Here is a 288,358-nt window from a genome sequence, read left to right as displayed (position 1 = left end):
ATGGACTAATCGCGTGGCGCGCTCAATGAGAAGATATGCAAATAGTGCGGCAAATTACTCCACATTTGGAAATATTATAAAGATAAATGCCCACATCAGTAGATAGAGCTATTTTGAAGCGATGAGCACCTCCATAAATTTGTTGCTAGCCCTCCATTCAAGACTGTACAGTGTACAATAACAGTCGGGCACTGGTTCATCAGTTGCATGAAATTTTTGAAAGACACATATGCCGATTTTGCAGTTCTCGGTTTTCAAAATCTCTGCTGTAAAATTTTCAGTACAGCATCATGAAACCCAAATACTGGACATAATTTAACTTGCTTACATGGATACTGCTTCGTTTATTTATCACATTCATACACAATACCTATACAGAAATTCTCAGAATCATCCGAAGATTCTACAGGAATGTGACAAGAGTGGCTATGCCTCTGGCAATGCTAAAGTTATATTGTGTTAGAAATGAATGTGGAGGTAAACCAACGACCGAGTTTTTTTATTTTATGAGTAAAATGTAGGCTTTGAAGAGTAATGTAGTTGTCGGACCTAAAAGCATTTAGAAACCCAATTTTTTTTAAATAAATTTTTAAAATAACATAAGAGCTTTTCACTAGGAGGCGAAACTTTCATACAATTCCCCAACATCCGTTCCCACCAGCATGATGTGTAGGCTACTCTGAATGCACAAATAAACTTAAGCTGATGCATTCATATTATAAAAATGTCATCATGGATTATGGTATTCATATGCTGCCTCGTGGTTAATGGCTTGATTTGTTTGCTTAGTATTTGACTGTTTTTCCCCATGGGCAGTGCAAAATGCTTTTGAAGTCCTTTAAAATAGTGTAAATAAGGCATTATATTTTTCAATACTTTGCAGCAAACTATTTTTGTTCTGTAAATAATGATGGGAAGCATGTTTCAACAAAGGTTATATTTTTCTCACTTACACTAGCGCTAATGTACAACTTTCCCCTTAAAAAATTTTTAGAAAATATTTTTCTTTTTCAGCTTTCGGGTTAACACTGTCTGGATAGGAGTTTGTAGTAATGTACTCCAATGGTTTGCAAATAGCCTACCTTCACAATATTCTACGAATACCTACCTATTTTTTCAGTTCCAATTTCAGGCCAAAGTGAACGAAAAACTACAATGCAGTCGAATATGTAACAGGAATGCAAGAGGATGGTTCAAGGATGTGATGTGCCTGCTACAACTGGTCGATAGAGTGATAAGCGACCTGAAAATGTTGAACCGGGCTGTGTGTAAATAGGAAAGAAAGACTGATAAAGATTATAACGACGGTTTTACAAGGTGTGTATGGATTCAGAAGGTGATAAAAGGACCAATAAAGTGGTGAGCTAGACCTGTTTCAACAGGATTTGTCTGTAATAGAGGTACTATAGTAGGGGAACTAATGTATTTAAAACAAACATTAGTAAACATGTATAATAAATTAAAAACATATATTTAAACTCTATAAAGTATCGTGTTTGTAGTAATATAATAATTCTGTCCATGAAAAATGTTCAAACATACATATTACTGTAGAAAAGGTTAAATAATGTATTTAAATGTTAAAGAATAGCGTATGACTATAAAATAAGCGGAATGATAGGGAATGTTATAGGGTAGGCAATAGGGTCAAAGGGAAAGGTCAAGGTCAAACAAAATGGCCGCTCGCACTTAGCACCCAGCCTGTATAACTCTCTAATTCTATCTACTATACGTAGTCAAGGCTGACATTTGGCTACACCAAAAAAAAAGAGTTTCCCATCTGCAGCCACAGATTGTAATTTTTACTATTTTATTTTATTTTTAAATATCACAGGCTCTCAAAGATTCTAACCAAAGATTAAACTCGATTTCGTTGACTTAAATTAAATATTTCAAACTACATTTTAGAACACCATTTTTTTTAATTGAATACTTAAACACATTACATATTAAAGTTAAATTAGCAGACAAGGTGTAAAATAGTAATTTTAAATTCCTTTTCTGCTTGCGGGTGCTGAAAGAATAAAACTCTAAATTTAACACATATGAAATGGGCTTCGTCTTTCCAAGACATATCAATAGTTGCGCTGTAGGTTCAAATTAATCCATTACCAAATTATTATTTAATTTATTTAGAATTTTTTAAATTCTTTATAAGCCTTGTATACACCAGATTTAATGATAGATTTAGTTGATACTGAAGATATAACAAAAAATGAAAAAAAAAAGTTATTTTCTGTCTACCTATTTAAATGTCAAAGAACATATGACCGTATTGCTTTATTATCTTTGAAAGATTTGTGCAATTGGAGTGCATGACTTGATGTAAGCTTTTGGACATACGCCATTGCTTAGCACATGTATGTCTGTAGAAGAAAACTACAAAAAAACACAAATGACAAAAAACACAAACTAAGCAAAAAATTGCTGTTGTCAGGATTTAACGCCACACAATACTCCACAACAGGAATATGGTCAACAAACAAAGAAAAACAAAGAAAAGTGGACTAACAGAACGAAAAAAAAAACCCACGAATGATGACAGCACAAAAATACCGAACCCAAAAAATTCAGCACAACAGTTGAAATGAGACAAAAACACAGCAAAACGAAAAGATGAAACAAACAAAATAGTTTTCCAAAAACAAAAAACAAAAGAGAAACGAAAAAAAAACGATGACAACACAAAAATATTTAACCCAACAAAATTCAGCGCAACAGTCAAAACGAGACAAAAACACGACCAAACGAAAAGACGAAACAAAAACTGTTGTGTTTGTTTCGTCTTTTGGTTTGTTCGTGTTTTTGTCTCGTTTTGACTGTTGCGCTGAAATTTGTTGAGTTCAATATTTTTGTGCTGTCATCATTTGTGGGGTTTTTTCGTTTTTCTTTTGTTTTTTTGTTTTTGGAAAACTATTGTGTTTGTTTCGTCTTTACATTTTGCTGTGTTTTTGTCTCATTTCAACTGTTGTGCTGAAATTTTTGGGTTCGGTATTTTTGTGCTGTCATCATTTGTGGGGGTTTTTTCGTTCTGTTAATCCATTTTTCTGTGTTTTTTCCTTGTTTGTTGACCATATTCCTGTTGTGGAGTATTGTTTGGCGTTAAATCCTGACAACAGCAATTTTTTGCTTAGTTTGTGTTTTTTGTCATTTGTGTTTTTTTGTAGTTTTCATCTACAGACATGCATGTGCTAAGCAATGGCGTATGTCCAAAAGCTTACATCAAGTCGTATTGCTTTAATATTTTTTTAGAATTTTAATTAAGTAATTTTAATAAAAGGAAAAAATAAATAGCGTCACATATATTTTTAAGTCGTATGATTTTCACTTGTAAAACTTCTACGAATGCTGAAGAATACTACGCCAACTACACGCAACAAGAGACAATCAACCATCAAGGTTGGCGCAAAGGCCGTGCGGCTAAAGGCACTACACCACACTTGGGAGGTGAGAGGACACAAGTTTCGTATCCACATCTTGCCTAGAAACATTTGAATAAACATTTCATAAGGTGCAGCATAAAGCGTATTTCATCTCACACGAACCCAAAACCGAATTAACACAACATATGGCTGGCACCGAAGGGAAGGTCATCCTGGTAGGAAAAATCAGAGCAATCTAGTGCACAATTGGTGAAACACTAAGGCTGTGACTGGAGTAGAAACCGAAGGTAACCGAAGCCAAAGGAAAGCTCCATACCATAGACATCGAGGACAGGCCGAAGTATCCCAAGAGATAAACCACAGCCGATCAAGCCACAAAATCGTAGTCCCATGAGAAATAAATTGTGACAAAAATTATATTATACGCTATTAACATGAACACTTCCCTGCAAACTAAAAATATACTAATATCATTTAAACATTAATAAATGACAAAAATATTAACTATAAAATACCGATAAAGACAGTGGTCGATACTGGCCTACAAGTTTTTAAAAAAATAACGCAGTAGACAATAAACCAACACGGACTTAACTTTAAAAAGAAAAATACTATTCTGTTCTGGGGGCGGAATGCTGTGTTGAAAGAGACACAAATACATACAGGTTACTACTAACATTAGACACCTCAAATATGGCTAAATAAAGTATGTCATAGGATGGTAACCAAAGCATAAAAAAACTGAGGCTCGTCCATAAGACGTTAAAAGAACTAACTCACGGTCATGCTGGTTACAAGAATAATATGATACAAAATTAAAGAATTTGTCGAAGTAGGTAAATTAGTTATTTTTTTTATTGCTACTAAGGCAAAACATTTATTTTTACTAATGAAAAATTTGAATAAAAATATTGCTGATTTGCACAAAACAACTAACCAATTTTGAATAAACTGTATGAAAACAAACTACTGAAAATATTGAAAAAATTAAACATGCTGTTACCAAACTGTCACATTTCCCTTTCCTTAATGTTACTTATGGCTTATAATATATATTTATTTATAATTTATCGTCTTTTCGAGCATGCTGGGGATGAAGTATAAGTTACAAGCACTCGAAAAGATCGGGGCACAATTAGCAGAAATTAGTGCAGTCTCTACATGCAGTCTGATATGCAGATTTAGAAAATCCACGAGTTCATAAAGTTTAGAGAAATGTTAATAAGTAAAAGAAAAGTATCTCTGGTTTTTATGTTACTTTAAATGCTTAAATTATTGTTAAATAATAATACAACGAAAGAGAAAGTAAAAAGTCAGAAATAGAAAATATGTTGACAAAAATGTATAAAAATTAGCTGGTGAACATCATATAATATATTTAACACTTAATTTGAGTTCACATTTTATTTTCTGCACGTCGAAATGAAAGTTTTTGATGTTAATGACTTTTTCCCCACAAATATTGAGATACTCATACTTTGTTTGAGCCTGTGTGCGCAGCTCGGGCCCGCAGCACAGGACTGCGGGTGGAGGAGCTCGTGAAACTCGTGAAGCTCGCACAGCTCCGGGGCTGGAACCATGCGGCGCAGCCTGGCAAGGAGACACAGGGGGAGCGGGAAGTGAGGTGAGATACATGAGAAAAGCGGGTGTATACCATTTGTCCGAGTGTCCACTTCTCCGAATGACCACTTGTCCGAGCTCCTTTTGTCCGAAGGACCACTTGTCCGAGTGACCACTTGTCCGAGCGGCCAACTCTCCGAGCTCTGAGGGGCGGATGGTGTCTCCCACCCGCGCGACCTTGCTCCGCCCTGCCACCTCCTTGACAGCCAATCCCAGCACGGCCGATAGGCCGCCAATCAGCAATAACAGATATCACACTGGGAGGTGGCTACTGAAACTAAAACCTCTCGTACAATTACGTACATAAAGCGGCTAAGTCGAGCGGACATGGCCCTAGTCGCCCCGAGAACGAATCCTCGGGCTGAGCAAATTATCGACACGTTACTGTTTAAGATAAAAATTCACATTTAAATTTCAAAACGTGTCTTAACGCACGCTTTCTTTAAATTATTTTTTTAATGTTGATGTATTTAAAGACATTTGTTTCAATGTTGTAATTAAATTTTTAAATTATAATTTTTTGATTTTACGACAGAGTAGTGACTAATTAAGACAAATGAAAATTTACATTTATGCCTTACCCTAGACGTGAATCCTTTAAGCCCTACCAATCGCAATAAAAGCCGGTTTGCATTCAACTAAGTCACGTAGATCAGCAAGCTTATTTCTCAAGGCAGCGTTTCTTATCTCCGTGGGTCACAAACAGCGATAAAGATGAATTTTATAAACGATATATTTTTCGATCAGTTTTTTTCTAACAAAATACATTCAGCTCCATGGTGTATTAACTAATTCTGTTCAAATATGTCCGAATGTAAACGAATGTTCACAAATACTAACTATCTGCAATCAGAACCTTTCTGACCTTTTAAGAGTTGCATTCTATTTTCACACTGCACATTAAAAGTAAATTCTAAGGTTTTTTTAAAGTTTGTTATATTAATTCCGTAGTGAAAGGATGCATATTTTGTAAAAAAAATTAATTTTCTATATACTTAAAAATATTTGCTAATTTTATGCTAAGTGAACACAAAATAATCGCATTCGGCAAGTCTACAGGCGCAGGTAGATTTCGGACTAACTATTTCTTCTAGAACGTTGCGGAAGATTCTTTAAACTTTCGGAACATTTTGAAAACTTAATGCACATTAAATCCTTCTTTATGTTCTCCAATATTCCAAATTGATATATTATATATTTTTTCATATTCGAAACATCGGAAATGTTATGAATGGTTTTAAGATAAATGCATCTAGCATTGAAATAACTTAAAACGAACTTCATGCTATGCCTACTAGTAGATAGTCATGAATAATTTGTACCTTCAGATACAACATTTTCTCCCTTGGACAAGTATTTTTCATATAAAAATTTGTTTTGGATATAGGTTTTTAGGTAATGTTTAAATGGTTTGTAGTAAGTTTCAATGGATTCGATAGTACAGACAGAAAGAAAATTTCAAAATATATTTTTATTTTAACCTCTGTATTTTTAACCCCATTGAATCATCTGAAATGCCTTATCAAAAATTGTTTCGCCAAATATTTTAAATAATATCTACTATTCAAAAAAATTAAAACAGACTTGATTGTTTACATATTAAGGGAATTTATAAATGTAGGTATTCGTCCTTTAACCCCCAGTTTTACATCCATAACAGCAATAAATGTTTACATTAAAAATTGTTTCATACAAAAGTTTTAGATAATATATATGAGATGAGACAAGTAGAATGATTTTGATAGTGTGCCTACTAAGGATGCTATGAATTTTTTGCCCCTTCAACAATAATTTTTTACACATGCTGTAATTGTGGGTCGTATGTAAAGTATTTAAGTAAAAAGTGATATTAGGTAAGTTTTGAAATAAAAAGTAAAAGAATTGATTGTATACATTGTACAATAATAATTATTTTTTATTTCAACAGCTATTTTAAACCTCCTGCAGCAATGGTTCATATTATTGAACAGTTGTTTAAGAAAAAAAATACGATAGTATTTAACGAGTTCCACTTGCAAATTGAATGGATTTGATGGTGTAGATACCTAGTTAGAGAATGTTGAATTGTTTTGTCCACTAAACCCTGTTATTTCCACCCCTTGGAGTCATAACAAAAATTCGTTTCAACAAACGTATTTGTCATACCTCTTAACGAAATATAATGTCAGTATAGGGATACGATATTTATAATATTAAAGAAGTCATAACAATTTTTCTATTTTTCAAAAACTTTCCCTATCTGTTCCACTTTGGTCGGATTATGCCCAATAACGAACTCGACCTAGATTTTCCATTAATTTGAGAAGCGATTTATGCAAAATTGCGGCAGCTATTGCGTAAATAAAATTGTGATTAAGGTATTTACAAATGTATTTAAATACTTTTGAGCTGAAGATGGTTTTTCGGTGTATGTAACATGAAAAGAAAAACTAAGTTAATATTTTCCGGAAGTCGCACCATGTTTAAGGCTACAATTGGTTGTGTTTCTTCAAAATATACATAATTGTGAAACGAAACATCAATAGTTGCTCATAATTTTATTAATTATAATTTTAAACAGAAAAATCTTTTGCTGGAATCCTCGGAAACAGTTTTAAAGGTGTTTTCGTGTGCTAGAACCCGATCTAGCTAGTTTCTGACTGTAGGAAAAATATTTTAAGAGCTACTTTAGCTACTTTAGATACTTTAGATACTAAAACACATTATAAAAGCGGTTGAATGACATCGAGGTTGTAGCCATATCACAAAAAAAAATTGTTCTAAAAAGTATTTGAATTATGAAAGTGTTGGTATAATGCAAGTGTTTATCTCACCATGCAGTTAAGAAGACTAATATTTTCATGTGTGTCACTTCAAACATAGGCTATATTAACGATGGAAATACAGCAGTATAAAGGACCACGCCTTCATGTGCCGCAGTTGTTTTGATATGCTATGAACATTAATCTTTGTTTAATGTTTCCGAGACGTTTTATAGAATTATTAGGAAGCCAATGATTTTATGATTAAGTCATAAATATATAAATAAATGAATGTTTGTATGCTTGTCCTCTATGCATTCATAAAACATTGATCCGATTCTGATTAAAGTTTATCGATATAATACTGTGTAGGTATTCTTTTGCGGAAACTAGTGCATAATTATATATTTCAATTTATGTTTCATTCAAACATATATTTTTTTAACCAGGGAAAAGATAATGGAATATTTAACAATTACACTTTATTTTGTTTTATCATGTCTATTATGTGCGTTGTTAATACTGAAAAGTTATTCAGGGAACGGTTTGCAAATAACTTCAACTATTGGAGGTACTAGGACAACACAAAGCATAAATGGCCGGTTAAAAAATAAAAGGCTGCACGTATGCAAGTGTGCGAGTATGCGAGTGTGCAAAAACGCAAGTGTGCAAGTTACTACTGGCATATAGCATGCTACGCTACGTACCTAAACCCCCTTCCCCCTTTTACCTTCTTTCTATTCGACCGCTTGTGCATGCGATGGAGTGGCGTCGCCGCTGACGCACTTTCCTCTGCCGGCCCCCCTCCCCCCATGTACATAACTATTCCCCTCGTGCGATTAAAATTTTCGTAAAGTTCGAAAATTTTAGCTCCCTCAGAAAAAAAATTTACTTCAAAATATTACAGTGTGCGACCCTTAAAAAATTTGACTTTGAAAAAGTTTTCTTGAGATTGTAACGTATTTTTAAATCTGTGTTACATAGTTAACAGTCATAAATGTCAAGACTGAGTTGGTTAATAATCCCTTTGTTTCGTTTCGATTTTGCTCCATTGTATAATATTTTCTTATAAATGCTGCCACAATATGTAATGAGAATTATATATATATAATTTTCAAATAAGTAAATAACAACTTAAAGCAAAATTATATGTGTATCATGAAAACATAATATAATTTATATTTTTTCCTGCTTCTGTATGGCTTGTGTAAATAAATACATTCAAACATATTTTACTTCACGTCATTAATACAGCTTCTGGCTCGTCTCTCTTACTGGTCAGTTATGTACGAGTGTAAGAAAGCTGTTGTAAATAGAACATTAATATCTTACTAAAATTTTGAACTAACTTATCTTATTACATCATTTCAAGTTAAAAACGATAGCAATAAAATTGCACAGTAATTTGGTTTTCAATTACTCAGTAAAATATTTGAGAGACATTGACACGTATGCAAGATGTTCGGAAATTTCTGCACATAAATTTGTTGAGTGGCAGGGAGTGAAAATAAAATCAATTATTTTTATTAAATAAACATATTTACGGAAACACAACCCTACAAAGTTCCAGATGCGTATAATAGCTTGCAAATTTGAATTTAGCGCTTATTTGGGTGGCACTACACTGTCTGAAAAGGCACGTGATTGAACGCCATGACGTTCGAATGCTCCGCGGGAAAGAATACGTTAGAGCTATCTATACGCATAAGCTGGTAGCTGAGTTGTATATTTCCAGATAAATTTTACTAGCCCAGAGACGTTTTTGTCATGTATTAGTTAGGTAGACAAAAATTGTACCCAGCCAAATCTAATCTGGTTGCCATGCCGCGCCGTAAACTATGAGACAGTATCGGGTGGCTGTGTCAGCAATGCGCTGGTGAGAACGCGCTTTTCCTAAATTGTTCACCGAAGAGAACGCAGACATGCCATTTTTTTCCGTTCAGAGGGAGCGTTTTAAAAACGCTTGTAGTAATAGGAAAGAAGCCAAGTCGTAAACAAGTGTTGCAAGTTCCTGAAATCCGTGTGTGTGTGTGTGTGTGTGTGTGTGTGTGTGTGTGTGTGTATATATATATATATATATATATATATATATATAAACTTGTACGCTAGTTAGTTTTTTCGTATATTATGAGTGATATTAGTAGTATAGTTTGGGGGCTCCGGGTACACGGGTTCTGGGTGTGGTGCCGAGTGCCGAACCGCCATCACGGATTGTGACGTCACGGCGGCCATATTGGATGAGTTTTGACCTTGACCTTTTACCTTGAACTTGACCTTTGACCATCAAAATTTGTTAAAATTTGCCAAAAATTTTCCAAAATTTACCCAAAATTCCTCAAAATTTGCCAATGTTTCCATTTTTTTTTGGAAAAAAATTCCACCAAAAATGCTCAAAAAATTCCACAATTCAAAAAATAGGATTTCGAAAAACCTCAAAATACTTTTCGCCTTAGAAAGAACTCAAAATACTAAAAACGGCTTAAGCATCCATGTCTAAAGCCTCTGATATGCCATTGGTAGGAATAAGGACACCATGACCGCCATCTTGGATTATGACGTCACCGTTGCAATTTCCGTTATGGTCGCCATCTTGAAAATCCGTAATTTTTATGTTAAAAAATAAGGAAAAATTTAAAAATTAAAAAAAAATTAATAATAAATTATTTCAAAACATAAAAAAATTAAATGTACACTTACGCCATGGAGCTCAGTCTCCTCGGTTCGAACCCGGTGAGGGCAAAAAATAAAATAAAATTGGCGTCTGATCCTACTCTCACAGTGGCTGCTGGCCGACTGACCCCCACCACTTATGTCAAAGTATATATATCGTCACCTAGTATGACGTCATGTCCGCCATCTTGAAAATCCGTAATTAGTATGATATAAAATCGGGAAAAATTTTAAAAATCATAAAAAATTAATCAATCGAATTGAATAATTAAAATTTTATAAAAGATTACTTAAAAACCATCGTTGCACATATCATTATGGTCGACATATTGGATTATATCAATGTTGCATTTTTCGTTACGCCCGCCATTTTGTTTGAGTACATTGTCATCGTTACACTCTACGTTACGACTGCCATATTGGATCGTATTAATGTTGCAATTCGCTTTACAGCCGCCATCTTGAAATCTTTATTTATATCCGATTTTAATGAAAAAAATTTAAAATTTATAAAAAATTCAATTAATAAAAATTTAATAAAAATTATTTAAAAGTAAACATTTACTACACGGAGCTCAGAGTCCTCGGGTCGAACCCGGTGATGGGCAAAAAAAATGGCGACCGAGCCTCCCTTACGGTGGCTGCTGGCATACTGACACCCCCCACTTATATTAAAGTATATACTTATATCCTCACCTAATATGACGTCATGACAGCCATCTTAAAAATTCCTAGTTTTTATGTTATCAAAAGGAGAAAAATTTTAAAAAATCATTAAAAAATTAATCAATCTAATTGTATAATAAAAATTTAATAAAATATTACATAAAATCCATCGTTGCACATATCATTACGGTCGTCATATTGGATTATATAAATGTTTCATGTTTCGTTACGCCCCGCCATCTTGTTTGAGTGCGATGTCATCGTTACACTTTATGTTACGACCGTCATATTGGATCCTATTAATGTTGCATGTTTCGTTACAGCCACCATTTTGAAAATGCACAAATACGAATGCTAGAAATTCGGGAAAAAATTCACAATTCATCAAAAAATTCACTCATTCAAGTAATGATTGACTTGAAACTTGGATCGAACTCTGAAGAAAGCTAAAAATCATTTTAAAAATACCACAAAAGTTACAGGTTCTAGAAAATAAAACAAGCTCAAGTTCTTTTACATATATAATATTTATTACAAAATTTCTATTCTACTACAGGATCACTTGCGAAAGCCAGCAATGTTTTAATCATATAGCCCTGCATAGGCGCGAAATGACTAACTCTAAGCTCCAATCGGTTTATACTAGACAGAGACCAACCAGAACCTTTACTAACATAGTCCTCCTCTTCTCGACAGAGTTTCTGGTTACCGTTTTTTAAAGTTTGCTTCACATCGTCAGAACTGTAAATTGTAACAGCCGATGTCTTGAGAGGACTTCTTCTCTAGGTCCTCGAACGGATACGATTTACCATATAAACAGTCCAACCACAAGTTATAATTTAAAGTTTCGTATGTTGTTACTTCATCAGTAAGCTGATTGATTATGTTCTACCTGATATCCTCAAAAAATATATAAATGTATTTTGCTCCAATTAATAATTAATCAGCTCCAAATGCAGAATCGGCTTCAGCAGCTCCAACAGCTCCAACAGCTCCTAATGTGTCCAAAGCTCCAACAGCTCCAACAGCTCCAAAAGGTTCCAATGCTCCAACAGCTCAAAATGCTCCAAATGCCACAACAGCTCCAAAAGACTCCAAATGCTCCAAATGCACCCAAAGCTCCATCTTCATTTGGCTCCAACTAATTTAAATTACTTTTTGATCATACTTGACATGATTACTTGCATGTCTTTATAAGTAAACATTTTGGCTGTCAGTGATGACGTTTTTTACACCTTTAAGTTATAAGTTTTGTTTAAAAATCATATTTCGATAAATGGTAGATACCATCTGAAAATAAATATTAATTTATCTTCAAGTTTATACACATAAATTTAATTTAAGCCATTATTGTTTGTAGCCAGCTTCCCTCAGATATTTGAGTATGAAGGTTATTTCTTTGATGTTCGAATAGTTTCATGCACAAAGTGAACCATGTAGTAGTATTAGCCTGTCAACCAAAATGTTAGGATCTTCCCATGAGGTATAATCGATCTCTTCTGCTACGTTCATCTTCTTTGCATGTTTAGAATAAATATTATTATCTCTGGTGTCCTTCGTTTTAACGCCAACTACAAGGTCACTTTCGTAATCGAGCCAGTGATTATCACAAGCTTGATCAGGATAATTTATTTTATTACGACGTTTCCATCGTTTTGGTCTCAGACCGCCACCACAGTCTTCGATCTTGCCTGCTTTAGGTGCTTCAGTACAGTACTCAATAGCTTCAGGTGGTTTTCCATCTTTCACATTTTCATGGAGACGACTAGATATTGGTGTAAATATCTTTTCATTTCTAATGTGGTTGCAACTTTCTTCGTTTTTTTTTAAGTTTAAATTATTATCACGATCTATATCAGTATTTTTAGCATTAGTTTTATCGCCTTCGTTCCTCTTCCGCGATGTTGTAGCCCAGTCTTCGTTATCTTTATCATCTTAGTTGTACAGGTTTTGCAATGTATATCCAAGTAATATCTTCTACCAAAGGATTTCGTACACTGACTGCAATGAAATGGTTTTTGGCAAGGACCTAAATTACACTCGCTTCTCTCATGTCATTTAGCATTCTTTCTCAAGGTAAACACCTTGCTACAGTATCTACAGTGATGTCGTTTTGATACAGCTACACACATCGGACCATGGTACAAGTTAGCTTCTACGACTAATGGCAGATGCAAACTAAGAGTTTTAAATTAAAACCATTACTTAAATAGAATTTTTTAAATATTTCGTCGGTGAGAGTTAATTTATCTCATTCAAAGGTACTTGTTGTAAGTAGTTCTGCTTTTCAACAACGGATGATGCCACGTGTCGCTTGCAGGCAAATTAATATTTAGTTTTTATGCAGGATGCGGGATGTTCACTAACGATCACAAAAGAAGAATGGCTTCGCTAGACTCCAAGGAGAAGGAAGATTGTTCTTCTAGTTAGTGTTTCTCAGATTTCTCAGAGCTTATTATTATTATTTGACTGAGTAATGGTTTTTTTTTTTAAATTCCACCTGATAAAAATATTACCAGTGCGGATTTAGTAGCAGAAATTCACTAATTAAATGAAACCTTGAATAAAATGTCATGACTCATTAAGAGTAAAATTCCTTCATGGAGAGATCGGTTCCTCAGAAATAACCAGAAGCACTTGGAGAAACCACAGGAATGATCGAAAGCACACGGTCAAAACCATCATAATATTGTCAAGAATATTTAGGAGCAAACGTATTGTCAAGAATAATCGGGAGCACACGGAGAAAACCACCACATGTTTTCTTTGATATCATAATATTACAAAAAAAAAAATACAAATACATATTTTGCCAGCTTGTGAATTTCTCATTGTTGAGCAAAGATAGAGTTCTAGTCCAAGCCAGATTTTTTTGTACTTTTTGTATTTTTTATTTTAATTTTTTTTTGTAATTTTATTATATCAAAGAAAACGTGTGGTTGTTTTCTCCGTGTGCTCCCGATTGTTCTTGTTAATATTATGATGGTTTTCTCCGTGTTCTCCCGATTATTCTTGACAATATGTTTGCTCCTGAATATTCTTGACAATATTATGATGGTTTTCTCCGTGTGCTTGCAATCATTCCTTTGGTTTCTCCAAGTGCTTCTGGTTGTTTTGAGGAACCGATCTCTCCATGAAGGAATTTTACTCTTAATGAGTCATGACATTTTATTCAAGGTTACATTAATTAGTGAATTTCTGCTACTAAATCAGCACTTGCAATATTTTTATCAGAAGGAATTTAAAAAAAAAAACATTACTCAGTCAAATAATAATAAGCTCTGAAAAATCTGAGAAACACTAACTGGAAGAACATGTACCCTGGTCTGATGTCTGTAGCTGTATCAAAACGACATCACTGTAGATACTGTAGCAAGGTGTTTACCTTCAGAAAGAATGCTAAAAGACATGAGAGAAGCGAGTGTAGTTTGGGTCCTTGTCAAAAACTATTTCATTGCAGTCAGTGTCATAAATCCTTTGGTTGAAGATATTAGTTGGATAGACATTGCAAGACCTGTACAACTAAGATGATAAAGATAACGAAGACTGGGCTACAACATCGCGGAAGAGAAACGAAGGCGAAAAAGCTAATGCTAAAAATACTGATCTAGATCATTATAATAATTTAAAATTTAAAACAAACGAAGAAAGTTGCAATCTCATTATAAATGAAAATATATTTGCTCCAATATCTAGTCGTCTCCATGAAAATGTGAAAGATGGAGAACCACCTTAAGCTGGCAAGGCTGAAGACTTTGATGAATCATCTGAAGCTGAAATGATTGAAGATTGTGGTGACACATCTGAGGCTGGCATGATCGATGACTGTGCTGACACATCTAAGGCTGACAATATTGAGTACTGTACTGAAGCAGGCAAGATCGGAGAATGTGATGGCAGTCTGAGACCAAGACGATGGAAACGTAATATATTAATAATAAATTATCCTGATCAAGTTTGTTATGCTGACATGATTGAAGACTGTGGAGACACATCTGAAACTGACATGATCGATGACTGTGCTGACACATCTAAGGCTGACATGTTTGAGTACTATGCTGAAGCACCTAAAGTATGCAATAGTGAAGACTGTGATGGTGGCTTGAGACCAAAACGATGGAAACGACATAATAAAATAAATTATCCTGATCAAGCTTGTGATAATCAATGGCTCGATTACGAAAGTTACCTTGTGGTTGGCGTTAAAACGAAAGACACCAGAGATAATAATATTTATTCTAAACATGCAAAGAAGATGAACGTAGCAGAAGAGATCGATTATACCTCATAGGTAGATCCTAACATATTGGTTGACAGGTTAAGACTACTACATGGTTCGCTTTGTGCAGGAAACTATTCGAACATCAAATAAATATCCTTCATACTCAAAGAACTGAGGGCAGATGGCTCCATACAATACTGGCTTGAATTAAATTTATGTGTATAAACTTGAGGAAAAATTAATATTTTTTTTTCAAGATGAGTAGTGTAGGAAAGTATTTACGTAAACTGGCGCCGGCGCGTGGAGCCGGAGCCGAGCCACCATCTTGGATTTGTGACGTCACGGCGGCCATCTTGGACTCAAAAATTCCTCAAAATTCCTCAAAAATGACTAAAAATTACTCATAAATTCCCGTTTTGAGGAAAAATTTCCCGTTTTAGTCCTTAAAAATACCAACAGCTAGAAATGTACATATATAGGCTTAAGCATCCATGTCTACAGCCTCCGATAAGCCTCTGACGTCATCATGGATAAAGACGTCACCGTTGCAATTTCCGTTACGCATGCCATCTTTAAATTTATTATCCTATTTTGATGAAAAAAATTTAATTTATAAAAAAATTCAATTAATAAAAGTTTAATAAAAATATTAAAAAATAAAATTTTACGACACGGAGCTCGGAGTCCTCCGTTCGAACCCGGTGAGGGCAAAAAAAATAAATAAAAATGGCGACCGATCCTTCCTCCGCATAAGCCACCTACAGACTGACCTACCACCAATAACAAGGTATATATCGTCAACTAGTATGATGTCATGTCCGCCATCTTGTCTTCATCTGCTGGAAGACACCATCTTGTTTTCGTCTGCTAGTGTGTGCTGGCGACATGTTAGTAAATTTTCTGTTCACCATACATTTAACCTCGTCTGTTGGCATTGAATCTTGACCTTGAACTTTGACCTTAAACTTGAAATTTGACCTTGACCTTGAAATTTGAAATTGACCTTAAAATTTGACCTTGACCTTGATCTTTGACTTTGACCTTGACGTCCATCATGGATCCGACATTTTATGTTCAGTACATGCTATAGTAAGGCCGCGACGTCTTGGCGGGTCGACTCCCTAGAGCTCAGCGACCTTGTAATCGACACGTCCCGCCTTGTCTGCTCCGCTGATAGCAACGGCCTGGAAGTCTCCATGCCGTTCCGAAAACATTGGTCGAGAACAATCTCACGTACGGTGCAACACAGCGCAGATCTTAATGATACAGAGATGCGATAATGCTTTACGGTAATTTATTATTTAAAGGTAGTGCACCATTTGCTCGACTGGGCAGCTTAGTTAAACATAGTTAAACATAGCTATACAATTCTTTAAAGTTAAGAACTAAATTTGTAATTGTGGGTTGCTGTAGGAAACACAATTAATTAAGACTTGCATGTAACTCCCTCGCTGATGCTTACTTTTCCATTTGGTTTGGCTGAAATGTGAAGACGATCGACATGACACTTTCACGCACTTCAAGAACCTTAACACGGGTTGGTATTTTTTCCATAACAGCACTCTGAAAGAACCATTTTAGTAATTTCGAGGGGTCCGAAAACCATATTTATAACAAACCATCCTCGCGTATTTTATAGTCTCCTGTTGTTGTGCTTGCTTTATAAACAAGAGAGGCTCCAGGAAGGAAACCCTGCCTAGAACCAACGCTTAAAACTATCAGCCTGTGCGCTGCATTTCCTGTTGCCATTACCTACACCTTCAACGTCACCTTTCTTTTGCCAACATTTCTGAAAGGTTAAATTAGTGTCAACCCAGGATTCATCCATGTCAAATATATTCTTCCCAGTCTCCCTGCACTGTTTCATCTGAGTCAGCTACCGTTATCGCCAAGCAACAACGTCAGATCTTTCGAGAAGAAGCATTCGCTTATTTTGGCTTCTTCTCCACACAAAACCCATTTCTTTGAGTATTTTACGCAGCGATGTCTTTCCCTAACTCCATCCGAATTTTTTCTTTCAAAACTGGCAGTAGTTTCCTTGTCGTTTTTTTACTGCATAAAATTCGTGGCTAGTGTCTCTGATCACTCTTCTATCAAAGTCATCAACTGACAACAAACGTTTCCCAGTTTTTTTTTTTTTGGCTTGAAATGAATAATTAAACATGAGAGGCTGTTTAACGGTCAAATAAAGGAGTGATATATATATGTAAATATAAACATATAAATTGTAAATAAATAATGTATTAATATAATATACATTAATATATATCATAAAATCATATATATCATAAAATATATAATGCAATATATAAAGAATATAATGTAATATAATATTATGTAATATAATGCAATATAATGTGTAGCAATATCGGCTACACTTGTAGATAAAAAATATTCTAACAAGCGGTGCAGAAAGTTTGGAAAATTGCCAAATGCAAAACAAACAAACCGCGGGTGAAATTACGGGGAATGCGTTGAAAAACTTATAATGTTGTTGTTTGTTTTTTATTTGGCGTCTCTCTGTTGTGTTTTCGGATGCGCGAAACTGATCTTTGGCTTATACCTGTGTATCGCGCAGCTCTTTCGGTTGCATTTGTTAGAGGTACTAGCAGACATATGTTGGCAGCTTCTTCATCACAACACTGGATTACACTACTTCTAATTTCCCTCTCCCCACTATGTATTACTTTATTGTATCTTGAACGTCCTGCGTCGGGCTCCATTGTTCACTTCAGACTGAGAGCGTGGCGCCTGATGTTTTTGCTATGAACCGCATAGCGGCTGATGTGCGCGCGCAGCTGCTTCCCCTCTCATTTACTCTTCCCCGCTTCCCCGCAAAACGACACGCCAAGACGTCGCGGCCCTACAGTACCAGGAAATACCACCTGCTAGTGGTCATTGCCACCATCTTGTTTTCGTCTACTGGAGGACACCATCATGTGTGTACTCGTCTTACCATCATGCTAGTTTTATTATAACCTGCTACAGTGCAGTAATCATTTATTATTACTGAGGTGCCCACCATCTTTAAATTTGGGAGCCATCTTGAAATCATGTCATTATTTAGCTACAAATGTGGGAAAAATTCCAAAAGTCTCCGCAAAAAATCAATTATTAATTTACAAATTGAATCAATGGATTCCTGTCCACGTTTCGATTCTTGACCAGTGACAGTTGTAACTAATTATTAAATACATTTTTGATTCTGTTTTCCATTACCTTTCGCGGAGTTTATTAATCATTCACTCTACGAAAAACAACTCAAGACAATATACCTGACCAACGAATTAACTACAGTGGCGATTAGCCTAACATGAAGTCTAATTTTTCAATAATCTGAATAACCTATAAGCCGTTCATGTACAAAGCCGCACATACAGACCAATTGTCTTCAGACCATGAGACCGAGTCATGTCAATATTAGACGTATAGGCTAATCATTTCAGGACCGCATGACCTTCTTCGTCGTTAGCTAATTATATTCAATTAGTCCATCGTGACATTTTTATACATACTAAAGGACTAAGTGACCTTGAAGAATATTTTGTAACACCAAGAGGTTTTGAACTAGTAAATATTCAGTCACTACATTTTGTACTACGTGCAATCAACAAGAAGGAAGCACCGACAACGAAAAGGCAGCACATTTGGAGGCACCGTCAACAAAAAGGAAGCACATTTTAGAAGCACCGTCAACGAAAAGGCAGCACATTTGGAAGCACCGTCAACAAAAAGGAAACACATTTTGGAAGTACCGTCAACGAAAAGGAAGCACTTTTTGGAAGCACCGTCAACGAAAAGGCAGCACATTTAGAAGTACCGTCAACAAAAAGGAAGCACATTTTGGAAGCACCGTCAACGAAAAGGCAGCACATTTGGAAGCACTGCCAACAAAAAGGCAGCACATTTTGGAAGCACCGTCAACGAAAAGGCAGCACTTTTGGAAGCACCGTCAACGAAAAGGCAGCACTTTTGGAAGCACCGTCAACGAAAACGAAGCACATTTTGGAAGCACCGTCAACGAAAAGGCAGCATATTTGGAAGCACTGCCAACGAAAAGGCAGCACACTTTGGAAGCATCGTCAACGAAAAGGCAGCACATTTGGAAGCAACGCCAACGAAAAGACAGCACATATGGAAGAACTGACAACGAAAAGGCAGCACCATCAACGAAAAGGCAGCACATTTGTCATTGGCTCCAATATTCATTGGCTCCAATTGCTGCAAATGCTTCAACAGAATCCAAAAGGCTCCATCAGTCTTTTGGCTCCAATATTCATTGGCTCCAATATTCATTGGCTCCAATAGTCATTGGCTCCAATAGTCATTGTTTCCATCAGTCATTGGCTCCAACTGTCCTTTGTCTCATCAGCTCCAAATATATTTGCCTAGAATTCTACAAATCTAAGAGACTATAAGGCCACAAGGCTACGAGTCTAAAAGGATCTAGCTGGTTACGAGTTATACATGGCTACGAGACAGCATGGCTAAAAGACCGCGTGGCTACGAAACTACATGTCTTTGAAGCTACAATAATACAAAGCTACTCGGCTCCAATTACTCCAGCATTATGTTATTAGATTACATGACTATCTGTTTACGTAGCTACAAGTCTACGAGGCTACTTGGCTACGTAGCTACAATTCTACGAGGTCCCAAGACATCATGACTACGCGACTACGAGCCATGAGGTTACGAGACTACGTGACTACGAATCTTCAAGTTTACGAGACTGCGAGGCTACAGAGCTACGAAGCTTCTAGAACACGAGTTTACGTGACTACGAGAATAGAGGACTACAAGTCTGCATGAGTACTTGACTACGAAGCTACTCGACTACAAGGCTCCAATTGCCGCATCTGTCTTCGACGGAATTTTCTCTTTTACTCCAACTGCACCATCAGCATTATTTTATAAGATTACAAGGCTACTTGCTTATGTAGCTTCAAATCTACGAGGTTCCAATGCATCATGACTACGAGACTACGAACAAGAGGTTACGAGACTATGCGATTGCAAGTCTGCAAGGTTACGTGATCGCGATGATATAGGACTACGAAGCTTCCAGAACGCATGGTTACGAGACTGCATGACTAATTGGCCGCGTGGCTACGAAACTTCATGTCTCTAACTGACTACAATAGCACTATTCAGTGGTGAGAGTTAATTTATCTCATGCAAAGGTACTTGTTGCAAGTAGTTCCGCTTTTCATCAGATGACGCCACGTGTTGCTTGCAGGTAAATAATATTTATTACTTTTATGCGGGATGCGGGATGCTCACTATCGATCGCATAAGATGGATGGCTTCGATAGTCTCCAAGGAGAAAGAAGGTTGTCCTTCCTGTTAGTGCTTCTCAGATTTCTCACGGTCCGCCATCTTGGATTGTGTCACCACGGCGGCCATCTTGCATGGTTGTGACCTTGACCTTTGACCGAAACCACAGGAATGATTGCATACACACGGGAAAAAACCATCAAAATATTGATAAGAATAATCAGGAGCACACGGAGAAAACCTTCATAATATTGGCAAGAATAATCAGGAGCACACGGAGAAAACCATCATAATATTGAAATGGATAATCGGGAGCACACGGAGAAAACCGCCACACATTTTCTTTATAACATAAAATTTATAAAAAAATTAAATTAAAAACAAATTACAAAAAATACATCAAATTCTGGCTTAAGAAATTCTCATTGATGAGCAAAGATAGAGTTCCAGTTCAAGCCAGAATTTTATGTATGACTGAATATTTACTAGTTCAAAACCTCTTAGTGTTACTAAAATATTTTTCAAGGTCACTTGGTCCTTTAGTTTGTATAAAAAATTAACAATGGTCCTATTATCTGTAATTAGCTAACGACGAAGGTCATGAGGTCCGGAAATGACTAGCCTATATGTACGACATTGTTTATGACCCGGTCTCGTGGTCCAAAAACAATTGGCCTGTATGTATGGCTTTGTACATGAACGGTTTAGAGGTTATTCTAAGTATCGAAAAACTAAACATTCATGTTAGGCTTATCGGCAACGTATTTAATTCGTCGAACATTGTCGTATATTGCCTTGAGTTGTTTTTCGTAGAGTGAATGAATGATAAACTCCATGAAATGTAATGGAAACCAAAAAATAAAATTTATTTAATATTTAGTTACACTTGTCACTGATCAAGAAGCAAACCGACGACAGGAATCCATCGATTCAATATGTAAATTATTGAGTTATTTTTTCGGTGAAGTTTGGAATTTTTCCCAAATTTATAAGTCAATAAATGAAAATATCCAAGATGGCAGTCGTAATTGTTTGTAGAAAGATGGTAGTATTTGATTTTAAGCCTCTTTAAGAATTTTGAACATCATTTATTGAAATTATTATTTTTATATAAAATTAAATCTTTTTCATCGACCAGGGATCGAACAAACGACAGGAATCGATCGAATCAATCAGTATATTGATTACAAATTTATTTAATAAATTCTGGAATTTTCCCCAAATCTCTAGCATTAAAATTACGGAATCTCAAGATGGCGTCCGTAACGATAATTGATACAGTGGTGACATAATTCAAAATGTCGCGTGTGGTGTAAGATGTTTTTATTACTTTTTATTGAGAATTTTTTAAATATATGAATAAATTACTGGTTTTCTCTCGCCGGAAATCGAACCGAGGACCGAAATCGTTTAAATAACTAAACATTTGAGTAGGCAATTTTTAAAATATTTTTTTGGAATTTTTTCGGAATTTATAGCATTAAAATTACGGATTTTCAAGATGGCGACCGTAACGATAATTGCAACAGTTACGTCTTAATACAAGATGTTGGTTCTGTCTCGAACAAGTGATGATATTATTACTTCAAATTTAAAAAAAATACAAGTCCGGATATGCATGCTATCTATATATATAAAAATTTAGCTTCCGTATGTATTTGGCCGCAAAACTCGGAAAGTATACGATGGTTTGGATTGAAATTTTTACAGAACATTGCATCTTAACAGAAGAGTGTTTATATGAAATAAAAGTTTGGGAAAATCCACCGGAAAAGTCGGAAAAAAAAGTTTCTATAACTAAATATCATGGTCACCCAACTTAGTTGTGACCACGCTCGACGATGCTGTACCATATTGTCGAAGTTCAAGCACATCAGGCTACTCGACCATTGTGCCTTGACGACTATAATTTACACAAATATATATATATATATATATATTTCAAGAAAGAATAAAAAACTTTATTTAATTTGAAAGTATATTCTTTCGACTCTATTGATAAAAATACGTTTAAATTAAAAAATACATTTCGTACAATACATTTGAAAATTAAATAATTCTTATCTTATAGCTTATATCTTATATATTGCTATTATAATTTGTTATAATCACGTACGTTGTTATGATAATTGTTGATATATCAAACCGGTTGTCATATCAACCCTGTTGTCATAGCAAAATGTGTTTGTTGATTTTTCCAACAATAATCTTTTAACACTTTTGTTTTGTTTTCTAATAAGCCAAATATTGATTAAGCACAAAATGTGTCACTGTGACCAGTTTATGTGTATGGTATCATTTATAAATGTTTAATTAAAGAATGGAATTGGTTGGATTTCATCTGTAAAGTGAGTAAACTTATGTTTTATAAAAAAAATTGTGATTTAATGAAACACTATTTTCAGAATTTTGTATTGATATAGTTTTTTTATCTTGGAAATAATTTAACTTTATTTTTTCACTGGAAATATGAATTATGTAGGCTACTATCATTAAACCTTATGGTGCCAAAGTATGAAAAATCGTGTTTTCTGTGTTGTGCGAAAATTGTCAAGGCCGAAAAATCCTCTTAAAGTATATATATTAACTAAGACACGTTTTTCGACACTTAACCACATTCTATCGTTGTGAGTTGAGCTACCCTATTATTAGCTGCTTTTTCTCATAAAATATTGCAGAAGTTTTATGTTTTTGGGCATCGCACAGCATGTGACACTGGAAATGTGTTTTTCATATTTATTTGTTTACAATAAAAACTTCACATTTTAATTAATTTAATTACATGTTTTAAAAGTATACATTTGTTTATTTTGAGTTTATTTTGGTTAATTATAACTTTTTATTCGCTTTTAAAACTTATATTTTTTTATATATTTCTTAGTAATTTTATCAATGAAACAGTCAGTATAACTTTCATAGAAGGTTTTATATAAATTGACTTAATTTTTTTTCAATACATTCTGTGTAAACAATTATGAACGGAACAATAATTACAGAACTAATATTTCATTGTATTAAGAAAAAATTTAAGATTTAAAAAATAAAATCCATGAATATTATTTTATAACTACGTCCACTCCTCATTTTGTACATAAAAATATTAATTTTAATTACAATATTAAAAATATTAACGTAAAAATGGGATAAAAATTGTATATTTTTACTTAAGAAATGCCAAAAAATTAGAGTTTATTTATTAGCGTTAAAAATTATGAATATCTAATGAATGAGTTATAAAATAATTGTTATGGTTAATTTATATTGTCATTTTTTACAGTTCATCACCGTTCGTGTGATGCCTCGCCCACGTTCAAACATTGGCCGCCATACTCGACGTGCAAACGCAGAGCGTCAGAGATTATCAAATCGCACTGATCAACAACGTTTAGAATATAATGAACATCTTAGAGAACGAAGTATTCAAAGGCGAGCAGAAGAATTGGCCGATCAAAGGGAAGAGAGACTTCAACTCTTACGAGAAGAAGCGAGAAGAAGAAGAGCAGCATATTCGTCTCAACAACGCCAAGAAGAAATAGATCAACGGCGAAGACGAATGCAGTTACAACATCTAAATAACCAAGCTTCATACCACCGAATGGCTTTTTCATATGAACCGGATATACAATACAATACCTCATGTACATTTGTTCAAATCGGAAAAATGGATAAAGTTTGTCCTCATTGCAGAGCAATTAAATTCAAAGGAGAAACTCCAGGAATGTGTTGTGCAAGCGGTAAAGTGAAGCTACCTGAACTTGAACAGCCAAAAGAACCACTGAAAAATTTGTTAAATGGAATTACTGATGATTCTAAACATTTTCTCCAAAATATTAGAAAATATAATTCATGTTTTCAGATGACTTCATTTGGCGCTAACATTATAACGGAGCATTATATGCCGACATTTAAAGTTCAGGGTCAAATTTACCACAAAGCTGGTTCTTTACTTCCTTTCCACAATAATCACCATAAATTTCTACAAATATATTTCATGGGAGATCAAAGTGCTCAGTTGAATGCACGATGTCAAATCTACGCTGGAGTAAGAAGGGACATTGTTGAGTCGTTGCAACAGTTGTTACATGACGATAATAGTTTGATTCGATTGTTCAAAAATGCGATTGATCTTATGCCATCAGACAGTCATAGAATTGTTATTCATGCTGATTATACACCAGCAAGTGAGCATGTCAGACGATATAATGCGCCAACAATTGATCAGGTAGCAATTGTCATGGTTGGAGAAGAATTTCATCATCGCGATATCGTTTTGCAGTGCAGAAATGAGCAACTACAACGAATTGCTGACACTCATAGGTGCTACGATCCATTGCAATATCCAATTATGTTTCCAAGTGGTCAAGACGGTTATCATTTTAACATTAAAATGATAAACACAGTCACAGGCGAATACACTGACAAAAAAGTTAGTTCTATGAATTATTATTCCTATAGAATTATGTTACGTGAAAATGAAGAAAACCATATTCTGAAATGCCGTCTGCTCTTCCACCAGTACATCGTCGACATGTACGCGAAAATAGAGTCGGAACGACTACTATTCATTAGGCTCAATCAAACAAAGCTGAGATCAGAAGAATATGTACATTTGAGAGATGCTGTTATAAATGATGGTGATATAAGTAACATAGGCAAGATGACAATATTGCGTGCAACATATACTGGTAGTCCACGACATATGCACGAATATGCGCAGGACGCTCTTACATATGTGCGAAAATATGGTCGTCCTGATCTTTTCATTACATTTACATGTAATCCAGCATGGGATGAAATAAAAGAGTTACTTTTCCCTGGACAATCTCCTGCTGATCGCCACGACATAACAGCACGTGTTTTCAAACAAAAGCTAAAGATGTTAATTAATTTCATCACTTCACTGCACGTTTTCGGAGAAACACAATGCTGGATGTACTCTGTGGAGTGGCAAAAAAGAGGATTGCCACATGCACACATTTTAATATGGCTTACTATGAAGATCATGCCTAATGAAATCGATAAAGTCATATCCGCTGAAATACCAGATACTACAACTGACAATGAGTTGTATGATGTTGTGACCAAGAACATGATACATGGACCATGTGGGTCAATCAATACAAATTCACCATGTATGATAGATGGAAAATGCTCTAAACGTTATCCTCGAGAGTTTTTAAAAGATACAATCACTGGCAGTGATGGTTACCCACTATATCGACGAAGAAGTACAGAAGACAATGGGAAAGCAATTGTTATGAAAGTGAGAGGAAATGACATTGAAGTTGATAATCGTTGGGTTGTTCCATATTCGCCACTTTTATCAAAAACGTTTAAAGCACATATCAATGTGGAGTATTGCAATTCTGTGAAATCCATAAAATACATCTGTAAATACGTCAACAAAGGCAGCGACATGGCCGTGTTTGGAGTTTCATCAACAAGTAACTTAGATGAGATCTCACAATACCAAATCGGCAGATATATTAGCAGCAATGAAGCTGTATGGCGCATTTTAGGATTTCAAATCCATGAGAGGGATCCAACTGTCATTCACCTTGCTGTTCATCTCGAAAACGGACAAAGGGTATATTTCACAGAGAAAAACCTACAAGACATTGCAATAAATCCACCGAACACAACATTAACAGCATTTTTTCATTTATGTCAAACAGATGATTTTGCAAAATCTTTGAGGTATGCAGATGTTCCAACTTATTTTACTTGGAATGTGACCAAAAAGAATTTTGAAAGAAGAAAGAGAGGGAAGGCAGTAACTGGACAACCTGGAATATTTTCATCAAATGCTTTAGGAAGGATATACACTGTACATCCGAACAATGCAGAATGCTTTTATTTACGTTTGCTTCTAATTACATGTCGTGGTCCAACATCATTTATGCACTTGCGAACAGTGAATGGAATAGTACATACTACGTATCGGAGTGCGTGCGAGGCACTTAATTTGTTGGAAAACGACGATCATTGGGACAAGTCAATTGAAGATTCATGTGCTACTTCTCATCCATCTCAAATACGTATGCTGTTCGCAACTATTTTGTCCGCATGTTTCCCATCACAACCAGCGCAATTGTGGGAGAAATACAAAGACTACATGGCTGAAGATATTCTGTACAAAATTCGCCAAGAAACAAATAATCATGACTTGGATTTCACAGAAGAAGTATACAATGAAGCGCTGATATTCATTGAGGATCTTTGTCTGACAATATGTGGTAAGTCGTTGACTCAATTGGGAGTGACGGCACCGAACCGGTCCATCAATGCGACATTTGACAGAGAACTACTTAGAGAACAATCATACAACAGAAATGACTTACAGCAGTTCGTCCAGGAAAATACACCGAGACTCCTTCAAGAACAAAATATAGTATATAATACTATCATACAAGCTGTGGCCAACCAATCCGGTGGATTGTACTTTTTGGATGCTCCAGGTGGAACTGGAAAAACATTCTTAATTTCCTTAATCCTTGCTACGATCCGTTCAAATGGCCATATTGCATTAGCTCTTGCTTCCTCGGGTATTGCTGAAACATTAATGGAAGGAGGTAGAACAGCGCATTCAGCTCTTAAACTATCACTAAACATGCAATGCACAGAAAGTCCAACATGTAACATTTCAAAAACATCAGGAATGGGAAAAGTTCTTCAGACGTGCAAAATCATTGTATGGGATGAGTGTACAATGGCTCACAAAAAGTCATTGGAATCATTAGACCATACACTGAAATATTTGCGAAATAATCCAGATCCATTTGGGGGAGTGTTGGTGTTACTATCCGGTGATTTCAGGCAAACGCTCCCAGTGATACCTCGCTCAACACCTGCTGATGAATTGCATGCCTGCTTAAAATATTCAAATTTTTGGAGCACAGTAAAAAAAATGCATTTAACCACGAATATGCGAGTTAAACTTCAGAACGATCCAACAGCAGTCATATTTTCAAGACAATTAATTGAAGTTGGTAACGGCACTGTACCTACAAATCCAGAAACAGGAAAAATCAGCTTATCATCTGATTTATGCAACATCGTAGATTCAAAAGAGGAATTAGTAGACAAGGTATTCCAAAACATCGAAACAAAATTCAAAAATCATGCATGGTTGAGCGAAAGAGCCATTCTAGCGGCTAAAAATGTTGACGTACACGATTTGAACAATAGTATTATAAACAGAATCGAAGGTGAAACAATGACATACAAATCTATTGATTCAGTAGTGCACCAAAATGAAGCAGTGAACTTTCCAACGGAATTTCTCAATTCACTCGATGTTCCAGGATTACCGCCACATATTTTGAATTTGAAAATTGGTGTGCCAATTATATTGCTTCGAAATATCTGTCAGCCTAAATTATGTAATGGTACACGATTAGTAGTTAAAAAATTAATGGATAATCTTATTGAAGCAACAATTTTGATTGGACTTCATAAAGGTGAAGACGTATTACTTCCACGAATGCCACTTATTCCGACAGATATGGCGTTCGAGTTCAAACTACTTCAATTTCCAATACGCCTTGCGTTCGCTATGACCATCAATAAAGCACAAGGACAATCTTTGCAAGTGTGCGGTTTGAATTTAGAAAATGAATGCTTCTCTCATGGACAGTTATATGTCGGGTGCTCCAGAGTCGGTAAACCATCTGATCTATATGTTTATGCAAAAAATGGGAAAACAAGGAATGTAGTCCTTCCATTAGCTTTACAATAAAAATATTTAAGCTAAACACATTTTTATTTCTTCTATTACATTCCACAGCCATGCACAGTAAAATATTAAATTAAACAATGAATTAATATTAAACTGTGCCACAACAAAGCGTGGCCGGGTTTAGCTAGTCTACTATATAAAAATAAGTCGGGTTTTCCTTCCTGACGCTATAACTCCAGAACGCACGGTTTTGCAGTCGTTGGAAAGGTCTCGGGCTCCGTGAGGTTTATAGCAAAGAAAATTCAGGAAAAATTAAGGACAAACCAACATTTTAAGTAGATGGCGCTGGTGCGTGATACATTGTTTGACAGCTACTCATTGTTCTCTGCTCAGTTAATTTCATGTGACAAACCGGTATTGTGTTCACTGTGAAATTGTGAAAAAAAAGAAGAAAAAATAAGTTATTCGTTTCCTAACATTTCAATTGGAAACCATCAAATCAACTACTCATTGTTCTCTGCTCAGTTAATTTCATGTGACAAACCGGTATTGTGTTTACTGTGAAATTGTGAAAAAAAAAAGAAAAAAAATAAGTTATTCGTTTCCTAACATTTCAATTGGAAACCATCAAATCAACTACTCATAGTTAATTTCATGTGACAAACCGGTATTGTGTTTACTGTGAAATTGTGGAAAAAAAGTAAAAAAAACATATAACGTATATTGTGCAAATTTTTATTCAATTTCAACAACAGGCATTTGTCTTTAAGGTCGTAAGTTGAACTGTGTAAATTATGTGGATCGTGCATTTGAGGTTAAATTCACCACTCTGTCCATAGCCCAAAATGCCTAGATGACGACGTGCCAACATCGGCCGCCGCACAAGACATGCAAGCCAGCAACAAGTGTATTCACAGAACTTAAGCGAATAAAGACAAAATATAATAAGAGAAAATGCCCGATTGAGACAACGCGTGAGCACACGAAGATCATTGGCATCATACAATCGCTTGGCATTCCAATATGATCCCACTGCGAACTACAGTGATGATGAAAATTTAGATATTGGACCAATGACGACTATATGCCGATATTGCAATGCGTTAAAGTTCAAAAGAGAAACGGCTGGATTGTGCTGCGCAAGTGGAAAAGTCAAACTGGATCCATTACTTACACCACCACAGCCACTGAAACCATTGTTCGATGGAAGTGATCCCGATTCCAGCCATTTTCTTCAACAAATCCTTGAATACAATAACTGCTTTCGCATGACTTCCTATGGAGCTAATATCATTCGAGAAGGCGGGCGGCTTCATGCCGACTTGCAAGGTAAAGTATCACTCACACCAACACAATAAATTGCAATAGGTACATAACAACTACATATACACCACACACTACACAAGTCGCAAGGCCAATCGCTTAGTGTTTGCGGAATAAATTTAGAAAATCATTGTTTTTAACATGGGCAGTTATACGTTGCGTGTTCACGAGTTGGGAAACCATCCGCTTTGTTTGTGTTAACGTCAGACCAAAAAACAAAAAATGTGGTTTACCAAAGAGCACTTCAATGAAACGGATAATTTGCGGACACGTATAACGCTTCGATTCAGTATTTACTTTGGATTCACTTTCATTTACTTAGAGAAGTTCAACTAAATAACACTTCATTTTTGTAATCGAAATGAAGTCATTACTGTTGTGAAATGAAATAAAATTTTTCCTTTTCAAATATAAAACAAAAAAAATTTTTCTTCATCTTTTAATCAACCAAACGAAATGTTACATAAAACGAAGCCATTTGGTGGCGAAACGGAGTTCGCCGGGTTTGCTAGTTTTTATATATAACTTATTTAAATCTGTCTGGTAAATGTCTCGTTGGACGTGCGGTTAAAGGCGTATGTTTTCCAACCTAGAGATCAGAGCTGCGATGGTTCGAATCACAGCGCTTCCAATGTATTTTACGTAAAAAGTTAAATTTAATATGCCGATAAGGACCATAATAGCTATGGTAAGTAATGGAACATCGACCTTGTGTGATGAGACAGAGCGACGCTAGCGCTCTCTAGGAACAAACAGCAGAAACAAAGTCGGCAGAATCCAAGATGGCGGCCTCCAGCAGAACAGGAAAAAATCAATATGGCGACCGAGACGAAAATTTCATCATGAGTGAGTGGGGCACTCGATTTAAAGATGGCGGATCCAATATGGCCGCCGGGGTCAAGGTCAAGGTCAAGGTCACGGTCATCCAAATGGCCGCCGTGACGTCACAATCCAATGTGGCGGTCGGCACCACAGGCACCACAGCCTGAAGCCTGTCCCCGGACATACATTTCCTATACTACTCATGCGGATTTTTTTTTAATTAACGCCCCCACAACCCCCCCTTGCGGGTGGAATTTCCTAAAATCCGTTCTTAGCTGACCGCTACTCTGCGAAAAAATATTCCTACCAAATTTCAAGTCTCTAGGCCTTACGGTTTCAGAGATATCGTGATGAGTCAGTACATAGGTGGAAATCGTATATATATATATATATAAAGATACATTAATAGTAGTGCATTAGTCTCGCAAAAACTCTAAAATGGCTCGACCGGTTTGAATAATTATTGTTTTTGTTTGCCTCAATACTGAGGTGGTTTAAGAAAAATAAACATTACAATAAAACCAAAGATACAGCCGAAATAATGAGAAAAATATATAAATTGGTATTTTTGTATGGGATTTGCCACTTCCGATTACATACATTTAATATACGGTGGACCTTTCGCTTGACAGCTGTGCCATGCATAACTGTTTTTCCTCCATGTGTTTTTTTTCATTCCGTACGGTTGTGTGAACTCTATTATATTTAAAATCTTTCTTTCGTTAAAGACAGGTAGTGGATTTTGTGAAATGATTTGTTTATAGTGAATTTAATTACATTTTGCGAACATTTATTTTCATCAGCCATTTTTGAAGGTAAAATGACTTTGCAGGCTTAGACATTACCACAAATTAATTTTAAATGTGTTTTAGCGAGACTCGAGGAATTATATATGCGCAATAAATAACTTTTAATCATTCCATGTTGTGTGAAATCTATTACATTTAAAATCTTTTTCGTAAAAGAAAGGTAGTCGATTTTGAGAATAGATTTGGTTAAAGCGAATTTAATTACATTTTGCAAACATTCTTTTTGATCAGCCATTCTATTAAGGAAAATTAACTTTGCAGGCTTAGACAAAACCACAAATTAATTTTAAATGTGTTTCAGAAAAACTCGAGGAATATATTTGAGGTTATAAATAAGTTTAATTTAATAATAAAAAAACAACCCATACACAAAGCGGCTAAAATTCTCGATCTCAATAAATTAGAGTTGGAATGTTGATAAGGATTGATAATTGCTTATGAATAGTTACCATGAAATTAATTTTATGTAGTACGAAGTACACAGGGTCATCTTGTAGTTTATAAATCTCATAAATACTATCTTAAACGTCTGTGTGAAATCATTTTTATACAACTATTGTTGCTTAGTATGTAAAGCCATGGGTTTAAGGACAAATAAATCCATAAATCCCTTAATATGTACACTATCAAATCGGTTTCAATTTATTGTAAATATCCTAAACATTATTTAAAACGTTTAACTGAAAAACTTTTGATAAGGTGTTACAAGTTATTGCAAGGGGTTGAAAATACAGGAGTTTAAATAATATAATTTTAAAAACTTTCGTACTACCAACACTATCGAATTCGTTAGAAACTTTTTGCAAACTATCTACACATTATCTTAAACCTTGATGCAAAACTATTTTTATACAACCACTTATTAGTCAAGGAATAAAATTTTGTGTTTGAAGGTATAAAACTTCATAATTTCCTTGTTAAGTATAGTATGAAATTGGTTTTAAGTTACTTCGATGTTGGAAGCATTGAATTTAAAAAAAAACATTCAAAATATTTTTGCTGCATGGAATATTAAAAAAATATATATATTCGATCACTTTCGAAAATTGAAGGACATTAATTAAGTTATGTAGGCCTACATTATGTTCTCACAATATTCCAGAATTTTAAAGAATTTTGCAGAACATTCCAGAAGAAATATGTATTTCGAAATTTAACTTCGCCGGTAGACTATGCCGATAGGGAATTTTTTTTGGTTATTTTAGAATAAAATTTTTAATTAGTTAATATAAATAGAACATGAATTATTACAAATAATTTGTACTTTACTACGGGACTAATATACAAAACCTTAAAAAAACTCATATTTACTTTTAATGTACAGTGTAACAAATAGTATACAACTTTTCAAAGGTAAGAACGGTGTTGTTCGCCAATCGTTAGTATTTAAATTTAAAATATTAAAACAATCGGACGCATTTCAACAGGTTGAGTATAATGCATCATCAAGCTGGAAGTATGTAGTAAGAAAAGACCTGAACCGAAAGAACACAACGTTTACGAAGATTGTCCTAGTCGCTGTTTGTCAAACATGGAAAGAAGAGATCTTGCCTTGAGAAATAAGCTCGCCGATTTCCGTAACGTAGTTCAATACACGCCGGCTTTTAGTGCGAGGGGTATAGGAGTTCGAGACAAGGGAAAGGGCTGAGCGTAAATTTTAATTGGTCTTAATTAGTCCCAACTCTATCATAAAATCAACAAACTGCCATGTCAAATTAAATTACAAACTTTTCAAGAAATCGTTAAATGTTTAAATATTCAAAATATTTTTAAAAGCTCTTTTTAAGTCATGTCTTGAGACAGGAATCCGAAATCTACCTTGAATGGGACCCTGCTTCAGTCCATAATGTGCTAAGCCCGAGGGTCCGCTCTCCGGGTGACTAGGGCCGTGCCTGTCTGACTTAGTCGCTTTATGTACGTAATTGTACCAGCAGTTTTAGTTTCGGTAACCCCTCCCAGTGTGATAACTGTTATTGCTGATTGGCGGCCTATCTGCCGTCCTGCGATTGGGCGTCAAGGAGGAGGCAGGGCGGAGCAAGGTCGCGCGGGTGGGAGACACCATCCGCCCCTCAGAGCTCGGAGAGTTGGCCGCTCGGACAAGTGGTCACTCGGACAAGTGGTCCTTCGGACAAAAGGAGCTCGGACAAGTGGTCATTCGGAGAAGTGGACACTCGGACAAATGGTAGGCCCCCGAGAAAAGCATGATGAGGGTGGTGGTGGTTCCTACTTACCACTAGAAGGTAGGTCGTTGAGGAGGCCAGTAGATGGTACACGGAGCTGGAATATAAAATAAGTTTGGGCTACAAAGAGGAAGGAGGAAAAGGAAGGAATGAGCAGAGTGCTGTAAATGTGGGCACAGAAGTGTGCTTGGTGTCCGCACGTCAGCGAGCTCGCCACGGGAGACATGTCCGACGAGTGGGGGCAGCTCAGGTGCCTGGACAAGGCAAGGGGCGAGAACCAGACTCCTCGGGAGATAGCTCGATCACGGCTGGAAGCACTAACCTGGCAGACCCGTGGGCATCTTTGTAGCAAGATAGCTCTCCGAAATTAAATGTAATGCATAGGCTTTGAGATCAATTTAAATGAAGAAGACACTACATAAATTTATTGAAAGTCAAAAAAAGAATAGTGTAATTTCACCACCGTTTATGTATTAAGAAATATAACTTGAAAATAACTCATCCCATAAAATAACTAAAAAGTACACACAATACACAAACTTTGGTTTCGTTACACCACGACAAGATATATTTACAAAGCAGGTCTTAATTTCGAAGGTTACTTGTTTGAATGGGTGAAGCACTGCGCATTAACTAAGTAATAGCTATTAGAGCATAAGCACTTATCAGGATACGTTTTATATCAAAATCTGGCAAACCTACTTCCATTAATACAAATGTAATGTTACATAGTGGAACACTGAAATTGTTTAGTCTTACGTATTGGATAAATTATCGCTCGCACGAGAGTAGTATGTAAATAGGCATACTAGATCAGGCTTCAGGCTGTGGTGCCGGTGCCGGTGTCCGCCATCTTGGATTTGTGACGTCACGGCGGCAAAAATTCCTCAAAATTCCTCAAAATTGACTCAAAATGACTCAAAATTTCCCGTTTTAAGAAAAAATTTCCCGTTTTCGAGGGAAAAATTCCCGTTTCGAGGGAAAATTTCCCGTTTTATTCCTTAAAAATCCCAACGGCTAGAAATGTCCTGATAGAGGCTTAAGCATCCTTAACTCAAGCCTCAGTTAAGCCTCTATCAGGATGTGACCTTTACCTTTGACCTTGACCCCGACGGCCATCTTGGATCCGCCATCTTGGATGACATCATTTCGTTTTCTAGAAAATTCCGGCATTGTGTTATCCGACATTTTGAATTATGACGTCACCGTTGCAATTTCCGTTACGGCCGCCATCTTTAAATTTATTATCCGATTGTAATGAAAAAAATTAAAAAATTATAAAAAAATTTAAATAATATAAATTTAATAAAATATTTATAAAAAACAAACATTAACGACACGGAGCTCGGAGTCCTCGGTTCGAACCCGACAGAGGCAAAAAAATTAAAAAATGACGACCGATCCTTCCCCCGCGGTGGACGCAGGCATACTGACTCCCTCCACTTTTTTTTCAAAGCATATATATATCGTCAGGTAGTATGACGTCATGTCCGCCATCTTGTCCTCGTCTGCTGGAAGCCATCATCAGTGTATCGTCGGCGAGAGTGCGCTGACGCCATGTTAGTTTAATTCTTATCCGCTAGAGTGCAGTAATCATTTATTATTGCTGTGACACCCGACATCTTGTCATTTGGCCACCATCTTGAAAATCCATAATTATTTAGCTAGAAATTCGGGAAAAATTCCAAAATTCATTAAATAAATTTGTAATCTATATACTGGTCGATTAGGTCGACTAAGGTCCTTGGTACGATCTAGGACGATGCAAAAAAATTAAATATAACATCAATTTAACATAATAGTAACAGGTTCGAGGAATTAAACACCACAAGTTCTTTTACAAACATAATATTTATTACATAATTTCTATTCTACTACATGATCATTTGCGAAAGCCAGCAATCTTATAATCATTTAGTTCCGCAGCGGTGTGAAATGACTAATTCTTAGCTCCAATCGGTTTATACTAGACAGAGTCCAGCCAGAACCTTTACAGACATAGTCCACCTCTTCTTGACAGAGTTTCTGGATACCGTTTTTAACAGTTTGCTTCACATCGTTAGAACTGTAAATTACTGCAGCCGATGTCTTGAATGCACACTTCTTCACTTTGTCATCGAACGGATATGGCTTTCCATATATACAGTCCAACCACAAGTTATATTTCAAAGGTCCGTTTGTTGCTACATCATCAGTAAGCTGATTGATTATGTCCTCTCTGATATCATCAAGAAAATTACAAATGTCCTTCGACTCACCTAACGTATTTAAATAATAGTAGTCTTTCAATGTTCCACGAAATGCAGACTGCACCAAGTAGAAGCCATTATCGTTCACTTGTAATGCTCCGAACACAGTCTTATGTTTAGTTCCATGTTCAGACGTCATACCAATCGGTTGCTGCACATCGGTTTTTTTGGTTGTACGCTTTCATGTCTCCAATCTAAAGCGAGGAGTCGAAATTTCTGCAGGTAGTTCAGCAGTAGGAGCACAGACTCCACCTTTACATTTTTTCGCATGATGTCACAAACTGTCAATTCGAGTAAACCATTTAAGGCACTCATCACATCGAAACTTCATGCGAGAAGGATTCTTCGTGCATTTGCTCCGCTCATGTCTTCGTGCATCATGGGAAAATGCGAACGACGTATCACAGTAGCTGCAAGGATACCGTGGTGGTGAAGACGATCCTTTCAGACCCGATCCAGATACTGACGTTGCCGCAGTTGCACCATCTCCAGGCATACTCTTATGAACATCAATGCATCGTTGTTGCGCCGAAACCTTTACTTTCTGCCGAACAGCAGGACCTTTGCATGCCTTCATGTGCGTTTTCATATTATCTTTTCTGGCAAACTGCTTATGACATTTCTCACAAACAAACATTTTACGATATAGGTTCTTGGCACATTCGCTCCTCTCGTGTCGCCGAGCATTGCTGTTGTTTGAGAAAATCTTGTCGCAGTAACAGCACCGATGTTCGCTAGTTGTCAAATCAGCATCCATTGAAGTCTCCATTGATGGCGCACCAGCGTTCGCCGAGTTTCCCTGTGCAGACAGCACTAGCAGCATTAAAGTCTCTTCTGCTGGCGGTACCACGTCTGTTGAAGTCTCCTCCAGTGTTGACATCGACGTTGCCAACGGGATCTGCTCCACCATCGTCGACGCTAACGTCATGGTTCCCGCAGTCGATGGTACAACCTCCATCGAGTTCGTCGTTAAAGTCGGTAAAGATGCCATCGAGTTCGCAAGAACAGGTAATTACGTGATTAATGCACCAGAAGAAACAAACTAGGCGATCCTTACACCGATGACGTCAGTAACAAACTAAGCATCCTGTTGTCTAGAGCTCGCTTATATATACATGCACCGTATGGAACAATACGCTAGTCAAATCAAGAACCATTTACAATAATACTAGAGTCAAAACAACATTAAAAATAGAAGGACCATCAACGAAAAGGCAGCACATTTGGAAGCACCGACAACGAAAAGGCAGCACATTTGGAAGCACCGACAACGAAAAGGCAGCACATTTGGAAGCACCGACAACGAAAAGGCAGCACATTTGGAAGCACTGACAACGAAAAGGCAGCACATTTGGAAGCACCGACTACGAAAAGGCTGCACATTTGGAAGCACCGTCATCGAAAAGGCAGCACATTTGGAAGCACCGACAACGTAAAGGCAGCACATTTGGAAGCACCGACAACGTAAAGGCAGCACATTTGGAAGCACCGACTACGAAAAGGCAGCACATTTGGAAGCACCGTCATCGAAAAGGCAGCACATTTGGAAGCATTGTCAACGTAAAGGCAGCACATTTGGAAGCACCCACAACGTAAAGGCAGCACATTTGGAAGCACCGACAACGAAAAGGCAGCACATTTGGAAGCACCGACAACGAAAAGGCAGCACATTTGGAAGCACCGACAACGAAAAGGCAGCACATTTTGAATCACCGACAACGTAAAGGCAGCACATTTGGAAGCACCGACAACGAAAAGGTAGCGCATTTGGAAGCACCGACAACGAAAAGGCAGCACATTTGGAAGCACCGACTACGAAAAGGCAGCACATTTGGAAGCACCGACAACGAAAAGGCAGCACATTTGGAAGCACCGACAACGAAAAGGCAGCACATTTGGAAGCACCGACAGCGAAAAGGCAGCACATTTGGAAGCACCGACAACGAAAAGGCAGCACATTTGGAAGCACCGCCAACGAAAAGGCAGCACATTTTGGATGCATCATCGAATAAGGAAGCACATTTGGAAGCTCCATCAACTAAAAAAGGCAAAAAGGAAGCACAAGTTACGAGATCTAAGTCTTAGTAAGAAATCATAATACAAGAAATAAAAACATTACATTCTTATAATTTAAATTATTTATTTTATTGCTTTACATTATACAAATGCAAGTAAAACAAGTCAATATTGTATGTAGCCAGCATTCCTCAGTTCCTTGAGTATGATGGATATTTCTTTGATGCACGAATAGTTTCCTGCACAAAGCGAACCATGTAGAAGTCTTAGCCGGTCAACCAATATGTTTGGATCTTTCCATGATGTGTAATCATTCTCTTCTACCACCATCTTCCTTGCACCTTTATAATAAATATTATGATCTCTGGCGTCTTCCGTTTTACCACCAACCTCAGGGTTACTTTCATGTTGGAGACGGTGATCATCACAAGCTTGATCAGATTTATTTAATATATCACGTCGTTTCCATCGTTTCGGTCTCAGGACACCGCTACATTCTTCGATCTTGGCAGCTTTAGGTGCTTCATCATAGTCTATGTCTTTGTCAACAGCCTCAGAGTCACTGTAACAATCACCGTAGAAGGAATCGTTTTCACCCAATTTACCGTAATAATTCGATGTTGATGATGTTGAAGTGTCTTCATCGTCTTCATGCTTCCTTTTTAGGAGTCCATCATTTTTCAAAGTAGGAAAGATCTACTTGAATTCGGCTGGAATATATTCTCACTTTTCACGTTAAGGATTCTTCCACTGTCTTCATTCTTCCGTAAATCATCAACCTTCTTCAATTTAAGTTCTTTGTCGAGATCGGAAGAGCCAAGAAAATTATTGTCGTAATGCAGATCACTCTTCCTTAGGCTAGTAGATTCATCGTTGTCCTCTAGCTTGTACGCAGGCTTGGCGCTACAAGTTCTGCCATGTCTTTTTAGGCTCTCTCTCCGCGTAAACGACTTGCTACATCGAACACAACTTATCATATTGCGCAGTGGATTTTTAACACAGTCATTCTTCTCATGTTGTCTTTTATTCTTTCTCAAGATAAACTCTTTACTGCAAAACTTACACCTATGTTCTTTCGATACAGCGTCAGATCCCAAATCGGAATTCATATTAGTTACTGAGACTAATGCCAGATACCAATTGAGTGTTTTAAATTAGATTCAATACTTAAATAGAAATTTTTTCATATTTCATCAGCGAGAATTAATATATCTCATGCAAAAGTACTTTATGCATGTAGTTCTGCTTTTCAACAACAGATGTCGCCACATGTTGCTTGCAGGTAAATAATATTTAGTTATTTTATGCGGGATGCGGGATGCTCACTATCGATCGCAAAAGAAGGATGGCTTCGTTAGACTCCAAGGAAAAGGAAGTTCGTCTTGCATGTTGGTGCTCCACAGATGTCTCATGGCGTAATATTAATTTGACTGAGTAATGATATTTGTTAATTCCACCTGATAAAAATATTGCAAGTTTTGATTTAGTAGCAGAAATTATCGAATTAAATGTAACTCCAAATAAAATGACATGTCTCATTAGAACAAAAAAAATCCATGCAGAGAGCGGTTTCTCAGAATAGTCAGAAACACTTGAAGAAACCACAGGAATGATTGCAAGAACACGGGAATAACCATCAAAATATTGTCAAGAATAATCAGGAGCACACTGAGGAAACCACCATAATATTAACAATAATAATCGGAAGCACACGGAGAAAACCATCATAAATTTGACCAGATTAATCGGAAGCACACAGAGAAAACCACCACATGTTTTCTTTGATATCATAAAATTACAAGAAAAAAATTTTAAAAATAAAAATAAATTAATAAAAAATTTAAAAAAATTAAAAAATGCATAAATTTCTGGCTTGTACAAGAACTCTATCTTTGCTCAACAATGATAAGTTTACAAGCTAGCAGAAACTTATGCATTTTTTAATTTTAAAATAAAAATAAATTAATAAAAAATTAAAAAAAATTAAAAAATGCATAAGTTTCTGCTAGCTTGTAAACTTATCATTGTTGAGCAAAGATAGAGTTCTTGTACAAGCCAGAAATTTATGCATTTTTTAATTTTTTTAAATTTTTTATTAATTTATTTTTATTTTTAAATATTTTTTCTTGTAATTTTATGATATCAAAGAAAACATGTGGTGGTTTTCTCTGTGTGCTTCCGATTAATCTGGTCAAGATTATGATGGTTTTCTCCGTGTGCTTCCGATTATTATTGTTAATATTATGGTGGTTTCCTCAGTGTGCTCCTGATTATTCTTGACAATATTTTGATGGTTTTTCCCGTGTTCTTGCAATCATTCCTGTGGTTTCTTCAAGTGTTTCTGACTATTCTGAGAAACCGCTCTCTGCATGGATTTTTTTTGTTCTAATGAGACATGTCATTTTATTTGGAGTTACATTTAATTCGATAATTTCTGCTACTAAATCAAAACTTGCAATATTTTTATCAGGTGGAATTAACAAATATCATTACTCAGTCAAATTAATATTACGCCATGAGACATCTGTGGAGCACCAACATGCAAGACGAACTTCCTTTTCCTTGGAGTCTGACGAAGCCATCCTTCTTTTGCGATCGATAGTGAGCATCCCGCATCCCGCATAAAATAACTAAATATTATTTACCTGCAAGCAACATGTGGCGACATCTGTTGTTGAAAAGCAGAACTACATGCATAAAGTACTTTTGCATGAGATATATTAATTCTCGCTGATGAAATATGAAAAAATTTCTATTTAAGTATTGAATCTAATTTAAAACATTCAATTGGTATCTGGCATTAGTCTCAGTAACTAATATGAATTCCGATTTGGGATCTGACGCTGTATCGAAAGAACATAGGTGTAAGTTTTGCAGTAAAGAGTTTATCTTGAGAAAGAATAAAAGACAACATGAGAAGAATGACTGTGTTAAAAATCCACTGCGCAATATGATAAGTTGTGTTCGATGTAGCAAGTCGTTTACGCGGAGAGAGAGCCTAAAAAGACATGGCAGAACTTGTAGCGCCAAGCCTGCGTACAAGCTAGAGGACAACGATGAATCTACTAGCCTAAGGAAGAGTGATCTGCATTACGACAATAATTTTCTTGGCTCTTCCGATCTCGACAAAGAACTTAAATTGAAGAAGGTTGATGATTTACGGAAGAATGAAGACAGTGGAAGAATCCTTAACGTGAAAAGTGAGAATATATTCCAGCCGAATTCAAGTAGATCTTTCCTACTTTGAAAAATGATGGACTCCTAAAAAGGAAGCATGAAGACGATGAAGACACTTCAACATCATCAACATCGAATTATTACGGTAAATTGGGTGAAAACGATTCCTTCTACGGTGATTGTTACAGTGACTCTGAGGCTGTTGACAAAGACATAGACTATGATGAAGCACCTAAAGCTGCCAAGATCGAAGAATGTGGCGGTGTCCTGAGACCGAAACGATGGAAACGACGTGATATATTAAATAAATCTGATCAAGCTTGTGATGATCACCGTCTCCAACATGAAAGTAACCCTGAGGTTGGTGGTAAAACGGAAGACACCAGAGATATAATATTTATTATAAAGGTGCAAGGAAGATGGTGGTAGAAGAGAATGATTACACATCATGGAAAGATCCAAACATATTGGTTGACCGGCTAAGACTTCTACATGGTTCGCTTTGTGCAGGAAACTATTCGTGCATCAAAGAAATATCCATCATACTCAAGGAACTGAGGAATGCTGGCTACATACAATATTGACTTGTTTTACTTGCATTTGTATAATGTAAAGCAATAAAATAAATAATTTAAATTATAAGAATGTAATGTTTTTATTTCTTGTATTATGATTTCTTACTAAGACTTAGATCTCGTAACTTGTGCTTCCTTTTTGCCTTTTTTAGTTGATGGAGCTTCCAAATGTGCTTCCTTATTCGATGATGCATCCAAAATGTGCTGCCTTTTCGTTGGCGGTGCTTCCAAATGTGCTGCCTTTTCGTTGTCGGTGCTTCCAAATGTGCTGCCTTTTCGCTGTCGGTGCTTCCAAATGTGCTGCCTTTTCGTTGTCGGTGCTTCCAAATGTGCTGCCTTTTCGTTGTCGGTGCTTCCAAATGTGCTGCCTTTTCGTAGTCGGTGCTTCCAAATGTGCTGCCTTTTCGTTGTCGGTGCTTCCAAATGTGCTGCCTTTTCGTTGTCGGTGCTTCCAAATGTGCTGCCTTTTCGTTGTCGGTGCTTCCAAATGTGCTGCCTTTTCGTTGTCGGTGCTTCCAAATGTGCTGCCTTTTCGTTGTCGGTGCTTCCAAATGTGCTGCCTTGACGTTGTGGGTGCTTCCAAATGTGCTGCCTTTACGTTGTCGGTGCTTCCAAATGTGCTGCCTTTTCGATGACGGTGTTTCCAAATGTGCTGCCTTTTCGTAGTCGGTGCTTCCAAATGTGCTGCCTTTACGTTGTCGGTGCTTCCAAATGTGCTGCCTTTACGTTGTCGGTGCTTCCAAATGTGCTGCCTTTTCGATGACGGTGCTTCCAAATGTGCTGCCTTTTCGTTGTCGGTGCTTCCAAATGTGCTGCCTTTTCTCTGTCGGTGCTTCCAAATGTGCTGCCTTTTCGTTGATGGTCCTTCTATTTTTAATGTTGTTTTGACTCTAGTATTATTGTAAATGGTTCTTGATTTGACTAGCGTATTGTTCCATACGGTGCATGTATATATAAGCGAGCTCTAGACAACAGGATGCTTAGTTTGTTACTGACGTCATCGGTGTAAGGATCACCTAGTTTGTTTCTTCTGGTGCATTAATCACGTAATTACCTGTTCTTGCGAACTCGATGGCATCTTTACCGACTTTAACGACGAACTCGATGGAGGTTGTACCATCGACTGCGGGAACCATGACGTTAGCGTCGACGATGGTGGAGCAGATCCCGTTGGCAACGTCGATGTCAACACTGGAGGAGACTTCAACAGACGTGGTACCGCCAGCAGAAGAGACTTTAATGCTGCTAGTGCTGTCTGCACAGGGAAACTCGGCGAACGCTGGTTCGCCATCAATGGAGACTTCAATGGATGCTGATTTGACAACTAGCGAACATCGGTGCTGTTACTGCGACAAGATTTTCTCAAACAACAGCAATGCTCGGCGACACGAGAGGAGCGAATGTGCCAAGAACCTATATCGTAAAATGTTTGTTTGTGAGAAATGTCATAAGCAGTTTGCCAGAAAAGATAATATGAAAACGCACATGAAGGCATGCAAAGGTCCTGCTGTTCGGCAGAAAGTAAAGGTTTCGGCGCAACAACGATGCATTGATGTTCATAAGAGTATGCCTGGAGATGGTGCAACTGCGGCAACGTCAGTATCTGGATCGGGTCTGAAAGGATCGTCTTCACCACCACGGTATCCTTGCAGCTACTGTGATACGTCGTTCGCATTTTCCCATGATGCAGACATGAGCGGAGCAAATGCACGAAGAATCCTTCTCGCATGAAGTTTCGATGTGATGAGTGACTTAAATGGTTTACTCGAATTGACAGTTTGCGACATCATGCGAAAAAATGTAAAGGTGGAGTCTGTGCTCCTACTGCTGAACTACCTGCAGAAATTTAGACTCCTCGCTTTAGATTGGAGACATGAAAGCGTACAACCAAAAAAACCGATGTGCAGCAACCGATTGGTATGACGTCTGAACATGGAACTAAACCTAAGACTGTGTTCGGAGCATTACAAGTGAACGATAATGGCTTCTACTTGGTGCAGTCTGCATTTCGTGGAACATTGAAAGACTACTATTATTTAAATACGTTAGGTGAGTCGAAGGACATTTGTAATTTTCTTGATGATATCAGAGAGGACATAATCAATCAGCTTACTGATGATGTAGCAACAAACGGACCTTTGAAATATAACTTGTGGTTGGACTGTATATATGGAAAGCCATATCCGTTCGATGACAAAGTGAAGAAGTGTGCATTCAAGACATCGGCTGCAGTAATTTACAGTTCTAACGATGTGAAGCAAACTGTTAAAAACGGTATCCAGAAACTCTGTCAAGAAGAGGTGGACTATGTCTGTAAAGGTTCTGGCTGGACTCTGTCTAGTATAAACCGATTGGAGCTAAGAATTAGTCATTTCACACCGCTGCGGAACTAAATGATTATAAGATTGCTGGCTTTCGCAAATGATCATGTAGTAGAATAGAAATTATGTAATAAATATTATGTTTGTAAAAGAACTTGTGGTGTTTAATTCCTCGAACCTGTTACTATTATGTTAAATTGATGTTATATTTAATTTTTTTGCATCGTCCTAGATCGTACCAAGGACCTTAGTCGACCTAATCGACCAGTATATAGATTACAAATTTATTTAATGAATTTTGGAATTTTTCCCGAATTTCTAGCTAAATAATTATGGATTTTCAAGATGGCGGCCAAATGACAAGATGTCGGGTGTCACAGCAATAATAAATGATTACTGCACTCTAGCGGATAAGAATTAAACTAACATGGCGTCAGCGCACTCTCGCCGACGATACACTGATGATGGCTTCCAGCAGACGAGGACAAGATGGCGGACATGACGTCATACTACCTGACGATATATATATGCTTTGAAAAAAAAGTGGAGGGAGTCAGTATGCCTGCGTCCACCGCGGGGGAAGGATCGGTCGTCATTTTTTAATTTTTTTGCCTCTGTCGGGTTCGAACCGAGGACTCCGAGCTCCGTGTCGTTAATGTTTGTTTTTTTATAAATATTTTATTAAATTCATATTATTTAAATTTTTTTTATAATTTTTTAATTTTTTTCATTACAATCGGATAATAAATTTAAAGATGGCGGCCGTAACGGAAATTGCATCGGTGACGTCATAATTCAAAATGTCGGATAACACAATGCCGGAATTTTCTAGAAAACGAAATGACGTCATCCAAGATGGCGGATCCAAGATGGCCGTCGGGGTCAAGGTCAAAGGTCAAGGTCACATCCTGATAGAGGCTTAACTGAGGCTTGAGTTAAGGATGCTTAAGCCTCTATCAGGACATTTCTAGCCGTTGGGATTTTTAAGGAATAAAACGGGAAATTTTCCCTCGAAACGGGAATTTTTCCCTCGTAAACGGGAAATTTTTTCTTAAAACGGGAAATTTTGAGTCATTTTGAGTCAATTTTGAGGAATTTTGAGGAATTTTTGCCGCCGTGACGTCACAAATCCAAGACGGCGGACACCGGCACCGGCACCACAGCCTGAAGCCTGATCTAGTATGCCCATTTACATACTACTCACGAGTGTGACAATTTTAAAAGTGACTAGGATTTGGTAGTCATGATGAAGTTGGTATTATCGGTGGGGCATCAGGCAACTCCAAGAGGAATGACCAGCCATTGAGGAGAATCGTCCCCCGCGGCTGTTGGCGAAGGACAGTGTGAAGCTGTGTCCTGGAACACGGGAGGGAACGAAAGTCCGCTGGCACGCGGGAACAGAAGCACGCCAGCCGTACGTCGCGGCGTACGAGTGAAGCGACGATGTCTCGCGCGGGAGCGATGAAAGGCAGTGATGGCGTGATGAATGCTCGTGAGGGAGCTGAGCTGCAGTGGCCTGCACGAGAGACCAGGCCCGCGCCACGCCATCTTGCAACACTCGCCCGTGAATGGCACCGGCAAATGGAAGTGCCACGCTTTTCAAGGCGCTCCTTTGTGCGCGCACATCCGCGTCAAGACACGCTGCTCCCTGAACAGCAGCCAAGGCTGGCTCCCCCCGCTATGGCGCCCGGCCACGTGAGTGGTAGCAGCTTATACATTACACTGGAATGAATGTAACCACACGGCGATCATCATTTTTCTTTGCCAAACAATTTAAGGAGCAGATACCAGTTCTCGAAACGTCGCTTGTTTCTGTTTTAGAAAACTGTTGTGTTTGTTTCGTTTTTTTTTTTCGTTTTGTCGTGTCTTTGTCTCGTTTTGACTGTTGTGCTGAATTTTTTTTTTTTTTGGTTCAATATTGTTGTGCTGTCATCATTTGTAGGGGATTTTTTCTTTCTGTTCTGTTTTTGGAAAACTATTTGTTTGTTTCGTCTTTTAGTTTTGCTGTGTTTCTGTCTCGTTTCAACTGTTGTGCTGAATTTTTTGGGTTCTGTATTTTTGTGCTGTCATCATTTGTGGGTTTTTTTTTGTTTTTGTTAGTCCATTTTCTTTGTTTTTCTTTGTTTATTGACCATATTCCTGTTGTGGAATATTGTGTGGTGTTTATATCCTGACAACAGCAATTTTTTGCTTAATTTGTGTTTTTGTCATTTGTGTTTTTTGTAGTTTTCTTCTACAGACATACATGAGCATAGCAATGGCGTATGTCCAAAAGCCTACATCAAGTCATGCACTCCCATTGCACAAATCTTTCAAAGATAAGACCTCTTGAATGCCAAATTATTTGTTAAAAACAAATTTTGCACTAGTACACCCTAAAATAGTGTAAAATTTACAATGAATTTATTTTTAATGTTACCAGCCCTTGTGAAAGTACAATAGAGTGTCTTGTATTATAATTTGATTGTAAAATTACAAGAGAAATTGCTGTAACGCCACAATATAAACTCTTGCATAAATGCGTAGTTACCGGCAGTCGCAACAGGTCGCAGCAGTAGCATCTCGTGCTAAAGCAAAAACCTGACAAACTTAATTTTCTCACGAAACTAGACTATAGTTTCCCAGAGGCTTATAGCACGCTTTGAAAACATATGTATCTTATTCCTATCCTTGTTTTCTAAACTGATCATTTATCCTAGCGACTAAGGTCTCTGCCTCTCAACCATCGCATGAGAAACAGCTTTCCTCGTTTCGAAGCCAACACATTGCAGCGATGATTTTTGTAAAATTTTTAAAGATTTTAGTAGTATATAATAGGGGAAACTGGCGCAGGCGTCAGGGTGAGGATTGAGGATTGTCAGTCCGCCATCTTGGATTGTGACGTCACGGCGGCAAAAATTCCTCAAAATTCCTCAAAAATGACTCAAAATGACTCAAAAATTCCCGTTTTAAGAAAAAATTTCCCGTTTTCGAGGGAAAAATTCACGTTTCGAGGGAAAATTTCCCGTTTTATTCCTCAAAAATCCCAACGGCTAGAAATGTCCTGATAGAGGCTTAAGCATCCTTAACTCAAGCCTCAGTTAAGCCTCTATCAGGATGTGACCTTGACCTTTGACCTTGACCTCGGCGGCCATTTTGGATCCGACATTTTGGATTACGTCATTGTGTTCTAGAAAATTCCGGTGATGTGTTTTCCGCCATATTTGATGATGACGTCATCGTTGCATTTTCCGTTACGGCCGCCATCTTTAACTTTTTTATTTATTATCCGATTTTAAAGAAATTTTTTTTAAAAAATATAAAAAAATTCAAATAATAAAATTTTAATAAAATACTTATAAAAAATATACTTCTACGACACGGAGGTCAGAGTCCTCGGTTCGAACCCGGTGAGGGCAAAAAATTAAAAATGGCGACCGATCCTTCCCCCGCGGTGGCTGCAGGCATACTGACTCCCACCACTTTTTTTCAAAGCATATATATCGTCAGGTAGTATGACGTCATGTCCGCCATCTTGTCCTCGTATGCTGAAAGCCATCATCAGTGCATCGTCGGCGAGAGTGCGCTGACGCCATGTTAGTTTAATTCTTATCCGCTAGAGTGCAGTAATCATTTATTATTGCTGTGACACCCGACATCTTGTCATTTGGCCGCCATCTTGAAAATCCGTAATTATTTAGCTAGAAATTCGGGAAAAATTCCAAAATTCATTAAATCAATCAATCATTAATTTACCTATCGAATAGTTACTTGGTTCGATCTAGGATGATGCAAAAAATTAAATATAACATCAATTTAACATAATAGTAACAGGTTCGAGGAATTAAACACAGCAAGTTCTTTTACAAACATAATATTTATTACATAATTTCTATTCTACTACAGGATCACTTGCGAAAGCCATCAATCTTTTAAATATTTAGCCCTGCAGCGGTGTGAAATGACTAATTCTTAGCTCCAATCGGTTTATACTAGACAGAGTCCAGCCAGAACCTTTACAGACATAGTCCTCCTCTTCTTGACAGAGTTTCTGGATACCGTTTTTAACAGTTTGCTTCACATCGTTAGAACTGTAAATTACTGCAGCCGATGTCTTGAATGCACACTTCTTCACTTTGTCATCGAACGGATATGGCTTTCCATATATACAGTCCAACCACAAGTTATATTTCAAAGGTCCGTTTGTTGCTACATCATCAGTAAGCTGATTGATTATGTCCTGTCTGATATCATGAAGAAAAGTACAAATGTCCTTCGACTCACCGAACGTATTTAGATAATAGTAGTCCTTCAATGTTCCACGAAATGCAGACTGCGCCAAGTAGAAGCCATTATCATTCACTTGTAATGCTCCGAACACAGTCTTAGGTTTATTTTCCTGTTCACACGCCATACCAATCGGTTGCTGGGCATCTGTTTTATTGGTTGTACGCTTTCGTGTCTCCAATCTAAAGCGAGGAGTCGAAATTTCTGCAGGTAGTTCAGCAGTAGGCACACGGACTTCACCTTTACAGTTTTTCACATGTCGTCGCAAATTATCAATTCGAGTAAACCATTCATGACACTCATCACAGCGAAACTTCATGCGAGAAGGATTCTTCGTGCATTTGCTCCGCTCATGTCTTCGTGCATCATGGGAAAATGCGAACGTCGTATCACAGTAGCTGCAAGGATACCGTGGTGATGAAGACGAGCCTGTCAGACCTGATCCAGATACAGGCGTTGCAACAGTAGTACCATTTCCAGGCATACTCTTATGCGCATCGATGCAGCGTTGTTGTGACGAAACCTTTACTTTCTGCCGCACAGCAGGACCTTTGCATGCCTTCATGTGCGTTTTCATATTATCTTTTCTTGTAAACTGCTTATGACATTTCTCACAAACAAACATTTTACGATATAGGTTCTTGGCACATTCGCTCCTCTCGTGTCGTCGAGCATTGCTGACGTTTGAGAAAATCTTGTCACAGTAACGACATCGATGTTCGTTAGTTGTTGACGATTCGCCATCCATTGAAGTCTCCATCGAGGGTGAAACAGCGTTCGTCGAGGTTTCCTGTACAGTCATAACTACCGGCATTAAAGTCTCTTCATTTGGTGGTATCACATCTGTTGAAATCTCCTCCAGTGTTGACGTCGTCGTTGCCAACGGGATCTGCTCCTTCTCCATCGTAGCTGTCGTCAAGGTTCCCGTAGTCGACGGTACAACCTCCATCGAGTTCGGCGTTAAAGACGGTAAAGATGCCATCGAGGTCTCAAGAACAGCTAATTGACACGACTTATGCACCAGAAGAAACAAACTAGGTGATCCTTACACCGCCGTCGTCAGAAACAAACTGAGCGTCCTGCTGTCTAGGACTCGCTTATATACATGCACCGGATGGAATAATACGCTAGTCAAATCAAGAACAATTTATTATAATACTAGAGTCAAAACAACATTAAAAAAATAGAAGCACCATCAAAAAAAAAGGAAGCACACTTGGAAGCACCGACAACGAAAAGGCAGCACATTTGGAAGCACCGACAACGAAAAAGGCAGCACCATCATCGAAAAGGCCGCACATTTGTCATTGGCTCCAATATTCATTGGCTCCAATATTCATTGGTTCCATCAGTCTATTGATTCTATCAGTCTAGTGACTCCAACAGTCATTGACACCAACGGCCTTTTTCTTCATCAGCTCCAATGATATTTGGCTAGAATGCTACGAGTCTAAGAGACCATGAGGCTACAATTCTACGAGTGTACAAGACTCCTCCAACTACCTTCAAGTGTATAAAGCTCCAAATGCTCCAGCAGCTCCAACACGCAATGTACGCGCAATACATGCAATTTACACGCAATAAATGTAATGATTACACAGTACACACACAGGAAACGGAACGTACACACAGTACACACAGGAAACGGAACGTACACACAGTACACACAGGAAACGGAACGTACACACAGTACACACAGGAAACGGAACGTACACACAGTACACACAGGGAACGGAACGTACACACAGTACACACAGGAAACGGAACGTACACACAGTACACACAGGGAACGGAACGTACACACAGTACACACAGGAAACGGAACGTACACACAGTACACACAGGAAACGGAACGTACACACAGTACACACAGGAAACGGAACGAACACGTAATATTCACGCAATTGACACACAGTACACGCAGAGTACACGCAATTTACACAAAGTACACCCAATGTACGCAATGTACGCAATATATATGTAATGTACACACAATGACTACGCCTCGTTCGCGCAGGACAAGCATTTAATGAAAACGAAGCACGTTTGGACGGAAATTCTATAAAACGAAAGCTCATTTAACGAAAAGGAGGCGCATTCTCTCGTTCATTCAACTTGGTAGGATACGATCTTCAATGATAAGTTAGGATATAATCTCTCCAACAGTCTATGAATCCAACAGTTTATATTTCCATTAGCCATCGACTCCAACAGTCATTGACTCCAACAGTCATTGGCTCCAACAGTCATTGCCTCCAACAGTCATCGTCTCCAACGGCCTTTTGGTTCATCAGCTCCAATGATATTTGGTTAGAATGCTACGACTCTAAGAGACTATGAGACTACAATTCTACGAGTGTACAAGACTCCTCCAACTACCTTCAAGCGTACAAAGCTCCAACTACTTCGGCAGCATTATGTTATAATAGTACAAGGCTACTTGACTACGAAGCTACAAGTCTACATGGCTCCAATTGCGGCATCTGTCTTCGTCTGAATTTTCTCTTTGACTCCAACTCCGCCCGTCAGCATCTCTTCGATCTGCACCTCGATTATGTTATAATAGTACAAGGCTACTTGTCTATGAAGCTACAAGTCTACATGGCTCCAATTACGGCATCTGTCTTCGGCTGAATTTTCTCTTTGGCTCCAACTGCTACAGCAGCATTATGTTATAATAGTACAAGGCTACTTGACTACGAAGCTACACATCTACAAGGCTCCAATTATCACATCTGTCTTCGTCAGCATTTTCTCTTTTGCTCCCACTGCTCCAACAGCATTATGTTATATGATTCCATGGATACTTTGTTACGTAGCTACAGGTCTACGAGGTTCCAATGCATCATGTTTACGAAGCTTCCAGAACACAGGGTTACGAGACTGCGAGGCTACAGGACTACGAAGCTTCCAGGACACGAGGCTACATGGCTACGAGACTACATGACTCTAAATGATTACAATAGCACCACTCAGTGGTGAGAGTTAGGTTATTTCATGCAAAGGTACTTGCTGCAAGCAGTTCCGCTTTTCAACATCAGATGGCGTCACGTTTTGCTTGCAGGTAAAATAATATTTATTTATTTTATGCGGGATGCGGGTTGTTCACTATCGATCGCATAAGAAGAATGGCATCGATAGTCTTCAAGGAGAAGGAAGTTCGTCCTTCCTGCTAGTGCTTCTCAGATTTCTCACGGTCCGCCATATTGGATTGCGACGTCACGGCTGCCATCTTAGATGGGTGTGACTTTGACCTTTGACCGAAACCGCAGGAATGATCGCAAGCACTCGGATTAATCATCAAAATATTGATAAGAATAATCAGGAGCACACGGAGAAAACCATCATAATATTGGCAAGAATAATCAGGAGCACACAGAGAAAAACGACACACATTTTCTTTGATATCATAAAATTACAGAAAAAAATATTTAAAAATAAATATAAATTAATAAAATTTTTTAAATAAAAACAAAAAATACATAAACAGATTCTGCTAGCTTGTAAACTTATCATTGTTGAGCAAAGATAGAGTTCTAGTACAAGCCAGAATTTTATGTATTTTTTGTTTTTATTTTAAATTTTTTATTAATTTATTTTTATTTTTAAATATTTTTTTCTGTAATTTTATGATATCAAAGAAAATGTGTGTCGTTTTTCTCTGTGTGCTACTGATTATTCTTGCCAATATTATGATGGTTTTCTCCGTGTGCTCCTGATTATTCTTATCAATATTTTGATGATTAATCCGAGTGCTTGCGATCATTCCTGCGGTTTCGGTCAAAGGTCAAAGTCACACCCATCTAAGATGGCAGCCGTGACGTCGCAATCCAATATGGCGGACCGTGAGAAATCTGAGAAGCACTAGCAGGAAGGACGAACTTCCTTCTCCTTGAAGACTATCGATGCCATTCTTCTTATGCGATCGATAGTGAACAACCCGCATCCCGCATAAAATAAATAAATATTATTTTACCTGCAAGCAAAACGTGACGCCATCTGATGTTGAAAAGCGGAACTGCTTGCAGCAAGTACCTTTGCATGAAATAACCTAACTCTCACCACTGAGTGGTGCTATTGTAATCAGTTAGAGTCATGTAGTCTCGTAGCCATGTAGCCTCGTGTCCTGGAAGCTTCGTAGTCCTGTAGCCTCGCAGTCTCGTAACCCTGTGTTCTGGAAGCTTCGTAAACATGATGCATTGGAACCTCGTAGACCTGTAGCTACGTAACAAAGTATCCATGGAATCATATAACATAATGCTGTTGGAGCAGTGGGAGCAAAAGAGAAAATGCTGACGAAGACAGATGTGATAATTGGAGCCTTGTAGATGTGTAGCTTCGTAGTCAAGTAGCCTTGTACTATTATAACATAATGCTGCTGTAGCAGTTGGAGCCAAAGAGAAAATTCAGCCGAAGACAGATGCCGTAATTGGAGCCATGTAGACTTGTAGCTTCATAGACAAGTAGCCTTGTACTATTATAACATAATCGAGGTGCAGATCGAAGAGATGCTGACGGGCGGAGTTGGAGTCAAAGAGAAAATTCAGACGAAGACAGATGCCGCAATTGGAGCCATGTAGACTTGTAGCTTCGTAGTCAAGTAGCCTTGTACTATTATAACATAATGCTGCCGAAGTAGTTGGAGCTTTGTACGCTTGAAGGTAGTTGGAGGAGTCTTGTACACTCGTAGAATTGTAGTCTCATAGTCTCTTAGAGTCGTAGCATTCTAACCAAATATCATTGGAGCTGATGAACCAAAAGGCCGTTGGAGACGATGACTGTTGGAGGCAATGACTGTTGGAGCCAATGACTGTTGGAGTCAATGACTGTTGGAGTCGATGGCTAATGGAAATATAAACTGTTGGATTCATAGACTGTTGGAGAGATTATATCCTAACTTATCATTGAAGATCGTATCCTACCAAGTTGAATGAACGAGAGAATGCGCCTCCTTTTCGTTAAATGAGCTTTCGTTTTATAGAATTTCCGTCCAAACGTGCTTCGTTTTCATTAAATGCTTGTCCTGCGCGAACGAGGCGTAGTCATTGTGTGTACATTACATATATATTGCGTACATTGCGTACATTGGGTGTACTTTGTGTAAATTGCGTGTACTCTGCGTGTACTGTGTGTCAATTGCGTGAATATTACGTGTTCGTTCCGTTTCCTGTGTGTACTGTGTGTACGTTCCGTTTCCTGTGTGTACTGTGTGTACGTTCCGTTCCCTGTGTGTACTGTGTGTACGTTCCGTTTCCTGTGTGTACTGTGTGTACGTTCCGTTCCCTGTGTGTACTGTGTGTACGTTCCGTTTCCTGTGTGTACTGTGTGTACGTTCCGTTTCCTGTGTGTACTGTGTGTACGTTCCGTTTCCTGTGTGTACTGTGTGTACGTTCCGTTTCCTGTGTGTGTACTGTGTAATCATTACATTTATTGCGTGTAAATTGCATGTATTGCGCGTACATTGCGTGTTGGAGCTGCTGGAGCATTTGGAGCTTTATACACTTGAAGGTAGTTGGAGGAGTCTTGTACACTCGTAGAATTGTAGCCTCATGGTCTCTTAGACTCGTAGCATTCTAGCCAAATATCATTGGAGCTGATGAAGAAAAAGGCCGTTGGTGTCAATGACTGTTGGAGTCACTAGACTGATAGAATCAATAGACTGATGGAACCAATGAATATTGGAGCCAATGAATATTGGAGCCAATGACAAATGTGCGGCCTTTTCGATGATGGTGCTGCCTTTTTCGTTGTCGGTGCTTCCAAATGTGCTGCCTTTTCGTTGTCGGTGCTTCCAAGTGTGCTTCCTTTTTTTTTGATGGTGCTTCTATTTTTTTAATGTTGTTTTGACTCTAGTATTATAATAAATTGTTCTTGATTTGACTAGCGTATTATTCCATCCGGTGCATGTATATAAGCGAGTCCTAGACAGCAGGACGCTCAGTTTGTTTCTGACGACGGCGGTGTAAGGATCACCTAGTTTGTTTCTTCTGGTGCATAAGTCGTGTCAATTAGCTGTTCTTGAGACCTCGATGGCATCTTTACCGTCTTTAATGCCGAACTCGATGGAGGTTGTACCGTCGACTACGGGAACCTTGACGACAGCTACGATGGAGAAGGAGCAGATCCCGTTGGCAACGACGACGTCAACACTGGAGGAGATTTCAACAGATGTGATACCACCAAAAGAAGAGACTTTAATGCCGGTAGTGCTGACTGTACAGGAAACCTCGACGAACGCTGTTTCACCCTCGATGGAGACTTCAATGGATGGCGAATCGTCAACAACTAACGAACATCGATGTCGTTACTGTGACAAGATTTTCTCAAACGTCAGCAATGCTCGACGACACGAGAGGAGCGAATGTGCCAAGAACCTATATCGTAAAATGTTTGTTTGTGAGAAATGTCATAAGCAGTTTACAAGAAAAGATAATATGAAAACGCACATGAAGGCATGCAAAGATCCTGCTGTGCGGCAGAAAGTAAAGGTTTCGTCGCAACAACGCTGCATCGATGCGCATAAGAGTATGCCTGGAAATGGTACTACTGTTGCAACGCCTGTATCTGGATCAGGTCTGACAGGCTCGTCTTCATCACCACGGTATCCTTGCAGCTACTGTGATACGACGTTCGCATTTTCCCATGATGCACGAAGACATGAGCGGAGCAAATGCACGAAGAATCCTTCTCGCATGAAGTTTCGCTGTGATGAGTGTCATGAATGGTTTACTCGAATTGATAATTTGCGACGACATGTGAAAATCTGTAAAGGTGAAGTCCGTGTGCCTACTGCTGAACTACCTGCAGAAATTTCGACTCCTCGCTTTAGATTGGAGACATGAAAGCGTACAACCAAAAAAACAGATGCCCAGCAACCGATTGGTATGGCGTGTGAACAGGAAAATAAACCTAAGACTGTGTTCGGAGCATTACAAGTGAATGATAATGGCTTCTACTTGGCGCAGTCTGCATTTCGTGGAACATTGAAGGACTACTATTATCTAAATACGTTCGGTGAGTCGAAGGACATTTGTACTTTTCTTCATGATATCAGACAGGACATAATCAATCAGCTTACTGATGATGTAGCAACAAACGGACCTTTGAAATATAACTTGTGGTTGGACTGTATATATGGAAAGCCATATCCGTTCGATGACAAAGTGAAGAAGTGTGCATTCAAGACATCGGCTGCAGTAATTTACAGTTCTAACGATGTGAAGCAAACTGTTAAAAACGGTATCCAGAAACTCTGTCAAGAAGAGGAGGACTATGTCTGTAAAGGTTCTGGCTGGACTCTGTCTAGTATAAACCGATTGGAGCTAAGAATTAGTCATTTCACACCGCTGCAGGGCTAAATATTTAAAAGATTGATGGCTTTCGCAAGTGATCCTGTAGTAGAATAGAAATTATGTAATAAATATTATGTTTGTAAAAGAACTTGCTGTGTTTAATTCCTCGAACCTGTTACTATTATGTTAAATTGATGTTATATTTAATTTTTTGCATCATCCTAGATCGAACCAAGTAACTATTCGATAGGTAAATTAATGATTGATTGATTTAATGAATTTTGGAATTTTTCCCGAATTTCTAGCTAAATAATTACGGATTTTCAAGATGGCGGCCAAATGACAAGATGTCGGGTGTCACAGCAATAATAAATGATTACTGCACTCTAGCGGATAAGAATTAAACTAACATGGCGTCAGCGCACTCTCGCCGACGATGCACTGATGATGGCTTTCAGCATACGAGGACAAGATGGCGGACATGACGTCATACTACCTGACGATATATATGCTTTGAAAAAAAGTGGTGGGAGTCAGTATGCCTGCAGCCACCGCGGGGGAAGGATCGGTCGCCATTTTTAATTTTTTGCCCTCACCGGGTTCGAACCGAGGACTCTGACCTCCGTGTCGTAAAAGTATATTTTTTATAAGTATTTTATTAAAATTTTATTATTTGAATTTTTTTATATTTTTTAAAAAAAATTTCTTTAAAATCGGATAATAAATTTAAAGATGGTGGCCGTAACGGAAAATGCAACGATGACGTCATAATTCAAAATGGCCGATAACACAATGCCGGAATTTTCTAGAAAACGAAATGATGTCATCCAAGATGGTGGATCCAAGATGGCCGTCGGGGTCAAGGTCAAAGGTCAAGGTCACATCCTGATAGAGGCTTAACTGAGGCTTGAGTTAAGGATGCTTAAGCCTCTATCAGGACATTTCTAGCCGTTGGGATTTTTGAGGAATAAAACGGGAAATTTTCCCTCGAAACGTGAATTTTTCCCTCGAAAACGGGAAATTTTTTCTTAAAACGGGAATTTTTGAGTCATTTTGAGTCATTTTTGAGGAATTTTGAGGATTTTTTGCCGCCGTGACGTCACAATCCAAGATGGCGGACTGACAATCCTCAATCCTCACCCTGACGCCTGCGCCAGTTTCCCCTATTATATACTACTGATTTTTTATTTAATACATCTATAACAAGATGGCGTCCAACGTATACGACGCAAATCCAAAATGGCCACCGAAAACCACAATAACATAAAAATACAAAAGTAATTTTTTTTAAATTTCGTAATAAGCTCTGCTTTGTAGTTTTACAAGTGATATCGCTGGCAACTGAGTTTTTAAGAATTTTTATGTAAAAGTACAAAAGAAAATTCAGTGTAATAATTATTTTTAACTCTTTATTTCACGTAATTATAAAAATACAAAACAGGAATATGACGTACAGGATGTCTGTTGAACTCGTCGGGTTCTTGCATATCCTACATTTCATGTAATCTTTATTTTCCACAAACTTCAGCCCTCTTCTAAATATTACAGTACATTTAAATTTGTTACTCTATCAGACCACAAAGATTTCAGTATTCTTCTGTAACATAACATTTCTTAATCTTCAATTTTAAATTGTTTTGCATTTCACCATATTTTGTTCCATTAAGAGTAAGACTCCACAAAACGACATTTAGAAACTGATTTATGGTTTCTTAATTGTATCATTGCGATGGGTGACCAGAGATGGATGCGCTTAGGATTTGTAGGGGAAACCCCGCTGTGACCCAGTAAAAACCCGTTCCTCCCCATTCTTCCTCCAGGGGGGCTGCTTTCTGAAAGCCACGCCTCTGTCCCGCATAGTCCGGAGTGGCGCCTTACTGTCTCGTTCTCGACTGTCACGTTCCCAGAGCCCGTCTGCATGAAGTGACGTACTTAGAATGTCATTGTTCTCGGAGCTTCGAGTGTTAAGTCAACCCTGAAGACGCCACACTTCGGACATCGGCCTGTGAAGAGTAGTGAGAGGTGGCGACACCGACGAGAGAGAGGTTCTGGTGAATCCTTGGAGCGATGACAGCGGTGAAGTGAAGGGGGTGAGCGACAGCAGGCGATGGGCTTCGTGTGTGAAGATTGTACCATCGGGGACTGGAGCATATGGCACAGTGTTGTCTGTGCGGCGGAGAATGAGTAGTGCGAAGCTGTGTGTTGGGACCGAGGTTCGCGGAAATAGACGAACAGGAAAGGGAGACATTTTAGAGCCGAGCTCCAGCAGGAAGAGTAAAAAGTGGACTTTCAAATGTGCCATTTATTTGATGAACGGACCTTTAGAATAATGTAAATAAAGAAAGAGTGTAAATATTAGGTAATGAATAAAGCAGTACTTGATTAATTGGCCTATCCTTTTCGAACCTGTTACCCCATTTTTGACATTTGGTGTCAGGAGTTGGATAGCCCAAATGAATAGATCTAGGATTTAGTTTTGCATTAAAATAACTTTGAGTGTAGCAAAGTTGTATTAGTTTTGAGAGCAATATTAGGTTTATGTCATAAATGGTGTTTGAGTACCAGTTTAGGTGTAAGTCATATGTTAAATTGTAGTGTGGGTAAAAGAAAAAAGTGATTATTTAGGTGTATTACATTAGTGAAAATCATCGAGAGAAATGGCTCCTGGAGAGCTTAATATTGGGATCTCAAGAAGGTCAAGGCTATTCTGCGGTAAATATTGAACAACATGAGGGCAATAAAAATCGATATAAGAAATTCGCGAAATAAATGAAGCGTGAAACGAAAATTTAGAGGAAGAACTGTCGTGAAGAAACGAAGAGTGAAATTAATATTTGCCTAGAGAAAATGAAGACAAAAATAAATTAAAACCAGGAGTAAGAATTAGAAGAAAGGTTGAGTTGAAAGTCCACCGCGTCAAAGATTAAATTGTGATCGGTGTGGCAGGTTGTTTACGCAAAGAGAGAGCTTAAAAATACATGGCAGTATTTATGAAGCCATGCTCACTTACAAGATAGAGAACAACAATGGAGATCCTATACTAAAAAAAAGTATACTGTATGATGATAATTATTTTCCTCGTCTTGAATGTGATTATATCCACAGCTCTCCTTATCTCGACAGGGAATGTGAATTAAAGGATTTTGAAGATAGAAGACAATGGAAGTAGCGTCACCAAAAGAGTGAAAATATAATGAAACCGATTCCTAGTAGACTCCCCGAGCTTTGGAAAAATTATGAACACTTATAAAAGATGCTCGAAGACTATGGAGATGTTTCAGTGACGATGTTGAAATAATAAAGTAATCTAGTTTAATATGAGAGTGATTATGTTGGTGATGATAATGCTGATAGCTGCAATGATGATGATATTGACTATGAGACCTGTGATAAAACAGCAGATATAGCAATTTTTACGAAATTGACAGAAAGGGTGTCAAGTAAATTGTAGCATCAAAATAGATTACACATCGTGGGATAGTCATAATTAATTGGTAGACAAGCTGAGACATTTGATCACTTCTATGTGCAGTAAACTATGCACATATGGACAAGATATAATCCATACTTGAAATTCTGAGACAATCAGTAATTATAGAATAAATTATTAAAATGTTTGTCCAAGAATTTAAAAAATGTTTTGAATGTTAGTGATGTATATGCAAAATTGAATATCGCCATTTAAATTATTTTCTATACCTGATTAAATATTAATGCCTATACCAGAGATTTCAAAGATTCCATTTCGCCAGGTAAGGATACTTTAACTTCTACCGTGAATTCATCGTCAATTGAAACTGAAGTTTCTCCATCATTTTCCGGGAACTGATGTCACCGCGGAAAGATGTTCTCAAACAACAGTAATTCTCGTTGACATGAGAAGAGAGAATGTGGTAAGCATCTGCTCGGCAATAAGTGTAGCAGCAATAAATGTCCCAAGCAGTTTGCTAGAGATGATAATTGAAGACATTTAAAGTCATGTAAAGGCATGGAAAGGCTGTGTAATGGCGCCTACCGCACAGTTTGTGGATGCTTCTGTTAGCGAAAAGGGAGTCAGTAACTGTTCGGTAACGTGAATTTCAAACACATTTCAACGCGAAACCAGAAAGCCGGTCATTCATTTATGCCTGGTACAAGACGTTTGAAGCGAAAGTGCGCATTTGCAAAGGCAAGACTCGTGGTCGGCCCCTTCCTTGCCCGAGGACGTGTGGACCGCATTCGAGCATAATTTCTGCGTATAGCCCCCGGAAATCAACTAGTCGAGCGAGTCGTGAACTGCAGATGCCACAAAAAACGAATCGAAAACCTTGAGCAAACGCTTGCGCATGAAACCGTACAGACTCCAGTTGGTCCAGGCACTCAAACAAAATGATTACGGTGCACGTTATGCATTCAGCTCCTAGGTGCTAACGAGGAGTGATCACGACGACAACATACCCATTACGTTATTTTCAGTGCTTGCATAATATTTGTTCTGTTTTTTCCTTGTGTTTTTTAAGTAGGATTGAATCCCAGGATTTCTGATTTTTTATCATTATAATTAATTACATAAAGAGAGGTCATAATAAATATAATTTGTTTTTAAAGTATTATTTATAATATTGTATTACCTTTTTGCAACGACCATAGAACCAACCAAAGATCACAAACTATAAAATAAATCAATTTATAAGTAGAGTAAATTTGTATCGTGTTTATAATTTTTTTCCGAATTAATTGGCTGATAACATTGGATTTTCAAGATGGCCGACAAGATGGGGGACGTTATGATCGCTATCGATCTGTTTAATACTAATGCATTCTAGCGGGTAACAAAATAAGCAATATAGCGGTGGCACATTTTGCAATTGACAAGATAATCCAAAATGGCGGCCAATGTTACTACCAATATACACTCGGGGTAGTAGTTGGGGACAGTTTTCTCGTAAACACCATGGAGGAAGGAAGAGGATATTAATTTGTTTTTACAAGTGCATACACCGGGAATTGAACTGAGGACTGTAAAGTCCATGACAATATTTTAAACCGAAATTTTAATTTAATTTATTTAATTTTTTTTAGTTTTTTCATATTTTTTATTAAATTGGCATTTTCGTGTTCGAACTAAGGAATTAGAACATGATTACTTAAGAATTGCACTTTAATCAAATAATTTTACACTACCGCACTTCAGCAGGTAAAAATTAAACCAAGATTGAGGCAACACTTTCTAGCAGACTATGTGTGCTCTACGCGATGCTAACGCTCCTAGGAACAAGTATTGAAAATTAAGATAATGGAATCCAATATAGCTGGCATAACATCTGCCTTGACAAAAGTGGTGGGAGGTCAGTCTGCTGGTAGCCTGCATAAAGAAATTATAATTTTTTTTGCCCTCGTCGCGTTCTAACTGAGGATTCAAGGCTCCATGATGTAAGTGCATTTTTTATTAAAATCTTGATTTTAAAAAATTTCTATCATTTTGGATAATAATTACGGATTTTAAATATGGCGGACATGACATTATAAATCAAAACAGCACAGTCCAAGATGGCGGAAAGTTATAGAAAACAAATGGCAGAATCCAATATGTCAAAAAGTTCTAGAAAACAAAATGGGAACCGTGATGTCATAATTCTAAATGGCGACTATGACATCCTAATAGTCAATATCATGACCTCAGCGGCTTAGGGAGCCTGCCGATGGGTAATTTAAGCTAAATTTATGACATATTAAGCTACCTGCAATTATTGGGAAATAAACCAGGAAAAGGTTTACTCAAAACAGGGAAGGGAATTTTTTAATATTTTTTGGTGGAAATTTTGGTAAATTTTGGCAAATTTCGGAATATTTGAAGGTTAAGATCGAAGGTCACAACTAAGGTCTTTCAAGATGGCCGTTGTGACGTCATAATCTAAAATTATAACATTCAAAATGGCCGAAAGTTGCAGAAGACAAATTGGCGGATTTGATACAATCAAAAATGGCGGAACGTTATAGGACTCAAAATGGCGGATATTTCATAATCCAGCTCCACATTCCACTCATTGGAATCTGCTGCCAGAGGAACCAATATATACTGCTTAGGAGATAACTATTTTTAATACACATTGCCTATTTTCATTTTAATTGATGTAAATATAATATAAATTTTTTTTGGAGATGTATTGCCCCAAAAAAAAACAGCTTTCCTGTATATTTTATCGAAGTTATTAAAGTAATTTTCATTAAAAAACGAGCAGTCTGTAGAATTATATAAAATACTTGATAAATATACATTAAAGAACACAGTTACTTACATTATCCATAGCCTATATTCACAGAAAAAGAAATGTAAGCGAGTCTTTCAGTATCTGCCAGTGATGTGTAATCATCTAACCTCGGTAACGAGAAAATTCATGTCTCATGTTGCAAATAAACTTACAATGCGAAACTCGGACACGAAATTTAACGTATAGTTCTTTTTTTTAATAAGGCCGAACGTGATAAATATTGCAAAAATATTCATTATAGGTGGAAAAGGTAGAGATTTTTCCCCTTTTTAAAACCTAACTATAGTCCTATTTAAAAAAAATTGTATACCACTGAATTCTCAGGGCCGGCTGAACAATAGGAGTACCGAACGCGTAGTATGTAAATGCATCAACGTGAAAATATCCCCCTGGACCGGAATTATCATCGCCAGCGTTTTTTAAGGATATAAGTACTTCTTTAAGGGGCCCGCCTCGTCAGGGGTGTATGTGTGTTAGTGAGGCGGGATGATAAGCGCGACGCTAGATGGTGCTTCAAGCGCGGTGTCGCCTCTAAGCGCAAGTCTCTGAATTGGCGCGCAGTCTTCTCGTCGTCACAGGATAACTGTGAAATTTTAGCGGTGACCGCAACATTATATGGCGGAGAAATGAAGATAAAGGTGTAATGCAAGCCCCTTAAGTGCTTTTAATAATCTGTACTGGTTGTTTTACGCCTAAAAATTACTCTGAAAACATGCGTTTTAGCCATTTTAACTCTTCTATAAATACAGTTTAAAAACATGATCCAAAATTAAAAGTACTTTTCGGGCCTTAGCGAACTCTTAAATGCTTTTCGTAAACATATTCCAATAGGATATCTTGAGTAGTTTTGAAATCGCGTTGTTTTTCCTGAAGCTCTGCGCACCGTCTGTGTGACCAGGTAGGCGGGCCCCTTAAGAGCGTTTAGGATGAAATTTTATTATTCACCAGAAATGCAATGATATAAGCGCTCATTATACAACGAAAATTGAACAGGTTGAAAGTCAAATACGCATGCATGCAGAAGCCGCTATAGCCACGGGCTGAAGTCAAGGTGATGGGCCCACGAGTGGTAACATGCACCCATAAATATAACTTTCGCGAACATCAGAGGATAAACTAATTAATTGGTGCGCCAAAGTAAACTTTATGGTGGTGAAACTATCCTGGAATAAATTTTGTAAACTTGAATGGTCGTAACAATATATAATAGCAACTTTAAAAATACCTCAAATATATTAGCCAGGAAAATTGTGTTGAAACATACATGGCGTCAAAGATATTTAACATTTTGTTGGTTCTCTTAAGCATTACGAACAAATAGGTCTTCTTTTTAAGTATTTTACAAAGTAAAAGTTGCTGTACAATAGATACATTAAAACAAAATTAACCTAAAACATATTTCAACACATGTTATAACACTAAGTATATGTCTGTATACCTATTTATTTTTGCTTAAGCGTCAAATCAGTCTATAAATAGTTCCTAGACAAACCTTAACATTATTGACCTGATTAAGCATTTAACATTTAGCAATAAAAATTTTATCACGAAATTCTTTCATTCAATCGGCGTCTATATATGTAGGCTAACAATGTTTTGTCTCTCTACAGTGTGATGAACGCTGCGCTCTCTCTACATTTCAATTTTAAATAAGGGTTGTCAAAATTGTTATGTTAGAATTTTAATTTGTTTTAAGTTATTATTTATTTTATTATAGATCATAACAAAAAGTATTAAAGGATACTTTTACTATTACAAAGTTTACTTTGGCAAACCATTCGATGTTTGTGAATGTTAATATGTACGGATGAATTACGCGAGACCGCCATCTTTTCAATATTTCTGACACTTCCACAGATGGCAGCACCGTGTTTAGGAGCACATTTCCGTTCCAATCGACTTCCATTCCATTCACGAAATTACTCCTACCAAATGCTGTATACAGAACTAAGTTGTTTTTACGTCAAAAATTAGTGGATATAGATTTTTATATTGTAACTCAATACATTACAACAAATAATGGAAAATACATAATATATTATACTATTAACTCGTAACTTACGGTCTTCCTGGGTGGCTAAGATTTTTTTTTTTTTTTAATTTGACAGGAAAGGAAATTTTATTTATTGAAACTAACGAGAGAGAGTTTCATAATGACGAGAAATTTTAGTTTGAAATGTTAAAATACGCACTAAGAAGAATATGTTTTAATGCAACTTCCGAAATGCTGGTGGTAATATAAAATGGTTTTCAGAAGGCGGTTCGGTGCCTCGAGAATAGACCACGACGCAGCTCACCTGATGTTGAAGTAAGTACATCTGGAGGGACAGAGAGACTCCCAGAACATATCAAACATTTTAATGACATGCGGGACTTATATAAATTTATACTGGGAATGCAGTTTTCCTTACACAAACGAAAAACTCTTCATGAATTTCTTTATTATTATTATTATTCATGGCAGCCTCTGCAAAGAAGAAAAGGATTTATCTTTAAACATCTGAAAACTCATTTACTCATTTCAAATGGGTTCGACTTTGAGTATCCTATAAAAAAAAAAGTGGAATATATTTTTTTTTATATAAAAAAGGGACATGAGAAGAAATTTTACAGCTCTATGAGAAGTATACTGAGTAAGGGAGAGTGGGGTAACGCCGTGGACTTAAGGCATTTTTTTTTAACTTTCTGGACTCAAATAAAATAGGGAATAATTTCATTTCGTCAAACACTTAATCCCCTACAAGTATGTTTTTTGTTTAGTATTTGGATTATTAAGTCTATTTAAATTTATACAGGTATTTTACAAAGATATTACTACGCATGGTATTACCCCAAAGGTTAGATTAATACAATGCAACATATTAAATGGCAAAAACTGGATAAAGATTGAAACACTTGAACAAACTAGAACTTTAGAATTTGTTTAAATACCAAGATGTAAAACGTAACTCATTATAAAATGTCACATAAAGACCAAAAAAACCACAAGTTCTTTTCCCGGTTAATTAAAACATGAACAAAATATACTCAAGTTTTCTTAGTTGACATTTGGGACCCACTTTCAACAGCCAAAGTCACAAATAAAGTTGTCAGCAGCATCACATCCATTGCAAGCATTCATCGAAACCATAGATCTTTGTTTTTCGTGAACTCTCTACAGAGGAGGCAAACGGATTCCTTGTCAGCAGATGTTCCAATGTCTCCGAAATTCTTACGGTCAATGTCATCCATCTCATCGTTATTGCAGAATTTGGATAAGGGTAGGCATAAGTCTAAATTATCGTTTGATGAGGACTCAAAAGATGAATTTCAGCGACATGTAATTCTGTTATATTGCTGAAACCTTATCTTAGATGCAAACTTTATGAACTTGCTCTTTCCTGTAGGTTTTAACTTTGATTTTTTTTTCTCTTGATTGCCTTTACTCTTTCTTCTCTCTTCTTTAGTTTTTTTTTTTTTTTTTTTTTTTTTTTTTTTTTTTTTTTTTTTTTTTGCTCCAAAGCACCACTACCAATAATAAAATAGTTCAAGGTAAAAATTATCAAAACCAATTTTATACATTGCTTGTAACTGAAATATATAATGTAACGAATATTGTAAATACCCAACATAACTTTATTAGGAATTATTATTATTTTCTTTGGCTGTATTTTTTAAATGTTTGTTACGCCATAACTCAAAATCTCTTACACGGATATAAGGAAATGTTTTGTTAGTAAGGTCTTTCGCTCTTTAAACTCAAAAATATTTGTCTTGATTTAATACAATTTCTTAGACAAACACCATTGCATTTTGCACTGTTTGTCAAGGGGAAAATACATTAATGCAAAATAAGAATTAAAACCACATATACCGCTTTATAAATCATAATTGGTGGAAATTCACAATTAAAAAAATACTTACACTAACAGGTTGTAAGGCGCCTAAGGCGCACGTTGAAAAATGATGAATTTAACAAGTAGTAGCTATATATTAGTTCCTCCTGCGCCAGTCTTCATGGCTGTGGTGCGGAAGGAGCCAACCGTCACTTGTATTGTGACGTCACGGCGGCCATTTTGGTGTGAAATGTCTTCAAAATTCCTCAAAAAATACTCAAAACTCCTCAAAATTCCTAGAAATTTCCCTGTTTCGAGGGAAATATTCCCATTTTGTGGGAAAAATCCCCATTTTATTCCTGAAAAATGTCAACGGCTTGCAAAATCCTAAAGGCGGCTTAAGACTCCTAAAAGCAAGCCGCCCTAAGCCGCTGATATCAGGATCTTTGACTTTAACTTCGACCGCCATCGTAGTACTTTTCGTTACGGTCGCCATCTTGGAAATCCGTAAATATGAGCCAATGTTAAAGGAAAAAATGTTAAATTCTTAAAAAATTAATAAAATTTGAATTTAAAAAACTTCCACGATTCTGAAAATTATCAACAATAATGTAAATCCATAAATATGATCCGATTTTAATGGGGGAAATTTTACAATTTATAAAATATTGAATTAATAATTGTTTTAGTTAAAATCATCATGGAGTATTCGGTTCGAACCCAGAGAGGTCATTCGATTAAAAGTGGCGATGGATCCTATATCCATGGAAGCTCCCGGCAGACCGACCTCCCACCACTAATGCCAAGGCAGTTGTCAGCCAGTATGACGTCATGAAAGCCATTTTGTTTTCGTCAGCTGGAAGCCACCATCTTGGATCCGACTTATTGTTTTTCGTCTGTTAAATTGTGCTGCTGTCATATTAGTTTAATTTTTACTCGCTAAAGTGCATCATTCATTTATTACTGAGGCGTCCGTCATCTTTAAATTTTGGAAATCTGTAATTTTTTAACTATGAAATTGAAACAAATTCCAAAAATCATTTTAAAAAGTTACTCATCAAAATAATGATTGATTCCATCGCCTTGGTTCCTTCGAAGATAAATGCTATATATATATATTTATATATATATATATAATTTAATTCAAATTACCAAAAATGACAGGTTTGAGACAAAAACAAAAAAATACAAATAAAAAATGTATTACAGAAATTCTACAAGTACAAAAAACTAAGTACTAACATTTTTTGATGTGTGTTGTCTTCTTAGAAGGCGAAGCGAGTCCTTTGCATGCGTGTTTTCAGTGCATTTCCACATGTAAGTCGATTAACCAGCTACGTCCAGTCGGTGACCATGCACATCAGCCGGTTGGCCAGACAAGCACGACCAGTCGGTTGAAAAGGCTACTTGGTGGCCAGCCACATCAAGTTGGTAGCCAGGCGCCCAGTAGGTGGTCAGAAACATCCAGACAGTAGCCAAGAGGTATTTTTCTTCGATACTCGGCGAGAATTTGAAACAGTTACTGTACAAAATCATGCGCCTAAGCCAAACTTCTCCGAAGAAAATTGATTGTCTGTAAAGTCGGTTCGAACGATAGTTTAACGTGACAACGCCATAACAAAACATTGATGAAATGATTGATCCAGAAGAAAAGGAAATATCATATTCGGCCTAAGACTGGGCCGTAATAGGTTTTTGCAACCAAACCATTTAGGCATTAAAAATATTATATTCTTTGAGGAAGAATTTTTTTTTTAATTTTTCAATCTTGGCATGATAAAATCTACCTCTGCATACTTTTATGAATAAAATTGAATCATTTTTATTGAATTATCACTATTTTGTATGGATACAAAGGAGTGAAATGAAATGTGCAATTGAATTAATAAATTTACTTTTATTTTCATTCATTAATTCAAATATATTTATTACTTTTGAAATGTGGCGTGCGCCATATTAATTTTTACAAGTACAAAAGAAAATTTCGCAGCTGCCGAGTTTTGAACCGACAACCTTAAGATTAAGAGTTAGGTACGCTAACCACACGCCCACGAGGCCATACTAAGGTGTTCAAGTTTCAAATGTTACATATATGTATAAAAATTTTGTTCACGGTAGGGGTATAATATTAACACGATTTTATAACAAATACGCATACCAAATACACCAAACTTATTTATAATGTGTTACAATATTTTTTTAAAACATTGTGCAAAAGATCCCGGGTGTATTTGAATTATTATGTGTAACTGTAAAACACCATTGTTGGTTCAAAACGTATTTGAATTTTCAACATTACTTTTAAATAACCGTACCGATTGTGCTGAAAATCGGTGGACGATCGTTAAATTACATAATATTAATAATTCGAACGACGAAAATATGATTGAAAAGTCAAATCGATGGTTGTTCCAATCGAGTGGAAGAGAGATGCCACGCATGCGTACAATGAGCAAACAGAACACATCCGTAGTGGGACATCCGTAGTGGGACACTTTTTCGTGCGTGCAGCCGGCGTTCATCGATTTATTAGACGTTGTCACGTCAAAAAAAAAAATATATTTTTTTTTTCGACGATACTCGATGAACATTTAAACAGGTCATTTCAATGTCAGGTGTATAGACCAGCAAGGAAAAATGTTTCACCATTTTTCATTTATAGCTAAAATTTCTGAGATATAAGTATTTTAAGTAATTATAAACACATTTATTCGTAAGGCACCTAAAGATGAATACAACAAACACTTTAATTTAATAATTATGTTGCTGTATTTCAAATTTTACTTGATTGTTACACTTCTATTTTCTATTTTATACACATGTCTATGGAGTAAGCTAATATTTGTGCTTCATGATACACTTGTCTCCAAATTTACAATCTTTTTGACATTATAGATTCAGTGACTGATGAGTGTGTATATATGACTAGGAGCTTTTAAGGCGCCTAAAGCACCCGTTGAAAGATTATGAATACAACAAACACTTTAATTTAATATACACGAAATTTTTGAAGTTATACTTCTTCAGATACATTGCAAAAAAAATTATGATAGCGAATATTTAAAATAGTGCACACCATGCAACGAAATTTTCACAGTATGAAAAATAGATGCATACGTACAAAAAAAGGATACATACAAGTAGTACGTAAATGTTCCTCCTGCGCCAGGCTTCAGGCTTGTGGTGCCGGTGCCGGGGTATGCCATCTTGGATTGTGACGATACGGCGGCCATCTTGGATGACCTTGACCTTGATTTACAAAATTTGTCAAAAATTGCCAAAAATGACCCCAAATTTGCCCATATTTGCTTAAAATTCGCCAAAATGTCCAGTTTTTGGGAGAAAAAAATACTCCAAAAATTCTCAAAAAATTTGAAACATTAAACATGTCTCTAATTTGAGGAAAATATTCCCGTTTCGAGAGGAAAATTCTTGTTTTAGTCCTCAAAAATGTCAACGGCTTCAAAATTCCTATAACAGCTCAAATTCCTTAACGAAAAGCTGCTCTAAGCCGCACCTTGACAATTAGGATGACATGAACGCCATCTTGTATTACGAAGTAACTGTTACACTTTTCGTTACGGCCACCATCTTGAAAATCCGTAATTTTTATGATAGAAAATCAAGAAAAAAAATTTAAGTTAATTCATAAAAAAATTTATTAATAAAATTTTAGTAAAAAATTTTCAAAAACACCGTCGCACATTTCGTTACGGTGGCCATCTTGGATTCTAGAAACATTGAACATTTCGTTATGCCTGCCATCTTGGACTATGACATAATCGTTCTGCATTTCGTTATGTACACCATCATGGATTCTAGATCGTTGCACTTTTCGTTACACCCACCATCTTGAAAATCTGCATTTTTTATGCTATAAAATCGAAAAAATATTAACATTTATAAAAAATTCATTAAAATTTAAATAAAAACACTGCTATCTTGGAGTATTTCGTCAGACCACCATCTTGAAAATCCATAGTTATTATATTTTAATCGGGAAAAAATTAAAAATTTATAAAAAAGTAATTAATCAAATGTTAATATAATTTTAATAAAACACGCATCTACGTTCTCGGTTCAAACCTGGTGAAGGCAAAAGTAAAATAAAATGACGACAGATCCTTCCTCCACGGAAGCCACCGACAGACTGACCTCCCAACACTTATGTCAAGGTACATATATCACCAGCTAGTTGGACGTCACAGCCGCCATCTTGTTTTTGTATGCTGGATGCCGACATCTTGTTTTCGTCTGCTAGAGTGCGCTACTGCCAAGTTAGTTTAATTTTTACCCACTAGAGTGCAGTATTCATTTATTATTACTGTAGTGCTCACCATCTTTAAATGTAGGTGTCATCTTGTAAATTCGTAATTATATAGCTAGAAAGTCTGCAAACATTCCAAATTTCATTTTTGAAAAACACTCATTAATATAATGATTGATTCGATCGGCTCCTGTCCTCGGTTCGATCCTTGAACAATGCAAAATGGTAATTTTATGTAAAAAAAATACTCTTATACAAAAAATCATGTTCAAAACCCTAAAAGAGGATTAAGTGCCTCATATACCAGCCTCCTATAAGCTGCTATGACCGCCATCTTGGGAATTCGTAATTATTTAGCTATAAATTAGGGTGAAATCGCTCATTAATAAACTGACTGATTAGATCGACTCCTGTCCTCGGTTCGATCCTTGGTCAATGCAAAAATTTATAATTAAATATCACATTAATTTTACATAAAAGTGAGAGGTTCGAAAAAAAAATTAACATTTTTTACTAATACACTTTATTACATAGATCCTATACTACTACAGGAACACTTCCTAAAGTTAGCAATTCAATAAACATTTAGTTCTGCATTGGCTTGAACTGACTAATTTGTTTAGCTTCAATCGGTTTACTGAAGACAGAGACCAGCCAGATCCTTTGCTTGCATAGTCTTTTGCTTCCCGACAGAGTTTCTCGATACTGTGTTTAACAGACTGTTTCACATCGTTGAAATTGTAAATGGGAGTATTTACTGTCTTGAATGCACACTTCTTCACTTTGTCCTCGAACGGATATGGTTTGCCATATACAAAGTCCAACCACAAGTTATATTTTAAAGGTCCGTATGTAACTACTTCATCAGTAAGCTGATTGGTAATGTTATACCTGATATCGTCAAGAAAAGTTCAAATGTCTTTAGATCCACTAATAGTATTAGATAATAGTAGTCTTACAACGTTCCACGAAATGCAGATCTCGCCAAGTGGAATCCATTATAATTTACCTGTAATGCACTGAGCACAGTCTGAGGATTAGATTTATCTCCAGACTTCATTACATTCGGTTGCTGAACATTTGTTTTTGTGCTTGTTCGCATACGAGTCTCCAATCTAATGCGAGGAGTCGAAATGTGACGGCATCGATGCTCAATAGTTGTTGACGAATCACCAGACCTTGAAGTCTCCATCGAGGGCGAAATGTCGTTCATCGAGGATTTCTCTGCAACTAGCTTTGTAGGCATTAAGCTCTCTTCTGCTGGTGGTACCACGACTGTTGAAGTCACATCTAGTGTTATCGTTGACGTTGCCAACGGCATCTGCGCCACCATCGTCGTCTCTGACGCCAGGGTTCCAGTAGACGATGGTACAACTTCCATCAAGTTCGATACAACTTCCATCAAGTTCGACGTTAAAGACGTAAATATGCCTTCGAATTTACAAGAACAGGTAATTACGTGACGTATGCATCAGATGAGACAAACTAGGTGATCCTTACACCGCCGCAGCCAGTAACAAACTGAAAGCCCCGACGTTTGGGGACTCGATTATATACACGCACCCGGTCGAATTATAATATGCAAGTCAAAACACTCACTCACCATTACAAATTCTAATCCACTTCCAGACGAGCTATAAACTTGAAATTTTGACAGTAAGTAGATATTGTAGTTTCTTGGCTTTTGGGTTATAGCCAAGTCATCTTCAGGAAGCAGTTACCTACTGCAACGTCGACCGAAACTTCAGTGATATCTTTGCCTTCGACGCGGCTACAACCCAGAAGCCAAGCAACTCCAGACAATGGGCGCAAAAGCCTGCAATCTTTAGTAGGTAGATATTGTCACGTAACCGACGGGAAAATTCCGAAAAGATGAAATCATTTTAAACTCCGAATAAAATGTTTCACCAATGTTTTTTGCGTAACTGACAGCCCAGATTACTTTAATGTCCTGTCATTTGATCGCATCTGAAGCATTTCAGGATTATTATTCGGTATGCAGCTAAATAACCATTTCCTTAGCAGTTTTCATATGTACCTATTTTATGTTAGCACGCCTGCTCTCGTGTAGGTAACATTTCAGCACCCTTCCAAGAGGTCTGGCTCTGGGCATAAACTTCTCATACCCGAAGTCTTAGCCAAAACCGTGATAGAACATGTTCTATTTTTCTGCTATACCTATGAGCCGAAGTAGTTAAAATGGCGGATCCGCGTGTAGCAATATGAACCAGTGTATAGTCCCTTTTGTATACATTAGAGAACGTAACTAATTTGATAAACTAAAATAGTTATAGAATGAAGTAATTGCAAGTTTTAAATATGTAATAAAACTTCATTACACGCCACACTTAACACTGCTTAGTCTCCATGTAAAAGTAAGTGTGTTTCGTTAGCGCAGTGACAGAGTACGCAATTGCGATCTCGTAACAGTAATTTTTGATGTGGTTCAAACCCTCGTCACTGCTAAAAACGTTTTTTATACTTTTTTTAAATAATATATTACTGGATTATACATATTGTGCTTTAAGCAAATATGTATTGACACAGTTTGATTATTTTAGTGCTGTAATATTATTAAATACATAGCTCAATCCACTGGTTTTATTATTTCATACCAAGTAAGCATAAATCATTTATTTTTACTTTAAAAAAATTAAATTGTATGTTCAGAAGTAGTTTAAGCAAAATAAAACTATTATATAATTATAAAACCCATGTTTATTTGGAAATTTATGTCCATAAATTATTAATGAATAAACTAAAAATAGAACCCCACACCTGCTAGCCTAAATTAAAATGCGAGATAGTTCTCCTTTACTTTATATTAAAGTTAAATATGCGAACTTTAATTTTCTTTATCTCACTGGGTACCTAACAAAAATTGTTAGTTACAACTTCTTAAATAAAGTGGTAAAATAATTTAGTTACTAAGTAATTAATATATATAATATGTTAATCGGTAGAATGAAATTAGCACAATTAATACTGTGAATTAGCTGGATGAACTGTCTCATTAATGTAATATTACAAATATATATAAATAAACACCATTAAATAAAACCCTATTTTTCTTGTATCCTTTAAATTTTATATTACTAGATATTGAAACTAATTGACCAATGAACAATAATTTTCTTTAATTTCAAAATTGATCTGTGTTTGTTTTCGAATACCAAATTAACTTTTTTTTTAAGTTAAGTGTAGAAGATCAAATATTTAAAAAAAAAAATCACCAAATTTTTAAATAAACCGTTGCAATTTTAATTATATATTTTTTAGTATTTTGTTAAATGGACAGCAACATGTTTATCCTACCCCGATATGCTTGCTTTTATCGGCTACTGTTTTGGCTGGTTTCTGTTAGCATTACAGGTATCGTGTGCATGTAATTACGAGTTATTTCTTCTCTTCTGCTATACAAACCATTATGCCCACTTTTATACCCATGAGTACAAAGGTAAAGCAGAAAATGCGCATCTTGTGGGGTGGGTTAAGCACTGTTTGGTGCGTCGCAGTATCCAATATGAAGGCAAAATGCTAAAATAATTTTTTCATGGATTTAAATTAATTTTTGTTTAATAGATTCTTAAATTCATTACGTGCTACCACGTTTTATAGATATCAATTAAAATATTTAAAATACTTATAATTTATACTTTACTGGAGAAAAGTTTTTAACACTCATGTGTTGAATTCACCAGCCACACCTGATAACACGAATGCATATATTCTTTAAGAGATGGCAAAGAATGTTGCATCCAAACAAAATTAATAAAATTTAAATTTGTTTTGTTATTTTTAACTTTAAACATCCTGTGCTAACTACAAACATAAGTGCAACAAATATGAATTACTTACTGTTCTCAATGCGTCAATAAAATACCATGTGTAACTTCTTAATCACGATAATTTCTTGCATGCAGAATTAAATGGCGTGTGTTTGTGAAACCGAAGGAGAGGTTAATGAATACTAACACTGTTCATAATTACTGAAAATAAAATTTATTTACTCTGTCCTTATAAAATAAACCGGAGAACTACAAAAGTTTGCCCAACATGTGACGCGCCCATCTGCCCAGAAAATTCTACTAATACTTGCCGAACATGTAAGGATAAAAATTGTGTGTTGTTAAAAGAGAAAACAAATTATGGTGAATGATTTTATTGATATTTCATCTTCTACACTATACTGGAACAAAATTTAAAAAAAAAAAAAAGTTAATTTAGTATTCAAAAACAAATACATATCAATAACATTCCATTGATTTTACAATCTATAAAGCTGTTCTGAAACATAACTCATTTGCACATAATATACTTAGCTATATTCTAACCATTCAAAAGGAAACCACTTATATGTAAATATTATTTATTTTTTAAAGATTTATGTTCATGTAAATATTATATCAAAACTATTTTAAGAAAGCATACACAGAATAAATAACAAAGGCGTCAATAAATAAACTTTTATTTACTCAGCTATGTTTTTTGACGAAAGAAGCGAATGTGAGAAACATTGTCACGCGCGACCAATGGTGTAACATAGTAACACGCGACCAATGATGGGACGGCACGCAGAGATGGCCACTCCTGAAACAACCGAAAAGGACGAGAGTAGATTACGCATCCCCTCGCGAGCTATTTTGTTCGCTGCGATGCTAAACACATCTGAGCGACTGTCACAATAGTAGTAACGAGATCGCACAAGGACATGAGCACAAAATAATAGGCAACGCTAACCGCATTAGCCAGGACTCGCGATATCCACTGGAATAATTGCCGCGTGTTAAACTGAACGGGATATTGTTGCGAGGTGGGTATCAGCCATCATCATTCACAATTCCGACCAATTACTCCGCCAATCACCTCCCGTGGCACAAGCCACACATGACGCAGTTGGACATTCACTCAGCGCCCTCACTCCTTACTGTACTGGTCCTGAGGTACGGAGACCTCCGAACTACTTGGCTGCCCAGTCGGTGTTGCTTACTGAGGTTTAGCTCACATTTCTATTGTTATTTTGTTAGGTGTCTGGCCTTAAGAAGAGCCGAGAAAGTCCTTTATCCGCATTTCAACATTTCCTTTCGAAGTTTTCTGCTTCTGCACCCTTTCCAGTAAGTCAACGAACGAAGCTTTTCAAATATTTAAATGTAATTTCTAGCAACTTTTTTATTACAGAAATTCAGTTTAAATACCATTCATTTATGTTCAATGTGTTTGAACTCTATGCTTTATGAATACCCCATTAAATTATTTTTGAACCATCCGGGAACCGGAGTCAAAATGTGTTGTCACTGATAAGGGGTCTGCCATTTCAAATTCCGCCTTTTTTGAAACCTGGATTTTCAAAAATCTTCTAAAGTTACTCAATAATTACTAAAATTACTAAAAAAATTCCCATTTTTGAAAGAGAAAAATATTTCTAGTTCCCCTTTTTACTCCCCAAAAATGTCACTGGCTTGAAATTTTCACAGAACAGCTTAACATTCCCCCAATTAGACACCAATAAATCGCCGACGCCATCTCGACCACCATATTATATTATAAAATGGTAACTATAATTAAAATTTAACTAAAACAATATAATATTGTTTAAGAAATTTTAAACAAATTAAAAGATGCGTGCACTTTCGCTCGCGAGTTTCAAGTTAAACTTTTTTATTTCATATAAAAAACTATTTTTAAATTAATAATAATTACACATAATATTGAAAATTGGTTACATAACTTTAGTCACGAAAAAAATAATTTCCAAGACCATGAGTATAGAGTCAGATATACGTCTGTATCAAGCACAGCTCCAGAAAGGGGGGGGGGGGGGCGGTGGTGGCGATAGCCCCTTCCGAGACCAATTTTATTTCTGAGTGATTATTTATGAATACTTTAATGATTAATTTCATGGGTTAAACATTTATCTCATCAAAAGTTTTATGGAGCTATTAATGTTATGTATTTGAGACTATAAATTTGTAAATAATATTCCAAAGCTATATCTGACTTATTTCATTTCATTTTTTTTTTTTGCAACAACGACCTTTCTTTGTGCGATAGCCCCTCCCTAAAAGTCTTCCTGTAACCGCCATTGTCGCGTAGAAGGAGAAGGGGAAACATTATCCTCCACGTCGAGCTTAGCGCATCTTGGACTGAATTTTTATTTATTTTTATTTTTTTTTAATGTGATGTACGGCGATATCATTAGAAATGTGGTTTAAGTGCTAGATCTAAATACATTGCGAGAAAGAGTTTTAAAAAACTTTATTTCGTGTAGTTTTATAAATAACGCGTGCAGCTCAATTATTGTAAGTAGGGGAACGGGGGGCCAAATGGAAATAGGGGGTAAGATGGAAAATAATATGTTCTCTTTTCCTACACCAGATGACACTAATTTTATTTTGTTACTACAAAGATATTACCATTTTCAGACGGGAAACTTAAAATTAAATGTTGTAGTGGCAACACTGACATCATAGGCACAAATTGTTTTTCGGGCATGTCAACATCTAATCTTTCGTGGTAAGTAATAAATTGTGTTTACACATTTGTTTTAAACAATACTTCATTTAAAATTTTCAACATATTAACAGTAATAATATTTATTTTAATTAATAATAATACATCTGTGATTTTGTCCTGCTAGACAATGCATATATCACATGTTAAGTGCAAAGGTGTAATTTTAGGTTATGAGGGCAAGATGGAAATGTTGTTTTGGGGGCAACATGGAAAGCTTTCCATCTTGCCCTCTCTTTTGCACAACATTATCTGTCGCCATCTTGGATTGTTATTCACCATAGCTTTAAGGGTATTTTTATTCTTACATGTCTCACGCGATTTAAAGAAAAGTAAGATGTTTTAAAACATTGCTGCAAATTCTGGGTTGATGTTAAAAGTAGAAAATGTGACATTAAAATTAAATACTTAAGATGACATCTAATGTTCCTGATTTCTGCCTATGGCTGAGTAGGCTAGATGTTTTATGTCCAAACCAAATTACTAAGTTAGGTACCTACGTACCTATCGGCTTTGTAACTACTGGACAAGTCAGTGTTCTAATTTATTTTGTCTTTTTCCAGATGGTGCATCACTACAAAAAGAAAAGCAATAGGGGAAGCTGGTCTGAAGATGATATGTGGCAAGCAATGGAAGAAGCCAAACGATCAAGCATAGCAGAAGCTTCCAGATGATATGGTGTCCCACTTGGTACTTTACACAGACATTTACAGACTGGTACATCAAATAAAGTACTTGGACGATTCAAGCAGGTATTCTCTCCTGATATAGAACTGGAAATACTGAGACATGCAAAAGAGATGGATATGATGTAGTATGGCTTAATCAGAGAATCTCTTCAAGAGTTAGCAGTTTTGCTGGCTCTGAAGAACAACATTCCCAACCCCTTCAAAATGGGAAAGCTGGTAGAGCTTGGCTCGAAGGATTTATGAAAAGGCATCCTGAGTTGTCCTACAGAACTCCAGAATCTACGAGCATAGCTCGGTGTGCAGGGTTCAACAGAGATATGGTTGATAGGTTTTATGACAATTTATGGGGTGTTTATGAGAAACATTGCTTTGTTAAACGACCACTGGGCATATACAACATGGACGAAACCGGTGTTAACACATCTTCAAGCAGACCCCCTAAAGTGATTTCCACCAAGGTAAAGAGACAATTTGGAGTTGTAAGTACTGCTGAAAAAGGAGAACTGACTACAGTTATAGGTTGTTGCAACGCAGCAGGAAATTTTCTACCACCATGATTCATATTCGGAAAGAGAAAAATTGTACCAGAAAGAATCATAGATGGAGGACCAACTGGCAGTACTGCTTGGTGCACAGATTCTGGCTGGATAAATGCAAGCATCTTTTACGAGTGATTGAAGTTTTTTGTGGACTGTGTGAGGCCGACTCTTGAGCATCCTTGCCTTTTAATTCTTGATAATCATGCAGCTCACCTAAATTTACGATCCATTGAATTGGCACGTGAAAAGGGAGTCATAATGGTCTCTGTGCCTCCCCATACAACGCATAAGCTCCAGCCATTGGATGTTACCGTTTTCAAGTCTTTCAAAGACACATTTGAAAGGACTGTAGATACGTTCCAGAAGAATCATCCAGGCCGCAGAATCAACCAATATGACATACCTAATCTAGTAGATAAAGTCTTTGATAATAGTGCAACTATGAGTTCTGCCACATCAGGATTTAAAAAATGTGGGATATGGCCCTTCAACAAACATGTCTTCTCAGAAATAGACTTTTCTCCTTCTGCAGTTCACTTTGAACCTCAAGACCCATCCTTGGCATCTGAACGGTCAATGTGGCAACTGCTCATTCTGCAGTTGACACTGAACCTCAAGACCCTTCATTCGCATCAAGACCCACTGCAGTTTCAGTCAATGTAGCTCCTACTCATCTTGTCAATTTTTCCAATGAGAATCCAATGACTCAAAGATATTATCCCAGTGGGTCGCGCGTTGTTTCTCTCATCATTTCCAATGAGGATTCTGCTATCTCTACCAGGTTGTCTTACTCAGCTGGATCTACCAAATCTTATGAGACCACTTCTGTACCTGTGCTTCCTTCCTGTTCTTATAATGTACCTGCTGCTTCTTCAAATAATGTCAATGAACCTTTAGTTGTATATGACATTTCCTCTAGACCTAATAAGGTTCGCATTCCTAGGCCTTATCCAGATAATGGTAGGGATGATGTTTCACAAAGTTCATATGATCAAAATACTGAGAGTAGTAGTGTGTCAACTACTTTCAATGTAGGTATCTCCAAAAGACATTTTGCCAATCCCTAAAGCAAATAGAGCTGCAAGATCACGACGACGTCGTTGCTGTCAGAAGTCTGAAATCCTTACAAGCTCCCATTCAAGAATGAATTGCTACAAAAACAAAGCAGTCCTAAAACTGTGAAGAGGAGTATATTGTCTGAGCCAAGTGCTTCTTCGTCAGGAATAGGCCTACGAATGAAAAGAAAGTCAAATCAAGACCTACATTGGCCTAAGCCTATCACATTTCCAAAGCCACCTATCGATAATCCAATTCCAGATGAAATAATGTCATGCCTTATTTGCAATTAACCCTATAATGACAGTAAACATAAGGAAATGTGGGTTCAATGAGAGCAATGGGCTCATGAAAATTGTACAGATTTTAATAACAAAACTGGCTTCTATGTTTGTGACTTTTGTCGTAGTACTTAGTCAAAACAACTAACATAATGTGAAAACTGGGAAAGTGAATTTCAGTCTAATACATTTCAAATGTTTGTGACATATAGTTTACTGGAGGATAGATATTACCTACGTACCTATTATTCATTTCCATCTTGCCCTGATTGGCTTTCCATTGTGCCCCTTTATGAGGGCAATATGGAAACAATGCACATCTTTTTAAAAATGTCTTTTTCATTTACACATAGGATACAAATTAATTCCATAACATGTATTTAGGTAGTAAATGTATCATATTACTAGTAAACATAAAAAAAAATTTTGTGGTATCTTAGATGTGTTTTTTATTTACATTAATATGTTAACCTTTCCATCTTGCTTCCCGTTCCCCTATAGTAGTTTTCTAACATTGTATATATGCTAGTAGTAAGTTTGTAATATTTAGTCATTTAAGTAAGGGTGGTTTAATTAATTGCTTACACGTGCCCTATATCCACGTACAACCGTGAGAAATAATATACGCAGTGGAATAAAATAGAATCAGCAGCTACAAGCTAATCACAGCCTTCCTTTCGTCTGGTTGACCTGTTGGTTTGGCCATTCAGAGCTGTGCTTCTGTGATTGGCTGGGGGAGCTGGCAAATAAGTGTCTTCTTCTCTTTTGTTTGGCTGGGCTGTTTATCCAACCAGAGGCGACCTGTATTTTGTTATATGCAAAGCTAGGTTTTGAGGTCGATTCCTGCCCTAGCTTCTAGAGTGAGCGGACCTGTCCCTCAGTCTACAGAACCATGCCTAAGAGGATCAGTTTTGAGGATCGCTACGAGAGCTGAATCTCCACCAGCTACAAGGGCCCGATTTTCGCCGCGGAGCTGCACTGTATGAGTGGTCTCCCGGCGGACCTAGGCACGCAGCTCGTGGGTGGTAAAGGACTGCGCAAGGCCCGCCTCTCGCCCTACCTGGAGGACAGCAATAGGGCCAGAGTCTACGTGTGGACGTCGCAGCAAATGTACAACCTGCAGACGTTTACGATGCAAATGCAGCCCCCGCTGCAAATCAAGGAGCCGGCGGTGCGCACATGTGCGCGCCCCATCAAGTACATCACTTGGGCCACCTAAGAGATGGTACTGCTGGCCGAGATAAACTCGATGCAACCTGGAACCTGGAGCCCCCTAGCAACAACACCTCGACCAATGAAGGACGTCTGGACGCAGTGCTCGCCAGCCCAGCCTGCCCCAGAGTTGCGAAACAATAGCTGACAGACTCTCGCTCCAGCCAAGTGCCTGGAAACAAGCTCTCAAGCAGCTTTTATAACAGCTACCAAGAGCGCAACTGCAGCTCTCCACGTCAGCCAGGAGTTCTCTCCACTGCTGCCGCCGCCGGTGGCTTCTGCAGCGACACAGACCGCCCCCAAGGCGGCCTCAGCTGCTGAGAAATCGGCGCGGCAGCCCTCGAATGAGCAGCCCCGACAGCGCCCGCCAGAACACCGCGCGCCCTGGCACTTTGTCGTCCTCAGGGGCGGCAGAGGGGCCGGGGTGCCTGCAGCAGAAGTCGACGCAGCTTTGCGCTCTACCGGCCACACGCCGACTAGGTGCTGGCGCGTCTGCAGCAGGACCACTGGGCGTCTCACCGGCCTCTACAGAGTGGCCTTCGCCACTGTTCAGGAGGCCACTCGCCTGCTAGAGGCCGGCCTCACCATCAGAGGCGCCCACTTCGCAGCAGAGGCTGCACACTCCAAGCCGCAGCTCCCCAGGGCCTGGGGCCACGACGAGCTGCAACCAATCCCTCGCGGCGCAGTGCTGCAGTTGGCAGAAATGCTAACTGCGGTGCTGAGCCGTCATAGGTACACCACGAGCCAGCCGTGGGCAGAGGGGACTCGTCCCCTCCGCCGGCCTAGCCCTTTCTCCCGTTAAAGGGAGGGGGACAGCAGCCCACGGTCTCAGGAATCTCGCCACACAGACAACACACATAGATATACACAGTAAATTAGTTTAGCCATTGCACCCAAACAAACAAAAATTAATCAACAGGTTTTTAAACAACAAAATGATAATCAAGACAAACTGAGCAGCCAAGGCCAACTGCTCAGCTTAAATTAATATCCCCCCTTCCCCCTTTAAATTTAAACTTAAAGGGAGGGCTGGACAACACCACGAGTTTAAAGTAGAGTCAACACACGAAATTAAATTAGATTATTCCAGGCCATTTGCAATAAACACAGCTTCGCAGCTTATTCAGAAAACCATTTAAAAAAGCCAAAACATAGTACACATAGGTCAAAACAGGAGGTTATGGGTGGCAGAACGCGACCTGGTACTCCTAAAAGGTCGCGGGCTTCGATGCCAAGTTGCGGCATTCGGGCCCCGCGGCCCACACGGGCGATGATGAAATCCCCTTGTCAGTCAGGCGAAATTCTGCTGGAGGGTTGCTTCATTAAGCAACTGATCTGAGCCGCAGGTTTTGAGGTTTGACAAATCAGTGGCCTCTTCTCTTCTGACTGGCTGGGCTGTTTGGCCAAACAGATGCGAACTGTCTTTTGTCAGATGCAGAGCTAGGTTTTAAGGTTAAATGACAAATCAGTGGCCTCTTCTCTTCTGATTGCAAATAGCAAATCAGTGGCCTCTTCTCTTCTGATTGCAAATAGCAAATCAGTGGTCTCTTCTGCAAGAACAGGACAGTGGTGACTGTCTGAAGCCGTGATCGACAGAGTCTCGGTTCACACAAGACTGCAGTTGGCGGGAAAGCACAGCAGTGACTGTCTGCAGTCGAGATTGATGCGAAGTACATACCACACGTCTGCCATAAAATAAAGTATGAGGTTAATATATATTAGTTCGGATATTGGTATTTATACCATAAACAAATTGGTTGTGTAGATTAAACACACATTGCATATCCTGCGCCCAGGCCTGACGTTACCCTGCACTGTCAGACAGACTAAATTGTACGCTAGGGTCTCACAGAAAGTAAGGATTGGCACCTGAACAACCATAGCCAGCGCTCAACACGACTGAAAGTACTGCGCCCTGGAGTATTCATCGCCACAAACATGGCATTCAAATTGAAGGTTCGGAAATTTCGGCTGTAAAATGCGATATTTTTAGGAAACCTGAAAAAAAACGATAAATTAAGCATGGCTTATTAAAACCACTCTTAAATGCATACGAAATTCTATGCTGTAACTTTCCTTGGAATTATATCTGGACCCCCCCCCCCCCCTCTCCACACCACATCTACAGTGAAAATCATAATTGGCTGAGCATCGCCCCTGTCAGGTTTTAGCATTTCTTGAAAAGCTATCATTCAGTAGAGTCGCCGCAGTAAACTGAGGGTGTTTTCCACATCAAACTGCGATGGATGTCAGGATGCTGTAACATCATTAGGATCGCCCTTACTGTTCGGCTTGTTACAAATTCCAGTGTATACTGATGGTACAAACTTATGCCTAAAATCGTAGTCTGGAGGCTGGAATCTATGGACAACATCCATGACGAGGGACTGCTGCTCCTTGGCAGCGGTGATACCAATTGGCATGCATGTCTTGTCCTCTTGGCACCAAAAGTGCATTGCTTCAGTACTAGCATTGAAGCAAGCATTTCTAAATATCTTAAAGTGCAGTGCACAACTTTACATTGGGATGATGTTTGTGCAAATAATATCTAGGTTTGAATAGGCGAATCAGCACTGTCACTACATGGCGCGACCCTTGTCCAGTTCGAGAATTTTTGTGAATTAGCCTCGTGTAAAGAGCACTCCTTGAAATAGTGAAGCCTGCTTACTGCACTTTAGACTGCAACTCATCTAATGTTTCACAATATTTAATTTCATCCGTGTGATGACGTTCGTGAACTGCGCTTTTTTAGATGGCCGCCGCTTTGATGGCATCAAGAAAACCTTCCTGGTTTTCCTCCAAGCGGGGAAGTCCAGCCTCTGACCGCACGCCAACATCAGAACTAAAAGTAGCAGTGTTCTTATTTTTGTCTTCCAATTTTACCCGATATTTAGCCTGATACTTGGCATTTTTCTCTTTGTTTATGAGTACCTGCTGATACTTTTAAAGCACTTTGAAAGTTTTCTTCAAATAATTTTCAATATCTAGATCTAACTGTCCGTCTGTTGTTAATATAGCAGATGACAGTCAGCCCTCTAATGCATTAATATTTGTCCCGCAACGTCCTGCGCCGGAGTCGCGTACTCACGTTTCAGAACAGTTTTCGGCTGAGGATCATCCGGATCCTTTCCCGGGTCCTCAACAGTTACCTCGCGATCCTCAGCAGGTGCCTCGCTGCTGCAGCCTGACCCAGAGGATTCCGTGGTGGATTCAATGGAAGGGCATGGTCCGTCACTGCTAGTGCGCTTTGCGGAAGATGCTATAAAATGAACCATAAATCGTCATTACTAGTGGTTTAGTACACACCAAATTTAATTTAAATGTACTATATCAAACGTGTTTTCAGTTTTTGGCGCCTTTGAATTTTTCACAATTTCGTGCGTGTGCCTGTACAATATTGTGCTAATTTCGATAAAAATAGTGCGAACGTACGCATGAAATCGTTGGAGAAACTCTGATGCTGACTTAAATTTATGTCTGACAGCGGGAGAAAATTAATATTTTATTCCCTGAGCAAAGAAGAGAAGCAAACTTGACTGTGTGGACTTCTTCTTGGCCTTCAGCTCCGAAATCTTATCAATAGCACCGTTCAGCTCTGTGGCACTAAAATGCTCTTTAAAATCCTTCTAGCACTTGTTGTACTTATCCTGAATAAGTTGTTTATGTTCTTTCGTTAGTTCACTCGCGTAACATTTTGAAAACGCCTCGTACAAATCCCTGTATGTGGCCATTGTCTATGTTGGTACCCAGACATTCACTGTATGAGGAAAACAAAACCGGCGCTTGTTGTCAGTGGGCACGCAGCGCCCGACCTTTCACTATGTGTTGCTGGCAAAGTACACGTCACTGCAGGGCCTACAAGAAAAGGGGGCGGGAATGGGAGTTAAATCCCCGGGTCCCAACACAAGGAGGGCAGGAAAACAGAGGGGTCTCGGTTACATTTCAACACTTTATAATGCTTGAATTTACCCTGATAGCAGGACGAAAATTACAAATCTGGAAACCTTATGTTATGCGATAGGCTCATCGTGTTTACAGTATTGGCCACGGTAATTTTGTACATGCAAATCTGCCTGGGAAATAGTTATGATAACATTCTACAAGGAAAGACAAAAATATTTCATATTGGTTGAGGAGGAGGCTTGGTTATCACTGGGCGACGGAATGTTTAAAACCTGTCAAGGCAATGAATAAATCTGCCTGCCACGACTGTTGAGGCTAGTGGAGAGGAGCGTACGAACCCAGTGCTTGGAAATTTCTCATGACCAACTCGAGGCTCGAGCGGTCTTATCTCTGAGCGGTCTATATCTTATAAATTCAACATTGCAGCGTAAGGTTCAACTACAAAATGTTGAGTGGTGAGTGACGCATTGTTCTGCTTTGATTGTTCGATGCGTCCTGGTGCTTCTTGGGGTATTGATGCTTGAACTCTTGTGTTACCAAAATGTTTTACATGCAGGCGAAATTCGACTTGTAGTAAAATATTATGTAAGAATAGCTTTAAACCCCCCTCCCTCTCGGGACCCTAATAACTAATTAATTAATGGCCCCTAAAACATGTACAATGTTGGTTACTGGAAAAAAATTATAATAAATCAAAATAAAAAGATCATCAGGTTACAATCAAAAAGTATTGTACTCCCTCAAAATAACGATTCATCACAGACGGATCGCAATAAATTGAGAAAAAAAAACTATTTTCCAATCATTCCGCACCAGAGGGCAGTGAATCATAGGCCCCAGCATCCAGGCGTGGATTAGTGCACCCAACCTTTTTCCTACACTCTGTTGCGTTATATCACCAAATGAGACGTGAAATAAAGAAATATACAACTGTCGGAAGAGAAAGGACGTATGCTAGTAAGCCGTGAGTCCTGTCCAAAACCGACAAAAATTAGCTTTCGAATGCCATGGAACCAATGCCCACCATACATAAAATCCACAAAACACAAATCGAAGTAAAAGTATAGAATGTAGAAATGCATGTAGAGAGACCACGGGTCGTTGCCACAACGATGACCACAACTATTCCCTCTGGAAAATTTATCTACATCTAGTTTCCCAACTTGAGGCAGGGTCTACATTAAGCCGGGGCCCTACTCGACAAACAAACCTGGCGGGATAATGCTTGAGGTGAGATGAGATGGTGCAGCAACGGAAATAATTGTTGGGGGTACCCCAAGAAAACCCACAGGAAATGTCCGCAATTTTTCCCACTGTGGGTTTTGAACCCACCGGTAATTGAAGCTGGTGGGAGGTGAGTTCCCACTACACAAGAAAATCTATGGAGAAAAGTAACTGGTAATACAACATTTAGGACAGGCTGTAGAATCAGATAAGGAAAACCCGATCAAAAACATTTCAAAATTAATCAAATGGAGAAATATTTTTCTTTGTCTCAAGTCACGACTGTACAAGCCGGCCTGAACGTTTGCTCGACGGAGTTTATTTTAAATTGAAAGAACCTAACCTCACAGAAGGAACCACACATACACAATGTACTGCCACACGTGTAAAAAAATGTCAAATATATGACCTGCTAGTCTGAATACGAAAATTATGAGCCCCAAATTCCTGTTCGATTGAACGAATATATATTTGGTCAGCAAATATTGGAAATGGAAAATAACTAAAAGCGAGTTCATTAACAATTAAAAACTATGAAACATTCGTTAGCATATTGTTACGAGCATACTGGAGGTAAGGCCACGATACGGGTCAGGTGCCTGTTGACCGGTCGGCTGCCCGTTGGCCCTCGGGTGGGGTGCGGTCCATTATCATTACATGCCTAATCCGATTAACAATGGCGCCTCGTTACCTACATTCTTCCCCTGCTTCACCCTTCCTCGGTGCTTTGCCATCTAACTCTTCGTCCCTCTGGAGAACTGGAGAAATTTGCAACCTCCCGGAGGCCCGTCTGCATGAAGTGGCATAACTAGGATGGCATTGGATATCAAGTTACCCCTAATGATGCTACACTCCAAAAGGGTGCGAGACCATTCCAGAAGAATTCAATAAAATTATGATGCCAGCTTCCGAAGGCAGAGTGAAGTGAAGAGGGCGAGTGATCCCTCGGTGAGCGATAGCTGGCGACAACAACGGGTCTCGTATGTGGATATCGGGCCATCGTGGTGTTGTATGTGCGGCGGACGAGTGCGTAGTATACTGAGACAGTGTGTTGAGATGGATGCGCGTGGTAAGAGACGAGCAGTAGGGACAGCCACTTTCAAGCCAATGGGAAAAGTCAGGGACGTAGCCAGAGGGGGTTTTAAGGGTTCAAACCTCCTCTTGGCACCAAATCTTTAATTAATTTCTTATTCATCACTCAAACAAATTTCATATTAAAACTAATAAAATTTTTACCATTACAATATTTAAATTTAAGTAGTTACCGAAAACTGCTAAAAAAAGCACTATTTTACACCTTAAATTCCAAATTTTTCGGACCCCCCCCCCCCCCCCCCCCCGCTAATACGGGAGGGGGGGAGAGACCATGCTTCTTAACACCCCCCATACACAAATCCTAGCTACACCACTGGGAAAAGTAAATTGTAGACATACATTTTAGGCACTGTAAATAATAATGTATTTATTAATAATAAATAAGTTTGTAGTAAATTAATTGGGCTATCCTGCCAGAACCTATTTCATTATTGTAATAATGCAATCGAAAGTACTCCCTGACAATTTGATAGACGAAAGGGTAGACAACCAAGAGATTCTTCCTCTATTTATTCGGCATCGGAAGATGGTGCACTCGGTCATGGCAGCTGGAGTGGATTCAGATAAAAGGAACATTTCGCTGTATCTGGCTTTGTGAGAGAAGCGTACTTGTGCGTTTGTGTGCGACTCATTCTGTATCCACAGAAAGTTCATCGCATCATTTTGAAATATAAAAATAGTAAAATGAAACATTAAAATTTAGAAAAACTCTGTATTTTTGTTATGTGTGCATGCACGGACTTGCACAGTATGCTCTCCCGGCCTCCACAGGGAAGCCAACTGTTACATAAATACCTTTTTTTATTAATAAAACAAATATTACCTTCGAAATATGCAAGTTATTAGCATGGATGTGTGCGCCTGACATCACAAGGCATGCCCAAGAAGAGGGCCCATATAGCACACATACCTAATACATGAGTGCTGTACATAGTCTGCAGCAAAAGTCCCAGGTGGTGGGAGAAATAAAGACAAGTTGCATGTTTGGCTTATAGGTGGCGCTGTACGGACTATGCGAGGATGCCTTGCGGCTAAGTTCAGGTTACGTGAAGCCTGCACCATGCCTCATGGTCAGATGCAAACAAATAATTACATACTTAGTACATTAACAATGTCTCCCAGTAGAGAGTAGATTGATTAGTTTTGTGGCCGGTGGGTTAGAGCCAGGCCCATTGGAGCCAGCCGTGGATCCGATACAAGAGGGTTATTAGAACTTATACTACTGCTGCTAGCTCAGTAATGAAAAAAGATGGTGAAGACTCTGTGGTGAACGATCCATCTGATTCCCGGCGCAGGGTGAAATACAACTGGACGAGCCCTAATGGCCACCAGATAGCTACAGGTTGTCTTTGCGTGCAAATTATGTAGAAACCTATAGTCGAGCTAGGCATGTTTTAAAACGTTCTCGCACTTTATACAATGTTTATATACTTATTTATGCATAGAAACGGATCTTGAATTTTTATGTGTTGTAATTTACTTATAAATAAAATAACACATGACCCTGATCGATAGTCGTGCGACGCAATTATCGAACCACTGGTGGCAGAGCTTGTTCATAACATCGCACTTCTACTGCACCGCACTTCATTGCACTCATTCGAGTCGCGTACTCCCGCAAATTCCATAGGAAAGAAATCAATGGGATATAATGCCCTGTGACAGCCGAGGGAGCATTTAAGGTTGTCGTTAAATGCCCTCCATACCCCCCTTCTGAGGTCATTATGACCATTAATGCCCCTGTTACACACACTGTTGGATCACACCATATTTGCACTGATGGGTCATGGATGCAGGGTACATCTGACCTCTCTAGTCCTCTGTGTGCATAGGCGTGCCCAGACATTTCCATTAGGGGGGGCCCTGCTGAATTTTTAAATCAGAAGCTGAATTTAGAATGTTAAATAGCCTAAATACATTCACTCATAGCCGTGTTTATATTTATGTGCAGTATCAACGAGATATGTTTATCTATAAGTTAATATTTATATTCGTATAATTTTAACAATCTTGAAAATATGTTTTTTTTTTTCATAGACAATGTTTAAAGGGTACTTACACATTTTCCCCCCTCGAATTTTCCAATAGCTTGGTCCAGATCTACCTTGAAATTAACATCTTTTTAGTGAATGCAAACACAGCAATTCAGACAACAGAACTTTAACAAACCTCTTAAAATATTTTTATGTCTTGCTTGGCCATGACCTCGTGTTTTAAATAAACTAAGGCGGCTGTATTTCCAGAACGATAAAATGTTTAAAAATATTGTTAATTAGCACGCTGCAACACTGAAAAACAGTTTGAGTGTCACGGTGCCAGGAATATACGAATATTAACGAACGCATTAGAGAAAATGCCGATCTGAGTGATTACATTAGGGGGGGCCATGGCCCACCTGGCCCCCCCTGTAGGCACGCCTATGTCTGTGTGGGTATGGGGTTGGGCGAAGTAGGGTAGTAGCTGCATGATGCTGCAACACAGGGTGTGTGATGGTGGTTGTACATCTGAAGTTAATGGTCACCTACCTCCTAGCAGGTGTGTGTGGCCACTGAAGGACTATGAACCAGGCCAGGGGATAGTGGGAGCATGTCGAACATCGAGGTGGCTCAGGTTGCCCAGTGGAGAGCATCTCTGTCTTCCCACTGTTCCCAGAAGGGGCATCTGCTCCTTCTGGTTCTATGTCAATGCATGCTGGTTGTGCCTGGTTCACATCACCCCTCCCCACTGAGGACTTCTTACATAATGCTGACCACACCGCCGCACTGGCGCCCGATGTATCCTGTGGGGATGTTTGTTTTGGTTCGAGTCGGGCCCATTTGGTTTTGGCTCATCGATTCTCTGGGTATCGGCTCGGGAGTGTTCTGTGAAGGGGGTGGCATCGGGTGAAATCACAATGGGCTCCTCATCTAAGGCCAGATTGTCGGGCAGGGGCACTAAAATCTCTTCATCTGAGTTCAGGGTAACCGGGCTGGCCAGTTTATCGGACAATATTAATATGGGCTCCTTGTCCGGATTCGGAGCATCCGGGCCATCCAGTTCGCCTGACATGGGTGATTGGCCCCTGGGATCAATTGACAGCCTGTCAATAATTTGTTAAAGTTCATAAACAGTTGCCCCATGCACGCAGGGTGTATTCCAGAATTCCATGTTCATAGTCCCAGGAGAGGGCTCAGATTGACCCGTGGTCATTCCTGTTCGGGTGTCTGGTGTCTGCATTACTGGATCTGTGTGCAGCATCTAGGAGGGGGGAGAGTTCGGGTCCGCCGATTCCATGTACTGATGGTATACTTCGTGGCCCATGGAAGGCGACAGCTCCCACACAGGGGTGTCTTGGACATCGGGTTGCTAGGCGGGATACGTATTGTTCCTGTGTACTTTGGCAGTATGTCAATTTGGTAGTCTAACAAGGCAGGTCATGGGCCAGGCATGGGCCACTATTTCGCGAAAGGCGGTCCACCTTGGGGGCCATAACTGCGCAGAAGTTACAGTTGCCTGACAACGGGTGATGGCACCGGATGTGCACATGTTGGCCCGGGGCCAACTGGGTTGGCAGGTATGTTGACTATGGGGCTCGCTAGGCTAGAAATCCGGGCCTGTCTATGCCATGCCTCTTCTCGATTCTCCCCCAAGGGGGTCGGTCTGATCAACTATCCCTGTTGCCTGGCTTTCTTCCGGCAGGGCGAGATTACGCCCTGGAAGTAGCTTGGTTGAAGTGTGGTCTGTGTCGGTGTTAGTCCTCCAGCGTAAGCAGTGAAGCAGTGTGGATAGGTGGACATCCCATTTGGAATGGTTCTCACCCAAATGGAGCCGCAAATTGGTTATAATGTCTTGATTGCTGCAACTCATTTGGGTTAGAGTAATAGAGGTAAGTTGGGGTGGTATGGTGTTCTACTCCCCATTGTAGGCAGGGTGCCCACCAATATCATCTCATGATCTGTACTTAGCTGTCCATCATTACAATCTGCAGTTACAAATATTATGGAAACACCTTGTTCGTGAGGGCAGCTACTGTGCCCGAGTATACGTTGTCTACTGCGAAAGTCTTAGCCCACCATATAGTCATGTCACTATGACACGAAAACATTTCCCGTGCAATGTGTGGGGGTAGGGACCCATAATATCCAGGGCAATGGTGTGGAATGGTTCCTCTGGTCGTCTGGGGACCTGCTTCTCTATTCCATAAAACTGATGGGACTTGTGTTGCTGGCACAGTTGGCACGCCTATATGTATTAATGGATGTCTGGGGCTATCCCAGGCAGTGAAATGTCCTCCGAAATGTTCTCAGGATTATTCGGCTCCTAGGGGCCCGGCCAGCTTGTGAAGAAATCTTAGTACTGCCAGGCACACAGTTGGGGACGCATGGGTCTTCCACCTGCCTATGTATACCGAGGCTCTGTTCTGGAGTAGACCCTACTAGCTATGCTGGTTGGGCATCACTCCGTCTCTGCAGGTGGCCAGACATATCTGCATGTTTCGATCGGCCTGCTACATGTCACGCACATGCACGGTCAGGTCAACCATGGAGATGAAAGGAACAGCTGGGTCCAGGGGTTGGGAGCGCACAAGGCATACATGGTTCCTGGCTGCTCCACTGATGTATTATTTACATGTCATATACTTGTACCGTAAGGTGGGTATACTTTGCACCAAAATAACATGAAAAGTTACATTTTATCTTGTAAGTAAAAAGCAAAACTAAATAATTATATAAAAATTTGCATGCACGTGAAAAAAACTATGAGAAATAACATACTTAATGCACATACTCCCAACTTCTTCTCATTTATAGAAATAACTAATTAAAAATTGGTGCAAAGTAACCTCATTGAGGAGGTTACTTTGGACCACTTCAACAAAACTTTAACCAGAAGCCTGTGAAGTGTACTGGTGCAAAGTATACCACCTTTACTTTAAACATTGACATGTATAAGTTATTGTAGTATATAGCCTTACATTTCTGACATCATAATTTACCATTTTGGGCATATATATCATACAAATTACAAATTTGTAAAATGTTTAGATCATTTTACCCAAACATACATTTGTGGAACAAAAATTTTGTAGAAAAAAAATATATACTGTGCCGTTAATTAGTAATTTCGACACGATGTATTTTAAATTTTTATTATGATTTTAAATTCTTTTGTGTGGCAATTTTATTTGCTCTACTATAGTGTGATTTTACTTTGTTAGTCTGGTGTACTCCTCTGAGTTAAACTTTGTCTCAGTGCTCTGAAGCCCCTTTCCCATCGGCGTATCGGATATTTTGCTGGCCTAATCCCTGACTGGCAGACAGCTTACCATTTCCCCCGCCTTCAGTCACACCTCAAGCCTGTAATATCATTTCTCTTCGTGACCCTAACTGCATAGACAAGCCTGTAGCTTGCAGGCGACCAGTTCTCAGAGACGAGCTGAGATTGGCCTTTTTCATCACGTGTTAGTGTTATGTTCGCTCCTCTGCAGCCACCACGGGACGTTGATTCCCAGCAGCGTTGCATTTTACCCTCACCCTCCCCCCTTCTCAGTTCCAAGTAAGACCAATGACCGGTCGTAACCCCCTGGGCAACAGTGACCCTCCTCAAGGTCTCCGCGCAAAAAACGAGTGCGCCAGAACTGATTGCAAGCGCTACCTAGCGACCAAGTCGCGAACTTCTCCGCTAGCCTACCCTCTAGGGCGCCAGAGAGCAGCACCTGTTTTCCCTTGAGTTATATGGACGCCATGGGCGAGTCGATTGTTTTCAACTCCGACCCCTCCGACAGAGTTCTCTACTGTCGCCCAGTGATGCCAACTTCAAAACTCCTGCCAGAGTTTTTTTTTCCGCCCGCATTCGGGCAAGTTCGGAATCTTTCGGCGGCCCAGACCCCCCTCCACTTGTAAGAGCCGGCGGGCACTTTTAATTACGAGACGCGGTTTGCCGCGACACAGATCAACTCGCGTCGCGTCTGCAGACAGATCTCCAGCGAGTATCGGCGAATCGGCAGACTCTGCAAGACTTCATCCGACCGCTAACGACTATGTAGTCGCTTTGTATAAGGGATGCTATCCCTCAAGTCAATCCTAGTAGATTAGTCTGTCTGCATAGTTTAATTATTTGCCTTCGAAATTTTTTTTTCTTTTAAATGTTATCATGAAGAAATCATCCGCGTCCTGCCGCGCAATTCGCGAGCTTCAGACCCTGGCTGACTCCACGACTGCAGCGTGCTGGGCAACTCCCCTGTTTTGGTGAGTGATAATTCGCGACCCACCCCTTTTTCTTTTCCCTTAAATTTTTTTGGGGCATTTTCTGCCCCATAGACTGCCTGTATACAAGTTCTAATCAGTTTTGATTTGGACTTTTGCAGACAGGGTCGATGACAGGGAGAGACTGATTGCTCCCATCTCGTGGCCACCCCCCTTCCTGTTCCGTGGGTCACATTCGAAGAAACGTTTCTACTACCCGACGTGATCGTTTGAAGACCTCGGGTGGTAATGTAAATTCAACATTTCCCCCTTACCTAGCTACGAACTATCTTAAGCGGATGACCAACCCACCAGCGACCAGTGTTTTCCTCAAGAACATGTAGAACGAATAGAACTAATTATCAATGTAATCATCGGATCCATCCAATTTTGGGTGTGAAACTCATAATGCAAATGTTTATATTTCAAACTAAGAATGTAAATTGTTTTAAAAGATCGCGGGCCGGCCCCTTTTCGTTTTTCTTTTTTTTAATCTTTGAAACTTGTTAAAACCTTTTGTATGTAAAATAATGGAAACTAGATAATTCATCAAGGCAAATAAAACAGGGAAACTATAGATCAAGTTAATCGTGTAGTTCTTATTTATTAATTTTAACGATCCAGCAACTTCCTCCTTGCTTGTTACATGTTACAGGAAGCTCCTAAATTTTGTTTGTTCCCCACCTCGTGTCGCCTCTGGTAAATCAATTTATTTACTTATTTTTCTTACCCAGCAGTTTCCAAGGCTCCTTTTAAAATAATTCAATTTTGAGGCACGAGGGGTGTTACAACTTGGTAGCAGAGCGTGGTTTCCTTGGTCTATAGGCATACCTGAATAATATAAGCATATCTAAAATAAGAATAAAAGTACAAAAACAAATTTTTTAAATTAATTTTTTTGATAATAGCAGTTTTGTAATAATATTGTAAACTGATCGCTGGTACACCCTGTAGTTATATTGAGTTAAAATTTTAAAATTTATCTTGAGTTAAATTCCCGTGTGTACTTAGGCTAGCGCGTAGCGCGCGAGACGTCCTTCAGCCAGCCAGCTGTCCTCTCCCCACCGCGCGTCCCCGAACGTGCTGTTGACAAGGCCGTAGACATCCCCTCCTCCCCTGCACCCCGGGCGACCGGCGGTGTTATCATATCTCGTTCGTGTCTGAGACTCGCGCGGACACACACACACACACACCTTGTTCCCGCAAGTCCCGGAGGTCGCTTACCTCTGAGAGAGACGCCAACAGACGTACCAACTCATTCGTCTGCCGACAGCAATAGTTAACTTTTGTATTCTGGGCACATACTTCCGACCCGTCGGAGCAACTACGATATTATTAAGCTAAGTTAAATTAAGAGTGTCTTGTGTAGAATTTAAGGTAATGTTTCAACCATAGTTTTAAGCCTTTGTTGGTTGACCAATCAACGTAAATTTTTGTATTTGCTGTCCTCATAAGACTGGACCAAGCTCCACCTACGAAAGGGACACAATGCTCACGCCGGAGTATCTCCTCCGTGACGAGCTGGAGTACGAACTCCGATTTCGAGGTTTGTCAGGCCTCGGTGACGTGGCCACGCTCCGGAAAAGATTCCGAGCTGCGTGTGCTGAGGAAATTCAACCACAAGTCACTAATCTCGCTGACTTGGACACTTTGGAGGAATTTAACTGTGTTTGTAGTAAATTTCAGGAACTCCACAGTTACACTAATTCTATACGAGATGAGACAAATAGAAACAACATCTTACATGCGCTAACTCGCTTGAGTCATATTGGCACGAGATTTACCAACCTCACAATAGTAGCCACCAAAAAATTAAATAGGATCTACCAAAAGGAGATCGAGAAATGTAGGCAACAGATTCCTGGTCTAAATTTCCAATTGCGGAGCAAACTAGCCGCAATCGACCAAAGAATACTTGAACCCGTAGAGGCAGTGGCAGGAGGAGTAACTGACAGTCAAGTACAGGAATCCCCAAAACAAATTCACCCTGGAGGCAGCCCAGTCCCTACCCCACCTCCTTTACCCTCCCCACCACCCTCACCCCCCGTGACATCACGTCGCCGGGCATTGACTTCGACATTCACACCATCTCATTTTCCATCTGAGACTGTCATGGCGACGGGTACTCACCCGAGCACCAATGTCACCTTCGCCTATCCTATGCATTCGCTCTCAGCTCATCCTGTTTACATGCCCCAACCCATATACTACCCTCCACCTCACCTGCCATTTTCAACCCCTATCATGAATTCCGGTCAGCCTTCTCATCCCTCCATACCTCTCCGGAAGCCCTTCCCACCTCCTCGGCCAGTGGAAGGTCAGTTTCGCCACTGACAGCCTTTCCTTCCACCCTGGCAGCTACGCTACCACAACCAGCCCCTGTGCACCCTGGTGGCAGGATAGAATCACAACTTCCTTACCCCAGCCCCGCCACCACATACCTGCCATTGGGCCCGCAGGTATACCAACTTCAAAACCAAACTCAACCTCCACCAGTCACACCTCACGCCTCTAATCTAGCACCGAACCCAGTACCTGTGGTTCCTACCTTCAATCAGACAACTGGAGGTAGTTTTTACGCTAAGATACCAAATCCCGTTGAAAGACTGCTGGCTAATTTTAAGGAAACCACAGGGTTGGAGCCCAGGAGCCTAATCGACTTCCTAAAGAATTTGTTCAAAATCAAACAAAAGGCAAACCTTCCAGACAGGGAACTCCTAGAAGTTATTTTCCCCTTTACAAAACCACCCTTGAGCGAGCGAGTGACGCTCGCCATTGAGCAAAATTATTCTTTTGACCAATTTCATGAGGACGTTCTAAATTATTTTATTCCAGCCCGTTTGATGACCAACATCAGGTTGGAATGGTACAACAGGCTACAACAAAGAAATGAAGCCTTGCCTAATTACATAGCAGACATCAAACTAGCCGCTCAAATTCTTCGGTTGCGAGTGTCTGAGAGTGAGATAGTCTCTAACATACTTGATGGACTTAACCCCCAAGAGAGATCGCGGGCAGTTTTTCAGGCCCGACCACAAAATTTTGCCGAGCTTGATCGCTTGTGCATCTCCAACACAAATGTAGAATACGCAGACCACCAGCGAAATCGAGAAGCTAATGTCTACGCCCACAACAATACCAGAATAACAGAAAATAAACAGCAGTATTATAACAAAAATTCGCAACACAAAAACTGCAATTAACAAGTCGCTAAGCCTCAAAATAAAGATGAACGGATACCTGTCTGCAGGTACTGCAAAAAACCCGGGCACTACATTGAACAGTGTCGCGCAAAAAACTATCGCCCAAACTATCAAAATTCGCGTGACTCAAAAAACGTGTAAATCGCTGGCCAGAAAAAATTCTTTCTGAGCCAGCCGCCCAAACAACAGTTAGAAATTTTTCCCTTCACACCGACCCTAATGCCAAATTCGACCAAAAACTTCAACAAAACACCGCTTCCCCACACAGAGGAAAAAATAAAAGAAGAAAACAGAAACAAAGGCGAGCTAAGAAAGACAAAGCTCGTCAAGACAAGCAAACGGAAAACTGTAACACGTTTAGGCCTATGTGCAGACGATGTAATTGTCTGCGAACCACGGACAAAAGAACATGTCATAATATTCTAGCTAACATACCCACAGTTTTGCCCTACGCCAACACAATAATTGGAAAACAAGAAGTTCCAGGCCTAATAGATACTGGATCCGTGCGATCATTCGTGTCAGGCCAGCTATTCAGGAAATTACAACAAGACCGTTAGACTCAAAAGGTAGAGCCAATAAAAATAAAGTGTTTTACAGCTGCTGAACAGCCTTTGAAGGTAAATCGTATTGTTTTTGTTAAAGTAAAAATCGATTTGTTTTCTTGGTCTTTCCCATTCTTAGTAGCAGATGATTTGGCCACAGATTTAATTTTTGGTTCCGATTTTATTGCAAAAACAGGCATGATAATTGATTTGAAAGCACGAAGAGTTCACTTTAAATTTAACAACCAAGTTTTTGTTTCTTTTGTGTCACCTGACGCAAAATGTCACAGCAAAGTAAATGCCATCCACACAGAGGCTAAAGGTGATAATAACATTTCACTAACCCATCTTAACTTTGAACAGAAACAAGAAATAGAGAAGTTATGCAGTAACTTTCCCGACGTTTTGAGTGAAAAATTAGGGCGCACCCATCTCACCCAATATGAAATTAAGCTTTTGGACAAAACCCCAGTTAGGTGTCACCCTTACCAATTATTAGGACCTAAAATGCAGATAATGCGGGATCACATACAAAATTTATTGGACAAAGATGTTATCGAACCTTCCACTTCCAGTTTCGCCTCCCCGGCATTTTTAGTACCCAAGGACCAAGGCCAAGGTCACCGCATGGTGGTCGATTTCCGCCGCGTAAATCGGCAAATTGATGTAGAGATGACGCCATTACCAGACCTAAATTCGGCATGTCACTGGTTTAGTAAAGCCAAATTTTTCAGTGTGTTTGACCTAAATTCGGCCTATCATCAAATACCACTAACACCAGAGTCAAAACATGTCACAAGTTTCTGCGTTCCGTGGAATCTGTATCAATACAAGGTAGTACCCTTTGGCCTAGCCACAGGCGCCCAAGTGTTAACACGCCTTCTAGACCAAATTTTCGGCGACCTGAAATTCAAATTTGTTTTTAATTATCTTGATGATGTCGTTGTTTATTCAGAATCCTTTGAAGAGCATATGGTTCATTTGCAAGAAGTCCTTAAGCGACTACGTAAATCCGGCCTCACTGTTAATACAAAGAAGGTGAAGTTTGCAGTGCAGGAAATTTCTTTCCTCGGACACCTGATTTCAAGTCGAGGAGTAACCATTGACCCTAATCGCACACAAGCGATAAAGGATTTCCAACCCCCTAAAGATGCTAAGGGCATTTCCAGGTTTATTGGCATGGCAAATTTTTACGCCAAATTCATACCTGATTTTGCTGAGCATGCAGCACCACTGAATGCTCTACGTAAGAAAAATTCCGTTTTCAATTGGGGTCCAGAACAGGACAAAGCTTTTGATTTTCTAAAACATGCAATAGCTAGCCCTCCAGTACTTAGAATGGCTGATTTCAGTAAACCTTTTATTTTGCAAACCGATGCATCCAGTGTGGCCATTGGGGCCGTGTAGTCACAAGAATTCGATGGCTGCAGGCAACCTATAGCTTTCGCCTCCCGCACCCTAACACACCAGGAGAGGAAAGCCTCCTCGGTATACGAACTTGAGTGCCTTGCCGTAGTTTTCGGCATAGATAAGTTCCGGCCCTATTTGGAACACAAAGAATTCCTACTAGAAACCGACAACCAGGCCCTTGCTTGGCTTCTAGCCCATCCAAAGCAACTAGGTAAATTAGGTCGGTGGATTGTAAAAATTGCTTCTCTCAAATTCAACATCCAACATATTCGTGGTTCACAGAACATAGTGGCAGATACTCTTTCTCGAATGTTCGAGAATCCTTCCAACTCCGAGATTCAGGAAAACAATCCTATGGCCTGCCACGCATTGCTCACAGATTTTCCGCTAGCCTTTTCGGATTTACGATCCCACCAAAATTCGGACCCGCAACTGTCTGACATAATTGCGCAAATAAACTCAGGTTCACGCCCAAAATACCACAAACTATCTAAGGGAATTCTTTATCGAAGAACTCAGCAATGTAAGAATTTTAAAATAGCCTTACCTCAAAATCTCAGGCACATGATTTTTCAATATTATCACTCATCACCTTTAGGCACACATTTAGGCATTTTCAAAACTATTGAAAACATCCGCAAGCATTTCATCTGGGACGGAATGCATAAAGACATAACCCAGAGGGTCAAATTATGCAAGTTGTGCAATTTGAGCAAACCTGCCCAGAAAACACAATTCGGATTTTTGAGTTCCGATGTGGCCGAAAGGCCCATGCAAAAACTTTTCATTGATTTTGTGGGACCCTTCCCAAGGTCAAAAGACGGAAATTCGATGCTTCTAGTATGCGTAGATGCATTCTCAAAATTTGTGTGGCTAATCCCTGTTAGAAGAGCCATGGCCGAAATCACCATTCGAGCCCTCCAAAATTATATTTTCAAAATATCCGGGGTACCTTCCATTATTGTTTCCGATAATGCCACAAACTTTAAATCGACTCAGTTCAAAAACATGTGTTTTTCACACGGGATTCAGCATGTGACCACGACTCCCTACTACACCCAGCCTTCGCATGCGGAGCGTTTCAACCGAAACCTCCGGTCTGCCTTAATAGCATTCCATGCGAACTCGCAGGATAGGTGGGATTCCAATCTCGTGTGGTTGCAAATGGCTTTCAATTCCGCCAGACATGAAAGTCACAAAACAACACCGTTTGAACTCATGTTTACATACCAGCCCAACACCCCACTCTCTAATCAATGGACGTTAAAAGAGTTACTGCCAGACGACCCCAGGAACATTAAGGAAGTCTGGAGTAGAGCTCGTAAAAACCTGAACTTGGCCCACGAGGCAAGCAGGCAAAAATATAACAAAAAACGCTATCCCAATCCCTACAGAGTAGGAGATTTAGTGTTGTGCAGAGCACACACACTCAGCAAGGCGATCGGCAAGAGGTCAGCCAAGCTTTCATATCGTTGGAATGGCCCCTGGCAGATCCAGCGATACCTCACGCCAGTCACGGTCGCGTTAGCCGACCCCAGCTCCGGCGAATATCGCGCGCGCGCACACATTTCTCAGTTGAAGAAAGTACACCCCAACCTAAAATGAGGGCACTCTTCACTGTGTTTCTGTATACAAGGAACAGCATTCCTACTACGGCATGCCATACTCAACCAACGTGTTGATATAAAAAAAAACCTAGATCATAATCATAAGTAAAATAAAAAAATCCATGCTACCAGTTTGTAAGAAATTTAGGTTAAGAAGTGTTACACTAAGTTGTCTAGTTTAAAGGAGCGCCCCTAATTCAATAAGTTAGCTGTAAGTTTTAGCCTTTATTTAAACACGTAAGAATTGTTAGCCATTGTAAGTAGTTTACTACAGTAGATCCTGGTACAGGGTAAGTTTCTGGAACCCAGGTTTTTGGTGGCTCAAGTGGGCCACCCTGACTCCGTCTTTCAGGGGGGAAGTATGTGCCGTTAATTAGTAATTTCGACACGATGTATTTTAAATTTTTATTATGATTTTAAATTCTTTTGTGTGGCAATTTTATTTGCTCTACTATAGTGTGATTTTACTTTGTTAGTCTGGTGTACTCCTCTGAGTTAAACTTTGTCTCAGTGCTCTGAAGCCCCTTTCCCATCGGCGTATCGGATATTTTGCTGGCCTAATTAATCCCTGACTGGCAGACAGCTTACCATTTCCCCCGCCTTCAGTCACGCCTCAAGCCTGTAATATCATTTCTCTTCGTGACCCTAACTGCATAGACAAGCCTGTAGCTTGCAGGCGACCAGTTCTCAGAGACGAGCTGAGATTGGCCTTTTTCATCACGTGTTAGTGTTATGTTCGCTCCTCTGCAGCCACCACGGGACGTTGATTCCCAGCAACGTTGCATTTTACCCTCCCCCTCCCCCTTTCTCAGTTCCAAGTAAGACCAATGACCGGTCGTAACCCCCTGGGCAACAGTGACCCTCCTCAAGGTCTCCGCGCAAAAAACGAGTGCGCCAGAACTGATTGCAAGCGCTACCTAGCGACCAAGTCGCGAACTTCTCCGCTAGCCTACCCTCTAGGGCGCCAGAGAGCAGCACCTGTTTTCCCTTGAGTTATATGGACGCCATGGGCGAGTCGATTGTTTTCAACTCCGACCCCTCCGACAGAGTTCTCTACTGTCGCCCAGTGATGCCAACATCAAAACTCCTGCCAGAGTTTTTTTTTCCGCCCGCATTCGGGCAAGTTCGGAATCTTTCGGCGGCCCAGACCCCCCTCCACTTGTAAGAGCCGGCGGGCACTTTTAATTACGAGACGCGGTTTGCCGCGACACAGATCAACTCGCGTCGCGTCTGCAGACAGATCTCCAGCGAGTATCGGCGAATCGGCAGACTCTGCAAGACTTCATCCGACCGCTAACGACTATGTAGTCGCTTTGTATAAGGGATGCTATCCCTCAAGTCAATCCTAGTAGATTAGTCTGTCTGCATAGTTTAATTATTTGCCTTCGAAATTTTTTTTTCTTTTAAATGTTATCATGAAGAAATCATCCGCGTCCTGCCGCGCAATTCGCGAGCTCCAGACCCTGGCTGACTCCACGACTGCAGCGTGCTGGGCAACTCCCCTGTTTTGGTGAGTGATAATTCGCGACCCACCCCTTTTTCTTTTCCCTTAAATTTTTTTGGGGCATTTTCTGCCCCATAGACTGCCTGTATACAAGTTCTAATCAGTTTTGATTTGGACTTTTACAGACAGGGTCGATGACAGGGAGAGACTGATTGCTCCCATCTCGTGGCCACCCCCCTTCCTGTTCCGTGGGTCACATTCGAAGAAACGTTTCTACTACCCGACGTGATCGTTTGAAGACCTCGGGTGGTAATGTAAATTCAACATTTCCCCCTTACCTAGCTACGAACTATCTTAAGCGGATGACCAACCCACCAGCGACCAGTGTTTTCCTCAAGAACATGTAGAACGAATAGAACTAATTATCAATGTAATCATCGGATCCATCCAATTTTGGGTGTGAAACTCATAATGCAAATGTTTATATTTCAAACTAAGAATGTAAATTGTTTTAAAAGATCGCGGGCCGGCCCCTTTTCGTTTTTCTTTTTTTAATCTTTGAAACTTGTTAAAACCTTTTGTATGTAAAATAATGGAAACTAGATAATTCATCAAGGCAAATAAAACAGGGAAACTATAGATCAAGTTAATCGTGTAGTTCTTATTTATTAATTTTAACGATCCAGCAACTTCCTCCTTGCTTGTTACATGTTACAGGAAGCTCCTAAATTTTGTTTGTTCCCCACCTCGTGTCGCCTCTGGTAAATCAATTTATTTACTTATTTTTCTTACCCAGCAGTTTCCAAGGCTCCTTTTAAAATAATTCAATTTTGAGGCACGAGGGGTGTTACAATACCTACATATTAGTGAACATGCTACGAGTCACTAAACAAACCACATAAGAACAATAACTTGTTATCATTAATATTTGTAATATTTATCACCACAATAACTCAGTTCTGGAACATAAAACATGCCCCATTTATTTACAGGTTTAGGAGGGTTGATTGACCCATGAATGGCATCCCATTTATAAGACAGTTTGGCTTTGTTGGCCACTTCCAGCTAGAAAATGACTTTTGCATGGACGAAATAATAACTTCATCGTCATTAAATTGTACTGTCTTGCCAGGGTACAACTCATCTTCGTAAGAAAACACCACAAATGTCCCAATCTTCTTCTTGACTGGCTTGAGCGCAAGATCTATGTTCCCATTTATACCATCTCCAGGATCGTCTTGTTCAACATCAGAAGAATTGTTTGAGCTTTAAGACTCTTCGTGAATGGAAAACGAATCATCAGAGTCCGAGCGTAAAGTTTGAACTTCTGATGTGTTCAATGCTCTTTTCTTAGGCATAGGATTGTATGTAAAGGTGCTGGGAATATTTTGAGAATTACACATGTCCAAATGAAGTTCAGCAGCAAGATTCTTCCCAGCATTAACAGACACTTTCGACTTTCTCTTGCGCACTCCTGAAAATGTAGCATCTGCCCTCTTTTGCTCAAAAAATGACTTGCGGAAAAGCTGGCAACTTTCATCAAGAAATACTTGAAGGCAGCAGTGGCTAGCGGCGAGCTCGTCCAAACCAAAGGCAAGGGTGCGTCTTATAACTTCCTTCAATTACAGAACAGTCAACAACATGGCCTGGCAAACGTTCAAGCAAGGGCAAAACATCGCAGGGTACAATGCCAGTTTTTCTAAAACCAGATTTCAAATTTTCCTCTGAATTTTGTGCCATATTGTCCATCAAAGTCTTCAACAGTTTAGTAAAGTCCTGCTTCTGCAAAACACTGCTTGATAGGTAATCCAGCTGGACTGAGTTTGTACTCAAATAAAATCTTCCTCCATTCACACATCAAGGGATGGAAAAATACCACATCTAATGGCTGAGTAAGATGGGTGCTATTTGGTGGTAAACACACAAAGGAAGTGTTGTTCCTCTTACATTCCTTTAACACAGTTCTAGTCATGTGTGAAGAAAGATTGTCCCCTATCAACACCTTCTTCCCTTCCTTCTTCTTCAACTGGCAACATTGCACTCATAAACCAGGATTCAAACATTTCTGAATTAAACCATCCTGAACTCGAGTTCCCATATCGTGTATTCTGAGGCCCACCCTCGGTCCACGTTGACCACAAGTGTTTTGATCGATATACAACAAAGGATGCAAGTAATTCACCAGTAGCACATCCACACATCATAATCGAAATACTGGCTTTAGATGCATTACAGATAGCTTCAGAATATTTTATACCTCGTTTCGTTAACACTTTCTTTGACCCTGGATTGTCTGTTAGGTTTGTTTCGTCATAGTTGTACACATTAGAGGGGTCAATATCCTTCAAAGATTCTGCAAGATGGGAAACATATTCCTTCAGAATGATCTCATCTAAAGCTGCTCTTTTTTTTTTTTTTTTTATGTTCGCAGCAAAACGAACGGTCAGCTGTGAATGTCTCATTAGGAAACTCTTTACCGACTCTTTTCCAGGAATATCTTTTCTGAAAGCGCGAGCTGTCCTCCCCAATTTTCCAAGATAACAATGAACAATGTAACATAGGTCTGTTTCGTCAATAGGGAAACCATAGTCACTCATCACAATTATACATTCAACGAAGGCCACTTCCTCTTCTGCTGTGAAAACAGTTGGTTTACCTGCATTTTTATTGTGTTTTCCCTTTAGTTTGTTTGCGATAATGCGTCTAGGGATTTTGTACTTAACAGCTTCAGCTCTGTGAGTGATCCGTTCACTTGATTTTTTCCATGCAGGCACGTAGAGTAGCAGGACAGTAGTCTGCATATGAACGAGAACCAGGCTGTCTAGGGGTCGTCCATTAATCACATGATGTTTTTTTAGCAAATGTTTAACCCCCCCTCCCCTCTAGTGATTTGTGGTGAGGTTTAGATTACCCCCCCCCCCCCCCTCAATAAATCACGTGTATTTTTTTGTTACAAAATTTCAGAATATTATATTTAAATATAGGTATAATCTAATTTAATACTGGAAAATTAAGCACAGCATGTATATTTGGCGCCAAAATCACAGTCTTTCTGGTAACTGACAAGCCAAACCGGGTGGTTCATGTTGCGGCGGGCGGGGATATTGTTGCCTGGCTACTGAGAGTCAAGGTCACGCATCGCTTTTCGGTTTAGTAGAAATCGCGCGAAAAAATTAATACACGTGATATCTCTCTACACCCCCCCTCCCCCCTTGTGATATTTCGTGATTTTTCCCAACCCCCCCCCCCCCCCCACCCCTTTTCGAGCCTCACATGATTAATGGACAATCCCCTAATGTGTTTTCTGCCCATGTCTAAAACACATTTATAAACAAATTAATAAGTTGTATGTATTGTTTTAAAGGCATTCTACATATTTATAAATCTTAACTTATGTATATCAAATAAAATTTAATTTTTTGGTTTGGTGCAATGTAACCCCACATAACCTCAAAAATGACGTTAAGAAATTTGCTCATTGTAAATTTAAGCGACTTCTTGGAGAATTAGGGCGCGGTTACACGGGAGTCTGAACTACTTCAGGTGAACATGTTCAGCTGTTGAGTGCGGTTACACACAGTCTGAACATGTTTCGTTCGAGGCCATTTCTCATTTAACTTAAACAGGTTGGCAAAGTAGTTCAGATCGACATATCTTCTACATTAGCCTCTGATTGGCTGGTTAGAATATAAACAGTCTTTTGCAGAAATTCTAGATGGAAAGTGTTTCTGGCACAAGTTCGAGTAATATTTTACCGAATGCAACAAAAAAACCAATAGATAATTATACATATTTTTTAATTTATCCTGACCTTAATTTTCTTAAAACTGAGATAGGTACTCTCGGTCAAAAAATAATAAAAAATAAGTTTAAAAATTTTACTGTGCATGTTTGAATTCCCGATTTGTAAAAAAATATTGAGCAATATGTAAACACATTTCATTTCTGCTGATAATGCTGTATAAACAAGTGAGAAAATCCCGCGTTTTCTGGATGCAATTAAAAAATAGAGATCAACAACACAGTCATTCGTTGACAGTAGACAATCGGTTTTAGAGCTAAACACACTTTTCAGCAACTACCGTGTAACCGCACACTTTCTCGTTTGTAAACGTGTTTACTTAAACATGTTCACCTGAAGTAGTTCAGGGTCCCGTGTAACCGCGCCCTTAAAGAACAATACAAAATTATAATTACCTTTGTCTTTTTTCTTGCAACATATGGTGATGTGAAAGTTCTGCAATGTATTTTTGGCCAAAAAACAACAATCTCGTTCAAAAGCTGACACAAAACAGACATGGTAGTCATAGATATACCAACATAGTTGCAAAATATGCTCTCAAGAAGGAAGGTTTCGGATGTACTCAAAATTGGTGTAAATAGTTTAATGTTAGCTCACCAGTACACTATAAATATTTTTATGAGTATGGTGCAATGTTACCCCTGTAGGTGCAAAGTATACCCACCTTACGGTAGCCCCTAATGCAAAGACTGAGACAATCACACTAAGGAAGAGAACAGTAAAACAGAAATTTAAAAACATGGACAGTCTCCCGCGACCACATCTGGCCTCGACGGGACTGTAGACAAGGACGCCGGAACATCACTTCCACGTGTACGGGATAATAAGTAATTGTCTTGTTTTTGGAATTTATTCAGAATTTTTTTTTTAAATAATAGTGTTAACCACCACCAAATAGTGTAAAGGCATTATCGTCATATGTCTTTGCAAAATATTTTCTTTCTTCCAGGAAATAATTTGAAATTAGCGAGTTTGAGTTATACCACCTTTCAGTTAAGCATTTTTTTTTCGTATAGTTTACTGAAATATTATTTTCTAATCAGGTTGGATAGTGCCGATGACCTCTCATATTTTGATTATAAATATGACTTGTCATACTCGACTGGCAGCATTTTATACATAATAAAAACTGTATTTAGATTCGTTCATAATCTAGTTCGGCTAACGGCCATGTAGAAAGTTTAATAAATATTTATTTTTTCATTCACGTTTAAATCTTGAAAAAAATAATGATTAACTTTAAGGTTGATCTAGCTTGGCTACTGTCCTGAGGTTCACATTATTATGCACTTCTAGTTGGACTTGTTTTTTTGTTGTTGCTCGTTTACGTACTGCTTACCCAGATGTCTTCTTAAGTCTGCATTCGTTGCTGCTGCACGGCGGCGGTGAAACCATCCGCATCGACTGACTGCGATGTTGCAGAATCCTTCGCTGACGCTACCCAGTATGTAACTTGCTTACATTAGTGAAGTCATTTAGTTGCATTGTTGCATTGTTGTTTCAGCCCTGCGTCTCATATTCCTAATGCTGTTGTTGATTTATGTAAATTTACCTTCCTGCATAACATGACTGTAGTGTTTTTTGCTGGAAGTTACAGCTGCGATTGACGGACAATTGCAGCAGAAATGTAATTTAAAGAAGAGATCAGTAGGCAGTCCTTAACATGATTAGTAGAAATATCTATTTTCCCAGCCAAGATTAAGAACACAGATCTAACATTTTCACTGAAACTGATACCCAACATTTTAATCTTGCTCTCATTCCTGGTTCTCTTTTCTAATTAGAATATGACTTTTTTTTTTACCGAAGCATATTTGCTGAATTGGTACACCTGTAACATGAAAATGTTCCACCTCACAGAGTCAAAACATTTTCTAATAGGATGTGCCCTGGCACATAACTCCAAATCATACATACGCATGGAGAATTACCAGAAACAAATTTTACGGAGCACACATGAAACATGTCAATGCTTGGCGAGAAGTCACAGACTAGTGATGAGAACTTACAAACTACTAACAAGAGCTCATGGACTACTGACAAGAGCTCGTGGACTAAAGCTGTCAGTTGTCAGTTGTCACTGACCACATACTCCTTGTCTCAGGAAGCAAGTTACGTAGTCATGATGGGGTGTGTAGTGATGCCTCGTGTACTTATTAAATTCTGTAACCACTTTAAATTTAAAAATATATATAAAGCAAAAATTATTTTTCTTAATCAAAAGAAAATACTGTACTATACAACTAAACTTTACAATAAGAATTCCTTTTCTGCACTGGGGGCAGTAGTGAAGTCGACACCAGGCATGTTCTATCCATAACAGCATAAACAATACTGACTTCAGCTCATTAAAATCTCGATGTGAGAAATATTTTTATGTACATGTTTGAATGTGATAAATTATTTGCCAAAGATTTCGTTTTAAACCTTCTTGCCACTGTTTTAATTCTGAAATAAAAACTGCACGAAAAGTAATGTTTTTATTTTATTTAGAAATTTAAAAAATCTATTTTTTATGACATTTCTAGAGAGGAAAATAAATGAAAATTTTAACATGCTAGATGTAAATGTCACAATTAACCATTACACTCATATTAAACTTATTTCAAAAATTATTTGACTTGTCTCACAAAGAAAATTTAATTTTCTTATTTCCAAAATGAATAATTTCATAATTAATATTGAAATCAATATTGCTGCACCATTATGACACTTAGATTAAAAAAAAATTAGGATTGAACGAAATAACTGACATTAGTTTCTGGGTTCAATTTAAATCAATTAATTCCCAAGTTGAAAATCATATAGTACACTTCCTGCATGTTGTGAACATCATTTGTTCAACACACACCTAAATTCACTCAAAATCATCAAATTTATAGCATGCAAAATAAAAGCAAAAAAATAAATAAAAATGGTCACTTCAAAACAAGATATTACAAATATTACTGCCTTTCTATTTTTACTCTATAGTTTCACGCCAGCAACAATTCTGTCCAAATACCAACATTCTATAAAAATACTGTTTTGAGGATGTATATTAGACCCAAAATTGTTAATGTAATAAAGAAGTACAATGCTTGATGAATTACCAATTATATTGTTACAAACGCAGACAGGACCGCAACACATGCCAGGTTCGGAGCTGGCTAGCAGCCCTGCACGGCCACTGGCATCACGCCCCGTGTCACGTGCCGTTCACTGACGTAAGGCATGCCACGCATGCCTGACCAGATAACAAGGGTCGTTTCTACCCCCTTCCCTCTCCGCTCCCCGCGCATCATCCCGCTACGTGCTATCATCACTTTTATAATTCCGGGCTTACAAATGCCGCCGCGGGGAGGGGCATGAATAAACGTCGCCATTCTCAATGTTCGGGCGTCGGGTCAACCAGGGATGACACAACTCGTCACAGCCGCTCTCGTCGTTTCGAGAAGGGCGCCACAAGTATTTAAGCAGCGACGCCAGCCTCCGCGACAGTTCCGAGAGTTCGGAGAGTTCCACGAGTAAGTGCGACATCGGCGAGAGACCCCCTCGACAGTGAAGCGACGTGGAGAGATGGGATCGAGATAGTGAGAATGAGTGGTGCAAGACTGTGTGTGTGGACAGGCACGAGGTAAGAGGTGAACTAATGTTGAGTATAGCTCCAGTGAGGAGTGAGAACTGTGAAACTTGACAGACATTGAGTGATTTGTGAATAGACATTTTTAAGTACCAGTGATTGGTGATCGGTCATTATTTAAGTTCAATTATTTATTAGTAATGTAAATATGTATTAGTAATTAATAAAACTGTAATAAAACTTAATTGGGTTATCCCTTACGAAACCAGTTCTTACATAGGTCGTAACAATATCAAGAAATAAGTACTGCTTTACTGACTGAATTTTTGAGAAGTACAGTACAGATTTGTTGGTTTTCCACTGTAAATTAATAATAAGTACTGTAATATTTGGACAGTAATAAGTTGATGAAGAATACAAATGAAAACTATTTGTATACAACAAAGCATCTTTATAAAAAACACAAAACTATTACAGAACCAATAAGCACAGTAAGATTCAAAGCCAGTTGCAATAAACTGAATAAGAACACCAAAGAATAAATATCAAAAACAGTGACAAACTTGCAAACGTTACACCAGGTGCAGCAAAATAATAAATTGGTTTGTTAAGTAGCTGAAACTGTATCACATTTAAAATTTATTTTCAAACAAGTATATTTAAAACTTAACCAGGCTTCGTCTATTACTTTTTTAGTATGTTCTCATGTAGAGCAAGCAATGTCAGTGATAAGTATATAAGCCTACCCACAGTTTTTATTACATCATAACATGAACTCAAAATATGTATACTGTAACGTTTTAATTCAAGCCTAACATCTCATATAAAACAACATTATTAGAGCCTATAATATTTAATAGCTTCTATCAAAATACCAAGGGACTTAAACGAGTGAAGTAAATTGATGACCCAAATATGCAACAAAATATAAAAGGGACATCAAGAATGGAAAAATTTTACATTAAAAAATTTACTGTGCATTCATGGTTAAAACTGTCCATTTTAAAATTTAAAAACTATGAACACACTTGCTGTATAGAGCCTATGCATTGATTTTGAGGAAAAAAGTTTCAGTCACTACATATCTATATTTAGATAAATAAATCATATATCTCAGCAAAACAGGTGTAGATATATTTACACATAGCTCCATGCAAACAAACAATAGTTAAAAGAACTAAAACCAATGAAACACAGCATGATAGAAGAGTTATTTCCAAGTACATTACCATTGCAGCGGGCATAGAGAGATGTGTGGATTAGCATTAAGTAGAAAATACAAGAAGAAACTGAACTGTGACTTACCTGAAAAGAAAGAAAATATGGAATAAAGAAGTGCAAATGTTAGGGTTGGAAAATTAGTATAAAAAATATATCCAGAAAGAAAATAGTAAACAGTACACTCCAACAAGATCTATTGTAAAAATACAAAACACCAAACAACACAAACTAAAGAAATGGCATACAATCCAAAACAAAACTGCCCTTCTAAGCAAGAATGCAGAACATATAAAATAATGGAAATGTTTTAGTTTTCCCAAATAATTATGTATAAAATAATTATACACCATTGTTGCTGAACATGTTATTGATATATTTTGCTATAAAATAATATGTAACAGTTAATTTTTATGTTAAAGAACTAATCCAAATCACTAAAAAGTAAACTCCCAGGTTAAAACTATATCACATTTTCTTTTGGTCCTGGCTGAAGTCCCACCAAAACAATGTTTTTGAACACTCAGTTTAATGTTCTTTTTAGTTTCAAGATTATATTGTTATAAAAAAAGATACCAGAACACCTGTAAAGGTATTAAGATGCTGAACAAACATTTTTTAATGTAAAGAAAAATTTTGGCATATTAAAGATATGCTACTTTTAAGAATTGAATGCAAGTGATAGCAATTGAGTTTTGGCTTTTAGCTACACTTTTTAAGCACTGACATGTTTTTAATATGAAAGGACCCATGGTGGATGAGTGGCCAGACCACTTGCTTCTCAGCAAGGAGCTCTTGGTTCTGTTGCAAGAGAGGTCAACCCAGAATTTTTTCAATGGGAAAGTCGGGAGACGTTACCATCAGCCTGTGTATGTAATCCTCCAGCCATACCATCAAGGTTCCACTCCCATATCACCACCCTCACCATGTCTAATCACATGGATGTTGGCGAGATGTTATGCTGAATACGTTCATTCTTTACAAATGACATTAAATTTTTTTAAATATTAAGAAGTTTGATAACATTGAAGACAGTATTCTTAACTCGGATACATCAGAACTGGAATCAATGATATTTAATTTTGAAAGGTTCCTTGAAAATAAATTACGGTATCAAAAGTCAGACTTTCAGTTGTTAGAATTAATAATAATATTTCACTACTCTTGGAATTGGGCTTAAAACTCGGTACCTTAATGAAAGGCAGTCTACTGTGTACGTGTGTAGTTCACTTTTAACAAGACAGCGTGTGCATGTAATGACAACCAGCACTGTAGAGACTGCCTGAGCCAGCTGGTGCCAGCTGGTGCCAGCTGGTGCTGGGTTCACATCATGTAATGCCACCACCAACAATTGGAAACATCAGTAATAATTACGCTGAAGGCAACATAGTAATCTTTTTAATTCTTCTAAATAATATGCATAAAATGAATTTTTGTGACATAAAATAATTTTATCATAACATCATAATACATACATATGAAACAGTGGCGAGGCGTGAGGTTTACATGAGGGGAAGCAATAACTCCGTTCACACCAAAACATGATGAGGTTGGGGGGGGGGGGGGGGTCCGGGGGCCCTCTGCCGGGAAAATATGGATTTCAAGGTACAAAATGGTGCTATTTAAGTAGTTTTCTTAACTGAACATTGACTATTCCACAGGTAGAAAAATTGACATTTTTTTTAAATACATTATTTTTGAAAAATAATGATTGACTTACATTATTCTGATAGTAAAATACCTACTCTACATTACTTATATACTAAGTGGGAGTGGAGTATCATCGTACGCCCACAAATCCCCCACGCACTGCCAGCCAACAGCCCGCGGGAGAGATGCGCGCGCCCCGAGAGACGACCGCCGACTGAAACGTGACATCGCCACCTGCCCTGCCGAACTGTGGCGGACATAGCCGAAGCAGTCGGCGGAAAAATTCCACAGTCTGCTTCGGCCATGTTCGCTCCAGTTCGGCAAGAAAGCGTTACCTTCGTAGCTTCTACCGCGTATTTTTCCAGCCAATCCCCTCCCTGAACCTTTGTACCATGCCACCCCCCCTCCCGAAAGGAAACTACTGCGGCAGCCTTCCTGCTGAAAGCGGTCCTGCCAGCGCTTCTAAACCTAGCAACGCTTCTAAAACAGCATGTTTTTGTGTCAACGAGTTCTTTTTTTATAGCGCACAGCGCACAGTATTGGGTCCCAAGAAGATAGTGTAAAAAATACATACACCTAACTGCACGAGCCAAAGTAAAATACTATTCTGAATAAAATATTTATTTAAAAAATACAATGTCTGGAAACTGCCTGGGCAAGCACTGCTTGCCTTGCTTGCCCTGACGAGACGCCACTGATATGAAACATCATAAGGAATGTTAGAGAGGGACAACATTACTGATTCCAACATTTAGTTGTCAGAACTTTCAGTTCAGACTTCAAAAATCCCTTGGAGGCTGTTAAACTGTAAGATTACTGCATGTCAAGTAAATGTTTGTGGTGTCAACTTAATGAAACAAATTAAAATAAACAAGCCTATAAATATTTGAAGTTTCTTTAATTTGCTGCATTCCAAATACACATTGGAAACATCCTAGCAGCCCCCTTAGTAACTACAAAAAATAAACTCTATACACATTAAGTTTAAATATTTAGATTTCCTTAACTGGTAATATAACCACTAGAACACAATACTCAGCAACAATAAACTTGCAAATTCTTGATGATGCTTTAGTCTTTTTTTTAGCATAGTGAAGATACTGCAGCTATGCTAAGAATATGATCTATAACTGCATTTTACTGATGTTACTTCCCTTAAAGTACATGACATTTTTTATAAGTGGTTACACACATTTACTGAAATTTTGCTTAGAAGTGCAGCCTAGTTACTGGATACATTTAATGTGTACATAAGACATGAAGATGAAAATAACTTAACATTTAGTTCAGGGTGCCAAACATTCAAAATATTAAAACACTGTCAACTACTTGCAAAACTTGCTTTGCAGAAAAATCAGTCCATCAAAACAACAAAAGAATTTATGCTACTGGTAAAACTCTGGTTAAATTGATAAAAAATGCCCATTGATGTATACAGAATGAATATGAATTCGTCCGACAAACTTTGGCTGCAGGTTGAACACATTGATAAAATTTATTGTTATGTACTGTCAGCTCAGTTGGTAAGGCTGAGAATGTTGTGTTGTCTATGGTTCGTTAGTCAGCAGCTGGCATCATGGTGGACAGCTCGTCAGATAACCTGTGTAACCAATGTATCGCATAATACACACACAGTGCGTGTAACGGGTACATAAAAGGAGGAATTCCGGATCGGTTCGTGCGTGTGGAGTGGTGTACAGGCGATGATGGCGGCGATTGGGGTTATGGGAGAGTTTGTGCCGGGTCGGGACACGTGGAAGAGTTACCGCGAAAGGATGCAGTTTTATTTTATAGCTAATAAAATTGAAAACGACGAAGCAAAACGCGCTGTATTTTTCACTGACTGCGGGGTGGAACTCTACAACTTAGTTTCATCGTTGTTAGCTCCACAGGCTACCAATGAGATACCCATCGCCGAGGTATTCAGCAAGCTTTCCGTACATTTCAAACCGAAACCCAGCAAGATTGTGGAGAAATACAAATTTTTGAAATGTGACCAGCTAGCGGATGAAATGATAGCAGTCTATCGGGCGGAACTCCGGCGATTGAGCACGCATTGTAACTTCCCCAATTTGGAGAGGATGTTGAGAGACAGACTGGTGTGTGGTGTGCGAGATAAGATTGGTTCAGCACGTGTTACTGTCTAAGGATCCACTGAGCTTCAAAGAGGCAGTGGATATTGCTATGGCAGCTGAGGCAACTCGGAAGAACATATTGGACATACGTGGAAAAGGAGACAAGGTAAGTCCAACACGTGTTGACGAACATCTGGTGCATGCAATGGCGGGCAGAAGCCATACCGGCAGACGTCCGGACGGTATTCAGGCAAACATGGACACAGGAATACGTACACAAATGATGGGCCCCCAGGAAAACAAACGGAAACAACAGTGCTGGCGATGTACAGGGATTCATGTTGCGGAAGAGTGTCGGCATGTGACAACTATGTGTCGGTTTTGTTCCAAACAAGACCACATAGAGAAAGCCTATATTACGAAACAAAAACAAGGTAGGCCTATTGGTGGGGCTCGACAGGGAAATGTGGGGAATAAGTCTAACTCTGGACTTACTCACATGTTGTCAGATACAGTAAGAGAGCAAGAGGGAGAACAGAATGAAGCAGTGTACAGTTTGAATAACCTGCGAGCATTGAAAAGTAAGGCACCCTTTGTCATGGACGTTTGGTTGGATGGCAACAAACACTGCATGGAAATAGATACAGGCGCAAGTTTTTCTGTTATTAGTGGGGAAACATACAAGGCCCTGTGGCCCAAACAGCCACCATTGGACATGTGTAACATCGCAATGCGTACATGGTCCCAGGAACAGTTGCGGGTCAAGGGAGTTAAAACAGTCTTGGTAAAAACAAAGGGAAGTGAGGCAGTACCGCTTCTGGTGTTAGTGGCAGCTGGGAAAGGGCCGAGTTTGATGGGGAGGAACTGGTTGAAGCCCCTTGGGATTTAGGTGGAGGGTGTTTTCGTGGTAGAGTTGCAAGGAACCAAGTGTTGTGCAGAAGAGCCGATGGGTGGAGGAACTGGTAGACAAGTATCCAAAGGTATTTGACAGCAGCTGTTTGCACAGTATAAGGGTCCACTGGTATCCGTCGCGCTTAAAGAGGGAGCCACACCAGTATTTAGGAAATGCAGACCAGTGCCGTTTGCAATAAGGGACAAGGTAGGGGATGTAATCGACAAGCTGATTATGCGAGGAGCTTATGAGGCAGTTCCGTATTCATCGTGGGTGACACCTGTCGTGCCTATTATGAAATTGGATGGGTCCATTCGCATATGTGCTGACTACAAGGGCACAATCAATCCAGCATGTAAGACAGAGTGTTAACCGTTGCCGACCAACATAGAAGCTCTAGCATCGCTGGCAGGGGGTAAATATTTCACGAAGCTGGACTTGGAGGATGCCTACATGCAGGTTGGAGTCGACGAGGGAACGGCAGATTTGTTGACTGTCAATACCATCAAGGGACTTTTTAAGGTACGCCGATTACAGTTTGGAGTGAGCAGTGGCCCTGCCGTGTTCCAGAGGCTCATGGAAACACTCTTAGCAGGAGTATAAGGGGTGGTAGTGCTACTGGACGATGTGTTAATAGTGGGCCCAAATGAAGATCACTGGACACATGTAGTGGAGATAGTGGCGAGGATAGACAAGGCTGGGTTACGGTTGAATAAGTCCAAGTGTGTTTTTGCATCCGCAGTGGTGAATTTTCTAGGTTATAGGATAGATGCGGAAGGGATACATCCCACACACGACAAAGTGGAAGCAATTCGTAGGGTACCAGTGCCCCAAAACAAGAAAGACCTACTGTCTTTTTTGGGCTTTATCAATTTCTATGAGCGGTTCTTGAGAGATAAAGCTAGTGTGTCGGAGCCACTACACCGACTGCTTGATGGAAACGCTGTCTGGAAATAGGAGACACAGCATGCAGCTGCATTTACCAAGGCCAAGGAATTGCTACAAACAGACTGTGTGCTGGTCCCTTATGATACCACAAGACCTCTGGTGCTAACATGCGACACCACAGAGTATGGCGTGAGTGCAGTGTTGGCACACGTCATGGATGATGGTGAGGAGAGACCGGTGGCGTTTGGGTCGCGGACACTGAAAAAATGTAAGCGGAACTATGCGCAGATCGACAAGGAAGCCCTCGCAGTGATATTTGGGGTAACTAAATTTCGTCAATATTTGGCAGGCAGATCATTTACAGTGGTGACGGACCACAGGCCATTATTACGACTTTTGGATCCCAAGCGCCCAACCCCGGACATACTATCACATCGCATGTTACAGTGATACATCACATCGCATGTTACTGTGAAGTCTGTTGCTGGGCATGTATGACTACACCATCATGCATAAGCCAGGGGTTCGGATTGGACATGCAGACTCCTTGAGCAGGTTGCCACAGCCGACATCACCAAGGGAAGTCTCGGCAGTAGCAGATATCCTGATGTTTGAAGCAATGCCGGACGCCCTCTTGGACGCCCAGGCCATGGCACGATGTGTGAACGAGGATCCAGTGTTGAAGAGAGTGAAGAAATTTGTGTTGCATGGATGGCCACAATACTACCAAGTGAGGAGGTTCGACCCTACTGGAACATAGCTCGAAGCTACATCTGGTAGCCAAAACTGGACTAAGACATTGAGGAGATTGTCAGCCATTGCCAGATATGTCAGGCCGAACGCAGGGCACCAGCGAAGACTCAGATGCCATGGAGCACGCCCCAGAGACCATGGTCCCATCTGCATGTTGATTTTGCGGGGCCCTTTCAAGGGAAAACATTTCTGGTTGTCATTGATGCCTTTTCAAAATGGCCAGAGGTACGGATGGTGCCGTCAATGTCATCGGCTGTAGTGGTGCAGGAGCTGAGTATGATTAGTAACCATGGTATTCCGGACGTTGTGGTGTCTGATAATGGGACTGCCTTTGCTTCAAGTGAAATGAAGACCTTTCTAGAGAAGAATAGAGTCATCTGCAAGTATACGCCCCTATACCATCCGGCCAGTAATGGGAAAGCCGAGCGAATGGTGCAAACTGTCAAGGACAAGTTGAAGAAGTTGGAAGCAGGTGACTGGAATACGAGATTGCACAGACTGCTCTTTTCGTTGCGCACAACTCCCAGTACGGTCATGCAGAAGACGCCTGCCGAACTCTTGATGGGTCGAAAGCTGCAGACAGTTTTCGACAAGCTGCACCCGTGGTCGCTGTCGGGTGCGGGAAAAGGGTTAGTGGAGGATGGGTGAGATGGTAAAATGAGACAGTTTAGTGAAAAGGACCCAGTGTTAATACGCAACTATGGAGCTGGACCCAAGTGGGTCCCTGGAGTGGTGGCACGTAGGGAGGGTCCAGTTACATACCAAGTGCAGGCTGGAGGTACATGGCACGGAGACATGTCGATCAGATGGTGCGACACATTATCTGTACATGACTCCAGGGGAGCTCGAGGTTACCGGTGGGAGGAGCACCTGGGACGGGGCTCCAAGAGCAAGAAGAATCACTCCAGGAAGCTGTCCATCGGGGGAGACCAGAGATTCAGCAGCAACCACAGAGGCCTCCAAGCAGTACAGCGACACAACCAGGATCATCTGGTACGAAGATGAGTGGCAGCGAGATGCCCCTCCAGCGAGCGGCCGGTTCCCTAATGTTGGGGTACTCCAAGCTACCATTTTTGGGGTTTCCTAGTGACTGCGGTTCGGCAGCTGCAGTCGATCATGTTCGTCCAGGACAGCAAACATCTGAGGAGCTTGCTGGAACCTTGGAGTTCTCACTGCAGGAGACCCAGGGACATCCCCAGGAGCTGAGTAACTTGCCAATGAGGGTGAGGGAGCGATCCACATGAGTCAAGAAAATACCAATAAACTTCAGTGACTACGTTCTCCATTGTGTATAACCAATATGTACAAGTGCTTAGGGTAAAAATCACTTGGAGGGAAGGACTGTTATGTACTGTCAGCTCGGTTGGTAAGGCTGAGAATATCTTGTCTCAGCTGGCATCATGGCAGACAGCTCGTCAGATAACCTTTGTAACCAATGTATTGCGTAATACACACACAGTGCGTGTAACGGGTACATAAAACTTATGGTCTAAATTGCTTCCCAAGGCTAGTATACAACTTTGAAGTTGGCACTGAACTACATTTTTATTGTAAATGATAGAGAAAGTATTTAAGATAGAACACTCAGAATCTAGACTATGTTTTGTTGTTCCGCAAGAGGAACAACACAGAGGTTTTTTTTATTACAGAACGAGAAGTATGAAAGCAAGGTAAATTTATTAACAATAGTGCCCAATGAATTAAACAATAAACTAGATTATTGACATTGCACATGTTCTCTTGATAGCATTCGAAGTTCTCATTATTCTTCCTCATTACTGGCATACTCGCTGTCGGGCTCTGACTAGTAAAAATCAAAGAAAAACTTGAATTAATAGTTAGCATACCAATTGAACATAAAAGCCTTCAGCAAATATTTATAAATAACAAAAAACTTCTTAAGAATATTAATTAATGCCTGTAAATACAGATTAAAGTACTATTAAAAATTTGTAGGCAACCAGAAGCGTTTATTCGTAACTATACAAACACCACTTTAACAAACATGGCTTACATGAACAGCAAATGGTGAAGATGATTTAACTATATTGCACATCTAAAGAAACTTACCAACATCACTCACCACTATAATCATGAACAGTAACATATACAAAATATTAAAAAAAATATATATATATATTATAAAAATATTATACAATTATTATACAGATACAGTACTCAGGGGCAAACCTTGGATATCAATAACTCTAGTCCCAATAATAAAGTTCATTATAACCAAGAAGTTAATTATGAAACAAGTTACTGTGATGAATATGACCCACACTGAGCTGGGGGCATTTACAAGTACAACACTAGCCTTAAAATTGTCACCGAGAGCACAGCGAGTTTTCTTCCGCCTATTCACCTGCCGAGTAGCACCCTTCCTCCCTTACGATGCTCCACACTGACTTTTATGGCAGCAGCACCTTCCGAAGTTCCAACAGCTACTCCAGCATCGACTCGTTCCCCACGACGAGGTCTCGGCACGATTTTTCATCCATTACTCCAAGCAGTCCAACTCGCTTGCACCTTTGACACACTGGTTTACCCTCAATCGGTACAAGTCTGATGCATAGTCCTTATTACCGTCGATGATGTGGTGACATAGGAATGACATGTTCCTCCGGGGGGATGACACCGTCCGATATCTACTACTGGAGAACTAGTTATGGACACTGCTCCTGACCAACCAGCCCTTTGTGTTTGATGCTGACATGCTGCGACTTATACCAGTCTTGCAGCAGCCTTTTGTCTTACTCACTCGACAAATAACAATTTTTTCTCTGTCAGCGGCGGGCAATTTGAGATACCTTCAGTTACTCTACACCACTAGTAGCGTTGAATTTTGAGGCGTGAGTTTTTACCATTTACTCGCTGAGCTAGTTGACTCGTAGAGCGAGTGGTCTCTTCCACTCTAGAGAGAGTTACCTTTCACTAGTCGTCTCCCTTCTCTTTGAAGAAGGTCACTGGCTGTTGCTGTACTGTCTGTCTTTACTTGTAACAGAAATAGGGCTTACCAATGTCCGAGGCTAAGTCCACACTCCGGGGCTGTCATCGATTCAGGCAGCGTGACGTCTTGTAGGCGGCCGGTGATCAAGGCAGTGGCAGAGCAGTGTTGTTGTCTCGTGGTCTCTTTTCCTTCTCTCTCGTTGTGCTCTGTCTTGTCTCGCCCACATGGGGTATATATACCCGCCTGGGCTAACAAACTTCGGCACCAATAAAAGACCAAAACAATTGACGAAAAACTCGCACCGGAAATAGTTTTCGACCACGTGGTCTGACGTGGAGCATGGCGGCGTAATCTACCCTCTCAAGGATGAACTGATAGCCACTACACAAATAGCAGAGTGTGGCGGGATGGTATACCAGCAGGGGTTAACACAAGTCAAACCGGGTGGGAAGAAGAGCGTTATGGGCGTGAACATTTCACCGTAACAGTTTAATTGAATGAAGTTCTACAACAACCACCAATTTTGTGGCTATAGAATAACTATTTCATTGAAATAATTGGGGGTGGTAACATGTCACAAAAAAATGTGCAAAATAATGTTATACGCCCAATTACATTAAAAAATAATAATTTGGCTACAGCATCATAATACGCAGTGGTTGTAGAACTTTTTTCAATTAAACATCATACAGACACTCAGTGTTCCAACTTAAATATTTTCTCTATTATTTACAATAAAAATGTTGTTCAGCCATAGCTTGAATGATGTATACCAGCCCTAGGAAGTACTTTACAACATAAGTCATATAGAGATTTTCAACTTATTTTGTCGTGATGAGCCAACGTTCCTTGTTCAAATTCACTCTCTCCCCGTATATGTCTAATATCTAGCAGCTCCGACTAGCAAGGACACCAACAGAGTGGTGTAACGCACACCACTAGGTAAGACAGCTATGACCACCACAGCACGATTCTAGAGGCGACCACTGCTCGTAACTGCGTCGAGTTGACACAGCGATGGCAACTGTCCAGCTCAATGTGAGAGTTTACTGGCACACGAGGCATCATTCTCACAATATTGTAATGTTTACAACCTGCCACCCACTAAAGGTTAACAGAACAATGCCCACTTTAATAACACAATTCTTTATTATGTAAGTCACTATGATGATAGCAAAATTTATTTCACAAGAAACAGAGGATAAACACATGGAAAGAAGAGTATAAGCCCAACTATTTAAAGCATGCATTTAAATACTATTAAATGTCAGAAAACTATACTGAATTACAACTTAATACTCAATCTAATAAGCTAAAGATACTGATAATATATTAGTAGTTAATTTGATCCTTTTGAGTTACAATATATAACTCTTCATTAACAATGTGTACTGACACATATATACTCTATTAACATGCAAAAAGCAAGAAGCATGCAAGTATGTGTTCTAAATATTAATTTTTAATTGATTTTAATATTTTTGTTCATCATTCTTTCGTCAAGTAAAAAAAAGTTCTGAACGCTCATCACAAAATAAAAAAATATGCAAATATTATTACAAAAAATGTATACAGTTTAAGTGTATGTGAAGACCAATTTTAAAAATTTTAATCAAAGTCGAAGAAGATCCACTTCACTGCAGACATTCATTTAAATTATTCCCAAATAATTAAATACTGTACCATTTATACACCTTTGAGTGCTTAAGTAGGGGTTTACCAGCACATTCTGTATACCACACACTGAATAAGAACAGTCTGGGATATATTTAACAAGCTAACCAATAATCATGATAGCAAAATTAACTTACGTAACCTTCTTTTCAGAAGGCTAAATAACATGCGTGTGTGCAAATTCTTAATCATTATGACAGAAATCTTGCTTTTTTTTTTCTATAAATGTATAAGTAGGCTTAAATAAAAAAAAGCAATCTTAGTGCAGTATCGGTTCCAGTAATAATTTTTTTTTTAATTATTGTGTAAATTCAGCAACTTTAATAAATCTATCAATAAAGCAAGGATTCTCCTTTGTTGGCAGTGCTCTGACCCCTGGAAGAGGCATCTGGTTGGAAGGAAGGAGGGGAATAATCATCCCTCTTGTTGGACTGAACTTCTGTTTAAAGGAGCCAAGATAAGCAGTTGCAGCAATTCACTTCCATCTGTTTCTACTGTCAGGTAAGATTACAGAAACGTAAACATTATCACACGAAAAAAAGGTGAGACCTAAGCACTGATGGCTTTAATATTTTCTTTTAAAATAAAGAGCAGAAAAATATAGGGTAGTAAAAGCTTAGCACATTCATTTATTTTTCTCTCTAATTAATGTGTGCTTCTGCAAACACTTTTGTTTGCCTCCTTGCAACATGAGATGACTTTTGTCAGCCACTCAGGAGTAGATACTGGTTGGAGATGTCACGACAAACATTGCTGGCAGAAGTTACTATGCTACAGGGGTGAGGGTGGGTGTGCATCCAGTCGGTCCGTGTGTTTATTGTCTATCAGAAAATGTGTCGTGGCATGTTTGGGTTGCTGATTTACAATGCTTTACATTCATGGCCTAATATTTTTCACCAAATCTTTACAAAATTTCTTCTCTTTGTAGTTTTGAATGAAACTAGTAATCACCACGCGGGCAATGCGCTGTGCACTATGTTACAGCATGAAACCTTTATCAGTTTGCTGAAGTTCTGATCTTTTTTTAAAAATTTTAAATGTTACCTTCCCGAACAAAATGGATTAACCAAAACAATGGTGTTGATTATGGCATAATTTGAGCTGGCTTTTATTACAAACTGCTCATAAAAAATCTTCAGAATCTTCAAAAATTTTAATTTTTCTTAAGCCAAAGAAAATTATTCTTTGATTCAACTTTGAATTCCCGAAGTTTCGCACACCTCTGGCCACGTAGTGGCCAGCCATGGAGCAAGGTAGGGTGTTGCACCTTAACTTACACAATTTACAACTCAGCTCCCTTTCGTAAAACATTCAAACAAAGAATTTTCTGAGTATTGCGAATAAAACTCTTGTACAAAAACAATACAAAAATGATTGTAAGTTCATGTTACTGAGTGTTGCTTGAGCATTAAAAAGTTTTAATATTCAGACTTTTCAGACAATTAAAATATCTTCATAAAAATTGATGTAGACATCACTGAGATGAACTAAATGATGTAGATTCATCAGGAGAGACAGGATTACTAATATTTTGTTCAAATACTGTGCACTGAATGGGCAGCCATATAGGCTGGAAAAAGAGATATGGCCATGAAGTGAAATGAATATAATATTCTGCGCACCTGTTTGTGTTCCTAGGCCTGCCTTCTCAGATTACTTGGTGCAGTTTTTAGTGACGAGGCCATCCATTTAATAAGATAAACATGTTTTCTTTATCTTTGTCAATTTTGTGCAGGTCAGAACTACTGAATACCATAAGTAACATACATGTATAATTATACAATGGTAGCACAAATCAGTAGAAGTAATGCCTGAAGACATGGCACCTAGCTCCCAGCTGAAACTCAGGGTGCTATAGCAAACTGATATGAAGCAGCAAGGCAAAATAATTACATTGCTGAACAGTCAAAGATATTCTCTTCAATTCTCTTCCCATTGTGAAAGAATAAAATATATGACATTAAAAATGTGCACATTTGAAATTATGTATTTGACAAATAATACCTTTAATATAAAATAGTTTTTTTGGTACATATTCAAAATTCTGTAAGTTCAAAGAAACTGTAAGCAGAGGTGCAAAGACATAATTAAAAATAAGCAAATAGGAAAAGTGTGCTATGTATCAACATGCATCTTTTACTTCACAACTTTAAGTACCACTTCAAAACTGTAGATAGATAAGTTTCTGAAGTATTTTAACACATTGTTTTCAAACATATAAAATACTTATATTTGAAGTATTTATTTAAGGTATTTTTATTTCACTCAAAATTGTTTTTTTCATCAGCTGGCAAATACTGATAACTTATAGCTTATAGGGACCTAGAGCATTCGTGTTCATTATTGGAAAAACACCAAAATTGCAACCTATCATACAATTTAATGGTCTTTATCACTGGATCATTGGTTACCTGAAATGTCATTAAGGACTAGAAGCCAATGAACTACACAAAGTGTGACCGAGACACAGGGACTGGAAGTAACGCGCTACTAGTAACGACGTTATTTGTAACAGTTACTTTTTATGGTAATGATCGTTGGTAACGCAATATATTAAGTTTTCAGTAACTGTAACTGTAACTGAATTACATTTTTCTGCCTTAAAGTAACGATAATTGACGTTACTTCTTGCGTTCCATTTTTTTATTTCTTATTGAACGAACAACGATTTGTTGATTTTTTCAATCCCAGAACGAAAATCCCGACAAGCATATTATTTGCGATGGTATTGCTTGTACTTGTAAAACTGCGGTTAGCAGCCTATGCTCGTATTTTGATTGTCATTTATTTAATAATTGTGATATGCTGGTTTACTGCTGTGCTGTTTAATTAATTAACCTACCTGTGCACATGCGCAAAAGCAATGACAGAATCTAATGAAGTGAGAAGCCGAGAAAGCAGTCCAGAATTTTCGTTGCCGTGGCCTTCATATTTTTTCCAAGTTCGGTCGAGTGATAAAAATAACCTTATTGTGAAGTGCTTGTTGTGTGGTGCTGCGAACAATTTTGTAGTGTGAACTAATAACTCAATGCAATTTAAGACCTATTTAAAAAATTTCAGTTTAAATAAACATATACCTTTACTAAACACAATATGTTTTATTAGCTTTTAACTATAACAATATTACGTATCATATTTTTAGTTTTTCACAAAGTAACTGTTAAAGTAACTTACAGTTACTTTTCTCAGAACTTTAACTGGTTTATTTTCAGTAGTGTAACTTGTAGTTGTAACAGGGTTACATTTCCAATGGAGTATTTGTAACTGTAACTGAGTTACGTTTTAAAAGTAACTTTCCGGTCCCTGCCGAGACATGTACAACCAAGACAGAGGGTGCAACAGAGCATTGCCCATACTAACTGCACATCTTGATTACATAAACTGTGAACATCCTGGTGCCACTAAAAGGTCAAAAAATAAAATTATTTACAAAAAAATAATTAAATAATGCCATAATTTAATTATTAGCATACATAACATTAAATACATTACATATGGTCCTAAATATTGATTTTTAAATATTTAATGATAATTATACTAAAAGTATAGTACACTTTGCTTACTTACAAAATTTTTTTTTTTAATTCAATTTTCCTATTAAAATTTATCTAAAATATTAAATTATTTTTAATTACAAAAATTATATTAAATATTTCATCAGCTACATGATGGTCATACATCTGCATCTAGAACTGAAATAAAAATTAAGTGAGCAGTTAACAGTGGTAACTGTGCCATTATATTCTACCCAACATGCTATCCCAGTTGCTTATTAGCAGTTATTAATAGGGGCGGTAATTCACAACTGTTGCAGGTTGTGTCAAAAATAGGCCTTCATAATTTTAGACTATAAATCTTCCATTTACCTTTTTTCAAGTTGAATTTTTTTGAAAGTTTTGTTCATCTGAGGATATTTCTGAGTGCCAATGTGCAAGAGAACTGTAATGAGTGATTGATAAATGTCAAAACTTTTTTTTTGTGTGATCACTATGTGGAACCAACTAAAATATGTTAGGTTAATTCTTTAACTTCACAGATCTACCCTAGTGCCTTATGATTCACTCATTTAGCCTAGATTAGCATAAATACACTTTTGATGACAATATTCTGCATCTGCATATGAACAGATCCACACCCTACAATAAAACCTGAGGGAGCTTTTGACTATTGACTGTTACATGTGTGTACACAAGATTATTCATTCGTGACAACATGCAATAAAATTACTTTTGGTAGATACTCAAAATACACAATAAAACATTTTCTTCAGAATCCTTAAGTATATGTAACATGCTTGTTTTTAATTTTTTGCTAACAGGGTTACTTAAGGTGAACACAGTTATTCTTGAGAGATTAAATTGTAGGGGCAAGTTTCAAAAAGTCCACATTTCCCATCTTAAGAAATATAATTCACAGCTGCATTTGGTGTGTAAATCTATTGGCTGTCATTTTTTCACAGCATCTGGGCCACCGCTTCTTTCCTATCCTGAGGTGGTGTGCCCTAAAGAACAGGAGATAGCCATCTGCAGCTCCAGCCTGCCACATGTCTATTTCTCTGATGGCTCTGAGCTGTCGTCTCTGCTGCGCTATGTCCACATCCCTGCCCTCGCTCTGGTCACGTTGCGGAACTACTAGAGGAACGATCTGTCCACTATGTGACTAGCAGTGCCGTCCCTGGCTGCATGTGCTGTTGCCCCCTGCAAGCATACCTCCCGCTGTGCAGGGATGCTGTGCGAGTAGCCGCGTCCTCTGGGTCGCGACACGTCTTCAAACACTGAGAGAGCAGATTTGTCTCTGCTCGTGGCAACTGAAAAGCTGTAGGTGACTATCACTGCCCTACTTCATACTTATCTACAAATTTTCAACATTTCTACATCTGTCTAAAGTGTGTGCTGTCCTCCTCTGAACTTGGGGTTACCTGCACGTGAACCTTCATTTCAATCTTTAGTGCTGAAGAAATTGATATGTATCTTACTGACTGACTATCTCCTTGTTTCTTATGATTCATAAGTGCATTGCTTTCTTTGGACTGGCCGATACAAATTATTCTCCAACATCAGTATTTCCTTGGGCACAGACAGATTAGGACAGGGGAGTTTAAACCGTACTGGTCTCGTTCAGCATTTTCAAATACTCCCGACCATGGTGCCGACACCCCCTTCCTTTTCCCCTACCCATTTTCTTCACGTCTTCACTTTTTTTAGCCTCTGCGTCGGCACACTGCGCACTATGACAGAGCTTAGTGATTCCTCATTCTGGGGTAGTCCTTGACTGAGCCATTTAATGTGTGTTCCACAGCACGCACGTCCGGGTGTATTATGGTTTAACGTAAGTACTGTTTGCTCTGTGTTGTCTTGTACATGGGGGTTGTATCATTAAATGTAACTTCAATTTCTGAGTAACTTTTTTTCTAAATTCCTTTTCGATTCGCCACTGTATAAATTATGTTAGGCTTTGTGAAGTTACTTGGAAGTATGTTTAAGAGTCTGATTGTGTTTCTTTGCCATAATGTGCTTCGGCGTGTCGGGGCTGCATGAATATTTAGCGTCTCGTATGTTTTCCCCCACCCTTTTCATACAGTCTGTTAATATTGTTTTTTCTGATACTGTGAATTTTCTCAGCACATGCTGTGGATACCCGGGACCCGTATTTGACATGTCAGTTGTGTACTGAGTAGTCATTTTCTCTGACTACGCTTATTTTGTGATAGCGATACTTTTGTCTTTCCCTGGCTTGCTCAATTGTGATAGTAATTTTGTTAAAAAATATAATTATAATTTTTCTTATTATATCATTTTAACAAATTTTATTATGTATATAATTTACAACTTAATGTGCCCCTTTGACCTTACATATTTTAATCATGTAATACAATCTTTGTATAACTACGAATAAATTGTCAAATGATTATTTATGTAGATCCCATTACTGACAGAAAAACAAATTACCATTATTAAATAGTTCATAATTAATTTATATAATATTGAAAAATGTAAAATATCAATTTGTTTTTTTATTTGTTTAGAAATTTAAAGGTTTTTTTTTCAATTAATTAAAGGTTTATTTAAGTTCAATATTGAGATGTAGGATGTTGTTTTATGGCATATTATATACAATAATTCTAAAAAATACTTATTGTTTAGTTTTACATATTAAATTAATACTTTTCTAAATTTATGGTGCAAATAATTTTGTTCCCATGCATGGTAATGTGAGAGCAAGCCGTATAAGATACTGGTGGTGAGTCGGAACAAATTTATTTTAATGTGTGTTTTTATGTAATTTTAAGTTTTACATTGCCATATGTTGAGTGGTTTATCCAAAAAGGATAAGTATTTATAGGTCTACATGATTGTATCTAAGTGAAGAGTTGATTAGATAAGTTTAGCCACATATTAATTACCGTAAATTTATTAAAATGTATGGATTCTAATAAATATTACTTTTTTTTTTAATCTAACTAGATTCTGGAAGATTTAGTAGTTGAAAAAGGATTTGAAATTGAAGCCAATTTAAAAGTGTGGATATTGATGAAAAATTATTAAAGTTGCTGTTAGTATGCTGTAAAGCTATTTTAATAATTTTCACATTAAATATTTCTAATTTTAAATGAAGTGTAATAATTTTCACATTAAATATTATAATTTTAAATGAAGTGCACCACATAATTCCTCTGGACATCACCAACTCCACTAAGCACCACAGTTTATGAAGACTCCAGTTGGAATTCTAAAATCCATTTTTCAGGAATAATCAAACCCAATTAAAAGTACTAAAAACAACATTAAAAAAAAAATTAATTAGTCATGACTTTCCAAATTTACCAAAATAAATTTAAGGTAATAAAGGTATTTTAATACTACAGTGTTAGATAATTCTGCAACAAAGCTACTTTAAAGAAAAAAATTATTTAAAACTACAAAATGGTTTTTTACTGCCTATCATCTTTAAAAATCATTTTCTAAGAGTACATCAAGTAGTTTACCATTTTAACGAATGGTTACGTTAAGTTACATATTACAAATACTTACAGTTATATTGTTAAAAAGGTAGGTTAGGTTGGGTCAGCTAGGTACATTAAAAATACTGTAAAACCTTTTGAACGATTGGTTAGGAATTGAACATAAAATTTTGCTAAATTAACGTAACCAACCACTTTTAATATTGTTACGAACACAGATAGGACCACAACGCACGCTAGGTTTGGAGCTAGCTGGCAGCCCCGTATGACCTCTGACGTAAGGCATGCCTCACGTGCCTGGTCAGATTACAAGGGTCCTCGCTACCCTATCCCCAACCCTTCCGCTCCTCTCGCACCGTCCCGCCTCAGGCCAATGTCAATGACCCTTTTGGTGGCCTGGGAATTCTGCGCGTTTCCTGAGGCCGCCGCACAAAGTGACGAGAATAAACATTGCCTTTCTGGACTTTTTGGGCGTTGGGTCGACCCATGGTGAAGCACCTTATGATGATTGGAGGACATATCTCAAAGTCAAAAAAAGCATTTTGGAATTAATATTATTATAATTTTTATGGAAACATGGCTATCCATAAAATATACCCTGTGATACTGAAAAATAATGTGGGATGAATTGTAAATACAGTAATATTTTTTTCCTTGATTGAATCACCTTTCCTGAAAAATGAAGCTTTTGTTAACATTTACCCGTAATTTCCTAGAGTAATAACTTTCCATAAAGTATTTAAAAATGTTGCTAACCTAATCAGCCATTCAAACAGTAAACACTCAGCTACAATCGTAACAGCACGCACACAGCACAGATGTGTGAAAGTTGAATGTACACAGACAGCAGCTGCCACATTGGAAACTAGTACACGCACCGGAAAGCAGCATGCACACTGAACACAGAAAGTTGTCAGAGTCCTAACTTTTCTCTGTACTGTGCGTTGCTTTCTGTTTGTGGCCAAATAGCGTATACTTAGTCTGCACCACAGAATAACTGGTGGTTGCTTTTTAAGTGCATTTCAAAGATAAAGATTGAAACTAATTTGAAAATGAATATATTTACAAGAAATTATTTGTAGTTAAATATATATATATATATTTTAAACATAAAACTGTGAAATGAATGCTTGGATTTAGGCAAACAACTGCTTGCGTATATAATATATTACAAAGTTCCAACATTTGAAACAGAAATGTTTGATAGAAATAAATGGAATAATCTGTTGGGTTGATTCAAACCGCTGAGTTGAGTGCAAATGTAGCTTCGAATGTGCTGCGAGCGTGCAACTGTACTATTTTTGTGCTGTTTAATTGCTATTGCGGATGTAGCCTGGGCTTAAACCACTTGAAATATCACACAGCTGTTTTAAATAATCAATAAAAATTACATACAGGGACTCAAAAATACCTTTTTCAGAATATTATTTTTTTTTTCAGAATAGTACTTACTCTAGATTAGTCCCATTTACCCTGTTATTTTATGTGATGAAACCTAACTTGTATGGATCAATTTAAAGACTTTGTTAATTAACATATTCCTTAATAAGACATTTTAATACACTTTAAAAACGTTTTGGGCTGAATTTCCTGTTACAGTTTAGATTGGTGATTTCCACCTTATTACTAACCGCATTCACTGGTTGACAACAAAAAGTCAACAAAGCAATACAATATATAATTTTAACCATTAGGACATTCAATATATGGGTGCTCTGATTTTCTTTTCATGAGAAACGGGAAATTAAATGATTCTCACCCATTCATCCCCACCAAATTAACTAAACGAAATCTCTTCACAATTCTAACCCAAACACGTTTCACTTCTGACACAACAAGTGGTCGCATATAAAATCAATACGCCCAAGTCCCTGCAACCATGTGCACAAATCATGGCCATATAGAGAGATAAACTGGCAACTTTCCTTCAATCTCGGTCCGGCGTCTTGGGGGGGGAAAAAAAGAGCGCTAGAGTTATTAATTGATATATTATTTTTAAATTTATGGTTTTCGTACCTGAGAGTAGGGAAAGATACATAAATATGAAGCATTAGCCATTGTGACGTGAAGCCGTTTTTCTCCATTTCCTTCTGATTTTCACATACCAATATGGCGGACGTTTGTTATATTGTTATATTATTATTAGCTGTTCTAGCCCACTTTATTAAAGACTATAGTTAAGCTTTTCAGAAGAAAATTAGATCACAGTATTTCTGGTTAGTAAGTTAATAAATATCAAAAGTTCTAAACGAATCTTCATAATTCAAAAATAATGAATGATATGATGACACGAACCCTGCTACCTTCATGTGAATTTAGTAGGTACTATTATGTTCTGTCCGGAATCACGGGGTAGGTTCGGCCCATAGAAAAGAGAGGGATGGTTCGGCCTTGTGGTGGGAGGCAGAGGTTCGACGCAGCAGGGCCCCCCGAGCTGTTTAGGCCACTCGGGACGCCTGTTAAGTCCAAGAAAACACTGTGTTATAACTTATTAATTTAATCCGGCACAGACTTTTACATGGTGCTACCCCTCCTGGCCATAAAAGTTGTCCCGAAACGAATCGTCACACGCGCAGCCACTCTCCCAGTGGCGACTCATGATTTTATTACCCGGTAAGGTCATTCAGTTCTGACACGACACAATGATTACATATACAAACCCTAAACATAACACAACTACAACCCTAAGCAAGATCACACTCCACAATAACATTTATGTATTACACTAGGCTAGGATCGTGTAGGCCTGCTGCTCCGGTGATGTTACATGAGTCCTAAAACTGTCCCAGATATTGATGTGTTAGAAAGTTGGTTACATAGTGCCTACTGGCTGCCCCGTGCGGGCTAAAACTAAGTAGCCGACTGGCTAAGAAATCGAGTGAGGCGCCGACGGACCTTCGTCCAGTCCTTAAACAGTACTTACATATGATGTAGCGCGCTCGTCTTGGATCACTAATTAATTAAGTTACATACTACATAGTAAATCGAGGCCAACCATGGGACTGAAGAAAAAGGTTTTAAGAATTGCTTAATTATGGTAAACTACATGTCTGTGAAAATAAAGAAAATGCTGGTTCCGTGATTCGTGGATGCTGCTGGCCTCTGTGAGCTCCATTAGGATACTGCAGTTCTTCCCGCCAGCCCACCCACGGAAAACGCGTGATTTTCACGGGAAACTGAACCGACCATATTCGGGACAAGGCGCACGGTGAAACATAATTTTGGAAGAAATAAAGTGTTTGACTTGTCCCAGGCAGAGAGGAGGAGCGGGAGCGGTCCCCAAGCAGGGGTCGCTGCCCAAGAGCAGGGAGAGATCAGGCAATGGGGGGGGGGGAGAATGCGGGAGAGGTCCCCGAGGTGGGGTTGCTGCCCAAGAGCAGGGGGGGGAGAGAGCGGGAGCGGTCCCCGAGTAGGGGTCGCTGCTCAAGAGCAGGGAGAGGTAGGAAGGAGGAGCAGTTCTCCAGAGAGGTCGCTGCCTGAATAATACTGCTCAAGTATTCTTGCCACTTTTATTTACCTAGAATTACTAGGAAGAGCTTTCTGCCTGGCTTAGCTCAGCCAGAGTAAATATACAATGTATGTACATATTCATCAGGGAGGGCACATCTGTACCCTTCCTGTGCATACATATTCGAATTACAATACTATTTACATTCACTTGTATAATTTACAGGCTTCTTGTTACAACACTGTGTATTTACATATTTGTCCTGAATTAGGCTGGGCAGGTAGACAAAGTTTCCTTAATTTACATTCCCCTTCGTCTGCCATCTAGGGGCGGGTGGCGAACTAACTTTCCTCCCCATAGATTATGTAGGATGGGTGGCGCACTTGGGGCTTGTGCTATCATACCAGCCGAGGCCAAACTGGTGGACATGATAATTCGCCCCCCTCCCTCTGTGGCCTTGACTGGGATCGTTGCACATGCCAGGAGTCAGCACGCTGGGCTTCAGTCCCAGGGCTGGCTCCTCTACACTGGCCACTACACTTCGCTTTATGACAACCTGTACCGTGCCGGTTTGGTGAGGCGATCCCGTGGTCGTAGCCTCTGGCATGGACTGGAGTGTATTCTTGGAGTGGTGTTTTCTTCTTGCCGAGTGTCCTGGGGTCCTGATGACATTGTCCCTAATGATGGGGATTTGCGGAGGTTATCTGGTCCCGGGTTAGGTTTTTCGGTGGAATCCCTTAGTGGGGATTTTCGTAGGTCCTTTTGGTGGACCTTGATGGTATTCTGAGGTTTCATTTCTAGGTCGAGCACTTGCCCGCGTCTCCCCACGATTGGGTAGGGTCCCTGCCACCTAGGGGAGAGGCTGGCGCAGAAGTTATCCTCCTGTGAGGACATTGGGTGTGTCCGCCAGTAGGCCCAGTCCCCTATCTGGAGTGTTGATTCTTGTACTCCATCAGGAGACGCAGGATGAACCCTTCGGTGGTATTGAGACTGATGTTCTCTGGCGGCTTGTTGTCGGGCTTCGGCTTCGGCTCCGGTGTGCGGAATTTGCTCCTGTGCTTCTTCGGCTTGTTGGGGTTGTGTTGTGGGTAACTCCTATTCTCCAGGTCGGGGAAGTTCGTTTCCCAGCAGCAACTGGCTGGGGCTGCAGCCGAGCGCTTCATTGTATCTGTTCCGAAGGGAGAATAATATTGATGGGATATGCTTGGTCTTCCCCAAGCCGAATCCGTATTCCCTTTTTAATTTCTTGATTCCTTCGCTCTGTGGGGTTCCCCCTGGGGTGGTACAGTGCGGTGGTCCATCGGTTCACTCGCCATCGCTTGCAGGCTTTGTCCCATTGTTCTCCGGTGAATTGCTTCCCATTGTCTGTAAGGATCTGTTTGGGATATCCCCAGCGTGAGAAGACTTCATTCTCCAAGGCTTGTATTAACTTTGCTGCTTTAGAGTTTCTCAAGGGAAATGCCTCCACCCATCGGGAGAAAAGGTCGGTAACCACTAATAGGAATCGATTTCCCCGGGCACTCTTGGGGTATGGCCCCATAAGGTCGGCTGCTACTGTTTCCCAGAGTTTCTCTGGGCGGCGAGGATGAAGGTGGTCGGGCCCCGCAGGTCGGTGTGCTTTGGCCGTGTTGCACCGATAGCATTGCCCTACATACTCTTCCACATCCCTCTTTATCCCGTCCCAGGTGTATCCCTTTTGGATTGCCCTCCGGGTTTCCGCCATGCCGGGGTGGCCGGCGAGATCCGCATCATGGTATTCCCTTACTACCTTTTCCCTTAAGGCTCGGGGAACTAATAGTTGTGGGTTGGCCCCCTTGTCAGGCCATCTCACTAGGCCAGCGGGGTGGAGGCGGTGGGTGCGAGCAAACTGTTGATCAGCGGGCGATTGCTCAGAAGGTGGGGTATTATGTATGCGCTGCAAGCGCTGCACCATCATACAAATGCCTGGGTCTGCTTTTTGGCCCTGTGTTATGGCTTGGCAGAGACTTTCCCCTGTGATCCCAGTTTGCTGTAGGCTCATCCCTTCCTTTGCTGTTGGAGGGAGTGGGTTTGGGTCTGTGACCATCCTGTCGTAGTCTTGGAAGTCATCTTCCAGTGGTGGCCCTGTGGGTGCTCGGGACAAGGCATCTGCGAACTCATTGTCCTTCCCGGCACAATGTTCAATGGTGAAATCGAACTCCTGTAGCATCAATGCCCAGCGGGCAAGTTTCGCCTTACTGTCCTTCATGGATCCCAGCCACGTAAGTGCCCTGTTGTCGGTACGCAACGTGAAATGCTGGTCTTCCAGGTATGGCCGAAATCGCTTGATGGCCCACATGATGGCCAAGCACTCCAGCTCATTGCTGTGGTATTTTTGTTCTGCCGGTGATAGCTTGGTGCTGGCATAGGAGATGATCCTTCGGTTTCCCGGAGTCTGTTCCTGGTATAGTACCGCTCCTAGTCCCTTTTGGCTGGCATCTGTTTGTAGAGTGAATGGCTGGGTTGGGTCGGGTCGGCCTAGCCTCTTGATCTGGGAGAATGTCTTGCGGAGGTCTGCCAGGGCTTGTGCTTGTTCGGCCCCCCAGTGAAAGCGCACTTGGGGGCTCAGCAGATCGGTAATGGGTTGGCAGATACTAGAGAAATGTGGTACAAATTCCCTGATCCAATTGCAGAGACCCAATAGTTTCCGGACTTGACGTACCGATCTGGGCGCTTCAGCTTCCATGATGGCCTGTATTTTCTCTGGATTAGCTTCGTTTCCATCTGCTGATACGATGTGTCCCAGGTACTCCAGTTGGCTCTTTCCAAAGTGACATTTTTTTAGATGACAAGTTAGATGGTGTAACTGACACCGTTCCAGTACTTGTGCTAGATGGGTTAGGTGCTCCTCCCAAGAGTTGGAAAAAATAATAATGTCATCGAGGTAGGCAAAGCAGCATTGCCCAATGAGGTCCGGTAATACATCCTGTGACATCATTTGCTGGAACGTACTAGGGGCGTTCTTCAAGCCAAAGGGAATGACTTTGAACTGATAACGCTCCCCTGTCGGAGTGGTGAAGGCAGTCAAATGCTTGGAGTCTGGGTGCATGGGGATCTGCTAGTACCCTGATTTAAGATCCAGGGTGGAAAATACCCGTGCTGTCCCAATGGCTTTAAGCGTTTCGTGGATATTTACTGCCGGGGGCGCTGCACTGACTGTCGCCTCATTCAGCGGCTGGAAGTTAATGCAAAAGCGTGGTGTCTTGTCATTTTTTGTCACTATGACAATTTTCGAGTTGTATGGAGACCGGCTGGGCTCTATGATATCCGCCTCCCGCATTTCAGCCACCTGTTCTGCAATCAACTTCCGCTTGTGGTGTGGGGGATCCCCCGGCCTACAGTAGATGGGACGGTTGTCTTTCAGCGTGATTTGGTGACATGCACTTGAAGTCCGTGGCAGGTTTCCATTGGGCATGAAGACAACTCTATAGGGCTGGAGCATATCAACCAATTGTTGTTGAAGAGACTCAGGGAAGGCTTGTTGTAGGTCTGCCAATGATAGTTCCGGTAGTGATGTCTCAGTTACTCACCGGGCTACCCAGTAGAGGGTTTGGCGTGGAGCTCTTCCAAAACATATCCGCTCTGCTTCGAAATCCATAACAGCCTTTTGTTCAATAAGCCAGTCTTGCCCCAGTATCATGTCTTCATGGAGGTCCTTGGCTACCCAGCAGGAAACTGGCACTTCCCTGTCTCCAATGTGGCATCTCAAGGAGGTCCTGCCTTGGAGCATAATACGGGTGTTTCGTTGTGCCAGTTGGGCATACTGTACTTGTGTGGTCATGGCGGCTCCAATCTTCTGAACCAACTCGGCTTTTACGTAACTGGTAGTGGCTGCAGAATCCAGTAATGCATAGATTTGGTGAGGGCCCAGCTGTACGGAAAGGCGGGGTAGGACCCGAGGGTGGTCCTGCTGGATGCTCGTCACTTGCCCAGCTCCCTCTGGTTCTCTTGATATGGCAAGTGGGTTCTTGTATTCCTCCATTCCCTTGGGGAAGGTTCCGGAGGTAGGTTTCCTTCCCCTTAGGCGTTTCCCTGCAAGGGCTTCTTGTCCTGAGTGTCCCGCTGTTGGCGTCGGACCGGGCATTCTGCGTTGAAGTGCCTCTCAGGGCAGTACCAGCATTTTGGTACCTCCTGGAGGCTGACAGGTTTCTCCTCCCGAGTGGGGAAGGCGTTCACTTTTCCCGTGGGAGTGCTCCGGGTCTCTTGATAGTCCCGTTGTACTGCGGTTGCTCGGAGATGTAGCTCTGCCCAATCCTTGGGAGGTGGGTGTCTGAGGAATGGCCGTAGGTTGGGTCTGACCAATTCCAGTGCCGTAGGAAGGAATTCCTTCACATTTCTATCAGGGTAGAGGCGTTCATATAGTTTCTTCTTGCGGGCGAGGAAACTCTCTATTTCCTCGTTGTCCTTCTGCTTGCGGCTGAACAACTGGGCAGTAAGTTCCGCGATTCGTGGCAGGCTGCCGAACTGGTTGGCGAAACTTGAGGCGAAATCTTCCCAGGTGTCGTAAAGTCCTTCATGACTCTTCCACCATCCAGTAGCTTCTCCCATTAGTAGTCCTCCGACATGGTCAATCCATTCGCCCTGGGGAATCCCCTGGGTCTGTAGGGCCTCCTCCCAGTGCTGGAGCTGTTTGACAGGATCCTCATGGTCTTGTCCCCGGAATGGCCTCGGTGTCATCTTCGTTTCGGCGCCAGTAGGAATTTCTGGGGTGTTCCTACATATCCCGCACTTGAAAGAGAGTTCCGTGAGGTTCAGTGGGGTGTCATCCCAGCCTAAGCAGGATAGATGGTACTCCCGATAGCAGCTCTTGCAGGTGGTAAGCACTAGGGCAGTCCGTGGGCAGTCTCGGGCGAAGCATCGGCGTGGTACAACTGATGTTGGCTTCTGGTCCCGCAATTGTTCTCGGCAGGTTTGGCATATGTGGATGAAGTCTTGGGGATCGATGTCTCTATTATTGTGTCCCAGACACTGCTAGTGGAATAATGTCCTGTAACACATGCAGGGGGTTTGGGGTCCATTCTGGGTACGGCAATCTGGGGCGGCACACTGTGTAGACTCCATTGCGGTATTTCTGTTGGGCGCCACCAGGTATTGTCTTCACTCCTGGAAGTGGATGCTTGCTCCGGCTGTACTGATAGCTCTCGTAGAGGCAGGGCGAGGTCCTCAGGTTATCCAAGCTGACTGGCTCCACGTGTGGCGCCAAATTGACTTGTCCCAGGCAGAGAGGAGGAGCGGGAGCGGTCCCCGAACAGGGGTCGCTGCCCAAGAGCGGAGAAAGATCGGGCAGAGGGCAGGAGCAGGAGCGGTCCCCAAGCAGGGGTCGCTGCCCAAGAACAGGGAGTGATCAGGCAATGGGGGGGGGGAGAGAGAGAGCGGGAGCGGTCCCCGAGGTGGGGTCGCTGCCCAAGAGCAGGGGGGGAGAGAGCGGGAGTGGTCCCCGAGTAGGGGTCGCTGCTCAAGAGCAGGGAGAGGTAGGAAGGAGGAGCAGTCCTCCAGAGAGGTCGCTGCCTGAATAATACTGCTCAAGTATTCTTGCCACTTTTATTTACCTAGAATTACTAGGAAGAGCTTTCTGCCTGGCTTAGCTCAGCCAGAGTAAATATACAATGTATGTACATATTCATCAGGGAGGGCACATCTGTACCCTTCCTGTGCATACATATTCGAATTACAATACTATTTACATTCACTTGTATAATTTACAGGCTTCTTGTTACAACACTGTGTATTTACATATTTGTCCTGAATTAGGCTGGGCAGGTAGACAAAGTTTCCTTAATTTACATTCCCCTTCGTCTGCCATCTAGGGGCGGGTGGCGAACTAACTTTCCTCCCCATAGATTATGTAGGATGGGTGGCGCACTTGGGGCTTGTGCTATCATACCAGCCGAGGCCAAACTGGTGGACATGACATGTTAAACAATGAAAATAAAGTCTAATACGTTCCTGTGGAAAACATACATAAACACTCTTGTAGTTCGGCGGAGGGATATGCCACACCCGGCCGGTTTCCTCCGCTGACGTGGCACTAATTGCGTGGCGTTCGCCCCGTTCCATTTCCTACACTCCGGTGCGCGCCAGAGCACGTTCGGTGCACACACTTTCGTGAGACGTTGATGAGGCATAGTGGTCTATGCGACATAGAGGAGCATTGGCGGTCGGAATCAATGAGTTGACATTTTTCTCCAAATTAATATCTTATGCAAGTACAGTTGTGCACTTGTAAACAAATTTCCGCTATATTGGTACGTGTAGTACACTGAAATCCCCCACCCATTTGGCTGCCACCCCCGTCATCAACAATCGGACTTAATGCTCCAAATGTATATTTCTCTAGTATCTTCATCAGAACATTAACAACCAAGGCTTGAGGAGAAGGAATAAAGTGTTCAGATCGTCGGGGTACTATGTTAAAAAATATAATGTGAGCGATTCTATCAGTACCTACTTGTCTGTGATGTGTTAAATCAAACCTCGGTAACAAACAAATTCATATGTTTTCGTGTAAACTTGCCGTCGCCCGGGTTCTCGTGTTCGAGACTCGGCGGTGTTCCTAGTGGGAGAGTTGTTTTCTTGCGGGGAAAAGTGTCCGGGAGGGCGCCAGGCTAACGCGGTGGTTAGCCACGATGGAGGGTCGTAAGGTCCGAAGGCCCCTGCGTGGTCCACTAGGAATGGCGGTGGTGTTGATGATGTTAGGGATCCCTAACGCTTGTTGCCCCACTGGCCCTACACAGCATTGGGCACTGATCCCTAACTGGATTGGTGAGGTTCAGAAATAACGTACACGGTTTTGCACTGTCGTTTACACGTCGCGCACGGAGTGTGCGGAGTGAACGTTTAATTACGCTGGCAAATTACACAGCAATTACAGTCACACGATTTCCCTACATAAAGTACACTGTCAATTATACACTAGGCGCTCTGACGCGCGGTCACTAAAGTTACGTCCTCACGCCAGTCGAGGTTGAGAGAGAGAGTTTGATTGGAGTCGGCCAATCCCAAAATTTGTGAACGGCGACGTGCGGGCCCATCTGTGTGGACCGCGGCTCTCTATTAAATTAAGTAAAGTCTACGATTAGCTGTAGCCAGTGCCTGTGCACTCTGCGATTAATTAAAAGTCTGGTATGGCGGGAGTCAGCCCGTGCCGTATATTGAACGGCCCCACGTAATGCGTTGTGCGGGGCGTGTTAAGTTCCCGCGGCTGGGTTAGGCCCTACACCGGAAAAGGACCGGGCGCACACGGGGAGTAGTTAAAAAAGTTTCGGGGTTTGACTATAGTTACCAGATGGAAGTTCAGTAAAGACAAAGAGATGATGGCTCCCCGTATTATGTGCGTCCGTCCCGGTCCGCGAGTCGCACTGTACTGGCGTCTGGCTGTGGAACGAGGGGAGGGGTGAGCTCCCTGTCGCGCCAGAGTTTCTAAAGTTCCATTATTCGTAAAAAAGTAAAAAATTATATTAATAACAAAATGTAAGTGGCTCTAAATTCACACAAAAAAACTTAATGATTAACTTAATATATATATATATATTGACGTCGACCCAAGTGTCTCCTCGGCTCCTTCAGGCCGTTATGCCTCGTCAACGTCCTCCCTTGTCTCCCCAGTGAAGTGCGATGGCCAGGGACGCACCCGCATGCGCCCTAGTGGGCTAATGAGCCTATTTGTGCTAGAGATGATTCTGTGTTTTGTATATTTTCTAAATGGTCACGGGCCTCGACGAGTATGTAAATATTGTATATAATTTATTAATTCTGTAAACTTGTTGTGATTAATGTTTTCGTTTAGCTGTGAATATTCTGTGTTTCCTCAAGTATGCTAGTATGTAATTGCAGCCTGGCGCGCTGCGGGACGGGACCTCTCCCACGCCGGCCGATTTCCCCTCCCCTCCCCGCAGCCCGTGGGCGCCGGCCCGCAGGCGGGCGTGGAGAGTCAGTCGTGTTCAGGGCTCGAACGAGGACGGTAGAGTACGCCGCTCCACGCTGCTCGCGAGGCGCGTATCCGGAGCTCGTGGCCAACCTTTCGTTTTCAGTTCTCGAGTTGATACAGCAGTCAAGCTGCCTCCGCGAGTCATTCGCCGCGTTACTGAATTTACGAGTCGTCGAGTGACGTTACTAGCAGAGTATTCTAGACCGTGGACGTGCAGTTGCGGGACTAAGAACTTCTATTGTCTTACGGAACGTTATGTAACAGGGCGCGCTCGCACAGCGCTTCTTCACGGTGTAACCTTAAACGGGATTAGTATTACGTATAACCACTCTCAATCTGTGCCAGGACGTCATAACGGACCGTACGGTGTTACGGGAGTCTGGGTCGTCGTGGGAAGGGAGCTTGTTCCACGGCAGTTCCGCCAGGCTGCGGCAGGGTAATAAATCGTTAATAAAAGGGGCTCGTGAAAATCGTCAACACCGAATCGTTATTGGAACAGTTCACCAATATTCCTCTCCACCTAACTCCTCCCTCCAGGTCCCGCAGTTACCGGTCCCGGCCACGTTGGCCTGGACCCACTCTCCGCAGAGCAGTACGGGCATAACTAGACAGTCACGCAAGCAGGGTACCGGGGGCCTCTGAGCCGAGGGACGTCATTTGGCGCCCAACTAGTGTGGCCGTAAGCACGCAAGCGCACGCAAGCGCACGTAAGCGCGCAGGTGCAGGACAGGACGGAAGCAGGTGCCGCTGCGCGTCGTGGGAGCGGCGCGAACTCGAGACGTTGCGCCGGCGCGCCGGCGGGAGATAACGCGGCGCGGGAATTTCGCGAACCGGAGACGTTCGGCGTAAGATAACGTGATGTGGGAGCGGTGTGAACCGGAGACGGTGGGCGACGCGACAAGGATCGGTGGCGCGACAGATAACGCGTCGTGGGAGCGCCACTAACCTGAGATCGCGACGCAGCAGGGATCTTCGGTGCAAGATAACGCCGCGAGAAGAGACACGGACTGAATTACCGAGCAGCGAGACACTCCTGATAAGCATGGACGATTTCCAGGAAGCATACGAGACATGGGCGGAAGCGGACTTTCCAGAGCCCGGCGAGTGCTGCGAGCATTTCGCAGATTACGAGTGCAGATTTTGCTTTGAATACTGGGCGTATGGTAGGACAATGTGCGGTGCGGATTCATGCCCCAGCGGGACATCGGATGGGCGGATCTGCGGGACGTGTGGGAATCTATGGCACAGGGAGTGTTCACAACTGGTCGCGCGAGAAGAGGAATGGACGTCCGGCTTTATGTGTGACCAGTGCCGAGCGAAACTGTGTGTGGGTGTTGCCGCAAGTGTCTCGACCACGAAGATCGAGTGGTCACACTGGGCGGGCGCCGACACGCTGCAGGAGTCGGCGATACTCCCGATGCCACTGCAACCAACGCCGCCGCCGACACTGCCTCCGACACCGCCGCCGACGGTGCCTCCGACACCGCCTCCAACACAGCCCCCGCCCAATGAGGTGGAAACGCCGAGCAGAAGGACATCGCTGCAGACAGAGGAAACCACACCCGTCCAGCCCCTGTGGTACGGCTGGCACGCGACGTCTGGGTGGATACGGCAGGCCGACTCAGACACGATGCCCCTGATGCCGCCGCCCCCAACTGCCGTAGGGGCTCACGAGGGACCTACGCGGTGCGAACCGGCCGTGCTGCCACAATCGCTCTGCACACACGAGAGTGTGCCACGATCGCTCTGCACACACAACGAGGGCATGCCGCAATCGCTCTGCACGCACGAGGGCGCGCCACGATCGCTCTGCACGCACGAGGGCACGCCACGATCGCTCTGCACGCACAATGAGGGCGTGCCACAACCGCTGGCCACGCACGTCAATGGCGTGCAACAACTGCACGATACCAAGGGCGTGCCACGACCGCCGTCACGCGGGCCACCTTGGACGCGATGCCGCCACCTGTTTCCGCGCGCACCGCGAAAGGTGCCACGCCCCTTCGGTCTGTCACCTGGGCCACCTTGGACGCGACGCCGCCGCCTGCTGCCACGCTCGTCGCTGAAGGTGCCACGCCCATTCGGTCTGTCACGTGGACCACCTTGGATGCGACGCCGCCACCTGTTGCCGCGCGCGCCGCGAAAGGTGCCACGCCCCTTCCACCTGTCACAAGGACACCTTGGACGCGATGCCGCCGCCTGCTGCCGCGCGCGCCGCGAAATGTGTCACGCCCCTTCGGTCTGTCACGAGGGCCACCTTGAACGCGACGCCGCCGCCTGCTGCCGCGCGTGCCGCGAAAGGTGCCACGCCCCTTCCACCTGTCACGAGGGCCACCTTGGACGCGACGACGCCGCCGCCTGCTGCCGCGCACGCCGCGAAAGTTGCCACGCCCCTTCGGTCTGTCACGAGGGCCACCTTGGACGCGACGCCGCCGCCTGCTGCCGCGCTCGTCGCTGAAGGTGCCACGCCCCTTTCTGTCTGTCACGAGGGCCACCTTGGACACGACGCCGCCGCCTGCTGCTGCGCGCGCCGCGAAAGGTGCCACGCCCCTTCAGTCTGTCACGAGGGCGCCGGACTCAGCAGGTCAGTGCTCCAGTGCCTCGGCCCGGCGTCTCACGTCCATTTGAGTAAATGAGAGGCGTTGAGGGACATAACGGCCTCGTCGGAGGGGGGGCATTTGACGTCGACCCAAGTGTCTCCTCGGCTCCTTCAGGCCGTTATGCCTCGTCAACGTCTTCCCTTGTCTCCCCAGTGAAGTGCAATGGCCAGGGACGCACCCGCATGCGCCCTAGTGGGCTAATGAGCATATTTGTGCTAGAGATGATTCTGTGTTTTGTATATTTTCTAAATGGTCACGGGCCTCGACGAGTATGTAAATATTGTATATAATTTATTAATTCTGTAAACTTGTTGTGATTAATGTTTTCGTTTAGCTGTGAATATTCTGTGTTTCCTCAAGTATGCTAGTATGTAATTGCAGCCTGGCGCGCTGCGGGACGGGACCTCTCCCACGCCGGCCGATTTACCCTCCCCTCCCCGCAGCCCGTGGGCACCGACCCGCGGGCGGGCGTGGAGAGTCAGTCGTGTTCAGGGCTCGAACGAGGACGGTCGAGTACGCCGCTCCGCGCTGCTCGCGAGGCACGTATCCGGAGCTCGTGGCCAACCTTTCGTTTTTAGTTCTCGAGTTGATACAGCAGTCAAGCTGCCTCCGCGAGTCATTCGCCGCGTTACTGAATTTACGAGTCGTCGAGTGCCGTTACTAGCAGAGTATTCTATACCGTGGACGTGCAGTTGCGGGACTAAGAACTTCTATCGTCTTACGGAACGTTACGTAACAGGGCGCGCTCGCACAGCGCTTCTTCACGGTGTAACCTTAAACGGGATTAGTATTACGTATAACCACTCTCAATCTGTGCCAGGACGTCATAACGGACCGTACGCTGTTACAGGAGTCTGGGTCGTCGTGGGAAGGGAGCTTGTTCCACGGCAGTTCCGCCAGGCTGCGGCAGGGTAATAAATCGTTAATAAAAGGGGCTCGTGAAAATCGTCAACACCGAATCGTTATTGGAACAGTTCACCAATATTCCTCTCCACCTAACTCCTCCCTCCAGGTTACGCAGTTACCGGTCCCGGCCACGTTGGCCTGGACCCACTCTCCGCAGAGCAGTACGGGCATAACTAGACAGTCACGCAAGCAGGGAACCGGGGGCCTCAAGCCGAGGGACGTCAATATGTGTGTGTGTGTTTTAGAAATGACATTTAACAAATTTGTATAAAATAAGTTTGAATTATCAGAGTTACACTGGAGACTGTTCGTCGCTTGATGACTGCTCTAGTGGCGAATGATAAATGCTAATTTGGGGCGGTTTGAGTTAAGTCACTTATTACACTATTGAAATCAGGCTGAAGGCCGCAAGAGGAGCACTCACAGCTAGTTTAGTAAAAAACTACGCCTGAGTGACCCGGGCACTCCTACGTCGCACTTGTGTTGCACGGTGTTGTTAATTCAAATCAAATCAAATTTACCGTGTACATGACTCGGTTTGTCTTGCCGATTCAGTTAAGGCCGTTGATAATACCTAAGTTCCGCGGCGCTCGTCTGACTCGGGTGGGCCATGGCTAGGGGCGCGTTCCATTAGCGGGGTCGGATACTGGCGGTTGCAGGTCGGGCTTTAGGGTAGCCTTCGGCCGGATGACGTCAAACTTGTAATACAAGACTCGATTACGAAATTTAATGCAGAAATCTTTAAAATAATGCTGAGTGTTAAAATACACAAAAAATATTCATTTTAGAGGAAATGGTAAAACGTTCACCTTTTCAAATCTGCCGTCCGCCGCGGTCTCGTGTTCGAGGTCGGGCGCAGGTCCTAGCGGGGTGGCTGGCTTTCTTAGAGATTTCTGTTCTGGGAGGGCGCCAGGCTAGCTCGGTGTCTAACCGTGTGATGGTCGTGGGTTCGTTGCCCCAGCGTGGCCCGCTAGAACCGTCGGCGGAGATGGAATTTGTTTCCTGATTAGGTTGGGTTGTTTAGGTTAATTTACATACACTGTTCTGGTTGTTCTACGGGTCGCACGTCGCGCACGGGAGGTGCGGGGTGGACGTTTTATTGTTCACGATTGACACTGGTTAATTACATTGGGCGCGAGGTCTACTCGGCGGTACATGACTGCCAATGAGGCGTCGGAACACGTAGAAGTTTTGATTACACTATTATTACAATTACACTTGACAAAACGGCACCCTGTGGTGCTCTTACGTACACGATTACACTCCACACGTTATCTGAGAGGGACACCTGCGTGCCTCTACATGTATTTACTTATTAAGCCCTCACGCCAGTCGCAGTTGAGGGAGAGCATTCGATTAGCGTCGGCTAATCTCGTAATCGGTAAATTGCGGCGCGCGGGCCCACTGTGTGGACCGCGTCTCGCTACTAAATTAAAAACATGTTTAAGTTTGGATGTAGCCTGTGCCTGTGCAGTGGGCGATTAACTAAAGTTCTGGGGTGGCGGGAGACGGCCCGTACCATATACTGCACGGCCCCACGTAATGCTTTGTGTGGGGCATGTTAAATTGACGCGGCTGTGTTAGGCCCTACACTGGAAAAGGACCGGGCGCACACGGGGAGTATTTAAAGAAAGGTCTTGGTTGTGACTATAATTACCAGATGGACGTTCGGTGAAACAAAGAAATGCTGGCTCCCCGTGGGACGTGCGTCCGTCCCGGTCCGCGAGTCGCGCTGTACTGGCGTCTGGCCCTGGCGCAAGGGGAGGGGTGAGCTCCCTGTCGCGCCAGAGTTTCTAAAGTTCCGTTATTCGTAAAAAATTACATTAATAATAAAAAGCAAGTGGCTCTAAATTCATACACTAAAACTTAATGATTAACTTAATATCTATGTATGTTTTAGAATTGACATTTAATAAGTTTGTCTAAAATAAGTTTGAATATTAGAGTCAAGCTGGAGACTGTCTGTTTCTTGATAACTACTCCAGTGGCGAATGATAATGCTAATTTGGGGCGGTTTGCGTTACGTCACACGTTTCACTACTGAATTTAGGCTGAAGGCCGCAAGGGTTGCACTCACAGCTGTTTTAGTAGAAAGCTACACGTGAGTGACCCGGGCACTCCTACATCGCACTCTATTAATTAGGGGCTTTTGTTTGTTTCTGATTACTTTATTATTGTGTGGGGAATTTTGTAGGCACGGGGAGTGCATTGCATGCGTAATTTAAATGGTTCACTATTCTCTACCTTGGACTGCGGTCCACTCACTTGACTCAGGTGGGCCATGGCTAGGAGTGCTTTCCGTTAGCGGAGCCGAGTACTGGCGGGTGCAGGTCGGGCTTTGGGGTGGCCTTCGGCCGTACGATGTCAAATCGTAATTATAATTCTGTTACAATATGGTATTATTGATTTCTCAGGGCTAGCCGAACCACAGTCATACCGAACGCATCGAACATAAAGACTAAAATGCTGAACATGTGACATTTCCCCCTAGAACACAATTATCAGTGCATGCATTTTTGAGGTTTTACTTCTTTAGGCACTGTCATATCCACTATTTTGGCCTCAGCCAGCTCTACAACACATTAGAACGTGACTTATTGTCAAAGTGTGGCTTGCAGCCCGCAGCTCTCTCTCCCTCTATCTCTCTAATGAAAGGAGCCTGAAACTCCAGTATGACCTCCCCTCGCAGTTACACAAACAAGCACATGCACACACAAATTCACACCATAGACATGCTCATGCACACGCACACACAATGTGCTGAGGATAGTGTCATATACCAGAAGGCCTGGGCAATTTATCTAACCGACTAAAAACCACTTGTGAGCGAAATGTCAAACTATTGCTCTATCCCAGCTGGAAGGGGCCTGTTTTTTTTCAGTGCATGCATGCGAACACACACACGTAAACAACCCATGAAAACATGATTAAGGGAGCACACTAAGCCCCCAGTGTTATAACTTACAAAAATTATTTAATTTCTCGCTTCATATTTTTGGTATAAGTTCCTGTAATGCTAACCTTGTTTCCTGCATTTCAGTGAGGTGAGCTGGCATCAGTCTGGTGGATGGCTCAGTTCTGTTAACCACCACCACCAGGGCTGCAGACTGTGCTGCGACCTTGGTTACAAACCAGCAGCGCACCGACTCATTTCATATCACCCTGCATAACACTTGACGCCACCGTCAGTGCTACCTCTGAGAGCACAGGCCGTTATGTGTCCTCAACACCTGATCTGTGCCGCGCCTCGAACGCGCCCGTGCGTGCAACATAGTGCAGTGCCCCGAACGGCGTGACGTCAGTCACGGCCCCCTACGTGTGCAAACCGCCCGGCCGGGTGTGGCACTGCGCAATTAAATAATTTGTTCATGCTTTTAATAAGATAAACAAAAACTAATAAGTGTGAAATCACTAATAATTAATGTTAATTTAATAATCATTTTGTAAAGTGTTATCATTCACAAAACTGGCCGAAATCATCTTCCCGCGCTCCGCAGTTTACCGCGGAATTTACCCCCTCCCTGGCCTCGGCGGCCAGGGAGGCTAGTCAGTCGCCATCCAGCACTCGCCCGGGCCGGCAGCCCACGCACGGGGAGCTCTCAACTTTCGCGCCAACATCACCAGTCACTACAATAGGTAATTATAGCCAAATCGTTTTAATTCAGCTCCCCGGTCGGCCCGAATCGACCGTTCGAGACTCCGCGCGGTCCTTTAATAAAATGTGCAGTCCTAAACAGGACTTTTAGTGTACTACGTAAATGATTAGGTGGCCCATCGTGGCACCTGCGCCTCACGCTTATGAAGTCCCACATCGGGAATTAGTTCATCACCCCCGCAGGGCGGCACTGCGCCAAATGCGAATCTAAACTTTCGGACGAGTCATTAACTGGGACGTGCCACGGTCACGTGTGTGATATCCGGCAGGATTCCACCGCGCCCGTACCCAGCGTAACGTGGCCCTCGCCACCACGCGGAGTAGCCGCAACTAGTTAACCAGCTGAGTGGAACACTTTATCTAGACCCGAACACGGGACTAATCACAGTGACTATTGTGTAGTGTTTGGTATTAAGTAATTTTGTGTGACCAATCTCCCCACGCATTTCACGTTGCGTTCCGCAGACGTTCACGTAGGTATGAACAGACTTATCGCCTGCCAGAGCATCCCACTCGCAATTCGCCGGGAACAACCCCTATCAACGTACTTGCCACCGGGCTACCGTGTGGCCGTAACAAGTCCGCCAATAGAGGGTGGCGTGCGTGGAGCTTAGGTCGACGATGAAGCGGCCAGTTACGTGAGTGTGTAACGTGTAAAGTGTGCGACGGAATAAACCAGCTAAAAGTACGTGTGTGTTTTTATTAATAAGGCGTCCTGGGAGGCCAAAACAGCCCGGGGAGTCCTTTGTCGACGCGTCCCTGCCTGTAGCCACGAGGCCAGGAACCCCGCCCTTGAGATTAAAATTCATCGAACCTATCAAATTCACGTAAAATTCAGATCAGGCAACGGGGACGGCGTCACACTCACTGAGCTGTCATTTCGCTTGCACGACATAACCTACTGTTTCCAATCCCTTCTCCAATAATTATATTGTTTCCATTAGCGACTTTCCCACAGGTTTTCCCAACACTCTCTCCATCGCTGTTGATTTTCCTGTGCCCTTCAATCCGACTCTTCCTATTGTGGGGTGTGACGACAGGGCTATAATTGCAGTCATGGCATCTGATAACCTTGCTACAGCAGCAATGCATTTATCAAGTCCATCATTTTGGACACTGCAACACAGTTGGAACAATCTTCTTTCCGAGTGTGTATTGCAGCCCTAAACCATCTATGAAAAGTGAAATGTCCCCAGCCACCCACAGATGACAGTTGTATGCATTTACGAACATTATGAGATATCGGCATGAGACGTTGCCTATTGTTCTTTAGGATAATGACTGCACATACCATGTGAAATAACAAGGTGTTGTATATTTGCGCAAAAAGGTACATTGCTCAAATCCTTTGTGTACATTTATGTAGGTCATAGACCAGTGTACGACATGGTCATATATATAGCTCAGATTAGCGAACCACTTTAGAGATCTCCACCACAGAACAATACTGGAGAAATCACTAATACTTTTTTTTATTTTAGTGCTTCAGCTCGGGCAGTGTGAACTAGCAGCTGTTCCAGTACATTGTTAGTTGTGACTTTAGTTAGATTAGTTCTTAGATATAGTGTTTATTCACAGTATTTGTTTTAGCACCAATTCCACTTCGGGTAATGGAGACAGACTGCTTGAGTCTGCAATGGATCCAAACAAAAGTCCAATGACATCCCGATCGAGGAAAGGATCAAAGTCTTCGACCGAGGCCAGACACTCGACTAGGTCGGGCATGTCATACTGGAGTCAATCTGATAGTTCTAGATAAAAGTCGAGTCATTTTGATCCTTCTAAGTGCGCGATTGTAGTAGGCAACAGCCTCCGAATTCAAACCCGACTATACCTGCACCCATTAATCTACCAGTCAAGATGATATGAGTTTTAGGCTCCTCCCACTCCTCCAGTGGCGAGGGAGCTCTCCAGAACTAGCTTGAGAGTTCCCAGTTTCGCAAGCCCTTCAAAGATCCTACCTAGTTACATGACCATTCGAAAGAGGGGGGGGGGGGGGGGGGGGAGTTGCATTACAGACATTATCTATTTCTCGGATTATCCCAGAGACACTCAACACAAAATATTGACTTGACTACTGATCATAGTGATATACAACTACTCTAAGAGGCTTCTAAATTTGATCTTCACCATCCTCAGCCTCTTTCGGGTGGGAAAACTACTTCTGGACACAAGATTGTTGGTGGTGGTGGGGGGGGGGGGGGTTATCCTTGTCCGGATACACATTCTTCGCGAGTAGAATGTGTTCTTACTGATTTCGATGATGGTGGTGAAATGACCAATGCCAGTTCAGCTATTGATGGGGGATCCAGGCGCGACTTTAGGCCAGTCAAAACCTCAAAATGAAAATCATCATTGTGGCATTCGTTCTCGGACATATCTCACCTAGGTGCCCCTGACTATCCCACAACCACTCTCAAGGGGCAAATCACCCTCACAAGTTGAGGACGACTTAGAAAATTCTGACCCCATAAAAGTTCCAGAGTTCAGATAAGACTCACTCCGAGAGCCATACATCTTCTAGGAGGCCAACAATTCCCTCCATATACTGTACAGCAATTCTTTGCAATTTAGAGTAGAAGGCTGGACAGTTTTATGTCAGTCAAAATGGGAACAAAATACATTTTGACTCGACAACACTGGCTGTGTTCACATGACCTTAGCTGAGCTTCCAATCGATGGTGGCATGGAACCATACACTTACCCTATAGAGTCCGAAAGAAAAGCGAAGACAATATTCTGCCTTCCAAAAGGACTTGACATCGACGACATTGTGGTAGTCTGACATCCCAAGGCTGCCACGATGTTATGATTCGAAAATTGGGAGATTGTCAGTTCATCTAATTACATGCCTTGCTACTCTCGAGGGAAGGACCCAGGAGCGCGAACTATTGGCGATTCGTCACATAGGTCCCTTCATTGTGAAAGCCAAGTGATACTCTGCCAATGCTTCAATTTTCAATATGGCCACCCTGCACAAACACATTAACGAAAACCCCAATACATGAAATGCTTGAAAGCTCACCTTAGTAAGGACTATAACTAACCTAAAGTTTATCCACCAAAGTGCCACATCTGTGAAAGGAAACATGTTACGGGTTCTCAGACTTGCCCCTGGAAACAGGTGCTGCAGCAAGCCCACTCTCGGCCCACCAAACCTGAGACACATAAACCAGTGCCGCTCTTCGAAGATTTGGACTTTCTGGCATTTGCAAATGCGCTCTTTATGGACACTACACATCACCAACCTTTTTCCTCATCGCATGCTCAGGCTGCCGTGCAACCATCTCGCCCTGCAGATGCATCTGCACAACGCATCCCTTACTGAAATCCAGTAAAGACACCCAGACGACCTTCACAGGCAAAATCACACACCCAACACACGTGCCAAAATACTTCACACTCTGTGAGTGCCCGCATATCGGAAATGTTTACATTCATAGCAGAACTTCCCCAACTATTTGTTACTTTCCGTAGCTTTCTTCCTATAATGAAGGCGGTAGTCCCATGACTGCAACAAGCCAAAACCACTGGACAAAAGTTTCAAATACTTTTCGAAGTTCTTTGCTCTTTCTTCGATGGTCATTCAACTTAAGATCGATACATGGAACATGCACTAAGTCGCCTGCAAGATTGGTTGTTTAATCGAGCTCTGATTTTTTCGCTCTCACTGAAACATGGCTAACCCCACATGACCGGTTGTCGTCCCCAGCTATTCTGTATACTGCGAGGACCATAATTATAGAAGTGCGACCACATACCATACAACACTTCAAGAACCATTCACAGGAGACCATCTGAAGAAGATTATGAATACCATCTCAACATCGAGGCCCTGAATGCCAGGTCCTCTGGCTGTTTCCACAAATTATAGCAGGAGTAATTAACAGAATGAGATGTCATCCCAGCCTCCTTTACCTGGGTAACACTCAATACCAAATGAACATGGCCACTTCCCAAATGTAAGAAATAATGTAGCACCAACACTGGTGGGGATATAGAAACTTAGTCTCAGACACTACACGCCTCAGACTAAAGAAGGCAGACCCAAAATAATCGCTAATCTTGTATTCTCTGTGTTTCAGCATGGAGAAAAACTGCTTCTGTTGTTTTAGCTGGTACATGTCTTAAAATACCTAGTGCTCTAGTGATAGTGTTAACTTCCGAGACAGTAACTCTTGTCCTAATTAAGTTTCTGAGTGACTTTTGCTTGCCTTGTTAGTGCCAAACCTGTCTTGGGTGAGGGTGTCTGGAAGTGTGGTCAAAGCCTGTAGGTCTCCCTCATCCCATTTAGGGGAGGACAGAGGTCATCGATCGAGTCCAGACGATGCCTTAGTCCGGGAAGGGTGACTAGTGTGTGCACTGTGGACTCGAGAAAGCAGGTCTTTAAAGCCACATATACACAAATGACACTCTCAGGATGCAAAATTCTCTCTCTTAGCTAGCCGACCTACCCAAAGGCCGTCAGACAATTCTAGTGTCGTCAACTCAAGACACATCGATAGTGATAATTCGCCCGATGCCTGGGACTAAGCCTGTCCCCATACCACGAACACTACAAGATGAACTGATGCAAGGCGTCCACTTCAGGACTGCTCTCGGGGCAGATGCGACCCTGCATATTCTATCACTACAGGAGGTACAAACCTACCTGCCACACCACACCACCAAACGAAAACCTCTGAAGCAATCCAGGACACAACACCCAGTCGAGACTACTACCACTTGATGCCCACCACGACAAAGGAAGGTTTCCCTTTCACCCAGCCACCACCAGGTTTTGCACAGCGAGTTTCATTGCCAGATATCCCTCCTTAAATTGACACTCATTCCACCACTGTTGGTTTTCCCGACATCGGAGATCAACAATGGACAAAGTCTTTTGGGCAGGAAAATCAAGTTGTACCTCAGGCAGTAGATACGTTCTCTCCGACGATGACAATGGAGGTTCCTTCATGGACCCTGCCTAGGATTGGGCAGCAGGTACTTCTCAAAATATGCCTAGTTTGCAGAACTAAGGAAATTTTTGCAACAGGGAATAGATAAACTCTACGAAAAACAGCCCCGAAGATTCGGAGCGTAAAAAGACCGCACCTTATTTGTATATGCTATCCAAGCAAAGCAGTAGTAACCTCCCTCTACCTCAACTAACCACTTCGAGGACTTTCGATTCCTCCCAGAGAAACAGTACGAAGAACACTTCTCGCCCCAAAACCAAAATTTCTTCCATCTACTGCAGGGGACACATTAGCCAAAAGCTATTGGCATACTCCGTGTTCTTGAAAAGACACCAGGCCCCTTTAAAATGATGCAACAAGGTGATAAAATTTGTTATGATACATCCAGGCAGGAAGTCCACCAGAAACTCCTGAAGTACCTATTTGACGACGACAACCACCATATACATTTGGATTTCCCGAAGACCGCAATGTCAATGCGGTATTTTACAAACTCCCGCTTGGCATCACTCCCGAAGAAATAGCTGAAATCCTTGCAGTCCAGGGATTCCCTAATGCAAAGTTCCTTCATCTTAGAGAACCAAACATACAACATGGGCCACAATATTCACCACCATTCTTGATTGTGCTTGAGGGAAATACCTTAGAGTGAGAGCTTTTCAGCCTATACCACCTATGCCCTATCGATATTCGGATGGAGAAATACCGCAACAATGGATTGCTGCAATGTTTGCATTGCCTTCGATATGGCCATCAATGATTGTTATCAAACACTGCTGTGTCTAAAGTATGCCGAAAAGAACTGGAGCAATGACTGCCCTATGCTATGCACTGACAAACCCATGTTTCCAAACTTTGAAGATGCCCATGATGGGGACTCCAAATAATGTATTCGGCAAAAACACACCAGATATACCAGAAACTTCCACAAATTACTCTGGAGAACTTTCCTACACTCGCCCGCAGCAACATCGTCAGGCCCGATGAATAGTCACATCAATGTCAGTAAGTGGATACTCATCAAGCATCTCTATGTCATACCGACGAAGCTCCCCATGCTAATGTTGTCCTACCATTATTTGACAAAATTCTAACCTTCATGAAGGAGATGAAGATAATCTTCGCCACATTTCAAGCTTTCATAACAGTCGTCAAGAATGCTGTCACACAAACTTCGCCATGTACAATCAACAGCCGCATAATGTCCTGCATAATGTTCGATGGGCAGCAAGAATAAACTTGCCACATGTGACATGCACTCTGTTCAGAGCAAAACTGAGGATCTACTCCAATTCATCTGACAGTTGACTCCAGATGTTCTGTGCCTCACCGAAATCTGGCTTATGACGATGAAAAGGTTTCATGTTCCTGGCTATGTCTGCATCAGCACAGATTCTGATAGATGAGGAGTAGGCATCATACTCCTCATTCGAAAACCTCACCATTAATTGCCGCAGCTTGTTTTATGGATATAATGGTGATAACCATACACAACATATCATCCCATTTACCTGCTTTTTTTTTGTGTAGGCAAACTGTGGAATGGATCATCTTCTGATGCCTACTACGGGTGGTGAATGACAGGCAATTGCTTCCACATTTTCCATTTGGCTTTCGCCCAGTTCACTCTACCACGCACACACAGGCAAGAATCACCAGGGTCGTTCATTAAGGATTCTCTAGGAGACAGAGAAGTGGCATTCTCCTTTTTGATCTGCAGCATGTCTTTGACTCTATCCACTACATCATTTGCTGGCGGTATTCACGTCAGCTGGAATCCATACACCTTTCTGCGACTGATACAGTCCTTTCTCACACAACGGACATTCAGGGTTCGTGTGGATACTACCCTCTCCGAACTCTTCCCAATACAGGCGAGAGTCCCACAAGGCTCCATACGATGCCCTCTACTGTTTGCCTTGTTCCTTCATCATGTACTGGTACCTTGTAGGAGAAGACTTCTGTTTTTAAGCTAGTACTAAACATATGCTGTAACAGAAACATGATTAAATGAGAACAGTCTTTTAATATAAAACTGAGTATGTCTGGTCCTGCAGATTTGGTAAGTTTCAGGGATTTTAATACCCCATAGTACTAAGCTCTCGGAAATGAAAATTATTGAAATTGAATCTGGGGTGGAATTCACATTAACACTGGGAGGTTTGACAATCTGCAATACATAAACACTAAACAAATACTTCTGAAACAACCCCATTTACATTAAAGATGAAATTTGTTTATAACTATTCATTAATTTCACATATTACCAATTTTATTTAGGGTTTTATTGATGTTATTGTTTATCTTACGTGACCAATTGAGCCTTGAAGTTGATATAGCTATGGGATATGTTCATTATATTTTTTTAATGAACAAATCAACACCCAGCCCAGGGCCGGCGCGTCCATATAGGCGAACTAGGCAACCGCAGGGGCGTAGCCAGGGGGGGGGGGGTTAGGGGTTCAAACACCCCCCCCCCCTCCTTAGCACCAAATCTTTAATTAATTTTTTATTCATCACTCAAACAAATTTCATATTAAAATTAATAAAATTTTTACCATTACAATATTTAAATTTAAGTACCGAAAACTGCTAAAATAGCACTATTTTACACCTTAAAATCCAAATTTTCCCGGGGGAGGACCCCCGGACCCCCCACTTTAATATGGGGGGGGGGGGGGGGCGGCCATGCTTCTTAACACCCCCATACACAAATCCTGGCTACATCACTGGGCAACCGCCTAGGGCGCCAAGTAGCTGGGGGCGGCGCAGCACGACACAAAAACAGCTGATATAATATGTTTAACGATTATTGAAACTAGATGAAAATGGATTTTTTTTTTTAACAGTTTGGACTGTTTATATTGATATAAGTAATTATTTAAAGTCCACGGTGACCTGTTTATGATTTGTAATAAGTAAAAAATAAAAAAATAAAACACAAGCCAGCTTACATTTGATTGTTGACAAAATCTTAGGCTTACGTGATTAATTTTGAGGCAAGGAAAATTTTTTTGGGGTGTCCGGCGGGGGGGCATTTAGGTTTTTCGCCTAAGGCGCCAATTTACCTTGCACCGGCCCTGACCCAGCCAAGGACGTAACTAGACTAGTTTCCACCCGTGGCAAGAACTCATTCCCCTTCCCCCCCCGGCCCAAACCATATTTTATGTTCAAACCAAATAAAGCAAAATCTTTTCCGACAACACATCATATTGCCACCACATATTAATTCCAATATTCCAAATATTTTTTATTCAACTTAGATGGTAAATAAATATATTTGTTTGCAGTCATTTTATTTTTAATACATCACAAGTTAAATATAGTCTGGTAAAAAATACCAGTTTTTAAATATTTTACAATATACATGTAAGTATCTTTCAATACAATATTAATTTGGTTCATCTGCCCTTCAAAATTTTTTGTTTATGATATTCCAAGTTAATATTTATAGTAAAAATTACTCTGCCAGTTCCGAACCGCTACCCCCTTTTGGTGCATGTGGCACAAGCTCCATCTGCCCCCCTCTAGATACATCCCTGTACCCAGCACATTAAAGTCACCAACTATTAAAAATCTTCAAAGTAGGACCCTCCTGAAGTCAGCTTTGCCAACGTTCTTTCCATTGCTTGTACACCCTCCCCCCCTGGAACTCCTTCTCTGGGATGCTGTGAAGGTACCTTGTCATGACAATCTAAAAAAGGCATCCTTTCATGATTCTCTTCAGCAGGGGGAACAGAAAGTAGCCACATGGAGACAGGCCTGGGCTGTACGCAGGCTGTTTCAAGGTTGGAATTTTATTTTTCTTGGCCAGAAACTCCCTGGTCGCCAAGACAGTGTGGCTCAGTACATTGTCATAGTAGAGGATCCAACTGTCTGCAATCTCAGGGCAGACGAGATGGACTCGTAGACCAAGTCGTTCAAGTATTAAGACGTAAAAAAGTGCATTACAGTTTATCGAGGAGGAACAATTTCAGAGTAGATGACTCCTTTCAAATCATGGAACACAATGAGCATTTTTATGATTTTTGATTTGCTCATGTGGGCCTTCTTCAAACAAGGTGACCCCTTCTGGTGCCATTTGGAACTTTGCATTTTGGTTTCTGGATCGTACTCAAAACATCCAAGATTCGTCTCCTCTGATCAACTTCCGCATAAAATTTTGCTGTGCTGCCACACGCTCCAACAATTCTTGTGAAATTGTCACACAGTCTGCTTTGTTTTAGTCTGTAAGCATTTTTGACACCAACTTTGCACAGACTTTTTGCATGCCAAATTCTTGGGTCAAAATTTTTTAATTTGCATTTTGGGCAAGTTTAGTTCCTCCGCGATTAATCACTCTCTTTCGTCAATCACTGTTCAAACTGTTCCACACACAGTCCACATTTTCCTTTGTTTTGGTGGTGGAAGGTTGAACCACCACTCTCTCGTTCTCAACAACTTCTCTCACCTCCTTGAAGGCCTTACACCAGTTAAACACCATCTACTGACTCAAACACTCATTGCCGTATGCTGTCTTTAACATTTCCAATGTCTCTGTCCCGGATTTTCTGATTTTGATACACAATTGAATTGCGTAGAGCTGTTCGATAGAATGTTCCATTTTTTTTTCATGACACGACACATCAGCACATCACTCATACAGGGATTCACTACTTCCTCAATCCACACACTCCAACGTTTGTCGACAACTGGGACTGGTTGCAACGCAAGCTAACACCCCCCACCGCCAGCCACAGATTTCCTCACCACGGCGCATGCACGAAACTATAGCACTTGTACAAGAATTTTAGGACAAACTCTGTATAAGTTTGGGGTTGTTTGAGGTGGTATATAGATGATGCCAAGTGTAGATATTTATTAGGAGATATCTGAATTTTTATCCATACTGCTTCAACTCCAGGCTGATCATAGTGATGGGATTGATGAACAGCTGGAAATATATGTTTCTTAACTGCTATTAAAACACCACCACCTCTTTCTATTACTGTAAAATATGCATTTCTGAAAATAAATTATTGATCAATAAAGTAACTAGAGTTGATACTATAATCATTATACCATGTTTCAGTAAGGAAATTTATATCATGTAAGGTATGGGCAATATTATTGAAAAATTCAGTAGATTAAGTTCTTAGGCTTCTGACATTTGATTAATTATTTACCACTCTTGAGGACAAGATATGGATTATAAAATGGCGCCATGGTAGAGATTAAATTTGAAGTAGGCTTGGCAGTATTACAGTTAATGTTTACAAAACCACAAACAGTTGAACTTGCATTAGCAAGTTGTTTGAAGTTATTTTTCCCGTAAAACTAGCTAATGACACCCATTAGGACAATATATAAGTTGTTTATCATACGAAAATAAAGAATACATTTATTTTCACTTTAAAAAAAAAACACCTTTTTTAGGGTGAATATATCTCTTGCTTTTGTTTCCATTTGATCGAGTGTCAAAAAAAATGTGTCACTTGCTTGGATTCTACCAAAATTAATTACTCATTTTTACAAACCTATATCCCCCTTCCTGCCACCGCCAAAAAAATACAGTCAAACCTCTCTGAACCGACCCCTCACGGTTCCCAGGAATATAGTCTTAATAGAGGGGGGATCGTAATAGATGTTTTCCGAAATTTTCAGTTGATTGCCACCCCCCCCCCCCCCCTCTTCAAAAACCGCTACTCGCTAAGAAACCAGCCGTACAATGGCAGGATGCTGTCACTCACAATGCTAGACGGCTTTGCTTTAAACCCACTTCAACCTTCATGACAAGTCCGTCGCCCTACAGGCCACCTCTAAAGAAAATATGTCAAAAGACAGTTTATTTTTACTGGTTAGTTTACATGTACGTTTTCTGCTTGCCGTAGTTAAATACACTAGAACCCCGATGTCATGAACCCCGAATTTAACGAAGCAGTGATTTTACGAATACATTCTCGGGAACCGTCAAAAAATTGGACATTTTGACCAAAATGTGAAAATCAGAAAAAAAGAAAAGAAAAAAAAGAAATGAAAGATCAATCATTAAAATCTGTTAATTTTAACACACAGCATATTTTTGTGTCTGCTTTAATACTTCCAATAATGTTCATGTAAGAATAACATAAAAAATAATGGGACATTTCCTTTAAAAATATGGCAGCTGTAGGTTCTGCAACGCGAGTGGGCGCACACGAAGCTCGCCCGGCTGGCTGGCGGCAGCGGCTTCATGACACATAAGCTCACCCCTCCCTCCCCTCTCGTTAACATTCTTCAAGGCTAGCTCATCCCTCCCAGCCACACAAACCATCTAGTGTCCTCCCTTATAACACCCCAACTTCGCTCCCCTTAGAAAAACCTTCAGTGAGAAAATGCTCATTTCACACTCCCTTCTCCCGTTAAATTGGGCTATTATGAATGGGGTACTAAAGCGGTGAGGGAGGGGTAAGATAGTTGTAAATATTTTCGGACCCCTCCCTCCCCTTCAAACACGCCCAAAAAAAAGTATGTCAAAGTCGTCCACCGATTTTCAGCACAATCGGTACGGTTATTTAAAAGTAATGTTGAATATTCAAATACGTTTTGAACCAACAATGGTCTTTTACAGTTACACATAATAATTCAAATTAGACCCGGGATCTTTTGCACAATGTTTTAAAAAATATTGTAACACATTATAAATAAGTTTGGTGTATTTGGGATGTGTATTTGTTATAAAATCCTGTAATAAAAAGGAAATAATATTATTCCCCTACCGTGAACAAAATTTTTATAAATATGTATATAACATCTGAAACTATTATTATTCAATTATGGCCTCGTGGCTGTGCGGTCAGCATTGCTAACTTTCAATCCGAAGGTTGTCGGTTTCGAATCCCAGCAGCTGCGAATTTTGTTTTTTACTTGTAAAAATAAATACGGTGCATGCAACATTTAAAAAGTAATAAATATATTTGAATTAATGAATGCAAATAAAAGTAAATTTATTAATTAAATTGTTGATTTCATTTCACTCCTTCTTTGTATCCATACAAAATAGTGTTAATTAAATAAAAATGATTCAATTTTATTCATAAAAGTATGCAGGGGTAGATTTTATCATACAAAAGATAGAAAAATTTTAAAAATATTTCTTCCTCAAAGAATATAATATTTTTAATGCCTAAATGGTTTGGTTGCAAAAACCTATTACGGCTCAGTCTCAGGCCGGATATATTTCCTTTTCTTCTGGATCAATCATTTCATCAGTGTTTTGTTATGACGTCGTCACGTTAAACTATTGTCCGTAAACCGACTTAACAGACAACCAATTTTTTTTTTATGCTAGGTGAAGCGACCTTTTTCTATCAACCCACGGGAAAAGATAATTGCTTGAGCTTTCAAAATAAACATCGCTGCGGCAGTTCAAACAAATCGAGGCGGGCGTGCATCCAGTCAGTCACTGTGTATATCTACTCGAAAAACATAACATCTCAATTCATAACAAGATTTCTTATAACCTACACGTATTGCCGGATGTTTTCAGCCTGATCCATGCAAGTTCTTTAGCCACGTTTTGAATGAAAACAACTGGCGGGCCAGTGTTGTGCCCTGTTTTGCGGACACATAAAGCTTTTATCAATTTGCCGACAGTTTTAATATATTTTTACTCTCGTTAAAATGAAGCAGATAACGTGATTGTTAACAAGTACAAGCAGCAGCCGAGATCGGCTGCAGCGCACGGTACAGAGAGAGGGTGAGCAAGGGCGAGCGAGCGGCCGACTACCATGTTCACACGCTGCGGCCGGAGGGTTTTTCCTGCATCGTAGTAATAGTAATTAATATTTAACTGTATTTTATTTATTAAGTCATAATACACCAAATCGAAAAAAAAACCTGCATAAGTCATCAACCACAGTTTACAAATTCAAGCCAGAACATATACCAAATCAGACTTCACAAACTAAGCAAACATTGTCAAACGATAGTAATCAAAATCAAGAGAAATCCAGCAGGTAGCTTTGCCTTAACTGCGTACCACACTAGACACTCGCAAAAAGCTAAACGTAAACACGTTGCCACAAAAACCTTTATCTGCACCCTGCTGGCAAAGGGACGTGGAATGGGGCTTGTCAAGCGCTGACAGCAGTCGACAGGAAGTGGTATCTATTTTTAGATATGCGCTGCCTACGGCAGTACAGCACTCGGCAAGAGAAACGCAGTAACACTCTACTCACCACAAGAAACTTATTTTCTGTATGATTTTCTTCGAAATTTCGGCAATTTTTTCACGGTTCCTCGAAATTGGGTTATAATAGAGAGGTGGTCGCAATAAATGGGGTCGCAACAAAAAGGTTTTACTTACTACCTTCAACCCTAATAATATTTTTTTGGACTCTTGAAATAGTTCATAAATATTATTAGGGTTCATTCTCATGACAAATAAAATATTTTTGTCAAGTTTCATCAAAAGGACCTATTTTATTAAAACCATATATCCCATTTTACTTGTTGATACTATACTACTTAGTGGTATGATACATTTAAGTCATGACACATAGCAAACACTGAAAAGTTGTCAACCAACTTCTCTAAGCAAAAATAAATTCATTATTTTAGGAGAAAAATATTTCACTTAAATTTAACTCCATACATCAGATGACCACATTTTAAGATGATAAAATGTTATCTATCTTCGTTTGTGCCATAAATGTCATTGTGACAATGAGTGTAAACTTAATTTCTTCAACCGAGAGTTTTATTAGGCTTTGGAAAGTATGCCATGTTAATTTCAATCTCCATGGATGCTGGCTGCAGTATGAATCTCTTTGGTGTGCATGTCCACACAAAAGATAATCATTATTTTATTTTGGGAGTTCAGAGTAACAATATCTTATAATTTTTTTAGTAAATAACAACAGAATGAATGTTGCACATGGAGATTTATTGGATGTTTTAATGGGTATCAACCTGTTACATACCAACAATTTGTGCGTTGTGCAATGCTGTGAGCAAAAAAATGCAAATGGACAAAATCACTGAGGCATTTACTTTCAAATAATAAAACATATTGTAATAATAACAAAATATGTATAGATATTCATTCATCTCATAATTTGGTACAACTTATGCTTTTAAAACTCTTATATCTAATATGGAATTTGCAAAACATGATGCAATTTGCTAGAAATTTTGGATGTCTCTGGATTTAACATTGTTCTAAATACAAAATGTGATTCCAACAAGTTGTTTCCTGTAAATTTGCATGTTTAAGGAACATAACCACTCTTCAAAGGAGAAAATAAGATTTTTTTTAAACTATATTCAAATAATAAATTCAATTGATTTTGAAGGGGGAAAGAAAACCTTACACGCACACAGGTGTATTGGTAACTGGTTTATTTTATATAAAAACCAAAACAACCATTGATTACTGTAAAAAAGCTGGACAGGAAAGGTAACATGGAAAATGTAGAAGACTTAATAGTGTAAAAACATAATTCATCATTACCTTCTAATAATAAAAACTGGTATCTTTATGGAACACAAAAACAAACAAATCACAAAAGCAGTACACTTGGTGGTTGAACTGCAGGTGCATGTAATAAATAAGAGCTAAGCTACTGGCCAGTGGAGGCTCAGCTATGGCCTGAGTCCGTCTCGCTGGCATACCGCCACCTCCAGTATGCAACCTTCATGCGGTCCCAACAGTTCTCCCACGAGTCCAGGGCTGGTCGCACGTCCAGGAGCGCAAAATTGTAGTTGCCCGGCTCGATGGGTCCGTCGTAGTAATCTATGACGTAGCGCACCTCCTTGCCGCACCTGTCCACTACCCAGTCGTGGCGGTCGAACGGCAGCTCGTACCTGACACAACCCCACATTCTCAGCCCAGGACTCACCAAACCACATTAAACTGTACACACAGGGAAATGAAGACACGTACATTACATTCACAGTTCTAGACTCAAAAATTCAGTTTGGGTTTCTCTTAAAGTATTATGTTCAAACTTTGAATTGGTGTGTTTGTTCAAAAAGTTAACAATTATAAAATCGAGGCACAGCTTGCACAAAAATACTTTAGTTTTCGAAATACACAAACATGGAAATTTCAGTTAAGTTCTAAAATGTGTTGACATGAATAAGTCCTGTAGACATCGAGGTCGTTGCAGACTGTGAGATAGGATGAGAGAGAATGGAGCAGCGAAAGAATGAGTGGGTGAGGGAACGGAAAACGAGAAATACTGGCTCCCCCCGGCAACATCCACCTTGTTTCCCCCTGGGGAAGAACCTGGGATATTGAACACTGATCGTCTTGGCAGGACGAGTGCTGAGCACTCAACCACAGTGAAGCCTTTTAAGTGTTGGCATCTATGTACTCAATCATATGTTTGCACAAATATAACAAAACCAGAATAATTGACATGTGAAAGAACAAAACAATAAAACAACTGCCTGTACTTATGGTCAACTTTAAGTGAGATGTAGTAAATCATTGTTGGTTGTGAAATTTAATAGTATTCAATGCAGTGTTATAATATTAGCATTGGATAACTCATTTATAATTTAAGAAATAAAAAAAAAAAAGGATTTATAAAAGACTGTAGCCATGACTGCAATATGCACTGAGTGCCACTCTGGTGGTGCCTGTAGTAACTAAACAAGGTTGGCAGGAACTAAGGCATTGCCAGCTGTCAGGTCAATACAACTAGCAACAGATGGTTATTAAAAGCAGGAAGGTTATGCAAGTTACTGAGTGGCTAGGTACAGCGTTAAGTCATTAGTAGGGATAAAAAAATTACTGAACCCAAAAGCTGATCCACTTTACTTAAAAAAAATCAGGATATGTAAAATATATACATATATTTTTGTGAAATAGCAATGAAATTGGCTCATATTTTCATTTCCAACCCAAGTTATTAAACTGTTGTCATTATTAATTGGCAAAGTAAACTGCATTTTATTTGAGCCGTTTTCCAAACACATTTACTGAAAATTTCTCTCAAACCTCTGACCTTTATTAACATATGTTTGTTTCTTTGATATCTGAGTCACAACATCCATTTCCTCCTTTATAAATGAAGCGTGTTAGCTGCCACTTTCTTGCATGGTGATAATTGATTGTGACTAATGACTTATAGAAAGTTTTAACTATCACATTACCTTTTTTTTTAAACAGTTATCTGCAACAGGAGTGCTCATGGTTTATGTTGAAGTCGATTGTCATAGGTTTTTGTACTTTTGACGACTAATACATGTAGCTAAAAAAAAATACAAATAAGTGATGATTATTTGATATAAAGTAAAAAAAAATTGGCAGGTTTTTCAATTGTCTGTGCAATTTTTCATAAACATTTCTGGAGACAGTACTGTCTTTGTTTGAGTGTTGTGTTTAAAATGCTTGAGGTCCTTGCCATTGGCCTACAGGATTTTTATTGAATTTATTCATAATATTATCTAATCTCCTTCATGTATAATACTTATAAGGTTAGTTTATTCTTTTATTTATTTTTAAATTTTTATTTAGCAGCTTTACCACGAATGGGTATGTAAATGTAATTCTATTTATGTACATGGCATCTCTGATAGTTTATATTAATATGTGTATCTCTATTAAAACATGTTACTTGTACCTAATCCAGCAAAATAGACTGTCACTGAATTTATAACCAATTAGGGTGAGATTCCGAGGTGGTGATAGTGGTGCACCAGTGCTCAAACAATCTTTTTAATGAGTTCGGTAGTATTCCTTTAGATGGCAATACTGAGGACGGTGCAAAAAAAAAAAGTAACTATGGCCTGTGCAGGGAGAAGTGCGATGAGCAGCCGCAGTGGAAGTTGAATTTGGAATGTTAGAGCAGGAACACGTGATTAATCGGGCTGTGCGTGTCGTGCTTCTGCGTTTGCAACGGTCATGGCTCATGGGGAATCATAGCAGCGATGTGTGACCACATTGAGGAGAATATTATCACAGGTGAATTACAAGATTTTTGCAATGTTATCCTAGAGGCATTGCGGTTTACGATCATTTTAGCCCAGCTATGAAGACAAACTGAAAGTCCAATTACTATATCAATTTTATATTGCTCGTGCAACACACCAGCCCATGTATCCTGAGGACATCAGTGCTACAGGTTTGCTACGAGGAGCCAATTATAAATTGTCCCGAGAAGTTTTCCTTGTAGGTATTCTTGTACACTGCATTTTTGATCTATCATTTTTAAGACCTAAGGTACCGTCACGTAATGGGAGTTACCGTATTCACTCGCGTAATGTCCGCCCTCGCATAATGTCCGCACCCTTTATTTATATATCCTTAAAAGAAAAAATTAAAAATTCGCATAATGTCCGCACCAGTCGTCTACGGCGGGCAACACAACTTTGGCCACCCCTAAAGGACGCAGTATGAATGGAAAGTTGACGGCTCTGTAAACAAAGCCGTGACCTTGAGCTGTCCTTTCTCTCCTGTTCTGAAAGGGTGGGGAAATTCCTTGAACTGAACAAAGCACGGTCAAAGGCCCCGCCCGCGTATAAGCACCCCCCCCCCCCTCCTTGTTTTGTAAACATTTTTGAGAAAAATTTAAAAACGTGTTTTTCTGGGTTTATCTGAGGGCAGGGCAGCTTGGAATGCATCAAACAACAAGCCATGTATTGTGAGCGGCGGGAGGTGATTTTGTAAGTGTCCGTTCTCATCTCAAACGACATAAAGATAAAGAAAGCTGGTCTCGCGCGCTGCCGCTGTGTTGATGTGGAGTGTTGTCCGAGAAGAAGAGGGGAAGTGAAGGAGGAAGGGAAGTGGGTCAAGGATTCTAACACTCCTTTGTCTGGTTGGCTGGCTAGCTGGCAGGAGGGAGGTTAAGCCACGCCTCTGCCTCTCTCCCCTCCTGTCTCAGCGCTGCCTCTGCCTCTCTCCCCCCTGTAATAGCACTGCCTCCCCCCCCCCTGCGGAGTCGTTGCCTCTCTCTTCCTCCTGCCGCTTCGCTGCCTCCCCCGCCCTTCCCCATTAGAACAAAGACGCACGACTTGAATAGAACACAAAATTTTGTATTTTTGTATTTTTCCTCGCATAATGTCCGCACCCCATTTTTTTGGGCCAAAAATGTGGTCAAATTACTGCGGACATTACGCGAGCGATTACGGTATGTTGTGTTGGGAATTTTTTATTAAAATCATTATTAGGTATCACTGATCACATGACTTGCACTAGAGCATCCTGGTAGGTGCGAGGTGAACTAGCCCTGAAAGTGTCACGACTTATCTCACCAGAGCTACTGCTGACTTTTGGGATGGCGTAATATAAACATTAGCTGAACACACAGATGTCACTGAGCTTTCTGCATATTAAAAAGCACTGTACTATGTTCATTGGGCTGAAATAAATATGCACTGAAGGAAGCAGGTAGCTATTAGGGAAAAAATATTGATTGCTGAGTCATTAGATTAATTAATTGCCTTGTACACAATAATTTTAAAATAATATTATAAATTTAATAAATAATATAATTATAATAATAAAAATGCACAATACACAAATGCCATTGCCATTGTAAGTGCATGGAAATAAAAATTCATGTAAATGATAAAAGCGCTACTTCGAATATATGACGGAGTTAATTCAAATATGTCATAAATTTTTGGCTTTGTTTCCTCAAAAAAATGTACACCAAAAAGTGTTTTTCGTAGGGCAAATGTACTTTAAACCCTATTCAAACATATGCTTAATACCGTAAATTAATTTTAACTGGAGCAGTGTTTTGATTAACATGGTAGACAACCAGCACATTTCTCTTGTTGGAAAACAAATATTATGATTAACATACACTCTTATTGAAAAAAGGTACTTGCTAAACGTTGTTATCATTAGTGCTGTTTTCCAGAAACAAATTAGGGTTATACTATAACACTTTCGTAGAGTTTCACTACGTGCTTTCACCTACTTTATAACCTACTGAGTATCACGTATTCATTAATTTTTCTATTATAAATTACTTATTAGCTGGTATTTTTTAACTGTACTAACAAGCTTGTGCAATATGTTAATAAATGTAATGATTAGAGATTGAGTAGCTCAAGTACAACTAACTCTGCTAGAAGAGCAGGCTCATGTATTGAGCGGACAGTTACCCGAGCCAGTGCCTGATGCGGGCGCGGGGGGAGTACTCGGCGGCCTTGCCTCCGAACCTCTTGAGGCGCGGGTCTAAGCACTCGTGGGCGTGCAGGGCCTCCCACTTGAGCACCTCCCGCCACGCCGCCTCGTTGTTTGAGTTGTGGATGTGGATGATGGCCTCAACATCCTTGGGAGCGAGGTCCGACTCCTTCCAGCGCCAGCCCTTGCGCAGCATGGCGTTCCAGAACATCTGCAAGACAGTCACGTCCATCTATACAGTGCACAGAGTCCTTGGTTCCATCTCCAGCCTTAAGGCAGCTTGGTATTCCAGAACATCTGCAAGACAGTCACGTCCATCTATACAGTGCACAGAGTCCTTGGTTCCATCTCCAGCCTTAAAGCAGCATGGTATTCCAGAACATCTGCAAGACAGGCACGTCCCTCTACACAGTGACCAGAACCCTTAGTTCTAGCTACAGCCCTTGCACATCATTGCATTTCAGAACATCTGTACGATAGGCACGTCCCTCTACACAGTGACTAGAGTCCTTGGTTCCATCTCCAGCCTTGGTGCAGCATGGTGTTCCAGAACATCTGCAAGACAGACATATCCCTCTGCACAGTGACCAGAGTCCTTGGTTCCATCTGCTGGTGTAACTCATCTTAAACCCACGTAAAACGGAGAAACGAATCTCACGGAACAGAGTATCTATAATGGCACACATGCAAACACGGACCTGTACAGATTAGCAATGACCAGATCTACCATTTACGTTTCTTCGTGTAACTCGAAGAAGCCACGGTAGTAGCCTTGTTGTTTACATTCATAATACGTTGAATATTGTTTCATGTACAAGAACATCTAGTGTTCTATCATTACTCTGTGGTTTATTTTTATAATATATGGAAATTCTGCCCATGTTATGTTCACTTACCTCAAAATTTTTTTAATTAATTAATTTTTAATAACGATGAAATTCAATCTCATTGATTGCCATTTGTTATGATTCCTAGCATTTTGCAAACCACAGATGGATAGTGAAACGTAAAAATCTTGCAGGCCCGTGATCCATTTCCAATTTATAAGTTTCCTTGTCATTGTGGAATGGGCCTAAAAATATTGCTGGAAGCTGTACACAAAAATCAATAAATACAAAACACTAACTTTAAAAAAAATTTATATTAGTTAAAAATTAACATCTTGTAAGCAACATCTCAGTAAGTAAATTACTATAAATATGTATTTAAAAATTTATTACCTCTTTTCCCCCTTTTTTTAAACCATTTTATGAAGGATTTGTTACATGTTTTTCTAGTCAGGTGAGCCTTACTAAGGTTACCTGGTAAAATGTTTAAATATAGCTGATTTTATGCTAAAGAAGGATTCATAATTTTTTCAACGTATTTTTAACTGATATTTTACTTACCTACATTATTTTTTTCAAGTATTTCTGATGATTTGCTTACTTTATTATAAAAAATTCCTTTAAAATTATGTTTCCTAATTTTTTGCTTGCTTATTTAATTTTATGTGCATTCACATATTTTTTGTTTGCTATATTTTCTTTATTTACTAATGCTTGGACAAGGGCATGGTTCTCGAATGTTCTAGAACAATCGGGCTGATGCCATCGTTTTAACAGTTACATCGAGTTAGAGAGAGACAGGCATATCTTGTGGGGAAAGAACATCACATGGTTGGTCTCGTGGACAGAGTGCCCATGTATCATGCATGGTCTTTTTTCACTATGGTAAAGTATTTTGTTATTGGTTGTAATTGTAAGGTGGTCTGTTTTTGGCCTAAAACTCCCAATTCCAGTAGGCAAGGAGATGAACTTGTAGATCACCATTTCTTTAGTTGATTGGAAACAGGAGGGAGTAAGAGTGCCGGGTGTTGGCTCACCAAACTTATCATCACTCCTATGGTCCAGGCCACGCTGTAAAGATTTGGACATTTGTTAATTAGAATTTTACAGCCACAGGCCGCAGCATTGGCCCACTTGGAGCCTTATTAGTAGATTGGTGGCCATGCCGAGAGTGAGTAAAATGGTCTCTCTGCCTTTTGTACCTACCATGAGTTCAAGCAACCGCGGAAGTGTAATAATTTTTTTTTTTAAGAAGTGAAATTAAACACTAAGTAGCTATCATGTCCGAATCAACAAACTGTTTTGGTTTGAAAAGTTTTTGTGCTGCAAGTATTTGTATTTTAACATGTAAATTTTACTGCTTCATAAAATGCCAGCATGTTTAGTGTTTGGCAAAGGAGAAAATGAAAAATTTACATTCATGAGTTCTTTTTTTTATACAAGGGAATCTTCAGATCTGTAATGTTTTTTTCAAGTGTTTATGTTTGTAACAGTCGGACCAAGTAGAGCTAGCCAGAGGTCTGGATTGTTACAACGTTAAACTCCAAAAACCCTGTAAAATAACAACACCGCCATCTTGACAATGCAAATGTGCCAAAAAATGAAGTTATTTTGTTTGGTAATCACTCATGAATGTTCAATATGGCAGTGGTGTTAAAATAAAATAATAAATCCAAGTTGACAAAATCACTGTAAATAAGAACTGTCTCCAATCACGAGGTTAATGCTATTACTAATTTTTTGGTTATTAAATTTATTAAATTTAAGTTATAATATTACAAAAAACTCTAGGTTCAACACAAACTGTATTACGAAAATGCACATTGTGCAAGTGATGTAAAAAATTTTGGGAGACAACAAATAATTAAAGTATAATTCCAGGATTTTTCATGACTGAAAATTCACATACTTCCTGATTTCCTGAAATTCAAAGCCGGTGGCCACCCTGAGCATATTTTTTTTGAGATACCTTTTTTTCAGTAGATAGATGTGTTAGAAATAAAATTCCACTTCAAAAAACAAACAAAAAAAAAAAACAAATAAAGACCTTCTAAGAAGTAAAAAAAAAAAGCGGAAACTGAGCTGTGCCCGACCAACATTATGTGCAGCTAAGTATTTTTAGCAGGCCTCGTGCTGTTGTCTTAAACTTCAGTAGCTCTACATTTGGGATGGATACAAGTTTTATAGAGGTAAAAGTATAAAAACCTATGCTTTTTTTACCTTAATGAATACAACTTTTCTTACAGTTTAATTCTAGTTTTAATAATAAACTGTATACATAAAACTAAGTTTTTAATATATAACCTGATATAGGATTAACTACAAAAATTCAGCTTTTTTAAAATTGCATCCAGATTAACCACATGGCTGGAAAAGTTGGATCCGGATTATCAGACTATAATATAATATTAAAGACACCAATTTAAATTAATTAATATGTAAGCAAAAAATAGTAGTTTCCCCGCAACAAGCCAATGTATATTGCATGCATGCTCTGCTTGCCAAAACTTGTAAGATGGTCGGATTGCCATTTTGTTCTGGCAAAACTGGTGCTGAAAGAATGGGAGATGTTTGTGGAACAGGTGTTGCAGGGTAGAACAGAAGCCACAAACAAGTGGGGACCACAAGAACAAACAAAAACAAGCAAGACAGCAGAGAATTATCATAGCATTCATCAATGCTGTATACCACAAATATTATTTCACTTTTTTTTCCCATGCAAGAAATCCCTGAAGTGTTTTGCGTATTTCTGGTATTCCCTGACGAGTCTGGACAAGGTACCGTCTCAGACCCAATACTGGCTGGAGCCTGTCTCTGGATTGCACATCTTAGGTATTCAAAAAAGAAAAAAAAAATACAAAGAAAACCACTAATAATTTTGTAGTATTATGTTACACTACTGATTATTAATGACAGCCCTTCAAAAAAAAATTATAATTACCAAGAACCTATAAAAATATGTGGTTCATAGGATAAAGAATAAGCCATCAATTTTGTGGTTTTACCTGTTGCGAGGGGTAGACCCAGAACTCATCCTTGGTGCCAGCCTTAGGTATTGACGACACTTCCCGCTCAAGCGGCAACGCGAATGGTTGGTCAGGTGCCGGCATTTGGTTAGGTAAAGGCATCTGCAGAGAAACAGTTCATGGACTCAGCAATAAGACATCAAGTCAGCATGGAGCCTAATATCCATATGCTTTTGACAATAACTACTTTAACCTTTTTGCAATGTACAAAACTCAAAAATTTTTTACACATGATTCTTTTGCATACTACCATAGATGAGAGCTTAATTTTATTTTATTGCAAAAACACCTATGCATAAAGAATGGTGCAAGCAACACAATGGAACTTGAAACAAAAATCAGCAAGGTGTAACAGCACTGTAGCCACTGGGGCTCTTGACAACAACAGATAATTACTGTAATATTGCTACACTTACTGCACAAAACAACACACTGAAGTGTCTTAATGCTTGTGATGAGGAGCACCATTGTGCTCATTTAATAAAACTACAGCCCTTCCTTCAACATATCTTGTACAACCAAAGAAGTGAACAACTTGATTATGACTACAGAGATCACAGTTCCCATTTATACAATTTTTATAATCTTTTTAAAAGAAAATTGGCTTATGAGATCTTCCTATTTAGGTGCCTGTTTTTTTTTTTTTAGTTTATTTATTTAGTTGATTTTAGAGTATTAAATTGCATCCATTATATATATTTTAGTGTGTAAATGATTTCATGAAGATATTGGAAAAGTTATGTTACACAAAAATACTAAGATACTTTGCATATTCACAAAAGAAATATTGATAAAATAAATATTAATAAATTTTTTGGCTTCAGATCTGGCTCCCATATTGATGTCTAGGGAAAGAGGGGGTCTCAGGTTCGTTATTAATAATGCCATCCATTGATTCTCTAGGGCACCACCACGTGGAAGGAAACGGGAACCCGGCAAAGACTCAGTTACAGGGCCATGACGTGACACGTGTGGGTGCAAGACTCGAATTCACCCCAATCCTTCTGACCACAGGACCTGGCTTGCTCTAGGCATCTTGAGTCCCTGAGTCATGATCGCATAGTCGTTCAAAAGATAAACTTTGATATCTGGAAAGAATGGTTTTAATGGTTGCAGCTCTCATAAATAATTGAGTTTGATTAAAACTGCTTAAAAAAGCACAATGGCACAGAATCAGAACACATTAAGGTCCAGAACACTGTCTGACCTGACTAATAATACAGTAATGGAACAAAAAATTCTTGCCTGATAAGGAAATAATTGAACATGAATGATTTTCACACAATAATTTATTATTACTCATTTTTTATTTATTCATTTATTATTAGCTTAAAGTACATAGGCCTAGTCGTCTTCTTTGGGAAAAGTCCGAAATCTTGGAAAAAGACAGAAAAAATTAGTTTTTACCAAACATTTCGTAAACTATTAATCACATCAAAAAAATAGTTTTGACAAAAACATTCCTTGCAAAATTACCTAAAAGAAAGGTTTTCATTAATTTTTATGTAAAGCCAACTGTTTCCACACCATCACTAGTTAAAGAATACCCCAACATGTACAAATACTTATAACGGTTCGTTATATACAAAATAAACAGTTCAACGCCGATTGTAATTTTTGTTGTTTTTTATTTTTTTCCAAAACAGAATGCCCCGACGAATCCAAACACTTCAAAAAGAGGCTGCTCATTCATTCCACATACATATGCCCGTCGAACAGATGCTCGTAGTTCGCATGATGAGAATTTACCGGAAAAAAGTATCGTCCTTCAGTAATGTTTTACTGCAAGTACACGAAGATGGTGCGACCTGGAACAGGGCCGCACCCAGCGAAAACGAATCTCGCCCCGAGCCAAAACGCCTACGAAGGTGGCCGCAATTTCTAGTTAAGTTATTTCCGAAACGAAAAAAAAGAAAATTAGGTTGATTTAATAATAGGCCTGACTCCGACCACCAACGTGAAATTATCTCTTCGTAAATTACATTATAATTTAGCGAGAAGCCATCGAACGCGACCTACTCGTCCAGCGTTCGACAGACGACTGGTGAAGTCCTGCCACACTCTCCTCCACGCAGGGAGTAGACGTCACATGACCTCACCGACCAATCACACGCACGCTTCATTCACTCTTACAAATACAAGCCAATCAGAGAACAAGTTACACTACATGAAAAAATCTTTTACATACAGAACACTGGGCTTCCCCTGATCTCTCTCTTTTCAATTTCACATCGAAATCGGGGACTTCCATTCTCGTTCTCTCTCCCACACCGTGAGACAGCAGTTATCACTCGGTTCCCATGCAGGGGGGGAATTACCGTCTTTATCTCGGTTGGCGGGGAAGCACTGTTTCTTTCTCACTTACACTTACAGGCCTCTCATGCCTCTCTTTCTAACCATCACACAAGCCCAGACACAGTCCCGTGATTTATAATTATATTACAACACGTTAATAAAATTTAAGAACAATAATTATAATACGAATTACTTTACAAAATTAAACTTATTGAGAGAAACCTGAAAAAGTAGGCCTAAACATGCAAAAATCTAGTACAGCGGCTCATTTGTGAAAAATTATATAAAAAATAGTACTGATTGAAAATGTCTAATAAAATAATCAATACCTTCTTAAAAACATATCAAGTGAAAAATATCAACCCTAAAATATATAACAAACTGTAAAATATCATTAGAAAGACTTTTTAAGAAATATTTACATTCATGAAAATAGTTTAAAAGAAAAATTATTTAATTAGGAGGGCAGGGTTCTGCAACATTACATACTTAATGAAGAATGGAGTGATAATTAAACGTTCAGTAGTCCCGGTCGACAGCAAATAAACCTATTTCAGAATTTTATTTAGAAATTTATCAACTGTGAGTGTCAGCACTGAACAATGGTGAACGAAAATTTCTGGGTAGCAATCACCCCAGTGGCACTACGCCATGGTTCATATCCGCTACAAATATAGTTGGGGAATTTTACGGCACGTTTAATTGTTCATCATCATAAAAAAAATTGGTAACTTCTCATAAAAATGAAGTAAATGTATTTGTATGTGCTGCAATTGTTTTGGACTATATAAGGGTATCTATTTGTTCAAGTGTTGGTAATAAGAATAAATTTCAAAGGACATGCAACAAATATCTTTTTTTTAAAAACCAATTGACAAAAAACAATACTCAATTAATAACTTAAGAAATTCAGTAAAACATTTTACTGCATATCAACAGTAAAAATCTTCAAGTGTGTTATGAATCGTCACCATTTTGAATTGTGTTCCGTAAATTAGGAATTTCAACACTTTTTTTCTTCTAATTTTATTATAATTTTAAATTATGTTTGGAAATTTTATTTGCTCTATAATTTGGTTACTAAAGGGCGATTTACACTTTGTTAGGCTGGTGTACTCCCCTAAGTTAAACTTTGTGCCAGTAGTCTGAAGCACCTTTCCCAGAGACGTATCTGATATTTTGCAGATCTAATACTTGGCTGGCAACCAGCTTAAAATTTCTCTCGCCTGCAGTCATGTCCCGAGTTTGTAATATTATTTCTCTTCATGACCAAAACTGCATAGAGCAGCTTCTGGGCTGCAAGCTGCTACTTCTCAGAGACCTGCTGAGAGTAGTAAGTCTTGTCACGAACGGGTATCCCATGGACGGTTGTTCCCAGCTTCGTTGCGCCTTTTGTTTCCCCCACCCTTCCCCCTTAGTTCTGAGAAATCCAGGAGCAGTGACCTGACATGAACTTAGCCAAGACGATGGCCTATTTCAAGGACCTTCTCCCTGGTCCTAAAGAGACCTCCGCGACACCTAGCGGCAGAAAAAAGCAACTTCACCCATGGTGGCCAGCGAGCTGAGACTACGCTCGTGACACCTGGCAGCGAGTCAGTTCACCACCTCCGTTAGTTCCCCTTTACGCCGCCAGAGCGCAGCGCTACGCCTTATGGGCCTATGCTTCTTCCTCGCGACCTGTAGAAGTCGATTGTTTGTTGCTTCCTGTACCTGCCGGTAGAGACCGCAGCAGTCGCTCTTTGGCGCGAACTACTGAAGTCGTGCGTACAACCACTCGGGCACCTTCGGAAATTTTCGGCCTAGAACCGAACCTTCCCCCTCCTTTGACCTAGGGCCTCACCGCCCGATTTAATTAGGAGCTTTGTCCGCCATTGCGGCACTCAGTCCTCTGACCTCGGCTACTGACCACGTATTCTCGGCGTCCTCTGCGCTAGGAGGCTTTTTGCGGGAATTGCGAATTCGTGTGCAGAAGAGATGTAGTCAGTTGCTCTAAGGGATGTGATCCCATTTTTTCAGTAGTTGGTCAGTAGAAGTAATTAGTTCAAGTCATGTCTCTAATTTTAAAGTTTTAGTATTTTTTTATTTTTTTTTTCTAAATTTTTGGTTTTATTCGCGCATCCGCGACTTCTCGGTCCGCGGCATCCTGATGGCACGAGACACCTAGTGAGCTCCGTACTCTACACCCTGTTTGGTGAGTAATCCGGCCTTTTCCCCCACATTCCCGTTTGTTGGCCTTTTGCGCCGACGGTGTATGACTGTCTGGAAGCAGGTCTAATTCGTTTTGAATTTGACTTGGGTTTCAGACAGGGTCGAAGTGCTGGAGAGACAAATTGCTCCCAGCTCGTGGTCCTGCACCTCCACTGCGGGTCACGTTAGAAGAGATGTTTCCGCGATCCGACATTATCTTTTGAAGACCCGGGTGGTAATGTAAAATCAACACCCCCCCCCCCCCCTTTTCTAGCTACGAACTACATTAATCGAATGAATAGCCTACCAGCGAACAGTGCTTTCCTCAAGAACATGTAGAATGAATATAACTAATTATCGATGTAATCATTGGACGAATAAAATTTTGGTGTGATACTTATAAATTTTTGTTTATGTAATTGTTTGTTGTTAAAGTTGAGTATGTGTTGTTATAATAATATCGGGCCGGCCCATTCTCGAAAAACTTAAATATATTGTTAGTATCATTAAATGGGAAACTTACAAATGCCAAGTCAAATGGAAAACAGAATTCATTATTTACATTTTTAAATAAAACAGGGAACCTATAGACCAAGCTACTTGTGTAGTGTTAATTTATTGATGATATACCTTCTTCCCTTAAACGATCCACCAGCTCCCCAGTTGCTTGTGTCAGGGAGTTCCAAATTGTCTTGTTCTCCACCTCGTGCCACCTCTGGTCAATAACTTTATTTTTCTTATTATTCTTACCCAGCAAGTTTCCAAGGCCTTTTTTAATCAAAATAAAATAATTTCATTTTGAGGCACGAGGGGCGTTACAATTGCCTAGCCAGGCCAATTAAAAGTGTGACAAGTTCATGTATGATGTAATTTACAATTTCCTGTTCTTGGATGGATGAATCAAAATGTGTTCAAATGAGGGCTTTCATTTTTTTTAACACTGGTTTGGCTACTGTTTTTACGTAGAAATGTTCTGGATACGTACTTACTTGATAGGGGTTTTCTTGAGTTCGTTATTGGTCGTCATGGATTCTGGTTGCTGTTTGTTGTTTATGATTTATGGGAGTGTTTTGCACCAATGTGAAGGCTTGCTCATCGAAACTGTTTGGTTTTACTATTGATGACATCACGTGACTCTCACTGTGTCACGTGTAGGCCACTAGTCGACCATCTGTCACCTGGAGTTGTCCAGCATTTTACTTTTTGTTGCTTGAAGATTGTTTGAACATCTGACTGTACACTATTTTCAGAATAATGTTTCATACCCAGATTTTGTTTGATTAGGTTTAGTTATTGCTTTATATCTGATGCTTCCAATCTGGAGTCAAAAACAGTGTCTTGAGAACCTGTGTCTAACTTTTTAGATCATCTACTTTTAGGCATAATGTTTTTACAATTTGAATAAAATCATTTCTTTATTTATACTCAATTAACTTCCTTTGATTTTACTACTTCCTTAAGAAATAGTTTGTAGATATTCATGGAGATGTCATGTGGAAATCTAAAGTAATTTCATTATCACCATGAGGCATTAAAACCACAACAATTTAAGTCGGTCAGTAAGAGACGAATTAATAATTAATATTGTCCTACACTACAGACGCAGAAATGTGATAAACACTTAAAACACTTGAATATCGTAAATTAATAGTGCACTAAAGCACAAACGTATGTTGGCAACAAACACCTGGCCACGACTGACATTTTATAAGAATTCATATACATTTGATAATAAATTCATTATGATTTGACCATATTTTCATGCTGACTTTTCTTTTCAAATAACAAATGGCAATATAGTACATCATAAAGTAAGCATGAACTACACCTTGAGAATTAATTTATTATTTAATTTGCAAGATGTCGAAAGAAACATTAACAAACTTGACATAATTTAAAGAAAATGTGTTTTATATTAATATTCAGATTAATAAGTGAGTGATAAATTTATTTAATTAATGTAGTATCAAAACAAACCACTTCTTTGAGTTAACGTTTTGTATTCAATTGCAACCTACAATTATCAATGTAAGTTATTTGAGAAATTCTTAAATTAAATGTACACAAAGGTCCCTAACACCAAACCTAAAGTTATATAGCTATATTATTAAGCTTAACTTGTTCAGGTATTTATTTTCCACATTCCCTTAGGGTTATCTTCAGAGATTGTACTTAAAAAAACCGAAAGTCATTAGATAACACACTCACTGTGTAGCATTTAAGAACTCCAGGCCTTGACTTCTATCAGCATTTATTCTACTAATTAAAAGTACAAGACCTTATTTATTTTTGTGAATTCATAGTAAACATTTGATTTAGACAGTTAAAGGCCATGGTTATCAATTTAATATCATCCTATATTACTTTTATCAATAGGTATCTTGGAACATTTCTGGGGATTAGTTTATATTGTTTTCATAAAGCCATTTGGGTGTTGTAGACAATGTGAGAAGTAGACAAGTCAGCATACATTACTCACCATGTTCAGTGGGTTAATATCATTTTCTGCTTGTGATACTGGACATGAAGATTCCCCGACAGTCTGCAACAATTCAAAATGCATACTTCATACCCATCTTCCACAATCTTAACCCAAATCTTTGTTAAAGTAAATAAAAAAGGCCTGTTTCTAATCAATATTTATTAATTTATTTTTATCACATGCCCACCAACAGTTGGGAGGCTTCATAGGACAATGTAGTCATTGCAAGAACGTGAGCACTGCTTCCGGCAGGCACTAAGAGCAGGCAGGCACTGCAACAGGTAGGCACAACCCGCAAATAGTCGACATAAACAAACATCCATTACCACATACTTGCAGGGACTATAACAGACAACACAAACTCTTAAATAACTAAGATGGTAATACAAAAAGCAGACAAATATTTACAAATACAAGTGCTTATAATGCTTAATGTATAACAGAAAAACCACATAACAATTAAGATAAATCTTACATTTTATAATATATATGGATGATAAAATATTATGCATAGTGAGTTGTTTAATAAATTGTTACGAACTAATGTGGGGAGAACTGGATTCGTAAGGGATAGTCCAATTAAGTTTTATTACCATTTTATTAATTAATAATATTTACATTACTAATAAAGGATTATACTTAAAAATGTATTATCACCAATCACTCGCACTTAAAAACATCGTCACTTATATCCTCATGGCGTCCTTCTCGAAGGGACGAGAGCAGCTGTGACGTGTCGTGTCATCCTGGGCCGACCTGACGCCCAAAAAGTCCAGAAAGGCGGCGTTTATTTGCTCCGCGTGGCAGCCTCAGGAAATCCGCAGAATTCCCAGGCCCCTTACAGTGTCAATGACAATAGTCAGAGGAGGGACGGTGAGCGGGGAGCGGAGGGGGATGGTTAGCCAGACCCTTGTAATCAGCCAGGCTTGCATGGCATAGTGACGTCAGTGCCTGTGCGGGGCCACTGGCCAGAGTCGCTGGAAGGCTCGCTGAGGTACCTGGTACGCGTCGTGGCTTTGCCTCCTATCACGCATATAACACTGACCCCTCCTTCAACCTGTTTGTCCCGAACAGGTAACGCATCCCTTCCGGGATATTACCTCAATCGGTCCAAATGCATTGAAATGCATTATTCTTTAAGAAATTACATTTTTCTTCTTTAATTAACAAAAATACGTAATTGTTCGACATATAAATTCTCTTTAGGGCATGTTTTCAAATGTTACGACCTAGATTTGGCAAAACAAGGAGAGGCTGACTGTTCTTGAGGAGGCCAACATGGATGGGTCCGAGAAGCTTCCACTTTTTGTAATTGGGAAGGCCAAAAATCCATGATGCTTTTAAGAATGTGAAAACTTTACCTTGTAGGTAAACAAATAAAAAAACAGCATGGATGACTTAACAGTTTATCTCTGCTAATTCCACATCAGTGCTGCAACCCATGGATCAAGGTGTGATCAAACTAAAACAGCATTACCGCAAGAGACTGGTATGCAGACTAATCACAAAAATGAATCACGCAAAAGCCCAACTCTCCACCATACAAAGTGACTATATTAGATGGACTGCATTTCCTTGTGGCTTCTTGGGATTCGTTGGACCCAACCATAATTGCCAACTGCTTCAAGAAGGCAGGCTTTGGAGGTGACATTGTAGCCTCAACTGATGAGGGTGATGAGGGTGTTGATGGTGTTGAGGGTGATGTTGACGATGCGGGTGTATGCAATAATGCATGGAAAAGTTTGCAAGACAAACTAAAAATCACGCGTATTTTTGATGACTATGTTGAAGCTGTCAGTGACGTCCCGTCTTGTGAGTCTCAAGAGTGCTAAAGTGATAGCACGCAGCAGCAACAATGACGTGGATGCAGTAGAAGGCGACGACAAAGATGAAGAGGATTAGGAAAGTGAGGCAAGAGCACCACCAAATCCAACCTGTTCTGATGCCTTAGTCAGTGGCGGCTGGTGCCTTTTGAAAATGGGGGTTCACAGCATTGGGCTCTTTATATAGAGAAACACCGACGCCCCCCCCCCCCCCTCCCTTTTGAAGCGGGGGGTCCGGGGGCCTCCCCCTGGAAACAAATTGGATTTTAAGGTGTAAAATGGTGCTTTTTTGGCATTTTAAATCACATAAATACCAACAATTTTTTCGAACTTATTGTGGGGCGAAAGTGAAGTTTTTACCTCCAAAATAGCCACCGGATATGCCGCTCACACTGATAATAATAGCAAATGTTAAATTATGCAGTGTGAAGTCTTTTTAAAATAAATACAAATGATTACCATAAAATGTAAAGTACACACAATTCTGATACAGTTTGCTAGCAAGAGTGTTATTGATGTGACCAATTTTAAATAAGGTCTATCATTTTATCCATTGTTTTGTTGGTAATTATATATAAATAGATAGGTATATTGTATTTACAACAGCATTACATTTACAATATTTAAATACAGCATTGACTTACAAAATTTGAAGTACCGGTAGTTTATACTTTTCCTTTGAACTTACTTTCCTTAAGCATTAAAATATAATTACAGTCGTACAATAGTAATATAAACATATGGTATTCAAAAATTTAATTTAATTTAATTTTTAATCTTTTTCTTTTACAGAACTTTCTTTGAGCATCACTATATACATCTTAACTTGAAACGAATCTGAACAATTCACTGTAAAATGAGCTGAACAATTCATTTAGCCTAAAAATGAAGTTGAACAATTTACGAACTCTGGTTTTAACACCATAGGAAAACTAAATGTGAGGATATTATTTAGAATATTATTGAAATTGAAATGCTTAAGTGCAGTTCTTATATAATTATATCTATCCTTCTATGTTTTTTAGAAGAAAATAATTCAATGATCATGTCATTAAAAATTTTTTTTTTTTATCATGTCTATTTCTATTGAAAGCATGGCTAACGCACTGAGTCTGTCTTCACACATTGTACTTCTTAAAAATGTTTTTATACTCTTCAGGGTTGAGAAACATCATTCAGCTTCAGCTACAGTCATCGGAACAGTTGAAATAATAAGTAACAATTTGTGTGTTTCCGTAAACGTGGTCTGTAAATTGTTTTCAAGGACATACTGCAGAAACTAGCTGATCCATCCATATCTCGGAAGTCGTGTCGCTTGTAAATTACTGCTAGCTCAGTTTTCAAACGAGCCTTAACTAAGAAAGGATACGTTTTGGTTGTTTGTTCAAGAAGATGAACAGGAAATTGCTTATCATATTCCTGGAAGTTTTCGGAATCAAAAAGGCATATTGCAGAATATTATGTTCTAAAAGAAAACCTCTCCTTTACTTGATTAGTAATCACATCACATACTTCCTTGGCTGCAACAGTTCTATTTACATGAACATCTTCCACTTCTTTTTTTTAGAATGCTGCTCTGGCACCGACATTTCAGTTCGCATTCTCACTTTATCCATATTGTCTCTTTCTTTATCAAATGAAAGTCGAAAACTGTCAACATGTTTCCTGACTTTATCGGCATCGATGCTCTTTTTTTGTAGCTGATTAAACAAAATGTCTACGTGCGGCATTATATTGTGAAAAACTGTCAGCCAAAATACAAACACTGGATCATTAAACATGTGCCTAATAGCTCCCGACTGGTTGATTGTTGTTGACTGCTTGCATGACGACTCAATTTCGTTCATGCATTCAGTCAGTTGTTTTCTGTACTCGTACACCGTGTTAACAGTACGACTCTTAAAAATCCATCTTGTAGAAGAAGCACGAGGAATTCTCCTGCAAACAAAGCCATCAAGAACATCAATTCTCTGTAGTGAGTGGCTAAAGAAGTTAGTTATATCACTCAAATTGGAAAAGAATACACGGACTTGTTGGTTTTGGCTTGTAGATTGTGCCACCATTAAATTCAACTGATGTGCATAACAATGCACGTAATGTGCATATATGTATATAATTTTGTTGAATAATGGCCTGAACACCATTGTGATATCCACTCATTACACTAGCCCTATCATAACTCTGAGATATCAATTTCTCGGGATTATCAACAATACTTTCCAAAACAATGCGAATACATTCTGCGATTGACGCAGCATCATGTCCTGGAGGATTTACAAACTGCCAGAATCGTTCTACTGCTTGCCCGTTAGGTGACACATAGCAAAAAACTATACCCAATTGGAATAAAGATGATATGTCTGTCGTTTCGTCTGCAATCACTGAAACAAAACTTGCACATGAAATTTCTTTTTTGATGTATTCTTGGCAGACTTTAAGCATACAATCTAGCAAATCGTTTTGGATTTCTTTACAAGTTCCTTTGAAAACAGTTGCATTTGCAAGGTGGTCTTTCAAAGATTTCTCTAACTCAGCTGAAAAATTAAATAACCCTCTAAAAATTCCAGGATTAGCAGATTCTTGTGTCTCGTCGTGACCTCGCAGCGCGAGTTCAAGCACCCCGCAAAAGTTTTTACAATCTATAATTTTAGACAAGACATAATGATTTTTTGTAACTTGCTCGTTATGTTGTTTAATGTTCAAACGGTAGGCACAATCAAGTTGTTGGCGAATGTCTAATTTCCCCAAAAGATGAAACTCCAGGATGGAATTCAAATGTGTTTCTGCACTCTCATGCTTCTTTATTTTTTGACTTAAGTGAGACAAATCTGAGACGCCAAAATTTACCCAACTAGATTCACCACTTCCTTTCGCGAAGAGCAGGCAGGGAAATCAATAGGACCGGTTGGTTTCTTCGCATCCACAGATCCACGAGTTTTTCTCATAAATGTCCTGCTTAAATTCTCTCCTGAACTCCCTATTTTTTGACTTAGTCGCCTGCTTTTTTTATTTCGATTTTCCTTTCCAATGATAAATAAGAGAACATCAGTGTTTTTATGTCCGAGACTGTTAACTTACTCAAGGCCATAACGAGTAACTTAACTTAGTAGTTAAAACAAACTATTTAAACATCGCACTAAATGCACTAAAGTAGAACAATAACACGTGACAAACAGCGCTGTCATCATTCTCGAAGAGCAAGCAAAAATGGGAGAAACAGGACAAGAAATGTCACGCCGCGCACAGGATAGTGTTGCGCGCGACTGGACTGTGCTCCTAGGCTGGATTATGGGGAGCTACCCCCACCACGTCACTTCAAGCCAAGCGGCGCGCCGTCGCCCGCCTAGCCACCATCGCACTTGCGATCCCAGCAAGCAAAGCAGCGGCAAGCTGCGCTTACTCTATAGCGGCGGGTTTAGAAAATATTGCTAATGGTTATAAGACCAAATGGGTTGCATTTATTTATTATTCGATGTGTATGACATTTAAGTATTACAGTAGGCGCCTATTTAAATGCGGCGAGGGGGTTTACGTGCGAGTGTGCTCTAATGCAATAACCGCCACTGGCCTTAGTGCATATGGAAAGTCTGCAGAACTTCATTCAAGGAACTGAAAATGTGCCAGACAATATCTGGAATAGTGTCTGGCACACTGAAAATTTCATAATTCAGCAAACCAAGAAGAACTCTAAGCAGACAACACTGGATCATTTTCTCAAAAAATTAATTTAGAATATGTGTTATTGTACTGCTACGAGAAGAGCTTTACTACCCTGCTTTGGGATGTCATAATATTTATATATAGTACAGAGTGAAAATAAGTATAATAGTTAATTATTACTGTTGTGCTTCATGTTGTTACAACAATTATAAAAATTGATAATAATCATAATAATTATTATAAAATTGAGACACAACTTTATAGGTACTATTAACTTTTATTTGGTTAGAAAGAGGTCATGTTAAGCATAATGAAAATACTACAATCAAATGGAAACAAATGAATTTAAATTAAATTGTTCTGTTATAAAATATATAAAATATTTAAACTATTCTGTACTAGGTCCTGACTTTATTTATGTTGTAATTTTTATTGAAATAATTTAATTTTTTTAATATTATTGGTGAAAGCAACATACTTAGGCAGTCCTGGCCTGCAACTATACTTAACTGCCTATGCAATCAAGATTCTAAAATTGGAATCAATTATATTCATCAATACAAGCATAGACAATGGTCGCAGATAAAACTTAATGCCTTAACCAAATGACTTAGTCATATCATGTAGAAACCATAATTCATCCTTGTGTAATGGATGTATTAAAATTTCTAAATAATACACTGATTATTATTAGCACCAAACTTCTACATGCTTGCCTTATAATGGCATCACTCACTTTTTTAAGAGTTCTTAATTTAATTAGTATCAATTTACATTGTTGTGATAAAGCACATATCAATTCCTCCTAGAGGGAGACACGTATACTACACAGAACATAAGAAAACAATAAATAATATTTAATTATTTATCTATCAATATTGATATAAATAAAACAGTTTGTTGTGACAGCTGTGTTATTTTGGCACAGAACTGCCGCTCATGCAAAAGTAACAAGAGAAAATGACACTGCTAGGTCACGTGGTAGTGTTGCTTTTTTTTTTTTTTTGCTTTCTTTTGCACACTTTTGTCAAAGTTCAAACAGTCTGAAATTAGAGTCATTGCTGGGCAACAGAAGGTAATTCCCTGACTTTTCCAGGTTTTCCACACAGATTTTACAAATATTCCAGGGAGATTAGGGTTAAATAAAAAAACACTGTTTTTCATAAAATATATTTATCTTTAAGTTGAATACCAAAAATCAGAAATTGGGCAACTTTGGGATATTACAAACAAATTTAACACATTTTAAAATATGACAGTAAAATATTTGAAGATGAGATCAACATTTCTATGAAATGTAATTTAGTTTAATCAATTACATTACTGCATATATAGAGCTATAAACAACAAATTTCGGAATTGTCAGAATTCTTTGAAGTTTTACAGTCTGGCCCTCTACTTTTGATGAACTGCACTCAGTTGCTCATGAAGACTATCGAGACCTTTCTGGTATTCGATCGCCAGCTTCCTCTTTTTTTCATTCAACTCTTTGATTAAATCTCGTGATCTCTCCCTGTTTTCTGCAATTTTTAACCCATCTTTGTCTTTCTTTTTTTGTTCCTCGAGATGTTTCATGTAACGTAATTGTGCATTGCTCGCTGCGTGAATCATTTTTTTATTTACGCTGATATTTTCGACACTTCCGACACTATTGAGCTCGTCCCATACATGTTTTAAGGGCAATCAATGTACTTTGACTTTAGTTTTCAATTAGACATTCTTTTTTGATGGAGAAACCTCGTTCAACGTTTGCGTTGCCATAAAACAATATGAAGATTCATTGTAAAAAAAAATTTAATTCGTCAGATCCGCTGAACGTCTATATCATTTCCATCCAAAAAGAATCTAATCTGTTTTCTTTTCTTGAAAATGTTTCCAAGTTATCCTTTAAAGCAACGTTGGAGCACAATTCTAGAAAATCTCGTTCGATTTTGTCTGAAGTTCGGCCATCCAATTGTTTCAGATGAACAAAATTTTTGAGAGCCATTTTCAAACGTTGAAAGGAAACTGTCTCCGACTGTATGATAATTTGTGGATCGCAAAATGTCAAAGCCTTTACAATTTTGTACTTGACAGGTGATTTTTTCCAAAATCTTGGATGTCATCTTTTGCAAAATTATCAAGCAGTCACTCCTGAACAGCAATATATCCTTTTGAGACAGGTTCTTCGACTTTCCTATCGCATCTCGAGTAGCGTAACCAAGATCAATCCATTGATGTCAATTAAATTCTCCTTATCGAAAATATCGATTTTTGTGATTGTCTCTTTGTCAAGGATCTCTCGTTTGACGAAATTGCCCATAATTATCCTTAAAAGGTTGGTCATATCCGTGTATAAGAAAGGCACCATGGACTGGTCTTTCTGATATAAAGCCAGTTAAGGTTCAACCTCAGCAGCAAGCGATTCGAAAAACGCTAATTTCGCGCCGATAATGTTGCTGTCTAGATTACGAACAACTGTAGCATACAAATCCGATTTTGGCTCTTTTTCGTCGTGGACTCCTTTTCTATATTCTGCCAAATTGGGCAATATGTTTTAAGCATGTTGAATGACTCCAACATTTTCAAGCCAAAGAACGATGCAGAACTTCTTCGGAAACTCGCGAGATTTCGCAGACCGAATGTAGTACGCCCGACGTGCTGGTACATTCTTGAATATATTGTATGCTGCTCTGAGAAAATCAATTATTTTCCATCCACTTGATTGAATGCCAACTTTAAATGCATTATGCAAAGTGTGAACACCACAACTTCCCATCTCCAACAGCTGCGGATCGTTAGGAGACGTAAATCTTTTTTCAAATTGCTTAAAAACAGAAGATTCACATTGGGACCATCAATCGATACTTGAATCATTTTTTGAGATTAAGTACAGCTAATTCTTGTTTAAAAGCGGCAAGAAGGTCCGTAGTTCTCGTACTGCCAAGAAATGCTGATCCCAAATACCGACATACTGCAGTCATTTTTATATTGCACCAATGACAAACGATCAAATCCATTTTTTCATCTTGGGAAACTTTATTCAATGATTCATAGAATACTGCGAAGTATTCGCTTTCTGCCATTTTGCTCACAACATTTTCTCGATACAACGGTCCCAGTCCATATATGATGATATATGTTAATTTGTTACGCTGAAGTTTATTTTTTGTGCAATTTTTCTGTCAGGAAACATTTTGTGAAATAGCAAAGTAGATTATCCAGCCGCCGACATCGAAAAATGGTTTTTTACAGTATTTAGGGCCCAGAGTATTTCAGCTGTGGTAGTACCATTGAATATATATAATGTATAGAAGTCGCGAGCCCAGGTTAAATTTTCTGGCTGGTTTCGCAGAAGAATTGTTGTAGTAGGAAGCTCCATCGCAGCGATCGCTTCAATCGCTGGGTATCGACAGTGCACGCCCCTAGCCGTCTTAGGACGTATTGCGTTAACCAGCCAGTCACCCTCTCATACACGGGAAGCTGGTATCAGCACCGTTCGGCGATCTTGATGATAAGTATTCCTTACCACTGCCTTCGAGTGCCATGAAACCCCGGGAGAAGACAGTTACTGGGATCACTGTATGGAGGGATTGTGTACCCTAGTAACGTGAAAATTAGCTCCTAAGAACTTTGTATCAGGCCTACAGTCAGTGTTGAGTTTAAAATATTATTTTTAATTTAAAAGTTTAATACCTACTAATTTTAACTTCATTTCGCATTGATAATTTTATAATGTCAAACATTCTGAAGGGTAAGAAATTTGCGTACACGGGTTGTCAGAATGCGAGGATCAGAATACGAGGATCAGTTCACGAGGCACATCATTTTTACGTTTTCCAGTTAAAAATAAGGACAGGGAAGTTGTGAATTATAACTTGCCAATTTTTTTACATTATTTTATCAGTTAGATACTGTGTAAAATAAAAGCTGATGCGATTATGCGAGGAAAGTCCTAATTAATTAATATGAATGAGATTACAACAACCACATATTTTAAATTTCATTATTTTGACTAACACCGAGTGAACGCTAGTTAATTTTCTATGTAAATTTTAATAAACGCAAAGTTTTAGCCAAGTATTATCCACGTCGCCTGTTTCACATAAAATGCATTAGTATTTTTTTGTTTATTACTTTACAATATTAAGATGTTAGTAGCTTAATGATCGCTGTCAAAAAAGTCATGTGGAAAATTTTGCGTTTATTTACCAGAGAACATACTTTGTAAGTGGATTAGTGTAAGAAAAAACATAAGTTCGAACTTTAGTTTTATACAAAAATAAAAACAAAAACATGGTACAAATCGGTCCACACAACCACCTCAGTACTTTTTTTAAGTAGATAAAACTGTTTAAAATACTGTTATTACCTAAGTTATGAACAATCTAAATTCCAAAATATTTTATGTATCCAGCAAAAACATTAATATGGAAGACACTTATATTGAGATTCTAAAAAGTAGGTACTCATTTAAACACGAGGTGTTATAGACTTCTAGCCCAGTCAAAATATATTATGTGCTCAAATTCAATCCTATGTTTATGATTTTGTGTTACAATTGTTCAGTGGTCTGCACGGAATGTCACATCAACAGTCATGATAAATAGGAAATTATAATGTAATTGACATATTTTGGGCAAATGGATGAATCAGTACCACTTGTCGGCTATATGACTGTGTAGTAAGAATCCACCATTAAGAACAAAGTCAGCGTTCTCCAAGTCCAAATTATCCCTTGTCACCTAAAACATGTACAGGGTTGCTTTCTTGGTTTTGCGTATCCCAGCTTCGTCAAAGAGAACTAAATGAAATGGAGCCAACTCATCAGTGGCGTAGCGTGGGTGGGGCGGAGGGGGCGGCCCGCCCCGGGCGGCAGCCCGCGGGGGCGGGTCGCCGGTGAAGCGGGTTGAGATCTGATCTATGATTCATTCATTACATGTGTCAGACACACTATAATGTTACATTTTTATCTAAAATTTTGCGCACCAACTATTTTTTAATATTTATTTAAAAGAAAAACTGCGAAATCACTGACAGAGCTCTTTATAACGTTTGTTTGTTTACATACGAACGGCAACATCGCATCACGCCGCGCCGCCCGGCGCGCGCGAGCCGAGTTGAGCGGCACTCATTATGTTAATTACTCATACAAAATCTTTTGTTTCACGCGTCGGCCCGTGTCGATGCTTCTCTTTCGCACTCATTGAATTTAGTACTACGCATTGTACTGTAAAGTTTGACCTTAACCCAGGGAAAACCAAACAACTTCCGCAAACCGGGACACAGTAAAACTCCTATATTGCCCCGTACCGCGAGCGCAGGTAAACCCAAAAAAATATTAAAACCCAAACTAATAGCAGGCTTAAAAAATACTAATAAGGTTGCGAACAGTGAGAGGAGGCAACAAGTTAAAAAGACGCAAAATTTATATGACAAAATTTAATAAATAAATATATATATATATATATATATATATCATAAAATCGTTTCATCACAAATCGGCGCATCCATCATAAAATACATACCCTATTACTACTTATAAAAAAATAGCTATATAATAATACTAAAAAATTACTTTAACAATTCCTCCAAAATATTATAATTTGATCATATACTTCGGAGCTCCGAAAATTAAATATAATTACCAAAAAGGCATTAAAAATATATAAGAACATATTAATACAAATACAAATATAGATACGCACCGGGCGTATCACCGCTGTAAATACCAATTAACATAGGCGAAATATAGCAAAAAATTGACACACCTTAACATGCAAATAAATATACCAAAAATTTAGCAAATTACAAATTATGGGTTTACAAGCCCTTCTCAGTTAAGTCATTTTCTAACGGTCGACGCCTTTTTTCTTCTAGGTCTGGCAGGGATTGGGTGAAACATGCTGAACGTAAAATTCCAGTTTCAGATTTATTAGTCCGTTAATTTAAATCCCAAAAATCCACAAATTATAGTTTCGCACCAGGGGTCAAAGGGGTCATCGGGGCAGTGGCACGGCTGGCACTTACTTACTTAACATAAATTACATTGAGTTAAGGTACATCTTTTTAAGTTTACGACTGAATTTTTTCCTGCTACTTGAATATAAAACTTCAATAGGGGATGTTTTGTAAATCTAGTAGTAGTCTAGGAATATTTTTTTTTGTTTTTGGATAACTTGATTATTTATGGTACCTGTCATACAAAGAAAACATAATTTTTCATTTAGCTCAAAAATGGCGCCAACGATTTTTCTCAAATTTCTCGTCATTTTATCTTTTAATAACATCTATAACATGGCTTAGTTAGTTTTTACCGGGAAACTCTAAAAAAAGGTAGCTGCCATACAAAATTAATTTTTTTTGTAAATTTTCCTATAAGCCCGGCAAACCGCGCCGTCACCAAAACCACTTTTGTTTTGTGATAGATAAAATACTTATTTTAAATTCGAACGTGTCCTCCGGCCAATATTCATGGGAATACATAACTTATTTTACAGGTACAAGAAAAAGACGTACCTGCCGTCGTAGTTGGAAGTAGTTCTGGTCCCACCACAGAGCAGGGTCAAGACGAAGTCGACTCATCAAAAGTACCTCAAGCATCTAGTCATAAGCCTGCAGAAAAAGTGAATGTTGTCAAAGAAGACATAATTGAAATCGTGCCTTCTGCTCCTGCCAAAATCAAAGATGTGAATCTCGACGATGTAGGTTGCTGGCCTTCTCCTATGACCGACGAAGTAAGAACGCTTCTAGTACGTCGCGGATCTGACTCAGTACAGCACATCGATTCCAAATTTGCCGATGTTGTTCGCTCAGGGACTTCAACGAAAGTCGGTACCCGAAAACTAACCAAAGAGTGGTTCTACAAACCATTATCTAACGGCGAAAAGGTTCTCCGAACATGGATGGTGTACTCGCCTTTGTAGCAATCCTTGTATTGTTTTTCTTGCAAGCTATTTAGCAATTCCGGCTCTAACTTCGTATCTGAAGAAGGATTCAACAAATGGTGGAAGCTAAAGCCAAGAATAGGAGACCATGAAAATAGCCTGGGCCATGAACACGGCTTCTTGAAATGGAAGGAGTTGGAAGTTCGCCTGAACTGTAAAGCAACCATCGATCAGAAACAACAAGAAGTTTTTGAAAGTGAGGAGAAGAAGTGGAGGGATGTACTGTACAGATTGCTGAATATTATCCAGTTCTTAGCCAAACAGAATCTGGCCTTCAGAGGACATCAAGAAGACATTCGAGGAGATGATAGTGGCAATCGCGGGAACTTTCTGGAGTTAGTGCACCTCCTAGCTAAATACGACCCTCTTCTAATGGAACACCTGACAAAGATAAAGCTGGGAGCAAGAGTCTCAGTTTCGTATCTATCAACAGAAACCCAGAATGAATTTATAAACTTACTGGGACAGCAAGTTCGATCCACCATCATCCGTCGTATTCAAGAAGCTAAATATTATTGCGTAATCTTCGACAGTACACCAGACATCTCCCACAATGACCAAATGAGCCAAGTTCTGCGATACGTACATATCGAAGGAGAAAAATTCGCCGTGGTAGAATCTTTCATTGACTTCTACGAACCAAAAGGAAAAAATGCAGAAGATCTCAGCAATGATATAATCGCGAAGATAACATCAGACGGACTGGACATACAGAATCTGAGAGGACAGGCTTATGACAATGCTGCCACAATGTCAGGGATCCACAATGGAGTTCAAGCCCGGATTAAAGCACTGAATCCGAAAGCTATATTCGTTGCATGCACAAACCACTCACTAAACTTGGCTGGGGTACACGCTGATTCTGAATCAGTGGATTCCATGACGTTTTTTGGAACTCTGGAGAAGCTGTTTGCCTTCTTTTCCGCATCAACTGTTCGATGGAACGCTTTGGTTGCCGTCATAGGTCAAGCAGTAAAACGAGTCACTGAAACGCGCTGGAGCGCTAGACATGTAGCTGTCAAGATGCTTAAAAATAAGTTTGAGGTAGTTCTTGAGGTACTGGAACAATTAACAGATTCATCTCAAACTTCCGAAACAAGATCGGGAGCCAGTCTTCTCCTGACAGTCATGCAGTCATTTAACTTCCTAACTTTTCTTGGCTTTTGGGCTGCAGTGCTACCTGAAGTAGATGACGCACAGATTTACCTACAGCAACGAGGACCAAGTGTGGATAAGTGTGCTCAGAAACTCTGCGCTTTGAAAACCCTCTTAGTGGAAAGTAGAGACCGTTTCGTGCAAAAAGCAATTGACTTTGCTAAGACTCTCTGCGAAAAACTCGGAATCGAACTCAAAACGAGAAGAATTCGCAGGAAAAAACGCATGCATGGCGATGAATCTTCTGAAGATGCAGCTTTGTCTCAAGAACAGGAAATCCGTCGAGAGATTATCGCATCATTCGACAAGATCATTCAAGAAATGACGACTCGATTCCAGCAAATTCAAGAAATATCGGACAAGTTCAGATTTTTGATGCCAGCGAAACTTTTGGACAGCAAGTTCGAGTGTGATCTTTCCCATGTATTAGAAGACATCGACAAGGACGAGTTTCAGATGGATCGGAAGCGTCTTCAGCAGTTTGTTGTTGTTGCCTGTTCTGAATCAGAGGAAGATATAAGTGGTTTGGACCACTGGAGCTCATCCAGTTCATTCAAAAACTGAATCTCGGAATTTCGGTTCCAAATATAGTCATCTTGATTCGTATATATTTGACTTTGGCGATTAGTGTTGCAAGTTGTGAGAGAAGTTTTTCGAAGTTGAAGCTAATAAAAAATTACATCAGATCTACTATGAGCTCCGCTAGACTATCAAACTTGGCTATATTGTCGATTGAACAAGAATTGGCTGCTAATATTGATTTTGACAAAGTTATTTCTGACTTCACTGCTCATAAGGCCCGTAGAATCCGCTTGTAAAACCGCTCATCCTATTTTAACTTCAATAAAAGGTACCTCATTGCATGTGAAATTTAATTTTAATTAAGCACCTATAGAATGGGGGCGGCAAAATGGGTCTCCCGCCCCAGGCGCCGAGATGGCACGCTACGCCACTGCAACTCATACTGCATATACATGATCAAGTCATCCTATTTTTCTTCACTTATCGTTATCCTCTGGAAAACTAACAAATGATAAGTAAATGAGCTATCACAATTTAAAGTAATAGTGTAGCTAATATTCACCAGAGGGAGAGCTTGATCTTTTCGTCACAATGCTTGATAAGAATTTTTCCAGCATTACTCTGTATTGATTGCTTGCCAATTACTATAGCATTGAAAAAGGTAACTGTGGCATTCCCTAATAGTCCAGTTGCTATAGACATGATTTGTTGTAATCCAAGAAATGGTGGGTGATTATTTAGCTAAGCAGAGATCTTATATCAATCTGTGGCATCCCTACTTCTTCGAGATTGTCAGAAATCAAGTTGTTCAAAGATATAAAATGAATACATACCACATAACTCTTCAATGATGAGCAGATGCAGTTGCAGTCATCCCCAAGGTCCACTCGCTCAACAAATTATCAGTGAACACTCGTCCTCGTGTGAGGCTTCCAACAATTTTCATGTCACGCATTTAAGTCTGTTCTGTGGCCTGTCTGACCAAATGCTATCACTGCTATCAGTTCTTTTCTTTGAGAAGTAACCCTGATATGCAAAAATGTTGAATTCTGGGGTCATCATAGACTCTAGCTTAAACATGTCTTGTTAAGTAAAGTGACAGCCTTTGGCATACGAGAGGCACGGTTGACAAATATATAGGTCAGTTGCTATAGGAAAAAGGTTTGAGATAAAATTTAAAAAAACTCACTTTTTAAGTGAGACTATCTCAAACAATATTGAAGATATGAAAAAAGTGAAAAGAATCTTTTATAGGATTTTTAATGCTCTTACATTTTTTATTAAAAACATTTTCTTTTAGGGTTAATCATTTACGAGATATTTCTTTAAAAATCAAAAACAAATGCCTTTTTTATTTTTATAATTCTTTCTAGTTTCTGACTCTACCTCACTTCCTATTCATCAGGACTTTTGATTTTAATTCCCCTGGACACTACTAAATACGTGTAAAGTGTAACAAAAATATAGGATTTAAATTGAGTACGAGCAAAATTTTAGCATATTTTGATTGGGCTATTCCTTCATTAGAACTATTGCTAGTTTGAAAGCTTTCAACAAAAATTTCTGACGAATAATCTCAGTCCTGACATATGACAGTTGATTATTCCTCAGCATTTTACATGATCATATTTTTACATATTTCACAGATGCTGAAACAAACATGTACATTTTCTAATGAGTCATTGATTTATTAACCTCCCTCTATACGTGTCAGTGATTGCACATGTGTAAGTCGTTTGGGAAAGCTCGACAATGAAAAATATTTTACTTTAGCTAATGTTTTAAAAAAGAGTACTTAATAATGAGATTATTTCACTTAACGTATAAAACGTATAAGTAACGTATAACTAGGGACAATAAAATAACAGTTTTGTTAAATGTCATTAGATGGCATTGTGCACGTTTCGTATCGTTAAGAATGTACGGAAGTAAAGGTTACAAAATTTTTATACGCAAATGGAAGAGTTTTATATACTGAAATTTAGAATGAAATAATTCTTTGAAATTTATTTTGTACTCTGTTTTCTTTTTGTTTTGTTTTTTAAGTGATATTGAAATTTACTGTGCATATACATATAATATAAAGTAAATACAGCTGTGGTACATGCGAACTTGCATGATTAAAATTTCGCTCAAAATTACTGGGCCTCATGTAGCCACAGTCTGTTTCAATTAAGGTGGCTTTAAATTACATTTATTGCGACAGCTTAAGTCTTTGGCCGCTGAATATTTTACTGTAAAATAAACAAAAATATTTTACACATGATTAGCTTGTCTTGCACTTCATGAATATGTGTTAGTTTTTTCATTGCTTCACAAATTCTTAATGATTCACATAATTCATATGTCAAAGTCTTTAATTTCATTGTACGACCTACTATGATAGGATGATTATGTGGCTTTTTTTACATTGTGTAACACCCCTCGTGCCTCAAAATAGAATTATTTGGAATTAATTAAAAAGAGCCTTGGAAACAAGCTGGATAAAAAAAATAAGTTAAATAAATTGATTTACCAGAGGCGACACGAGGTGGGGAACAAACAAAATTTAGGAGCTTCCTGTAACAAGCAAGGAGGAAGTTGCTGGATCGTTAAAATTAATAAATAAAAAAATACACGATTAACTTGATCTATAGTTTCCCTGTTTTATTTGCCCTTATGAATTATCTTGTTTCCATTATTTTACATACAAACAAAAGGTTTTAACAATTTTCAAAGATCAACAAAAGAAAAACGAAAATGGGCCGGCCCGCGATTTTTTTTAAAACAATTTACATTCTTAGTTTGAAATATAAACATTTGCATTATGAGTTTCACACCCAAAATTGGATGGATCCGATGATTACATTGATAATTAGTTCTGTTCGTTCTACATGCTCTTGAGGAAAACACTGGTCGCTGGTGGGTTGGTCATCCGCTTAAGATAGTTCGTAGCTAGGTAAGGGGGAAATGTTGAATTTACATTACCACCCGGGGTCTTCAAAACGATCACGTCGGGTAGTAGAAATGTTTCTTCTAATGTGACCCACGGAACAGGAAAGGGTAGGGGCCACGAGATGGGAGCATCAGTCTCTCCCTGTCATCGACCCTGTCAAAACAGGGGAGTTGCCCAGCACGCTGCAGTCGTGGAGTCAGCCAGGATCTGGAGCTCGCGAATTGCGCGGCAGGACGCGGATGATTTCTTCATAATGACGATTAAAAGAAAAAAAATTTTGAAGGCAAATAATTAAACTATGCAGACAGACTAATCTACTAGGATAGACTTGAGGGATAGCATCCCTTATACAAGGCGCCTACATAGTCGTTAGCGGTCGGATGAAGTCTTGCCGATTTGCAGATACTCGATGGAGATCTGTCTGCAGACGCGACCCGAGTAGATCTGTGTCGCGGCAAACCGCGTCTCGTAATTAAAAGTGCCCGCCGGCTCTTACAGGGGGAGGGAGGTCTGGGCCGCCGAACGATTCCGAACTTGCCCGAATGCGGGCGAGAGAAAAAACTCTAGCAGGAGTCTTGAAGTTGGCATCACTGGGCGACAGTAGAGAGCTCTGTCGGAGGGGTCTGAGTTGAAAACAATCGACTCGCCCACGGCGTCCATATAACTCAAGGGAAAGCAGGTGCTGCTCTCTGGCGCCCTAGAGGGTAAGCTAGCGGAGAAGTTCGCGACTTGGTCGCTAGGAAGCGCTTGTGATCAGTTTTGGCGCACTCGCTTTTGCGAGAAGACCTTGAGAACGGTCACTGTTGCCCAGGGGGTTACGACCGGTCATTGGTCTTACTTGGAACTGAGAAGGGGGGGGGGGGGGTGAGGTTAAAATGCAACGCTGCTGGGAATCTACGTCCCGTCGTGGCTGCAGAGGAGCGAACATAACACTAATACGTGATGAAAAAAGCCAATCTCAGCTCGTCTCTGCGAACTGGTCGCCTGCAGGCTACAGGCTTGCCTATGCAGTTAGGGTCACGAAGAGAAATGATATTACAGGCTTGAGGCGTGACTGAAGGCGGGGGAAATGGTAAGCTGTCTGCCAGTCAGGGATTAGGCCAGCAAAATATCCGATACGCCGATGGGAAAGGGGCTTCAGAGCACTGAGACAAAGTTTAACTCAGAGGAGTACACCAGACTAACAAATTAAAATCACACTCTAGTAGAGCAAATAAAATTCCCACACAAAAATTTAAAAATCATAATGAAAATTTAAAATATATCGTGTCGAAATTACTAATTAACGGCACAATTGAAAGTTTTTGCGCATGTAAATAAACTCTTCAAACAGCTCTAGAATAAAGAGAAATGTTTTTCGCAAGAGTTTTATACACCAACTTAACTCTAAGTTACTGAGTCTCATTATTTGTAAATTATAAAGATGATAAAATAGTACATATAATCATTTGCTTGTGGTATTTTTTATTTTACTTCCACCCATTTTTAAATTTTTTTTATGTGACTTGTAATGCAATTTAATGGACTATGTTGTATAATGCTCCTGAAGGAGAATTTACAAACCAACCTTACTTCTGAAAAGTATAGGTAGTAAATATTTTTTAAATTTTCTACAAACTTTTTTAAGACCTAGCCATGTTAATAAAATATTAATTTATCACTGCAAAATAATATTCACTGCACGTATGCAAACATAATATGTATGCACAGGTTTACTGTTTAGTTATTTCTTTAACATACAATTTTTTCCCCTGATAAAAACGAGTTTCTTGTGTTGTTATAGCTTACTAAAGTTTTCAATTTTTTATGAATGTATGACTAAGTTCGTGCACATTTTTAAACTGATCAACCATTTATATAACAATATCCAGTATTTTATAATTTCCGCTTTGCATACATTTGGTTGAATTCATATTAAAGTAGATTCTTTGAGGTACTTGAATTAGTTTGGTGAGTAAAATATTTATTTTATATCCAATTGGACCAATTATTATTAAAAATAAATAATTATTACACCATCTGGAATCAAACACCAATGAATTACTGATTTATGTGGCTGTTTTTAAATACTTGTGTAATATTTCAATAAATTATTTTTTGCTTTCGGTTCTTTTAACTAAATACATTTGTGTTAAATATATTTACGCATCTTTTTGACGAGCATAACCACTGCTGCGCTGCGCTGGCCCTCCACACAGCAACGGAAACAAAATACAAAAGATTGAGAGAGAGAGAGAGAGAGAGAGAGAGAGAGAGAGAGAGAGAGAGATAATATACGTGCGTGACCTTGAGACAAGTGATACTATAGCGCTCTAGCGTGGGAGACATTAACTACGATTGCCTTCTTTTTGAAAGCAGAGCTGTCTGGCGGGGGAGCTTCCAACTACCTCAGTTTGGATTCCAAAACCGGCAGAATAAATTGTATCCCCTCGCGACTTCTATACGTTATATACATTCAATGGTAGTACTGTCCTTGAGCAACAATGGATTCAAATTCGAAGAAGCCACCTTCGACAATGGATGTTCACATACGGTACTTTGATTCTCATTACAGTAAACTCTCGCCAGTCCGTGGCCCGAGAATCCGAAGTTCTCAGAAATCCGGGGTATTTCCGAAGTGACATGATCGTTACTGTTTAGATGTATGTATCACTATTCTCAGTGGATGATAAGAGCGACGCTCACTGATATTTATAGCGCGGTAAAAGGCTCTGAACTGGCGCGCAGTCATCTCGTTCCCGTCAGATAACTGTGAAATTTGAGCGGTGACCGTAACATTATATGGCGGGAAAATAAAGATAAAGGTGTAATGCCTTTTCCTCTGGTGCTTTCAAGAAATTTTTTAACGGTTTTTTACACCTAAAACTTCAAAACCATGCCTTTTAGCCATTTTAACTCCTCTTAATCCGATATAAAAAAAACAGTTGGGCATTAGCAAATTCTTAAATGCTTTTCGTAAACAGACTCCAGTCGGATATTTAGAGTAGGTTGGAAATCGCGTAGGTTTTCCTGAAGCTCTGGGCACCGTGTGTCAGTGTGTGAAACATGTTGCCAGTGACAAGTTTCCTAGCTGTGCGCGGCACACGACTGTAGTTGTCATGCGTCACACGCCGGGAATGCTGGCCGGAGGGAAGGTGAGTATAGTTCATTTGCGGTAAAAATAAATACTCTAACCGCCCTGCTAAATTTTTCCATTAAAGAAATTTTGAAGTTTCAGAGATTTTCCAGCAGAAATAATGTTCTGTAACTAACAAACAAATTGTATCAAAAAATTAACGGTAAATGGCTGCCGTGGGGGGCCTTAAAAAAATGTTCATTTTACCGGGAATGGACTATACAACCTGGCTTTCGTCGCATGCAGTGTGGAGTAGGGGAGGAAGGATGTTGACAGTTTCACACGCAGAAAATGGCTAGAGGGCTGGAGAGAGGGAGAGAGATGGTTTGTTGTCTGGGAGGGAGAGGTAAGCCGTATGACGTCATGCATCCGCTGCCTTTGCAGCCGCCAGCCTGTCTAGACGAGATTCTCGCACTCCCACTTACGTCGCACAAGCTACTGCTGCCGTGTTTTTAAACGGACTGTCCAATTTTTTTTCTCTTCTTATACGAACATTAGTAAGTGCACTATAAACCAACACAAAATATATGCTGCATGTTAAATAATAGCTTTGTATAAGCTTTTATTGTGAGTTTTACCATTTTTTCCCCGATTATTTTTGTTTTGTGCCAAAATTTCAGATTTTTTGATGGTTCTAGTGTACAATTAACTAATGATTTTTTTTTTATTTCTCCCGTTTCTCTTTAGTTTAACTGGACTGGCCGTGTGTCTGTGAGGGAGTGGCCTTGAGTCTCTTGCCAGCTACGTATCGCTTCTCTCTCCTGCCCCTCCTAAATTCACTTCCCCTTATCAAGGGGCTTCCCGTTTCAGCGCACGCCACATTGCTACGCCTAGCTCTTTCACATCAAAGTGCGACTTCGGGTGCCATTAATTTAATTTAAGATGACTTTAAATTACTTTTTACACAATTTACTACCAACTTGAACAAATGGGTGTGTTAAATTTAATCAGGCCAGGCTGTAAATTTTCAGGAAAAAAAATTTCTCGGGTGCTTCATTTACTATGAATGGACTATACTGGTATTGCTTACGTACCATTCTGTTAACTTCTCAAGTGTCTTGTTTATTATGACGTCCTGTGGTAGTATTACATGTTCATTGACTACCATCTTATCTTTTAGAATTTTTTTTTGTATTTTAATGAAAATTTTTCAAAAATCCGAAGTTTTCAAAAATCCGAAGGTCATAAATCCCCGACACCCACGGATTTGCGAGAGTTTACTGTATTATTTATTGTCTGGATTTTTAGTTGAAACATCCAAGTGCCTTGTCACACTCTGATCGGCCTTCTACGGCTCAGTAACTGTACTTTGAGTATAAAATTGGATGTTCGGATTAGAAGTTCATGACGCCATAGCAATGCTATGTTTTCTTCCAGCCATGTGACTTTTCAGTGCTTGTACTCCCATATTACTCAAGATCAAAGTCTTTTTACAGGGAACGCAGAAGGCAAAATGATGGTCATCCTTACACTCTTGTATCCAGGACGAATAGGTATCATCTTTGAGCCAGTCAATATTAAATGCCACCTTAGCCATTGTTGGGTAAATATGTAGTGTACGGATTAGCGCCCAAAAAAATCGTACAAATCTGAAATAACTTTCATTTTATGCTCTTTTACGTCCTCTTTTCATAACCGCTTGCGGAGATAAGAAATTCCAATTAATTTTGGAGATATCGAATTTTTAAATTTTAACTATCGTAAAAAAAATTTATAAAAATCTAAAATAACTTACATTATACGCTGTTTTACGTCCTCTTTTCATTACAGCCTGCGGAGATAAGAAATTCCAATTACTTTTGGAGATATCAAATTTTTAAATTTTAATCACTATACCTGCACATTCACATGGCTTTCATCATTGTTTTTTGTTTACGAGTATCAATTGTTTTTTTTATTGGATAATGTTGTCACGTGATAGTTTGTGATAGGCCAATATTCAAATGAACCAATAGCCCGCCACCAACTTAGGTGAGTTTTTAACGTTTCAAATTTTTATGCTTAAAAAATTACGTTCGTTCCTACTGTTAATCCTTTGTTCCGGTTTGTTAGGTTAGGTCAGCTACATTATAAATACTTTAAAACTAAACAATCATTACAATTAATTTCATTATTTTTAATGTCCGTTCAGTTTCAAAGTATTTATAATGTAGCTGACCTGACCTAATCTACCTTTGTCCCGTTTTGTTAGTTCAGGTCAGTTACATTATAAATACTTAAAACTATACAAGTAAAATAAATTGATATTATTTTTAATTTCCGTTTAATTTGAAGTATTTATAATGTAACTAACCTTACCTAATGGAAAATTTCTGTTATTTAGGCATTCACGCGCACACGACAAAATATAAAATGGCGTCGGTCGAATGATTACATAGGTCTTGTATTGCAAAATAATAACGGCGATATCTCCAAAAGTAATTGGAATTTCTTATCTCCGCAGGCGGTTATGAAAAGAGGACGTAAAAGAGCATATAATAAAAGTTATTTCAGAATTGTACGATTTTTTTTGGCGCTAATCCGTATACTACATATTTACCCATTGTTGTATATTGGACCCTATGAAAACCGAATCATCATAAACATTAATCAAGAAAATTTTGTGAACTTCAATTATATAACTTCATTTGGGAAAATCTGAGTAATATTTAACAAATATATTAAGGGGTTAAACCACTCTGGAGCAAAAAAAAAATCTGCATATTTTGGGAATTTTTTTTGGTGAAAGTATTGTTACGATTTATTAAAATGAAATTAATAAATCGCCGTGTGGGAAACTACTGGGTTCGTAAATGGATAGCCCAATTAAAGATTTTACTACACAGTTTTATGGATTGCCACTATTTACATCACAAACAAATAATCACACGGAAAACTCTCCACTCTCCACTGCACTCTCCGCCCTGGAACCTTCGTCCAGGGACTTCGCCGCTCCGCCGCACCATCGCCCTGGAAACTCCGCCGCGGGAAAACTCCCAACTGCCAACTGCTCGGAGGCCGGCGTCCTGGGCTTATAAAGGCCCAGGCGCCACTTCTAGAAGTCGCGAGCGCAACTAGGGCCAGTCGCGTCATTCCGCACCGACCCGACGCCAGAATTCTCAAGACAATCGCCGGCGGCTCGCGTAACTCCGCAGCTCAAAGGTGTCAGATAACGTGTCAAAGGCAGAGGGTCGCTGTGGGAGTGGAGGGAAGGAGGGGGAAAGAGACAATCCTTGTAATCTATGAGGCGCGCGCGGCAGGTCTCACGTTGCGGCGGCCACGTGACATCAGTGGCCGTGCGAGGCCGCCAGCCAGCTCCGGCCCTGCTCACGTTCGTAACAGTATGAATTGAATCGGAATTATGTGGGTAGTTCTTTATTAAACTATTAATAAATTAAACAAAAATCATTTTTTCGCTCTGACTAATAGACAAAAATAACTGCTGCACAAAATTTTGCCTGTGACATTCTTTTTCCACGGCCGGAAATGAATCTCATACTATTTTTATATAGGAACCAAAAACCAAATTTTTTTTCGATTATATATAAGAACAGTTACAGAAGTACATTGAGTTCTATTGATTAGTTTTTTTTTTTTGCTATAAACAGTTATCTTAAGATTTTTATCTGAATTTTTCATTATTTTGGGAAAAGAGGACTATAATTTGGCAAAAATCGATTTCTCAAAAAAAATTCTATGTCCTTTTGTAGCTGTTCTTATATATAATTAAAATAATTATGGCTTTTTGTTCCAGACTTAAAGTGAATGAGATTCGTTTCTGGCCACTTGAAAAAAATGTCACCAGAAAAATTCTATGCAGCCGCTTTTTTTTTTCTATTATCATCAGAACACACATCATAACAAAAAACTTTAGGCCGATTCTCGGTAAAGCCCTATATCTGAATATTTACCAAATATCTTACCTTATAATTACTGGCAGTTCGGATGTTGCAATTTGCAATTTTGTACAACCAATAGAAGAAAAAAAATCCCACTTCACGTTATCTCGTTCTGATTCACATATGCCAGATACAAGATGACAAGAATGATGGTCACCAGGACAAAGACAGAAAGTTTGGCCGGCATTCGGGCAATAGCCTATCATATACCTCAGTTTTGTTTACAATGTAGCACGGACAAGGTTATTGGAGTGCATCAAAACACTAGCATGTTTACAAACTTTACAGGAAAAATTGTATACCAGAAATAGCAATAAACCATTTTTGAGGGAAAAAAATTTCAAGCAACTTAAGAAAATAGAGGAAATTCTCAATTTGATCCTTATATTGAAAAATTACGTTGAACTAGATAATATAATTCTTTAAAGATCAATTATATGAACATGTTAAATATTAAAATAAACAAATTTAAAATAAAGTGAAATTTGAAAAAGAATTTAAACAATGTCAAGTAAAAAATTAATAAATTAAAAGCAAATAAATAACCTGTTTTTTATTATAAACAGAAATTGTTATGTCGATTTTAATAGATAAATAATGTAAATATTATTAGATATAAAAAGATAAATAATATAATAATAATTGTGTTGTTTTGTATCACCTAATCAATCTAATGCAAAAGTATAGAGTTTTACAGTAAATCAGTTTATTAAATTTTCAATGTTTGGCACTGATATATCTTTTTTTAATTAACAAAAGAACAATATAGATATTTTAAAAAATTCAAAATATTCATTTTCATACTATTACTTTTCAGATTTGTTCTCAAGTCGGTTCCAGTTTTCGTAATTCTTGCAAAAAATAAATTTTGGAATAATTCCAGAGAATTTTAAATTCACTGGCCTTCCCATAATTATTCTAGGAGAAAAAAAATCCCCTGAGTTTTCCCGGTTTTCAATATGCGTAACCGTAATAGTTAAGTGTCTACACCGTGAGGAAGGTGACAGCGTAACAAGGTATGAACTATATACTCAACAATGTGCTACTTGTACAGGGATCCGTGTAGCAGTGCCTGGACAGCGGAAAACACCACTAATGCAGCATTCCCTGGCGATGGTGAACCAACCAGGCGTGCCAGAGGTCAGCTCCCGGGGTCGACCACAGCTACATCAGGCCACGGGGGTCGCAGGTGGGTTGCTGGGGGTCCCAGGCACTTGAGGGCGCACAAAGACCAGGCATACTCATTGTTCCCCATTGTTGGTAGGACGTGTGACTAACGGACTCGGCCGCACCCTTTGATTTGCAACTGAGGATTGTTATTACCACTTGCTGCTTCCTGTGCATGGGGCACTCTGGAGGTGGGCTACCTCTGTACCATGAGGAAGGTGTCGTCTGGACATGAGGTGACCCTGATGCATCCTTCTCCTGCGGCGAGCCGACAATCTGAACGGTCGTCAGTTGCGCCACTGACGTTATGTTCCCCATGGCTAGTTGTATGTATCACTGCAAAAACACATTATCAATGAACATTCGAATGTAGAAAATTAATTGATTGGTACAAGTACAGCGAGACTAAAAGATTAAGTCTATAAGGGCATTTCTCCACTAAATGGAAAATCGCTGTTCCAAGCTAATTTTATGTAATAAATCTTAAAATTTCTCAGTTTTTTGTATCAATACCGACATAGTATTAGGTTTTCTTGGCACACCACAGCTTATTTAGTAATTAAATAATGGAATATTCAAATAAATGAACCTCAAACGTCTCAAAACACAGTCCCTTGGTACATTCCTTTTCCAGAATTACAAATCTTGTTACAAATATTTATTTTTTGCAGTTGATAATTGAATAAAAAATATCCAAATACATAACAAAAATAGTAAGCAACTGTATACATCACAATTATATTTTTGAAATAGAATTTTAATCAAAATATCCATGTGTGAATGCTGTCCTCAAATTATTAAAACAGTCCCCTGATAAAATTTTAAAATGGCGCTAAATTCAAATTTAGTTTTGGCGCGAAGCATTTATATCATGAAACAGAACACAATCGGTGTGAAGTTCGTTCGATTGTGTAGCTAAGCAGGCAGCCGCCATTTTGTTTAGCGCTACTACTGCGTCAGCTGGCGAACCACGCGTCTCGGCCGTTAGTGAAAACAGTACACTGGTAAGCCTTTTTTTTATACTATTTTTAAGAGTTTTAATAACGACAATTTGTTTAAAATAATTGATCATCTAGTATATAGCCACATGTTTTGTTTATCTGAATGTTTTTAAATGATAATGTTTTATTAAGAAATCATGTAAAAATGACAGTCCCCTGGCCAACAGTCACCTGTCATTTAATAGCACAGGGGACTGTTCATAGCACAGGGGACTGTTTTCTTAGGTTTTGACCATTAAAAGTAACGTCTCTTTTGTAGATATTATCTCAAAATGCCACCGAAAAAGAAACCACCCAAAACAAGAGAAGAAATACTAGAACAAAAACGTATAGTCTAGCTGAGCGTTTGAGGTATATTTAGAGATATATTTAGGATGGTGCAAGGCTTAATAACATCATGAACAGGTTCTATTACAAGATCAGTAAGATGTATTTACACAGAGGTTAAAGAATGAAAATTTATTACAAGTCAGATTTGTTCAGATGGGGAAACTTTCCTGGCACTGTTCCACTGACAATACCAGAGAAGCAACCATGGGCACCATAACCAGGGGGATGAGAGGAGCATGATCCCCCTAATTATCTGATGTGTTTCATTTCATCCCTCCACCACAATAATTAACCCAGAAAATGTAACTTTCTTCTAATTAAAAAAATAAAATTAAGTAAATTTAAATAAACGAATTGTGTGGTATAAATGATGTTACACATTAATATTGATAACACGGCAATATTTATTGCTTTAAGCCTTTAGGCCAATACAGAAGAAGAGAGACAGAAAGGCAAGGGTTAGCCTGGCTACCATTAGTAAAGATTAGTTTAAGCGAGCGATATGTGTTCACCTATGTAAAAATCAAAAAAAGAAAATGAAAATATGTTAGGAGCAATTTACAAATAAAAATACTGGCAAAGAGCGTCTATTGAGAAAGTAACTATCATAGTAAGAAAAATGGACAAAAATGCAAACTTGCATGGTCATTACATTGAATCTTTTCAAAAAAAAAATATAATGTATCATGACAAAAAGAAAGATTTTGAACAATTATCAAACATTTTGGTAATTTACGTAAGTATGCAAAATATACATATGTTAAAACTGCAAATTTTTCTTACACTTGCTTGTTGATTTTGTTCCCCGACTCTAAGGCTCCTTTCACACGAGGCGACTGATCGCGGCGACTGATCCCCGCAACTTTTAGTGGAGCATTGTTTTGTATGATAACTTTCACACGAGGCGACTGCAGTCGCTCGAGCAGGCGACAGTCGCTTGCAGTTGCTCACTATCGCAACTGATCGCCGCAACTACAGTTGCCGCAACTGGATATGAAACATGTAATCAGATACACGTTTTCACACGAGGCGACTGGTCGGCGCGACTGGCGAGTGGCGTCTGCCGTTCCCATAGTTGTGAAGTGACCGAACCATGGCACATCGTGTTGATATGAACCGTTCTATTACTAAATTAATAGAAGAAAGAGTAAACACTGAAGACCTTATTTATGAAGTACAGAACAACGAGGCTATTTGGAACAGTACACTTGAAGAATACGGAAATAAACTTGAAAAAGGAAATGCATGGCACTAAGTAATAACGAAATTCTTCGGTGATTTCGATGAAAAACCATCTCCAGAGAAAAATGAAATAGGTAAGATAAAACTTTATATTAGTTTCATTATGGTAATGGTTTATAGATATAGTGATACATAATACGCTTTGTAAATGTATGAGGCAGTGACTACACTGAAAGTACGTCCGTAATAGAGTAGCGGCTGAAAATATTTTTTTTTGTTCTTGACAAAACACTTGTCCACACTTATAAAAGCCTCTTGAAAATAGTTTACAATAGTTTTAAATTTTGTTTTGCGTTTAATGGTTCTTTTAATATTCGAGAAATTTGTGCTAGTGTTGTTGACTTGCAATGTTGTTGTGATACGGAACTATTTCTCTACCGACAGCAAATATTTTTCAACAATAATAAATTATATTTTAGCACAAACGTTTTCTGCAATGGTTCTTAAATACGTTCCATTTGCCAAGGGACGGAACCTTCTGCACTTATAAAGTACTTGGCAAACATGTCTCTAACATTGCTTGCAAGTCTTGGTGTTGGTCGTCCAGCGGGTTCCATATCAAGGAGCCCTTCAACTGTTAAAGTATCCTCAAAGCGAATCCAGTCCCTTTCTTTTACAAAGTTGTGTAGTAAACAGCACACGCTGACTATGTCTTCTGCTAGGGTTAAGTCAACATTTAATGGCCTATGAAAAATACACCACTTGTTTACGAGAATGCCAAACGTGCATTCGATATATCTACGCGCTCGGGAGAGTCTGTAGTTGTAGGTATATACGTTTTTTTACACTTAAAAATTTACCTGAATAAGGCCGTAAAATATTATTAGAAAGTCCAAAACCTTCATCAGCAACAAAGACAAAGGGCATAGGTCCATCAAATCCTGCATATGATTCTTGTGGCACCGGTATGTTGAGCTGTTGGTTCTGAAGTTTCTTGAAAAATACGCTTTCTTTAAACACTGTGGAATCTGATGACTTTCCGTATGCACCTACGTCTATAAATAAGAACTTATACGATGCATCACACAAAGCAAGAAGGAGTATTGAGAAGTAGTTTTTGTAATTGTAATATAAAGAACCACTATGAGCAGGTTTGATTATGCGAACGTGTTTCCCATCCAGTGCTGCCATACAATGTGGAAAATTCGTCCTTTCGTAAAATTGTGCTGCTGTTTGCAACCATAGTTCTTCTGTCAGTTCACTGAAACATATCCGCTTCAGTCGAATCCAGATTGCCTTGCAAACTTGACGGACAATGGTAGAAATTGTAGAGATTCCTAGCCTATATTGGAAGTGAAGGTCTGACATTGTTGAACCTGCACCCAAGTACCTGTAACAAAATATAATAAATTGAAAATGTACACAATCTAATAAGAATGTGTCCTAACAAATTTGTAAACGGTATGTTACAGCTGCTGCTCTACAGAAGAAGTGCAAAAGTATCCGGACATGCTATGCTAGAGAACTTCTGAAAAAGAAGACAGAAAAAAGTGGTTCTGGGGCTAGTGGCCGAAAGCAGTATTATGTATATTTTGAAACATTGCGTTTCTTAGAAACTGTGACGAAGAAAACAACAAGTAGTATGGACTGTGTCTCTGGCGAAGATCTTAATGTTGAAACAGAAGTAGACGATGATATTTCAACACAACAAGAAGAAAACCCAGTAAATATCCAAAAAACATCACGGAAGAGACAGATCAAAGAAAATGATGAGCTTATTAGTGTACTAAAAAAAAAAATATGTATGGAAAGTACAGCTTCGGATGAAAAAGATGAGGATCGCTTGTTTTTACTATCTCTTGTTTCGGAAATGCGTAAAGTTCCCGATGACAGAAAGCTCAAACTTAAATCTGACTTAATTTTGGCTATTGCAAATGCTCAACAAGTGCGACAGATGCCACAACATCAGTATAATAATACCAGTACTGTAGGCATACCATTTCAATCTGTTCCACAAATCAATCTGGTCCATCATGTTCTCCAGTCGGTCTGCCAAGTAATTCATCAGTGATAAATTGTGCACCGCAGAGGGATTATGTTTACAATGTTTCATCTCCTGCATCTACAACATCACGTGTATTACGTTCACCAACAGAATCAGTGGGCAGCCAGTATAGTGATGTGATATGCTTTGAATAGTTACTCTCTTTCCCATTTTTGTGGCGTGGTCTCAATTTCTATTTGTTTTCCACAACTGTAACATTTCCTTTATGGTAATTTTATTCACTGTAGTCACAAGTAAACAACCTTAAGCATACTGTAACTTGCTATACATTGTCTTAAGCCGTGTGCTTTATTCAGAATATTTAGTGACTGCTACAAACTAAAAACTTATTTCTTTATCACGAGAACAATGTTTCATATGGTTGGTAGCCCCTTGTAAATTAATAATAAACACATTACAGAAGCATTAAAAGTTATTTTTTATTATTTTTAATCACCTTAAATAAAAATATGAGTAATAATATACTGATATGTTTATGCCATGTATTAAACATATTCCTTTGATTACACATATTACTTACCTTAAAGTAAGAGCAAGTTTTTCTTTAGCAGGAATACTTTTTCTCATAACTGTATCAATTCCTTGCACATCGGATTCTATGTAGTACAGTAATTAGTCAAATGAATTTCTTGACATACGAAAGTAATTAAAAAATTTCTTTCCATCTGACAACAGCTCGTCAAATAAACTGTAAAAAAGTCCCCACTCTATTCTCGACCTTAATATAGGATGCACATGCATGCTTCTTCTTGAGAAGCAAGAGGAGCAGCAGAACCTCTTCATCCCTGGACGCCATGATGAACTGAAATCTATTTTACACAGCGATCGCTGCAACCAGTTGCCTGCGCTAACGGCACAGTCGCCAGCAAAGGCGACTGATCGCCACGCTCAGTCGCCTCGTGTGAAAGGAGCCTAATGACTGAAGTTGATAAGTATATGGAGACCCAATGGCAATGACAACCTACAAACACTACAGGCTTCAACAAGGGCCAACATGTTAGTGATGTCTTCATCTATCTTCATTTACTCTAATACTTTTATTGCAATTTTTTAATGTAGTACTTTCAGAATGATTCAGACTCTAATCTACTGCGCGGTTTCTGTCCTGGCTACAACCTTCCGTTGACCATTCCCCATAACCAATTTTTACAGTTTTTTTTATTTATTTACTGTACTAATCAAAAAATGGTGATTGTAAATACCGCTGAGATACTACTTACTTGTCTTACAATTAGTTATTTATAACAATCTCTCTGTGAATTAAAAATAAATTAACATTTACACACAATTGAGTGGAATGGCGGTAAAAAATTCAGGACCAGTTAGATATAATGCGAAATGTGGTAAGTGCAATAGGAATGTCAGAAACGGGATAATATGTGAATTCTGTGACACGTGGTTTCATTTTAAAAGGTGTTGTAATATAAGTGAAATTAATATTCCTACCTCGGAGTGGTATTGTGATAAGTGTATATTAATGGTTGCGCCTGCAAAAGTAAATGAAAGTGTGGATAAACTGCAAGAAGCTGAAGATGATGAAGCTAACTATTCTGAAAATGAAAGTGTTACAGAATCGCTTAGAAAGATTATAGACCTACTTCAAAATGACATTGCAGACCTAAAAGAAGAAAACAAAAAACTCCTTACAGATGGTTTCTGTAGGAAATGCATGAACATTAAAGAACCTAATATTTCTCATATGGCAAAAGATACCATTGGAACTGTCGAGAATAATATACTTGGCTCACTTCAGATGATTATTGAGGTACTTCAAAAAGACTTGATCATTAATAGAGAAGAAAATAATAAATTACTTGCGAAACTGGAACATTTTGAAAAAAGTAGAACTGACGAAGCAGAGTTTTGTTTACCCAAGAGAACAGTAAGGATTAAAGATTTTGAGATGCAAAAAACATATCAAAATAAGACCATCAACAACAGGTATAGTTTATTAAATAATGTAGAAGCTTTTCCACCATTACAAAAGAAAATGTATGTAAAAGTACCATCCTTAGACAACTGTATGAATACTAAGGTAAGAAGTAAAAAAGTGTTGTTGTTTGCTGACAGCCATGGACGTGATGTAGCAGGAAAAATTCTAAATAATGTTAGTGATTGTACTGTAAACGGTATTGTTAAACCAAATGCTCCTCTGCGTATTGTAACAGAAGGGCTCATACAAAACTGTGAGAAGCTCACTAATAAGGATACTGTCATAATATTAGGTGGTGCAAATGATGTGGCAAAAAATGAAGGTAATGAAGTAATTACCACGTTAAAAAGAAATTTATTTAAATTAGGACATGTCAATGTTATTGTTGTAAACCTACCACATAGATACGATCTTATTGATGACTCTTGTGTAAATGTGGAAACAAAAAAGGTGAACCAAAATATTAGCAAACTTTGTAGTTCTTTTAAGAATGTTACAGTAATTGACGTAAATAACCTGACTCGGGAAAATCATACTCATCATGGCCTCCATTTAAATGGTAGAGGCAAAGATCGCCTTGCTAATGAGATTAGAAAAATTATAATGCATGAACAAAATAGTGCTCAATGCTTTGTAAATCTTAAACCACTTGCCTTGGGTTGGCATCAGTTCCCAAGTCAGGAAAACTTTTAGAGGGCCCCTTGCAATGTATGGATATGAAGGGGCCAACTATGTTAAAACCTAATTCAAAACCTATGTTTAAACCTATGTTAAAATCTATGTTAAAACCTATGAAATCGCATCTACAAAAATTATCAATATTTCATCAAAATGTATGTAGTATATTTAATAAAAAACATAATTTAGAACATTTGCTATGTCTTTATAAATTTGATATTGTTTGTTTTTCCGAGCACTGGCTTGAACATAATGAACTTGACTATTGTTTTTTTTATGGTTATAACTTAGCTTCTTGTTATTACAGAACTATTAGTAAAGGTGGGGGTGTTTGTATTTATACTCTAAAAAATATTGTGAACAAGATCATTGATATATCTGAATACTGCTTTGATAAAATAATTGAATGCTGTTGTATATCTATAAACTCAATACATAGCTGTATTGTTGGTATATACAGACCCCCCGGATTTTGTCATTTTGAATTGTTTTTAAATTATTTTGACTTAATTTTAAAAAAAGTTCTAAGGATACAAAAATATGTGATAATATGTGGTGATTTCAATATTAATTTTAATGAGGAAAATAACACAAACAATAAATTTTTTTGTCTACTTAGGCAATATGGTATACATAGAACGATACTTACCCCTACAAGAATTGGCAATACAATTAATACATGTATCGATAATATTCTTACTAATATTAGATGTAGCCCTAGTACTTTGTTTGCAGAAACTATTGATACTGCTATTTCTGATCATTTGGCTCAACATATAATATTAAAATTAAGTGACACTGAACTTAGATCTAATGATAATTCCACTACTCATTTACTGAAAAGATTGTTTAAACTTGATACAATAGATATTTTTTGTAATGAGATTGCACTTGTATTGTGGGAAGAAATCTATAACACTTGCAATCCCAATAAGGCATATAACTTGTTTATAAATACATTTTTACTTTATTTTAATCAATACTTTCCCTATTTATGGATAAGCATTAACAATAAGTCCTCTCCTTGGATTAATAGTGATCTTGCCTCTGGATTTGAAATTTTAAATCATTATAAGGAGAAGCTTCTCCGCAACAAAAATTCATACATTCGAGATGATTATAAAAAATTTAAAAAACAATTTAATAAATCTGTTATAGATGCTAAAAAATTTTATATTGAATGTAAACTGTTATCTTCCACCAATAAAAGTAAAACAATGTGGCAAATAATTAATAATGATATGAAATGTTTCAATAATAAACATAACATTTCTTTAATTGATGATGATAATAATACAATCACTGACAGTTTCCAAATTGCTAATAAGTTTAATGCCTATTTTACGGAAATTGCATCCTCTTTAATAAAAAACAATTCAACCATTATAAATACAGGAATATCACCTAGAATACTTGATATTCATTTGCATTTGCATTCAATGTACCTAACACCAGTAGATGAAAATGAAATTACTCAAATAATAAGAGGTATGAAAAATAAAAATTCTGTTGGTCTTGATGATGTTCCTATTTCTGTAATAAAATCATGTGCAGAACACATTAAAAAGCCCCTTGTCTATATATTTAATAAATGTTTAGAAAATGGCATATTTCCTGATAGGCTCAAAATAGCGAAAATTATTCCACTACATAAAAAGGGTGATACTACCTGCATTAATAATTATAGACCAATTGCTTTATTACCAAATTTTTCAAAAATTCTTGAAAAGATTATATTAAAACGGTTGCTTTCATTCTTAAATTGTTATAATATAATTACCAGTAATCAGTATGGTTTTGTTAAAGGCAAGTCAACGGAACAAGCATTGTTCACTCTACTCAATAGTATTTATTCTCATTTAGATAATAAAGTCTTGACAGCTTGCATATTTGTAGATTTAACCAAAGCATTTGATTGTGTAAGCCATGATATTTTATTAGAAAAATTAAGTAAATATGGTATAAGAGGTGTTGCAAACAATATTATAAAATCTTATTTATCAAATCGTTCACAAATTACTAGTATTAATGTGACTTATAATAATATTACCACTACTTCTAGGTCAAAAATTTTGAAAATTGGTATTGGTGTTCCCCAAGGTTCAATTCTCGGTCCACTTTTGTTTTTGCTTTTTATTAATGATTTACCTTTGTTTCTAGATTATGGCCAGACTATCATGTTTGCAGATGATACCTCCATTATAGTAACAGGCCAGACTTTACAGGAACTACAAAAAAGAATTTCCATAACCCTCAACCAAATGCAAACTTGGTTTACTGATAATAGACTGATTCTAAATATTCAAAAATCTTCTATTATATATTTTAACTCTCAAATAAATAGATTAAATAATATTGAAGTGACTATTGGCAATAATATTCTTAATACTGTAAAAACAGCAAAATTACTGGGACTGAATCTTGATGAGAATCTAAATTGGACTAATCATATATCTTTTCTGTGTCGTAGACTTAGTTCTCTTTGTTTTGCCATAAAAACTATTAATACTGTAACTTCACATAAAGCAGTAATTGCTATGTATTATGCAAACATATATTCAATAATGAGATATGGTGTTATTTTTTGGGGAAATTCCTTAAATTGGCTAAAGATATTTAAGCTTCAAAAACGGGTTATTAGAATTATTTATAATCTTAGTAAGACAGATTCTTGTAGGCCTATTTTCCTGAATAACAAACTCTTAACATTTCCAGCCATTTATATATATTCGGTTGTCATTTATGTAATTCAAAATATTAAGTATGTAAAGAATAATGAAATACATAATCACTTTACCAGATCCATTTATAAGAATCACATTCCTTTTCATTCAACAAAAAAATACGAATTGAACCCTTTTTACATGGGCCTTAAACTAATAAATGTTCTACCGATATCCCTGTTAAATACAGCATCCCAATCACATACCATATTTAAACGACATCTCAAAGATTACCTACTACGAATAGCTCCATACTCTGTTAATGAATTCCTCAGTGCATCTACATAAATTGCTGCATTGTTTTTTATTATCATTTTTTATTGTAACATATATTATTGTGTTATAATGTATTTTTTTATTTTTTATATTGTTTTGTTAGTGTATTATGATGTTGTATTTTATTTATAATGTTACTGACAAAACCTGGACATATGTACTGTCAAATATAGGACGCTAATAAATGAAATGAAATGAAATGAAAAAGGAATGTATATAGCACAAGCGCCATCACCGTAAAACATTCATTGTAGGATTGAAATGCGTTGGTATCTGCACGTTGCCTGCTGCATTACAATATTAACAGAAGTGAACACCAGTCCACTGAACAAAGTGATTTAATTTTTACTTACAGCGCTCACAAAGTTGCGGCGTTTATGTCGCTACAGTTATAACATAGAAAAGAGGAGTTATAAACATGCGGTTTGTTTTACTCGATGACTCTTTTTGAACTTTCAACTCTTGGGGTGCACTTGTTCGTTTTAAATTCCGGAAACAATTTGGCAAATGGGCAGTTTTAATTGAGGGGGGAATGATGCTCTAGGGTCACTCAGATCTTGATCTCGGTGTTCTTACGAGTTGCGAGGGAAGGTCCGTCTGCGTGTTGTTTTGGCGTGATTATCTACTTCTGTGTTGTTCGTAAAGTTCAGTGTATTGTGAATTTAAGACAACGAATAATTTATGTAAAATGTTACAAATAAAAATGATGATAGTATATTTTATCTCATATTTGAAATAAGGAATTTTGATACCATGTCTTTATTTAATAACTTAGTATTATGTGGAGAATAGAAAAGTTGACGATCTTATGTTAAAACACATGCAACATAATTTGATTAAACTCTCATCATTTATGGCACGAAATTAAGTATTCCATAAGAAGTTTTACCTTCAAACGAATCTTATTCGCAATGGTATTTTTCAAGACGTCTGCTTTTGTGTCAGGTAATAAAAAAAAAAAGCACAAGTCGTTCTCTGCGCTTGTACGAGTATTTTTGACCTAAGTTCATTTGCTACTAATTCTTTCAACTGTTAGGGCACAAAAGAGATGGGACGTGTAAAACAAACATTTAGGTTTGTTTTACTCTTTGGCATCAATTTGTTTACTAAAGGCCAATGAATTCACAGAGATAGATATTTGTACCAGCTTGTCGCTATTAAAATAAAGCTTTCTTTTATCATATCCTTCAACAAAACAAAATTTGTTATTAAACGAAGGAAAATAGTTATTTGCTTATGTTGAGACCAAAGACAAAGTCATCTCTCCGCCTCCTAGGGTTTGTGAAGTGAATTTTTGTCTGTTGGCGCCCTTGTTTACTACTCACTCCAAAGGCATAATATAATTTTTGAAGCATTGGCGACATTGGTTGGAGGTGAAATTGAATCGGGTAGTGAAAGTGACATACTTTTGTAGGACCACTGAACGGTAAATACATCTTGTAGAAACTGCTTCCTAGTTTCGAAAACTACAGGAAGTATTTCTGTTGTAATGAAAACAAAAGTTATGTATATCTCTTATTTGTTATTTTTAATATCGTTATTTTTAATAACGTTATCAGAAATAGAATGTATTGAAATCGGGTTGTTTGCGGTAGCTGATCAAGAAGGTAATTATTAAATCATGTTAGTTAATTGCATCCAGTAGATTGTTACAAGTTGTGTTCTATTTCATGTGCCAAGCTCCCTTACATGTTTCAGCCCTTGAACACTGCAGCAGAATGTTGCTGTTGAATTCACCATGGACCCTTGAGTGTGCCCTTTCAGCCAAGGGCGCCAGCAATATCCTCTTCTCGATATAAAGGTTTTTTATGCTTAAACGAACAAAGGTGTTCAAATTCACAAACTGCATACTACTTAAAAAGGGCTATATGTTAGAGGTGCCTAAATAAGTAAGTGCCCTAGGGAAAATGGACTAGGGTACGTTGCAACGAATTGGAACACAGCTTTGTTTAGTCGTCACATGTTTTTCAAAAGATACTTATACCTGATTACAACAATGAAGTTTAAAAAGGTACTATGTGAAACTAATTTTTTTTTTGTTTCATGATAAGGTGATGACTTCAAAAACCCTTTATTTAAATTTAAGAGAACTTCTGGTTCAGATTTATTACGGAGTAGGATTTCATCAAGACGACAGGAAAGATCTCGGACACGGATGCTAAGAAAATCAACGTGTTATGGTAAGTGAATATTGAAATTATTAATAGTTAATAATATGAGTAAAGCTGGAATCACAATGCCCCGACGGGTCCGACACGACAACCCGACAACGACAGAATTTAAGCAGCGACCAATGAGAAACAAGGCTGTAGTGACGTCAGCCCGACGAAAACGCAGTTCCCACAGCCCGACAAAAGTAGAATCTATTTCTATTCTGTGTCGTGTCGGGGTGTGTACGACGCATGCCACGAAAGAAATGTGAACTGAATAAAATGAAATTTCGCTCAAATGTCCCTACTGTGGTACATTGTAGTCAAACAGAGAAAAACGAAATTTTACTTGTTTGTATAAACTTTGCATCAGGTGGTTCAGGTCTGGTGTATTGTATTATTGTAAAGAAAGAAATGGAAAGTTTTAGCGAAAAAGAGTTAATTTATAAAGTACAGAGATATCCAGAGCTCTATGACATTCGTGGAAAGGACTTAAAAAATCAACCAAAAAAAGATCAGGCGTGGACAGAAATTGCCAACCAATTTGTTGATGAAGATGTGAATGGTAGGTATGTTTTAAGCAAATGTAAAACCAGCTAACTAAATTATTTCGCTCTATTTTACGAAGTGAAGTTAATAATTTATACTTCTGTATTAATAATGAGGTATTGGAAGTAGTAAAATAAAGAGTTCGTTTTTTAAAAATAAACCTGTGAAAAAAAAGTAATCTAAATAAATGCCTTGTTTGTCATTGTTTCAAGATGATTATGATAGTATTTTATGGATAGCTGTTACTACTAATTATGTTTCCCTTTAACAGCATCATTCTGCAAAACTAAATGGCGGCATCTTAGAGATTCCTACCTTAGAGAAAAGAGAGCAGCGAAAACGAAAATTGGGCAACATTATTTCGTTTCGCAGACGACTAAATGTTTTTTTTGCACTTCAACTGTCAATAATAAATAAAAGAGCCTACTTTGTTTTTAGCGCATTCTATAATGCATTTTAATTGAAGTAATTAGCTTGGCACGATTTGCCGAAGGCCAAATTGAAAATCGTCTGGTTATTTTTGTCGTGGTATTGTGACCCTACGCTTTTAAATCTGTCGTGCTGAGATGCTGCACGACAGTTTGTCGGGCCTGTCGTGTCGGACCCGTCGGGGCATTGTGATTCCAGCTTAAGAGGTAATTCTGAAGGAAAGCCACATTTTCGTAGATATTATAGTAAAATCCTTAAAAATTATTTTTTTACTTTCATACATGTTTTCCATTTATTATCCAAGAGGGCTTTGTGATACTTCAAGTAGTTTACCAGTAATGGACCATTTTAAAGAGTGATTGTTCAGTTGAATACATTAAAAATAGCAAAAAATCATAGAATGAGAGGTTATATTAACTACATGGTAATTTTCTAGTTTAGCGGCCTTTCCTCTCTAAAAATATCAGATATTTGTGATTTTGAGTGGTAAGATTTTCCTTGATTAACTATGGATAATAGAGTTTTCAAATACTTGCTGGATTCCGAGAAACTTTCCAGTACACAGGGCCATTAAGTCAGTGAAATTGTGGGGTGATTGATTGGAAAATCTCTAATTTGCTCGAACATGTAAATTGTAGCAAATGTAATAATTTTTCGTGAACATTTATTCCTTTTTCAACATGCTAAACCATACAATTTTGCTAACTTCAAAGCCTTTCTTAATTACAAAGTTTCCTAGATCTCAGATGGAACAAAACTGTAATTGTTTACTATAACTGCAGCAAGTATCTTTCGATACGTCACTCAAACCTATCACTATGCAACAGGTTCTGATTTTAAGGTCCCAGTCATTGAGGCAAGCTGTTTGCAAGCACAGTAGGGGCTCATGCATGGCGGATCCTGCATTACTGCCAGGCAAACGATATATGTAACATATATTAGTAAGTAAAAGTAAAGTTATTGAAATTTCACATATTATTTTAGGTCTACCAATCTTGAAAATTAATGATACCCCATTCACAGTAATAAGAATTTGCAAATTTAACTACTCCACCATGAAATCAATAAAATATTTCATAAACTACTACTTATCTCAAATTTCCTATTCCACGTGGAGAAAATGTCTCCACTCTCAGCAAGTTACAACTCTCATATGGAAAACACTTGAAAGTTTGAAGTAACAAAATAAAATTTATACTACATACAAAATGAAACCTTTACATAAAAGAAGATACAAATAATAACAAAACTATATTGTATAAAACTAAAACAAACTGAAAATATACCATATACTGATGTCGTCCAGCAGAAAGCCACCCAAAGCCCGACCTGCACCCGCCAGTATCCGATCCCGCTAACGGAATGCACCCCTAGCCATGGCCCATCTGAGTCAGGCGTGCCTCCGATGCCAAGGTAGAACCAAGGGCCGTGTCTAATAAATTAAACACCTGGAGCCCAGTTCATTAACAATCAAACATAATTTAATAGTAACTTCAATATTAATTAAAAACCCCGCCCATGGAAAGTACGACGCAGGAGTGCCCGAGTCACTCACGTGTGAACTTGCCATAATGAGTTTGTGAGTGCCTCCTTTGCGGCCTTCACCCTTAATTAATTATAGTGTTGTGTTAACGTAAATATTACCTCCCCATTTTTTATGTACAACTAGCCACTGGAGCAGTCAGCAAGCGACGAACAGTCTCTGAACATTTAAACTTAATTTACACGAGGGTCATTCCATGTCAAATCAACCAAAAATAAAACATTTTCAAATTGCCATTTTCAAAATCAACCAAATTTCAGATTCCCATCATAAATGTATAGAAAAGTATTTTTAATTATTTTTTTTCAGAATTATTTTGTGTGTATTTTATTTTTTATAGCCTCCTTAAGATATCAAAATTTCCCCAAAAATGCTTAACATAAGAAGTTAGAATTTACAAGGATTATTCTCCTAATTGTGTTTGGGAGCTGCAAAAGGTCTCATTTGATATAGCTTGAAATTTTCTTTTGTATGATATGCATCATGATAGGGTTGCACAGAATTATATTTTTCAGTAAAATTATTTATAGCCTTTATAAACAATTCAAAAAGTAGTATTTTTAAAAATCTGAAAAAAAATAATTTTTTTTTGTTTTTTTCTAACATATTCTGAGAGTTTCATGATGGGATTCAATTGGGATCGTATAAAAACATTATTTTAAATTAATACATATGCTATGTATTTTCAACTCAATCCAATTCCCATCATAAAATAAATTGCAGATAAAAAAAATGAAAGATTTGAAGTATGTACATACATTGAAGTACATACCTTGATATACCTACCTAAATCACATTGCATTACAGTCAGAAGTTTTTTGTTTGCATTTTCTTTTTCTGACTCTGTAAGCGTGTAAACTCGCTCGTCCAGTTGCAGTTAAAGGGTCAACTACTTTGAGCAGGGGCGCAACAACGGGGGGGGGGCAAGGGTATTTTGCCCCCCCCCCCCCCCTCTGAAACCTTGTAGTGGGGGCAAACGGGGGCAAAGAAAGTACTGTGTAATCAATTTTTAGATAATAAAACTGCTTAAATAGCACCATTTTCCACCTTGAAATACAAATTTTCCCGGGGGAGGACCCCTGGACCCCCCGCTTCAATAGGGGGGATCGATGATTCTTTATAAAAAGGTATATTGCCCCCCCTTTGGAAATTTAGTTGTTGCGCCCCTGACTGTGAGAATGTCTCTCTGATGGACTTGAAGAATGTCAGGTGTCAAAGGGTATGTGAAATTTGATGGAGCTGGACCATGTGGGTGAAGAAAACTTACTTTGATTTCTTGCTCATCTTCAAAGGAATCAAGGACACATGCTAACCACCAGAAGTCACCATATCGGCACGTCACGAAACAAACTATTTCAGTAAAGTTTAGTTCATCATCGCATCCAGTTGTAATTTCTACTTCCCTAGATGATTTTGAAAACTAATACTGTTTAGTGGACACTTTACTCTTACTCACAGGGATGAAGCTATGTAGTTTTAAGGTGCCTTCAATAGTCCGGGCTGATAGCTTTCGGGCTTTCAAGAAAATTGCCTCACTCTTGTTCTGCTCTGTTGTGCTGTATGCGAAGTGTATAGCATTGATGTTGTCCTTAGCCCACTCATAAATCTGCCTGGGGGTCATAATTTGCTCATTGTAAATAAGACTAAGACTAGCCCTTGCCTCTAGTCTTTTTACAGTGCTACCAATCCCATCACATGAACTTTTCACATGAGAGGTTGCAAAGAAATGCCACTCTGCTTTGACACCAGTGTCATCCTCATGAAAACACAGGTTCATGAAATAAAGCCGGTTCTTATATTGTGCTGCGCATCCAACAGAAAAGTAGTACCTATATATTTGATGGAGATGGAGTAAAGTGTGACTTGATAAATTCCAATAGTAACCGTTGGAAACAATGAACAGCAACGGTGTCATGAATAGTACAATCAGAAATGACTACAAAACTGGTGTGCTGCAACTTGCTGCCTATGATGCTCCGTGAGTAGATAGAGAATGGATGTAGTGTGGCTTGTGCATTATTCCAGTGATATCCCTGAGCAGCATCTTGTAAGATAAAGGAGTAGTTTTCACTGAAATCACAGAGTATTAAAAACTCACTCTCTTTTAGTATTGTTTCCTTGATGTGACTAAGGAATGATGATTGCTGCTTTGCTATAAAAGAGTGCCTAAGGAGTTTTGGAAGGGATTCCAGAAGATCAGTTATAAATTTGTCACATGGTTTAGTAAAAGTCTCCAAGCTGGTGTTCTTATCAATCAGAACCCACTGTTTGTACGTCACATTTTCAGTGGAATTTACTTCAAAACATTCTTCAAGACTATTTCTCAAACTATCTGTTCCTGGGCAGTTTGAACACTCGCCGAAGTAGCATACTTCAGAAGGATTATCACACTCCATTGTTCGTAAAAATCTTGGTAAGTTATTTGTTTTTAACGGTCAGTCAGTTCTGGGAATTTACACTGTGCCAACTTCAACTTAACATTTTGATGTATTGTACACACGCAAACACTATGTCTACTATTTCCACCTGCCAAAACACAGTGTTTCGGCCTAAGGTCACAAAATTTAGAGAATCCAATTTGAATGTCTGGGTATTTCTCCTTACAATTTATAAATAAAGAGAATTTGCTATAGTTTTTAAAATTACAATGAAATGAAGAGAGATCTCTAAACAGTTGGGGTGAAGAGAGGCCTGAACTGCACTTGATGTGCAATCTCGTGTTCCAGACATGCTTGGATGCTTCACCCTGCCACACAAGCGCTCCCCTCTGCAGAAGCTGCCGGACTCTCCCGACAAGATAGACACCAAGTTCTGGCTCTACAAGCGCCCCAACAGCACAGAGCCACAACTGGTGCACTACGGGGATGCCCTGCGCTCGCTAAAGGACACCGGGTTCGAGGCCCACAAGCCTGTCAAGATGGTGATCCACGGATACAAAGGCAGCGGGAAGGACGTGGGGGCCGTGCTTGCGGCCAGAGCCTTGGTGGAAAAGGTATCGTATTGTCTGTCCTACAGTCTTTTTGAGTTAGGGAGGCAAGAGGAGGTCATCGGATATTTATTTTCACTTTGTTTTCCCACTTGCAGCTGTCACTCATCACTTAGCCTCCGTGCGACCAGTTTTGAGGTGGTCATGTCTTATAGACATTAGTCTGAATGGACGCCAAGCCTGCAAGTAGTAACTACAGACATGCCACTTGGTGTCAAACACTGAAAGCATTTTGGTTTACTGATTAAGGGGAAGGATTTGTGTCATATGATTGGTACAGTTTCACATGCTCAGCTCTGAGCACATCACTGTTGGGGTGATGTGACCGATGGCTGTAGAAGGCTGTGCAGCATAATAAGCGGTGGTCCTGTTATTTTCTTAGACTTAAATGTGTAAATGGCTGTCAATATTAAAATTAAAAAAATAGGGTGAGTTCTTGAAATATGCATGTGATGGAAATGTTCCCATTTGTCAGAGTGTTGGAACAGCTTATAGCCTTCATTCTAATTCCCTTTGGGTCATAACCAACTGGTTTAATATCCCTCTTAAACAATGAATGATTTCTATAATTTTATAGAAGTATATATTAGTTTATCTCATAAAACTGACCTTATTACTTATTAGTAGGGTGGCAAGATATGAGGAAAATTAGTGATAATATTTATTAATATTCTGCAGGTATATATTTTATGAAAAAATATTTTGAGACCCACTATGTTTGTTTATTTGCTATTGTTTTGTCACAGGGTTTGTTATTGAAGCAGTGTCATGCTGTGGTAATAGTAGTAATAGTGTAGGAATGATTGAATATTGTATTCTTATGAATGTTATTCGTCGGTGAAAGAGAGGGAAAATACCCTGTAAAACTGTTGTAAAGAAATTCTAGTATATTTTCTGTTAGTAAAGTGTAAGGTGATTGACAGATTTTTAAGAGATTGTGAATTGTTGATAGTCACACAAGCGGGTTCTGGGTGAAGCAGCCAGTCATGTTTTTCTTTGTGGCTAACCATAGTACATCTTAACCAGTTGTGTTGCGTAGTGGGTTAGCTGAAAAATAATACTTTAATGTATTCCAGAGACAGTTTCATGGTTGTGAACTGAGCGAACCGCAATTAATGATTTTTGAACTTCAAATTTGAATACCGAAAACATACCTTAAGCTTATTACAACTCAGATCAGCTTGGCTAAAAGACGACACTTCAAAAAAGAAATTCTGAAAATGTTAGCCAAAAATGTTTGTAGCTATTTTAAATTTTGATCTTACATTTTAATTTAACTAGGCAGTCTCTATTGAAGAAAATTAGTAGAAAAATTTATAAAGCCCCATTGTGGGCTGAGTGTTGACAACTATGGCCGCAAAAATTCTAGTTAAGAAGTTCTGAAAAGAGGTTGAAAATGGCGCAGCCCGGACCACAGTCATTAAGTTCATTACTTAATACATTACTATTTGGCTTGAGCCACTGCTGGACACAATCTACTTTGTCCACATTAAACAGAGAACTGGCAAGATGACGCTACTGTCTCCAGCCATACAGGGAGGAGAAAACTACGTGACCTCACCAACCAATACATACATAAGCACAGCTTCTTCGACCAAGGACACAATATTACATAAAATAAATTGTACTTGCATTTATGCGTTTCTGTAAAAAAAAATACAAAACACAAAGCTAATATGTTCTCATTTTATTGCTCTACAACCTATACATCACTAACTATCTCACTCACATCACATTCATTACATCAACTTGTTTACATACACCGAGTCCTATTATTGATGCTCGTCCTTTTTCCCTCCACACGGGTGCCAACCTCTGTCTCCACAATTCTCATGCTGGGTGCCAACTGACACATATCAACAACACTAAACATAACACAACAACACTAAACATAACACCCTTCCCCCTTAAGTGATGAAATCCTTCATCCACCCTGGTTTGACCGTTGCCCTATTAGGCCTGGTACTACTAGACACATCGCCTTCGTGTGTTTGATTCCCCTCACGGCAAGGGCCCTGTTGTGGGTTTACAAGCCGTGGTGCGCTGGCCTCAAAACCTCTGAACTCTTCTTCCTCCTCTGGTGATTGCGGCCGCTGCCCCGGCGGTCGCCCCTGCTCTGCTCCGTTAGGCGGCCCTGGAGACTGTCCTTGCTCTGCTCTGTTGTGCTCCCCTACCTGCCGCTCCACTTCAGCGCTGGAGGATCCTACCGCGGATCCTACCCTCTCACCCCCTGCTTGTGGAAGACTCCTGCTAGCATCATTTCCAGGAACAGCATACCTACGGCGCAATTGATCAATGTGCCGTCTCATGTAAACTCCTTCACTTGTTAACACTGTATAAGAAAGGGGCCCTGTTACACCCACCACAACAGCAGGAACCCATTTCGGTCCCCTACCCATATTCAAAGCGAATACCAGGTCTTGGGAAACAAACATCCTTGGAGGAACTGGTTTGGTCTTCTCCTCTTGCTTGCTTTTCATTTCTTCTACAAAATCAGGATGCACCCTGTCCAGGCATGTTCGGAGTCGCCTCCGCATGAGAAGTTCGGCTGGGCAGGCTCCGGTTGCTGCGCACGGCGTCACATGCTGCGTTAATAACATCCTTGCCAAACGGTGTGGTAAGTCTGCCCCATCCAACCGCTTAAGCGCCTCCTTCATCGACTGAACCATTCGCTCAGCTCGACCATTTGACGAAGGATGGTATGGAGCAACCTTGACCAGCCTAATACCATTGTTCCTTGCAAAACTTATGAATGCAGCAGAGGCAAATGCAGTTCCGTTGTCACTCACAATAACATCGGGAATACCATGGGTTGCACACAACGTACGCATAGCCGTTATGACACTCTTAGCATCTGTGGCCGCTACCGGTAATACTTCCAACCACTTCGAGTACGAGTCCACCACGACTAAGAACACTTGCCCTCTGATAGGCCCTGCAAAATCGACATGTAGCCTGGACCACGGTTTCCTGGTCCATTCCCACGGGTGATTGGGAGCCTTGGGTGGACTATGATGGGATGATTGACAGATCTCACATTGTTGCCCGACTGCCTCCACATCTCGGTCAAGTCCAGGCCACCACACGTAACTGCGTGCCAGTGCCTTTGTCCGGACCACTCCTTGATGGAAAGCATGTAGCGTCTGGAGGATGTGCTTGCGAGCTTCTTCTGGAATTACCACACGGTTGCCCCACAGCAAACAACCTCGATGCGTGGTCAATTCATGTTGCCTCTGAACAAACGGAACGAATTCTTCCGTCACTCTTGCAGTAGGCCATCCTTTCATGGCCCAATTGTAGACTCTTGACAAGGTGGGATCCTTCCTGGTCAGCTCGGCGATCTCTTGTGCCGTTAAGGGAGGAGTGTCAAGCGCTTCTAGGAGAAGTACTTCCATTGGTGCTGGCACAGGGTTTTCATGGGTTACGCGGGGAAGGCGACTAAGACCATCAGCATTGGATATGCTTGCTCCAGGTTGGTATCTCAACACAAAATCATATCCACTTAGCAGTACACTCCAACGAAGCATTCTTGGCGAAATGATGTTTGGCGTAATCTTGTCTACCGTGAATAGCCCAAGCAGGGGTTTATGGTCTGTGCGGATCTCAAAATTTCTTCCATATACGTAGTTGTGGAACTTTTTCACACCTGCAATTATGCTAAGGGCTTCGCGATCAATTTGCGCATAATTACGTTCGGTGACCGTCATTGTGCGAGAGTAGAAACATACGGGTACTTCATCACCGTTGTGATTTGGCTGACTGAGAACAGCCCCAACCCCATACTGTGAAGCATCACATGTCAATATAAGGTGTCGATTTGGATCATAATGTGCCAGCAAGGACTCTGATGTCAGAAGGGCCTTGGTACCTGCGAAAGCCTTGTCATGGACCTGTGTCCATTCCCACGGTGACTCCTTCTGAAGCAGCTGGTGCAGGGGCTCCGCCACCTCAGCCTTATGCTTAAGGAACGAATGGTAGAAATTCAGCAGGCCCAAGCTTCATGAATAGCAGCCACTTTATCAGGGGTTGGACGAATTCCTTTCTGATCCACTATATATCCAAGAAAAGTCACCGCAGATGCTCCCAATACACACTTTTGTGCCTTCACATGGATTCCCGCTGCTCGAAAACGCTCTAGGATCTGCCTTACCCTGCTATATAAATCCTCCATGGATGTCCCCTTCCCCATCAAAATAGGGCAAAACACCATCCATGCCCGCCAACAAGTCCTCCATGAACCGCTGAAACTTACCAGGGGCTACACTAACGCCGAACTGTAGGCGGTTCACCTTAAATGCCCCCTTATGCGTAACCAGCGTTTGGGCCATGGCCGCACTTTCATCCACTCGCAGCTGTTGAAATGCCTGAGCCAAGTCGATCTTAGCAAATACTGTGCCCCCATAAAGCTTGGTTAGCAGTTGGTTAATGGGAGGGATTGGGTACAGGTCTTCTTCAAAGCCTTATTGATGGTGCTTTTATAGTCCCCGCAAATTCTCACTTCCCCATTTTGTTTTAATACTGGAACAATAGGGGTACCCCATTCAGAATGCATGACAGGTGTATAGACCCCTTGCTCTACTAACTTGTCAATCTCACGTTCAATCTTTGGCAGGAGTGCGAAAGGAACAGCCCGTGGTTTCAGTCGCAGAGGTCTGACTTCCTCGTCTAACTGAAACCCAATGGGAGGGCCTTTGTACTCTCCCAACTATGCACTGAACACATCAGGATAATCATTAACCAAGTCGGAGACCGAATAACTTACTGCGAGAACACCTCTAACTTCTATTCCTAGTGCCTTCATCCAGTTCCTACCCAGGAGCGATCGGTGGTGCCCCCTAGACACAATTAATGGCAGTTTACTCTTCCGCAATCAATACGTCACGTCAACTTCACAAGTACCCAGCGTCTCTATAGCATTCCTACTGTAATCCTGTAAGATCACTGTGCTCTTCTTTAGTGCCGGTGACCCCTGGGGGTGGATGTTTGAGAAGGTGGATTCATTAACAATTGACACTCCCGCTCCTGTATCTAGCTCCATTTCCACTGGATAACCTCCAATAAACACTGTTGTACCAAACTCAGCAGCCCCTAGCACATTGACGTTCCAAAGATGATACACCTGGTCTTCTGTAGAGCTTGGAATGCTATTCACTTCCTCCTTCTGCCTTTGCTCTACCTGATTTACATTGCCCTTGTTCTTATCAGCCGCCTTTGCTCTGCAGACCTTTTCAAGGTGGCCTATCTTCTTGCAGTAATAGCATTCTACATTTATAAAACGGCATGTGGCCCTGAAATGTTGACCACCACAACATGTGCACTTAGGTGTCTTAGAATTTAGGTTACGCCTAGGTGCAATGTTCCTATTACTCACTTGGTCTACCCTCACAGGGATGTGTTCCTTCCCACAAGTTGCTTCCTGTGCTACATAATCGGCATTCACAACGGCTGCCGACGCACCACGAATGTCACGAGTGTTCTGGTATGCAGCCTCGGCAGCAAGGGCCCTTTCCTGGGCTTGGGCGAATGTCAAAACGGATTCAGACAACAACCTTCGCTGTACCGTTTCATCCTTCATACCGCAAACAAAACGGTCTCGTAGAGTAAGGTCAAGGTTATTGCCGAAATTGCAATGTTCTGCCAGCCTTCTCAATTCGGCAATATACTCCGCCACACTTTCATCTGCCCGTTGATTGCGACGGTGAAATTTAAAACGTTGATAAATTTCCGATGGTGTAGGCGCGAAATGGTTTTTTAACAGCGCCACTATCTCCTGGTACGTTTTAGTGGCTGGAGCAGCTGGCGAGATTAACGACCTCACAACACTGTACGTTTTTGGGCCACACACACTTAAGAGAACAGCACGCTTCTTCTCGTTACTTGTGACTTCATTAGCTTCAAAATAAAACACGCTTTCAGTACAAGTTTGAACTCTCAAGACATTTCGTTGTCAATAGCAATTTTTTTTTTTGTGAAACAGTTTTTTCTAGCGCATTCTGAAAATGAGTGGCATCAATTTCAAGCAACGGTGTGCTATCAAGTTTTGCTTCAGATTTAGACACAGTAGAACAGAAACATTTGCAAAACTTCAGCATGCCTACAGAGACAGCATTTTGTCAAGGGCCCAAGTTATTTTGTTGGTTTAAGGCATTTTAAGAGGGAAGATGGACCATGAACTGGAAGGCCTTCGTCGTCAAGAACTGATGAAAATGTCAACAGAATCCTGATCTTGTGCGTTCAGATCATCGGTTGAAGGTCAGAATGATCGGGAAAAAGTTGAATTTGACTCACACCACTGTTCATCAGATTTTGACCGATGAATTAGGAATGAGAAAAATCTGTGCAAAAATGGTTTTAAAAAACCTTCCATAGTACCAAAGGACATCAGGAGGAAAAGGTGCCTTGACTTTTTGGAGTCTATTGAAAATGATTCCCATTTTCTGGAACGTGTCATCACAGGTGATGAGTCTTGGGTGTTTAAGTACAACCTGGAAACCAAGCGCCAGAGCATGGAATGGCACACTTCAACCTCTCCAAGGACCAAAAAAGCAAGGTTGAGAAAGTCAACAATCAAATGCATGCAGATTTGCTTTTTTGATAGCCAGGGAATCTTCCACAAACAGTTTGTGCCTCAAGGTCATATAGTCAATCAACACTTTCACCGAAAGATTCTTAAATACCTTCGAAAAAGGGTCATGCATGCGAGACAAAACATCAAGAACAACTGGGCATTGCATCACGACAATGCGTCTTGTCACACAGAAATTTCATGAAATGAGTTTTTGGCTAGTAAAAACATTATTATAGCCTACTCTTCCCAAGATTGAAAATTCACATCAAGGAACATCATTTTGGAACACTCGAAAACATTCAAACTGCTGTGACCAACTAGCTGAAGGCTATTCCAGTACTTGAGTTCCAGCGCTGCTATGTGGATTGGAAGAACTGTTTTGAACGTTGTGTGGCTTCTCAAGGAAGTTATTTTGTTGGAGACAATATTAAATAATTATAATTCTATTCTAATAAAAAAAAAAATTGAAAAAAAAAATTAATCTCATCACTTAATTTACACTCCTCGTACAAACATAACATATAGAGCAAACAACATTATCGAAAGTAAATAAAATACTGGAAAAAAAATATTTACACAAATAATAACCCAGCCAACAAAAGGAAAACCAGTAAAAATATAGTTGAATATTTTTTCTCAATAAAATAATTAAATTTCTAAATTAATTACAACAATATAATTAATAACAAAAAAAGTATGAAAAACAAGGTTATCTTGAAGCTATATAACTACCTGATCCACCTGAATGACAGAAAAAATAACATTTATTCCTCTCAAAAAATACTTATAATAGCTGGGGAGGGTATGATCCTGCAATGCTACAAGCTGTTGCTCTCTGGATGGAATGACTATCTTGGTATCTAAGTACTAGAAGCTACAACTTACATGTAGTGAAGTAAAACCTGCACATGGCTGTGGTCGTCGAGCAGCCCTTGGACAAGGATCAGCGATCAGAACCAGCGACTAAGATGTAAACTATCCAAACACTGCTTATCGACTGATCGGCCTGTATAGTGCCTTCCTGAATTGCATACACGAGCCGTGATCTGGTTGCTACCCCCCCCCCCCCCCTCCCCCCCCCCCCCCCCCCACACACACACCTCTGGATGAGATTGCTGGTCACGTAGGCCTACTCGCTCATAGCACTTGTGTGCGTTCTGACAATTTCATCATCCTGGCATCTGGACGCCTCATATTTCGCTCTCTGTATTCCGCGACACATCTGCTCGTCATTATCAGTTTCCAGCGCCTGGATTCTTGCCCTAAGGCTGGTGCAGTACATTGGCGTGCTAATTTTAGTAATAAACTCGTGTGACTCATGCCATGCACCTGCAGCCTAACTCTGGTGAAGCAGCTGGGAGCATGAATTTGCCTAGCCTGACGCTCACTTTAAAAAAAGTGTTATCTGGCTGTTTAACTACCCATAAATTATTTTTGTTAATGGACAGCCCCACGAATGCACAGAAAACTACTTCGTGATGATGCTCCCAAGTCTCATTTTGCAAATTATTTTACTATGATTATGATTATGTTTTAATTACAAATTTGATCTGCTTGTTTATTAATAGTTCCAGACCCTCACAGAGGAACTATCAGGACATGACTATCTGTGTTTATTTCAAAACAAAAATGTAAAATAGAACACTTTAATTGATTTTCTATAAAATATTTATTTGTCTGTTCTAAAGTATTGTTGTACATATGTCAATTCAAAATTTATAAATCATATTAGATGGCTGGTTTTATACTTGATTAAGCAAATATTTTCTTTTAAAAAGAGAAATCTAGTTCAAATTTTGTACCAAAAAAAGTTCTATAAATCACCATAACTTTTAAAGATCTGAACAGGTATTAAGTGATCATTGGTATTATTGGCATTACTCTGATGTACTTATTACATAACTTTATTTACACAACTCTCGTCTTTATTCCACATTCTCAAAATACAACAACACCGACTGGCTAGCCTCTCACGTCCGCCAACCGTCTCTACCAACATTCCCACTCAGTCATTACCAACTCCTACAACAATAACCAACACACTTGGACATTAAAAATTTGAGTCATACCTAAGAGCTGACTTTCATTTCTTAAAAATGTAAAATATCCTTTGTTTCCTTTTTTATATTTGTATGATACTGATGCTACATTTTGTAAGACTTATTTTCTTCTTTTTTTATTTTGTGTACTACATGTAATAAGTGATCCATTACAAGTCTTATGAAGGCTTGTGATTCAGCATATGCAATACATGCGGTGTTCTAACTTGATTGAACAAACATATTTTTTTCCTCTCAGCATGCTTAGAAAGTTTATACTATTTTAAGAATTAAATAAAAACTCATAGTTTATTGTTCTAAATGGAAGGCAAGTGTTTCAAAGGAAGTGTGTGGTTGCAGGAAGACCTCAGCGTGGTCGTGGTGGACTGGACGAATGGGGCCGCCAACTCATACGCATCTGCGGTGGCCAACACCGAGCTTGTGGCGAGGCAGCTGGGTCTGCTGTTGCTGGACATGCTCTCGCTGGGTGTTGACCCTGGCACTGTGCACTTGATTGGCTTCAGCCTGGGCGCCCACATTGCTGGCTGCGTTGGTCACGACCTTTTGGCCCACGGTAACCAGCTGGGCCGCATCACAGGTATGCAACCTCCTGTGTACTAGTGCCGTTTATACTTTTCATTTACCTTATCTTTTAGTTTCCTACAATGTTAAAGCTTACTTTAACTTTACATGCTCCTATTTGATGAAAAAAAATTACTATGTATTGTTAATTGGCTATTCTCGCCATTATTGGTTTGTTACCATTGTGCCCATCTTACACAAGCTGTTGGTGTGGTCCAGATGCCATAGCGTTTGGCGAGACATGTAAGTAAACCTTATTCACAAAGTTCTAGGTGCATGTGTTTTGTGGTCGTGCATCGGAACGCAAGGCTAGTGGAACAGTGTGTGAGCGTGGATGACTGAAGCTTATATACACTTTATGGTAGTGGACTTGGATGTGGTGCCATTGCTTGGGTTACTGGGACGCATACAACTCAACTGTTGAAAACGGGACGGCAAAAGACAACTTTGTATGGCAAAACGAAGATGTTTTTCATGGTCTGAATGCTTTTCTCAAGAAGGTAAGATCATTTCTAAAGTAGGAGCATACCTGGTATGTAGTTCTCCTAGATGAGTACCTCAAGCTTTGACAGGGGCACTCAAAGCATAACTTAATAGGCTAGAGACAAAGGGGGTTATTAAAAACGTGAATGCAGTTGATACCAAAGCTTGGGTAAGCACCCTAGTTGTCACTGAAAACTCCAATGGTAAGCTTTGAGTAAGCCTTTATCTGACTGAACTAAAAAAATCAAATGACATCTCATGGTTTCCAAACTCAGTGACATCAGTGAGTAGCTGGCAGGAAAAAATACTTCTCCTTATTTGATCTATGGGAAGGTTTTCACCAAATGAATTAGGGGAAGAGGCATTACTTAAATATTGCTTTTCCAGCCCATTTGGGATTTATCTGTATCTATGGCTACCGTATGGAATAGCCAGTGCACCGGAACTTTTTCAACATGTATTTGAGAGTAATTTTGCAGACATACCTAACACAGTAATATACTTTGATGATATACTCTGTATGGGGAATACTGAGGTTGAACATGATGAAGCTGTTCAACGAGTTGTGGAAAGGGCTACGGTTCGAAATATAAAATATAATGTGAATAAACTTCAGTACAAAGCTATGGAACCTAAATACAGTAGTATCCCGCCGATGCGACCCCCCTCTGATGCGTCCATTCCGTTTATACAACCGTTTTTTGAGAAATCTTGAAAAATTTAGGCAGAGAAAGTCAAAAATTTGAGTAAAATCGGCTGAAAAACAAGTCTGTTACACTTTGTTGGGCGCTATGTGTTCACGTTTATCTTGGCGGGAGCTGTGCTGTAAGCAGGCAGGCATACAAAAGACGGCTAAAAATATATACCACCCCTCTAGGCTGTTCACGCTGCAGTGTCTAGCCGAGCTCGGCACGTCCACTATCGCAGGATAAGCTGTCTCAGCTGTCATGTTATCTTACCCGCCCCCACGAAAAGCAGCTGTATTAGCGTCTGCGAGAGCGTAAGAAACTCGTCCGGCCAAGCTGGCTGTAGTGGCGGCTTAACATCATACATGACGTGACGCTTACCTCTCCCATCCCCTGCTAATTCTTCAAGTCTCATCCCTCCCAGAGCCACAATCCATATAAAAACACCCCCCCCCTTTTTTTTTTACCAACTAACATTTCAAGACATTCCCTCCCTTATTTCAACCTTATGCGTGAGAAACTGTCAGCATCCTCCTCCCCTCCCACACCGCGTGCGACAAAAGCCAGGTTGTATAGTCCATTCTCGGTAAAATAAATATTTTTATGGGCTTATACGACTGTCCTTCGCCGTTAATAAATACTTTATAAATTATAAGTTTAAGTTATTATGATACAATTTTTTTATTAGTCACACAGCAGTTTCTGCTGAATAATCACTAATACCTCGAATTTTATTGAATAGAAAAATTTAGCAGGGCCGTAAATATATTTATTTTACTGCATAGTTACTTTTCCATCTGCATTCCAACGTGTTTTTTTTTCTTTTTTTTTTACGCTGCGAAGGGACGTGGAAAAGATAATTGCTTGAGCTGTCAAAATAAACATCGCTGACGGCAAGAGCGGGAGCGCATCCTGTCGGTCTGTCGCTGTGATTATCTACTCCAAAAACATGTCAAAGCATTTCAGGATAGCATTGTTCTTATATATTTCGTTTATAGCCGAATGTTTTCTACCTGATCCACACAAGTTCCTTCGCCACGTTTTGAACAAAAATAACAACCAGCCGGCTAGCATTGCCGAACTCGCGTGATGCGAATTCATTTAGCGCGAGTATTTTATGTGTGTGGCTATTTGGGGGGGGGGGGGGGGGGGGGGTTAAAATTGGCGCGAATTCTCTATTGTGACCATTCCATTTATAAGTCCGTTTTTCCGGAAACCGTGAGGGGTCGCATCAGCGGGATTCTACTGTACATTGGCCATGTTTTCTCTGCAGCAGGCATGAAAGTAGATCCAGAGAAAGCAAGGACACTGATAAATCAAAAAAAAAAACCTCTAATAGGAAATAATTGCAACAAATACTGGGGATGTTCACTTACGTCTGAAGTATCTTACCACAAATTCTAACACTTACAGCACCCCTATATGACCTACTTAAAGGGAGAGTCGACTGGTAGTGGTTACCTTTACATCAGGAAGTATTTTATGAGCTAAAGAGAAAGTTGCAGATGCACCTGTACTGGCACTTTTTGACCCAGAGAACCAGAGAAAGAAATCATCTTACATTGTGATGTGTCACAGTACGGGCTAGGGTGCTGTTTGTTGCAGAAGTCCAGTTCCGGTAACCTTCAGCTGGTCACGACTGCTTCAAGAAGCCTATCAAGAAGCGAAAAGAACTACTCTTAGTCAGAGAAGGAACTTCTAGCCATATACTTTACAGCAACAAAGTTTCGTTACTTTATCTATGGTCGGACAGTATATGTTAAAATTGACCACAGGCCTTTGGTGGCAGTAATGAACAAACACACAGGGAATATAGGGTCCCCTAGACTAAAGCACCTTAGGCTGAAACTCCTTAAGTACTCACTGAAGGTGTACTATGTATCAGTGAAAGATCTACATTTGGTTGATACAATGTCGAGAATGCCACTCCTGGAGAGCGAGCATGATCCTGAAATGTTAGAATATTTACATTTGTTAAGTGCATATTTACTAATGAGTACAGTAGGAAAATGATCTTTCAAAGAGAAACTAAGCTGGATTTCATCTTTTGTGGGGTGTCCAAACTGCACAAGGAGGGCTGGCCGCATACCAGTAAGCTGCTAGGGGAATATGAAGAATACTACAAAGTTCAAGAACCTACTCATAGAAGATGGAATAATATTCTTTCTTTGCATTATGGCAGTATGTGATACATCTGGTGCATGAAGGACATTCAGCAGTTGAGCATGGCAATTAGTCTATTGGTCCCGAATGGCGAAAGATCTAGTGGAACATGTGTCAAAGTGCGGGACATGTGAAAAATTTCAGAGGACTAAGTGCAGGAAACTTATTATGCCACACGAAGTCTCCAAAATTATTTTATTATTTATATATATTTCCAAGTCGGTAAGATATCCTTGAAATAGCAGGAAAGACCTTCCTGATACTCATTGATTACTATTCCCACTGGCTTGCTCGACCATGGACTGCGAAATATTCTGAGGGTATCATAACACAATGTATGATGTCTTTAATTTTCCTGGGTTTCCTAAAGTCCTCATTACAGATAGTGTACCCTTTACATCGTATGAGTGCCAAAGGTACTACAAAAAGTATGACATCACTCTGACTACATGTTGTCCACACTACCATTGAAGCAATGGGATGGCAGAAAAAGCATCACCTGCACACATCATATTCAGTAGATGTGTTAGAACCACCATGCCCATCACTACAGCCATGTTGCAACCTGTCGTGCAAGAGGGTATCTATGAAGCCTTGCAAGCCAGGCAGACTAGGTTCAAACGATAATACGAGAGGTCAGCTCAGAGGACAGACGTCAAATTTCAGGAAGGAGAGAGGGTAGTCACCAAAATAGAAAAAGACAGAGTCTGGGAACCAGATGTTATTGTCTCACAATAACAAGAGCCTAAGCCATACCTCATCAGGAAAGAGAGGGGTGGCAGAATGGTCCGAAGAAACACGTGTAATTTGCCAGATAGAATGGATGCCGAACTAAGAAATAGATGAGGTAGGTTAATCCAGTCCTACAATGCAGAGCAGAAGAGGGAGTACTGATACAGATACGGAAAAATTTTCAAGGATTTAGTGTTAAGGACAGTGAGGGGGTAATAAGTGATAATCCAGGAAGAGACAAGTTTAGATACCAGACAGTGGAAGCAAAGACCATTATGTGACCAGAAGTGGTAGGAGGGTCAAGGGGAAGCAGTTATACGAAGTGTAACAAGTATAGTGGAAATTTGAGGTGATGCTAAAGGGGAGGTGTTATGAGTGCAATGTTTGGCACCCATAGTGGACAGTGTGTGATATAAGATGGCATCCTATTGATGTGTGTTGTGTATAATTTAATATAAGATCAAATAAACACATAACACACGCAGGACAACCTGTTGGGAATTTGCAAGAAAGACAGCATGAACGGATGATGTCATTTGAGTGAGGTGAAAAACAAGCTGCTACAAATTCCAGTCATAGTTAATGGGTGTGCAATCAGTGCCAGCTGGCAGTCACAATTGCATCACAAAGTGGCTTGTCGCTAGGTCCCTGTTCGAGCCCAAGCCTTGCTGACTCCAGCTGGTCACCACTGGAAATGCATGCCATATGCAGGGTATCGTGATGCAGAGTTTGACCGTGGCTGTCTTGGTGGTTGAAATGAAATATATATGTTGATACATGTTTTCTGGTAGATATCTTATAAATTTTTGCACGGTTTGTTGTGAAGTGTATTATCTCAATCCTGCACACTATATCACTGCCACATTACTTGCTTGGTATTGACATGGCCCGGGGCCTAACTGCCTTTATATTAAGCGGGGGTTCGCGTTAGTGAATGTCCTCCGATTATTTTAAGGGCGCCACCGTGCAAGGGGCACGGACCCGGGAGAGACTCTTGTCAGGGCCGTGACGTTGCCCATGTGAAGCGTAAAGCCACTTCTAGTACTGCTCCTAGCCCGCTCTCAGCGTCGGGCACACTTTGCACCTACGCAGTGGGCTCTTAAGGCATCCCACATGCCGTCACATTCAGGATGTTAACACATGGTTACAATAAACAAATAAAAATCAAATCACACTGTAGTAACCTTGGGATTACAATGTACAAACTGCGCACCAGTCTTTGTTTGGCCGTGTATCACAAGCCTCCATCCCGGAACTGTATGTCCGGGCGTGCGTTGCCAACCTGGCAGCGCACAATATACCACACTCCTCTCCTACCCATAGTAGCGAACAAACAAACAACAACGACACATGGACAAAGAGTACTACTAGAGATGTATGTTCACACACATCACAGGTTCATCATTTTTTTGGGGACCCTGTTCCTTTTGGGGTATCGTTGTTGACTACTGGCATCACCACTCACGAATACACTGTCTTCCCCTAGCACAAAACCCTTAAACCCGCTTTCCGCATCACTACACCTACTCCTTTCTTCATCTTGGACACTGCCAGCTGCACTTTCCATCACGTTTTCCTGTGGCTCCTTTTCTGTCAGTGCTGCCCTGCTGCCTCTAGGCTCCAAAGTTGAGGACGTTTGGTGGCAGGGTGGCAGCTGTGTTTCTCTACCACTGACCCGCATGTTGTTGCTGCTGACTGTGTTTGCCTCCATCTGCGACAACGGCGGAAGGGGGCGAAGCTGATCTAGGTGGCGGCGATGGGTGACACCGCTGGCCCCTTGCACACTGTACGTGAGAGGACCCAACTTGCCAACGACCACCCCCTTCTTCCAACTCTGTTTCCCACGTGCATAAACGGTAAACCCAACACTGTCATTCACATCAAAAGCTCTGTTCCTGAGGGCGGAACGTGAGACCACCGAACCCATTTGGCGAGTTGCAACAGTGGTGGCTACAGACGGGGCTAGTAACGACAAACGTTTACGAACAACCCTACCGAACATTAAACTGCTAGGTGACTCCCCCGTGACTGTATGGGGGATTATTCTGTAGCTCAACAAGAAGCGGGGTAAGGCTGTGTTGAGCGGAACATTAGAGTGAACCAATGACTTGAGTTTGTTTTTAAAGGTTCTGACCATGTTTTCCACCAGACCGTTTGAGGAAGGGTGATACGGAGGTGAAAATGTGTGCCTTATGGCATTGTGTTTACAAAAACGATTGAACTCTTCCGAAGAGAACTGGACACCATTATCTGAAACTATCTGTTCTGGCAACCCGTATACAGCGAACCACCATCGCAACTGTGTTATGACTGCATCCGACGTAATACTGGGAAGAACACTGATTTCTGGCCATTTTGAATGGCTATCCACAAGGACTAGGAAATGCTTTCCCATGAATGGACCGGCGATATACACATGAATTCTTTGCCAAGGTCGGTCGGGCCACGCCCACGGCAGCAGGATTGACTTGTCTGGCAAGGACTTGTTCTGGAAGCTTGGGGTACAAGAAGAAACTACCCTCTCCAAATCCTTGTCTATCCGATGCCACCATACATACGAACGTGCCAAGGCTTTCATTTTGCATATACCAAAGTGGCTGGTGTGCAACTCCTGCAACACTCGATCCTGCAAGGCTTGGGGAATGATGACCAGGTGCCCCCACAAAATGCAGCCCCCTTCTAGTGCAAGTTCGTTTCTTTTGTCATAGAACGGTTTGAGCGTGTCGGACAGTTGCGTGGCCCAACCATCTCTAAGACACCTAATGACTTTACCTAACACTCCATCCCTTTCAGATTCTCGCCTGATTTCCTGAGGCGTCACTGGCAAAAACTCTGACACTCCAACATCCAAATATGAAAATTGGGTTGAAGAAGGCTCAACATTTGGAAGTGGCAACCTAGAGAGGCCATCAGCATTCGAATTGGCGTCACCTTTGGCGTACTGAACTGTGTAGTCGAAACCCTGAAGAAGCACTGCCCAACGCTGCAGCCTATTGGCAGCGAGCTGCGGAATACCACAATGGCTACCTAGAATGTGTGTTAATGGTTGATGATCGGTAATCAGGGTAAAGCTTCAGCCGTACAAGTATTGGAAGAACTTTTTAACTCCAAATATAATTGCTAAGGCTTCTCTATCTAGCTGAGAATACCCTCTCTCTGCAGACGACAAGGTGCGAGAAGCAAATGCAACTGGCTTCTCTTCCCCGCTGGGTAGGATGTGGCTTAGGACTGCTCCCACACCATATGGGGACGCATCGCATGCCAAACGAACTGGCAAATTCGGGTTGTAGTGTATGACAACATGTGAGGAGACAATCAGCTGTTTTAACTCTTTGAAGGCAGAATCACAGCTTTGTGCGCAAACCCACTTATGACCCTTTTTCAAAAGCTCATGTAAAGGTGCCAACACCGTGGCTAGGTTAGGCAGAAAACGGACATAGTAATTAACCAGACCTAGCCATGCCCCCAACTGGCTGACACTACGAGGTGGCGGCGCATCTACTACTGCTTTGACTTTGTCATCTCTCGTATGCAACCCCTCCTTATCTACCCTATGCCCCAGAAAAGAGACTGATGAACGGAAAAATGCACATTTCGCTTTATTTACCTTGAAACCAGAGTCCTGCAGACATTGTAACAGTCTATGAAGATTTCGCCAGTGAATTTCCTTGGTAGCGCCTGTTACCAAAATGTCATCTTGAAAACACACAACACCTTTTAACCCCTGTAGGACTTGCTCCATTGTGCGTTGAAAAATAGCAGGGCAAGACACTATTCCAAAAGGGAGTCTGCTAAACCGAAACAATCCCCTATGCGTGTTGATAGTGCACAGCTCCTGCGACTTCTCATCGACCTGCAACTGCTGGAATGCCTGGGAAAGATCAATTTGAGAAAAAACTATCCCCCCTTGCAGCTTGGAAAACAACTCATCAACTCGCGGTAAAGGATAATGTTCCACAATGAGGTTAGGGTTGACTGTGATCTTAAAATCAGCACAAATACGGACCGTACCATCACGTTTTGCAACCGGAACGATTGGGGTGGCCCACTCACTAAATGACACTGGATGAAGTACACCTAACCCCAGAAGCCTGTCTAGCTCTTTATCAACCGTACTCTTAAGCGCAAAGGCCAGGGGCCTAGCAGGTAAAAAGACTGGTGCTGTCCCTTCACGTACATGCAGTGACACCTTACTTCCAATGAACGTACCCAAACCGTCATCGAACAAGGTAGGGTACTGTTTGGTAATGACACTCATCACTGACCTGTCCTCATCTGAAGTGGCCCTGATATGGTTGAGACTCTGTTTTGGCAGCTCTAAAGCATCGTACCAATCCCTGCCAAGAAGTGGAGGGTCTCCATTTGGAACTACTAACAAATCTAGCTTCTTGGGCTTGCTCGATTTCACTTGCACCAGTACTGTAATTGTCCCGCATGGGTGTATTACACCGTTCGTGTAAGACTTGAGACTAACCCGTGTCGGAGACAAGGGGTATTTTGAAAACTGCATCCTATATAGCCTTTCTGAAATAGCGGATATTGACGCGCCACTGTCGATTTCCATATCCAGCACCACGTCCCCCACCGACACCTCCATAACCCAAGGTCGTGACCTGGCTGCCAACCCACACAACTGGAACACAGATGCAAAATCCTCGTCCGACGTGTGTACACTTTGGCTATCAGGGTCTTCACGCACAACATAATTATGACGGGTCCGGTCCTTCGTATCAGTCGACATGAAGTTCGGACACATTCGTTTAAAATGTCCTATACGTTTACAATTATTACACTTGTACTTACGGAACTTGCAGTCACGCACATAATGAGTAACATTTCCACAGCACAAACACCCAGGCCCGCCCTGGTTTTTGATGCCATCTTCCCGCGAACGTGTTTTCACCACGTGTACATTTACTGGTCCCTCGGCCTGTTCCGCCGAGCCATGTGAAATTTCAACTTTCGGCACATTTACATGAAGGGCTGCATTTCCCACGGCCGCTTCATGCTGAACTGCTATGCCTACTGCCTTTTTGAAGGTGAGGTTATCGGTTTCCAGGTAAGCCGCTGGGTAATGTTTCTGTCCCTTAACACTACCACAAACTGGTCACGCTAGGCGGCATCTAAGAAGGTACCAAAATTGCAAGAGCGTGTTAATTTCCTTAAATTCACCACAAAATCTGAAACTCTGTCCTGTTCTTATTGGACACACTTGTGGAAGTTGTGACGCTCGGCAATCACAGACGACCGTGGAGAAAAATGGCTCGTCAACAAAGTGACTAGCTCGCTGTAGGTGCGCTCCGATGGCTTCTTGGGCTCACACAGATTGCGTAGCACTTCATACGTTTGTTTCCCTACAGACGAAATAAGGATTGCACGTCGTTTAACTTGATCCTCTGGCTTGTCTCCCACGCCGTTTGCGATGAAAAGCTGTTCCAGCCTTTCGACATACTAGTCCCACGTGTCCTCGCCGGGCGTAAAACCTTCAACTTTAAACCCCGACATTCTTTCTGAACATTACACGAGCCGTAATGCACGCAAAGAAACCAATCCCATCCTCGTCGCCAATGTAGTAACCTTGGGATTACAATGTACAAACTGCGCACCAGTCTTTGTTTGGCCGTGTATCACAAGCCTCCATCCCGGAACTGTATGTCCGGACGTGCATTGCCAACCTGGCAGCGCACAATATACCACACACACGCTCTTGTTTATTAAATTACTGTCTCCTCTACACCTTCGATTATGCTATAAAACGCCCGCGCATGAATCTGTTTAAATGAGGTGAGATCCGACCACGTGGTCACACTATGCAATTAATTAATCCATGGTGGTCACTATACAATTAATTCAGCAGTCCCCCCGACCGAGAGAAGCCCCAAGAACTAACTTACGAAAAAAAGGATTCAAGATTATTTAACATGGAACAGAGCTACTTAACAGTGAAGACAAGCGGTGAGGTTCCCGGGGTGCTGATGCGTCTGCTCTCTTTCGGTGCTGGCAAAAGACGGGTGAGCTCAGGGCTCTGCTGGCCTAACATGGCATCTTCGCGCCGTACCAATTACCGTTACTTATATTTAAGATTACGTGCCACGGGGAACTAAAAGTAAAATATAAAACACTCTTAATAATTACGTAACACTGTCTCCATGATGAAAATGATGAAACAAAATACAACAAATTATTATTAATTTTAAATAGTCTGGCTTCGGCAGACTACGTGTTCGCCTAGTGAATGTTCCTTAACGTCTTTATGTCGTTTGCATTCTGTTAATAAAATGAGAATTATTTAAAATACATAAAACCCTCCTGGTCAATCTGCCATCACACATCACTGGGGAAACAAAAATAAGACACAATTTATTTATTACTAATTAATGGGGTGTGGCGCACTGCCTCTACAACGCTCTCTTGACGTAGTCCGTGGCGTACTATTCAAACACACTCCTCACCGCCGTGGTCCTAAGCCCTATCGGTTGGAAAGGATGGAGGGTGGGGTTTGTTTGGGTGGTGGCATATCGGGCTAAAAAGGCCGCAGGCCCGAACAATGTCAGTTTGGTCGTTTGAACAAGTCAGATGTGCATCTGGAGCTAGTCACCGGCCAACCTAACCTGTATATTGAGGGTGCTGTTCGGGGCAGTATTACAAACGTCAGTTGCCGTCATGCCAAGGCCAACAATATTTACGTGCTCGACTTCAACGCTAGCATCCTGTCTTCATACCTTTGCTATTTTCATGTAAATTCTCTTTATGGATAAATGATGAGCAAACTTCCGGTTAGAAAATTCCAGTGGGTACCAGGGTCTGAATATGCTAGTTGGGAGTTTTCCACCTGGATACAGATTGTTAGTGCTTCCATTTTATTGAAGTAGATTTGTCCTTCCCCTTAGAATTTCACAATTACCTATCAGATATGCCTCTTGCATCAGAGAATAGCTATGTTGAAGATCTGATCAGGTATTATGTGAACAAAGGTATTACTCTGATATATTTATTACATTACATCGTTTACACAACTACCATATTTCTTTCACATTCTCAAATACAACACCAACTGGCTAGCTTCTCAGGTCCGCCAACCGTCACTACCAACATTCCCACACAGTCATTACCAACTCCTACAACACCTTCCCCTTTTCACATTGTTTCAATGAAGCGTGTTGGTTGTCTGCTTACTCTACCACTGCGCGTCACTTGCACTGTCTCCTGCCTCCTCTTGCCCTCATCACCCCCTGTCTGGACCTCTGGAAATCCCCTGAATTCCTCTTCTTCCCCATCGTCCCGACGCTCGTCATCTCTTGCTGGGCTCTTACTCGTTGTTCGTGCAGCCTCCGTCTGGTCTTCATTCCCCCTGTTCATTTTGTTCCAGTCCTGACTTGGTGGTCTGGTGTGAGGTACAGTGTGGCACTTTCGAATGTGTCTTGTTGTACGCCGCAGAACCGTCCCGCCGTCTGTTCTCGCCCAATATGACCTTGGTGCCTCGTGTTTCGTCACTATGCTGCCTCTCCTCCAAGGATCCCCTCTTCCTGTGCTGATTAGCACCGTCTCACCAGGTTTGAAGTTCTCCACGCCCTGTTTAGCAGTTCTCTTGTACCAGGTTTCTGTTTTCATTTGGTGGTCCTTGGCCTTAGCATTTACATTTGTCTGCACCCTAGGTGTAAGATTCTGTGTGGTCATTGGCAATCCTGACCTCAGTGCCCTACTCATGAGAAGTTGTGCTGGTGATGCTTTTAGTGGCACTATGGGCGTGTTCCTATATTCTCTCAACAGATCCCTCCAATCTGTACCTGTGGATTCTGCTTTCCTTAAGATTGCTTTAGCAATACCCACTGCCTTTTCTGCGTGCCCGTTGCTCTGTGGGTACCTAGGACTTGAGGTCACTAGTTTGCTGTGCATTTCAGTCACATATTGGTGGAACAGAAACGAATTAAAAGGTACATTATCAGAATAAATTATTTTGGGGTGACCATGAGTGCTAGTTACTGTTTTAAAGGCCTCAATAATAGAGGGAGCTGTCTTATCTTGAAGCGGGATAATCTCCAACCAGTGAACATAGTGGTCTACCATGACAAGATAGTTTCTTCTCCCATGATCGAATATGTCTGTGGACACTTGCTCCCATGGCAAGTGGGCACTGGGTCTACTACAGAGTGTTTCTTTCTGCTTAGCTGGTTGTTCTTCTTCACAAACCCTACACAGTCTGACGTATTCCTTGATGTGCTCATTCATGGCCGGCCAGTACACTGCTTGACTGGCTTTTGCTTGACATTTGTCTCTTCCCCCATGCCCGGCATGTAACAATTGCAGTATCTTGCCCCTCATTGCAACGGGGATGACAACTCTTACACAATCCTTCTCAACATCATTTAGAAACACAATTCCTTCCTCTACAAACAAGTTGTGTCTGTGTTTCCAGTATCCGTGCGCTATTTCAGACACCTGGGAAATGTGTTTTGGCCATCCCTTATTATAATATTTAACTACATCGCACAAGACGGGATCTTCTTGTGATGCTCTGATCAACTCGTCTCTTGCTTTGTCACTGAACGGCAATGACTGTAACGAATGAACCACTTCTACCATACTGGGATCATCACTAACAGGGTATGTTATGTAAGCCCTTGACAACATATCTGCTACATGCATTTCCTTCCCAGGTGTGTATACCACACGGATATCGTACTTATACAATTTCAGCCTCATCCTTTTGAGTTTTGTTGACCCAATTGTATGAAGTTCCTATTGCATTAGTGCCTCCAGGGGCTTGTGATCTGATAAGACGGTGACTGGATATCCATAGACAATTTGGTGAAACTTTTGTAATGACCATTGTATCGCTAGCATTTCCTTTTCCACCTGGGCATAGTTGCACTCACTGTTTGTTAAGCACCGTGAGGCAAATGCAATTGGTTTACTGTTCTGCATGAGGCAGCATCCGAGCCCTGATTTTGATGCATCCGTTTGAATTGTTATGGGGCTATTGGGGTCAAAGTGTACAAGTGTGGTTGATGCCGCAATTTTACTTTTAATGTTTTCAAAGGCTTCTGTATGGGTATTCAACCACTGCCAACATGTGTTTGACTTCTGAAGATCTCTAAGTGGCGCTGCCACTTTTGCAAAGTTTGGGATGTACTCTCTAACATAATTGAACATCCCCATTGCCCTCACGAGTTCTTGTTTATCCTTTGGGATCTCTACTTCTAAGAGTGCTTTAACTCTATCCGGGTCTGCCTGTTTTCCTTTACTTGAAAATATCTGGCCTATGTATCTTACACTAGTTTGCTTGTACTGCAGTTTATTCTCGTTGAATTTAATATTGTTTATCCGAGCCTGCTGGATTACTGCCGCTACTGCATCATTGTGTTCTTGCTCTGTATTGCCAAATGCCACTATGTCATCAAAGTATACCAGTACATTGGGTAATTTACCAAAAATGTGTTCATTCTTCTCCTGGAAATTTTCAGGAGCACTGCTCACTCCAAAAGGCAGCCGCAAAAACCTGTACACCCCGTATGGTGTCGCCACACAACATTTCAGACTCGACTTTTCATCCAGCTCAAAATGATAGTAGCCATCCTTAATATCAAACACAGTATAGTATTTTTTTCCACCTAACTTGTCACTAATGTCACTCAGAGTTGGGATGGGGTAAGGTTTCCTTATTATCACTTTGTTCAGATCTGACGGATCCAAACACAAACGTAACTGCCCATTTGGCTTTTCCACCACCACCAAGTTACTAATAAAGCAGTCTGGTGTTACCTCATCTAGTGGTGTTATCACTCCCTTCTCCTCCAGCTGCTCCAGTACTCTTTGCAGGCGTTCCTTGATCACTCGTGGTTTGCGCATGACTGGTCTCCTCCCCTGTTCAGCATTTGGCTCTGTAATTATCCTGTATTGTCCAGGATACTTTCCTAGACCCTGAAATACATCTTGATATTTGGCCACAAACTCATCTTTAGTATCTGGCACACTTTCACTTACACTATCTAGGCGCCGAATTAGTCCTAGCTCTACACACGCTTCAATTCCTAGGATAGGTACCGCATTGGTTTCAATTACCAGGAATTCAAGTTGACCAGATGTTTTTCCACTAGTTTGCCTACATCTAAATGACACTTTCCCCACTGGGGTTATCGTTGCCCCTCCATATGCCACAATTGTAGCCCTAGTTTTACTCATGTTACACTTCATCTCCATCTGCTTGAGTGTCTTTAGGGGTAATATATTGACTTCAGACCCCGTATCGAGCTTGAAAACCACTTCATGATTATCTACCAATATGCACTGTTTCCATTCCTTTCGGTCTCGTCCACTATCGTTCATGGTTTCCACCCTTATATGATCACAGTAAAATGGCTCTCCGACATCACATTCGACACTTACTTCAGCCACTCTCTGACTTTTATTCTGTTTCGCCCTGAAGCACTGCTTTGCAAAGTGTCCCTTCCCCTGACAATATGCACATGTTTTCCCAAACGCGGGGCACTGTCCCACATTATGTGACGACCCACATCTGCCGCATTTCTTGTTCTGGATGCCCTGATAACTAGAATCTTGGTATCTGCGACTAGTGTCATTTCCACTGTACGCACGATGCATTTTCGCTTGATGTCTCCAGCTCCCTGCTTGCACTGCATCCACTGGTGTCTCTTTGTCCTCTTTCTCGGATAGCTTCTTACTGTACGTCTTGCTTTGCTCTGATACCCGACAGTCACGAATGGCTTGCTCCAGCTTAAGCTCGTCCACACGCAGAAGGGCTTCCCTAAGGCACTTATCTCGAATTCCTATTACTATTCGGTCTCTTAATATACTATTTTCTTGGTCTCCATACCCACAACTCCCAATTAACTTCTTTGCCTCTGTTAGAAAATGGTCAAACGTTTCTCCTTCCCTCTGGCAACACTGATTAAATACATACCGTTCATAAGTTTCGTTCCGTTTCAGCGCCGCATAGTTGTCAAATGCCGCTATTAACTTATCAAAATCATCAAAGTCATTGTCACTAAGACCAAACGTCACAGCCAAGTCAATGGCATCTTCCCCCGCCACATTTAACAATATCCTTGCTTTAGTCCTTGATATCTTCTTCCTTTCTTCGGCCGTTGAATCTTCTGGCAAGTCGGGATCGTTACCGCTGGCTCCAAGGTACACCATAAAATGGCGTTTAAACCGCAGCCAGTTTTCGTGAACGTTTCCTTCCAACTTTAATTTCGGAGGGAGGTTAAGGGTCGTTGCTGCATGCTCCATCTGGTTTGTTGGTTAGTTTCGTCAGTCACGACACGCGGTTCCACGATCTCTGGAGAACTCCACACTGCTTCCTCAGTACACAATGCCCGCGAACCGAGTCACCGCATTTCGCATTCGTACCTGAAATTCCCGACACCGAGCTACCGACTGCGCCATGTTGAAGATCTGATCAGGTATTATGTGAACAAAGGTATTACTCTGATATATTTATTACATTACATCGTTTACACAACTACCATATTTCTTTCACATTCTCAAATACAACACCAACTGGCTAGCTTCTCAGGTCCGCCAACCGTCACTACCAACATTCCCACACAGTCATTACCAACTCCTACAACAAGCTACTCCAAATGACATGATGAAAAAGCTCTTATTAATTTTCACAACATGCAAGAATGATGTATTATATGCCAAAACACTGCAGCACTATTTGGAGTATGGAGCTATACTAGACAATGTTCATCGTATTTTCCGCTTTGACCAGACATCCTGGATGGTAAATACGTCCAATATAACTTGAATTGCCATGTTCAGGTTGCAAACTCTTTCGAAAAATCATTCTTTAAATTGATGAGCAACTCAGTCTTTGAAAAGTTCTTGCAGTCCTCATGCTGCAAACTATACATTCATGTGGTTTTACAGTACGACTCCAACTACAGTGCTGCAGAGCTCATAGGTGATCCGATGTTCAGGGCTAGGCAAATTGTCAATGATAACGTGGTCTTGATTGAGCTTAAAAAGGAATTGATAATCTTTGATAAACCCCTATCAATACAGTGGCATGGAAATTTTATATCTTTTCAAACAGTGTTCTATACGACTTACACTATCACTATATGCAAGTTTATTTTTCTTCTCAGTCTTTTCAGCTCCTCTATTCTGATACTGATTCTCTTCTTTACCACATCAAGGGTGGCAATGTGTATGCTTCAGGTCTCCCCAATTTGGCTTCCTGATTGGACGCATCAAACTTTGTGCCTGGTTATTTGCAAGGGATCTCTTCCATTAATCAAGGGAAAACAGCGGTGATGAAGCATATGGCTGGCGGTAAGATCATCAAGGAGTTTGTTGGCCTTTTCCTGAATCTTGATGCATACGTGACTATGGGTGGTACCTTAGCATGTAAGGTAAAGGATGTGAAGTCCAGCGTACTCTGATCAGTCCTGTTTGAGAACTACCTGGAATACTTACATATAAATCATTAGTTCGGGAAATTCAGTATCATTTCCATTCTCGGAGTCAATCATCAGTACAGAAATAGTGACCAAGTTGGTGTTTATGGCAGGGGATAACAAGTGTTGCATTTTGAGTGAAAGCATATTTACCCTACCTTGGGGGCATTTCTGATTGAATGTTTTCCCTACCCCTTCCTCCCCTCATACTTCTCTCCTATATTTTGACTTAAGCTTTAATATTTAAATTTTCCCTTCTAGATCTAGAGCTCTGTAGGCAATACTGGGACATTGCTCTGCCTCCGAGCGGAGTTGTAGGAGCACTCCAGCGATTTACCTGTCCTCCTCTCAGGGGGCTACATGGGTTTGAAGGTACCCAAAAGTGCTACATTGCCTCCCCTATACTTGAACCAGATATGCGCCATCATCAAGAGGGGTAGTAGGAAACCTCCAGCGATTTACCACTCCTCCCTTGCCGGAAGAGCTAACTTGGCAGAAGGCACACAACAACACTTCATTGCCTCCCCAGGGATTGTATCACGGGACTGTGTGTGGCAACTGTGGAGAATAAACTTGCCTGTATGTTAAAACTGCCAGCGATATGTAGACACCTTCAACATCTCCCCCCCCCCCCCTCCCTCAGACATTACTCAATTCTATTGTCGTGAGGGGGGTTTCGAATCTTCTTTTATACCTTGGGCGCCACCACGTGGATGGGCACGTGGACCCGGCTACCGACTCTGTCCCAGGGCCGTGACGTGACCCATGTGTTCTCCACCCTGTCTCATCACGATCTGATGGTCAAAGGCCACACCATCGCTTGTCTGCCTCCCCTGCAAGAAACTGGCTGCCAAGAGGATTGTGGGCAAATTATGTCGCTTTATTACCTCCATCTTCAATCGAACATGATGAGAGCATCTTAAGTACTACGGTTACTAACTGCAGTCATCTATTACAAATGCAATTGTTTTCTCTGAAAGAAAAAAAATATATGTTCAATCATATATGTTTACAATTTCTCATGAAATAAAAAATATATATTGCTTTTTTATTAAAAGGGTATATTGATGTGCTTTTATTTCATATAATAGTTCCTATCTTTTTCAGGTCAACATAAGTACTATTAAAGAGGTAAATTTATGGTAATGACAAAACATAGGATCACACACACACATATTTCTTTTTCTATGTATTTTTTATTACTTTGAAGTGTCTTCCACCAGAGCAAGACTACCAATCACAAGAGCTCAGCAGACAGCACCTGGTACATGTTAAGCATTTGCACACACTATTTATTACTTCAAGATGTCATCCACCATTACGAGGCTACCAGGCACCCAGAAACAAGTGGGAAACATATGCTAGATTAATAATTTGACCCACTCCTTGATGACTTACACATACTATGTATCTCATGGATGGGGAGAGAAGGGAGAGGGTAAGGAGGATACATATTCTCTCCAAAAATATGGGAACCATCTACCTCTTAATGATTATTAACATACCATTGTTTACAAACCCCTTTTCTGTTATCACTCTCATACCATTATTCTTCCTTTCACCCCCTTTCTACATACCACTGCATACAATAATTTTTTAACCCTCACCAATTTGCATTCCATAATTTCTCCTTGGCATATATACTGCATTCCATAATTTCTCTGAAATATACCTTTGATGTACCATACTTTTTCCCCATTGATATCATGATTACAGTACATGCACCATAATTATTGGGCATACTAGAAAACTGGGGTCATGGGGAAATGTTACATTAAATAAATACTTTTTCTGCTTGTGGTAAATTAAAATTGTGATTGAATAAGTGCTTTATTGGAACACACAGAAAATATTTGTGGGCAACATTGAATTGATGTATAGCTGTGGAAGAGGCAGCAAATTATGGCAGTACATAAGTAGATTTGTAATTCTACAAATCACTTTCCTCCCATAAAGGCAATATGGGTTCAATTGTTGACAGGGTCAAACCCAATTTTTTACTAGTGAAACATAGCATGTGTCACAGGCCAGTGAGTTTTCAGGGTACTCCTATTTACTTCACCCTTTCATCAATCACTGCTCTTGATGTCCATGAGATGTTAAGCATTCATTTATTCATTCATCCATTCATCCATCCATCCAGAAATCATTACAATGATGGATTATATATTAAACAAATTTTTCAAATAACCAAGCCTAGTAAATTTCCTCGGGTTTTACTTTTAGATTAAAAGATATGTGTTTGCACAAAAAAAGAAAAGTTTTCTGCTTCCTAAAACTTCATTCATTATCTTTTCATATAGACAGACTGCCTCTTGGGATTAGGAAACATCCTATTGGTAGAGACACGGAAATTTCGTGAATCGCGAAATAACACCGCAATTTACCTTAATTCGCGACAAAACACCAAAATCTCACAGCATCGAGAAATAAAACTGATATTAATATTTTGAGTATTTTCTGCTAAGATAATAATTAGACTCTGGCTAATGAATTAGACCACCCATGCAAGACATCGCGAAAAACAAGTAAACACGACGTTAACGGCACATGGCCATTTTTCCAAGTTCCAACATGGTCGCTTTGTAGTAATGAAAGTAAATAATGATTTACAGTATTCCCGTCACGTAATCATGATAATTTGAAACTAAAGCAGTAACTGTAATCATAAACAAATTAAAAAGAGAAAAACGTACCTGAGCATCAACACAAAATTAATAAAAAAATACCGGCGATGTTTTCAACACAATATAGCTGCCATGATTTTCAACCCACTTCTTTGCTGCAAACTGTCTCCTTACAGCTGTATTTACACATTAATCTTGTAGAGAAAATTTTCTTCCTTTTATGTTAAACGGTTAACAACCTCATGCTTTCAACTACATTTGACTGGCTTGGCAACCTACTCGTAAACATGAACACATGGCACTACGCCGATTGATAAGCAAAATCAGTGACCTTTAACTGCCGTAACTACACTTCAAATGCAACACGGCCGCAGAGCAAGTGAATACGGCGTCAACAGGACAAAGAACAGCAGCAAGAAATATTACAAGAATACTAAGTTGAGACATGCCGTGCCAAGGCACCGGGCGAAGCGGCACCGGGCCGTGCCGAGGCAGCGCGCTAGGCGACACCGGGCCGTGCCGAGCTGTTTCAAGCCTACAATTTTTATTTGCCAACAGTGTTGACTTTAGAGTGCAGTATATGCCGTGCCACTATTATTTAGCCAAGCAAAACTTTTAGTTCATATAACCTTCTCAAAAGTTAAACATGAAAAAACTAAACAGCGAAATAAAACCAAAATTTGATTTTTTTCAAAACGAAATTTAAGGAAAAATAAAACCACTTTTACGGGACTCTACCTATTGGCTTCGATTTTGAAATGTTTACCAACCACTTCTCTCAAAGCGGCTCTGTGATGTATCATAGTTACTAACAATATCCTTCCAGTGGTGTTTAAAACAAAAGTTACCAATTAAAGTTAAGTATTTCTACACATATTTTCATTTTCAGTTATTTTTTTCAGATACGTGTCACTTTTTACCACTTCAAACTTTTTACATCTAAATGGATTCTCTACCTGATATACTGTAAAAAAATAAATAATGTGGAGGGTAAGTTATGTCTCCTGACATGTATGTTATACCAAGAGTCTACAATATTAGTTTGGAAATAGTTGAGCAACAACATAAATGAATGAAAACGGTGATTAGATTTTGTGTATTGCCTAATGGTATACCCAGCTTTGAGAAATAGCAAAAGGTGTTGGTTGTGCTAACGGCATGCTCAGTGATCCCGGCAACCAGCTGCAGGTTGAAGCATGTGCGCAGGACTGGACCCCGCGTCTCCTCTCTTCAAGAACCAGCTGCTGCTGCAGCCCTCGCGCAAGCTGGACGCAGACGACGCTCGCTTCGTGGACGTGCTCCACACGGATGGCAGCCCCGTGTGGACCGAGGGCTTCGGTCTCCTGCGCCAGACCGGCCACGTTGATGTGTTCGCCAATGGCGGGCGCGAGCAGCCGGGTTGCAGCGACGGCAGGGGCTCCGTGATCGCCAGCCACTTCGGTGATCATAGCCTCGTGTTTGTTAACTGTTATTGCATTAGCCGAGAGATGCATCATTGTTAGTTCCAGTAAACAGATGTCAGGAGTGGTATGCGAGTGGTATATTTTGATGTTTTGAGTCAAGTCGAGTACTAAGAAAATGGAGTATTTTGTAGTAATTTTGTCGGAAAAGTTTTTTTTTTTTTTTTTTTTTTTGCTAGTTTTACCAATTGCTTAACAGCCTTTTATATGAAAACCAAATTTTGTTGTGTTGTTACGTCATAATAGGCGGTTCGTCAATATAGGCGGAGTCATAATAAACAGATTCTACTGTACTTGGTTTGAATTTATTCATCAATTGCTGTTTATTTTATTTCACTTTACATGAGCCATTATTTTAGATAGGCGAATAGTAAACAAATGTCTAGTATTTTCATGGTGTAGTTAATTTTTATGAAGCACTATAGAAATAATTTTAATGCAGAAAAGGTTATTTCTATGCCAGTTTAAGAAACAGTTATAATTCAGCAAATTCCTCACCTCAAAATTTTGAGTTAAAGTTACAACTTTTATGTTGTAGTATATTGTAACTTTAACAAAATTATAAACAATGTTACGAGGATGCTAGTAACTAGGCTAGCTAGCCAGTCCACGCTCCAGCCTGTGGGAGGGGCGCAATGCGGGTAGCGCCCATCCCTCCATTACCGCTACATGCCTAATCCAGTTTGCAGTGGCACCTCTCTCTCTCTCTTTCTCAAGTTCGGCATATTTCTTGAGTCCCGTGTGTGTGAAATGGGGTAACTAGGATGCCATTGTTTTCAGAGTTGTAGTGTTAAATCGGAGATTCTGATGACGCGATACTCGAAAGGCTAAGAAACTTTTCCAGAGCGGGGCTGAGAGGTATATGAACTGGAAGGATGACCTGCAAGGGTCACATGAAGAGCGTAAGTGATCTCTTGGCGAGCTATTAGCAGTTAACAGTAACTTGTTTTGTGTGCAAAGTTTGGAGCATCGGGGACTGAAGCGTCAGGGTTGGTGTGTGTGCGGCGGATGAGTGAGTAGTGCGAGGCAGTGGCCAGATACTTAGAAGTGTGTGTGCCACGAGGCAATCACGTGGTTGACCAGTCCCGTTACCGGCACCACCCCTTGCTCTTGGCATGCTACGATGCACAACCACACAACTCCTGTGCTCACACAGATCTCAGTAATTATGGCAGCTTCTTTGTCATGCCCCAAACTCTTGGAAGCCACTTGATGTGGCCGAGGGATTCGTTGACGATTCTGTGACTAGTTCATGGGCGCCACCATACCTTGGGGCACGGACCTGGTGAAGACTCTAGTTCTCTGGGCATGTTGTCACCCATGTGGAAGTGTGACTTGTATATCCCTCTGCGTACCACGAGCACCTGAACCCAGCCCGCTCTCAGCGTCAAGTACGCTAACATAGTGAACTAAGTGGGCACTCTGGCATCCCAAACGCCACCTATAGTAGGAGATGAAAATACAATAAATTCGGTATTGAGGCTTTAATACACGACTTGGCATCGCCTTTCCCTCATACATTAATCTATACTAATATTATAAAGAGGAAAGATTTGTTTGTTTGTTTGTTTGTATTGAATAGGCTACGAAACTACTGGACCGATTTGAAAAATTATTTTTCCATTAGAAGCCGACATTATTCCTAATGAACATAGGCTACTTTTTACAGCGTTATTTATTAACCACATTATTAAGCAACTTATTTTAACTTTCTGTCTTTGTAATTCAGTAACTATAGCCCGTCCCACTCTTAGATTGCAGTACACGGCTTATGGCGCGCGCTGTTGCCAAATCTCTAATACATTACGAATTTCAGGAGATGCGTGTTTTTGTAATTTGGATCGAACAAGAAGCATTTTAAGAAATAATATCGTAATTTATAATATTTTATACTATTACACATATAAATTTGTAATAATGCCACTTTTATGTAAATTTCAAATAAAAACTACCTAGACTATTGTAGACGAAATTTTCTTACAGTTTTCTTTTCTGTTCTAAAAATCCCATATAGGTGTGTGTGTGTGTGTGTGTGTGTGCGTGTGTGTGTGTGTGTGTGTGTGTGTATAACATTTTCATGGGCCCGATAAATGCCGTATTTTTGGACAAGTCATGTCCAAAATGATAAATAAAATACGGTAATGGAAATTCTCGGTCGAGTAAGTTATGGGAAAAATCCGAACAATTGGTTCGAAATGGGGAAGATTTTTTGAATAACAGAAAAATCGCAACAACTCCCATAATATGAATAATATCGAATCCGTTTTAACGTATGATAACTCGGATTACCTAATGCCGAAAAATGTTTTCTAAATACATTTTTGATACGACCAGCCATAACTGCATGGGTTCGAAAAAAATTTTCACCGGACAAAAAAACGCAACTGCCTTAGTAGACACCTTATCAAATCTGTTTAAATTGTTTGTAATAATATCATAATTATTTTCCAAAACTAAGTCTAAAACAATGTTTTATAAGATGCTTGGTGAGAAGGATAGAAAAATAATTCAAAATTTTGTACCATTATCGCTATTAAATTCCTTCGTATTTATTTCATACATTTTACATATTATGTTCAAGAATCGATTATAATATTTTTTGTTGACTAAGGAAGCCATGTATTTGAAATTGCTTGTAGGACAGAACCCCACTTATCTAAACACACGACCCTGTTTCCTCTTACGACGGCAGCGCGCGCTCTTGTACTGATAAGACACATCTTTAACAGCTATTTCCACGGAAACTGTAGAAGCAATTGAGATGGAGCTGCTTTTAAAAACTAATTCAATTCATTGTGAACATTTTTCTCACTTTCGTCCCCCATCTATTTTTAATAGAAAATTTTTTTTCCGCGGGTCAACTTTTTGATGTGTCAGTTTGTGAGAAAATGCATTTCAATATATTAAAAAAATTATTTAAGTGAAACCTGTACAGTTTTTGTCTTAACATTTCTTCGGTGGCGTCCTAAGGCATTAATTTACTAATAAAAAAAATCTGAATGAAATACACATGTAGGTTTTCTTTTTTTGATGTGAAACATATCGGAATACTTCAAAACAGTTCGCAGCGAATTAGTTATGTTTTTTAATTTTTTCGGACACTTAAAATATTGTTAAGTATTCAAAATAAGCATTGCCTGATGCGTATTTTGATTCTATACAATATGAAAAAAAGCTTGGTCCAAAAATTAAAATTTTAAATTTCGTTTGATATTTGGCAACAACGCACGAAGAAACAAGGACAGTGCTAACGGCAATCGGCGTGTGTTAGAGAGAGAGAGAATGCGCCCATTTCCTTCCACACTGCAATCTAAGAGTGGGATGCTCTATAGCAACTGTCCGTCGTCGTCGTGTCTCTCTTGACGCTCGCGTTCCCACCACCGCCTGCCTCTGCTCCCGCGCCGCGCCCACACCCCGCTCGGCTAGCTAGGCAGCAGCATTTGACCTAAGCGTCACTGCGGTGCGGGAGGGGAGTCAATGTCACAAAATAAAGTGCCGCGCGGCTCACTCGCGCGGTTGGCTCTCTACGCAGCGCTTGTGTGCGATTTTGTATATTTTTCCTTGAAAATATTTTGAATTTTATATAATTTTTCAATCACTTCATATACAGGCTAATTCCTGTTCAACACTTTGTCTGTTTTTGTTGTATAAGTGAGCACACATGACACAATTTATTTAAATATAAAAGATAGACAGAGATAGAGTGATATATATATATATATATATATATATATATAGTGAGATAGAGACAGAGATAAGTTGAGATAGAGCGAGGTATAGAGAATGAAATGGGTTAGATAAAGAGATATATAGATGTATAGAGCTATGTAGAGATTTATATATAGAAGAGATAGAGATAGTGTGAGGTATATATGTATAGGTATATGTAGATATAAAGAGATACATAGCGATAGAGAGATACATAGATATATAAAGATGTAGATAGAGATAAATATATGTTTAGAGAGATGGATAGAATATTTGTATATGTGTAACTACTTCAAACATATTACAAAACGAAACTGATTGAGGCATTGCAATGCATGCCGAGCATTAGCTAGATAATGGAATCTTTTCAATATTAGTAATCTGAATCTCTTAGTTTTCAGCTTTTTTCTATAGTGCTTTATAGAGTCTAGATTACATACAGACCACCAATTTTTATATATATATACACACACACACACACACACACACACACACACACACACACACACACACACACACACGTAAATAATTATACACTGGCAGAACAACGTCTGTCGTGATCTGAAGGTGATATAAATTATTTTGCACACTTGACATTCAAATTAAGAAGACAGTTACTAACTACATCTTATTTTGAAAAAGGTCTCCTTCACCCTGTGTTCAGCCCGGGCAACGCCGGGTACAGCAGCTAGTTACTAATAAAGTTCAACTGATAAAATGCCTAGCGGCACAACTGGTTTAAGTGAGGTCCAGTCACATCGTGGCTGAAGACTAGTTATGCTTTAGTTTCAAAACTCCCAGCGAGCGGTTTGAGAATTCTTACGTAAACGGAATGACGAGGATCAGTGAGTGAGCAAAGTTAAAGTCCCCGTAGTGCTGGAGCATCTTACCTCAGTTGGTGGTGATGAGCGACTGGGAAAAGCGATAGCAGCCGAGTCGGGTCGACAGCGCTAAAGCGCCAAGCTGAATTAATCGTTGTCTCCGAATCGTGCCGTTAATGTATTTATGTTAAAACAGGATATTTCTCTACAATAATAACATAATTATGTTAGAGATCAAAACTGTAATAGTTATGTATTAATATTTCAGTGTTCACTATTTAAAATATATTGGCCTTCGGCAAGTCTGAATCCGTTGCGGCAAAATTGTAATTTAAAATTAAAATACTAAGCTTGTTTGTTTAAAGGACCCTGTATAGCATATACCCTTGGGGATCAAAAGACAAAGATGCACAATGTTATTTAATACTTCTTAAAGCAACAAGGCACTGGCTCGAAGGCGCCCTCTTGCGGTAATTCTAGCACTTGTGGCATGCTATTTAAACGTGGTACACATATGTCGCTAGTGGGAAGTTCAAATTGCCATGGTGATAGGAGGGCATTGAGGGGTGAATACCCAGACAAATTAAATTCCTTATGTGTTTTTTAAGTATTATCAGATTTTTCTACCGAATTTGCATTTTTAAGTAGCTGTGCATACTTTATTGCATTAATTCTGGTGTTTCTTCTAAGAATAAGAAAGGAAGAGAGTATCACAACACTATATACTCAATAATATTAATTTACACATCTATATTTTGATGCTGTTTATTATAAAAATTCCACTGTAATGTAAAGGAATACACGTAAGCATAATGAAATGATTGAACAACTGTATTTCAGACAGTGCCCTGGATATAACCATAGCATGCAGCCATCTTAGAGCGTGGCGACTATACCTGGAAAGTCTCGTGTCTGCCTCTGGTTGTCGCTTTACTGCATACCCATGCCCGGCTGGAGCCGCTGCCTTCTTAAAAGGTGCCTGTTTCCCCAGCAACAACTACTGCAACACCTCTGCAGCTTGCAACCTGATAGGCGTAGATGCAGAGCGCCTGTCTGGCCGTGGAACGCTCTATCTCGTTACCCGCGCAAGCGAGCCCTACTGCGGTAAGTAGCAATAACTCATCTCCCAACACAGTGACATCATTCATTACATTTGTAGGTGGTGTTGGTATTTTATTCCAATCAACTTACCTGCCAGTGACTCCTTCTACCTCATCATTAACACCACTTAGTCCTACTATAGTGAGTAGCAAGGTATTAACATGATAAGACCACTCACCATCCAACACTGTGACCTGCTGCTATTGTCTTATTCCTAGAGATATGTTTTTTATGACAAAAATTGGTTTTTTTTTTCCAGCTGAAATTGCTGTTATTTTCCCCACTTCTTTTGCAAGTTTGTATCTATTTTGACAACAAATTTACGTATATCTTTATAAAATACCAACAGAATAGTATAATTTTTACAGCTCTACAACCTATTGCTAATAGCACCAGTACAGGTAATTTAATGCTCAGCAAAATTATATCTACATATACAGAGAATCCCGTTATAGCGAGTATGGTAATATCGAGAACACGGCTATAACGAGGTCTTTTGAGGAATTTACGGCGTGATCACGTGAAGCGCGCCTTGGTTATATGTCTGCTTTATCTTCACCCCTCTCGCTCGGCACTAGACATCTTGCCATTGACGCCTGTCACATTCTTCAGCCTTGCAGTCGCCACCTAAGTGCGTGGCTTTAAAAATAGAATCCCGTCCTTCTTTCTTTTATCAAACTTCCGCTTGGCTTCAAGGCCAAGGTATGCTCGACTCGAATAAACCAAGCCTTTGAATATACATATACTTGTACGCATTTCTTATTATTTATAAAATAGACAAAATCTATTTTTTCCCGCCATTAAACATAATAATGCGCACTTTATTTTTAATATAAATGCTCTTAATTAATTTGTTGGGACATTTTCATTAACGAATAATAACATTGTTTATAACTATGTTAGGCCAAAAACGTCAGAGCCATCTTTATACTTGTTGCTAATTGATAGCGTTAATAATACACAAATATTTATAAACTTGTTTGGAATTATTTCAGTCGTGACACGTTTACAAACACGTCACGTTATTTATTTTAATATCCGGCAAATAGTAGGCACTACTATTTATTTCCGAATCGCTAAGACAGTTTTCTTGTAACTTTTGTTTCGGTCAGTTGTTGGGGTAGCTGTCCGGGAATGGGGTGGTGATGGTTTGAGTTGAATTCCGAATTTATTTTCTAAAAACGTTTACAGGTTTTTTTAAATGAAAAAAGTATTGTTTTCCAGCGACTATTTCGTTTGAGGCGCACTTGCGTTGCCGCACTCCTCCTTTTTTGTAAGGAATTAAATCGTCGCGCTACACTAGCGCCGTCTGTTAGCTACATCCCAAACCAACACAGCCGCCAACAGACAGCCCGCGTCGACGATAGATAGCAGGACAATGCTGTGTCGGCCGCGGGCCAAGCCGAGTAATTGATTGTGGACTGAGATGCTATACTTACGTGGCGTGGTAGGGTATTCTGGTTATTTTGACGCAATCAGTGATCACATCCGTACTCGTGGGGTATCGTTTTAAGGCTCGGTCTCATAGCAGATATACAATGGGAAAAAGTGTTCATTTTGCTGCACTCTTAGCACAGATTAGAAACATCTTAAAGCATCAAATTAATTATCTACAGCAAGTAGACATTGTTGACATTGGCTGCATAGTAAAAGTTAACGGCTTAACTGTTTTTAATAAGTTTTAAAAAATATTATATTGGTTCATTTTTTAATTTCAAAAAATGGTTTTATTTTAAAATACAGCTATAGGAAATATTACGACGATATTGAATATATATACATTTGTGTACATTTGATAGATGGTTTGCTTATAAACAGTATTTCAAATATTTATATTTAGTTCCGGCGTTTGCCTCAAGAATGCACGACCCTGAGATCTGTTCCCCCACCACCGGCAATATCCTTCCCCTCCGCGCTCCGTCAGAGCGTGAGCTTGGACTTTCGCAAGGGAGGTTTAGGGGGTGGGGACCACCCGCTGTGGCCACAACTACATGCGACCCTCTTTTTTTTTTTTTTGCTTCCGACAATACACGAAGATGCACAAAGTGGTCGGTCGGGTGGATGATGACTTTCCCGCGTTCCAGGTATTGTTTATTGTTTTAGCTTCGTCGGTGCGGGAGCGGGCCCTGTTTAGCTCGGGACGACAAAGCACCACTGAGTTTCATTCTATACAAAGTACCAGTTTGTCCCACACGCTTTAATAGAAAACCAAACTAAAAAGTAGAAAATAATTTTCAATAAATTTAAATTAAGAATAGTGTGATAAACAAAAAAAAATTATTATAAAAAATGTGGGGTGCTTGATGTCAATTGTTGTAATATTTTATTGACAGACATTGGTAAAAGTAGAGTCATTATAGAAATATTTTAAAAAGCACCCCACACATTTTATAATTAAATAATGTTTTTTGATAGTCACACTATTCTTAATTTAAATTTATTAAAAATTATGTTATACTTTTTTTTTAGTTTGGTTTTCTATTAAAGCGTGTATTTGTAGTTTTTTAAACTATTTATTTTTACTTTTTAGTTTTTTTTTCTATCAAAGCGTGTTTTTTTAAAATCTTAAACTATTATTTATTTTAACAGAAGTACCATAATACAAACTAAGGTAATTACATAAATTAGATAATTTACATTTATCTATGGCTGTATTAGCTACTTCAAAAAATGTATAAAATTACACATACAGATTTTTGCGATTTTACAAATAAATTATAGCCAAATATTTTAAAAAATTATTTTCACTCAACAATTCGACAAGATATATGATGCTGGTAGACCACACACAAATTACTTGTAAAATTTATTGAAAATAATGTGTATTGTCACCATAAAATTCTTGCCAGCTAGTTTCAAATTTTTTTTTAAAAGTATAAAACATTTTTTACTGTATGTATTGTTTTACAGTGTAGGCTGTTCACGGTAAGTTTATGTCTTTTGAGATCAACATTTGAAAATTGCCCCTACCTGACTGTATGTCCCTGAAATTAAACGTACTCGCCGACAGTTATAAACTGCGTTGTGTTAGTATTGACGAGGGGAAATTAGTTTAACTGTGTTGTGCATACGTTGGTAGACACACACAATTTAGAATTCAAGCAATGCCTTACAAAAGTTGTTTATTTGAACAGCCTCTCATAGTCCTTACTACTTTATTTTCCATTGTGCACTTGCCCTAGGATATAAATATTATTTTACTGGAACTTAGCCGTTTTACGCATAGGGAAAAAAAAAATATTCCGGTTTCAGTTATGTTAAACTGTCCTTAAACTTGTGAAGTATATGAAGATTTACAAATTGTACCAGCGTACTGTTTAATTGTTATTTTATTTTTTTATTTTTTAGGTATTTAATAGCAACTATATAAATAAACTGTTTTCTATTGCACTTCGCAGTATGCATTTATCATCGTCCGTATATGGTGACCTTTGAGTTTTTCCAGAAACATCAATGATGTTGATACGAGTACACAGAAATGTGCATATTCCTTTAAAGATAGACGTATTGTTGATATCTGCTTCCTTTTCCAACTATTAAAAACCTTAGATGATCACATTCCCTTTCATTGTTCATTGTTCATTTCTGAGAAAAGAGAAGGCCTGAATTCGGGAAGAGTACTGAAATGCCAATTGTGCTATTTGAAATCCACCGTTTGGACGAATATAAAACTCTACCAGCAGCAAGTTGGTTATCTGGTGCAATTATTTTTTCTAATTTCTTGGTCATACTCGTCCCATATGCTTTCCTTTTTATTTTCATTTCTACTGCTACTGGAACTAGACGCCGATGTGTCACTAGGAGTAGGAGCAGCTACTGAAACATCTCGATTCTCCCTTTGAAGTAGTTGAACTCTGCCGATTTTATTTCTGAGGCCTTGTATTGCAACTTCACGTGCTCTTTGGTTTCTGAATTCTCTCTGTCTAAATCCAGGGTCCAGAATGGTACACTCAGCGTACAAAATTGTATTCTCTATATCTTTAAAACGGTCTTCCATGCCTTTCTTCAGCACTGACTGCACAGCGACTATTTTTTCTTTGTTAGAAGTATGTTTTTGCAGAAAACCTTTAAGCAAGTTACAAAACACTATAACTTTTGACAAAGTCACATTTTCTTCGGCACTTATTTCTACTGTGATTTCATAGAATGGCCTGAGTAAGGGCAAAATTCCTTCAATTATCTCCCAGTCCCTTTTTTTTTATTGTGAAGTCAGAGCGTAGAAGTGCAACCATAGCAATCACTGCATCCTTTATCTGGACTATCCGCTGAAACATATCAAAAGTAGAATTCCAGCAGGGCTGGATGTCCTGTTTGAGCTTGAGGACAGGCAATTTCACTTGCTGTTGTGTAGCAATAAATTTTTTTTGTCCTTGTGTACTACGATTTTTCAACGATATTTTTAACTTGCGCTAAAACATCTGATATTTCTTTCGTAGCTTCTTGTACAACTAGATTTAGAGAGTGAGCGAAACATGAGATTGACCGCCAACCACCAAGTCTGACAGCAGATAAAATATTTGCAGCATTGTCGCTCACGATAGCAGCAACTTTGTGGGAAATATGCCACTCAGCCATAACATATTTCATGAAATTGCATAAGTTTTGGCTGGTATGTCGCTCATTATAATTTATACAACCAAGTAATGCCAATTGAAGTTTAGTCTCTTCATTTATAAAGTGGGCTACAATGGCTATATAGCTATCATTATTCTTGGACGTCCAACCATCAGTACTGAGAGACAATGCAGATACAATGTGCACTTTCTTTTGTACTTCATCCATTATGTCATTGTGAACACTTGATATTAAATTTTCTGATAATGTTTTTCTTGACGGAAGTTTGTAGCCTGGGCAGTGAGAAACTAATTCAATAAATTTTTGAAATTCTTTTTCTTCCATGATTCGTAGAGCGTGATGCCCTTTAGCAACCATCTTGACAACTTGTCTGTCTATTTGTTCAACCTTCCGGATTGGCGGTGATCTACGTATGTATTGTTTCATTGACTGTTGGGAGCCTGCTTCATTTGACGATGCTGAAATAATATTCTCAGACTCGGATGTGGTTTTATTTGATTGAAGTGAGTTTAAATGATATATTATCAGTGGTTGTCTTTCAAATGTTAATGGGATCAAAGCGTGTTTTCTTTTCATATGCAGAGTTAAATTTCCATTTAAACCTCCTGCAATACTGATTAATGTCGAACAGTGGTTACATTTTGCTTTTTTATTATCTGTGTCTTTTTCTTCAGTAAAATGTGTCCATAGGGAACTGTGTTTCAGTTTTGATGACATCGCAATGAATAAGCTAAAACAAAACATTAACCTTATAATCAAACTGATATACATTACACTACTTCATACATTGCATTGTAAAAGTTACAGAATATTTTGATAGTCATTTTACATTACAATTTACAAATATAAGGTGGTTACCTGTTAGCACATTATCAGTGTATTATTATACACTAACATTCGCTTGCTGCGCCTAAATAAGACAGTCTTGCCACCAACAATATAGTATAATACACTCCACTAAAAGAAACTAAACTGTACTGAACGATGAGATGCGCATGTACGTGAGAATCGTTACTCGTAACACGAGTCGGAAGAACGAAAATGCAGAGAGAAAGACATAAGAGAACCAGTTTGCCGCCAGTCTGATTCGTTCATGAAATGACTCATGTCTTCGGGAGTCGGAGGAATCTGTAATTGAAACGTGCGCATTCACAAGAGCTAAAGACATCTGATCAAAGAATATAGCATATAGGATAACATGAAAAGTATCTACAGTCGACAATGTCAAATGTTAAGTACATGGTAGTTAAGAATTTTTTTCACATACACACACAAATTTTGAAAATAATAATTAAAAAATGCTAACAAAAAATATGAGTGAAGTTAACAAAAAATGTGCTCCGCACTTATTATTTTTGAGATAGTTACTTAACACTGCATGTACTGGCATTCTAAGACAGTCATAAAAACAACTTGTTTAGTTTATTTTTTTATTAAATGACAAATAAATAATGTATGAAATGTAAAAATAAGTTTATTTAACAATGGTTTTATATTAGTCAAAATTTTAATATTAAATTTGTCATCAGCTGTCAAAATTATTTTATGAATAAAGAAATCATTTTGTAAACACTGATATAAGTACCTAATGTAATTATGTCTGACTTGTTCTCAGTATACACCACGGTTTGCCCACCGCAAAGTTACCCTGGGGTAACCGTGCTCGGACACGAGTATAAAGCTATCATCATCAACGAAACGATCATATTTGAAAATGTATCATTGCAGTTAACATTTGCAGCGATCAAGAGTCAATATTTTTGTAAAGTCAGTATCGGTTAGACGTCTGAAATTTCAGCTATCCGACCCGAGCAGATAACGATAGCCAACCAAAAAGACCAGCGACAAAGCCGTAACTAATACCTGAAAGGGAGAACGAGTGACGACTTTTGATAAGAGCCAGATCATGTGCACAGAACTAATAGAAGGAGATCGGAAAAAGAACGAACTAATGAACTGAGGAGCGAGGGATCTGGGAACTAGTTCGCGTAGTTCGTCTGTGGGAGCGCTCTTCCGAACTAGTTCGTTCGCGAACTACACAATTCTACTAGCCAACTTCTCCAAGCTCAAACCTTCAAAATATTGTATATAAATAAATTAAACAAATCTTTTAGTAAATAATAGAAACAACTAGTCATATTAAAAAAATAGTTTTAAAGAAATTACACCAAAAAAATACTACATGATGTTATTTACATCATCAGTCTAGGTGGTATAGATTGGTTATAATATTTGACATTGAACATATTTGAGTGCTGAAGACATTTTTCTTTTACTGCATGCTCATATTAGAGCCGTCCTCTAAGGACATGGCAGTAGAATTGCCAGAGGTGGCAGTCATTCTTCTTGGAGGTACATACCTCTACAGAAATATTTTAAATGGTGTACAAATTTTAAAAATCTCTCTTTAATGCCTAATATAGAGCAATTTTAGTGCTATTAGTAACCAATAGTTGTAGCCACAGTCAAAGATACCTGATGGGCCAATCAAAACTGAAAGGAAGCCAACATGGAAGGTGGGTTCCTGATTCAAGGCAATGTGAGGTAGACAAATCCAGCGTTACTAGAGGTTCACACGTGACAAGACTCGAGCTCTCAAGCCTCATGGTCATAGTCCATAGTAAATATGTTTTGTTGGTATGCCCTTTGCTATCTACTAATATGAAACTTTCAATTTTTTGTGCAGGTGAACAACTGCAAGTGAAAATTCTTATATCTGAGAAAACACATAGGACAAGAGGAATTCTTAATCTGAAGCTCAACCATGGCAATAGTTCTACTAGTTTTCAGATTACTTACACGTGAGTTATCATTTCATTTGGTTCTACAGCAATTGAGTGTTTCCCCATAGGCTTTCCCATCCACTTGAAATATTCAATTCATCACTCAACAAACAACAGCAGTTGATAGTGATATTAAAACAAACATTTGCAGAAATTATGCTGAATTCCAGGCTTTTAGTCCAGCACGTTTAACTTATAGAAACATGAATGGCCTATAAGTATACTGCCATTCCCACACATTCTTTAACTACAAATAATTATGTTAAAGGAACAGACTTCTTTGAAGCAATGCTGCCAACAACTTCAGCAAATTCTGGACAAGAGACAAACGGGCAATGTTTTTTACAGTACGTGGTGCGGAACTTTACAATCCGGTTACATCTCTTTTGTCTCCACAATCAACGGATGCTATGCTGCTGGGTAATATGCTTATGAAACTAACCAACCATTTTGAGCCAAAGCTAAGCGAAATAGTTGAAACTTTCAAATCAACAAGACATAGAGATGATTACCGTTTACATATATGGCACACATGGAACACATTGGAACACATGTTGCGGGATCGGCTCGTGTGGAGGGAGGAACAGAGTGGTTCAACATGTTCAACTAGCTAAAGACAAGCTCGCATTTAAATATGTGGTGGAAATTGCAATGGTAGCAGAAGCAACTGGAAAAACCATGGTGGTCTTAAGAAGAACTACGACCGAGCATTGGAGTAAAGTGGTCAATTGAATCTATACAGGACAAAGCCATGACTAAGTAATTACCCACAGGAACTATGAGGAGGCAAATGGAAAATTTAGCCACCAAACCGGACACAGAAGTTGTTATTGTCCAGCAGTGTTGGCGATGCAATGGAAACCACTTGCTAGATAAGTGTTACCTTGTCAGGACAGTTTGATGGTTTTGTTATAACCGGGAGCATGTTGAGCGTGCATCACGAAAAAGAAGCGTCAACCTGCTATGGACGCAACAGTCTAAGATCAGACACACAGAAAATTCCGCGAAGTGCAGCATTTGCAAACGGACACACCAGCAGATGATAATGCATATACTTTGTACAGTATGCAAGAAACAAATCAGCAGAAGCCTTTTTGCATGGAATTGTACCTAGATGGGAGTCCTCTTACCATAGAAATCAATACTGGGGCTAGCCACTCCATCAGTTGGCAGACGTTTAAATATCTGTGGTCTCATGAGCCCCCCTTAAAAAAAGGTAAGGATTGTGTTGTGTACATGATCTCAGCAGTATTTAGAAGTATTCAGTATGAAGGAGATAGAAGTGAAAACATAAGATGATAGATGGTACTGCTTGAGCTATTGGTGGTGCAAGGAAATGGGCCTAGCTTGATGGATTGTGATTGGTTAGAGCCTGTAGGAATTGAACTGGTAGGACTGCACCAACTTTTAATATATCCATTTAAATAGAGTGATAAATAAGCACCCATATATATTTCACACAGAGAACCTGAGAAAATATATTGGACCAGAGGTGTCATCACCATCCATCCAGGAAGCAGACTTTTTTTTTTCTGAAGTGTAGAACTGTAGCTTTTGCACTGAGGGAAAAGGTAAGTGCAGAAATGACCATCTACTGCAACAAGGTGTGTATGAACCAGTCTTGCTCAAAGTGGACTACACCAGTGTTGCCAATTGTAAAAAGTGATGGTTTGGTCAGGTTGTGTGGTGATTACAAGAGCACGCTGAACAGTGTGTCAGCGACGGAGGTACATCCATTGCCCACACTCACTGAGGCTTTTGCGATGCTTCAAGGCGGTCAAGTTTACATGAAACTTGACTTGAAGGAATCCTACCTGCAGGTCACTGTTGATAATGCCACAGCAGAGCAGCTCATAGTCAATACAATGAAGGGACTCTTCAAGGTAAGAAGACCGTCTTTTAGAGTTAGTAGCAGGACAGCTATTTTCCAGCACGTATTGGCAACACTGCTCGCATGAGTGCCAGGAACTTAAGTTTTATTGGATGACATATTAATAATGGGGGGTGATGCACATGAAAATTGGAACAGTGTCTATGAGGTCCTGGAGCAATTAGAATCGACAGGACTCAAACTGAAAAAGTTTTAAGTGTGTTTTTGCAGTAGTGTCTAAAATTTCTGTAACATAAAGTTGTTGGGAGGGGTATTTACCCATTGGAGAGTAAAGTCTAAGCTATACATAGTGCACCAGAACCAAGGAATAAGAAAAAACTACAGGCATTCCGTGGGCTTTTAAATTTCTATGAAAGATACTTAAACAGATCTGAAGTATTGGAGCCATTGCATATACTATTTGATGTAGGGACTTCGTGGCAATGGACTAAGACACAGCCAGGCCTTTGAGAGAGCAAAGTGACTGTCGCATAAGATCAAGTCCTTACATACTTTGATCTTGACAAGCCCTTGATCCTGACTTGTGATACTTCAGAGTGTGAGGTTGGAGCAGTACTAGCTCATGAGCTAGGGAATGGGGTAGTGGCTCCTGAAGCGTTTGGTTCCAGAACATTGCAACAGTGTGAGAGCAACTACTCCCAATTGAATAAGAAAGCTCTTGCAGTGTTTTTTGATGTAACTAATTACAGGCAGTATCTTATTGGCAGACATTTTAAAATTGTAACAGACAGCAAGCTGCTCCTAAGACTAATGCACCCTGAAAAACCTAATCCAGATACACTTTCTCCTCGGTTACTATGTTGGAGTCTGATGCTGGCCATGCATGACTGGAATATAGGCCCCTATTACAAATTAGTCATGCTGATGCTCTCAGCAGGTTGTATGAAGATTTGGGTGAGTCACTTGTTGACACCTTAAAAGTGGCTGCAGAAACAAAATAAGATTCCGTGTTAGCTCAGGTTATGGCATGTGGACAGCAAGGATGGCCAACTGGCATTAATGATGGAGACTTGCAGCCTTATTATGTAAGGCAAGATGAGCTGTCTGTGCACAAGAATTGTTTGTTGTGGGGAACTAGGGTCATATTCCCAACCACCTTACGAACAGTGATGATAAAGATGCTCCACACAATTCATGACTTTGACTGCATAATCTGTATGAAAGCAGTTGTGAGAATTGAGGACGTGGTAAAAGGAATGTGTTATTGGTCAAAGTTGCCTCATTTGCACTCTGCCTTGAAGTTTCGTAGCTACCAACTTGTGAATACATAGATACCCTACTTAAAGATTACTGACTCAATACATAACAAGTATCATTGGCAGGTGGCACTCAGTTTGAGAATCCTAGGAACTAAAGCGAATGGCACGGAACTGTCTTGGAATACAACACCGATGTCAAGTGTGCGGTTCAAAGGCATGTAAAAAGCATACCTATATGGGATTAGTAAGATATAAATCTTATACACAAACTTGTAAACTATAGTGGCACCACTTAAAATCTAACACAAATGCTAATATGCATATCTCTAGTTCCATGATATTTTTGGAAACTTAGTTACCTAGGATTTTTTTTTATTCTTAGAAAGACTTCTATGGGAAAGGAGCTGGGACAAGCACGACCTACTTCACTTAGGATGTGTTTTCTTTAAGTGGAAGATGTGAGCATGTGTCACATTCTTGCCAGAAGTTGGGTCTGCTGAAGCCACTGTAACAAGCATCAAAAAAGGCTGGACCTGAATGGGGCCAATCCAACAATACAAATGTTTGGCTGATATTCTGTCAATCGTCTTACTCTGAGTATGTGCTTGGCACATTATGATGTCACCTGCCCTGAAAGAGTTAGGAAAACTATGCTTATCATACTTCTTCTTACTGTTATCTTGTGCTAGTTTAAGATTTTTATAAGCTCTTTTCCAGATCTCTTGGATGTCCTTTTGATCATCAGACAAAAGGTCTCGTAAGGACCAAAGATTGGAAAGAGGGGTGTTGGGCGATCGGTACATGTAAGTTGGAAAGGTTGGTTTTGTGTCCCTCATGGCGAGCGTAATTAAATGGCATCTGCAACCACACCAGATTGGTGTCCCATGTATCCTGTGGGTACGCATGATATGCTACGAGCGCCAAATGAAGGTTTCTGTTGAAAAGCTCTGCATGTGATGGCTTTGGGTAACGCTGTACATGGGTCGGCTTTCCTATAACATGTGGTGATATGCTGAATGCCATGAGAGGAACACATATTTTTGAATAATTTAGACTAAATTGGAAACCATTATTGGAGACAATTATAAATGGCATGCCAGAAATCTTGGAAGATATAGTTTTGCAAAGATGAATTAGTGGTGGCTGCTATAGCTTTCCTTAATGTATTGAGCCAAACAAGTTTTGAAAATGTTTCTTTGTATACCAGTAGCATGGTTTGTCCAGTTTTGGAACTGGGAAATGGTCCTAAAAAATCAATAAAAAGTTTCTTCTTAGGTCAATCAGCTAGATCGGCAGACAAATATCCAAACTGGGTGTTTTGGGTAGGTTTGCTGAGGGCACAGAGTTTGCAAAGCTTGACACATTCAGAAATATCACGATGTATGCCATCGCAATTGAAATGATGACGTATTCCTTCAATTGTTTTATAGGTGCCCAAATGAGCAACTAGAGGAGATGTGTGGTAATACTGGAAAATCCTATCTTATAAATTTTGGGGTGAAACTACTTTTACAAAGATTTTGATTGTGGTATCTGACGATACGAAAGTCCTTTGGAAAATTTTAAAATTTTGGAGCAGATTTTACTTCATAAATGATTTTTGAAATGTGTGGGCCTGATTGCTGGTGAGATTAAAGGTCTTGGAATGCTAAAGGAAAATTGGTGAGCAAAGCAAGAGACACATTTCAAGGATTCTTGTGGCCGGCTCCCTGGTTTCATAAGGAGGAAATCCCCTTAAATTTAATATTTATTGGCTTACTTGTAGTTTTGTTTTAAAATGTTTTTAATTAGCATTTTTGTTTGATGTGAACATTTTTGGTTTTAATATTTTTGTTTCAAGTTTATGTTTTGGTTGATTTGGGATCTTAATTTTTATTTTAAAAAGACTTTAAAACAGTTCTTAAACACTTTTACAGAAGTTGGATATAAATAGCTGAACTTTATTTGGTTTAAGTATTACAGTATCTGCAGGTTGCGCTGCACGCTTGTTGAGTGCAAGACTGGCACCTTGAGCTGAGGACTGCGAGTTGAGTGCTAGTAACGACTCCGCTGTTGAAAGGCGTAAGACTGCGCGCACGTGTGGGTGGGCTTGACAGTTGGCTATGTGTAACAGCGAGGGGGAACTTGGTAACTGACCACGGCACAAGCAAAATGCACAGCCGTGTGTGTGTGGATGTGTGGTTACCCACGATGGCTTCGAGACGTCCATTCAGCCACCCCTAGGTGGTGTGTGCAAGCACATACTATTGAAGTTTCCAGCACAAATTTGCGATGAGTAATTTAAGGCTTACACATTTTAAGCCTTTTGAGTGTACAAGAACTGCAGAATTGAGTAAGTACTGTCTGTCTATTTTAACTTACTTTTGTATTGGTTTCATCACTCCAGCAAGTTTTACATGATTTGAGAATTTAAAATTGCAAGTACTTTGCCAAGGTGCAAGAGTATATTGGTAAAAACATCAAAACAGACTTAAGGAATTATTACCGTTAGCGCAAGTTGAATTAACTTTGATTTTGCCTGAAGCTAGTCAACTAGTGGAGTAAAATTCCACGAAAAATGCAAATAATTTTTTTTAACGATATACAATTACGAACAAGTTTGTAGGTAGTTGCATGATTGCAGTTGATATAGCAACTTTAGTATTATTTTAAAGTTTTATTAATTTAATCATTGTAATGAATTTTCTTATTTGCTTATTTTCACGAAACAATCTAGTTATGATGGAGAGTTGTTTTGTAATGATAAAATTGTTAATATTTTGGTGTTTAGTTTTCCCTGGTGCCAGGTAGCTTGTTTTTAAGAAAATTTGCATTTTTATCACCCTGCATGATAGGGAATTTTGTTAATTCTTTTGTGGTATTTAGATTAATAATAAGAGTTTTAGTCATTCTTACCACTGATAAATAAATTAATTAAATAAAACTCATCAAGACTTATTCTCTACAATATATCTGCATTAAATGTAACACAAAGAGGAGAATAATTGTGATAGAATACTTTACCATTGTTTCTTTTCCTGCACATGAGTAAAATAATTTTTATGAACATAACTTTTTATAAACAACAGAATAATAAATTTTGTTTATATGATTTTTGCTAGACTTTATAGTAATAGTGTATTTAATAGTGGTTGTTCTTCATGGTAAGTCAAATTATTCTGCTTAAAAAAGGTTTATATCTATGAGGCCTTAATAAATACCTACACAAGTTTTTAAATCATGTAATTTTTTTTAGATAGTACTAACTTTGTTTTGCTATTGGAAATAGACACTCATAACGCACAGCACTGCTGGTACACATATCTGGTTGCAGACTGATGGACACTGTGAGTGGTGGCCATGTGCTGGGAGCCCTGGCCGCGGCAGAATACGGCTCGATGGACCCTCTGCGTAGTCCCAGCGTGACTGCCACACTCAGCTACCAGTCACTCAGCTTCCAGACCGCCCCCGAGGCAGATAGGGACCTGCCCCCACCTCGCATATACCTGGACGAGGTGGTGCTCTCCGACATGCGAGGGAACAGGTCAGCCAGGCTTGTGTTCACATGCTGCCTTCCATCAGGTGAACCGGGTCAGGTTCCCGGCAAAGCTGCAAGTGGGAAACGTGGTGGTCTTTGCCATGGTTGGTGGGTTTTCTCGGTCAAAAGATCTCTCAGCCTCCGAAACATACGAGTGTGACCCAAATTTCCTTCTAACTTGATGACTTTCCCCACAGAACTCACCATTAGCCTATGCTGTATCTACTGTGCCGTTCACCAACCATCCAGACTGATGAACCAGACAATACACTGTAGCAAACATGATGTACCAGCTGCAGTGCAATTTCTGCGATGATAAACTCTCCCAGGCAAACAATGAATGGTCACAGAACAGGCGACAAACTAGTGATAGTATGTGTAGCATAATACAATAAGAATTGTGACTTGTCACAATAACAGAGCAGCAGAAAGTTGAGGTGCTGGCAACTATAACAGGACTCCATCATTAAATACAGATACTCACCAGGGTTCAATACAAAACAAATTCTTATCTGTTTCATTCAAACTGCCAATTTAAACATCTCTGCATTTCCCCTTCTTCAGAGTGCTAGGTTCACAAGTTACAACTCACAAACCCCAACTCGCCACTCGCAGCTGCCTCTTACCACTCGAGGAAGCTGGCCCAACTAGCAAAATGCCATGACAATGCATGTTTGTTTTTTTTAATGAGAGTGTGTGTCTAAAGTTCAGTGGCAGCCTGTGAGTGCTTGTGTTCAAGTCCATTCTTCTTTCGAAATTAGTTATCTAGCTTCATATGTTTTCTTTTATAATTTATTATAGTAGAGCGAAAAAATGTTACTGTTATAAAATAAGAGTAGATTTGCTATGGACTCTAAAAATATTGATTCTAAAGTAACAGTGACTTGTCATATTGCAGTCAAGTATACTACAGAAGTCTCACGTGTAGTTTTCAGTAAACACACTGTATGAAAAATCCAGGACAGCTCTAAATCAATAGCGTTAAAGTGCGTGAGAAGTTACTGTGGTGATTAGCAGCATGGTGTGAACAATCACACAAATCAAATAACAGTGTTACTGTATTGTTTGTTTTAAACTGTTTTTGTTTTAAATCATCATTACTGGCACATTTCTTAATTGTATCAGTGACTGATATAAGGGTGATAAATCATTTGGCTACAATAAATTATTTACATTATTTACTTGAATGTCATTGTTAAGAAATGTGTGTGTACACACACACACATACACACACACATTTTTCTTTTTCATGCAGTTTCATTTAAATCTCCGCCATAAATTGTATATTAACAATGCTAAATAGTCATAGCTTAAAGTATCATAATTTTCACTATACCTTATAAATAAAATTTTGCTAGTAGTGTGACATTTCTACTCCAAATTTGTTTTTTTAATTTTTTAATAAATTCCCAACAAAATGATTATTATCAAACAAATAATTAGTAAACATTTACACCACAACTTTTAACCTTTAAAAGAACATCAAATAAACACTTTTGTGCACTACCATAGATTAATGCACACAATAGGCAAGGTGTACAAACAACAGCATTCAATTCATAAAAAAACTGTGAACTTGGATTGAAAAGTATATTAATTTAGTTGAAAGTGTTATGTTAATGCATCATTTGAGGTCAGTGTCATAATTATTATTTTTGTGAAATTATTTTCACTTTATAGTATTTTAGACACATTGTATTAATGCTATGTAAATTAGTAATCCATGAGAGAAAAAAAAACTAAAGCTATTCAAGCTTGAAGAAAAGTTGGAAAGGAAGAAATCAGGTTAAAGTTGTGTGCAGTATGGTGATGATAGTAAGTACAATTTATTGTTAAGGAACATGCGAAAATTAAGGGGGGGAAAAAAGTCTTATTAATCTTTACTTCTTTGTGACTGCAAAAGGCCTCATTCAGGAAATCACTATGGTCGTGAAAATTCTTTAAACAAATAGTTTAAATATATGTTATGTACTCTCTGGTTAATATTATTTGGAAACTAGATTTAAATACAATTCTTGGATATGTAGTAATGTGACAAAATTATTTTTATGCTTTTCAGATGTGGAGAGATATGCTTCCAATCCTTTATGAAAGTCTTAAGAGATGAATCAGTTTGTTTTATGCTAAGCATGTTTTAAAAATAAATAACAAGACAACTTTGATACTATTACTTTTACTGGTTACAACATTTAAAAGTTGCAAAATAACGAATTTTTAATTCTGTATAAATGTGTAGGAAAAAGATAAACTAAAAACAACATTAAGGTACTTTTTCATGCGATTTATTATTGGCTTTGTTATGTTTGATATATTATTTATCAGAGTTAATGTGGGAATGAAATATTTTCAGTGCTTCTTATATATACATAATGTTAATTAATTAATTAGTTTCCTTAGTTGTGGATGAGAAATCAGGATACCGTAGAGCATGGCATAGAAGAAAGGCAGCACATTATCAAGAACACGAACTGTACGGGAGGTATTGTTGGACCTGCGGCATACAAAGTAAAGCATATTTTTAAAAATAAAATAGAAACAACTCAAAATCTGACAGTCGTTAACATTGAACAGATAGAATTTAAAAAAAAATTATTGATTCCACTTATCAATCATGTGGTTGATCACATGTCTCGACGTGAGGACGATGATCAGCAAGAAATCTTAAGTCCTTATTTTGGCATGTTAAACATCACAATCCAGAACCATCATTACATAATTGTTTGCAAAGTTTTTGAGGGAAACAATTCCTGACTTGCAAGATTACATCGCTTAACACAACTTTTTCCATAAACAACACAAATAAGTCAAAATGCCAACCAGCGATGATGATTGTACAACAAGAAATGGCGACCCAGAAAGATACGCCAGGCTTGTCGGATGGTGAAAGGATACTCAGATGTATTTGACAAAGTTGCTGCTGGATTGTGCATGCGACTTCATTTTAGTATTTTTAGAACCTGAGAAGGGGGGTAATGAAAGTAGCCTAATATAAGAGGAAATAATCAGCATATGTACACAAAGTTAAATGCCAGGATGCTGCCAAGTTGCAGAAAGATCTTGGGGAGAAAGTTCACATGTCACATAGACATAGCTAAAGTGGCGCAATGGCAGGGGTGAAGAAATACCAGATGTGCTCTGAACAGTACTGGCTAAACGTGAAAATGAGCTTCTTAGGGCTAGCGATAGGAAGCTGCCTGCTAAAAGAAAAACTGGCTAAACTTTTAAGGCCCAAAATGTTCAAATTCCTTTTTAAAATATAATAGATAAATAAAATTTAACTTTATGAAAATTAACCATTTAAAGGTGTCATAAAATGCCCTAATAGTGGCACAGATGCACGATAAAAAAATGCTCCTGTAACTGACCCAATGTTACAAGCAAAAGTAAAAATGTGTGCATTGCTTATGGCCATTAACATCTTCCAGGCCAGTTCAGAGTGGTTGCACTGTATATCATGGAAAGTTATGTATGGTGAAGATAAAGAAGCTGACACAGAGGTGTCAAACCAGTGGAAGGAAGAATAGCTAGAGAGTATTTTTAAGTGTTACTCATTAGAAAATATTTTTAATGTCGATGAGACTGCCTTCTTTTGAAAGCTTCTGCCTAACAGAACAATGGCTTTTAAAGGTGAGATATGTGCCAGAGAGGAGTTGAATCAAAGGAAATGTCAGTAGTCCTGTGCAGTTGCCAGATTTTTCTGTTCTGGTTTAAGTTCCTTTAAAATACCCAACCCAAAACCGACTTTTAAAATCTTCAGTTTTTGTTCCGGGTATTTTTTGTACATTTCTTTTACCTCTTGTAAGTTTATCATGTGGGAAAGGTATAAAAAAACATTCAATGTAACCAAATTCTTGCAATGGAAAAATTCACAACAAATTGTTTGTCAGAGAGGATAGTGACAATGTCAGATGTGATAATGACGAAGTCGGACATGATAGTCACAATGTTGGCGAGGATGATAATGTCAGAGAGGATGATGAGTGTGTCAGAGAGGATGGTGACTGTCGGAGAGGATGGTAACAAAGTCGGAGAGAATGTTGACAATGTCGGAGAGGATGATAACAGTGTCAGAGATGATGGTGATAATGTTGGAAGGGGTAAGAACCGAAAGACACCATCTTGGTTTTAACAATTTTTGTGCTATAATTTCTTTGGTTGATTTTTGTCTTCGTTAAAGCATAGTGTATTTAAATAGACTTGCTGAAGTTATCTACGGGCTACTGCAAACATTTTTGTGTGTGATCCCTCCTTTAACAATGAAGTAATTTCAAAGAATAATGAAACAAACTGTTATAGCACAAACAATTGAAAAAATATGGCATCTATCAGTTCCTTTCATATTTTTGTGGTACTTTTTTTTCTGGTTGTAATGTTACAATTTCTGGCCATTTATACGTTAAAGGTAGGAGTAGCAACAAATTTTGTCTCTGTGACAACCCACGACCAGCAACATGATAGTCGCAGGACCATTTTGCTGCCGGGGCTTCGTCGCTATAGCGACACCATAATCACTGAAGCTTCACAAACAGAAAATTATGGGGGACATCATTTGTAATGTAGATGTGAGAGATGGTAGGTGTGAGAGATTTTAAAAACATTTATATAATTATGTGTTTTTGTGCATGACACTAGAAAAACCAAGATTTTAATATATTTTTTTTAATGAAATGCTTGTTTTATAACATTATTTTATCTTGCTGTTCAAGTGTTATTAATATTTACTGTGTGACAGTAATCAATAAAAAAAATTTGAAATTATTTGTGCTCAGAGAAACCAAAATAGCTCATATAATATTGCCATTATTAATTTTCCATTTCTCTAAATAAGCAAAAAGTCTCTGATATTTCAGAAATGTTTGAAAATAAAATATTTATCTTGGATTTTTTTTATATATTCTGCACAATAATATAACAATGTCAAATACATAGAAACTAACCAGTGCTCTACTATTCTGTTTGAAATTTGCACGGGGATAAAGGGCCTACAAAGTAACGTGTTTGGAAAGTGTGCATGGAGTCAAGTACTATGTAAAGTGAATGGACATGATTTTTTTTGTTTCCAGTTGGTCATACTGTGGGAGAGACACACTGCTGGAAGACAAACACCAGACTTCAATTAAACTGGTGACGTTGACTCTCACCACAGAACCATGCAGCTAACCAATGCCACTTCCTCAATACTCTATTGAGAGCAGCAGATAAAACCAAGTGCACTGTACATGTAAACTTCAAGATGATAGTATGTAACAGTTGCAGCTGAAACAAAAAGTAGGGAGTTGTCTCCATTTCAAAGTACTGTTAGAAACGTTTTTGCTTTGTAAAATATAACTGCCAGGACTATTAACAAGTAAACATGTTTATTCCGTAAGCACCAACCTTCTTCATGTCTCGCCTCATGCAATCTGTAAGTAGCTTGGTGTTGCAGTTCAACCTTCATCATGTATCACCTCCTGCACTCAGTAGGTAGCTGGGTGTGCATCTTCAACCTTCATGATGTCTGGCCTTCTGGGCTCTGTTGGTAGTTCGGTATTGCAACCCCAACCTTTATCGTGACTATCCCTGTGTGCTCTGCAGGTAGCCACCTCTTACACTTTGTAGGTAGCTGAGTGTTGCAATCCATTATGGCATATGCACAATAGGTTAGTACATACAAGTCACAATGAAGATGGCTAAGAATATTTTGAATATCCTGATAAAACCACCATTTTGAAATTAGACTACCGTGAGCACTGTAAGTATGTACTGTCAATGATCACATCATGAGAGATACCTATCAATAACAACTTATATCTATGGTTTTGTGGAAACATAATAACAAATTCGGGCACATGCTACAGTGGGAGAGTTTTTCAAGTATTAATTAATAATATATTTGTGATATGTAAAAGTTTTGAAATGACATCTCACATAATTTGCGGCTCGAATAAAAATATCAAATCCGAAAAAGAAGCAAGGATATATAGCTTGCACTAAAAAGACAATTGTGTCTGCTGCTTCAATATTTTGCCCAAGCTTATAGCTTGGTCAAAAGTGATGATAGAGAAAGAGAAATGAAGTTCTAGAAACTGATAAGAAAATTCAGCAGCACCAACCTTAGTTGGAAGTGACCAGAGTACAATTGGTATTCAGTCTTCTGAAACAGATGAATCTAAATCAAGTGATGATAACTTCATCAGGAGTATTGCCAAAAGTGCATGTAAATATGAGGCATGTAATTCACAGTCATAAATATTGTCTTTTATGTGAATCTAAAAACCCAATGAGAGTACCTTTGGAAACACACTGTGATGTTTTTATGAAATACAATAATTTTTATTCCAGACATTTCCATGGGCATATAATTGGGATTTTTTTTTAAGATAAGCTGTTTCATTTACGAGTAGTTTCACAAACAAGCAAGTACATAGCTGCCAACTTGTGAAAATGAAAAATAGTACAATTTTTAAAATATGGTTTTGTTTAACACTAAACAAAATAGGAAAATATTTACTAAAAATATTGTTTTCAATTAAACTAACCTTGTTCGTCTGGGTGGTTTTTAAAGAAAAGTAGGTATTAATCATTCTGCCTTCTGCAGCGTTTTGTACGTGGCAGCTTTAGATTTCTTCAGGAACTGTTGTTGAAATTCTTGCTCATAACACTTCTTATCAGATAATGCCAACAATATATTGTTCAGCACTTGGTGTGACATCGATGCTCTAAATATTGTCCTGTTCTTTTTAACACTGCTGAAAACCCTGTTACACTCAGCATTGCTTTGTGGTATGACTAATATTGAAAGCATTACATCTGCAACTCTATCATACTTTAAACTACCATCAACCCTCTTCATTTTTCCAACTAAACACCACAGATAATCCATACCCTCCGTGGATTCAAAAGGAATGCCATGATCTGCCTGCAACACAGAAAACTGTTCTTGAAGTAAGTCCAATGCTTCTTCAAGGGTTTCACTATCCTTAACAAGGAGAAATGTCGGAAACTTGTTGACAAAAAATTTTAGTGACGAAAATGAAGAACTCTCAATGTTCTTTAAATTAGCCACTTCTGCGTGCTTTAAAATGTCATTTTTTAAGGGAAACTTCAGTACAATATAATCACATGATAATGTAAAAAAACTTCTCACTGATGTGTAAAACTTTTCTTTGTCAGATGGTTCTAATAAATCGACTAGTTTGGATGCATTACAACCCACAACTATATCTTCATCTTTCTTCTGATTTGTTGCAATACTGTACTTGATATCTAGTATTGGAGTTGTTTTAATTACAGTTGGCTTTATAAATTTTATAAGCAATTCTTTTAACATTTCAGTTAATAAGTCCTTTAAAACATGTATGTGAGGTGTTTGTGACTGCAAAATTATATTAGTCTTGTCAAACACTGGTATCACATTCACTAAAAACCAACAAATGGCCTTGTTTAGGTCTGAAGAAAGGAACATGAAAACCCTTTCTTGTTGAGAGAGCATTTGTGTAGTTTTTTCTTCTTCTGAACCATGTGACTTCATTTTCTTACCAGTAGGAAAATCATACGATATTAAAGATCTTTTGCTGCAATTACTTTCAACTTTGTGAGGCACACTTAAATTTTTATCTTTATCTTGAGGAGCTTTTTTGTTGCAGCTTGTAGTAGCACACAATAATTTAACTTTGGCATCACTTTTACCAACAGCGGTTGCATCGACCAATCCACTTGAACATTTCTTTGGTATTTTGAACAAACTTAATCAAGATGATGGGGCTGCACACTTGCTGTCTACCTTTTCTTTATAAAACCATAATAGTGGTTGCCACAAATCCATTAACCTTTGAAGACATATACCAAGCGAAAGCCACCGTGTGGAAATGTGATTTAAAACTTTCTTGGTTTTTCATCACACAGCTTCTGTAAGTCTTTAAGCCTGTCTTTTCTCTTAGCACTTTTTTCTAGGTAGTTAGTATATGTCGAGAAGAATTTCTTCAACATTCACATGCAGTCCTGTGGAACCTTTCTCTGCTACTAAGTGCAACAAGTGACATGCACAACCCAAAACAATAATATTTTCATTTCTATCTCTCATTACAGCAGCAACACCATTTTTGACCCAACCATTACTGCAGCATTATCTGAACCCAGTGCAATGCCATTCTTGATGAGGATGGTAACAGCTTTCCAGAGTCCTTATCAACATTTCTCCAATATTTTTTCGGGTTGCTGCACCTTCCAAAGAAACAATTGAAAGCAAATCATTTTCAACTTTAGACTCTTTTACATCCAAATATGTCACTACTACTGGATACAGCTTAGAATCATCATTGCTACCGTCAGTAGCAATAGAAAATGAAGTATTTTTCAAAATACCTACACAATCATTTTGACGTTCAGCTGCCATTTCACCTATAATTGCGGTTATTTTGGTGAGCCCACAGCCGTACTTTTTGGCCTCTTCACTCTTGGGAAACATTTTCTTGAATAAAAGCCCTGCATGATCAGTGACGGATAGAGGCAAGTTATGTTCTATGATAAAAGACGTGAAGTAACATTCTGCTTTAATCACACTGTAATCGTCACTTTGAGTGCTGCTGAAAAATGAATTTATTTTATTTGCGCTGCTATCATACGAAGCACTTCTTTTATGTTTATTTTATTTTATGTTATGTTATATTATGTTTATATTCTTTTATGTTTATTTTATGTTTATTCATGAACCTTAAGATCATTTCTGCCGCCATGGGAAACATTTCTGTCACACGCACAAATAGTACAACGGGCAAAATTACTTCCACTTCGTGAATGAGAAGCCCAAGGATACTGTTCGCTGTAACATTCTAAACACTTGATTATATGTTTTCTTTTTCAGGTTGCTGACAGTTGCCATGATTGTTATTTTTATGACAAACACTCGTAACACACACGCATGATACTAGCAACCGTAAATGACCGTAACTACAAACGTTTCTTAACTAGGGACCACGTTCAACATGTCTGTCGTCCGTACTAAAAGCAGGTTTCCCAACGTTGGAGCTTAACAAAACTTCTGGTATGCGGCGTTGCCATGCAACGTTGTCAAATTTTGAATAAGCCGTCACCCTTTTTTCTCAGCACACATTTTACGAAGAATTGTGCACGGTTTGTTAATACGGTACATCCAAACAACGAACCACACTCCAAAAGTAATAACATCCGTAAGAAAGACACACACGATAGTTATTACAATAGGGCCAATTATCGTACACTGTACGGGAAAATCGTAAGAGTTGGCAGCTATGCAATTGCTAAGGAAATGGTTTCTCTCTTTGAAACATTTACAACCAACACAACTAATTCATTGTTTTAATGGGAATACAAAGAAAAATTAATAAACACTACAATAGAATTTTAAACTAATTAAAGGAAGCTTCTCTGTAGAAAGAAAAAATCAGATGATTATTGCTGTTAAAAAAGTCTCTGATATCACGACTTGATGTAAGTTTTTGGACATACGCCATTGATAATGGCGTATGTCCAAAAACTTACATCAAGTCATGCACTCCCATTGCACAAATATTTCAAAGATAATATCTCTGATATCACATATTAGTGATTCAGATCTCTTCATAAAATCATTATGGAATTGTAACCCACTTGAGAACTGGAAAAACCATACTCAAATGAAAACAGAGAGTAACGATAAACTCCAAGCGAACTGAAAACACTGGCAGAGCAGTAATGCAACCTGGCTGCCAAGGTTGAACCTGTGTCTGACATGGCTGTGAACAAAAGCATGAACTCTCATTTGAAGTTGTTTTCGAAAGAAAAAGAATTTGGCTAGGTATGTTAGTTACTCCACCTGTGTCAATGGAATCAAGTAAACTAATTGGATTAATAGATCTAGTGAAAATACTACATTCTAATATAGAAGAAAGATTTAGATGATATTTAAAATGGTTACAATCACTTCAAATGGCTTTGATTCTATGCTTACTGAGCGAGTTATATATATTTTTTTCACCATGTTGCTGTACCGGTTCGCTGTATCAAAAATAGTTCCAGACAAAATTTTGAGGTAAGACTCTTGTACACAATAATAAATTAAAACAAATGAAATAGGTTTTGTGTTAAGTGCATTATGGTGATTAATTATAAGTTTTTTTGAAAAAGCATCCCTAATTATACATGCTTGATCTGAATTTGCTCATAAACGAAATATACACACATTTCTGTTGACTATGATTTTGGGTTCTTGGGACCATGAAATGAAAAACTAGTATGAATTCATTTCTTGAAAGTCGCACCGTTGTAACAACTGCAGTAGGTAGTCTTGCTTCAAAACCTACATCAAAATTTTTGTATAAATCATAATTAGGTTTTCAACATTTTGAATAAATTGGTCTGAACTTTTTCAAGTTTGTCTCTGTCAGTTATACTAAGAATGTTTCAAATAATAGAACCATATTCACAAGTTCTGTTCACAGTGGATACAATAGTTTGTATATGATAATGAAAAAAATAATGTAGAGTTAAGACTGATACCTAAATCCTTAATATAATTTTATTTCCTAATAAGAATAGTTTATGGTTTATAGACAAATTTGATTGGATGATATTTTCTAGTAAGTTTTATTGTATTTCCAAGGAAAAGGGAAGAAAAAATCAAAATGAAAATTATTTTGTGTAGCAGCAAAAGATGAACACATTACTTCCTATTGTAGTTACTCGGACTTTCACATTTCTGCACCAACAATCATTCTACCACCCATTTTCACACACTGTAAGAATATGTGTTATCTAATGTATGGTAATTTGGGGTAACTTTGTACACCTATCCCTCACTTAGCACTTCTTCAGATTGCGTGGATTCATTTAGCACGATGTGAATTTTACTGCCCCATTCTTGAATAGCACGTCTGTAAATTTCAGTTGGCACAAAATCTTGGCAGGCAAAAAAAAAAGTCGCGCATGGCGCCAAGAAGTCTGTTTCAACTTCTGTAAACAACAGATGTGCCGTGGGATACAGTTAGCCAAAAAGGGGGGAAGAGATGCGCGCGCAGGTATGTCTACGCTATCAGCTGTTGTACAAACATCAGCTATGGCAAGTTAAATTGCGGCTATGGAGTGTAAAGGACCAAATGTTTTTATGTCCGTGCGTATACCGCCGTGCCGTACCATTGTCACCTGGCCACAAACCAGGCCGTGAACTCAGTCTAGCCAGTGGCAGGAAATTCACTCAAACAAAAGCAATGTCTGCCCATTCAGCTAATGGTAACTGTATGTGCTTGATCACTCATAATGCATCGTGTTCAAGTATTTGAGACAAAACTAGAAGTATTACAGCACGCAGATTTTCATGAAGGCCACACTTATGTTGGTTGCACTTTAGTTTGAAGCAAGTCAACTGTGCACACAATCGTACAAAATAAGGACTCTTACCAAAAGTTTATATACTTAAGTATGATGCTGTTGGTTGTACTAGCGGGAATATATTTGACATTGGATACCGTAACAGAAATGAACAAATGATTCACGTCGAAAAGGTTGTTAAATGAATGTTGCAATGAAAAAAAAAATCATTGGCCTGATGGGATTGGTGTGAACCAGGTGGTGATACGCGAATAACGACTTTAATTTTTGAAAAATTAAAATGTAACTATCCTGAAAGTAATATCGGTTTCACTGTCAGTAAAGGATGGTTTGGAAAGGTACGCGACGTGAGTTGGTCACACCCGGGCGGGCAAGTCAGCCAGCCGACTGACAATAAAGTACATAAACATGTATCTCCCGTTACGTGGTGTCGTATTTGTCATACAAAGTGTGATGGAAGGCATATAAGGATAAATGGTGTGACATATTTATAATTGAGTGTTATTCAACGCATTTATATTATGTAAAGTATATTTTCCTACACAGTTTCGGAACACATTAAATAAATTAGCCTTACTATTTATTTAAACTAATACTTCAGAATACGCAATTTCGAATAACACAAGCATTTTTAGGAACGAATTAGTCATGCTAAGTGAGGGATAGGTGTACCACATATTAAAGATTTACTGTAATTATTAAGTAATGTGCATGGATTAAGTCAAATAAAGTTATGTTTACTGTGTAAGACTGTCGTGGAATGTTCTTCATTAGGTGAAAATGTTTAAATAATAACAATGACAAGAGAAACATGCATATTTATTTTGGTACAAAGATGCCTTCAAATTGATTTTACCAGCATTGTTGTAATAACCAAAACTAATTTTTCGTTACTACAGTAGAAACCCTCATATCCGACCTTCCCACAACCGACTCCTCCGGATATCCGACCCAGTCTCCGTGGTTGGCGAGCCTGTTCAGACTTGAAAATTTGACGCATCTACGTGTTTTCGTGTTGCACACTGTAAGTTCAGCCGTGATTGTTGGTGCAGAATGTGCTCGTACTATAATCTTGTACTGTTCTATGTTTTTTAATGTAACGTAACGTATTGTGGGCAAAAAAAGTGGAGGGAGAATTCTGCAAAATCAAGATTTGGCAAAACTGAAACAAAAATACTTTACTGAATTCTTTAAATAAGGTATGCGTACATTAAATTCATCTTCTAATCTATAATTTAACAACAGTAAATGTTTGAAATGTATACAGCAACATTTTTACAAATAAAATTGTATTACTGTACATACTGTATAGCTGGGAAAGACGTTTGTTTGCTTCTACGGATATCCGACCTTTTAGCCGTTCCGACCATGGCCCGGTCCCGTCATGGTCGGATATGTGAGGTTCTACTGTACTGGATATAGACCTTGTTATATGACTAAATAATTACATATATGAAAGATGTATCATCAAAAAAAATTGTTTTGATCAAATTTTTAAAAAATACTAATATTGGATGGTAAGAGTTTGTAGGTAGAATGAATATATTTACTAAAGTTTACTCTAAAAGCAATTGAGTAATAAATTATATTTTGGATTAGAGAACTTTCTACATTTCATTTGAGGGACAAAAAAATTCATAACTCACTTGGTAGGTAGGTACTAGTGTTAAATCCATCCACAAATATTATAAGCCTACTAAATATTATTTTAAAATATGGTATGAACTAATTATTGATATGACAAACCCTTACTGTTAAGGGTGACCAAAATATGCATGTGAAACAGAAAAATTAATTACATCTTCCTTTGTCTAAATATACAGAATTTTTTTTTTTAAATTTAAATACGTATAATACTTTGTATACAAATTTTGCAAAATTTTCCAAAAGATATATGAACTTCAAAATTTACCTAGGCCTGTAGGCCTAGCTAAAGGGAATTTTTTTTTAATTAAACCTTTGTCCGCTTAGCATACAATAAAATAAAAAAAGCTGTGATTTGAAAACTACTTTTAACTCACATGCTTATGCTAATTACATCAATTTTATTATGTACTTATGTTTATCATGTAAAATAAATATTAATACTTGCAGCTGAATTGTAAATGGTTTTAAAATATATATATAATTTTATCAATCAGAGCCTGACTTATTATTTATATAGTTGTGTCATTTTAAAATAATGATAAAAATGTTGATATTGTTTTGTGTTAATGCTGTACCTCAACTTTCTAACTCCAAGGCTACGCAAGTAGTATTAAATATTTCCGAAATTTATGTAGGGCAATCCAAATTTGGCATGAAAAATCCCACAATCCAATTGGTTTAAAAAAAAAGTAACATTCTAGATTTATGGATATGCCTTAAAAAGATATGTTGTTAAAAATGTAAATTCATTTGATGCAAGAGACATACTGCTAATTAGGTCATATACTGGATGAAAAAATTTAATTTACATAATTATTGTATGGGAATATTTATTTACATTGTGTTAACAAAATGTTTTGCTAAGTAAACATAAAGGTACTGTGTTTAAGAAGCAATAAATGACCGGTTTTGATGTAATTTTATAGCGAAACACATCATCACAATACTATTGCTAATGCTTTATACTTTTTCAAGATAACTCTTGTATGCTAGCATGCGGGGGAAATATTAGCAGGGTGAAGAACAAGCCTAGTTGGAAATTTGATACCAATATTTCAGAATGTTACATTATTCACAACAAAAAAGAGTTATCTAAGGCAAATATTTCTCACACATCTGGAAATTTATTGCAACTAAAGTTTCAAGAAAGCTTATGACATTTCACCAATAATTCTTGTGGGAATATTTTTGGTAACTGGATAGTGACACAGGTGTTGTGTCACATCAGTCCACATCGTGAGCCAGACACATGAATCTGTGCATGGAAGGGTGGCTGCCTGTTCCAAGAATGAAGGACAGTGGAATTTGGAGAGAGGGAGAGCTGGTAATCTCGGTTTGCTTTCCTTCCTGCTGTCCTTCCAAGAAAAACTGCAGGGTTTCCATGTTGTAGAGAGGGAGAGAGAGAGAGAAGAGATATTTGCAAGACCTTCCAAAGATCACCGCTTGATGGTAGATCTCAGAGATGCAACCTTTGACAACCTACCCTCACGGGAACTCTCTCGCCCCTAACTAGCCGGTCCTGGGACAGGCTTCAGGCTGAGGATTGAGGATTGTTCATGCCATATTGGATTGTGACATGGTGACCAACTTGAATGACCTTTACCTTGACCCCAATGGCCATCTTGGATCCACCATTTTGTTTTCTGGAACTTTACATTTTGAATTATGACATCATCGCCATTTGCATTATGGTCACCATATTGAAAATATGTAATTATTATGAAAAAATTAAGTTTATAAAAAAAACTGAACAAATATTATTAAAATATTATTTAAAAAAGTACTTATGTCATGGAGTCCTCGGTTCGAACCCGGTAAGGGCAAAAATAAAAATGGCGACCGATCCTCCCTCCCAAGGTGGCTGCTTGCAGACTGACCCCTCACCAATAATATGCTGGCTGATCTTACAGTAGTAATAAACAAGCATTTATGAAACACTATGCATATTGCAACATATTCTGATGAATGACTGGTTTTTATTCTGCACCAATCCCCCTCAAAAACAAACTTCTGTCTGGCATCAATTATATTATTAAAAAATTTAAAGTTTACTCTTTACTACTTTTAAAAGTGATGCAATCATATATTTTTTAAAAAATATTCTTTTATTCATCATTACAAAAAAATTATCCGATTCATAAATCTGGAAAATAAATCATCACATTTAAATAAGACTTTTGATTTTACATGATATTTTTTTTGCAGAATACGCACAGCACAGCTCTACAAAACCCAGATGCCAGATCACTATGATAACTTTCCATTGCTGGCAACTAACTTCTGCCAAGATACTAATGTATAACTAAACAGTATTTTTTTGACATCCGACAGTTTTGTTGTAACAAAATCTTGTTTTACAGAAATGACTGGGTCCAAGAAACCAGGATGGTATTTAAACTCTAGTAAGTTAACTCTAATGCTTATATATTGTAACATCTGTAGAAATTGTCCTATATGAAAAATAATGGTATGATGATTCAATAACTAACTCATTGGTGTGTGGGGATTTTACTTAACGAATATAACCTAAAATTAATAAAGAAAAAAAGTGAGTTGCATTTTGTATCAATTGCTGTTTGCAATAATTTTATTAAACATTGGCATTAATAAAATAATTGTTTAAACTAGTATTTAGTGTAGCACATAATTCTTGGTGCATCACATATTTTTCTCAATGAATTCTAATGCCTGTGCGAGCCATGCAGAGTGCTCCTAGAGCCTACGGTGAATTTTGTGTATATGTATAATAACCCGGTTTAAACTCTCATAAGTAGTGTAAATCTTAAACAGAGGGTATGCTTTGTGGAGTGATAAAAACTTGAGTGGAAGATTGGTGTCAAGTCAGTTTACATTAACAATATGTAAAATTTTTAACATATTTAAACCCATACAATAATTTTAGTTTAAACCCACGAGTGTGGAAAATTTTCTAGTTGTCATTGAAAACAGGGAAAATTTGGCATTTAGATTTTTTTTTTTTTTTTTTTCAAAAATTTTTCAAAAAATGAAAAATTAAATTGTTTTGAATAATTTTCAAGCAATTTTAATAGATTGCATTATTTTCAATTAGTCATAATAACTAATAATAATACCATCATTTATTTCTTCTTTTTTTTTAAAAGCAACTATATTCAACAATTAGGACTTATTGTTTGAAGGAAACATCTGTTAATGTGCTGGCTACCATAAGAGTGAAGGAATAGCAGGTCCAATAATAGCTTGCAGCTCACAGTTTACATAGGTACTTATAATAAGTATGACCACCACCTAATTAGTTCTCTCAGGAGAAACATCAGTGCTGGTGGACTGACCAAGGTGCAAGAACTCAAATGCCTGCATAGTATCACTGGTTTTCATTGGTTCAAGACCTGAGGTTACCAAGGGACGCGATGAAAACACTTCTTTGGCCTCTCTGCTTACACCGAGAACATCCCAAACTCTAAAATTGTTCTTCTTATTGTCACCCCCCGCACACATGATGAATGGGAGATCAGGGTTGGGGTCCAAACACTGAATAGACCCTAGCTTCATTTTTCTTTCAGTGACAAATTCTGGCTTGGAAGTTTTCAAGTCCCACACTTTAGCAACGCCCTCGCTGCCAGCAGAGACTAGTAGCCCAGGGCACTTGCTGCTCAAGGCGAGGCCCGCAACTTCCTTCTCGTGGGCCGGCACGCACCACAAGGGGCCATCCGCCCTCACGTCGAAGTACTCAATGTTACCGTTGCCTGTACTCGCCAGGAAGTAGAAGGGATTGAAATGATCCCACACCACCCTCTCCACTTCTCCGCTCGCTGCCCACGTTTTGGAACGATTGGACCGGCATTCAAAGAGATGCAGTGTGTGGTCGCAGGAGCCGACGAGAAGCGTGCAGGACTCGGCGGGGTTCCACTGCAGAGCCTGCACCTTCTCGCCAAATACGGGTAGCGCAGAGGAGGCGATGCCGGTATCCAAGTCCCACAAAAGCACAGTGCGGTCCACGGAGCCACTGGCGAGCAGGTGGGGCAGCACTGGATTCCAGGATACATCCAGCACTGCATCCTTGTGGCCCATGCGCTGTTGGCGCTTCTTGCGGCCAAGCTTAAGTGCGGGCTCCAGGCAGTTCACCACATCCAGGTCCCACACGGCGATTATGTGGTCCATGCCTCCCACGGCCAGCATGTTGCCCCTGTCCAGCCACTCCAGGCACAGCGGGATGCTCGGCAGCAGCAAGTCGTGGTGCACATACAGCGAGCCCTCGTCATGGTTGTACACATACACCTCCAACACACTAGCGTCATCATCCACGCGTCCCACCGCCACCAGGTTGTCATCGGGCTTGATGGCGTCGTCCTCTGCCTCGCTGTCCGAGTCGCCGCCCGTCACGAGCGGGTCCCGCGCGTTGCTTGCAAACACCGCCGCGCTCGCCACACCGAACAGCGCCTCCGTGCATCCCTCCTCGTCGTACTTCTCCATGTTGTATTCGTCCGACCCGCTCCCAGCCGCCACCTCATCTTCTGCCGCCTTCACTTCTCTCTTCGCAGTATCTAAAATATCGCCCAGTTGTTTCTCGGATAGCTCCACAACATAAGGGTTTTGACGCGTAACACCCCTCTTAACCCACTTTACGCAAGGAACAAAGCTAACCCTACCTTCCTCCATCATTCCACGAACTAAACCACGTGTTAACTTACAAATAGCATAAAGTTATTAACAAAACATAACCTCCTTCCTTTTCTAAAGATAAAAGTTTTCCTTGTGGCCTTTGAGTCATACTAACGGCAAGTGAAAATATAGTGCGTAATAATTACTTATAGTCGACGTGCAACAGAAGTGAATCTTCTTGCTTATTAAAAATAGACAAAGATAGTGTATATATATTTTTTTATTGAAAAAGAGTTAATAATTGAGAATAGAAATAAGCAAAAGCAAATAAAAAAACTGAGGCGCATTACAAGAGTTTCGTAGCATCTCTGCTGCGTCATTTCTACCTCACCCACACCAACGACTTCTCCGGTGGTTATAACTAGCATAACCTACCAAAAATTTAAAACAGAAACCAAAAGTAATGCAATAGGACAATATTTTCTGTTGTATTCAATAAGGGAATTGGCCACTTTCTCTTGGTGTCTAATTCTCAGTGTATTTCAGTGGTTTCTGTTCTATGGCATTCTATTGGTTTATGTTGTTTTTCAGTGGGTTTATTGTATTATGTCAGGTTTTGTTAGTTTCTGGTGCAAAACATTCTTTTTTTAAATATAATAAAGATGGCGGCGCGGTTGGATGTGTGTGGTTTTCGGCTGTTAAATAGGAAATTTATACAGGGGCTTAACCAGAGGGGGGTTTAGGGGTTCTAACCCCTCACCATCCCTTAGCAAAATTATTTTTTCTTAACTGAAAGCAGGTCAGCTAAAAGCCTGGGTGTCTTACTGCAATCACCGGCCACTGCACTGGAGGGTAAGAGTAAGCGAGCCCTACCGATTCTCCTTCTATTCCCCTACCCATGTCGCGAGCAGTTTGTGACGCAGTGACGGGTCCCAAGCTTTCAAATATCTTACACCTACTGTATTTAACCAGCGCAGTAGTTATAAGCAGGTGTTGACTGGGCTTCCAAAAGTGTAAGGATCACTGTGTGGGTATAGAATTGAGACGACGACATGGTGTCATGTAACTCTTCAAGCTAAATCTAATTGTTTCCAGGAATAGATCAGTTCTGCCGAAACCCAACAGTTTTTATTCCTTTTTTTTTTTGTACTGTCGAGCTTCGAGCATGATTTATGATTTTTAGTGGATGTAAACAAGGCACTTGGATTGATAAAAATAGCTTTAATTAATTTCTTACTTCATCACTCAAACGATTTTTATATTAAAAAATTAATATTTTACCATTACAATATTTAAAGTTAAGTACCGAAAACTGATAAATTAGCACTATTTTACACCTTAAAATTCAAATTTTTTTCAGGGGTGGACCCCCGGACTCCCCCGTTTTAATAGGGGGGGACCATGCTTCCTAATGCCCCCCAATTAACAATCCTTACTACGCCACTGCATTTATAGTTAAAATTTTCTGTGAAGGCATGTGATGGAGTTTTAAACTGAGTGTGGGGTTTTTTTCTAAAGTCAATACAAGTTGCAGAAAGGGGGGGTTGGATAGGGAGAACTTGAAATTCGGAGTGAAGCTCGGTGGCAAGGACACGTGGCAGAGAGGTTGTTGTTAAGGATGGGAGGGAAGGTTAGATGTAAGGGATGTAAAAAGGTGTGGAAAAAAGGGGATGAGGGAGTGCAGTGTGATGGGTGCCACGGGTGGATTCACGGAAAGTGTGGCGGGGTTATGGCAGGTCTGGAGAGCCTGGTGGACATAGTGTAGTGGTGTGACAAATGCAATGGGGAGAAGGAGAAAGCCGACAGGGGAATGTTGGTTGAAAAGGGGGAAGACATGTGCACGGGATTGTGGGGGACGGAGGAAAAAGGGGATCCTATTCAGAGACAGGAGATAGTGAGGTTAGGAGGAGCAGTGATGCCTGGATGGAGGGAGATGTAGGAGTGGATAATGGAAATGCTAAATGGAAGGATTGTGGAAGGAGGAGGAAATAAATCTTGTCAAGAGTGTGACAGATGGAAAAGGGAATTGGAAAGGGACCTAGCTGGGAGGGAGAGGAAAATGGAGGGACTTGTAAATGAAAACAGGAGGGAAGTGGACTCGATGAGGACAGGTTGGGAAAATTTTGAGAAGGAATCGGGCCAGCTAGGCCAACTGGTAAATTCGCTGAGGGTGGAAGTAAGGAACTTGAAGGAGGAGGTAGAAGAAGGAAAACTGAAAAGACTGAATGCGGAAAGAGACCGGCGTTGGGATCTAGAGGAAAAACTGAGGCCCCTTGAGGAGCAGAGGAAAACACAGGGGGGTACAGGACCTAGGACAGGAATAGGGTGTGGCAGGGGACAAATGATGTGAAAGCAGAAGTGTTGATGAGAGACAAGGAGGAGGGATTGGTGGGTATAAATATTGATGGGAAAGACAAATGGGTGAGAGGAGACCACTGGGATGATGTGGTGAGAAATGGGGGCCTGGAAGCAGGAGGGAATACTGCTGAGGGGCTGGAAGAGGGCGGGAAAGGATTTGTTACAGTAGAGATGGAGAGGAAAAGAGGTGAAGAGGTGGACCTAGTGAGGAAGAAATTGTTGGGGAGAAGCGAGGTTGCAGGAGTAAATGAGGAAAAAGGAGAGTGGAAGAAAATTTTCATGATTGGGGACTCAATGATGAGGGGGTTAGGGTTAGGGGGCATGGAGAGGAGGTGTACAGAACATTTAGGGGTGGAAGGAGATTGAGAGACTTGAAAGAGGTGGTAAGGAGGATGAGGAGGGAAGAAAATGTGATGTCAGTGATAATACTGGGTGGAAATAACGATGTAATTTATGAGGATGGAGTAGAGCATGTGTAGGAGGGATTGGAAAACCTTGTGAGGGAAATAAGAAGGAAATGGGGCCAGGAGACAGACCTGGTAGTACACGGGGTTATCCCAAGAAAAGGAGTCCCGGAAGGACGGATAGAGAAAGCCATCAGGGAGATGAAGGGAGTTTGTGACAAGATGGGAGCAAGATACTTA

The 288,358-nt window shown here is 39.3% G+C and overlaps 4 protein-coding genes and 2 long non-coding RNA genes across 22 annotated transcripts; 1 reads left to right on the top strand and 5 right to left on the bottom strand.

The window, feature by feature from the left end:
- Nucleotides 1–111,673: 111,673 nt before the first annotated feature.
- Nucleotides 111,674–128,873, bottom strand: LOC134527904 (uncharacterized). Its single transcript, XR_010074311.1, has 2 exons — nucleotides 128,747–128,873; nucleotides 111,674–117,206 (listed from the first exon to the last, which is right to left on the bottom strand). It is a non-coding gene; the product is annotated as an uncharacterized LOC134527904 (long non-coding RNA).
- Nucleotides 128,874–134,473: 5,600 nt separating this feature from the next.
- Nucleotides 134,474–135,130, bottom strand: LOC134527917 (activity-regulated cytoskeleton-associated protein-like). The gene has a single exon (XM_063360955.1). It carries the CDS (start codon nucleotides 135,128–135,130, stop codon nucleotides 134,474–134,476), a length of 657 nt encoding a protein of 218 aa, XP_063217025.1.
- A 24,253-nt stretch (nucleotides 135,131–159,383) lies between these two features.
- On the bottom strand, nucleotides 159,384–211,807 carry LOC134527901 (holocytochrome c-type synthase). Of its 11 annotated transcripts, none has more exons than XM_063360921.1 (7): nucleotides 211,679–211,701; nucleotides 200,758–200,937; nucleotides 175,608–175,692; nucleotides 175,418–175,480; nucleotides 168,436–168,558; nucleotides 164,582–164,814; nucleotides 159,384–160,324 (listed from the first exon to the last, which is right to left on the bottom strand). In XM_063360921.1, the coding sequence occupies exons 2-7, from the start codon at nucleotides 200,850–200,852 to the stop codon at nucleotides 160,099–160,101; spliced, it is 825 nt and encodes a 274-aa protein (XP_063216991.1). In that variant the 5' UTR covers nucleotides 200,853–200,937; nucleotides 211,679–211,701; the 3' UTR covers nucleotides 159,384–160,098. The 11 variants fall into 11 exon arrangements, with proteins under 11 accessions (XP_063216991.1, XP_063216990.1, XP_063216988.1 ...); XM_063360920.1 differs by lacking the exon at nucleotides 211,679–211,701 and adding an exon at nucleotides 211,143–211,184; XM_063360918.1 differs by lacking the exon at nucleotides 211,679–211,701 and adding an exon at nucleotides 211,025–211,124.
- On the top strand, nucleotides 211,314–283,730 carry LOC134527898 (pancreatic lipase-related protein 2-like). 7 transcript variants are annotated; one of them, XM_063360911.1, is made up of 10 exons: nucleotides 211,904–212,396; nucleotides 212,488–212,590; nucleotides 212,841–212,969; nucleotides 218,187–218,452; nucleotides 227,414–227,651; nucleotides 247,958–248,191; nucleotides 253,581–253,844; nucleotides 261,103–261,217; nucleotides 267,603–267,812; nucleotides 272,870–283,730. In XM_063360911.1, the coding sequence occupies exons 3-10, from the start codon at nucleotides 212,945–212,947 to the stop codon at nucleotides 272,964–272,966; spliced, it is 1,449 nt and encodes a 482-aa protein (XP_063216981.1). In that variant the 5' UTR covers nucleotides 211,904–212,396; nucleotides 212,488–212,590; nucleotides 212,841–212,944; the 3' UTR covers nucleotides 272,967–283,730. The 7 variants fall into 7 exon arrangements, with proteins under 7 accessions (XP_063216982.1, XP_063216984.1, XP_063216980.1 ...); XM_063360912.1 differs by lacking the exons at nucleotides 211,904–212,396; nucleotides 212,488–212,590 and adding an exon at nucleotides 211,314–211,734; XM_063360914.1 differs by lacking the exons at nucleotides 211,904–212,396; nucleotides 212,488–212,590 and adding an exon at nucleotides 211,844–211,863.
- Nucleotides 266,636–269,320, bottom strand: LOC134527905 (uncharacterized). Its single transcript, XR_010074312.1, has 2 exons — nucleotides 269,143–269,320; nucleotides 266,636–267,877 (listed from the first exon to the last, which is right to left on the bottom strand). It is a non-coding gene; the product is annotated as an uncharacterized LOC134527905 (long non-coding RNA).
- A 142-nt stretch (nucleotides 283,731–283,872) lies between the features above and the next one.
- LOC134527900 (periodic tryptophan protein 1 homolog) lies at nucleotides 283,873–285,887 on the bottom strand. Its single transcript, XM_063360916.1, has one exon. The coding sequence runs from the start codon at nucleotides 285,414–285,416 to the stop codon at nucleotides 284,043–284,045; it is 1,374 nt and encodes a 457-aa protein (XP_063216986.1). The 5' UTR covers nucleotides 285,417–285,887; the 3' UTR covers nucleotides 283,873–284,042.
- Nucleotides 285,888–288,358: the final 2,471 nt, after the last annotated feature.

This window comes from Bacillus rossius, chromosome 1 (genome assembly GCF_032445375.1).
Source record: "Bacillus rossius redtenbacheri isolate Brsri chromosome 1, Brsri_v3, whole genome shotgun sequence".
NCBI classification, from domain to species: Eukaryota; Metazoa; Arthropoda; class Insecta; order Phasmatodea; family Bacillidae; genus Bacillus; species Bacillus rossius.
Note: the sequence above shows the minus strand (reverse complement) of the source record. Positions and strands in the feature narration are given on the sequence as shown.

What these genes read in the sequence shown, in the direction of transcription:
- LOC134527917 (XM_063360955.1), bottom strand. Translation starts at nt 135,130, where the DNA reads ATGACACCGAGGCCATTCCGGGGACAAGACCATGAGGATCCTGTCAAA.
- LOC134527901 (XM_063360921.1), bottom strand. Translation starts at nt 200,852, where the DNA reads ATGCATCAGGGTCACCTCATGTCCAGACGACACCTTCCTCATGGTACA. An exon ending in TGCACAGGAAGCAGCAAGTG is followed by an intron (nt 175,693 to 200,757) that starts GTAATAACAATC and finishes TACCTGTTGCAG; the next exon opens with TGCCTGCCTGCTCTTAGTGC. An exon ending in ATATTAACCCACTGAACATG is followed by an intron (nt 168,559 to 175,417) that starts GTGAGTAATGTA and finishes GTTTCTCTGCAG; the next exon opens with ATGCCTTTACCTAACCAAAT.
- LOC134527898 (XM_063360909.1), top strand. Translation starts at nt 212,279, where the DNA reads ATGAAAACAAAAGTTATGTATATCTCTTATTTGTTATTTTTAATATCG. An exon ending in TGCGGTAGCTGATCAAGAAG is followed by an intron (nt 212,397 to 212,840) that starts GTAATTATTAAA and finishes TTTCATGATAAG; the next exon opens with GTGATGACTTCAAAAACCCT. An exon ending in CCAGCTGGGCCGCATCACAG is followed by an intron (nt 227,652 to 247,957) that starts GTATGCAACCTC and finishes GCATGTGCGCAG; the next exon opens with GACTGGACCCCGCGTCTCCT.
- LOC134527900 (XM_063360916.1), bottom strand. Translation starts at nt 285,416, where the DNA reads ATGATGGAGGAAGGTAGGGTTAGCTTTGTTCCTTGCGTAAAGTGGGTT.